Source organism: Anthonomus grandis, chromosome 22, assembly GCF_022605725.1.
Source record: "Anthonomus grandis grandis chromosome 22, icAntGran1.3, whole genome shotgun sequence".
Classification (NCBI taxonomy): domain Eukaryota; kingdom Metazoa; phylum Arthropoda; class Insecta; order Coleoptera; family Curculionidae; genus Anthonomus; species Anthonomus grandis.
The window spans coordinates 3,638,535-3,869,314 of record NC_065567.1 but is presented as its reverse complement, the minus strand read 5'-3'; the positions used below and the strand labels follow the sequence as shown (position 1 = coordinate 3,869,314).

Here is a 230,780-nt window from a genome sequence, read left to right as displayed (position 1 = left end):
ATAAGAAAATGATCTTTTATAAGTTTCGGTTGAGTGAAGCGAAGAAACCTTCCTTGATACCGGGTATTAATATTGTGAACATCTGTGCGAAATTTTATTTTATTATATAAGTAAGGTAGAGATCTTAAATTAAATATTTTAAAAAACATTGAAGATGCGTGAAAAATCCTTCTGTTGTGCATAGTCAACCACCTGGTTTCCTTAAACTTGTGTTTTATGGTGTTGCGCTTCCTTATGCCATATATTAATTTAAGGCACGCATTTTGGAGTTTCTAAATTCTACTCTCTAAGCTCTCAAGCATGGACTGCATCGCAATGATTAATCTGTGATAGGATCAGCGGATCACATAGTAGAAAAATTTTTTGTTTTTCTATTTAACACTTAACAATGTAGATAAATGAATTTACATGCTGCGTGAATCGCAGGTCACTATCCAGAATCAAACCCAAGCTCGACGTGTTTTAAAGGCTCTTTATTGATATGAATTAATTCCTATAATATTGTAAAAAAATCTTTCGGCTACCCTTGTTCCCAAACAGCATAAATGCTGATTTCATAGAATTTAATTGTAAGCAATGATTTTCAGAAAACTGGTAAATATTAGCAAGATCATAATTATTGGCAGCCAATGCTTGGGAACTTTCATCTGGTTCAAATGAGAGATATATTTGAGTATCATCAGCATAATAGTGATGCTTAGATGAAATGAATATTCTTGCCATGTCTGATACATAAGTAGAAAAAAAAGGATTGGCCCAAGGATGGAGCCCTGGGGCACGCCAGAAGAAATCTCTAAAAAACCAGAACCAACCCCATTATAAGAAACAGCTTGATACCTATCTCTAAAATAATTAGCAATCAACGCGCATGCCCTTCTCCCCTAAACCAACAAATTACAAAATATTTATTAAAAGATCATGGCTCAGAGTATCAAAAGCCTTGCTATATTAAAGCATTTAGTTTACTGGAATCAAATGCTGATAAAATATCATCAGTTACAGAGGTCAATGCCGTACAACAGCTGTGGTTCGATCTAAACCCTGATTGTGTCACTGGTAAATATAAGTTGTCTTTAACATATTTCTAAAGCTGGATTTTCATTACTTTTTCTAATATTGTTTATAGCGTTGGAAGAATGCTTATGGATCTCAGATCGCTTAATGTAAGAGGATTTAACGTCTTGGGTAAAGGGCTAACTTTCGCTCTTTTCCACATTGAAAGAAAAACAGAATTTTCGAGACAGAAGTTTGATATGGACAATATAAGGTAGTAGAAAAGGCAGGCATAGTCGAATGGTAAGTATATTAATTTCATAAATGCCCGTGGCAGTACTTTTAATGTTCTTAATAACCTTTACAATATCATACTCCGACACGGCCAAAAACCTAAAACTCGTTTGAAATAAGTTATTTTTAACACTTTTATATTTAGAGTATTTTTATTTAAATTAATTTTTGGAACAGAGTTAATAAAAAACTGATTAATTTTTTTTACACTTTTACAATTTTTAGGAATATTATTTCTATTTTGTTTATTTTTTAGGTTAATATTCATTAAGGTAAGTAATTTTATTGAAAACCAAACATCTTTTGTAGCAGTTAATTCCAAATGTGGCCATATTTCTTAGGAGTTTAAAACTAGTTCCAGTAATCAATACTTTTTTTTTGTATTTTGCTGTTGCTATTCAGTTTGCAAGTCAAACCCAATGCATTAAATAACTCATTAATTTTAATTATATCCGAATTTTCATAGTTAAGTGGATTTATATTAAAATCCCCAACACAATAAATATGATCATGTACTGGAATAAGATTTATCAGAGTATTCTCAAAATTATTTAAATACTCCATTCATGAAAAAGTTGGTGACCTATACACATAACCCCTATAATAATATTTTTTGCTTCTATCGATGTTTAAACCAAAGCTGCTCTATTGCAAGTGGATAATTTATTAACGAAAAAATAAATTCACTTCTTATATAAGCGCCGACAGCACCGCCACGAATTATAAACTCAAACCAGCAGAATGCCTTTTAAAAAAATTTTATTTAAAAAATAAGCTTAAAACTAGTACATTACGTTAGGGTTGGATGATTATAATTAATTTTACAATTATATGAAAACCTCCTAAGAAAGAATAAACTAAAATTGCCATATCATCAGATAAAATTAATCCGGTTTTACAGATTAATGTAAGTTCTTTAATATGCCTTATGGGCGATAAAAGATTTTTTGGATATTGAATTTCTAAATATTTCCAAATTTCAGTAATTTCTTTAGTATTCAAAATTTCGAGATCTAGACTTTCTAAATGGGCAAAAGTTAACGTGCGCAATAATTTTTCCTGGCATCTAGCAGTTATATGACCGGCGAAGGAACTTAGTTCATTAATCTTATGCATCGAATTAATTTGATTACTTTTGAAAACTTGTGTGTGTTGGTTTATATTCTCTAAGTCATCATTGTCTAAATTACCGGTAAAGAATTTAATGTAGCTTCCAAAAAAGTTTACTAATCCTCGTTTTTTGCGAGATAAGGAGTTAAATGAACTTAGTTTCTCATAAGAATCATTTGTGTTATTTAATTCCTTATTTGCTTAGTCGTTGTGATTTAAGTTTAGTCGGTATAAATGATGGGTTCATTTTATTTCTATAGATAGTTTGACCTTCGGATAACTCAGGAATAGGACTTGTTTCTTTATTTTGTTTTTGTGTACTTTTGGACTGGATTTTATGGGTCTGTTCAAATACTTTTTGGTGAAATGGTATAAGTAAATTTTTTCGTTTCAGTGTATTAATTGTTCATAAATAGTTAAATCGTTATTTATATTGGGTTCGTTGAGGTAAGGTCCATAAAGTAAAGAAAAAGGAGAAAAACTTATCGTTGGGTGAATACTTTGATTATACACTAATCGCTGAATAATGGCTGAAATCATCTATAAATATACAATAATGGCTGAAATCATCTGAATCAGGATTTTTCATTTTTTTGATTTTTAGTTTTACAAGGAGCGCAGAGTGTAATCGTTCAATTGGGCTTTTGGATGCGGAGTTACCAGGAGTAGTGTAGTGTATGTCTATATACAAGAGTTCGCAAAATTCTTTAAATAATCGGTTTTTAAACTCAGATCCTTGGTCTATGACAATTTTCTTTGGTGTATTATGATGAGAGAAATAATGTCTTAATTTATTAATGAGGGTCGTAGCATTTTCATCTGAAATGTAATATGCTTGAGCATATTTAGAAAAAGAATCAATAATTGTTAAAAAGTAACAATTTGAATATTAGAATAAGTCGAGGTGTAGTGTTTTAAATGGCTTTTCAGAGAGTAGTGGGCCTTCATCATCAATTTTATACGGATGTCTTTCGTATTTGTTTTGTAAGCAAATATCACATGTATTTATGAGAGCTGTTATTTGAGGCCAATAATATTTTTGTTTTAGATGATTGTATGTTATCATTGTTAGAGTGTACCGTAGCATTAGAGTCTATGTCATCTTTTCTAGGATCATCGGCATTATTTTATGGTTGGTCAAGGGTTTCAGCGAAAACTTCGTTATATCTTTCATTAAAAGCGAAATCAGCAAGATTAGCATCTGTGTTATCGGTATTAGGGGCTATTGACTCGTGTTTTTCTAGCACGTTTATGTCGACACGTGAAAGGGCATCGGCAACGAAGTTTTCTTTGCCTTTTTTACAAAAAAGGCATCTGATTTCAAAATTAAATTCCTCTAATTTTAATTCTCAACGTATTAGGCGGGAATTGGGTTCTTTGATCTTTGATAGCCACACGAGAGGGGTGTGATCTGTTTCAATGGTAAATTTCTGACTATACAAATAGGAGCGAAAATGTTTAGTGGACTGAAGTATGACTAGAAGCTCTTTTTCGATAATTTAATAATTTTTGTTCGGCAGAGTTTAAATAGATAATTTTAATTAGATAGTTCTCGAATAGAAGGTAGGGTAGTCATTCATAGGTATAGGGTGGTCATTCTGTGAAAGTACGCTACCAAGGGCTATATTGGAGGCGTCAGTGGTGAGTTTGAAGCTTTTAGTAAAATCAGGATATGCAAGAATAGGGGAGTTGGTAATCAATTTCTTACATTTGATGAATGCTTCTTGATATTTTTGATTGCCAATGAACTTTTCATAACCTTTTCTCTGACATTTTGTTATTGGATATGTTATCCTGGCAAAGTTTTTTATAAATCTTCGATAATATCCAACTAGACCAAGAATGGATTTTATCTCTTTGGGAGATTTTGGCATTAGATGTTGTTCAATAGCCTGGATTTTGAAAGGATTTGGCTTTATGCCTTCAGAGGTTATAATGTGACCTAAAAAAGCAGCTTCTTTTGACAAAAATTCTGATTTGTCTAACTGAACTTTGAGATTAACTCCTCGGAATTTTTTAAAGATTTTTCTGATATGATCGATAAGCTCCGAAAGGGATTTGGAGAAGATGACATCATCCATATAAACAAAACAAAATTTGTATAGATATTCACGTAGAACTTTATGCATCATTCTTTGGAATGTGGCGGGATCGTTTTTCAAACCAAAAGGCATTCTTAGATATTCAAAATGTCCATTGTTTGCTGCGAAAGCTGTTTTTTCTATGGAATTGGGGCTCATTTCAATTTGGTGAAAGCCTTGAGTCAGGTCAAGGGTGGTAAATTAAGTACATTAACCTGGATTATCTAAGATTTCCTCAATTCTGGGCAAGGGATACTTATTTTCGATAGTGGCTTCATTTAATTTTCGGTAATCTATTACCATTCGAAATTTTTGTTTACCGGAAGCGTCGGCCTTTTTTGGAACAATCCAGACAGGAGCAGAGTAAGGAGAAATAGACGGCCTAATTATTTTATTATCCAGAAGTTTTTGAATTTGTTTTTGTATTTCTGGTAACATGGATGGTGGATGGCAAAAAGATCTTTATGGTGGATCAATTATTTCAAAATGATCTTGAGGAAAACTCTCAATCTTTGATAAAATTTGATGTTATGGCTGGGAAGTGGATTTGTAATTTTACAGAATCCATTTAACCATTATTAGGCTATCCGAAATTACCACTTGATTGTTTGAATCTGAAAAGAGGGCAGAATATAGCATTTCCGCTTTTGAGATTTACGGGGATAGTTAGGGCATTGCTATTTAAATTTTCAGTTGGTCTAAGAAGAGGTTTATTATAAACTAATGAAAATTGTAATTTTTTATTTCCTTAAATTGTAAGACATCTATTTTGATAGTCCAAAATAGCATTTAGATTTTTTAGATCTCTGGTTCCTATAAGTGCGTCAAAATCTGTGTGCCAATTACGGACACGCATTTTTAGGGGTAAATTAATTCAAATTTCTTGTGGAAGAGGAATTTTAATATTGCAATTTTCACGATACGTTTTTCTGCATGCCATGACAAAGGGTTCACAAAAAAGCAAATCAGGGTACAAGTTTGCAACTTTAGGATTCATTATTGATTCAGATGCTCCGGAGTCAATTAAAACTATTATTTGTATTTTTGGCATAAAGAAGTAGGGTAGCTACCTTTTGGGCAATATTGTTTAGGTTGATGGATCTATAGAGGCTATTTCGAGAAAATTTTGATTTTCTGGATGCGGATTAATTTAAGAAACAGGAGGCGTAAGAACTTCCTCGTGCATTATAGGAATGTCATGTTGCTCAGTGTCATACAACTCTTTATCATAATACTTATCTAAATGTTGGAGTACCAACGGATCATGATTTGTCTGGAGATTTGTCAGCTCCTGAGAAAAGAAGTTTCTAGGACCGGAGGGTTGAAAATGATTTTGACCGGGTCTATTTTGTACTTGCTAGTGCATACGTGAGGGTCCAGCAGATTGTACAGACATGGGAGTTGGTTTTGGCAAAAGTCTTGGATTAAAATTTTCTTTGAGAGGTCAAATTTTAGATGGTGTTTGACCAAATCGCATATTTTTTCTGGCTTGATTTCTGTTTGGGTCTCAGGAATTCCATTTATGATTAAATTAGTAAACAAATCTGCCTGTTTATGATCAGAAAATTGGATTTCAATATTCTTAATATCCTATTTAAGAGCTTGAAGTTGCGAGTTGTTTTTTCAAGTCGCTTAAACCTGATTGTAGATTAACTTTTAGCTGGTCAACTCTGAATTGAATGTAATTCTTGTTTACAACCCCATTTTGGGCTTCTACTGGGTTACTTCGCAAGTTTCTTCGTGGCATTTTAATTTAGGGTAGCTTACACAATTTTATTTCGATATTTTAACAAATTTTTTTAAAGGAAAATTAACCTTTTCCTAATAAAAATTAATAATTTTCACAGTAGAGATCAAAAACGTATTTACTTAGAACAGGCCATCTATCTGTCCGATCTGTCTCTTTATTCCAAATACAAGTCTCAAACATGAATTCTGAAGTTTTTGAATTCTGAATGTGTCAGAACCGTCTAGGCAAGGGGTGTGCAAAAATTGGGTGGGGAAAGTACTAAACCATCGCAAAGCCTTCTTTTTATAATTGGATTAAGAAAATATCTTTGAGAAAATTATTTTTAACGCGGTGTAACCCATTCTTAGTTTAAGTGTAACATGTTTTTTAAACCTAAGCTTATGATCTATAATAAATCCCAAATCTTTTGTAGAATTTTTTAAAAATATCTACTCATAATTTACATAGAAATTAGATATTATTATTATATATATTATTAGATAGATTTTATAGAAATTTTGATTTAGTAGGATTTATTTTTAAAAGAAGTTTTTGGGTTTCTACGTATAATATATCTAAATACCAACCACCTACCGGCCTCAATTACATCGGATAATAATAGACGTCTTTTTATTATCATAAAAATGTATAAAAACTACTATTTAAGCGTGGCGAGGTCTAGCATAGCTATTCAACCTAACCACTGACTAAAAAAAAACAACTATAATATTATAATACAATGTTTGTAGGTTATGTTATGAAGTTTTCATTTTAATTTTTTCCTGTTTATGAAATTTGATCATTTATAATTGTTTCATTCAATATAACATAAAAAATGTTGTTGACAAAGCTGACTTAAACATAGGGTAAACAAACATACAATAAAAGAAACAAATATGAACACATAAAAAATTAATTGATTAATAAAATTAAAATATCAGAATTTATAAAACATTTAAATATCACATAACAGAGCATAATAAAAACCTTTAGAATACTAGTAACTAAATAATGTAAATACGTAATGGAAGAGTCAAGATTTTCTGGATAATAAAGTGAGCTTTGCAAGATTTATGATACTTAAGACAACCTATTACAATTACCTATAACACAAAAATGGAATTTCTAACCTAATATCAACAAACGCAAATAAGACCAAACCAACAAGAAACCAGAACGTTCCATTTCAAACCGATATTTTCAGGAACCGTAAAAATACTGCTTCTAACCGACAATTTACCAAGGTTAGGTTACGGAACTTACCCTAAGTTTGATGTCTATATCTGCCATGTTGTTGTACATTAGATATCAAGGGATTACTGCTATATCTGACTGAACTCGCTAGTCTAGCCTGAAAGTGTACATATATTGTAACTTCCTGAACAAAAGTCGGTTTAGCCTAGCCTGAAAGCGTACAGATACTGTAACTTTCTTAGCTAAAACCGGTTTAGGAGGACGATATACGTTACCAACTATTAAAGTCTTTTTATTATCTGATTTTATTTCAATCCAAACATATTCCAACAAAAATTGATGTCTCTTGAAGCAGAATTTTAATATCAAGAGAAGTTTTTAGGTATACAGCAACACCACCACCTCTACCCAAATGGTCCTCTCCTTGTACTATATTTACACTAAACATTAATAATAAAATAATTAATATTTTTAATTTGGATTCTTTAAATCACCAAATTTCCACACACACAGCGGCAACGCTGTAGATTTTGCTCAGAATTCGTGGTAAAGGCATTCTTGTGATAAAGGTATTAGGCAACTGCGCTTGTTGTTTACTTTTGGATGGTGCACGTTTCGTACAGTATTACTATAATTTCGTACAGTATTATTATAATTAGTATTCTGTATTAGAAGGATGTTTTGAGTGATTTCAGCGCGTTTTTTTAATCAGTATTCAGACTAAAAACTCCCTTTTTACTGAAAAATAATAAAGAAGTCTGAAGTGGATCACATATATTGGAAAAAAGGAAACTCAAATCGTTCCTTTCACAGGCGAGTTAGGTGTCAATGGTGTCATCCACAGAACACAAATATATGTACCGGCCACTAACTCTCCTTATGTTGCATATTGCGTCACGAACATAAATGGCGACGTACAACGTTGCCAAGCATAACTTAAATTCCCCATATATACGTATAGTTTACAAAATCATTAACAATTGTTATTGCTATTTTTTTTAAGAAACGCTTTAAATAAAAAATTTAAATATTTTAAATATTCCCATATCGATTGATTCGGTTATATCAAGGTGTTGCATTTTCTATTTTTTTAGGCAGTGTATTAATACTGCAATTAATATTGCAGAAAAAACCAAAGCAGATTGTTGAAGTTTCTTTAATAACACCACGGGTTAATTATAATTACTTTCTATTTAAAATACGTTCTGATAAACGACTAATGAGAGTCATTAATATCAATGGATTTGTGCTTGTACAACTTTTAATATGTCGGGTGGAGTACTGTAAACTGCCTTTTATATTCCCCAACAAAAACGAATCGTCACTCAATTGCATTTCTTCGTCCACTCTAAAACTCTCACCTCTTGACTCGTAAACGTAAAAAAAGAGACTAAAGTACCTTACCCTGGATATTTTGGGGATGGGAGTAGTAGGGCACGTATCGAAAAATACGCGCGTAAAACGGTGTCGACACTTATCGATCAATCCGGTCTTCGGTCAATGCCAGAATTGCTGCTACTTAGTTCACAGCTTAGCACGATCTTCTCCTTTTCTTTTACTCTTTGCGCATTGGTATTTAATTTAAGGACAGATATGTATGTTCAGGAATATATAAAAGGTGGGAAAAGGAAAAGATGTCAATGTCAAAGGCAAATTATGTAAAGTCGATTTATAAGTTATTAATAAAACGCGCATTTTTGAATGCATAATTATTAAATATAACTAAAGAATTAAATTAAAATTAAAGTATTACCAAGTATTGATCAAAAGAAAACTAAAGTTATAATAAATTATAATTACTATAAGCATGTGATGACGAAACATCCCCACTGGGTTTTCATTAGAGCAAAAAAAAATTTTTGTAAGGTAAAGGGCACAATTTGACCAATGGACTCTGAAAATTACCCCTAGCAGTTTTCACTGAAGCAACCCGCGCTACATTATCGCCTCCAGGAAACACCACGATCCGCCCCAGAAGCCACTGTAATGGATGTAGATTGTCATTTTTTATCACCAATCACCTATTTCAACCTCGCCGATTGGATCTAACTATTTGGCTCTTTGTTGCAGAGTGTGCAAGTATTCTCTGTGCCAACGATTCCAATCACGATGCATTCGTTGTAAGAGTTGCCAGCGTGAAAGTCGATTTATATTATGAGTTGTAAAATCAAGGTCAGGTAAAGCACTAAGAGATTGCATAGTTAGAAAATGAGGAGGCCTAAGTACTGCCTGGTCATATTAGATGCGACTTTACAGATTTAATATTTGCTTTCCATATTCCGCCCATGTGAGGAGCAGCTGGAGGGTTGAAATGCCACGCTATCACTTCGGCTTTCGCACAATTGGAAAATATTTGTCGCAAATATTTATCGCTACCAACAAAATTGGTACCGCAACCGGAATACAGATTTAAGACTTTTCCTCGTCGCGCAATAAAACGGCTGAGACCTGCCAAAAGGGCTTCTGAGCAGGGCCTTTTTTCCCGCTAGGCCCATTAAGCCTAGACCTAGGGCCCGTAATTTGGAAGGGCCCGAAAATCGCTGTGATAATAAGGAAATTTGCATTATTTTATTTCCTACCTGTACCCTGTACTATAAAATAATATTTTAATTAAAAAAAATTAAATTTGGTAAAAAAATGTTTGGGTATAAAAAAAATGATATTTCATCGGCATTGAATAGAATAAAGACTTTTTTTTCGGCGGTGCCTTTTTAATTTTATATTTATGACCCAAAGTGCGCTGCGGTAGTTTTTCTTATTCAAACTGGGAGTAAATAATTTGTAGTGATTTTAGTTATAACTTATTTTAAGACAGTAATACTGGAAACAGTTCCTCCAGTCTATTTAGTGGTACTTTGATGTGTATTTTAAATAAAATATTCTGCTAAGCGAACCAGCATTTGTCAGAACGTAAGTTGTTTTTCTATATTGCTAATTTAAGTTGTTCTTTTTTTTTAACCAGACTAAGTCTCGATTCCACCAACCTCATATTAAGTCAGTAGCGGCTCGTGGTCTATGATAAAGAGGGTACAAATTAGTGTAAATTTAATCCATTTTTAATTATTTTTCTTATGCAACTACCTGTACTGTTTATACATGTTCACCTGCAATACATGTTTTTTTGGTTTCGTAGCTGTTTTAAACGTCGAAGAAAAAAAAATCTGAGAAGGAAGGCATCAAGTAAAAATAGTATTTTTTTTTAGACAGAAAATAAATGTATAAATAATAGTAATACTTAGTAATTTTTAATTCTTGCAGTTTTTAGACGTCCATTGTCCTCTTTTTATTTGAAGAAAATTTATAAATTTATTAATAAGGCTAAATTAAAGTTTGGAATGTCCTGTATAAACTTATTTTGAATAGATATAACATTGCTAGGCTAGGGCTGTCTGTCTTTTGTTTGATTTGGTTTGACGTTATACGATCAAATATTATACGATAAAAGATGAGGCTTAGATTTTATTTAATCAATAATATTAAATGCTTGTTTTAATATTTTTTTCATTTATTTTGGGGGTGCACGTGCTCATGTGCTCCTATGGTAGAACCGCCACTGTATTAAGTAAACTTAAGTGTCATTTAAAATGTTAACTTACTCATTTTAAATTTGAAATTGAGTAATATTAAACCAGTATACTTAACATTAGGTCGGTGAAAAGGGGCATTAATGAGATCGATACTAAATAAATAATTATTTTAGAAAAGACCCTTTGCCTTAATCATGAGCTACAAACATTTAAGTGGTAGTGAAAAACGAAAACAACGCAAAGTAAGAGAAATTGAACAAGAAAAACAGGAGGGTGCAATTTTACAGTTTCTGCGACCCTCTATATCATGTAATATATAAGAAATTCCTTCAACCAGCACCGCCAGCAAAATAAAGTTATCATCAGCTGTTGCAGATATTAGTTTCACACCATTTCCAGAAAATGAAGAGCAAACTACTCTAAATACATCCGAAACTGTTCATGAATTATCGCAAAAAACGGTAGCTTGTTGTCATGATGGTAAATCATCTACAAATCAAGATGACTTCTTTTCTACTGTTCCTACCGATATTGCAGATTGGCCAAAACAATTGAGTTTAATTTTAAAAAATTATTTTGTAGATAATCCACCTGAACAAAACATGGATAAAATAGAAGGATGTGTTAAGCAAGTGGAAACAAAACAAAAAAATTAAAATATTCAGCTTTTTATAAAGTGAAAGTAAACGGCGAAAAAGTACTTCGTGAATGGTTAGTTTATAGTCCAAAATCTGACTTAGTTAATTGTTACGTTTGCAAATTGTTTGCTAACAAAACTGTTAGTCTTGTGAGTGATATTTTTAATATACTTTTCATAGATTTTTCGTGTTCAGATCAAATAGTCCAAAACAATTTGAAGAATATTGAGAAGCTTTATGCAAAAGATGAAAAATTGATGTGAATGAACTGCCTGACGAACTTGCACAATTTAAACAACCGTGCAATTCTAACAATGTACCAAGAAATCCAAAAAATATGTTGCAGTTTATTATAAACTCAAACATATTATCAACATTTTGCAATATCGAGATTCTCCTTCGAATATATCTTTTAATTCCAATAAGCAACGCATCAGGTGAAGGATCATTTTCAACTCTAAAAAGAGTAAAATCATACTTAAGGAACTCTTTAAGTCAAGAAAATTTGTCATCATTGGCTATTCTGAATGTAGAAAGCGACATATTCAGTACTGTAGATGTAGATAAAGTTATAAACGATTTTGCCGAACTAAAAATGCGAAAACGTAAAATGTAGATATTTTATTATGTTTATCGTTTTTTAATATAGTTTTAGCGTAGTTTTTTTAAGTTTATTTATTTGTTGTTTTTTGTTTGATCTAGGTACTTATACGAGTATAGGTATATTAAGAATATTTGATTGTTTTTAATAGACAACGTTTTCATGGAATGCTCTTATTCCTTAAGCTTTTTATAGAAATTTGTTAAAATAAAACTTCTTTTTTTAAATATGATAATTATTGCTTTAACTAATCACTTTATATAAAAAAAAATTCAGTCCCTTTCCTGTATATTTTTGAAGTAAAAAAATGTTGAATTATTTATTAATTAAGTAATTATAACGTACATAATATATGCAACACATACTACATAGCTCAGTAATTTAATAAATTTGCACAGACCAAAGTTTGATCTGTGCAAATAAACGGTATAGTTATAAACTGTATAGTTTTTTTTATTAATTTATTAAAAATTAAAAATAATATGACTATTGCTAATAGCATGTTATCAAAAAAATTATGGTTATAATGTGTTTAAAAAGGTTGAAGAAAGAAGGGCCCGATATGTTTTATGGCCTAGGGCCCACCTGCCTCAGAAATAGGCACTGCTTCTGAGGTAAGATCCGATAATACCTCCACATGCAAACATTTAGTATTTCTACAGATGAAGAGACATACGTAAGCTTTGTAAATTTTAGCACCCCTTAGCCGACCCATAGTAATATCAAAAGGTCCACTTAAGTCTAAACCTGTGTTTGCAAAAGTCTTAGGAATTTCTGAAATTCTAAAACTCGGAATATTGTATATGGTTTTTAATTTATTTTCCAGCATGTATGACATTTTCGAATAACTTGTGACGTGTTAATTTAGCATTTGAAGACAGTAGTAAAGGAAATTTACTACCATAACATAGTAAGTAAGAATTACATAACCTGCCACCCACTCGTAAAAGACCTTGCTCATCAAGAAAGCTTTAATTTTAAGACTTTTTTTGCAAATATTTTGGAAGGGGCTGGTTATTTTTTATTAGCGTAATCTCAGAAAAAAAGTATTTATTTTGTACGAAATAACAAAGCATTGTTTAATTCCTTTAGAGTGAAACAAGAAAATTGATTTAGTTGAGAGTGATAAGTGGCAGATTTATTTGTAATATTACGAAATAATTTGACACCACGCAAAAAGTAAGCAATAATTCGTTTTATTTTATGTAAGGAATTAAACTTATCAAATAAATAGTCAAAATCGGTAAGTTCATCATTTTTTTGTATTAAAGAAGGAAGTATAATTTTCCCTTTTTCTAATTTTAAATCTGTGGGAATTACTATTTTAGAAAAATTCCACGTATTACAACGATCAAATAAGAAGTCAGGGCCATTCCACCACAAAGAAAAATTAGCAAGCTCTGACAGAAATATAACACGGCTACCGCAGTCAGATGGATTTAATTCTGATGGGACAAGGCGCCAAACTTCAGGCGATAATTTTTCCTGAATGTATGAAACTCTATTGCTTACAAAGGTTTGCCATTGGTGTGGTGAACTTTTATCCAATGCATTATAACAGAACTATCAGTAAAAGCAAATGTGTTAGAAAATTGTAAATTGTATGAATAAGTCCGAAAAATAAAATGCATGCGCTTGCTCTAATCTTACTAGGCTTAAAGTTTTTAAAGGGCTAACTTTTGACTTTCCACAAACTAAGTACGTTCTATATATATTATCAAAATGTAAAGTTCGTATGTAAACCACCCCGCAGTATGCCTTCTCTGAGGCATCACAAAAGCTAATTAATTCATATGAATTTCAATCCGTTATTTTTATCAAACGACGTATTTAAAAGGGTTAAATCCGATTTATATTTTCCCATTTATTAGTGATTTTAACTGGTAGTTTTTCATCCCAATCTATACCCGACAACCATAGAGATTTAATGAGTAGCTTTATAAAGATTATAATGGGGGTTAGAAAACCGCAAACATCGAATATTCTGGCGCAAGTACTTAATAAAATTCTTATGGTGCAGTGGTTATTTGCAACTGAAAATATATAGTAAAAGCAATCCTGCCTAGGATGCCACTTTAAAGCCAAAATGTTTAAAATAGTTGTGTCATCTTTATCAAATGAAATATCGTGAGCTACATGATTTAAAGGTAATTCATTTAACAAATCGCAACAATTGCTAGCCCATTTTTGGGCGTCAAACCCTTCTCCAAGTAAAAGATCGTTAAGTTCGTTTTTTATAAAAATTAATTCGTAGGGTGCGTTTCAACCTCCGGTTACGTCGTCAAAATAGGTCGACGTTTTTAGAATATCTTAAGCTTCCGGCAAATCATTGTAATCATCAGCAAGTTTTATTAAGGTTCTAATAGTCAAAAATGGACTACAAACAACCCCAAATGTAACTGCATTTAATTGATAATCGGAAATGGGGTCATTGGGAGAAAAACGCCATAGTACCCTTCGAAAATCACGATCTTTAGGAGTAATCAAAATATTTCTAAACATTTGTTTCAAGTCGCAAGTAAAAACATAATTTATTAATCTGAAAGTTAATAAAATATTTACATGATCCCTCTGAAGCTTAGGACCAGTATGTAGTGCTTGATTTAATGAAATTTTTTGATTTGCGTGACTGCTTGCATCATAGATAATGAGTATTGGAGTTGAAGTTGAATCATTTTTAAAGACAGCATGATGACTGATGTAAAAGTAATTATGCATGTTGAGTACAGAAGGTTTTTGTACAAGTTGCATGTAATTATGATCTATGTTTTCCCGTACAATAAGAAGTAAAAAACTGAGGGTTCTGAGCAAATCCTTTTTCTAAAGATAAAAATCTGCAGAGAGCAACGGTATGTGTATCTCCAAAATCTGGAGCAGTAACTTTAAACTTATCTGAGACCACGTATCTACCCGAAGGTGTTCGATAAGTGGTATTTAAAAAATATTTTTCGCAATATTAATCGTCTTTTGATTTATCACTGACTTCCGGTACTTCCTCAATCTGCTCAAGATTCGAACGATTTTATCAGTAGATGTATAAGATGTTTTACCAGTTACAGTCCAACCAAAACAGGTATTTATTAAGACTGGTTGATTAGCCCCATTTTCTATTTTCCCATCTTGCAAAATGTACGGGAAAATGTCGTTTCCAAACAAAAGATCTATAGATAATTTTTCAAAGAAATATGGATCAGCTAAGTCTAGTTCCGATGGAATAGTAAAGTGTTCTTTTGAAAACGATATCTTCTAAATTAAAAGATTGATTACTATCGTAAAGTGAAGCGACACTGCAATTCACTCCTTTTTTGGCAGTTGAGTACATACCATCGAGTCCATGCAAAGACATAGAAATGTTAGAGGTAGGTAAAAGTAATTTATTTGCATAATTTCTAAAAATAAAGCTTGATTGAGCACCTCCGTCAAGGACAGCCCTACAAGTATGCCAATTATTAAAGACATGCTTGATTTTAATTAATACAGTAGATAATAAAACCTCATTATCATTAAGTAACATACAAGCAGTGGTAGATCTAAGTGTTAACGAATTATCTGATGTTTGAGGATTATCTAAAGGAACTTGATTTCCAGAAGTATTTGTAGTTTGACATGTTTTAAAACAAAGTAAAGTATGATGTTTAAGGGAACATTGTTTTTGTGAAGAACAAGATCTAACAGTATGTAAAGGCAATTAGTACAAGTCTTTTGGGCTTTTACTATATCAAAACGTTCTTTTAAAGTTTTTGAGAGAAATGTGTGACAGATGTTTGTGGGACATCTGTACGCCACGTGGGAACCCTTGCATTAGAAACAAGTATTTAGTAAATTAGGTTTTTGGGTATTTGAAAATAAAATAGAATTATGTTTGTGTCTATTATTCGAATTATGCAAAATCGAGGGTTAGTAAATGAAAAATGTTACTTAGATGTAGACGGCTTTGAGTTTTGAGACATGCCCAGTTCTATGGTTTCAAGGGCAACGCATTGTTTTTGTAAAAACAATCGTACAGCATATTTGGGTACATCATTTGAAGCGTGTTGCTGTTCAAATGCTTTGCACATGGAAGGGTGAATTTTGGAAAGTAAAGAATAAGTAATCGGAAAATCCCAAAAAACCTGTTTCAAATTTTAAGTTATTAAGAACAGCAAGATTTTTAGCAAAAGTGTCTAAGATAATTCTTAAGCTCACAGCGTTATCACATGTCATTCGTGGACATTCCTCGATTAACTTTCAATGAGTAAATGCTTGTAATCTTCTATTACTATATTTATCGATAATAGTATTCTAGACTATTGGGTAATTTTTATTTGTGATTAAAATATCTGCTCCCGTGAAGGACCCTTCAATGCGCCAAGCAGGTAATTAAATTTGGAAATGTTACTTAATTGTTTTTTAGAGTGAACCATAACATTGAAACTTTGTTGAAAAGTCGGAAAACTAGTAATATTGCCATCATATAGGAATACCCAATTTAGGTAAATTATCGTAATCATGATGAGTGTAGTGATCGTGCGCAGTAAATATAGGATGAAGGAATATTGAATAAGGAATATAATAATTGATAAGGAGTAGAAGCATGTAAGGCTAAAAGGGCATTATTGTGTTTTCCAAAATTCCTTTTAATTCTTGGCAAAGATCTATATCTAACTTTAAAGGAATTCAACTCTGCCTCATCATTTTATGCTGCTTGGGCAGCTTCTATAATTAAAGGAAGCTGACTTATGGCCGTTTGCCGTAAAGCTTTTGTTATTAAAACAGTAATAAATAAATAAAGACTTGAAAAAAACTATATTTAGTATGGAACTTCTCCGTGAATTCTTTGAAAAGTCTCCTGTATATTTCAAACATGCGACCAGAGTTTTGTTCGTGAGGTTCAAAACAATTTTTTTTTTAATAATTTTATTTCGACTGACAGCAAGTACGTTAACAAATGAGCAAGTTATACTAATAACTAAGCTAGTTATACTTAATAACTAAATCTTATCTGTGCAACCAATGCATCCGCCTACGTCTGGTTTATACAAAGTATTTATTATATACAGAGGGTATAACTCCAGTACCTTTTTTTAGGTATTCAATATTTCATAAAAGATAAAATATTTGAAGTAAACAAGCTAAATACCTAAATTTTAACGCACAAGTTTGCTGCAAATCGTATAAATTAATCCAAAGTCAAGTGTGCTTGGAATCTGGCTTGTATTTAAACCGTTTAAAGAAAATTATAATAAATTTAATAGTATGTAGGTACATAAGTACGTTAAATAAGCACACAGGATCAAGAATAGTAATAGGATTAAAAGACCATTGCAATTAATATATTTTAAATAATTTAGTAGATGTAATGTAAAATTTCTAAATGTATTTATTTTTCTATAGGTAAACGTATTAATTAATTAATTGATAAATTATCCCACAAAATATAAGCCCATCAGGGTAATGTAAAAAAATAGAAATAGTAAAATAAGACGTAAAATGCATTCAAAAATGTAATGTAACCGTTAATCTAAAACTCTCACCTGCTGACTCGTAAACGTAAAAAAAGAGAGACTAAAGTAACTTACCCTGGATATTTTGGGGATGGGAGTAGTAGGTCACATACCGAAAAATACGCGCGTAAAACGGTGTCGACACTTATCCATCAGTCCGGTCTTCGGTCAATGCCAGAATTGCTGCTACTCAGTTCACAGCTTAGCACGATCTTCTCCTTTTCTTTTACTCTTTGCGCATTTGTATTTAATTTAAGGACAGATAGGTATAGTTTAGGAATATACAAAAGGTGGGAAAAGGAAAAGATGTAAAGCAAATTATGTAAAGTTGATTTATAAGTTATTAGTAAAACGCGTATTTTTGAATGTATAATTATTAAATATAACTAAAGAATTAAATTTAAATTAAAGTATTGATCAAAAGAAAATTAAAGTTATGATAAATTATAATTACTGTAAGCATGTGATGACGAAACAACACATCTTCAGTTATTTCCAGGCAGGAAAAAAGCATCCACAATGGAATTTCCGAAGATACCAGCCCATACATTCAACTTTTGAAGGGGGATTTAGGCGATTTACTACAGCATTCAGAAGTATTTTTCGTTCAAAATGCAAGTCATCTTTTATGTCTGTTCAGACATAAAGGCTCTAGATAAACAAGGTACGTATTTCTAGCTTGCCAAAGAAGATTTAGAACCACTATTTTCTTAACGTAATAGAATTGGACACATGGCGTTACCTCCAATACACACCACATGTTGACTTTTGCCTTTATACATTAAATAACAAAAAAAACACTTTTTTAATAAAGAGAAATGTATTTAAATCCTATTAGTATGATATATAAACATGACTTAATATTACATACAATCACATCTTTGCTAGTTTTACACAGTTAATATTTCATTTTCTTGTAGACATTTCACTTATATTTCCTGATAGGTTTAAAATTTTCAAACCAAAAGTGTAACGTACGTACTAATTCCTAATTATTTTAGCTACAAGCAAACTTATTACTTTGCTGACAAATAATTATTTATATCAAAAAACTTTGTCAAGAGTCTTAGAAATTAAGAGATCAAGCCCATTACCAGTCGGCAGTAAGAAGACCAGTTTATGTACAAGTAATACTTAATATTAAAAATAAAGCTAATAGTAAAATAATCATTCAGCAGTAAACCACAAACAAAAAATATTGAAAGTCACTTGCTATTTTTCTAATATTTATTATAATACTAAATTAAATGTTAAGTCTCAAATATGTATACAAATGGAGCTGTTTGGTTTATTATTAACTGAATGAACCTTGGTTTCAATGCGAGCATTATCATAGGGATTACAATAACTATAACAGATACAATGGACAATGATTGTAAAATTTAAGTAAATTGTGCATTTATACAGCCCGCCCGCATTTTTGAAAAATTTCAGACAAGTTTCAAGATTATATACCGCCTTATTTTCCTCACCTAACGGTGTTTTCTCAAAGGCGCCAACTTAAATTGCGCCAAAAATGAGTAATATTTTAATTATTCGTCCGTGCATAACTATATTGAAATTCAATTTAAATTATTTAAAAAAATATTATCAACTAAAAACACCTGAATTTTAAATAACATATTGGTTTCAAACTAATGAAGCAAAAATATTACCAAGGATTACCGCATATAGTTAAAAAGAACTGAATAATACATATTGATTAATTATTTGGTAAAAAAAAAAACAAAAAGAAAAAAAATTCAGCTGAATTAGGAAGAACTGCTTCATATATGTCGGTAAGTTCGTTTTACCGAAAATGCTTCAAAACAGACAATATAATGCAACAAAAAAGATACATCGGGTCACCCAATGGTAAGTCAAAAGATACATCGGGTGGTTTAGTGCCGAACCCCTGATAATTCAATTTTATAATTATATGAAATTTGGGGTATGCTTAGTGAAATCTCATAAACCTAAATTAATTGATGTGTTTGATTGATTTCACTTATTCGACCGGGAACCACAATATTTCCATTTTAATTAGAGGCGTCTTTGGAAAAATTTTTGTAGAGCATGCCAATAGAAAATAACATTCTGTATTATGCGTTAAAGTGCAAAACTATCAATATATTTAATAACGTTATAAAAACATATTTCGTTGTATGTAAAAGTTATTTGGTTACCCTTTATTTGATATCATTCAGAATAAAAAAACTAATTTTACATTTGAAAAAATAAGAGAATAACGTTTATTTTACCGTGAAAACTAAAATCATATTTAATATACCTTTAATTTACCATAAGTCTATTGGTATTAAAGTTAAAAAGGTTAAATTCTGAGGTTAAGCGACCAAACATACCAAGTCATTGTTATCAGAAAGTAAATTTCTATAAAAACGTTGAATATTATAAGACATCCGATTTAAGGCTAAAAATTATTTATTCACAACAGTAATAACAGTACTATTTATTCACAAATTTTAAATATTTATCAAAGATCTATGAAGGGTGGCAACAATATTTACTGACACTCAGTTATAATACGGACACATGTATTATTTCTTACTGAAAAGTCCGCAAAATCACACCAAAAAAAGCCACTCATCAATCAATTATATACCACTCATATATATTTATTATTATTTTTATACAAAGCTGTGCGTAAAAATAATTTCAGTCAGAGAACTTAATTACTATTAAAGTCGAAGCACAAATTATTGAAAAATAAATAATTCTAAGGTGTTTAGTAAAACTTACCTGGGTTAAAAATACCCCCCATAATGTAACCCAAATTGTAAAAAGATTTACAATTGGTCTTTACTTATTAAATCTCAAAAGATATGTTTTAAAATAATTTTACTATTAAATTTGATTAACCACTCTAAATCTATTTCGTGAAATCGAAAAATGTCCATAATTAAAAGTTTTGGCGTTTAAAAAATCTATTTAATTTTCAGTTAACTGCAGAATTTTATAGATGTTATGACAACTAAATATTGCTGTCCGGATAAAAACAAACTCAACTCAAACAACGTTATAATACTATATCATTGAATGCAATGTGGAATCATGAATTTTATTGGACAATGGCCATATTATAACACACAAAAAAAATTTAAATGATTTACAATCATTTAGATATGGGATATTTGCGTTTAATACCATTACTAAACTATATTGAAACCTAGTGTCAAGTACGAAATTAAGCACTTTTGTAAAATTCCTTAAAAACTTTCCATAATGGTTTAATTTTTTACAACAGTATTAATAAGGCAGGTATCAGTTGATTTAAGTGAAATCTATATTATTGTAACGAATTCGCATTTAGTAACCTATTTTGTTGGGTTGGTTTTCTACTTAGAAAATACGCTTAATTATTGAAAAGAAGAGAAAAAAAATATTCCTCCTCTTTTCGATAATTGAGCGCATGAGATTCTAAATTGATATTTATATAATTATAATATATGAGTCGCTCAGGAACAGAGTGGCCCAAGTGAAAAAATTACATATTTCAGATAGGCTCGTATTGGTAGATACCTTATTATTATTTACAAATTAAATTTTAATCTTTTAAAATCTTTCTCTAATATTCACTAGATGGCGCTATTAGTACACTTGGGCCGGCACACTGCATTTACATAACATGTAGCAGAAAAGTGGCCTAAGTGTCAGTTGGTCTAGCAGTTGGGCCAGTTTGACTTCTCAAAAGTTGTCGTTTTCGTTGTCAGTGTTTTTCTATTTTGTCGAGTGTAAACGGGAAATAAATATTTTATTATAACAATTTTTGCAAATCTGTTGATGTGCTACCACAGGTAAGTTAGAAATATTAAGTTTACGTATGGCATGCATGTAATAAGCTAAGAATAATATTTAAAAAAAACAACCTGAAAATAAAAAAAATTACAGGGAGTGACTTGGCTTCGGCTTATCGTAACCATAATAATTATAACCACAAGTTATACGATAATTTTCGAGAATATACGAGAGTAATATACGAGTAATATACGAGAATGTCAGATATTTCTAGCATAGCCGAACCCAGTGCATTTGATATAGACTCTGGTTCGGATTTTCACCCGCCAACGGATGACGAGTCCGAAAGTGATTCTGGAGAGTCGATTCAGAACATTGCACCTAATGCCAACATCGTGGAGGAAAAAAAAGGTAGAAAAAGAAAGGCAAAACATAAAGGTTGGAAAAGGCAAAAAAGTAAAGTTGCAAGAAACTCCGGAAAATCTTACCTTAACTACAGGGGAAACGAAGTTGCAGAAAAAACTTTTTTTAACGGAGAATGCAATTGTTCCAGACAATGCCACTTGTTACTAAGTATCCAAAAGAGAAAACACATCTTCGAGAATTTTTACAGTTTATCAAACTTCAATTTTCAGACATCTTATATCAATGGCCAAGTAACAGTATCTAATAAGGGTCGTTTCACGCATTCTCAAGATCCAAACAAACGTAGTAAGACACGTATTTATAAACTGCCCAAAGAAACTGGAGATGCAGTTATTGTCTGTAAACTTTTTTTTTTAAATGCTTCGAGGGTTTCGGGTGGTCGCTTGACCAGAGCTCTAATTAATAAAACGAGGGGTGGCGAGCATACTACACCGCCTTTAGACAGAAGAGGTAAGCATCCCCCCAAAAACAAAACTACTCAGGTGGATATTGATAATGTTAAACATTTTGTCAACAAATTTGCCAAGTATAAATCGCACTACAGCAGGGTTAAAAATCCAAACCGGGAATATCTTTCACCAGATTTAAACATAAGCAAATTATACAACTTGTATTTACAAAGTTTTGAGTGTGAACAGAAAGTGTCAAAATTTGTGTTTTCAAAAATTTTTAACGAAGAGTTTAATCTTCATTTCCGGTATTATGCAACTGACACGTGCAAAAAATGTGATTCTATGAAGGTAAAAATAAATAGTTTAACTGGCGAAGATAAAAGAAAAGTGGAAATGGAAAAAGAACTTTATTTACGCAAGGCAGAAGCAGCTCGAAATGGAATGCGAGAAGATCCAAAACAAGATCCAAATTCCACAACGACCATTGCATTTGATCTTATGAAGACATTACCTACGCCTAATATTTCTACAGGGGTAGCCTACAAGAGGCAGTTATGGACATATTGTTTAGGTATCCATAACCTAACTACAAACCAGGCACACATGTACCTCTGGCACGTAATGCACGTGGACCTCAAGAAATAGGCTCATGTATCATGCATTATGTCAAAAATTATGTACAAACTCCCAATTTAATTATGTACAGCGACCAGTGCGGAGGCCAGAATAGAAACATAAAAATGGCTGCAATTTGTGCGTACATGACTTATTTTGATAACTTCAGTCCAAAAGTTATCGATCATAAATTTCTTGTGTCCGGCCATTCCTACTTGCCATGTGACCAAGATTTTGGCCTAATCAAAAAGCAAAAACGCTACTTCCAAGACATTTTTTGCCAGGTGATTAGATTAAAGTAATTTTAAGTGCCAAAAAGACCAATAAATTTAAAGTAGTAAAGATGACAAGTGGTGACTTTAGAAGTACAGTGAATTTGGAAAAACTTTTAACCAATCGAAAAAAAGGAGAAGAAAATGTAAATGTCGAATGGCTAAAAATTTAGTGGCTAAAGTTTAAATCCGAGGAACCTTTTAATATTTATTTCAAATATTCTAATAATGATGCCGCTACAATGTGAATGTCACTAAAAAACGCACAGAGCTTCAACAGATGAGACAGGATGCCTTCCAGTTAGATGTTTTGTATCCCAGAGGACCAATCGAAAAATTGAAGTATAAAGACCTTCAAGGACTTCTGTGCTATATACCCCCAATCGCCCATGAATTTTATAATAATTTGATAACCAGTGAGAATGCTGTTGATGAAGATATTGCGACACAACAACAAGACGTTGAGGCTCAAGTGCTATAATTTGTTTTTTTTTTTTAAATAATTTTAAAGGGCAGAGTGGCCCAACTGATTTTTTTTACAGAAAAACAATGTTTTTTGAAATTATTTTGTTCCAATATATTGTTATGTGCCATATTATTATTATTAAAGTTGTAAACTTATAATAAATAAATCTTTTACGATACAAATTTCCGTTTGACTTTTTATAAAAAAATTTAAAATGTCAATTATCTCAAAACTCCTTTTTTGCACTTGGGCCACTCTGCTCCTGAGCGGCTCATATAATGACGTAATATTCATCAAAATATATACCTAAGTTGATTGGTTACTTTTTGTAAATAAGTAAAAAATATTACGAATAACTTTGAATGAATAGAATTCTGTGGTTATTTCTGTGGTGGTTATTTTCTGTGGTGGTTATTTTTGACAATAAGATTTTTCACAGAAAAATGAGTTAAGTCGTACACTTTATACTAATCATCACACATTTCATACCTTTTGACGCCAGTAATGAAAGATCTTGTTTATAACAAGCGCGTCGAAAAAAAATTTAATTTAATTTAATTTTAACAACTGCTTTGATGAAAATTTAATAAGTTTTGATATTTTGGTATCTTTTACTGACAAAAGTATCGATATTATTGAGAACAAAATATCACCAATTTTTAAAATCTACTAGATCCTTGGAGGCAAATGGCAAACCAAAGTGAGTTTCTATGTGTATAACTGTATAACTTACTTGTGTCTACCATTATTGTTCGGTAGAAGTTCAAAATACAAGGCGCATTTTATTTGATGTTTCTAAATGAAATTGAATGCATCTAATTCAATTTTCCAGTTATTTGATATACTTAAGTTATTTGATAGACTTCACCGCCTTTCGCCGCTTAGTATGTAATTAACGTAATGAAAATTTCTTAATATATAGAGGAATTAACCAAAGGAAATAGGTTTTCATTTCTTAAACTAAAGTAAATGCAATATTGAATATGTCGATCCATGCTTTGTACCGGTCATTTGTTTGGTTGGTTTTTAATAAACTGAGCAGTCATAACATTTCGAATTAACTAAAAATAACGCAAACATGTAGGCAGACTTTGTTGTTGACTTCACTAAGATTTATTATTCTAAATGCTAGTTTTTGCAATGTTATCTTGTTTTCCGTGATAGTTTCATGTAATATACCCAAATGAAAAAAACCTAATATTTACTTAGGCTTGTTGCTTTATTGACGCATTTTCATTTATCCAACTATCACTTTAGGCCAACTATCGTTGTTTTTTAAATATTTCTACCTTCTATTTCTAATAACAAATAACGAATAACAAATAAAGCCATTTCTAAACGAAAAAAAGAAATACAGAAATCATTGTAATATTGTATATACAAGGTGTTAATTAATTTCAGGTGTATATTACCATTTTCTGATTTTTTATTTTATCTTTTATAATAACTTAATTTTTAATATAGCCACATTAAAATTATTTTTTTATATTTGTCTGCTGTTATTAAATAAATTATCATCCTAAAATATACGTAATTATTTTAGAGAAGTGCCCAAAACCAACACGGCAAAGTCACATGTATATAAATGATTTTTTTTTGCTTTCACAAGAAACAATAGATACCGTTAATTGTTAACCTCAGGAGATATTAATTGACACCTTGTAAAATTGAAAAATTCCGATTCTTGCGCAATATTTACTTAAGTTGCTTTCCTTCACAATTTCACACATTTAGAGCAATACGACTGATTATAAAATGACTAAATCTAATCGCTAAAATAAAAAAAGAATAGATATAACTTAAACTCTTGGATATCTAGAAACTTATCTTCTTTTGGGCTTAAGGGCTGGTATAGGTAGTAAAATGCGTAGCCGAACTTCTTTAAGGGTGGATTTATCTCCCATGCTAAAAGCAGAATCTGTCTTAAATATCAATTAAGTTCTGCTTTCAACATTAGAAAGTGCTCATATAATCATTTCATTCTAAGGCATTTAGTCATGTTCGCTACAAAGAGCAGTATAGGACGGCCCTTATAGGCTTTAGCGACGAAAGCCGTAACTGTAGCGTCCATATTTTCATTAATTTTTCAACAAAATATATTCAAAAAGAATAATATCTACTCATTATAGCTATCATATTAGCCTATGATCAGATACTTATTTTTAAGAGCAGTTATGTAAATATTGTATGAGTTGTCGTGCTCTACACTTTTGAACATGATCTATGGACATTGTTCATATGCAGGATATTTTTTTAATTTTAGTTGTCATAAATAGAACGAAATAAAGAGAAACTCAAATAATATTCTACTAGTTGTGCGCTTCATAAAAGACATTGATCTTCAGTACATTAATTGTTCATATCATTTAGCTACTTATTTTTCTGTCCATGACTACTTCTACTCGGCATTGGTTTCTACCAACAAAAAATAGTTCTAATTTAGCAATTCTAAAGCTTGTTTTAATTTAAAAATTAAACGTCGATAAGTATGATTCTACTTCTCGCATGAATGCATCCTGCATATCATTTTCTGAAATAATTAGGGATTATTAAACCGTAATAAAATAAAGAAGTCTTATTATCGATAATCGATTTCTATTATTAATTGGTACTAGCCTTTTTAGTTACTAAAAAACAAGCCTAAAAAATAAGCACAAACACATATATCGCTTCGGGATGTTTATTGGATGCAAAGACAATTTAACAAGGTTTTTTTTATCGGCGCCTCTTTGAAAAACCATAAAGTCCAGACATTTCGGTGTACATTTTACTTGTAATTAAGACAGTTGATTAAAGTAATTGAATAATCATTATTCTGTCTATTAGAATCTGAAAAATTAAATTAACTGATATTTTCAAAACCTAAAAATATACAGCTGCCGCTTAATTTAGATAGGTGTCAGAGTTAAAACAGAATAGGAAGTATATTTAAACTGTTTTTTCGGTTCCGTTAGTTACATTTCGTAGTCATTTTAATTATTTCGTAACTTAAAATTTCTGTAACAGTTTAAAGTTATAGTGTAAATGTTAGAGACTCGTAATAATACAGCGAACATGAGGTCTCGGACGAATTTCTAGAGAGCTCCGATTACTTTATTATAGTTTTCAACTTAACTGTTTAGGATTTAGATTTATTGCGATCGATTTTATTTGCCATGTTTTTTAAAATTTTAATTTCTTTTAAAAGTTGTGTTGTACGTTTTTGTAGCTTTGGCATCGTAATAATCGCGCAATGTAACGATTTTTAGAAAGTGTAATTAGTAATTTCAACTAATAGTAAAGTCGACTTTCCCAATAATGACGCATTTTCTTTCCGTTTTGCCTGTACAGGAAAAAACCTAATTTCTATGTCAGGTTACAAGTTTTACTTACTGCTCTTCATGCGAAAAAAAAATAAAAAGGGGAACTTAAACCGATTTTATCTATTTCATAAAGTGGCAGCTGACAGCTAGTCAAGTTAATAACTAATAATTTATTAAGGCAGTTAATATGTTGAGAAGTATATTATTAATCACATATCATCTCCAATTGCACAACAGTCTTTCAAATGAAACATAAAATAAATAATGCCATGAACATTTATGACTAACATAACCTAGAATTGTCACAATATAGTCGTAGGAAAAAATATTTAGTACTATCTTAGGATACTAGAATATTTGTAGCGTACCCTTTTAATTCTAATCCTACAACCTCCCAAATAAGGCTAGTAAGATGCACATAAATAATTAGAAATAAAGTACTAATTTGAAAAACTAACCAAAATGATTTAAGTCAAGATTAACAATGCTTTATGCCAGGTTTATCACAAAGTATATTGTAAATAATTTATCCTGCAACTAAGTATACCAAAAAATTTAAAGCTAAACTATATTAGAAATATGAACTGTTGCTATATATTTCAAATATTTCACAAACTTACAAAACGTATAGTAAATTATACTATACAATATTATCAGAATATCTTTAGTCAAACGATAGTACACAGGAAATTTAAGCTACAGTTCAGAAATGCTAAAGTACTATAACACAAAAAAATAGGAAAATGAAAACTATAAAAACAAGCTACTTAGTAAATGTACAAGACAAACATATTCACGAAGTATATTTTTTATACTTTCATTTAACTAATCGCTTTAAAATAAACGCAAATGTAATAAAAATTTACCCTGTGAATTTACGTATTCTTCCAACATAAACTGTGAAATAACAATAATTACCAGATCATCAGATTATCTAAGAGATCTATTCCTATACTGCAACTGCACCCATCGGTACGTGGCCCAGAGTGCGAGAAGGCGACATCTTTGACCACTTACCTGACGCTCAATAGAACAACGATACAAAACATGATATCCACCACGTCATGCATTGCCCTCTCCAAAATTTACTTGTTGAGGCACCTGAGCTTTAGGAGTTCTTGGCACGCCTGTAGATCCAGTTCTTGATACACTAGCACTACTTTGCTCGAGCTGTTACATTAATTGCAGGTAATCAAAAAAAATTCCAAAGAATACTATTTCTATTACCTTTTCTCCAGGTGGTCGAGGAAGTCTTCTTCTTAACCATGCATGCCTAAGGGCCTGACTTGGTGTCATTCTTACATCGGGATCCCATTCCAAACATCTCTGAATAAAATCTAAAAACAAGGGATCATCACATCCCTTCAGTGCCCTTTTCAGATCTTTACTTCCGGGTGGGCCTCTTGGTTTACCTCTACGACTTAAACCACCTGCCAATACCACTGTACCTACAATATCGAATTCAGTTATGAACCATAATACACGCAATGCATATTCTGCACTATGATAACTTACCATCACTTAGTGTGGTACAATTGCAATATCTTGGTATTCCCTTTGAACTAATAAAGTTTTTTGCCCTTTTCGCCTGCTCCAAAAGCCTCTGTGGAGGCATACCTAAGAGTTCCATGATACAAGCTAACTGATCGGCCTCATCTTCACCTGGCAACAATGGGAAACCAGTAAGGAGTTCGGCTAAGATGCAGCCGAGAGACCACATGTCAATAGGCATGCCATAACGAGCTCCGAGTATAACTTCGGGAGCTCTATAAAATCTTGACTGAATGTAAGTATATACTCTGTTTTGTTCATAGCAGGAGGACCCAAAATCAATTACCTAGAAACAAAATGTTATGTACTAAAATTTTTGTTCTCATAATTTACAAACTACCCTAACATATTTTCACACTTAAATTATGTGAGGTTGCGGTAATATCTATTAAACTTAGAATATTGTGATGTTGATGCAGAATATCCGCATATGTATGTAGGCCTGATTCATGTTAAGCAAGTTGGCTGTATATATGTCAAATGTAAAATAGGGCCTATACAATGATTAGAATTTTGCGCCTTTTAATGAAAGAACGTACATTTTTTATGTATTACCATAGGCAAAACATAAAGACCAAGTACAGAAGTATATTAAAAAATAAATAAAACTAAAATTTAAAAAAACTAAAATTGTGCTTTACTTAAAAAATAAGCGATAATTTTATTGAAGAACTCTTGATACAACATATTAAAAACTGTTACATATGCCACTTAAAGAAACAACAGAGGATTAAAAAAAACGTTATTAGACGTTTAAAGTACACAATAAATTTATATATAGTCGTCTACAAATTTTGTCTAAAACAAAATACACTGTATTAAAAAAAAAATAATATATTTTCTTTTTTTGTGTACGAGTTGTCTTGCTTTTTGTGAACTATCCCAAAAAGTTCCTTTTGCATTTCAATTATTCACAATAATCTTTTATAACTTATCCTATTTACCCTATTTAACACCTACTAAATCTTTTCACCAAAAATGTTTGGTCTCCTGATTATTATATAAATTATTTATTTTTAATATATATATATATATTATTATGAAATATAATTTGAAAAGTTAAATGCAATAACAAAAGCAGTTTTGTTATCAACTAAGAGCTCAACATATATATGTTTTCACACCCTTTTCAACTTTTAAAAATGAAGGATTTTACAAAAATAAATTGCATATTAGTAAAAAATCCTTACTATTACTAGTCAAATAGACAGATTCTTACTGTGTTCTAACGGTTAATGAAGTTATAAACTAAGTTAATATAATAATGAAAATAAGAATTCAGACATGTATGATTAACAAGTTATAAATAAAGAATCAATTCCAATAATGAGCAAAAAAAGGAAAGCGCTAATAATATACAAAAGTAATATATGACAATTTTGATCAGAGGTAAAATCCATCCCTTTTTTGAACAAAAATTATTTTTATTTATCAGAATTACAGGCAAAATTGTTGACAATTACATATACGATAATTTAAGTGCTCCAAGCTAAAATAAAATATCTGAAAACTAATAATATATATATGTACAAAAATACTGCTCACTCCTAGGAGTTAAGTAATAGTAGGAACAAGATTTCCATTTAATATCTTCCAACCAACTTACTTATTGTGGTGGAACCATCCTGCTAAGGCTAAAAACATGCTATCACCAAAATTATACAGTGCTTTCATTTCAAAACGATCCACCCTTTATAAATTTCTTAAAACACGTCAAATTAGATAGAGGGGGACGTTTAATTATGCATTTACTGAAGTTCTGTCAATCACCTCCTCACCTCCAGCTAACCTCGCTTTAATATGTCAAATGGGAACCCCCATCGTGTGATACATCATAGTAAGGAGCGTAAAATTCTCTATTCAACGGTACCAAAAAAAAATGAAATCGGTAAATGTGTAAGCAAATAGTTAGCGAAAATGTCTAGAAATAATGAATATTTTATTTACGCCAAACATTGGTATTTTAAATGAATACTTTTAGTGTGGTACCTACATCATTTTAAAATTCTTACATTTTTTATAATAGATCATCAAAAAAAAATACAAGCAATTATAGAAGTTAAAATGTGTGGTAACAAACAGTACATTTAGTTCAAACAAATTATTTATTTTTTTAAGTAAAGAATGTGTACCGTTATTTACGAGAAAAAAAAGTGTCTTCAAATTTTTTGCAAAAATCTTTGCAGTCTTATAACTTTGTATGTGTATTTATTTCACTTATATTTTTTGCGAAACCTACCTAATGGGTACAAAAAAACACTGCAATACCTTACATTTTAAGGCGTTTAAAAAGCAGGCGATGTATTATTCTTAAAACTGTCAGTTTGACGCGTGCAATTTTTCAATTTTAGTTAAAACAGTTAGTTAATAAAATGATTAACCACTCGGCCAGCCCTGTTTATGAATGTATGCGTATCGTGAGCAGAAACAGGAGGTTAGATAAGGTTATTAAAGATAAGTCCTGGCTCAAAGGTGAACACATCATTAACGCATGTCAAAATTGGACTCTTTTTCGCTTTGGTGATTTCTATTTTCTCCAAGAGATCCAACTTTCTACCCTTAGGGCACTCGTGAACAATGGAAACATTTTCAGGGACGGTCATAGTTTTTCCGTCCTCCTATCTAACCTCCTGTTTCTGCTCACGATACGCATATATGCCTTTGACTCTAACATTTATAAGCAGGACTGGCCGAGTGGTTAACGGTCTGGTGTTTCACCGAGATCAACTTTAGAGCGTGGGTTCAAATACTACACTAGTCACGTTTTTCCTTTTTATATTTTTTGTTGAATTTTTGTGCCATGTTATTGTTTTTTATTATAAAATATATGGGTATTCTCAGATTTAAATTTTATTTGTCAGTACTTAGCAGGTCTCTAGCTATAAAATAATTTTAACTAATTTTAAAATTTGATTTTATTTTAGTGTAAGGTTTTATTGTAATTACGTGTGTTTTTCTGTTTATTGTAGGTTTGATGATGCTTTATTAGCGAAACATGTAACCTGATTGACACATAAAAAGATATTTTGAGACTGAGACTTAAAGTTTTTATTTTTTCTCTGGTTACATAGGTAGGTCTCTTTGAGATAATGGACGAGTTCTTTCAATTTGATTTAAATGACCGTAAGCCTCTAGAAAATGGATCCAAGCTATTTTCATTAAAGAAAGCAAAGTCCTAGTCAGTGGAGGAAAATGAATCATAGCAGAGCTAATCGTTCTTTGACAGGTGTTAAAAGGAATTGCTTTCAAGACGGTAGGGCAATGCTATGAAACATTTAAGATCCTATAAAACGTTAAAGCATCAGAATAATGCCGTCTGACTTTAAGAATAGGGATATTAAATTGGACACTGATAGCATTACAGTTGATGTAATAATTAAAAAAAATTTTAACTTAAACTCTATAAGCAGACGATACTCTATGGACCAAATTACAGACATATAACAAGCAAGGAACATACCAAAGAATAATAAAGTAATTTGAAACAGGAAGGTGACAGATGTACACTATTTCTAGTGATAAAACCAAGACTATGCATACTCCTGTTAATAATATTTCTGGAAATATATAAAAGATAAGACACAAAATAACAGTATTCCATCTACTGTGAAATATTTAGATGCACTGGTGAAAATGGCCATGAAATAGAATCTTTATTTGCACAATATTTTTCTTCAGTCTACGCTCCTGATGATTTTAATGTTCAAGAATTTACGCAGCCTGATATTGCATATTCTTTTGAAATTAATGAAATACATGTACAAATATCTAAAGTCTTTGAAAAGTTAACCAGTGTCAATGTTAATAAGGGCCCTGGGCCTGACTGTATTCCAGCTGTCTTCATAAAACACTGTGCTTTTGCTTTGGCACATCCAGTATGGCTGATTTATAATCTGTCTCTCAAGGCAGGTAGTTTTTCAACCTCAAGGAAGTTAAATTATTTGACTCCTATATGTAAGAATACTGGTCAGAGAAATGCTGCGAAAAACTATTGTCCTGTTTCTCTGGCTAGTCACTTTGCAAAGGTTCTTGAAAGTTTTGTCACAGATTTTTTATCAGAGAATTTTAAAAACATAATCTCAATTAAGCAGCATGGATTTGTTAGGGGTAGGTCCATTACCACTAATTTGTTGCTTTACGAAAAAGCTTTGTCGGGGGCCTTGGAGAATGGTATGTTGGATGATTCCATATATATACTGACTTTTCCAAGGCCTTTGACAAGGTTAATAATTATCTCCTGGTTATGAAATTGTCACTCTATGGCATCGGTGGTTGTCTTTTGGCCTCATTGAAGTCATATCTGTCTGGAAGAACACAAATTGTAAAGATAAATAACTTTTATTCTAGTCCTTTTCCAGTGACTTCTGGGGTTCCTCATGGTGCCCATCTTGCCCCTTTTTTGTTTAACCTTTTTATTAATGATGTTCATTGTTTTGATTATTGTAATGTGTTACTTTTTGCTGATGATGTTAAGATCTTTAGAATTATAGACAGTAACTTGGCACATAATGAACTTTGTTCTGATCATCACCAATTTGAATTCTGGTGCAAGAACAATAGAATGGTCCTAAATGCTAAAAAAATGCAAATATATTCAATTTACCAGGAGATTTAGTCCACCATTCCATCAGTACCATCTAATGGGTTCACTTCACAGTATTGATTCCATCAAACTCCTGTATTTTTCATTGTGGATTGAGAAGGGAGTCGTTTCGGCTGATCCGCCGCTCAGCACTGCTACCTGTGAGATATTTTGTGCATAACTCTACTTGTCTTAGTGTGTCTCAAAAAGTCTTAGATCTGTATTTTTCATTGTTTCGCAGTCAACTTGAGTAGAATTCATGTATATGGTCACCTTATTATGCTAAATATATAATGTGTCTAGAAAATGTTCAATGTAAATTCATAAGATACATTGCTTACAAGATTAATATTTCTTGTATTGACATTAATTACAATGAACATTTAAAAGTTGTATACTCGACGTAAAAACGGAGATATTGTCACAACATACAAAATTCTTAACAATGTAATACAGTCTCCTGAGTTGTTGTGTCAGCTTAATTTAAATGTTCCTCCTACTACAGTGCTCAGACAGACTAGATTATTTTACCTTGAACAACATCGTACACTGTATGTTGAAAACTGTGCAATGGATAGAATAATGAACTCAAATAGTGTTAGTATAGATTTGTTTCATTGTTCTCTGAGTTCACTTCAATGAATTTTAAAATCTGCATAAGTGTAATATAATTTTATATCTTGACTTTGCTTAAAGTGTGTCTTCTTTTCTATTAAAAAAAAAATAAATAAAAAAATCTTTGTTGTATGCAACAAATAAATTGTCAAACCTTCAAAAACAAATAAATTACATCTATACTATATACATACAAGGTGAGGTATATAGTATAGATGTAATTTATTTGAGGTGGAGAGTACCGCTAGGTGTGTATAACCACCACAATAAATAATAAAAGGACATAGTAAAATTTTCTTAAAAATAAAAATTTAAACAAAAATGATTCCGAGAACCATACCAGAATCAAAGTTACACCTGTATTAAAATATCAGCAGTCTCCAAAAATTTTTTTTAATTTAGACTTCAAAGAGGCCTAAATCTATCATTTCTGCAGGTAGACCATTGTAAATACAGGCAGAAGCATATATGAAAGAACTTTTCAGAAATTCAGTCCCATGCTGGGGGATTGCCTGTGTGGTTTTATAGTGAATATTTACATTATGTATATCTCCCCTTTGAATAAGGAATTCTGACAGATATTCTTGTTCATGAAAATTAAGTAATTTATGTACAGTGCAGCTTATACCCAAAGATCTTCTTTGCACCATATTAAGACTATAGACCTGCTTTAAATTAATCAAATTTATCAAAAAGATGCTTTTTTTTTATTTTTTCAATCTGTTTTGTTATAATTAATTTTGGTAATGTGTGTAAATTTTATGGTAAAATGTTTTAGATGTTATGTTTGTTTGAAATTTGAAATTTAAAGTGAATTTGGAATTTTTTAGTTTTTAGCTTGTACACAAGATTTTGTTTTGTCTTACGTAATATAGCACATTTTCTTTCTTTCTTTCTTTCTTTCATGCTCACTAACATGAAACCTCCGAGGCAAATTTCTAGTAAATCTGACACAGTAATTTTGAATTTTCTGGATTTTATATTTATTTTGTTTAGTTAAAAAAGGACCATATACAATACATATTTCCAGTATATATTTAAGTATCCAGTAATACTAAGCACTAAACTCTCAAGGAATTTTTTTGTACTAGCAGGCAAAATATCCTTAAATTCATACAATGACTTTAATTTATAATATGATTGTTGACAAATCTTATTTACATGCACATTAAATGTCATTCAATTATCCATGCAAAGGCCCAGGTTTTATACTTGATCTACCCATTCCAATTCAACACCATTAATATTTAATTTACTTGGTACTCCATTATTCAAGGTACTTTCATTTCTTGAGAACAGGATTGCCTGTGTTTTACCAAAATTATGGCAGATAAATTTGCAAATCATCTGCATACTTGTGATACCTGCAGTAAATTATGTTATGAATTAAGTCAGCCAAATAATTATTATAAAGAGAAGTGGTCCCAACACCAACCCTTGTTGGACTCCCTGAGTTATATTTCTCCACCCAGAAGTTACCACACCCTCATCATTAGTCAGCTTTACTGCCTGTTGCCTGTTTTGAAGGTAGCTTTTAAACCACCCATTTGCCTGAATATTGTTGTGCCTTAGTTTTGCCATTAAAAGTTCTATATTGAGAGTACCAAAGGCATTTGTCATATATATCAAAACAGAGGGACTACATTATCCTTACTCTGTTTTAAACCATTGTTGTCTTTATATTTTATTTGATTATATTGATGTTACCTCTTATCTGTTTTTTATGCTAGATATTTAATGATCGTACTAATACTTCAAGTGCTTTATTGCAATATAAAATCTTATTTTATTGAATATTTTTTATTCTTATAGTATATATATATATATATATACAGGGTGTCAATTTGAAAACTTCCCACCCCTATTATCTCGAAACGGGTTAGGTTTTTATAAAATCGCTAGGACACGTCGATTTTATTATCGAGAGGGAACAATTTTTATGCAGAAATCACTTCGCCTCTTTCAACCCCCTACCCCCCAGAACCTCCCTCTCAAAAATCTTAAATGGCAATAGGGGTTGAGTGATACCTCATTTGAAAGAACTTTTTATTCTCTACATTTTGGCACCTTATTTTTTAAATTTGAGTGCTGCGTTGCCAAGTTAGGGTTATTTAAACATTGTTAAATTACTTATTATTAAACATTATTCCTGTAAGTGTTTTAAATACGTTAAAGCTATGATTTGCATTGAAACATGTTATTTAGGTTAATATTATTTTTACTAAACATTTGCATAGCCGTTACAATTATGGTCTTTACAAAAGCACGCCTAAAATTTATTTTATTAACACATCTACTTTAAGAGGTGTTCAAAGTGTTCTCCATTGTTCTGCAAACAAAAATAAAGTCTATTCTCAAATTCTTCCCGAACATTCTGAAATACCTCTTCTGGAATAGCCCTACTTGCCTCTGTAATTCTTCTTTTTAAATCTTCGATATCATCAGGCTGAGTTTTGTAAACAACCGATTTTATGTGCCCCCATAAAAAAAAATCTAACGGCGTTAAGTCTGGTGACATAGCAGGCCATTCTATCGGTCCCCTTCTACCAATCCATTGGTTAGGGAATCTGTTATTCAACCACTCCCGCACTGGAAGAAAATAATGCGGCGTAGCTCCATCTTGCTGAAAGTGTAGTTCGTTTTCTTGCAAAATGTTACCAACTTGATTTTCCAGTTCAGTTGTTATCAAAGGATCAATTACATCTTCAAGTAGGTGAAAGTAGAGCTCTCCAGTTAAGTTTTGTTCAATAAACAACGGTCCTATAACAGCATTTCCAAGAATTCCGGCCCAAACATTAATTTTTTGTGGCCGCTGTGTAGCACCCTCTCTGAAAATGTGGGGATTGTCCTCACTCCAGTATCGACAATTCTGTCTATTGACATGGCCGTTTAGGAAAAAGGTACATTCATCACTGAAGCAAATGTTGCTTACCACAATTGCACGAGTGTTTATTAAGTTGGACATAATTTCGCAAAACTCTATTCTCCTATCAAAATCGTCCTCATGAAGTTCCTGTAAAATTTGCATCTTGTACGGATGATATTTATGTAACTGTAATGCTCGTCGTACAGTTTCATGTGACATTCCAGTTAGACGTGCTACTGTACGGAGAGAATTGGTGGGTTCTGCAACGAATGTTCCCAAAATCTCTACTTGAGCATCTTCGTTTAAAACACGCCGACTTGCCCTTTTTTTGTTTCCAACTGAACCCGTTTCATTAAATTTAGCTACTACGTCCAAAATGTATCTGTGACTTACATTACAATTAGGATTTCTATTATTAAAAACTTCTGCCGTTCTTCTTGCGCATCTTCCTTGCTCGCCATAAATAAAAATCATTTCAATTCTTTGCCTAAGCGTGTATACCATAGTAACTAACAATAACACACAAATTATCGAAATAAATTTTAACTGATTTAAATACCTAGTGACATTGACTGGTAGGAAAGTTCACTAAATACTATTTTAAATTTCGGATCATATCATCGAACTGTATTGAGACGAATTCCATTGCAAACGAAAATAAACAAAAAAGAAAAAAAATTAAATGTTTATCTTTCATGACCAAAAGAATTTGTCGGATTGATAAACACTTTCAGTGAGAAATGCACCGGTTCGCTTTATGGTCAAACACGTTCCAATAGAAATCATAGCTTCAACGTATTTAAAATACTTACAGGAATAATGTTTAATAATAAGTAATTTAAAAATGTTTAAATAACCCTAACTTGGCAACGCAGCACTCAAATTTAAAAAATAAGGTGCTAAAATGTAGAGAATAAAAAGTTCTTTCAAATGAGGTATCACTCAACCCCTATTGCCATTTAAGATTTTTGAGAGGGAGGTTCTGGGGGGTAGGGGGTTGAAAGAGGCGAAGTGATTTCTGCATAAAAATTGTTCCCCCTCGATAATAAAATCGACGTGTCCTAGCGATTTTATAAAAACCTAACCCGTTTCGAGATAATAGGGGTGGGAAGTTTTCAAATTGACACCCTGTATATATATAAATATACTATAAGAATAACTACTAATATATATACTACTAACTACTAATATATATATATTTTTTATACTCGTAGTATATATATATATGCGACAATGTAAATAATAATAATTTTAATAATAATAATATAATACTTTTTAAACTTTGTATTTATTTTTTAAATTGGTTAATTACCGTACTATACTGAATTGAATATCCAAAATGTGGGGCAAAAAAGTTAGCTTGGTATCGAAAAGAACACCTAAATGTTTAACTGTATCAACTGATCTGAGTTCGTTATTGTTGATGGTGTACTGATAATTTATAATTTTATTAGAACGACCAAACAAAATACATACACACTTCTTTACATTCAGTTTTAGACTATTGCTATTACACCACTCAGCAACACTATTTAAATCCAATTGAAGTAGCTCAGCACCAAGATACAACTCAATGGCTTTCTACAGTTTAAAATCATCAGCAAAAGCAAGATGCTTTGAATGAACAATTACATCACTCAAATCTCTTATGAACAAGTTAAAAAAGACAAATCCAATATGCGTTGAGGCACTCTTGAATACTTTCATACCTAATACCAGTATAAGATACCATACATAAGAAATATAATTATTTATCCTGACCAACTGTGTGTGACCAGTCAACAAACTGTGACAAAATTCAACCAGTCCTACCAAGGCCCAAAGCACCAAACTTCCTAACCAGATTATCATGACCAACCCTATCAAAGGCGTTTTTCGATTATGAATTGGTGTTAAAAAGCTTACTGAAAGTAAACACACGGTTTTTAAGAAAAACAGATGGGATACTAATAGGGGCAAAAGAATTTTTGTTAGGAAGGTGTAAAATGTCATCAAAGAGAAAGATATGCGATTTAAATCCAGACTGTAATCAAACTTATCAGGAGCATTGCTGATAGGTTGGCTGTATGTAGTTTTAAAATACCACATTAATGAACTACTTAATATGGTAAAGTAACTTAAACTACATTAATAAATTACTTTACCATACTTTTAAAACCTCTATTAAACATATTGATTGTCTAATTAATTATTGTTATAAATGGCTAGTTTTTTGTAATATTGCTACTTTAATTTTCATTACTTTTTTTTTGTAAATTGGTTAATACTGTAAATAAATAAATAAATAAATATTTGCATTTTTATTTTTCACATCATCCCTTATATAGAATAGATCATACAATTCAAAACATTCCTATGAATACAGTTAGACATTATATGATTTGATACTCGAATATTTGACTTATTTATTGCAAAGACAAAATGCAGAATTTTATCCCTACAGGAAATAATTTTCTATAAATTATTTTTCATATTCTTCATAGGAATGGAGAAGTGCTAACTGACAATTGTTATTTGAATACAATTATTAATACTTTGGATTGTTTAAAGACTTTAGATCATTAAAAAAAATATTGTATTAAGCAAGCATCATTTAGCCTCATTTTAACATATGTATAGCTGCTCTTTTGACTAGCCTAAATAAAATTCATTTCATAAATAAATTGTATTAATTTTTGTATTTTTTATTATGGGTGTAATACCTAATTTGTTCTTATATATAATATGTATTCATTCATTCATGTGTTCATAAGACTTACCTTAAGTCCACTTCTACCTTGTTGCTTAAGTAGAACATTTTCTGGCTTCATATCACAATGAATTATTTTATTCCTGTTTAATGCATCAAGACAAAGCAACAATGAGTGGCAAAATTTTCTAACCAACTGTAGACTAAATCCTTTGAACTTGTTCTTCTTAATTAGCTCATACAAATTTATAGACAATAATTCAAAAGTTATACACATGTGATTTCGAAAAGTAAAAGAATCCAACATATGAATTATATTCATTGCATTGTCTTTGTCTTGTTTACGAAGATGCTCCAAAATTCTCACCTCTTCTTGAGCCTGTCTGTGAAATCTTTTTTCATTTCTCACCATTTTAAGAGCAACATGTATATGATTAGCATGGTCATAAGCTTTGACTACTTGTCCAAATGACCCTTTTCCAATAACTTTAAGAACTTCATACCGGTATGCTACATGGTCATGAGGAATGTGGATGTAAGATCCTTGGTCATTATCATAGTCACAATTGTTTGAGTTGCCTATAATGCCAGGGCGCTTCTTTGCATTAGCCCCAATAAAATATATTTGAGGATAATTAAATATTTCATGATGCTCATAAGGAGTTAATTTGTTCATATATAGCTTCATTACCTGCTCAGGCGTTGTTACCATGGTACGAGGCTTACATTCAGAGCCAGTAAGACTAGCAAGGCTAGTTTGGGAAGATTTGAGTAATGGAGTAGACATGTTTCCCCGACTTAAACACTGAAGCCCTAAACTTGAAACATTTAATTCTGGAAGGATTGCAGAGGTTGCAGAGCTAGTAGCAGATGCTGTTGGAGGACTTGGCTCTTTAGCTGTTCCTTGCTTTAAAGGAGGCAAATTGCCTCCACCACCCTCTTGGATATATTGTGTATGTGAGGGGAAAAGCTGTGTTCTTGACATGGGCATTTTGAGTGTGTTGACAACTACAGCACTACACATTCTTACAATTCCATCTTCTCATGGGACTTTTTTGTGTTTTCTCCAATTTAACCCTCAAATTCCTAACAGGATTGCACTGTATATCACCCTTGTCCGGACTACTGTCATATCACTATGTACATTTTCCCTGATGTTGCTTCATAGAAACCGTATTTATTTTACATTAGGGGTGTTCATCGGGTTGTGGTATTCCTATTTCAGAAGGACTTTTTTTCATGACATTTTCATAAACAATTTCATCTCTTTCTTAAAAAGAGTTTGGGATTGGGAAGCCAGACAAAGACATCAGTTTTGGATTATTTTGCAATGGAGAAGTGTCAAGAGTGTCAAAGACGTAGTTAGGGTGAGCTTACAATAGTGAGCAATAGTGAGCTTAAATTTGTGTGTGTGAAGCATCCGATCGGTTACCAACAACCAAATCCTGGGTCCTGACTCTAAGTGATATTTTGACGGAAAACAGAAAAAAATATGGCGTTAATATATATAAATATATCGAAATAAATATGGCGGCGTCGAAATGCGACATTGCAAGTCTTGCGGATTTCGGCTGAACTATGGATATGACGTCATTGATTCTCGACTAATCGAAATTAATTTCAACTTGGAGAGTGATAGAAATTTTAAGAAAGTCGAATGATTTTAAACGCTTTTTTAATCCCAATGTTTTAGTCCTTATTTTAGAGTCGTTCAAACGATCACTAATTATGTCGTCAAGGACTTCAACAATGGAATAAATTTTTTAATACGTAATAGCGTTTTCAATATCGACTAATCTAGATCGAAAGCGCTCTGCTCTTTTTGTGCTAGAACTAAAGAATACGTACACATCCTCTAATATGTTAAATGTATCTGCCATAATTGGACTTGCTGAGCAGCTATGCTCAACGGCAGTATTTGTGCGGTGTGCCTGGCAGGGCATATATGGAACATAAAGACCTAGATTTTCGGATATTTTTTGTTGAGCCTTTAACTTTTCCGGACATTGCAGAAGCAAAGTCATAAGATTGAAATGCGAGTATGGACAAACAAAATTTACCATATTTTTGTATCGTTTTTATATTTTCGCATGGTTCCCATGTTGTTGAATAAAGTAATAACACTGATATCGATCAATATCACTTGCTATCACTTACTATTCCATCAATTTAAATGCTTCATTTAAATATAATCCGTCACATACAGCATTCTTATACAGATTTCTCACTCACATACTTTTCTTTTCTCTTCAACTGAATTGTTCACCTTGTGCAAGTAAGAAAACGTTTCAATTACCAAAAAGTCAATTTTCCGAACGTACAGCGCTATTTTTATACGTTTTTTTTTAAATTTATGGAATACTGTTTTTTTATTAATGTTAAGAAATTCAGTTCCATATTATTTTACACGGGCGATTCCGATAACAACCCACAGTCTTTGCAGAAAATGCAACCCAAAATATTTTTGAGTTGTCCAAAAATATTGTCAAAGAAGGGGAGTAGAAATACCTTTTTAGAATTACTTCAGTCTTACGATGCACAAACTTAAAAAACGAGGCGACGTAAAACAGTTTCTGCAAATGCTTTATATCTCAAAAACGGCTAATCTTGAAATGTGTTTAGATGGATTTGTAGGAAAATTAGGCTCTTTCAACCCTATCCAAAAAAAATCGAAACTATTTTGAATATATTTTTTAATAATAAAAAAACTGACATTAGACCAGATTTGCATTAGCTTTTTTTATTTTGATTTTAAAATCTCTTTTTTTCATTCAAAAGTTTTTTTAATGAGTTTGTAGGAAAAATATTCTCCTTCAGTTCTATCGAAAAAAAATCATAACTACTATTTGATTTGATAAACTTTTCACTTAGCGAAAATCAGCAGCATCCAATGATTTATATCACAAATATTAAGTTTCCTTCTGAAACGCCACTTAAATTGAATCTAATTAAGTAAAAATTAGGATTATCTACATATGCTAATAATGACTAAAGTTTTTTAATTTAAGCTTAAGCGCCCTGTAGCACAAGAATGAAGCCGCTGCGAACATGTTCATACGAACTTTTCTTATATAAAACGACCTGACGAGCATAGTAACTCTATACAGGGTGTCACATAAACAATGGTAAATGTCTTAATAGCAGATTCCTTTTGAAAAAAAAGTGAGGTTAAGTTAAATTTTCCTAGCCCAAAAGTCAAATACAAGCAAGAGGGAGGGTGATAAACTTAATAATTTTGTTTTTAAATTTTGGCCATAGATTTAGCATGTATTGTTCGTTTTTATAAAAAAAAATTGGAATAAGGTTTTGTGTAATCAGGCAAATCTTAAAATTAATCTTTTTTAAATAATGTCATTGCCGCTGCTGCAACTTCACCAACATTCAGTCGGTTGTATAGGTGCTCTAGAAAGCTAAAGATAGCATCATTTGTGCTCACAGACTCACGAAAGCCAAACTGCTGAAGACTCAATAGGCCAAACCTATTTAAAAATGAAACCATCCTCACCTTAACGAGCCGTTCCACTATCTTGGCTAAAGTAGGCAATAACGCTATAGGTCTAAAGTTAGAAGGACAGTCGCGATCGCCACCCTTGTAACGAGGAACAATCATTGCTCTTTTTAAGCACTCTGGGAAAACTCCAGACATAAATGAAATGTTAATTGACCCGGCCAAGACTTGCAAAGCAACAAGAGGTAAAGCAGAAAATATTTTAAGAGAAAGCCCATCCCAACCTGATGAACTCTTATTCTTAATATTAACCATTAACTGTTTACGCTTTTCTACACTTATGGGGGCAAAAAAGAAAGATTCGGCTACTACCACATTGCTGAGATAGCTCCTGGGATCTATTTTTTGTGAGAGATTGGCTGCAAGGTTACTAGCAATATCACAGTAGAAGGAATTGAGGACATTGGAATCTAAGGTACTTGGAATAACCAAGACATTATTTTTGCCCCTTAGCTCATTTAAAATTTTCCAAGACTCTTTTGCTCTGTTGGGGGAATTATTTATCCTCCTTTGAAAGTAGGTCCACTTAGCCATTTTGATTGAGTTTCTGTAAATCTTGCGGTATCTGTTATAATAATTTAAAAATGTTGCATTGTTCATAGCGTATTTCCTAATGTAAAAAAGGGAGCGCATATTTTTCCCAGATACTCGTAAACTCTTAGTATACCAAGGTTTTCTATTTCGTTTCTTAATATTGACAACAGGAAAAGCAGTGTTAAAATTGTTTAATACTATTTGATGAAAGCTATGCAGTGGGTTAACAGTAGTCAATACATTATTCCAACTTGACATATTGCAAAGCAAAGAGAATTTGCGAAAATTAGCTCTAGTATAAAGTCTATCGCGTCCAAACTTATTCTCATTAGCTGCACTATTAAGCTTTACTAATCCTACTATTGCCTCATGGTCAGGCAAACCGGCATTGATTGTTGTACACTGATTTTCGTGTTGGTTAAAATTCGTACAGAAGTAATCTATCAGTGAGTTAGAAAATGCTGAAATCCGGGTTGGCTGATCCACGTGAATCTTAAAATTAAATGAGTTTAACAGATTAAAAAGCATTCGATTTGATCCATTAGATTTGTCTAAAAAATTTACATTAAGATCGCCAGTCAGAATCAACATCGCATTAACCGAAATTTCACTTCTCGGTCGGATCTCCAACTTTTCTAAAAACAAATCTAAATTACCATTGTATAACCAGTTTTGCTTAAAACAGGTATACCTCAACAATCTCACTACGATTAACTCTATTCCAGATATTCACATTTAAAGCTTTCAATTAACTCAATAAAAACGACATTCATAAACTATTTAAATTGCTTTATTACACTTCGACTAAATGATACAAATATTTGCCAGTAAATGATCGATATGATCTCATTTAAAATTTTAAAATTAAATCATAAATCATTTTAAAATTCTTTTACTAAAAGATCGTTTAGTTAATATTTTTACCATTAATTTCGTGTATCCTCATATGCAAAAATCCGATGGGTTAAAGTCTGGACTTCATACGGGCGATTTTCGACATCTACGTGATACGCAATAAGCAATAATAAATAACAATGACCGACAGAACTAACAATAAGAATGCAATAAGTACAGAATCTCTTCAATAACTATATTTGAACAAAATGAGATAGCAAACTTATCAGTTCATTTTAGGAGAAGATTAAAACAGCTTCAACTTTTCAGTTTTAGTATTTTCGTGAAAATAGGTGAAAACTTCGCGAAATATATCAGGCAGACCAATGACGGAAAAAGAAAAGAGGACCGGACCGAGCCACGTAACACAATGTTATGTTGAAGCTGATTTGATCAGATTTATGAGGGAACGAAAGTGTATTCCTTAGTGTATACTTTATATATATAGGCGATATTTTCGTCGAGGTCATTATAATATTAAAAATAAAATAAATATATAAATATAATATTAATAATAATAAAATTGTCTCGAGATAAATCCTAATCAAAATCGTTTTTTTCGAGCCTAAAAATATACATATTTTTGGGTTGAATGGTTTCAACTTTTTTAATTTACTTTATACAGAAAACAAATATTTATTTGTACGAGATACAGGTGCATCAGTAGGTGTAGTAATATATACCAATTACTTAAAGTGTTGACTATATAAAACAAACAAAAACGAACGGTATTTCTGGATTACTGGTAGCACTCGGTTCTGCGTGCAATTTTATACTATAAAATTGCACGTAAATAATGTAAACCTGAGTCGTGAGTTTTTGTTAGGGAATGAATTTCAAAGAGGTATACGTGGATTATTACGATTTGATTTTTTTGAAAAATATACAACCACTATAAATTCTTTATGGGTAAATGATAAGAAGATTGTGATACCTTTTTAATCATATACTTAGATACCATGTGAATCAAAAAAATATAATTATACATTCCAGCAAGATGCGAGTTTATTAAATATTTTTACTTAGATGTTAAAATAAAAATCATGATCGTGTAATTTTATCTAGTAAACTAGGTTAAATTATTAAATATTCGCGACGAAGAAGTATATTCAAAAATTTTTTGAAGTGATTTTAAATTTAATCTACATAAATATGCCACTTTGCCGAGAGGTTAGATGAAAAGTCAGTGGACCGACTTGATAAAGTATTGGATTTAATAAATATGTCACATCTTAATAAAAAGGAACAATTTTCTATTCAGCAAATAATAGCGAAATATGCTGACCCATTTTATTTTCAAAACGATCCTTTTAAGAACTGTAATTTTTATAAACAGAATATTAGCTTAAAAAAGGATGCAAAACCTGTTTATGTAAAAGAATATCGTTTTCCACATTCACAAAAACAAGAACGTGTAAAATATCCTAAGGTAATTTAATATATTTAATAAACGTATATTTTATAAACACCCTGTATTTGTTTAAAAGTGTCTTAACCGCCCGAGAGTTATCTTATATCCTTGAAAATCTATACCCTAAACATAAATAATAATATAAGAAGAGATTTAGAGAGATCCAAAAAAAGTAAAAGAAGCAGTGAGTGCTAGCACTTCAGCTTATAAAGAGCCATGTATATAGAGTGGTCATAGTTTACCAGGTGTGGTGGTGTTTATCCACTAGGTGGATTTTAGAATGGTTATGATTGTTTTGTGCACAGGTAAATCATGTCGATCTGTGAGTAATATTTTATATTGTTGTTGTATTGTTGTTGTATAGTCCATGGCTAGAGTGTTATAGCTCGGCAAGAAGGCCTGAACAGCCCTTTTTCGCCAACCCCAGAATCACTCACCCCTACGCCTCCATTCCTAATGCGCGGTGTTCACTGAGTCGGCCCGTCCTTTTAATAAAGGCTTGCACGTTGTCCCAGTCCAGATCTTTAAGATCTTCCCGTTGAAGTGTCGTTGCTCCGAAAATTTTCCTTCTCAGGCGACTCCACCTATCACAGATACCTAGTATGTGGTATGAGGTATCCTCTCCTGTACCGCAATTCGGACAGAGTGGACTTTCTCTTATACCAAGAACTATACCTTCTTGGCTTTCATGCCTGTTTAGACTGTTGCGCCCGGTCAGGATTCCCATCAAGTCTTTGATACTTTGTCGGGTCTTTGCTAGCAGTCGCCATGCTTTAGAGCCTTCATGGTCTGGTATCATTTCCTTGGCCTGTCTACAGCCTTCTGTCCTTCTCCAATTCTTCCTTGTTTTTTCACAGGCCCAATTATTAAGTGCCTGGGAGATTTGTTTTTTGCTAAGACCGAGACAAGGTTCGGGGCCTACGAAGGGGTTAACGGAACCCTGTCTTGCCAGTTCGTCGGCTCGCTCATTGTTCTCGACACCTTGGTGTCCTGGAACCCACCTCAGTCTCCCTTCCCTGTGTGCTGAAAGCCTTTCCAATGCGTTTCTGCATTCCTGGACTAGCGCTGAGCTGGCTCTGGGTTTCTGAATTGCCTTAAGGGCAGCTTGACTACCGAAGTAGATGCAAATATCCCGTTACCTTCTAATGCCTCTCGTTTGTTTGCTACTTCGAGTATAGCAAACACCTCCGCTTTGAAAACTGTGTTTCCCTAGCCGGAAGGATTCCCCTGTGTTCGTTTCCATCCTGTACACTCCAGCTCAGGCTGAATTGGTGCTTTTCATCCATGATCCATTTGTGTACCAGGCCTGGAATCCACTTAGCTCTCTAATTTGGTTTGCCGACCATTCTTCCCTTGGCGGAATTTCGACTTAAAACCCCTTCTTTAACCTTAGTTTGCCACTTTCTGTAGTGCATCTGGATGTCAGAATTGGTATGTTCTTACACATCCTGAGAGCAATCGTCATATGGTATTGTCCTAAGTGAACATTGCGCCACCCTTCGCTATCCTTCATCCTCTTATACGCCGCCATGGCATACCTCTAAATCCAGCCTGGAAGGTCCAGTCCTGGGTGCCGCAGGTTTAGGCGACACTATATATTTAATTTAATTTTTGATTTGGTTAGATTTTGCGAAGCCAGTAGTCGTTGCGCTCTTGACAAAATCGTGTAATGAAAGCAATTTGAGGCAATTTGCTGTGTTTTATTTAAAATAGAAGAATTAATTAACTTAAAATCTATCATCGGAAGTGGGATACTCTCCATAACCTCGATGTGTTTGAAGAAAGACCTACCAAAATCTACGATTTTTGTGATAGTGTGAGTACTGTGAGTTAAAAAAAAAATGGCTGACGAAAGTTCTCGTGATTCGGTAAATGCTAATGGCGGACAAGAAGTAAATCATAGTTTTGTGTTACTAACAACATTAACAAACAAAGAAAGGATATCGGAAATATCATATTTAGTGGATACAGGTGCTGATGTGTCTCTATTACATGCAAATGTTTCTAAAAACTTAAATTTAAAGATTCAACCGGATGTTAAATGTTTGACAGGAATAGGAAGCAGTGTTACAAAACCTATTGGTAGCTTTAATGCCTTAATGTTCACACAAACTATGACTCTAGAATTAGACTTTTTGGTTGTTCCAGATGGATCCATTCCGGGTAACGACATTGATGTACTGATAGTACTAAATTGGTATTACGTAATAATGATCTTATTCTCCTTATTCAAGATCAGATTGACGGTCTTGCATCAGATTGACGCTGTTTATTTTTGTATGATGAAATCGGGTTTTTATCAGGTTGAAATTGAAGAAGGTAGTTAACATATAACGGCATTTAATACGCCTGATGGTTTATTCGAATATAATCGGATGCCTTTTGGTTTTGTGAATTTGCCAGTGTGTTATCAAAGTGCAATAGACAAAGCGCTTGGGACGCTTAAAAATAATATTGCTTTTGTTTATATTGACGATAGTACATACTGATGAGGTGCAAGGCAATTCGTTTGGATTAAATAAAGCGGTTAACCGAATATCCGATTTTAAAAACATTTAATACTTGCTTGCCAACTGAGCTTCATACAGATGTAAGTGGATTAGGATTAGGGGCAGTATTAATGCACAAAGGCTCAGATAACATGTAACCAGTGGTTATTACAGCAGATGTGTATTGTGTATTGGAAGAGCCAAAGTGATGGGGTTCTAAGATGTTTTGTACCAATTTATACGCGTCTTTTAGATGAGTCATCACACAAAGGGCCTGACAAAATGCTGCTAAAAATGAAAGAAGATCTGACGGAAGGCCACATGGGAAAAGCAGTACGAAATAAAGTAAAAATTGTCATCCCTGTGCCCTAGGAAAGTCACATACCGGAAAAAAAGGAGCATATCTCAGGAGAAAACTAAACGAGATAGAAAAATGGACACCTGGCTATTGACCATGATGGACCTCCTGTCAAGTCAAACAAGTGTACACAAATATAGGTGATTATTGACGCTTATATGTTCAATTTTGTTCAATTAAATAGAAAACTACTAACTGTACAATAAAAAACCGTGTGACCCCTTTCAGTCAAAAACATTTAAAGATTTTCTACATGATCATTCAGTAGAATTACATTTAATTGCCACTGGTGTACTACGCGGTAATAGACAAATGGCACGTGTAATGCGTACCCTATTTAATGGTATGAGAACTACGCTAACTGATCAGGATGGAAAGAATTGGACAAAATTTTTTTCCGAATTAGAAGATGATATGAACGTTACTTTTAACTGTAAAGTTTCAACTGGTTATGCACCCTGGGTATTAATGTTTGGTAAAAAATCGCTGTTTACAAGCAACTACCCAGCTGTTGACCGATTGTCCATATCAAAATGAGGTCACCGATGACAAGGGGACGGTGCAAACAAATGTAAATAAACGTCTAGAGAAAGTAACTGAGGAAGCAAAAAGTTCCTTCAATGAAAAACGATTAAAAGCAGTACGATATGTGATTGGGGATAAAGTAGTAATTGAAAATAGTTAAGTTGCTTATGGTGGAAAATTAAAACCAAAGCTTAAAGGTCCCTATGAGGTCACTTATTGGTTGCCGAATGAGAGATATGCACTTCGGCATGAAGGTGGTAGAGGCAAAACAACAGTAGCAGCCTTAGAACATTGAAAGGCCTTTTAATGTTCTAAGGTGGCAGCACATGAGCAGCTACATATGTGGCCTGGCTTGTAAAGACAAATAAATAGTACCTTAAAGGTGTTTGTATAATTGAATATAGTTCCCTAAATTGAATTTAGGCAAGTTTATTAAAGCGCAAAAAAAAAGAAAATCAATATGATTTTAAGTTCCCTATATAGGTTAAATGTGGGTTAAGTTAAAAAAAACTCTGTAGTAAATGTGTATATTTTATGTAGAACCCCATAATTGTTATAGGCAAGTTCCCTATAAAAGTTGAATCTGGGCTGAGTTTGCAAACCTTAATAATCCAATAATTCAGTTCTCTAAATGTGATGGATTTAGGCAAGTTAGATTGCAGTTTTCTCACTATAAGTTAATAAGTTAGTGAAAAATTTAACAATGCGAGGAAGCATCAATGTCAGGAAAGCCGTGTTAGCTTTAGTATAAGGGTTCCCGCTTTCGATGATGATGTCATCCGTAAATCGCTGTCTCGGCAATCCATTGAAGCCAAGATTATGTTTGAGTTGCATTTAATTTAATTTTTGATGATTTTGATTTTGTTGTGTTTTATTTAAAATAGATGAATTAATTAACTTAAAATCTACAAAATATATATGTGCATTGTTAGCAAATATAAAATAGTTACATTGATGGTTGTTGGCATGGCTGAATCAAGGAGACCGAGGTTCCCCGCTGAGTAAACTAAATCTGTATTAAATGGGTCAGTACAGTAAATCTCTCAGTCTCTTGCTATATACATGGTGGAGCTCGCTAAATGAATTGTTAATTGAAATACTCACGTAAGTTTAATTTTAAAATACGCAATTTTTACAATAGTTGGTGGAGAAATCGGTCCACATATATCTGAGTGAATGGCATAGTGACCGCTATAGAGACTTTCAGAAATGCTATAAACTTATAAAGCCTTTGTGAAAATGCGTTTATTGGATAAAGAAAGAAAATTGTCACTAGAAAGCGGAGATACAAGCAGCAAAATATTACATGTGGAGGCACTAGATCAAAAAGTAGTAAGGTAGTTAAAAACCAAATATTTCACCCTTATAAAAGCAAGAAAAACTTTAATAATAAACCTAGTTATAAACATAATGTAAAAAATAATAACAAACGCTATCCAAAGAAACGACCCACTTTTACTTAAAGTGTTAAGTGTGCTACTGTGGTAGTGTAATGTATATACCATCCCTAAAGCAAACACTATGTATATAGTTCTTTATTTATTTTGTTATACTTATATATTATTGACACTATAACTACGATCATTAACCCTTACCATTATTATTGTTTATTTAGGAACCTTTATATCACCTTTATTTGCACTGTATCTCGCAATTATACTAATAATTAGATTTTAAATACTCTTTTACGTATTTTGATTACCATAAATGTATTTACGAATAGCCTAAATGGAGCTAAAATACAGCCTAAGATTATTGACATGTCCCTTGAGAATATAATCTTCTTTGAAATTGTTTAAAACCTTTAGGGCTTTAGTTAAGCAGTCAATTAGAATCCAGTGAGTTTAGAGTTAAGAAGCTATAATAATATAATTTGTATCAGTTAAGTTTGTAAATTAACATATATCTTAAATGTACAGGGTGTCCCATTTTGGGTACTTTTGCGGGGTATCTCCGTTATTTTTAACGTTAGCGTGATGCGGTTTTCGCGACAGTGTGCTACTTTTTCGTGAAAATAACGATGCCGTTAACAAAAATTCCAAAGCCCTCTTAGTTTTTAAGATATAGGCCATTTTTGAAAATTCGACATTTTGGGACTCCCCTTGTATTTTGGTTATTCTTTAACTTATCGAATATGTAAAAAAAACAGTTTTATAGATTTTTTTTCGTAGAATGCAGTGGCGTAGATTATTTTTTTTTTAATATTTACTGTTTTTGAGTTATAAGCCAAACTTATGTTTTTTTTAATGGAACACCCTGTATATATATGCACTAATAAATTTGTCTTCTTTTTACCTTTTCAAAAATATATAATGGTATGCACTTTTTTTTAAGAAACATACAAATAAATGACAATTTTCTAAAATTAAGGACATAAATTTATTAGTAGGCCATGACTCTTGTTGATAACAAAACAAAAGTCAACTAAATGTCAAATATTTATGTTTTACGGTTTCTTAAGTCAAATATTTGTATTGTAAGTATTTGTTTTTTTCTTTATTTAATAAATTCTTTGAAAAATGGCAGCGTATGAAAATTACGAAAAATATGATATGTTGGTTTGTTTTATACAAAGTAACGAAAATTCTGAAGAAGCTTCGGCGTTATATTTTCAAAGGTAAGTAAGCGATAATGGGTACTAAAATTTAAATTACGATTATAAGTTTGTGTTTGTTAGATATCCAGAGAGGCGACAACCCTTTATTGAGATATTTGCTCGCTTAAAAGCAAATTTAGTTGAACACGGAACCTTTGTTCGCCCGCGTCCGAAAACCTATAACAAGGAGAATAGGGAAAGAAAAGAAATAGATGTTTTGGGATATATTGAAGCAACACCTTCGTCCTCATGCAGAAGAATTGAGAAAGATATTGGTGTGTCAAAAACTAATGCTCAAAGGATCCTAAAAAAATACAAGTATCATCCGTATAAATTTAGTATTGTGCAACAGTTGCATCCTGGCGATGCTGAGCGCCGAGCACTGTTTTGCCGGTGGTATCTACAACAAATCGAAGCTAATGATTTGTTCGGCAGACTTGTTATTTGGTCAGATGAATGTTTTTTTTTCAATTGCGGGTATTTTGAATCGTCACAATACCAGGAATTGGAAAATAGAAAATCAGTATTTATTGTTCGAAAGGGCACAACAGGGACGTTTTGCAGTTGGAGTGTCTTGTTTTATTTTGGGCAGAAAAATAGTTTATCGGATTTTTGAAGGAGGTCTTACAGCACGTAGATACCTAGAGATCCTTGAGAAAGTTATTCCTGAACTGCTAGAAAATATTCCGCTAGCACAATATAATGCAATTTACTTACAACAAGATGGTGCTCCTAGTCATAATTCAAGGCTAGTAAGGGAATTTCTTGAGAATAATTTTCCGCAAAGATGGATAGGTACCAATGGACCTGTAAGATGGCCCCCACAATCTCCAGATCTTTCAATTTTGGATTTTTTTTATTGGGGTATCTACAAAATGAAGTGTATAAAACACGTTATGATGGAATTGCCGAACTTCGAAAGGCAATTAACTTAGCCTTTCAAAATCTGCGAAGGAGTCCAATGATTCTATTTAATGCTATTGAAAGAATCACAAAAATGTGCCAATTTTGCATTCGAGAGAATGGTCATCATTTTGAACATTACCTTTAATTTTTTTTTTCTTTTTGTTAAATATAGTTGAGTTTTTTGTTTTGTATGTTTTGTTGCTTTATGCTACAAAATAAGCTTATGTTGTAAAAATTGGAGCTATACTGTTGTAGTGTATTTTTTTTAATAATATGCTTTTGTCTTAATAAGTATATTTTGATTGCATCCAATGTATTTGCAATGAATCCAATTCTTTGTTAGTGATTTGTCTAAGTTTTATCTTTGTTATTGTTATTCATGGCCTACTAATAAATTTATGTCCTTAATTTTAGAAAATTGTCATTTATTTGTATGTTTCTTAAAAAAAAGTGCATACCATTATATATTTTTGAAAAGGTAAAAAGAAAACAAATTTATTAGTGCATATATATACAGGGTGTTCCATTAAAAAAAAACATAAGTTTGGCTTATAACTCAAAAACAGTAAATATTAAAAAAAAATAATCTACGCCACTGCATTCTACGGAAACAAATCTATAAAACTGTTTTTTTTACATATTCGATAAGTTAAAGAATAACCGAAATACAAGGGGAGTCCCAAAATGTCGAATTTTCAAAAATGGCCTATATCTTAAAAACTAAGAGGGCTTTGGAATTTTTGTTAACGGCATCGTTATTTTCACGAAAAAGTAGCACACTGTCGCGAAAACCGCATCACGCTAACGGTAAAAATAACGGAGATACCCCGCAAAAGTACCCAAAATGGGACACCCTGTACAATCGCTTGCAATAAACGTATTGGCTAAGTTTCAAGTGTTCTTCCAAGTCACATTACAGTAGGACAAATCACCTAAAAGCAAATTGTTTCTACTACAAACAACAAGGACAGAAAACCAGAACTTTCCATACTATTCAAGCCAATCAAGATAAGTCAAGTTTTGCATTTATGATGTCTACGCAAAATAAAGTACCCGCCAAAGTAATTCCATTCAATTTCTTTTTTTCTTTCTTTATAATCACGATCTAAAAAAGACATTTTTAAATAGAATATCCTATACATCTTAGACTCAAAGAAATAAAAATATATCATTTTATTGATTTAAAATATATTACATAAAATATCATTTGGCAACGCAACAGTGATGCCAATCTAAGAGACACATTACTAAGTTAAGTATAATATTGTTTTACTTCGATACACATAAATTATTAATTAACGATTTTAGTTTAACCCAAGCAGTTTATCATTAATAATTAAACTTAAGCTTACTTAAGCTTACCAAAGGTGGGCCACTTGTTACGAAGTCCGTTCTAACTTACCTTGTATTTAAGCCTAGGAGGTTAACCGAACAGATTTTCATGGTTTCAAGGCTTAAGAATCTAAACTCAAGTATTAAATATGTTGAGCTTGTTGCAAAACCAGGAAATCTGTCTTTTGCTATCCACAGGTTTAACACAACAGCTTCTTCTCAGAATCCATTCCTGACTTTTGTTGTAACATATAGGATAAGTAGGTTAAATATTTTATAAGGCACGTGGGGTTAATGTGTAAGTATTGTAACCTGTGAAGAGTATTAAGCAACTATATGTATTGATGTCATTAGTTTAAGTGGGTTGATCACATAAGGGAAATATATAAGTAATAACAATTAATGTAACCATTTAATATTATAATAAAATATAGTCAAATTTGGAACAGGGCAGAAAATGGTTGTTTTACTGTCCATCTTGGGACTATACCCTATAGCTACTGACGAATATATTACATTGTGGCTTACATTCGCACTTGCCATTTTCACAAAAAAAGTTTATCGCAAATACTACTCAATGTCTTGAATGTCTATATTCGATTCAAAGATTTGACTCTTTATTTCTCAGTTTTTTTACAATAATATAATTCATTGCTTTTTTAAATATTATGTTCCTTTATATCATGTGTCAGTACACCTAAATGAAAACTAACCACAGCTGATACACAACACACTGAACTAAACACCTGAATAAATTTTGTGCGAATATGAGAGCAAATCCATTTTGTTAAGATTTTTCGCATAATTTAAATAATTAAAGTTAGTTTTACGGCAGAAGAAAAAAGAAAGCATCTACAAGCTAAAGAACTATGAAAAATGGTCGCATTTTGTATGACATATCAGACAGTTGTTTGACAGTCCGTGTAGCTTCGAGATGGCAATTTATGTTTTATACCGCTATCTATATGTCGAAGAGTAGAAGCTTTTTTAGTGTTCCGTAAAACGCCCAAGCTTTCAGAGCCCTGCCCTGCCGATGAAATTGGCATTTGGCTTCATCAGATAAGATATAAGTATACACACTTAGACATGCAAAATGAATTTAGTCCATCGCCACATGTATGAAGCTTGTATGGTGAAAATCGGAATTGTATGTCGGCCATCTTGCTTGGCAAAATTGACAGGGAGCTGAGAGACAGTTGTTGACATTGACTGATTTGCCATTGTCATACCATTTGAGTGTGTTTTTCATTTCAATGAATGCAAGCGTGGGTTGAATTTGCTATTTGTTTTAAGGATGTTATTTTAAATTAATGACTTTTTTTCTAAAAAGTTCTTTTTAAATATTGGGAGTAATGTTTTAATTGATTTGCAGCAAGCAATTCCAGGTTTCTGGTAAGCAAATCAATATCAAAGTATTACTATTATGGTTTTGTATTGTCGATCTTTAGTCTTTAATAAAATCAAATTCAGTTGATTTCAATGAAGAAGTTTCACTTTTCAAGTATTTAATTTTTAACTTGATTATTATAAATACATATTACAAAATGTTTGGATTCTCATTTTCTATTCAACAATTAAAAATTGATTTAACATTTTCCTGAAAATTTTCTTGATGTCAGAGTATGTATATTTTAAATGGTTCTGAAAAACATGTAGAGCTATATGCAATGTAATTTTATTAAGACTTTGAGCTATAAAATTTCTTCTGATCAGTTATCTCCACAAATTTTAATAATGCTGATACTGCTGGCTTTACACTACAATACATATTTATTTTGTCTTTTTTTCACATAAATCATTTATTAAATTGATTTATAAGGTTTGTACTGCCTATTTTTTTATTTTATTTCATGCTCATATCATACCACTTCCTGTGCTCACTGAGACGAGACATAGGTATAGACTAAGGGACCTGAGCACCCGGAATGGATCAGAATTAATGTTTTTCTTACAACTTGTGTTTTTTTAGGAGTTTCTTTTTATGAATAGTATAGTTCCAAGATATGTTGTTAGTATTATAAGAGACCAACAAATATATACTATGTAAGTGATATATGTTTGAAAATGAACAAAAACTTTTTAGCATAAAGAGTTTATTTTGTTTTGTAGATGGATATATTGTTTCTTTCGATCAAACTCTGCTATAGAATTTTAATTAATATTTAAATTATAATTTAAATAATAATTTTAAAATCTGTTTAATTTTTCTTTAGGAAACAGATATAAGTACATATTAAATAAGGATAATTCATCCTCTATTGAATCTGTGCGTTAATAAAACGAGGATATTATTAACCTAATAAGAATATGTAATGATGTATGATGAGAAAACAGCACAAAAATTTCCTTTTCTAATCTGTTTAAAATTAGGGTAGTTCAGTGCTAACAAAATACTTTTAAACATTTTTAGATTAACTCTATAACTCTATAATTTATATAATGTCTGTTATAATAAATTATTGTATATTATGTATATCATTTTAAGAATTTTTTTTGTCAGGAAAATTAAATAATAAATGCTTTAAAGAAAAACATTGTTTTATTTCTATTTGTCCAATTGGTGATTATTGCAGTAAATTAACTCATTTAGATATGTAAAATAAAGCTGAGAAGTTTTATTTTTGTTCAGATCAATAGCTGATGCTAATACCTAATCAAAAAGGCCCTTTTCTCTATGAGTAACCTTTTTGAATAGGCGTTTGCTTTAGATATTACGATTAAATGATAAGATTGTCAGATTAAATAAAATTTGATTTCCCGCTTTAATTCGGCCACGCCTTTCACCATTTTAATTGGTCCAATTAGTGTAATGTAGAGGTAGAACACCCTGTATATTTAATATAATTATTGTTTTTCGTGCACGAGTATACCGATTAAATAAACTATATATTACATTGTTATAAGTTATATATTACAGTGATCAAATTGCATAGCTAAGCAGCATTGACCAATAACTGACACCAATTTTGTAACAAAGGTAACACAAATTAAAATTTGACTATGTAGAAGCCAGATGTCTCTTTTGATTACCCTTTACCACCAAGTTATCAAATCTTTACATGGCGACTCTGCCAGCTGTCTGCAGAGCAGAAATAATAGCCTGATGGCGTAATATATAATTAATAAGCATTTATATGGCACATAACTGAGAAAATGGGCAGTGCCAAGTCCAAAGAAGAAATTGTTATCAACCAGGCTTCCAATGGAGACGCTCGGAGCCAGAAAACTGAGTGGAAGAATGATGGACTTACTTTGACTGAATCCCTTTTGGTATTTCTGGTAGTTGCAATAGTACTGCTAATAGCTTATGTGACAATTAAACGTCTGAGGAGAGGCTTGAGGACTACCATAAGGAGAGAAATTTACAGAAATAAACTGCGGAGATCCAGAGATGAATTGAGAAGAGAAGAAGCTGTCTAACATTTTAGGTATCTACAATAAGGAATGGGGAAAAAAATTTATATGGAAGTTGCATGTAAATGTATCAAAGGGAAAATTAAAATAATATGTATGTAATATGGAAATATATAGCTAAAATGAATGTATTAAGAAGTATTCAAGTAAGTGATTTTTAGTTAGTATGTACAATAATGTATGGTTAGGTATATTGTCATATTAGGTAGTTAAAATAAGGACCCAATAAACATAAAGACTAAATTTTAATGGGAGATAGGATAAAGCAAATTTTAAATTCTCTAAATGGTATTAAAAGTAATTTAATTAAGTTAAGCTACGAGAGACGAAAAATGCCCATAGTTCAAGCTAAACTAGATGAGGCGAAAGCTATTTATTCTGAATTAAATAGCGAAATAATAATTATTAATGGAAAAATAAATAATTCAGAAATAGATGCTAAAGATATCGACATCATAAAACATATAGTTTCAGAAATTAAAAAAGTATATCAGGAAATTGTAGATTTTGGAAATAACTGTAGTATAGAAAAAATTAACGATTTCAACATGTTTTCAACGGGTTTTGATCTGAAGGTAGCAACTAGTCTGTTACCCGTTTTAAATGACTCTGAAGACACTACTCTAAAACTAATCGAATCTGCTGAATTCTACGACTCAATACTTAATGCTGAAGGCAAATCTATGTTAATTAAATTTATTCTAAAAACACGCCTTTCCAACAGTGCAAAATTAAGGCTCAAATCGTAGCCGATTGATAGTTCTAGCCTGGACACTTATCCCCGCTTCCATCGATACCTCACAACAGAAGCCGAAATCATGCGAGGTGACGACCGCATCGCGATGGCAAAAATTCCGCGCTGGGGCACATATTTTGCGTTGATTCGAAATAATATTTTACTGCAGTTATTATAGTGGTTTATAGTAAGATTACGCATTTAAAATTTTAAACTACCAAACTATTTTGATACTCGCTTTGAGTTTTAAAAAGAATAAAAATTCAATAATAAAAATGTAAAATATTAGGTCCTGCGGTATCTCTACTTAGTCGTTCCACTATACGACGTGCGTCACCAAATCTCGGCTTCAATTTTGACGCCACGAAACCAGTGTCACATCTAGTACTATCGATCGGCTACGCTCAAATCCAACTACGAGTCAGTGCAGGCTCTTTTAAATGACATTAAAACTCACCTTTTAACTAAAAAATCAGATATTGCCCTTCAGGCTAAACTTTTTTCGTTAACACAAAATGAAAAATCCATCGCAGAATTTGGAAAAGAATTAGAAGACCTATTCGTAGATTTAACTATTTCGCAAGCAAATGGAAATGATAATACATTTGAGACCTTAAGGCCAATAAACCAAAAACGAACTGTCTATTCTTAAAAATGAGAGTAATGCAGATTTTATTAAATATATAAATAAAGAAATAAAAAATATTCTAATCGGAGGGGCCCCCGAATAAATATTATTAAAGGAATTATTAGAGTGACGGATAAAGACGAAATAGGAATAATTTTAAACGATTTCCATTTGCTTCCTACTAGTGGTCACGCAGGAGTAAATAGAATGATAAACAATATTAAAAAATATTATTTTTGGTCAAGTATGTATAATGATGTGAAGACTTTTGTTAAAAGATATGACTCATGTCAGAGATAGAAGCATTCAAATCATTATACTAAAGAGCCGATGACGATAACTTCTACGGCAACCTCTTCGTTCCAGAAGATATTTTTGGATATTGTTGGACCACTTCCTGTAGACGTAAAGACGTAAGACGGATAATCGTACATATTAACACTTCAATGCAAGTTAACCAAATTTGTCGAGGCTTATCCTCTTAAAAATAAAGACGCAGTCTCTGTTGCAAACACATTTGTAGACAAGTTTAGTAGTGTTTTACGTTTTGGAATTCCCAAGAAAATCACAACCGATAGGGGCTCGAAGTTTATTAATTGTACTATGACTGAAACTTGTAAACTTTTAAATGTTAATCAATTACAATCCACAGCTTATCACCACGAAAGTATTGGTGCCTTAGAAAACACACACAAAGAGTTAGGTGCTTATTTAAGAATTCAAACAAAAAGTCATGACGTCACATGGAGTACATGGCTTCCTTACTGGTGTTTTTCTTACAATACTTCAGTCCATAATTCCATACTCTCCTTTCGAACTTGTTTTTGGTAAACAGTGTCACATCCCTACCAACATTAATTCCAATGTTGAACGTCTTTACAATTTCGATGACTACCCCCTTGAGTTAAAATATAGGTTGCAAAAGGCTCACGAAGATGCCAGGGAAAATTTAATTAATTCAAAAATACAACGAAAGCAAAATTACGACGAAAAAATGAATCCCATTATATATCATCAGGGAGATTTAATATTAGTGAAAAATAAGGAAAGAAATAAAATTTCAAGTCCTTGTTTCTTGGGCCCTTATTTAGGAGATTCCTAAATTTTAATTAGTAATAAAAAATTTAGGAATCTCCAAATGTTGCGATTCTGAAGGATAATAAAAATATTGTTGGACACAAAAATAGAACTAAAAGATATAATGTGGCTTAGTATTAAATAGGTAATTAAGTAAGTACATATTATTATGCTATTATTGGTATTTAAGTTTTATATTATATAAATATTGGTTTTGTTGTTAATTTTAGAAATAATATTGAATAGATAGTAAGTGTATCCACGGTGTTGCTAGTGTTTTACTTTTATGTTACAGTCTCCAGAAATGTCGACTCAGGGAGTCGTAATGTAGAGGTAGAACACCCTGTATATTTAATATAATTATTGTTTTTCGTGCACGAGTATACCGATTAAATAAATTATATATTACATTATTATAACCAGTGATGAAAGTTCATAGCTAAGAATTGACCAATATATACTGACACCAATTTTGTAACAAAGGTAACACAGATTAAAATCAGACTATGTAGAAACGAGATGTTTCTTTTGATAATCCTTTACCAACAAGTTATCAAATCCTTACATTAGGCACGTCAAACTGTCAAGTTAGTTACAACAGTATCCATTGCCAAGCGCTAGTTAATTTGTCAGAAGAATTTCTAGCAGTTTCTATGCAACCACCGCTTCTCTATATATTTGTATTCTGTGTCCATCGCGAATAGACAAGCGAAAAGCATTTTGTCCATAAATGGCCATACACACGGTCAAGCACGGTCAAGGTGCGCAACTGAAGAAGCGAACCGACCGCTTGGCGCGGAGCGAAGCGAACTGGCGATTCTTGATTTTTTGATGAGGCTCGCAGGCAAGCGCCAAGTCTTCATTTTCAGTCTATTGTTAATAGGGTGTTTTATTTCAAGCAAACGAACAGGTCACAAAAAAAAGAAAACAACCACTGACACAGACCCTCTTTTGCAACTTGTGTTACAGAAACTTGATTCAGCGAAAGCGTTTTTGGGAAACATGTAGCCGAAAAGTTACGACATCTATATCCATTTATGAGAATTATGGCTAAAAAACTAATTAATGATGCTTTGTTTGAAGCACAAATAGGAACCTTAGATAGAAATGCTTATATTTGTTTTCCATTCATGTAACATTAATTATTCACAGAATGTTTTTTGCAGCATTACAGACGCAAATAGCCCATCCCACCTCCAGTGAAATTAGTAACCAACAGGTTGACAAAAGTGATTCCGGACAAACGTCCAGATCTGTTGCGCAATATTTTTCTTCTTACCTACAAACACAATAAATATTTGAACAAATAATGCGTTTTAAAATTAAATAAAAAAAAAACAGTGGCATTGTTGAAACTACAGAACGTTTTGTGAGTTTTTTCATTGCTCACTAGCAATGAAAAAACTACACTTAGTTATTAAATAATCTATTATTTTGTATTTACTATTGTTTTATTTTGTAGTTTAAAATTTTTTGCTCCTCTGTTTATTTTGGGTGAAACGTTTTCTTTTTAATCAAAAAATTTGTTTTTAAAACCATAAAAAAACACTTATACAATTACATAACTTATTTAATTTACAATTCAGAAGATATATGTACATTTAAGTTGTTTGTTAAATTTACAAAAATACATTTCAAATATAAATAATTCTATAATATTAATTATTATTATTATTTTATTTACTTATGCAATCATGTTGCCAAGGTACTTTACCTTCTTCATTAAAATGTCTTAAAAATGATTCTCTGACTTTCTTCGCTTTTTGGTTTGCATGGCGGTTATGTCCCCGCTACAAATTTTCTGTACCATTAGCGGTAGTAATTCCATTTTCTTGTGTATTTAATTGTGATAAATAAAACTCACCACACTTACGTTACTTTATAGTTGTGCAATATACAACACGTTAAAACCGCCAACTCTATGGTTTTTAGATTCATGTTTATTTGTGTGTGTAGTAAGCGAAAACGAGCAGCCAGAATACCAAAAGTAATTTCTACTACGTTTCTAGCTCGAGAAAGACGATAGTTAAAAGTTTTTTTCGAGTAATTAAGTTCTTTGACATTATAGGGTTTTAAAATTTTCTTGCAATGCAAAGGGTTCATCGCCAACAAATACAAATGGTAATTTTACTTTTTTAGAACCAACTTTCTTTAAACCTGGTATTAAATTACTTATTACCAATAAGTTTGTGAAAAAAATCGCTATTTTCTAAGACGCCCCCATCGGAAACACGACCATTAGTGCCAATATAAACTCGTAATTAGCGTTAAACAATTGCCATTAAAACAATGCTAAAGAACCCTTTATCGTTGTAATAATAGGAGTCGCTATTTGGTGGTCGAAAAATGCTAATATGCTTGCCATCGGTAGCACCCAGACAATTGGGGAAATTCCATTTTTGTTCACATCCCTTAGCTATTTTTCCCATTCATTTTCTGTTGTTGGAAACTGCAATTAATAGAAAGAGTTTAAACAAGAAATACATAATAGAATGCAATTAAACTTACTTTTGCAAATTCTTTCCAAAGTACGGTGCATAGTGCTTCACAAGTTTCTGGAATAATTTTTCCTAGAGCCTGCGGGGATATTACAGCACTATACTTTAAATCTTGTAAGCTGCGGCCTGTTGCTAACCATCTCAAAGTGAATGATAACCTTTCATGCGGACTTATAGATTGTCGCACAGTATCTTCTTTCTGAATGTATGGTGATACAAAATATAATAGTTCCATGTACATTTCTTCGGGCATTCGGGCTTATATTGACTTCTTTTATGTAAACATGTCTTCACCCACTTTCTTTTATCACATCTTTTTTCTTCAGACGTTTTTTTATTAATCGCACACATAATAGCGGTACTAATTAGACATAAATCTTTATTATTGAGTGACATTTTGTATTTAGGTTCATTCAAAATGAAGTGATGTCTGTCAGACTTGATTTTAACGTGTGTACGCAAATACATAACAGTTAAGACTCGCAGACTTGCTTCTTCAGGCAAGCGCGAAAGCATGCTTGACCGTGTGTATGGCCATTAAGACGAATGAACCTCATTTAATCTAGCTATAAACACGCTGTTTTATAGCCTACTACCTAATACCGGTGTGTTTGGAATTATTTTTGGAGCACCGTTTGTTTATTTTCTGTATTTTTCACAACGCTTTAGTTAGTGCAATAAAATCTTTAGATGGTGATGTATGTAACCATAAGAATAATTCAACGTCGGAAAGTTTTATTATTATAATCTAACTAACTCATTTAAGATCGAATTTTAGCCGGTTACATTAAGCTGAATGTCCCCAAACGAAAAGGAGGTCGCAAATCTGATGGGAAACCTCATTCTTTTTCTCTAATGTAAAATCTTATAAAAGTGCATATAGTGCTTTCATTTCAAAACGATCCACCCTTAATAACTTTCTTATAAAAAAAAAAAAAAAAAAAAAAAAAAAAAAACACGTCAAATTAGATATACAGGGGGACGTTTAATTATGCATTTACTGAAGTTCTGTCAATCACCTCCTCACCACCAGCAAACCTCACTTTAATATGTCAAATGGGAACCCCCATCGTGTGATACATCATAGTAAGCAGCATAAGATTCTCTATTCAACGGTACCAAAAAAACTGAAATCGGTAAATGTGTAAGCAAATAGTTAGCGAAAATGTCTAGAAATAATGAATATTTTATTTACGTCAAACTTTGGTATGTCAAATGGCTACCCCATGGTGTGATACATTATTTTAAAGGGCATTCATTATGCTATCAATGGTTGTAAAAAAAATAAAATTGATTGACCAAGAAGCAATTAAAGTGTAAATCGGTAGGGTAGAAAAACAAATTTAATTAGTTTAACAAATTTATTTTATTAAATGTTCAAAATGCGCGCCGTTATTAGCAAGACAATAAAAAAGCCTATTTTCAGACTCCTTATGAACATTGGCAAGGTTCTGCCCGCTAATTTCTCTGCATTCTTGAAATATTCTATTTTTTAAATTCTCAATACTCTCAGGTGGGGTTTTATAAACTTTGCTTTTTAAGTAGCCCCAAAGAAAAAAGTCTAGTGAGGTTAGGTCCGGAGACCGCGCAGGCCATTCGATTGACAAGACAAGACAAGAAAGTTATTAAGGGTGAATCGTTTTGAAATGAAAGCACTGTACATGTACACTGTACAATGTATAGCATGTTTTAATAATAATTTTGCACGACATTTTTTTATTATTAAAAAGAAATAAAATCTTTGTTATTTAATTGCTTTTGTCAATTAGTATGATCTTTTATATGATTTTTGTAGGTATATGTCCGTCATCGCAAATTGCAAGTTTGTCAGAAGTTTATAATGGCTGCATACAATGTTTGTCAAAGGAGAATAATTGCAATTTGCAAGAAACTCCAGGCTGCGAACGAAGTTATGAAAGAAAAAAGAGAATTCCTAAAACTGTTGAAAAATTGGATCCTGTGAAGTTGTTTATAAGTCAACTAGAAGTCACTATGGAAGGCAGAAATCTTGAAGAATCTATATTTCGGAATATAACATCTCTATACTTTGACAATTGTATAATAAAAATGCAGTAGACTGTCTAAAAGTGAATTACAAGTATTTCAGCCAAGTATTTACTACATATTTTAACATAGGGTTTGGCAATGCAGCTACTGATGTTTGTAGCTATTGTGTAAAAACAGGATCGAAAATAGTTATGTCTCAAAGCTCTTCTAAAAAACAAAAAAATTACCACTGAGCTAAAACTATACAAATTTCATGCATTACAATTCCATAAGTTAATGAAAACAAGAAAAACAAGATACAATTTAATATTTCTTCTATTTACAGCAAGTTCAAGTATTACCTAAGGTACCTTCAGGAAGCATTTTGCGCACATTTTTTGCAGATGGCTGTGGAGGCCATAATAATAGTTCTATCGTACATGCTTTGATGTTTTGGCTCCATAAGTTGTCAGGTGAAAAAGTAAAGAAAATAGAAATTATATAATTTCGATCAGAGTTCAATCTTCCCGCCGATCGTATCTTTGGACGCATTGGGAAGATATCAAGGTCTCATAGTATCATAAAAACTCTAGATGGAGAGGTACGGACAATTGGAACTGACTGAAATGTGCTTGTTGTCAAAAATATGTTGTCGTGGTTTAAAAAAATGGACTAAAGAATAAGTTCTTGTCGAAGATTTTTTATTAAAAAAAGTTTGTACGCAACAATATTTGGGATAAAGGTAAGATAAGACAAAAGAAATCCAATCTCTACTAAAACCCCGCATTCGATTCGATCAAGTAGACTTACCGGGGCGATCTTTGGATCATAAAACTCGAAAAATTCATCCATTATCCCAAAGATGCTGGTCATACACTTTTATAAAAGGTAAAAACACAAAATCTACATCATGTCAAATCATCATCTACAAAATCGTCACGAACTTAATAATTATACCTAGACTGCCAATTCAATGAAAAGTAAATGGCCACTACTAGGGGGCCGCCATTTTGCGTGATTGTGTCCTTTCGATGTTGGTCACTCTGACAAATTTTATTGTGTTTTATTTGTTGTGCCAATTATAGGGAAACAAAACAATTAAAGTTTTTGAGAGGTTATGTTTACAAAAATAGAAGATAGAAAGTTACATATAGGTAAGAATTTGAGATAGTTGCGTTAGATCTGTGATTTTTCTTGTACTTCTTTAAGAATTTCATTAAAATTAATGAAAAAAAGTAATCCTTACCTAAAATGAGACAAAGTTTCAATCAACTTGGAATAGATGCATGCACTTTAAAATATTTGTTTTATTATTCTGATAATCTTGAACCTTATAAATCTTAACTTAAACTTGAATCGTATAAATCCTAATACCATGAAAATGAGGATCTTCATTTAAATTGCTTGTATTTAATTGTTTGTAACAAATTCAGTTAAAAACATTTTTATTTTCTTTCTATTTTTACTATGACGACTTTCCTTCCATGTACAATGTTTCCACATTAATAGGTACTACCATCTATAAAAATCAAAATATAGATGATTTTTTGAGGGTTTAATATAGATCGTGTTATCGTGAGCTACGTATTACCCAAAATAATGGCCACACCGCTTGGTTGCGGTGTTGCCATTAGTTACAAATTTTGAGACAACTTTTTGTCTTCAAGATTGTAAAAAATGCCACACAAAACATCAAAAACCACCTGTTAAAGTGGTCCAGGATATAGAACAGCGGGAAGAAATGGTTTGCAGTACCCTAGAACTTGATTCGACACGGTCCACTAGAAGTGTTGGAGAGGAACTGGGAATGAGCAATAAAACTGTTTTTCGTATCTGGAAAAAATATGGGTACAAATGTTTCAAGTATTCAAAAACTCAAAAAATTCAAAACCCGCAAATGAAAACGAATATTTTTTAAAAAATATTTTGTTTTCTGATGAATCTTCTTTTCCATTACATGGCAAAGACAATCCTTCCATTGTTCGTTATTGGTCTCAAGAAAAGGAGCACAGAAGTTTTCAGTTTCGTACCCAGTATCCTCAGAAATTGAATGTTTGGGCAGGTATTTTGGGCGACAATGTTATAGGGCCATTTTTTATTGATGGCACATTAAACGCTCAAAAGTACCTTGAGTTGCTGCAAAACCAAGTTCTTCCTGCCATTCAAATCCTACCTGATGTAGACCTGGGATCGGTTTATTTTCAGCAAGATGGCTGTCCTGCTCATAACGCGGCTAGGGTAAAAGAATTTTTAACAAATACTTTTCTAAACCGCCTTATTAGTGGGACTGGCGATATTAAATGGCCTCCTAGATCTCCAGATTTGTCTCCAAATGACTTTTTTTCTGTGGGGTTACCTTAAGCAGACCATTTACAAGCATGAGTTTAGTAGACCAACAAATTTAGAGGAGTTGCGAAATAAAATTGACGAAGGTGGCAATTCCATTTTAACTGAAACTCTGAAGTTTTTTTAAGGGCGAGTTAAGTTTTTGTTTAGCGAAAGAAGGCGGTTTATTTGAGCCTTTTATTTAAAAAATGATATGTTGTTAAGTTTGTTTATTAGAGTTTTATTTCTGATTTTTTATTATATTTTTATCAGAGTTGATATTTTATTTTTTATTAGAATAACGCTTTAATTTTCAATATGGAAAACACAGCATATTAAACATTTTAAGATTACAATTCTATGCGGGTTTTACACATTGTCATGTCTGTAAAACCCGCATTAGAATAAATTTTTAGAAAATGCCTGGATTTTCGCGTAATATTTTGGGACAATTTGTCGCCAAACGACGCAACTCCCACGAAAGTCAGATGTTTACTAATCCCCATAGAGTAATTAAAAGTATAATTAATATTAATTTTTTATTTAATATTATATTTAATATTCATTTCTCGGGCCGGCTGGGGCGGTGCTCTGTCGCAGGCACTCGTACACGCGCGACGTTGCAAAATTTCGCCTCTATGCGGTTTCCTATAAGTAACGAACGAAAACACGATCTGTATAGTAAAAATATATTATTCTATCATAAACAACACAGACAATTCACAATAATTCGGTTCTGAGAAACAGTGAACCAAATACCGTTAAATAAAGTTAAATTAAAACTACTATAAACATAGCAGCCACCAGGCAGTGTCATTTTTGGGTATCGTGGCCATATGCATTAGCAGTCCATTATATTTATTATGTTCGTGGTGCCTGTCGACACAGAAAAAAGCTAACATGGACTTTCGGCTTTGTGAACATACGAAATATGTCAAGACAAGTGTCAAACCCGTCAGCGGACAGTGGCGGTAAATGTCAGCGTCTGTCTCGTCAGTTTGATTGTGAATATTGTGATTGTTATTACTAGGATATTTGTAATCTGTAGACAAACAAATTCGCGATATTTTGCTCTAACGTTTAATTTGCTTTTCAAAACTAGTGTATGACTAATGTGACTAAGACGAGAGAAATGAATGTACTTGTTATAGTAATAACAATTCTTCTATCTTTGATATCTGTGTTGTTAGCATTATTACAACATTATTATTTTATGTTCACCATATACAAGAAGCCAACTTTAAGATTTTATTATCCAGAATTTGAAGACTTGATTCCAACGGATCAACATAAATACACGGCTTTAGATTATCCCATACCGTCAGACGCTCATATCGAAGATTCAGTATTAAATGATCTGACATCAGCTCTACAGTCAGATTCAGAAGATATAAAAATAAGTGATCGAAGTAAAAGAAAAATGGGCACCAATTCAGAAGTTTATAATACGATCCAGGCTGCCTTAGCTTTTAAGATTTCTGGTAAAAATAATAAAGCTATGAAGCTATTTGAACATGCCAGTGCATTAGCTCCTGATAATGCTGATGTTTTAAATTGGTATGGTGAGTTTTTGGAGCAACATCATGATATTTTAACTGCTGATGAATTGTATTTTAAGGTACAAATAGTTATTATACTATATACATATTTCTTCAAGGGTCTGGTATGAAAACTAAATATGAATTGGGGTGTATAGGCATTTTATTGGAGTTTATTTGAATTAAGAAATATTTTTATTTATTTATATAGAGGGCAGCAATACATCCATAATAATAAACAATTTTTATAGTACTACATTATTCAAAAAATAACATTCGAGATTTTCAAAAATAAGCAACTTTAAAACAAAAATGGTACTTTATTCATTAATAAATACTAATACCAAATAAAATCTAACAATTCATTACATTAACAACTCCTTTTTAACCAGAATCAGAATGTCACTTATTCTGGCTTGAATTACAGGTGTTATCCTAAACAGTACCTCTAGCCCTAGAAGCACAGGGTAGAAATATTGTAACAATAACCACAAGGTGGAGTCATAGGATGCCTATATTAAAGTATATTTTTCATGTTGTATCTAAAATAAACAAATAAAAACATATGTTTATATTTTTTCAAAAATTATTTACAATCTGCTTGCTTAGCACATACCCCTTTTGCCAGTGTTCACATTTATTCAGTTTTCTGTTTTGTTTTTTCGAGGGCAGAATGCACATTGGCCTAGAAGGTCCACTGAAGTTTCTGATATGGAAAGTTGTGTTTCTTTGCATGGATCTCTTGAGTAAGTTCTAGGACATATTGTGTGGGAGTTGAGCTTGTTCTAATTACTTTTCCTATATATGGTTTTGCAGAAGATGTTTTGGCCTGATACATTGTAATCAATTATAGACCATATTTATCTGGCTTATTTACTATATACATTTTAAATGGGCAACAACCCCTAAATCTTCTAAAAAAGTGTTTCGTGATGACATGTTCTGATGGCATGTGGCTTGCAGGCTAGCTTTCAAAAATTTTCCAAATATCCACAGCTCAGAGGAAAATTTATCCAATTTTTTTGCTTTTGTTTCTGGTTTCTTTATTATCAAACCTCAAACACACATTTAATAAATGCAATAGCAATATAAATATAAATTTATTAGAAGCAAATTTTGGTGTTACAGTAGATTTTAAAAATTTAGTTACAATTAATAATATTAAGACAGCAAACCAAATAAAAGAGAAAACAAATATAGACCATGTCCTCTCGGATTATGCTGTTGGTGAGTTTGGGACCAATTTTTGTTAACAATAACTTACTATCAGACCATAAATTGTCAACCTTTTATGTAAAAAAAAATTATTTAACATTCGAAGCTAAAGTACCAAAAGAAATAAACTTGTTAAGTCATAAAAAATTTCAGCATGTTTTTGAGTAGTGTATTAAAAACTGTAATAATTCATAATTTCAGGATCTTATAGATTTCGTAGTTAAGTGTAAAAATCAATGCCAGTCTAAGAAAATAATTAAAGCACATAGTAGTAATAATCGGATCAATGGGCAAATACTGGAAAAGAGAGAGAGAGGAATGCTATGTATAAAATGAAAATAAAAAATCCTAATGACAAACAAATTGAAGATAAGTTTAAAACATTAAAAGACATGGTTAACAATAAAATTAAGTTGCAAAAAAAAATTTATTTAAAAAAAATGGGAAAAAACAGGAACAAATTCAAAAAAACAGTGGCAATTTGTAAATATTTTAATTAAAGGAAAAAAGTCAGAGATCAACGTAGATAAAATAATAATAAATAACAATGAAATATGTAGCTTTCAAGATATTGTAAATTAATTTAATAATCATTTTGTAGTGGTAGGTAAGAACATTAATTCAGAAATTAATAACGAGATCCGTGCTACACAAAGCTATCATATATTTCAAGAAATTGTATGTAATGAAACAATAAACTTTAATTAACAGGAAATAAATGAAATCATATCTAAGTTGAAAAAAAATTCAGCCCAGGACACAAGACTGTAACTTAACAAATTATAACTTAAAAAAATTATATTATAAAAACTTTGACAGCCCTAATAAATAATGTTTTAAAAAAAAGGTGTTTTTCCTAAAGAACTCAAAATAAGTAAAGTAACACTAATTTATAAAAATGGGAAAAGTGATTGTGTCAACAATTACAGGGCAATCACAGTTATATCTGTGTTTTCCAAAATAGTAGAGAATGTAATCAAAAATAGAATGACAGATTTTATAGAAAAACGTTAAATTGGATCAGTATGGATTTGTTTAGAATACTGCCGTCATAAGCTAAACCCCCGTATCTGAATCTTAAACAAAATGGCAGATATCTTTATTTGAAATTTAACATTATTTGTAGGTCAAACTAAGTATCAAATTTTGTTTGCAATGATTTGATAATTCAACAAAATATTTAAAGATAAGGTTTTTTTATAAAAATATGATGTTTTTATATTTATGCATATAATAAACTCCCATACAGGTTAAATCTCTAAAGAAAGTACAGTATAAAACTACTCTAATCCCCCGTACTTGACAAATACTGGGATATAGCGTAGGAAATTAGGGAAATTCTATGCCAATTGCCCGTTTTTGGCCAATAAGAGTGGGAAAAATATTGTGTTGAAAATTTAGCAGCATAGCAGGCAAATCAGTGATATTTTGAAAATTAAAAATTTGAACCAGGAGCAGGATTTGAAAAAAATTGTACAAAATTAAATATTTATTTATTTTACAAATAAAATTATTAACATAAAACATGTTAATGTAATGAAAACAGATTTTTGCTTTTATAGTAATAGACAACTAAATGTGCCTAACAAAAAAAAAATGATATTTTTCTTTCAGTAGTAACCAAACTGCAGATAAGAAAAAATAAAAACATAAGTTGAATAAACATATATGTATAAGTAAAACCCTAATCTAAACTTTTTTCTGATAGTGATAACCAAAATTGTTTTCGATTTTCAGGAATTATGTTGCCCAATTGTTTTAACAGATTATCTACCTTGACTTACAAAACCATTAGGCTCAGCTTTGAAAGAAGGTGTTGTTGGCATTGCGTCATATGCTTTTTTAACAAAAAGTCATTTTTCATTTTTTCAATCATCATTTTTTTAATGCATACCTTCCCTTTGTTGCTTGATTGCACGGCACTTACATAATCTTCAAAATCATAATTTTTTTTATGCCTTTTAAAAGACTCTTCCACCTGATGGTGGAAGGAGCCTGCTGACATGAAATTATGTCCCGGTTCAAAGTAATTAATTTTAATCGTTTTTGCTGATATGCCTTGAAAATTAATAATATATATTAAAAAGGAGAACAATGCCAATTCTTATTTTGGCTCGAGCAGCTGTCAAGCCATAAAATAAAATTTTTAAAAACGATATCCCTATTTTGAACAAAAAATGTATTAAAGGCACTCATAGTATCCTCCTGTTTACGTCCGCTGATGCCTTCATGCCATAGTACAGCAAATGGAATACGTCCAGTTTGTATTTTTCCTACCGGAACAAAACTTTCGTTATATGTTGTCAGTCTTTGAGCAAAAATTGCTTGTTTGAATATTTCCAAACGGGGGCAGCATGAAGATCTTTTGAAGATCCACGTCTACGCACAACGTCTTCTTGTCATAATTGTTTTTTTTTGTCCAAAGCATAACGTGTACGTGCATCTTTTGCCTTTTTAATATGGTCGCTCCAAGTACAACAAGTTTCACAATTTTCATCTAAATTTTCAGGCTTATGTTCAGGGTTATGAATTTGGTAAGACTCGCATAACTCGCACTCTTCGTTGCCTAATTTAGCAAATGATATATTTTTGGATTTTAATACTGTTCTATATTTGTCGTACGAACAAATAAAATTTGGAAATTTTTTACAAAAATCTTCAAACATTAACGTTACTGAAATGTCGGTCGGTAAATATAAGTGATCAGGAGCATGGACTCGTCTACTAATGTGATACAGATGGATTAAATGACATTATGTTCTCCTCTATTTGCATATTTGATAATTTGTTTGGAGGGGGGTTTCTGCCCTGTTTGTCTGGAAAATTATTTATTTGACCTCTACTTTCTGTCTTTGACCATACAGAGTGCACAATCCAATCATTGGTTTTCTTGTAGCCTAAAGTAGTCAAATAAAAAGATTTGCAAACACGCTTTCTCACACCATCTGAGTTTTTAAAATAGTACGACAATGTTTTATTTTTTCTAGATCCTTCGGTTTGGTATTGTGTTTTCTGTTGAACACATTACATATGATCGTTTTTCCTTCCAATTTAACGACCGAAATTCGTTATTAATTATTTGTCTCTCATCTTCAGAAATGATTTGAGTGCATTTAAATTTACAACTTTGACAGCTCTTTTTTACCGAATGCATATCTCTAATTTTTTTCTGTTTTACCTCTAATCTATGACTTCGCGCTAACTTGTATTTTTTTCTTTTTCTTTCCGTTCCTTTCTTTGTGAAAGTCGCAATAGTTTTATTTTTATCTAAAAATCGATTTATATTATTAAACGTTTAAAAACAAATGTTTTATTTTACCAGGATCCTTATTATCCTCATCAATTGTTGATATGCAATATTTTCATTTTTATTTAAAAATCAATTTATAAGGTTTAACGTTTAAAAACAAACCTTTTATTTTACCAGCATCGTCATTATCCTCGTCAATTTCTTGAGTCGCAATAGTGTTATTTTTATCTAAAAATCAATCTATAATTTTTAACGTTTAAAAACAAACCTTTTTTTACCAGCATTCTCATTATTCTCATCACGTTCTTGGGATGATAATAATATGTCCGAAGTAAAAGATAAGTCATATTCTATTATCTTTTGAGCGGCATCTAAAATCAAATAATTTAAAATGTATTTTTTGTTAAAGTGTAACACAAATTTTTATTTTACCTGCGGCGGTATTCTCTGTAATGTCGTGGTCCAATGCAAAACTGTCATCAGTGTAAACTAGTTTTTGATCAATTTCTGGCACTTCAACACTATTTAAATTTAAAACAGATGTTTAAGTTGCAATTCTATTAGTGATGTAGCATTTGTATTATTTGTCAAAAATTAAAATTAATTAATATTTTTGAAAAAAATTTAAATTAATTTTTTACCTGGAGTATTACAATAACAATTATCAATAATCTCTTGGGATAAAATATTTGAAGTTAGGGATCCATCAGTGTCTTCATAATTTTGGCGAAAATCCATATGATTGAGCAAACCATCCATCATAATAACATCACTTTCCACAATTTTTTTAAATTGCCCTTTCTCAATTTTATATCTGTCATTACTCAATATTGTATTGAGTTCGCCTAACTGAATATTATCATCCGAAAATATTGGAATAGAATTTGCTAGTGCTAAATTCACCAGTTTTTTCCCGCGAAACCCACTCATTGTCTAAAGATAACACACCTAACTGTGTTTATAAATTATAACAACACTCTGTCTCACTAAATAAATTTTTACAAACACTTTATTATAAATTTATTGTACACAAACAAAATATAACATATAAACAATCGAATTAGCATTTTACAGAAACAAGCTTTTCGCGAGACTAAATAATATTTCCCCCCAAATCAACACAAAAACTTCATACATCACAAAACCCGTATGTGGATCGTCGCGTCGTCTAAACGCGCGGCTTACAGTAGCAAACTAAACAAAAAGCCCGTATTTGAAAATTACAGGCAAATTCTACGTATTTGATTAGAAGATCAATCGACTTACCTGTGAGGAAGAGTGATCCTAATTATACGACCAGCCTCGTCGAAAGATTATAAACACCCTGTAGTAGCAGCGCGACGTACCTACATCCGACGTTCAAAGAATTTAAAAAATTGATTCGGCAGCATATGATTCATATCGGTTACTGCGACGGCATCAATATTCATTGTTTAAAGAGTCCAGATTGCTAGGGGTGGGTAAAAAGGAATATTCTTGTGGGCTGGGTTGTTTATAATCTTTCGACGAGGCTGCTCGTATAATTAGGATCACTCTTCCTTACAGGTAAGTCGATTGATCTTCTAATTATACTTCGCAGCCTCGTCTCAGATTATAAACACCCTGTAGATGTTGAAAGAATTTGCAATCTGGACAGACGTAATCTCATAACAGAGAAAAAAATTTTATTTATGGGTTAATTTAAATAATATGCATTCATTATGCGTTTATTCATAGAACAAAATAATAACAAAAATTATATAACATTTAAATTACATTTTGTGTGCAATATAAATTTAGTAATATAATTATATGATAACAATTATGCATATGTAAACTAAAATAATAATAAAGCATAAATGGCATACAGACTTATACATACAACTACAACTACGAATAATTAAGTATATCGAGTAAACTATCAGAAAAATAATACTATTATAACGTACGAGTATAATAATGATAATTATTAATCGTACCGTATAGTTTAACTTACAATAATTACTAATACTAAATACTAATTATATTTTTAGTGTAAAAGGATTATTTAATACCTGACCCTTTTAAGAAGCTCTTTGTAAAATCAGAATCGTTTGGTAGTATTGGTTTATTATAGAATTTAAGGGCTATCGAGGTAGATATGTGTCTGGAGGAATAAGCAGAAAAAATTTTGGTATCTACCCCACAACTCTCCAAGAAATTTTTAATCCAGTGACTTATTGTCTGGCTGGAAGCAGCGTGAATGAGTTTTTTAATGATTAAAATTAATTTATGCTCTTCTGGTGGACGTAAATCCTTTGTCTTTTTAATATATTCAATAATCGTAGAAGCTAAACAAAGCTCTGGCTTTTCTGCAAAAAATGGTAGATTCAATACGGGCTGAAGTCTGTTTTTTCCCGATGTTTTTATTTTTTCTGCAATAAAAATTTGTAAGTTTTCGTTGGTTTTTTTTAGCAGTTTAATATTGATTTTTGATAGTTTGTAACCGTTGTCCTCATATCAGTGATAATAGTACAACCATTTTAAGTGTTAAATATTTCAAGGTAATATTTTCACAAGGATAAAATTTTGCCACTTTCATTAAAACTGGGTGTGGATCCCATATTTAGGTTGTGGAGGTTTAATATTATATAGCCCCTTTAAAAACCTTTTTGTCATATTTTTGTCTTCCTCCTTAAAGTCAAGAATCATGGTAAGAGCTGATTTATGGATATTAAATTAGAATAGGAAACACCTGTTTTAAATATTTCTGTTCAAAATGAAATAATTTCTTGGAGGTTGTATGTGAATGGGTTCAGTTTTTTCTTGCTACAGTAACTCCACCAAATTTTAAATACAGTGTCATATTGACGGTGAGTGCTTTCGTTTATTGAACACAGAATAGCGTCTACACCGACCTCAGGGAAGAGTCTCTTTAACAAAGATGTCCTGATAATTTCCCTGCCACCAGGATAAGGCTTTTGTGCATAGGATGAGGTTTCCTGAAAGGAGACATAAGTAAATTTCTAGAAGGACCAAAATATAGTGGTTCGCAAATTAGCAATTTCTGGAATAAGGGATACCACGGTTGACTTGGCCATTTTGGAACCACTAATATTCCTATTCCTTTATCATTTATAATCTTTTTTATAGTTTTATTGATTATACTAAATGGGGGAAAGGCATAGAAATAAAACCCTGTCCATGGAATAAGAAAACTATCTACTGAGACTGAATCAGGATCCGGTTTCCACGAGATGTATCTCTTTTATTTTGTATTAAGCTTAGAAGCAAATAAATTAAATACTTTATATATTTTGTTGAAATAATTTTGAAATAGTTCAAATTCAGTTTCATGTTGGAGGTTTCTTGACTCAAAATCTGCCACGATATTATCTTTTGTATTAATATATGAAGCGAAAACGTGTATTTTTCGACTTTCGCAATAATTCCATATTTCTTGAGCCCTTTATTTAATTTTTCATGTCTTCTACCCCCCATTTTATTTGCATAGGCTAGTGCAGTAGTATTATCTACCCTAATTAAGATGTTACAATTATATACGTCCTTTGTAAATCATTTTAAAGCATTAAAAACCGCTTTGAGTTCTAAAATATTAATGTGGCAAATTCTTTCTTTATTACTCCAGTTCGTATCTTCAAAAGATACGTTCTCGTATCTTTTGAAGAATCTGAGAAAATTCGAACTGGAATTTAGGTTCACTTATATCCACCCCTGGGTTATCAAGTATTTTAAGCCACCAATTTAGGTCCTCTCGAATGAAAAAGGGGATCTTCATCTTTTTATTATAATTATTGTTATTTATACTAAGAGCTAAGTATTTTGCCCTTTCTAAAAGTTTTACATGGGCCCATCCATATTGAGTGCTGGGCAAGCCGCCACGAGAGTACTAATAAATGTTGCTAATTCACGAATAGAACACGTCTTACGGTTTAAAAAGCTGTTAGAGCTGAGCATAATTTTGTTTTTCTTATCGAGCGGCAAAAACATTTTCATATTAACCGTTTTAAAAATTAATCCAAGGAATTTACATTCTTGATTAGGGACAAAAATGCTTTTTTCTTTATTTATAATAAAACCTAGGGATGTTAATAATTCTACCGCTTTGTTAGAGTCTTGAACTCCCTCTTCATAGGATGAGGTGATTATTAAGATATCATCTTATGCAAACAATACCTAAATTTCTTAAATGTGTAAGAACTGGTTTTAAAAGTTTTGTGAACATATATGGTGCAATAGAGAGCCCAAATGGTAAGCAGTTAAAACAATACGTTTAATTATGAAATATAAACGTCAGATATTTTCGGAATTTTTTATGAATATTTACCGAATAATAAGCATTTTTTAAATCAATCTTACATAAAAAACTGTTAGGATGGATTAAATCCTTTTACAATCTTCTAATTTGAAATATGGTGGGTTGATTAAAAAAGTATTTAATTTTTTAAGGTTAAGTATAAACCGTAAAGAACAATTAGGTTTTTTGTTTATAAAAAAGATTGAAATGAATTGGTGTTTTTTGTAGATGCTGGATTTCAACCTGTGGATTTTGAGCAAGAAAGTTTCTAGGAATATTACTCTGTGTAGGTTTTCGACAAAACGGTAATTTATAACCTTTAACCTATTCTAATATTAGAGGGTTTTGGGTAATTTTTTGCCAATTTCTATAAAATTTACATAAGCTTCCGGCATTAATTACCTCTAATTCCTCCGGTAGTCCGGTTTTCTCCTGCTCTTTTGTGGTTTCTGGACTTTCCTGCCTCCCTCCGTCTTCTTTCGGTTGTTGAACTTGTACCGCTTGGCAAAAAATCTGGATTGGTACCATAATTGTTGGAGGGTCCTGGCACAGGATGGCTTCTACTTGACGAACTTGGGATTCCAGAAGAACGTGGGGTATATTTCATTTTTATTTCATTGCACACTTTCTTCACTTCCTGGGCCGACTTGATATGATTGCTCATATCTTCTCCAAAGAGAAAAGCATCAATAGGTCTGTCCATGATGACTTTTCTAATAGAATTGTCGATGCTATTTGACAATCCATATCGTCTGTGTGTTGACAACGAATGTATGATATCCGTTAAAAGTTTGGAGGCATTAGCCAGGGCCTGCATTTTCATTGGTTTCCTCAGTAGGATTGGTAACGTATGTCTCCATAGGAATTGCTATTGCTGATATTGCGGCCGCTATTTGTTCTTTTAAGTGTAGTAGGAAATTATCTTGTTTAATCTGAGTGTCTCTTAAAAGCCCGCTGATTTCCCTATTAAGTTTAGGTGGTGAAAGACCTTCGACGTTGCTTGGTCTGGGGTACTTTTCAATGAGGCTCTTCCTGTCGTCTTTATCTAACGCATTTCGACTAAATATAGTTCATCTACTAGCTATTTCTGTGTGTACTTCTGGCCCGACCGTTGTTATAGCCAAAGGATCGTTAACCAATATATCAATCAGATTTTTATTTACTTGTTCTATCTGATCCTCTATATTTCGTTGTGCTTCCCCCTGATTCTCGTCCTCACTCATATGAGCTCCAGACGAGCCAGAACTAGAGTCAGACTCACTTGAGCTAGACTCTGTACCTAAAATAAAGTAAATTATTATTATTATTAATATAATAATTACTCACTCTATTAATACATAATATGTATCATGGTTAACTTTTGTGTAAGTAAAACAAAATAAATAAAACTATTTTCCTTATTCTGTATCTTTTCATAAGACAAAACACAATATCTATTGGTCGGTGTAATGAATATAATAAAGCAGGCCTTTATAAAATAAATAAACAAATCAGCCTTTTTCAAAATGTTTGTGTCGCCATAAATATTTACGGCTTCCTCTGACCCAGCCTGTGCAAGATTAACAGCATGAAATGTATCAGCTTTACTTGAGGTCATACCGAAAAACCCAATATTGGGATTCGGGAGGTATTTAAATATTTTCCAATTTATATTTTAGTATAATAGTATAAATTGATAAAAAATTAATATCAGTTTAGTCTATTAATTTTTTGTATTACCTTAAATTTAAAAAAAAAATTAATATAATAACTTACTACCTTCATATTCCTTCAGTTTTTGGTTAAGCTTTTTCATCTTCCGTTTAATTTTTTGTAAGGTTTTTATCGTCACCCCTTCTCTTCAGCACGGTAATCTCACAATTTATGAATTAACTGTTTAAACTCGCTTGAACGCACGAACCTCTCGATAGGATACGACACGATCCGAATACTGATTATACGATACGAGAATATTGATGCCGTCGCAGTAACCGATATGAATCATATGCTGCCGAATCAATTTTTTAAATTCTTTGAACGTCGTATGTAGGTACGTCGCGCTGCTACTACAGGGTGTTTATAATCTGAGACGAGGCTGTGAAGTATAATTGCAGATACGGGATCCATTACTTAGCAAAATAAAAATATGTCTAACTACCTTAGCATAGTATACTTTTTTGCAAAGTACGGGGAAATAAATAATGAATTTATGATATTTCCAGGCTAAATACGAGGATTTTAGGTAGTAAAAATGAAGATTTTGGGTATTAATATGTACTAGAACACATTATTGTATTTTCCATTTTTTTTCTTCACATACGGGGGTTTACCTTATGACGGCAGAATAGCAGTACCCTAGGGCAATTACGGATTTTATAAACCACATATCAGAAGTACTTGATAAAAAATTATTTGTTGTTGCAGTCTTTGTCGATCTAAAAAAAGGCTTTTGATGTCGTCAGCATTGATATTTTATAAAGAAAACTGCAGGGTATGGGTTTTAGGGGACCATATATAATCTAATTAAGTATTATTTAGTGGGGAGAAGACAATATGTTACAATTAAAAATAATAACAGCGAGGTACTTTTCAATGAGTTTGGAGTACGTCCAGGTTCTGTACTTGGTACCTCTTCTGTACTGTTTTTATGTTTTAAACATGAGATGTGCAAACTTTAAAGCCCGTTACTATGCTTTTGCTCACGATATCGTATTATTGTATATTATAGGTGACTGCGTGAAATCATTAGTAGCAACTATAAATCAAGACTTAAGACTATATTTAAATTGGCTCTATTATAATAAACTAAAAATTAATATTCAAAAAACAAATTTTATAATATTAAAAAAAAAAAAAACTTAAAGCACATACCAGAACTAAATATAAAAATGAATAACTTAAGCCTTAATGAAGTTCAAAAAGTCAAATATGTAGGATTAATCATTGACAATCAATTGAATTGGTCAGAACATATAAGTTAGATTTCCCAGAAAAAAATAGCAATGATTTCTACTATCTATAAATGGAGAAATAATTTTTAAGAAAAAACCAAGCAAAGTCTATATAATTCATTCTTTCTCTCTCACCTCCGATATTTACTTCCGATATGGGAAACATATGGAAAAACCAATTTTAATAAAATTGAAATATTGCAAAATAAAATCTTAAAGGTATTATTTAATCATGATAGACTTACCAATACAGAAACTTTATATAAAGAACTTAGTATACCAAGCATGGATGTAATATTTAATTTAGAACAAATAAAGCTAATTTATAAAATTTTATGTAGATTACAAAAATCTAATATAAATATTGCCATTTCAAATCTGTTCATGACTATATACAAGATCTCAGGACCATAGTAATCTGTATTTTTAGCTGTAAGAACAAATACAGGCTTAAATAATCCAGTCATACAAGCCTTTAAGAAATATAATAGAGTACCTGAAAATATTGGAAATATAGAGAATTATGGACTGTTCATACGAAAGTTAAAAGTATTGTATAATATATTATACGATCATTTCTTCGACACATAGTTATAGATTGTATTCTCGAGCCCAGAGCTTAACGCACTGTTTAGGGAATTATTTTATTGTTAAGTTGGTAAAGTTTCAAATAAATAAAGTATTGTAAAATGTACTATCGTATTTCCGAAGGGGTTGGAAATAATCAAGTTGCTTGTTACTATACGACTGACTTTTATTACGTTCAAATCCACCAGCCTCCAGCAAACAATTTGTTATAAGGCTTTGTCAAATCTGACGTACAGCCGAATACAAGAAATGTTTTTTTTCCTTTTATCAATCTCACGACCATACATTAAAAGTAAGACACGTTAACATTACTTTTTTATCTAAACTTTTATTTAATATAACGATGAAGTTAAACCAATAACAATTATTATTATTGATTATTATAAAAATATTTTATCATACTTAGAATTTAATTAAACCAATAGCAGTATCTGAAATATTTTCAATTTATTTTCCCATCAAGTCTATCTGGTCCATTTCAACCATTAAACCTATTGTTAGTAAATTCGAAGTCCAAAGACATTGCAATAAATAATTGTAAATGTTTAACTCAGAAGATCGAAAATAGATCCGAAAAAAGAGAGAATAAAACTTAATATTTTACTTAATATAAGTGTGGAAAAATAAAATAAAATACAATAACTTTTTTTTAAAATAATAGAGAATTACATAAAAACATCAATTAATCAAATGTTCAAACAACCCCCCATTAACACCTACACAATATCCTAACCGATCATAAAATTCATTTCTAACGTTACTAAATTGGTATTGGGAAATTTTATTACATTCTAACGAAATAGCGTTTTGTAACTGGTTTAGATTCTCAAATTTTACACTTTTATAAATGACACTTTTTAAATTACCCCATAAAAAGAAGTCACTCGGTGAAAGATCAGGTGCCCTGGATGGCCAAAGTATCCGGTACCGTGGACCAATAATATTGCCGTTAAAAGCATTTTCCAAACACTCTCTAACCATACGGGCATTATGGGCCGGGCAACCATCCATTTGGTACCAGATCATTTGATCTTCCTGAACAACTTCTTCCAAGGCGGGTCCAATTTGATTTTGAAATAAGTCTAAATAGGTTTCAGCTGTTAGGTTATAGTCCATAAAAAAAGGGTCCAATGATATGGTGTCCGATAATTTCCACGAATACATTTGTTTTTTGGGGATATTGTGTCCGAGTATGAACAAAGCGATGTTCATTTTCTTGGCTCCAATATCGGCAATTCTGAACATTTGGTTCATTGTTGAGGGTAAATGTACATTCATCGGTAAAACAAATATTTCTTAAAAAATTCCTATCATTATTTGCTCTTTCCATCAAACAAAAAAAAAATGCCATTTTTCGCTCTTCATCTTCTTCCTGCAGCTCTTGATGTTTTTCGAATTTATACGAATAATATAAGTGCGCAATATCGTTGTATGATGTTTATTTACCTCTTACCCAAGAACCCTCGTACTAACCATCTTGTTTTCCTCCACACTCAGTAGAATATTTAAATCTCTGTTCTCTCTTTCTTCGGCTCTATTTTTGATATCCTGAGTTGAACATTTACAATTATTTATTACGGTTATATACGGTACCTTTGGAGTCGAACTTATTGACAATACGTTTAATAGTTGAAATGGACGGAATGGGCTTGATGGGGAAATAAACTGAAAACATTGCAGATACATTATCTTAATTATGGCTATTTTTTCGTCGATTGAATGATTCATATTTGTTTTCAAATATCGACTGTCACTGATTTATTGACACTTTTCCTCACGTCAGTGACAATATTCATTTTACTGGTGCCCGTTTGGTTTTACCTGAACCGAAAATTTGCTAATTTTGCAATTACATTTAATTGAATAATTCAAGATTCGCTTATTAAAATTTTTTGAAACTTTGCAAGAGGGTTTGCCAGATTGGTCTCTTCAAAAAGTGATCTTACATTTTTTCTATACAATGTACAGGGAAGCCAATAATTGACCCCTTTAAAATTTACATGGGTTTTCCTATGTTCCGTTCGGCGACGCACCACCCGGTATATATACATGCATTACAGAAAAATGGTGATCCATCTTGCTAACCTTTGCCCTATTAAATAATTATCAAAAAATAATTATTAAATTCATCAGCAATCAAGTTCATTTAGGGTTCTGCTATTTTCGTCGACAATTTTTTTTATTTCACAGTTTTTTGTTGTCATTGGTGGCCTCTTTTACCACTTTCCAAGTCTTTTTTAGATCATTATTGCAGTTTTGGATCTTTGCTTTGTAGTACTGATATTTAGTTTTCTTTATAAGTTTTGTAAGATTATTTCTATAGATTTTGTAGCTGTTAGATAAATATGTGTTATTTGGATTGTTTCTGTGTTATGTACATTGCCTATGGGTATATTATGTATGGTATGGGCTTATTTATCAATCGATTTAAGAAATAATAATATCAAATTATTGGAAATCGCATTTCAAAAGTGGTTGTTCCCAATAATGTGCTATTTAAAAAAATAAACTCAATGCCGAAATTGTGTGTAAAAGATTTGTGTGTAAAAGATTTATGTCATAAAATGCAATGAAAACTATTTTTCCGTGATTACTTGATTAAAACTTTGAACGCATTCATGGCACCCTATTTTAAATTAAAAAAAAATTATATGAATATAAAACAAAAAGTAGAAAATACAGTATCATTGTTTTCAGAATATTGTTTTTTATCGAAATACACAATAATATACCAACTGTCCCATTTAAAATAAAAAAGTTAGTGTCACTTTCTGTTGAACCAGAAGTGATGGAAAACAATAAAATATGTCAAAAGATTGGCTTATAACTATTCTATCAATATACCAAATTTTATTTGTTTTTGTTTATCTTGAAAAGTAACAAAGTTATTGGGCGGGTGACACAGGGAAACAAGGGGTGACAAGGGAACACTACCTTTTTGCTGTGTCACCCGGTATGGTTCACTAACCAATAAATAGTCAATAACCACCTTAACTAATTAAAAACACACATAAGATAAACAACTATCAATGAAATAATATATATACAGTGCGAGTCTGTATCTTGGAATAAATTCGATAATAAATAAATGGGGGCGTGTTCGGAAAAACGCTCGGACACGTCAATTGAAAATGTAAATTGCGCATTTTTTACAATAAATTTTGTTTATACCGGGTGTGCCATGTAGGAGGGGCTAATACAAACAGCCATGCAGATAATGCCACAGGATTGTGGAATAATCAGCAAACAATGTAAAATGACCTGTGATGTCCAAGGAGGCCAAGTCACTTATGAAAATCAAAAACAGCAAGGCCTCCAGAACAGAGCTCTAAGGGACATCCCAGGAATTTATTAAGACTTCAGATTTAATGGAATTAATACAAACCTTTTGTCTCTGATTTGCTAAATAATACTTTAGCCATTTCAAAAGCTTCTGGAGCAGGATTCTATGATTTGCACAATCAAATGCCCTTGAAATATCACAGAAAGCTGCTGCAGCAGCCTCGCTATTAGTAATACCCAAATATAACCTATGCAAAAACCTAAAAATGGCATTTGTGTTGCAGTTTGGTTTGAACCCAAATTGTTGAGTACATAACACCTTGTGTCAAGAAGCAATATATTCGTTTTTTTTTACCAATTTCTCAATAATTTTAGAGAGACTGAATAATAGTGAAATTGATCTAAAAATAGATGGATCCTCTAGGTCATCACCTCTATGAAGAGCTATGGCTTTGCCAGCTTCAGACAATCAGGGAAATTAGTTGATTACCAAGAGTAATTTGTTTCAAATAGTAAGAGTTGAAGAACTGTATAAGATAATTCTTGAAAAATGTTTATTGTTAGATCATCATCCCCAGAGCTTTTTTCGTTTTTAATACATGACATGATCTCTTCTAATATAATCAACTCTGTAGGTGCAAAGAAATAAGAATAATCAAATCATATCAATCAATCAGAAATAAGCTTTATTGTCATGAACAAATATTTGTTGTTAAAAAAGCAGCTTAAAATGAAGAAAAAAACAGAATAAAAACATCAAAAAAGAAATGTATACAAAAAAGGAGGAAATCAAAAGCTTTATACACATACAAAAATATACATTGTAGACTCGACAAAATATTAAGCATAAAACTCTTCAAGGTTATAGTAGGGTGTCCCACTTAAGATGGATACAAGCCAATATCTTGGTTGTTTGTTGAGCGATCTGTTTCACTTATGTCCCTGTTGGGCTTCACAATACCCGGACCGATCATAAAACTTCGTTCTTACATTCGTTAGTGTCTCCCAAATTTGAAAATAAAAAATGTTTAAAATCGCTTGACCAGATGCCTCGTGTTGACCCAGTTACTCAAATTGTATTAAAATTAATTTTTCGTTCACAAGTATACATTTTTGACTTTTAGATTATTTCTTTAATATTTTTCCTGTAATCCGTAAAAGGCTGAAGTAAATAAGCGAAATTTTAAGTGCGGCGTGAATTAACCGATATAATAATAATAATAATAGACAGTTTATGTTTCCTCATAAGATATTACATATGCTCACTCATAGATAAATAAGTTTACAATATAAATACAAAAAAAAAAAAATTCATCAGTGTGTATTAATTCAGCATGTAACTGTAAAGAGGAAATAAAGGTCATGTTTCAGCTACCCTCAGAAGAAGGAGCTGTTAGGACCTTGAATATTACACTTATAATTTAAAAAAAAAGTCGCGAACCGCATGCAACTCGTGATTCATTTGACGCCCCCAGTCTCTACTCTCTCGTCACTCGGCCTTCTCTTCCTTCAATTTGGATGGAATTCTAATTAATAGAGGGGGGAGGAGTAGGAGAAATGCAAATACTCCCTTTTTAACTTGTGATATTATTCTTGTTATTGCATGTTAACATATTGATTTCAGCACCTAAGCCTTCTTTTGGCCGGGCTGGTATAAAGCACGTCGACATTTTATTTTCGATCATGCATAGTGACTTAATATTAAAATACTCAACAGTATATTTAAAATAAGGTATCTTTAAAAGATTGTATATAAATTAGGCAACTTTTAAATGTTTAATACCCAAACCAATTACTATTTTACATAATTATTTGACCGCTTATGTATAAAATAAATTGAATCGCTAACTTTTGTAAAACTCTTATATTATTTAAGTATTTTTAATTGTATACTTCATTTTTTTTGTTTATAGGCTTTAGCTTACTCACCTGATCATAAAGCTGCCTTGTCAAACAGAAAACGCACAGCACCCGTAGTAGATAGATTGGATTACAGGATGTTTCAAGAAATTGACAAATTAAAAGAGGTTCTAAAAAGCAGAATGAAATTGGATAATTTTGATAGTGTTAAAAAGCAGGCATATTATTTACACATATACCACACAGTAAGCAACTAAATTAAATAAATAAGCTTTCTTTTGTATTCTATGAACTAAGTTAAGTTTTTACATTTTAGGTTGGTATTGAAGGCAATACAATGACAGTAGAACAACTGAGATACGTTTTAGAAACAGGCCATGTAGTAAGTGGTAAGAGTCTTTTAGAGCACAATGAAGTATTAGGTCTTGAAAAAGCTATGCAGTATGTAAAATTATTAACAAGAACTGAGTATATTGGAGTTAGTGAGATTTTAGGCATACATAGAAGAGTTATGGGTCATGTAGATCCCCTCAAATCTGGAGTATTCAGAGATGAAAAGGTATTTATGAGGCGTTAATTATGTTAATAGACCACCTTTATTTGAATTTGATTTTAAATTAAGAAAGGGCAATAACTCTAGATGATAATATGATAAAGTTTACTGTTAAAATAATTTAAGTACTTTTATTAGTCCGGTGAAATGACGGTCGGTTTATGGAAAGTGCTGAATGGAAGTGATGAAAATGTTTGGAATGGTACTACTGAATAATGGTATTTTCTCTAATTTGCCATTAATTTGTGTTGTTTTTAAAAAACAAATGAAAACGAGAATTCGTTTTCCCTTGGGAGCCAACAAAGACAACAAAAGATAGAAGAAAATTTCAAAACCCTAATTTTTTGTAATTTTATTACGCACAAAAAAGTTCCAAGCACATTTTGTGCCAAATTACATATATTATATATTTATTTATTTTATATATATTATATATATATATATATATATATAATATATATATATATACATATATATAAACTTAAATATATGGGTGATTCCTGGACCCATTGTGTAGACATTTTTATGAAATTTGGTACATATATTCTATGCATCAAGACGCATTTTTTGATATGCAAAAAATGTTTTCTATGCCGGTGTCGTCCCTACAGGTCTTCTATGGAATATTTTTAGTGAAAAAAATACTACGCCACTGCTTTTTCTTAAAATATACATTATTTTCAAAATCCCCAATCACTTTAGCAAATTTGATCTCTTGGTTTTTTTACTTACCTTACCCTAAAAATCTGATGCGGTGTGAAAATGTTTGTTCGTCCATTGCAAGCAAATTAAGGGATCAGGTTTATTACAAGAAGTATGAAAAGTTAAAAAAATTTAATAATTTAAGAAATATTCATGTTTTTAACGCGTTTAAAAAGTAAATGGGAGTAAAAAAGTGCCGTAACACGTGTTTCGTCATCACATGCTTGTAGTAATTATAAATATTAACTTTAATTTTCTCTTAGTCAATACTTAGTATACTACTACTAAATTTTTACTTGTATTTAATAATTATGCATTCAAAAATACGCGTTTGGCTATTAACTTATTTAACTTTACATAATTTGCCTTTCATCTTTTCCTTTTCCCACCTTTTGTATATTCCTGAACTATACATATCTGTCCTTAAATTAAATACGAATGCGCAAAGAGTGGGATAAAAAGAGAAGGTGGTGCTAAGCTGTGAATTGAGTAGCAGCAATTCTGGCATTGACCGAAAACCGGATTGATCGTTAAGTGTCGACACTGTTTTACGCCCGTATTTTTCGGTAGGTGACCTACTGCACCCATCCCCAAAATATCCAGGGTAAGTTACTTTATTTACTAAGTAACTCTCTCTTTACGTTTACGAATCAGCAGGTGAGAGGTTTAGATTAACGGTTAAATTCGAATATTGAGTCAGTGAAACCTATGACTTAAGGGTTTTACTTAATTCCCTCAGGATATACATATTCCGAAGGAGTTAGCCCCCTCTTTATTTAACGCAAATAAAGACGCGGAGTCGCCTATGCATGTTTCTTATTGCTCGTTGCTATGGGCAACGAGCTGTGATTTTAAATGTAAAATTTTTCTTTATCTAGTTATGCATGAATAAATGACGTTTTCATACATAAACATCGATGATGCAACATCTGTTGTCTTAAAACGTAAGTTATTGGTGTTAAATACTATAATTTTTTTTTCTTTTTTGAGCTATTGAGTATGATTAATATCATATCATTGGCAATTAGTTCAGAAATACCTACCTAATTTTACTTTGAAAACAACGGGGTTTTAAGTGCAAAAAACGAGTTTTATTTAATTTTATTATATTAAATTAAATTATTAGATTAATTTTTTTTTATATTAATCTAATCTTAAATGAACGGCTCAAATGTATTTTATCTTAATTACACTGATTACAAAAATTGTTAAAAATGGCCACCTTCACTAAGTAGGCATGCTTCCGCTCGTCTACGCATGGAATTGCGCACACATTCAAATATTCCCAGCGTATTTCGTAGTTTCACACGAGGAAACTATTCGGTCTCTTAAATCTTCTGGAGTATTTACGGAAGTTTAATAAACTAGAGTTTTAAGGTGCCCCCTTAAAAAGAAATCTAAGCTATTGAGATCGGGGGATCTTGCTGGCCATTGTTGTGGTCCTCCGCGACCGATCCATCGATTCGGATAAACGGTATTTAAATGGTTTCGGACAATTAAACTAAAATGAACAGGGGTTTTAAACTAAAAAAACCTGCATGTACCATATTTGATTTCTTAACAGAAGTGGCACATCTTCAAGAAACCCAGGCAGTTCTTCAAAAAACTGTAAATATGACCGACCATTAAGGCGCCCTGGTAGAAAAAATAGGCCTATTAAGGTAATCACCAATAATTCCTGCCCAAACATTAACCGAAAATTGATGTTGAAAATGGGTTTTTGTTATGGCATGGGGGTTTTCTTCTGCCCACAAATGATTGTTGTGAAAATTTTGAATAGCGTTCCGAGAAAAAATTGTTTTGTCTGTGAACAAAATCTGTGACTCAAACTGCGGATTTAGTATAATATCCTGGACATACCACTGACAGAAGTTCACTCGCTGCGGAAAATCTCCGGTATGCCTGTACTCTTAAAATATGGTATGGGTATAATAAAAAATCAACCAAAATGCGGCAAACAATTTGATGATATGCAGAGTTCTAGCGATCTTCCTCGTACTCGTCTCAGGGTGTTTCGATTGCTTGCAGCACGTTCTCAATTTCAGGGGTTCTGACAGTTCGAGGTCTACCTTCCGGAGTACCTTTCTTGAATCAACCAGTTTCCCTAAGTCGACGATGAATATTTAAAATGATACGGCTATTTCGTAGGACACGATTCGGATACATTTCCTGATAAATACGTCTGGCTTCTGTTGCGTTACCATCGGCGAGGCCATACACGAAATGGTTAATAATTTCTAATAATAATTTCTGCATTGGTTGAATTTACCATTACTGATATTCAGAAAAATAGCGAAATAGCTTCAATAAATAGTTAAAAATCAAAGAAATGACCCATAGCAACCATAGCGCCCGTTGCCCATAGCGTAGCGAGCGTAGTATTTTTATTCAATTTATTCAATAGAAGACCTGTAGGGACGCCACTGGCAAAGAAATTTTTTTTTGCACATTACATGTACCAAATTTCATAAAAATGTCTACAATATTGTTTAAGTTATTATTGAAAAACTGATTTTTTTTTAAACTTTAACACCCTGTATCTCAAAAGTTAAAACGTTTAGGACATATGTTCATAGAAACTTTTTTTCTTAAAATGGGTCCAGGAATCATCCCCTTAAATATTAGCACATCTTGAATGAACACCCTGTATATATAAATATATATATACAGATCGTGTTTTCGTTCGTTACTTATAGGAAACCGCATAGAAGCGAAATTTTGCAACGTTTGCTGCGACAGAGCACCGCCCCGGCGGGCCCGAGGACGGGATTAGTAAACATCTGACTTTCGTGGGAGTTGCGTCGTTTGGCGACAGAATATCCCAAAACATTACGCGAAAATCCAGGCATTTTTAAAATATTTATTCTAATGCGGGTTTTACAGACATGACAATGTGTAAAACCCGCATAGAATTGTAATCTTAAAATGTTTAATATGCTGTGTTTTGCATAATGAAAATTAAAGCGTTATTCTAATAAAAAATAAAATATCAACTCTGATAAAAATATAATAAAAAATTAGAAATAAAACTCTAATAAACAAACTTAACAACTTCAAACATAACAACATTTTCAAATTCACCAAATAATTTTGTACATGTTTTATAAATAATATCCTTTACCTATCTTCAACTGTTTACGAAATAATTATGTTTAAATAATAATTATAATACTTTATTGCAACAGAAATTAATAAATTATATTGCATATTCTTAAAATTTATTTTATCAAATGCTGGAAGTGACTGCCATTAAGATAATTTTAAACCAATTATTTGTGTCTACACAATCATTTATGTATATAGTTCATTCACGATGAAAAGGCCAAATTCATTTAAAATTCAGGTATTTTTTCTTTCTTTTATTTTTCGGACACGTCGATTAGCATTGTCGCTTGCGCGTTTTTTACAACAAAAATTTTCTATACAGGGTACCTCAAGTAGAAACTATGGCGTCAACATTAATTTTTTTAAGTGGAATACCCTGTATATGATATTTTACAATTCTACGATATACCCTGAATACTTTTTGCATAGCACACCATAAAAGTGAGCGGTTTGTGAAATTTGACGTAATAGGCTAGTGAAACATACCTTATTAAAAAACAAAACTTTATATAATATTTATTTCAACTGATGTTCAATTTTTTGTCAATTCAATGCATTTTCGATCGACAAGTCTAATTTCTTGTTAAATTTTTGGCTTTAAATCATCAATATCCATTTTTCTAACAAATTGTGGCCACCATTTGTTAGAAAAAGTTGCATCCAGAAATTGTCGAACAGCAAGGGCAAAGTGAGGAGGTGCCCCGTCTTGTTGAAACCATATCTCGCTCGTTACTAGGTATGTCGGCCTCTTGTGGATCAAGGAATAAAACAAGTAAAGCAGGGATAAGTCCAAACTATAGAAAGTCTAAGTAGCGCTTTCCGTTGTATCGTATCGAAAAAAAAGGGTCCAAAGATTCGATATTTCACAATACTTGCCCGCGCACTGTATGTTGGGTCAAATGAGGACTTTTGGTTGCCCAATATCTGCAATTTTTCCTGTTAACGTGAGTTGGCCAGCAGAAGGTATTCTTTTAAAGCACACATAGTATAAATCCATTGAAAATAAGTAGAAGAAGTTTTGAAATAAAAAATTGATTTAAAAAACTCTTAAAAGTGTTAAATTTAATTAAAATAATAAAAATACGAACATTTGAAAGGAATCAATCATATTTAAATGTTATCACAATAAAACTCATTCAGATTATTGTAAACACTTCTAAGGAGAGAATTACAGACCTTCTTCCGAAATAGCTTAAAGAAAAGAGAAAAGCGCTGTTCAATGTGTTCCAGTAACCGATTACAGATTTTAATTTTACACATGATTGATTTGTTAATCAACGTAGAATGGGGCATTTGCAATACTAAATTAGCAGCAATTTACAAAATTTTCTCCTTAAAACTAACACACTTTTGAAAAGCCAAGAAGAGAGTGCTGACTACACAAACCCCAAAACCTTATGCCATATAATAATCTCGACTCGACGGGACTGAAAATACACCTAAGTCGATAATCTCAAATTGCATTCTGTGACGTCATCAAAATCGTGACAAAATACTTCTTCAATTGACTTAAATGAATAACGCCTATTATTATAATGTTATGAATTAATCAGAAAAGTACATATTTTCTCGAAGACGGTGGGATAATAAAAGACCAACTTCAATTTTAATGCGATAATTCGAAAACGTGTAAAAAAGTATTGTTAGAGTAGAATATTTATCGTCCTGAATCCCGGCTATTACTTAAAATGCAAACATTTCAAATGATTGTGACAATTCCTTTTTTTCTATTACTTTAAAATTAATAGGTATTTTTATAATTTACACACGTAATAATCAAAACATTTAATAACTAATATCAGCAATAATTAAACTATTTAAACTTCCAGTACGTAATTTCCAATATATAACATTTCTAAAACTAGAGTACTCATGATTCGATATCTTTTATTCTGATTGACCAATTTTTTTGTGAGAAAAATATTATTTTTAGAGTATAATTTAGAAAAAAATTAATCTAAAATCTTGCAAATAACTTATTATTAGAAGAAAATTCTAAAGAAGTCAATTTACGAGTAATAAATACAATGGAAAATAAAGCTACGTCAATAAATGAGTCGCCATATAAATTTACTTCATATAGGCCAATATAGCCATAAGGCATATAGGCCATATAGGCATAAGCCAATAATATTCCTTATTTTCACGGTAATCCTTAATTACCATAAAGAATTATACCTAATATTCTATGAAAGAAATGAACCAATAACCAAAATATCACAGATTTACGAGATTAATATATTTAACTAATTAAAAAAAAAAAGAAATTAGTAGTTTGTTTAGTTTGCTTTCATTAAGAAAAAAAAATCATCAATCCGAACACATAGACTTTTATGGGATCCGACCTCTTCCCTTAATATTGTGACACACCTATCTAATACATATAGCCGTAATGAAATATAAAATATTAGCGGAAGATTTTTAAAATATAGTCCTATTTTCTGTTTAAACTACTGAATTATCGTCAGCTACATTATCGTCACAGTATAGACCTCTTTGATTACTTCTTAGTTTTTCGTTGTTAATCTACGTTCTTCTATAATTTCCATTTGTATTAATACAGAAATAGTTTATAGGTAAACATAAAAGATTAACAAAACCTAATTTTGTTCTACAAAATGGCAATATTTGATTTGGCAACATCGTTGGATCTCGCGTTATGCGGTGACTTTAGGTCGGATCTCGAGTTTCACCATATATTTAGTGGATCTCGGGTTGATATATATACATGGTATATATAAAGGAGTTGAAAAAATCTACCCCTCTCATGATCCCATTAATTGAACCACTTTGTTAAATATATTAACAAATTATTGCTTCCATATATTAAGGGCTTCAGGTGGATCTCAGGTAGTCCACGATATGATCGGATCTCGACTTGATAGAAAGAAGTGTAAGTGTAATATATATATATATATATATATATATATATATATATATACCATGTCCTAAACTCGACCGTTGACGATTAAACACAATAAAAGGCTATTTTTGGAAGAGTTATTTATATCAAGCAACCTATCAGTTATTGTTTGGTTATTTACATTTGTGGTTGGTGTTTTTGATTGTTAACTTGATATATATATATATATATCAAGTTATAGTAGTATATATATATATATATGATATATATATATATATATCAAGTTAACAATCAAAAACACCAACCACAAATGTAAATAACCAAACAATAACTGATAGGTTGCTTGATATAAATAACTCTTCCAAAAATAGCCTTTTATTGTGTTTAATCGTCAACGGTCGAGTTTAGGACATGGTACATAAAATGTACTTAGAATTTGATGTAGAACCTAAATCTAAAATAAAAAATAGGTGTTTACATTTAAAAAAATTACGTTGATGACCGTAACTTATTTTTGGGCCACCCTGTATACATAAAATTATAGTAAGAAAACCCGCAGTTAAAAATAAAAATCGACATATCCGAGCGTTTTTTTTTTGAACATACCCCTGAATTTTAAATGAATTTATTCCAACCTTTACGTTCGCACTGTAGATATATATATATATACAGATTGTGTTATCGTTTGCACATCATTTACCCAAAATAATGGCAACACCGCTTGGTTGCGGCTTGCAGGCGGTGGAATTTTTGAACCGTGAGTCAGCAGATCTCACTTTGCTGTGTTACTGCACGTTGCATTAATAATTTTTAACCATTATTTTCGTGTTTTTTTCACTATGGCTGTTTATACCCCTTCCGAAAGAGTTCAACTAATTAAATGGTTTTATGGAGGCAATTCGGCAGTACAATGTAGAGATTTGTTTTCAGTGACATTTGAGAATAGACCGATTCCTTATGCAAAAACGGTTTTAAATGTGGTTACAAATTTTGAGACATCTTTTTGTCTTCAAGATTATAAAAAATGCCACACAAAACGTCAAGAACCAACTACCTGTTGAAATGGTCCAGCATATAGAACGGCGGGAAGAAATGGTTTGCAGTACCCTAGAACTTGATTCGACACGGTCCACTAGAAGTGTTGGAGAGGAACTGGGAATGACCAATAAAACTGTTTTTCGTGTCTGGAAAAAATATGGGTACAAATGTTTCAAGTATTCAAAAACTCAGGAAATATTTCCTGAAGGCCAGTGGCGAAGAATGGAATTTTGTGAAACCATGATGGAAAAGGCAAATGAAAACGAATATTTTTTAAAAAATATTTTGTTTTCTGATAAATCTTCTTTTCCATTACATGGCAAACACAATCCTTCCATTGTTCGTTATTGATCTCAGGAAAACGAGCACAGAAGTTTTCAGTTTCGTACCCAGTTCGTACTCAGAAATTGAATGTTGTAATGCAGGTATTTTGGGCGACAATGTTATAGGGCTATTTTTATTGATGGCACTTTAAACGCCCACAAGTACCTTGAGTTGCTGCCAAACCAAGTTCTTTCTGCCATTCAAATCCCACCTGATGTAGACCTGGGATCGGTTTATTTTCAGCAAGATGGCTGTCCTGCTCATAACGCGGCTAGGGTAAAAGAATTTTTAACAAATACTTTTCCTAACTGCCTTATTAGTGGGACTGACGATATTAAATGACCTCCTAGATCTCCAGATTTGTCTCCAAATGACTTTGAATTGAATTGACGAAACAGTGGGCTGCCAAGGCAGTTGTGCATATAGGTCTCCTGATGGACCCGTCATGCTCCACCGGGGGTTACCAGAGCCCAACGGCCTTAGAGAAACCGATAAGGCTATCTGGTCTGAAGGACTTAAAGTCGCTCGGTACACTGAAAGTGTTACCCAAGTATTTGAACCTGACGCGCGTGAGTGCTGGGCACTCCCCGACTACATGGTCAACGGTTTCATCCTCCTCACAGCACCATCGGCATTCCGGGTTGTCCGCAATACCGATAGTATGGAGATGGCTTCTTAAGTGACCGGTTAAAAGACCTGTCACTAGCCGAATTTCGCGTCTTTTTAGGTTTTAGGCGTAGTAGATTTTTGGTGAGACAGACAGAGGGTCCACCTATGTGCGCTTTGGCCTGTCTCATACCAGGGGACTCAGTCCATCTTCGGTGGGTCCACTTGTCCAGCAGACCCTTCAATGACGCGACCGCAACGCATTTGGAGATACCAACTATGGGTTCCGGCTTCATCGGCACATTCGCGGATCCCAGTCTGGCAAGAGAGTCCGCTTCCTCATTACCTGCATGGCCTGAATGGCCAGGTATCCAGACGAGCTGGACCCTGCATCCAACCTGTACCAGTTTTTTCAGGACTTTTATGCACTCTAGTACAAGCTTGGAGCTTACCTTTGCGGCCGTGATAGCCTTAATGGCAGCTGTGCTGTCCGAGCATATTGATACAACTGTATTGCGGTGTCCGCTGCTTAGGATTTTCTGTCCGCATTTTAATACAGCGAATACTTCGGCCTGGAAGACAATGGCGTGCTCCCCCAGCGAGTATGCCCATCTGGTATGTGGGATCCCACCAATAAGCCCTGATCCAGCTCTGTTATTCATTCTGGAGCCATCTGTGTACCAGATGGCCCCCCTATTTAGCAATGCAGGTCTGTTGGAATGCTGCCACTCCTCTCTACCTGCAATGTGCGTCACGAATCCCTCGCAGTCCACAGTCACTGGAGCCATGCAGTCACTGCCCATCAGAAGGAGAGGACATTCCTGTATGGCCCGTGACCAAATTTTTGCGTGACCGGTCTCGCCAGCACGTAGTTCGCCGAGGACGTATAGCCTGTACGCAGTCCTCATTCCATATGACTTTTATCTGTGGGGTTACCTTAAGCAGACCGTTTACAAGCATGAATTTAGTTGGCCAACAAATTTAGAGGAGTTGCGAAATAAAATTGTCGAAGGAGTCAATTCCATTTTACCTGAAACTCTTTTGGAGGTGCGAAATAGCTTTAACGATAGGTTAAGTTTTTGTTTAGCGAAAGAAGGCGGTTTATTTGAGACTTTTATTTAAAAAATGATATGTTGTTAAGTTTATTTATTAGAGTTTTATTTCTGATTTTTTATTATATTTTTATCAGAGTTGATATTTTATTCTTTATTAGAATAACGCTTTAAGTTTCATTATGCAAAACACAGCATATTAAACATTTTAAGATTACAATTCTATGCGGGTTTTACACATTGTCATGTCTGTAAAATCCGCATTAGAATAAATATTTTAAAAATGCCTGGATTTTCGCGTAATGTTTTGGGATATTCTGTCGCCAAACGACGCAACTCCCACGAAAGTCAGATGTTTACTAATCCCGTCCTCGGACCGGCCGGGGCGGTGCTCTGTCGCAGCCACTCGTACACGCGCGACGTTGCAAAATTTCGCCTCTATGCGGTTTTCTATAGGTAACGAACGAAAATAGGATCTGTGTATATATATATATATATGTATATATAATAAAAATTTAGATCTATCAAGTAAACAAAAAAAAGAACCTAAGGGACGCCTTTCTGCTTATTAAACAAAACAATAATATTCTACTAATTCAGGCTTAAATCAAAAGTTAAGTGTTAAAGTATCCTACCCTTATTTTTTTTAAAGTTAAAGGTAGTAGCCTTTGAAAAGAAAATAAAAATGAGAAAATAATAGTCATCATAATCTGAATCTGAAGAACTTTCATCTTCATCTTGCAACTCTAACTCAAGATTTTCAAAATTATAAAAGTATTAGATTTATTGTTGTGATCACCAAATACCAAATATTCACTTATGTTATCTGTATCTTTTTGTTTTAAGAGGGGTTGTCTTAATGTTGCTAAGTAAGGATCTGAAGTTAGTAACAATGATGTCAGTAAGTCTTTGTTGCAGTTGGCTCTTGATGATTTTCTTGTATGATTAAGTCGTGCATTCTAGCCTCCAAAGCGTCTTCTGACAATTTTCCGATAGGAATATCTACATTTTTTATGAACTCAACCCCGTGAACTAGCAATTTGTGAATTGTACAAGGCTTAACAAGGCCAACTATAAAGATACATGAGTATTTTAAACTTAGAAATTATTATGAAAGTGAGTTTTATCAACAGTACTTAGGCTCTTGGCTTTTTCTTATACAGATTTTAATAATTAGTTAAAATATTACCTGCAAAGTAATTCATTTTTTGCAGGTATTTATTGGTAGTCATATTCCGCCCCCGCCTGAGGAAATACCAGCCTTAATGAACAATTACGCAGAATGGCTCAATTCTGAAGAAGCTCATAGTATGCATCCAGTAAGATATGCAGCATTGGCTCATTATAAATTAGTTGATATTCATCCTTTTGTTGACGGAAATGGACGCACAAGTAGACTAATAATGAACCTCATTCTGCTTAAATCGGGATATCCACCAGTCATGATTTTGAAAGAACAAAGGTTAGTAGTGTAGGTTTTTTCAGCATAGATCTATAGTTCAGTTCAGAGATCTATTAGAATCTTTGATGTGCCGCGAATAGTCCGTGCGCCGGTGTTGCTTGTATTGTCACATAGCATGCATGTTTAAATCGCAAAATTTTATGTTGAAAGAATCATAAAGTAATATTCTAAGCGATATTTAATAATTTCATTAAATAAATAAATGTTGTGGCGTTAACTTTACAGTGTTACTATTTTGCCAAGAGTTTGCAGACGCTCAGAATTATTGGAGGCTTGGGATTGTTCAAAGGTTCACTTATGATTGACTTAAGAATCTAAACGTGATTATAACTATTAAATAAGAGGGCGCCACTTTTTTTTTGTAAATGAAAGAAAACTAAGAAAAAAGATTTGGTATATAGGTTTCAATTAACAATTAAATGACCCTGGATAAAGTAGATTTTAAGAGGCAAAAAAAAATTATTTTAACAATACAACCAAATTATATTTACATCAAAGATATGTATGCACCTCATTTTCTAATCTGTTAAATGTTAATAATTTATTATGAATTAAAATATGAATAATGTTGATATGATTAAATAAAATAAGTTTGTCAAAAGTAACATTTAAATTATGATTAAGCTACTAGGTAGATTTCAGCACTTGAAAAATAAATTGCAATTATTAAAGTTTTTAGTAAATATTTGTATTACGCAGGGGAAAGTTCATGAACCTTTTTACCTAAGGCATATCAGCCTTAACCGAATTATATCTACTTAACCACCAAAAAAGGTACTGAAAAATACTGAACAAAAAATAACTGAAATTATAGATAAGAAATTGACGTATTAAATTATGATATTGATTAAATATTTGTAGCAATAAATTGAAACTAAAAGTATATTAATAAAAATTTAAATAAGTGAGACAAATCTATGGTTAATAATATTTAAATAAATGGAATGAAGTGGCCTGTGTATTCCTCCAAGAAATGAACGGCTAGCCTTCAAAACCGAGGCTGTGAATGTATGCCATTTGTAGCTTAGCTATCCGGACTGGGAATATCTAATACTAGCTCTAGTTCTGGCTCCAACTCCACCGCTTTCATCAATTTCGAAAAAAATTGCTTTTGATTTCGGGGAAATCAAAAGCCTGCAGCCATCAACAATTGAAAAAGAATAAAGAGGAAAACAGAAAAGTAAAACCCTAAAACAACGGTTGCCATTGTATTCACTGTCGATAAAAATTAATGGCGTTCAAAATGTGACACTCACCTTGCTTTTCAATATCTGTCCATCAAAATCTTGAACATCCTGCACCAGAATTATGAAATAAAAAGTTCCCTAAAGGAACAAGATTAAGGAATATAAATTATAAACCATATTGGCCACTTCCTGCTTCACAAATTTCGGAAATAAGAAACTGGCCTTTTACGTGCGCTTCTACCTGCCACACGGGAACAAGTCCTCGAAAAATGGATGCAGTACCGACTAAATAAGTAACGACCCCACCTCTCGCCTGAGCTGTCAATATCAATCCAATCAGAGAAAACATTAATTAAGACCAACCAGAAGAGTGACGGACCGTCAACAGAAAGTATAAATAATTAAACCAGGAGAGTGATGCGTTACAGTAGTAATGTGTCATTGATAGTGCGAATTTAAAGAAATATGAATAAAAGAAGTTGACTGAAATTATTAATATAATTATTGAAATTAATGAAATATCAATGGAGCGTTAGTAAAAATAAGGAGTAGAAAAATAAAACGCTACAATGTTTTAAGCATTTTTTTAAGAATTTATACATTTGATTCGTAAAATTTGACTACATGCGCCCACGTACTATTTTGTTAGACGCCTGACCTCAGTCACAGCCACTCAAGCATGAAAAGTTGTACAGGTCCGGCTTTAAAATTTATTTGTATTTAAAACTTTATTATTCGGGATTTTTGGGTTTAGTTTTATTAAGTTAGAAATTCAGGATAGTTGATAGCAAGATAATATTTAATTTAACTATAAGATTTAAGTACGTAAAATGAGTTAAAAACCAAAAACTTTTATTTAAAAAGTTTAGTTTTTAGCGCCATCAGTGGAGTGTTTATAACAAGTGATGAGAGAATAGGTGGTAAGAATTACTTAGGCCCATTTATTTTTTGGATTAATTCAATAAATATTTACTTTTTCACACAAAAGGGTAAAATGTTTTGGTTTGTCTTCAAATTTTATATATTTCCTTTTTTTGGGTATTGAGATTTATTTTTACTTGGTTGTGATTATTAATAGGGATTTTGGCTGCCATATTTAATGTCCTTTATTATTGTTTTTTTTTAATTAATACATATTATGATATATTATTATAATAATATACTCATGAAAACCCCCATCTCTATATTTAGCACCAACTTCTTTTGATAAAAAGTAATTATGTAGTCAGAAGAGTAGAAATATATTTTTTAAAATAAACTTTTACATTAAAAATCATCTAGCTGTCTATATTTTAAGCGTTTAAAAGTCACAAGTTTTACTTATAAAAAAATACACTTTACATCCTGAATGTAATATTTATTAATTTGTTTGCCTCGTATTTAGTTATTGTACATATTAGGAGAGATTAGATAAAAATTAACAAAAATAAATGCTTATACTAACAACTAAAAATCTTATACAAAACACTACATTTTAAGTATACTGGATCCTAAAACTACAGTGAGGATACTAAATACTTCTATCAATTGAACCACTCTTTTGAATCTGGCCTAAAGAGTTAATACAATTTTCTAAATTCTGTTTGTTTGCCTTTGTTCTTTAGCAGTTTCTTCCATTAAGGAAGGAAACAGTTTCTCTGTTGCCGCTATGGATTCCAACTTCATATCGCACATCAACATATGGATAGTAAAGCATTACATTATATATACTTTATTGCGTCGCTGAAGGACAAACAGGGGCAGTAAGCTGAAAAAAAAAACTTTAAACTTGTTTAATTAATAAAAATATGGTTTTCTTACTATGGCAAAAAAGAGACTTTTCCCAGGGAATGGAAATCATACATCAATCATAAATGTATCATGCCATGTTTCGTCTAAATAATATATGGATCTTTCTTCCTCCCAAAATTTTTAAAATTTTCTTCAAATATTCTATACACCAATTCCATTACAGCAGCTCTTTTGTTAATCTTAAGCTTAAATCCAAGCTTTATCAGGTATCTCCGCAAGATTGAGACTGAGAAATGTTTGTCCCTTGCCGATAAGGTGTCCTTAACTATCTCTATGGTCAGAACCTCATTGTTTTTGTATTTAGAATACACACCTTTCCTTAGCAATTTGGCAATATCCGTGTCAAGTCCCTTTGATTGTCCTGAATCTTTCCTTTTTATTCTGCCCTTTAATCCTTTTTTTTACAGGCATTATGTATTATAGGGAACCTCTGTTAAAAACGCTGTTTTTTTTGCAAAGCACTACAATTATTTGTGAACTGAGGATCATTCCTTAGATTGTTATAGATATTTAGATAAATTTGTTTGACGTCTGTACTTAAACAATTATGTTTTAAAACTGCTTGATTTTCCTCTGTAGCTTCTACTTCCCTTGCTTCTTTTTGCTTCCTCAACACTAGAAAATTAACTATCAGAACTATGTAAGTCTAAATCACTCTCCAGATCACTTTTATTGTTTTCATCACAAATGTTATTGTCTTTTTTGTGCACCCACGGTCTCCATAAGCCCGCACAAACACTTTCCTCTTCATTTGTCAAATTTTCCTGCCAATTTTCCCAGGGTTGAAACATTTCAAGTCTTTAGGTATGATACCAAAACAAATCCACAAACACAAATTAAAAAAAAAACACACTTCCTCACAGTAAAAACCGCAAAAAAATTTGACGAATACAGGCCAAATTTTAAATTCTCCACTTTCATAAACGTGTAAAAAGCAAAACCCATCAAATAATAAAAACCTCACATGGCCCCCCTCCCAACTATTAAAGGTGATAGACCCATCCAACAACTATTTTAAAGGCGATAGACTCATCCTTAAAGGTCTCTTTAAAAACACGTCGAAAGTAATACAAAAAGAGCCCAAAAATTTATTTCGGTACGGCCCCGTAATTCTCATAATCAGTGGGATAGAGAGAGATACACAATCACTTGCACAGCCTAAAGTAGGAATCGCCAGAACGCAGGTGTTTTATCTTTGTTTAATAGACTGGCTAAAAAGAGGTGACAAGTCTGTGAGTGCTGGAAGTGTTTAAAATATTTTGTAAGATGCTTGGATTTTAGTCCGCGGTCAATTTTTTAATATTATTTTCTTGTGATATTATTTTCTTTCTAAAAATTGACATTTTCAAATCAAAAATAAAAAATAGTATAAAACATGGGGTTTTACGTATATTTAAAATTTCATAGATAAATAATATAAAACTTTGCCATTTAAACATGTATATCATGCGACAATAAATATGACATAGGCGCACGGATTAGTGCGGCATCTGTGACACATCAAAGATTCTAATAGATCTCTGAGCTGGACTTTACCACATTATATATTCGTAGTCCCGGGATTTTCTTACACTCGATTACTCGAGTGTAAAAAAAGGTGAGAAGTTAGCAAAGTTTTTCTGGTCACACTTTTAGAAACGCGGCAAGCTTGCAGATTTTATTTTAGTATGTGATTTTATGAGTCGTATTAAATACTTTTTGTTACACAACAAGAAACCTTTTAACGGTCTATTTGTAAAAAATCTGCAGGAAAATTCTTGTGGTGCGAGATCGGCAAAAACATGCCCTTCAAAATCTCAAAAATCAAAATTTTAATTATTAAATGTACTACACCATTCTATTATTTTTTTTTAATTGGTATCGGCAGTTAAAATAACCTAGAAACGGATCTTGTTCCTCCTCTCTAATTGCCAGTATACCAGATCAGTAAAAGTCAGTACTTTACTTATATTTTTATTTATCATAATTATTTTTGGTTCCTATAAAATGGATTAATTTTCTGAAAATTTTCTACAAAATATGTTGTTGGATTGTTACTTCCCCAGTATTTTATATGATTGAAATAATTACGTCATATATCTTAGCACAGATATAACGGACAAACAGAGACATACCAATGCATTAAAAAATAGCATATGAAAAGGAAGTCAACTCTGTAAAGTTGGCGTCCACTGGACTTTGGACCGAATTAATGGCTGTGTTGCCAATATGATAGTTGAATGATTTGTTTTAATCTACTTTTAGAATTTTCGCAATAAACAGTATGTCGCAATGTATTTATTGCGGCAGTTAGTCAGTTTTTAGGTGCTAGATAAATTGTAAATAAATGAATAATTTTTATTTTAATATATTGCATTCTGTCTCTACTCGCTTGAGTAAAGACTATTATCTCAAATATGTCGAGGTTCAAACAATAAGTGCGAATATTTTCTTATTTCTATTTTTTTCGTCCTATAAGAAATAAAAGAAAAACAAAATCGTGTTTTTTAATAAAATATTCTTTTAAAATCATAACAGCTTATAAGATGCTAGTTTATTATAAGAAAAGAAACTGAATTAAATAAATATCAAATAAATATAATAGATTTATTTTTACAAGAGAAACCATCTAAAACTCCCAAATAAATAACTTCATTGGTTTTTTAGTAAAATAAATCAAATTTGATATGTAGGTATGTGACCTAAATGCTATATGTTACACAAAAATTATTTTAAAGATATTTTTTATGATCTGGCGTAGTATGTTAAAGAACTTTACTTTTGCAACACTAAAATACAGAGAAATCACTCAAACTGTGTTGTGGATTTGTTATATTATTAAAAACATTGATTTAATTTTAATTCGCCTAAGTTAAAATCTATTTCGCAAGAGATTTAAACCAGATTACCAGAATAAATTCAAATCAAATTAAGTTTGTTCATAATAATTTTTCGTAGTCGATGGTACGGTTCTATAAAAGGGACCGCTCTTAGATGTCATTCGGTGCTAATCTTTACCATTGCAGTTATTTTATTTCATAGTGACTTTTTTAAATTTATTGGTAGGTCTTTCTAAAGTGCCTTCAATAATTAGAAAAGTTTAATTTAACGGAAAACCACCAAATAACATCCAATAAACTAATAATTCTCTACGATCCAGCAACAATAAATGTTTGTATAACATTTTCAGCACGACGTAAATGCAGTAATAGAGCATGTACACACATGCGCGACACCCAGGGACATTAAATTATTTTAATTACAAAGTGGTTTAAATTTTCAAATGAAATATTTTTTATAACTATAAGTGGAGATACCCCAAAAACAATTTAGTTATGACGTGATATCAAAATAGTAATTTTCGTGAGAAAAATTGAAATTTATATACAACAAATTTCATTCCAAGGATTTCGGCTTACTATATTTACCTTCTCTCAACCCTCTTTAGATGATGTGTGTTGAAACAGTCACATTATGAGCTCCGCGCAGATGACTTGTTAAATGTGGTGCTATTACTGTATCACTTCTTCGAGCTTCTAACTGAACATATTGATCCATATGAGCAGTAGTCACCCTTGGTCGACCCAAATGCCTTTCGCGTATCGTTCCAATCTCCCGATAACGGCTCCAGAGGCGAGAAATGACGCTCTGAGTGGTACTTATTGCTTTGGCTAAATCAATTTGCCTCAATCATCCCCACATCACTTAAGATCTCATATCTGCCAAATGACTGGCATATTTAAACAATTTAAAAAACACTTTTGCAGTACTAGACTTGATAAAGAACTACTAATCTTATACAGGGTGTCCCATTTTGGGTACTTTTGCGGGATATCTCCGTTATTTTTAGAGATAGAGAGTTGTGGTTTTCGCGACACTGTGCTACTTTTCCGTAAAACTAAAGATGCCGTCAACAAAATGTTCATAGCCCTTTTAGTTTTTAAGATACAGAGCATTTTTGAAAATTTTGCATTTTGGGACCCCCATCGTATCTCCGTTATCTTTAAAGTTTTTCTAGTAACAACTCATTCTTATAATTTTTTTCTGTAGAATCCAGTGGTGTAGATATATATATTTTTTTGATTAATAGTTTTTGAGTTATAACCTAAACTTATATTTTTTAAGGGGAACAATCTGTATATTTATAGTTCATAATATTGGCATTTTTTTACCTTTTTAAAAATATTTAACAGTATGGACTTATTTTCAAAAATACTCAAATAAAGAACAATTTTCTAAATTTAAATAATTAAATTCATACTTTAATCGGGGGCCATGGCTATCTATAACAAGAAACAAAAAAATTACAAATAAATAAATAAATGTCAACTAGGTTTTGATTGACATTTCTTTGTTTTTAATTGAGTTTATGCTCCAAAACCCATTTATTTTCATTATTTGTGAATTTGGCTAAAAAATGGCAGCATTTGAAAATTACGAAATGCTTGTATGTTTTATACAAAGCAATGAAAATGCTGAAGAAGCTTCGGAACTATATTTCCATAGGTAAGTAGAAAGCCGTTATATGACTACCTACCTATTTTTAATGTTGTAATTTTATGCTTAGTTGGTATCCAGAGTCGAGTCCTAAAGCATATAGTAAAGAAAATAGTAAAGAAAAAGAAATAGATGTTTTAGGTTATATAGAAGCGACACCCTCGGGCTCATGCTCTAAAAATCGAAAAAGAAATTGGATGCCAAAAACTGAAGCACAAAAAATCCTTAAAAAAAATATAAAAAATATTAAAAATAAAAATTTTTGAAGAAAATGAAATCCGAATTTTTGAAGGGGTTCTTATAGCTCGTAGGTACCTAGACATTCTTGGGGAAGTTATTCCAGAACTTCTTGAAGATAACTTTGCTCAAAGATGGATTTGTTAGATGACCTCCACGGTCCCGCGATCTGTCGATTATAGATTTTTTTTATGGGGGTATATACAAGATCAAGTGTATAAAAGGCAATGCAATAATCTAATAGAACTTCGAGACGCAATTCATTTAGCATTTAAAAATCTGAGAAGGAGACAAATTATTATTTTAAATGCTATTCAAAGGGTTACAAATATGTGCCAATTTTGTATCAGAGATGGTGGTCATTTTGAACATCTGTTGTAAAAATGTTTTGTTACATTGTTGTTTTGTTATATGGTTGTTTTCTTATAGTGTTTATTAAATTTATATATTTGTTTTTTATTTTCTTTTATTACAAAAAAAAAAGAATGATGCAATTCCCTATTCGTCGTTATTAATTTGTAACTTTTTATTTGTTTATTATTGTTATTCATGGCCTACTATTAAACAATGGATTTAATTTAGAAAATTGTTAGTTATTTGCGTATTTTTAAAAATAAGTCCATACTGTTATATATTTTTAAAAAGGTAAAAAAATGCTAATTTTATGAACTATAAATATATAGGGTGTTCCGTTTAAAAAAACATAAGTTTGGGTTATAACTCAAAAACTATTAATAAAAAAAACTATATACACCATTAGATTCTACGGAAAAAAATCTATAAGAATGAGTTTTTACTTTTACAAAAACTTTAAAAATAACGGAGATACGAACATTTCAAAAATGCCCTGTATCTTAAAAAATAAAAGGGCTATGAACATTTTGTTTTACCCAAAATGGGACACCTTGTACAATATCGATATTGTATATTTTAGGCATCTTGAAAAAAAAACAATTTTTTTTGTGAGTAAAATATTTACAGGCGAATTTAAGTCGTATATTTACATCAATAAATATTGCTAGAATCATGTTACACTGCTCAGCATAGTTTAAGATAAAAGAGAAATAGAAAAAATTTAAAAATTCAAATTTTTAGATATCTCTAGCCTTTGAGCATGAGTGTATAATATTGTAACGGTCTTAACAATCGCGAATAACTGCTCTTCTCCGGCATTCGTAATTTGCTTATCTTCAATTTTCATTGCTGCCGATTCTTTATTATTAATATTGGCAAAGAGGAGTTTGTTTGGGTAGGATCCAGTAGGTTAAGTTGTCTAAAAGAATATTATGATATTATGTAAAAAACTATCAAACGCATTTTCCAGATTTAAAAATATTGCTGAGGCTCTTTCATTTTTATTAATAATACTGTCAATAAACTTTGTTACTTTATAAAGTGCGTCATCCATGGATCCTCCTTGTTCAAAAAACTCTTGGGTGAAAGAATATAAAAATATAAAAAAAATTTTCCGTGACTTGTAATTTTGTCTTTTACGCAAATTTCCAATAATTTAGCAATGTTGTTATCATCAATGGGACGATAATTTTCAGGCAAATATGTTACTTTTTCGTTGTATGTAGGCATTATTAAAGTTTTAATTTTAATTTTTAACTGGAATAAATTCAGTATTAGGAAGCCTATGTATTTGTTAGAAAAATAAAGCAACAGCGGCCCCTTTATTTTCAGTTTGGCACATTTTTTTAGTCTCTTTATAAAATTTACCCTCTTTTGAGAGTAGAAACCGCCCCCAATTTTTTTTTCAAACGTGAAGGTATGTGTTGTGATAGTTCGCTGGAAAGGGATTAAAAAAAGGAATATGATTTACTCTTTCCTTTTGCATTTTAGTAAGCTAGAAAGCCAGAAAAATAATAAAATGTTGCCATTTTAGCAAATGGATTTTGCCTGCGCGGAATAAAAAGGAAAAAAATTAATTAATAAGGTTTTTCGTTTATTTGTCTGTATGTAAATAGTTACCATCGGTAGAACCGCCAACCACGTAACAGTCGCTGACCAAGATGGAAGCCAGGTTGAACAGCTGACGCGGAAAGCCAATGATAACAAACCACAAAATGTAAATTGTAATCGATCGCCAAATAAAATAGGTGTGACCGGATTCGATTAATAAATACTTCACTTTATTCTGATATGAGATTTCCGTCTTGTATTTTTCTAAGGCACGACTACGCCGCCTTAAATCTGTGATCTTGAAGGAAAATTTGTAAACTTACCGCTCTTCTAAAATTGTAATCAAGCGTTGCTCAGAAGTGTTGATTTTCGTTGAGTATGAATTGGCATGAGAATCCTTGTCGTCAAGAATATCCACACTAATTTTTTGTGTCTATCTCAAATGCCAGTAGGATATTTTCCAGAAGACTCATCATTATTTAAAAATCTATATTCTAATTACTTGTACACTACTGATTTTGGACATTCAGTTGCTTAATAAGGTATACCTTGGGTATATCAATATTGTGGCCAACTTATTATTTGTAACTTATTGTTTGTTATGTTTCAGAGAGAAGTATTACGATTCACTTAAAACCGCCAATATTGGGGATGTAAAGCCATTTGTTAGATTTGTGGCGCAATGTACTCTACAAATATTAAATATGTATTTATATGGAACAAGAGGTTTATCAATAGATCAAGCTCTTGATGGACCAGGACACCCAGGAAATGAAGTAGTTGGATATTAAGTAATGATGTTGGCAACAATTAGCTAAACAACGGACCAAAGAAGCATTTAGGGAATCCAGTTAATTATATTTAAATTAATGTAAATATATTAATGTTGTGTTATTAAGATTATTTATTTTTGTTAAAAAATAAAAAGACTGAAAAATATAACAGAAGTTAAAATAATTTATTCAACTAAAATATTTTTTACATCTATTAAACATTATTTTTTTAAATAAACATATCACAACTTGTTTAGTCAATTCAAGTACAATTCGAAATATGCGAATTAATACCTGCTGAGGTCAATTTGTTGAAAGGCACTTGGTGTTAACAATAACATATTAGGAACATAATATTAATTTAACTAACAACTGAAATTATATTTCATGAATATTTGGCGATAATGGGGCTGTCTTTTTCTCAGCTTTTTCGAACGCTTCTACTATTGCATCCCTAAAAATTAAAAAAAAAATACATTAATTACATCTTAAAAAAAGAACAACACTGCCAGGTTCACGGTGACTAGGGTATTAAATTATCAAAAATTAAATTTAATGCTCATGCATTAATATACAACAGACATTTATAGGCAAAGACATAAGTTCAACAGAGAACGACAATACATTGCCTCCGAGAAACAAATGCAATAACGCCGTGCGTCTAGTCCTTGGGTCCGACTATAGTAGCAGAAACGATATCGTTTCCTTTTTAACTTATGCCTTAATGTGGCCATTTATGCTTAGTTAGTCGGTCGTTCAGAAACTGTCCGTGATAGGCCGACTATCAACCGTGGTCAATACACCATATACCTACTATTCCTATACGCCCGGTTTCTTATTTCGAACATAAGAGGCATTTGAAGCAATCATTAGAGAGAAATATCCTCAATTCTGTATAGGGCTATCTCAACACCGACCATAGTCCCACTGCGTGTGCGCCAAACGTTGTGTTATTGGTCAATTTCTCGGATATCGATCGATAACCTAACCGTTCGCCATTATTTTTGTTGTATGCCTGTTTAGTTTTGTGTTTACTGTGTTTGGTTCATTTGTCATGTTTTTTGGTGGTTGAATTAAAGATTAAAACAACAGAATAGCAGTTAAAGTGAACATTTGCCTAAAAAGTGCTGTTTTTGTATATTCTCGTTTTGCGATTAAAAACATTCAAATATGCAACGCCGTCCACGCCGAGAACATTGTTTTCTTTGTTCATATTCAGACAAAAAGCAGTCCAATGTTACTTTACACAGGTATGTAACTATAATAGAGGAAAACTAAAGTAAATAAAGATAAAAAAAAATAAAGATATACATATTATTTTTAGGTTTCCAAAAGATCCTGTTACTAGGTCAGCTTGGATTCATTTTTGCGGCTTACATGAAAGCGCTGATGAGGTTAAAAATTTGTATTTATGCTCCTCTCATTTTAAGATTAGTGACTAACCGGAAGCAAGAGCCAATGATTTGGGAAATCAGCTTAAATTAAAACATAATAGTATTCCTTCAATTCTTAAAGCAAATGTGCATCATTTAAAACAATTTTCACACTCTATAATCAATATAATAATCGAGTCAATATCAACTGGCATTTACTGTCTGTTTTTATATAATTTAAATCATTAGTATGGTTTTTATAATAATAGATATATGTAATTTAAAGGTTCGGAAGCAAAGGCAGGAACTAGTCATTCAGATGTTATAATACCTGTTCAAGAATTAGAGCCTCAATTATTATCTCTATTGTTGGTTAGCTTAAAATAATATATATTTATTATAGATTTTGGCGAAGGATCTGGCCAGTCTGTCAAAGAATTGATACAATCAGCATAATCTGCTACATAGACCTGCCACAAACACCCAAGAAGAGACGGCTCTCCCTATATACCGCGTACCTAGATATATAGGTGATATTAAAACTCCTGATATTGCAACCCCACGAAGAGCAAAGCGAAGTTTGGAGAAAGAGTGAAGAAACTTGCAAGAAAAAAAATTAATGAGGAATCTTCAAAGATTAAGATTTTGAAACAACAAAATAGACGTTTGTTAAAGAAAGTATACACAATGCATGAATTGCTGAATGAACTCCAAAAGAAAAACTGAAAACTGTTGAGATAATTTGGTGGTAAGCGCCCCTAAGTACGCTTTTGTTTTTTTGTTAAATGTATCCTAATATGGCTAGAAATATTATAACACTACTATTGTTTTTAGGAAGAAATTCCAGAAATATTAAGCCAATTGATACATAAGAAGCCAACCAGAGTACATAAATATTTCCAAGAAATTAGAAAATTTGTCATCACTATGCAATATTATTCTACTGGAGCTTACAATTATGTGTGGAAAGTTTATAAAAATGTATTACCACATCCAAATACAATTGATGAATGGTGCAAAGTGGTAGATGGCGACCCAGGGTTTACTAAAGAGTCCCTGAATGCCATTACTTTAAGGAATAAAGAATCACCATTAATTTTAAATTTAGTAGTGGATGAAATGGCAATCAGAACCCAAATGGTTTTTAAAAATAATAGGTTTTATGGAGGTATTGATCTTGGATCAGGGCTTAACAATGTGGAGGATGATTCAGCAAAACTAGCTACCAGTGCTTGGGTGTTTATGGCAGTAGGCATAAATACTTTTTGGAAAATGCCAATAGGGTATTTTTTAATAGATGGCCTTAATGGGTCTGAAAGAGGTAATCTATTAAAAAATGCCCTTTATTTAATTGAAGAAACTGGGGATATTGTGCATTCAATTACTTTTGATGGGGACGCTGTAAATCTTACTATGTGTAAACATCTTGGGGCAAATTTTGACTATTTTTCTAAAGACTTCAAACCTTGGTTTTTGAACCCCTACACACAAAAAAAGATCTATGTCTTACTTGATTCTTGTCACATGATTAAATTAGTTAGGAATACCTTGGGTGACAACAAAGTTATTGTGGACTCTGAGGGGAATCAAATTAAATGGTCCTATTTTGAACGTTTATTAAATATCCAAGAGGATTAAGGCTTACATGCTGGGACCAAACTAACAAAAAAAACATTTATTTTACAGATAATAGGATGAATGTAAAGTTGGCTGCTCAAACATTAAGCCAAAGGGTTTATAATGCATTTCAGTTCCTTGAAGCGTTGGATTATCCACAATTTCATAGCAGCATGCCAACTGCAACTTTTGCACTAAATTTTAATAATATATTTGATTTATTAAATTGTAGAAATAAGTTTAGTCTGGTCTCAACATTGCACTAAATGTTGATTCTTTCGCTTTTTTGCAGGAACATGCAATAAAATTTGAAAATTACATTGTAGGATTTAAAACTTCTTCTAATCAAGCAATATTAATTCAAGGAGGAAACTTGGATTTTTAGGCTTAATTATATGTTTAAGAAATGCATTTGAATTGTTTGAAATTAAAAGTGTATGGGCTGGAATATTTACTAACTTTTAAATTAAACCAAGATTTTCTTAAAACATATTTCAGTGCCATCAGGAGAAAAGGGGGATTCAATGACAATCCAAATGCATTTCAATTCCAAACAGCATATAAAAGGCTGCTGGGCTCTTACTCCTTATGTGGAAAATGTAGTAAAGTACATCGCCGGATTTGTCGTTCGGAAAATTTTCAGCAAAACAAGCATGTGTAAGCTTTGTTTGAATTTATTAATAAATAAAGAAAAGAAAAATATTCCACTTCTTATCAAATTAAAAAATAGAGGTACTTATTTGATTCCGTCAGACGAAGCAATAAGAATTTGTTTAGTTCGAGAAAGGATTTTTAGACAAAACCAATCAAAAGTATTTTAAACAAAAAATATTGAACAACATTTATTACAAACATTTTTAGGGCAGTTCAAAACTTATTTGATTGTGAACAAATGAATGTTCATGTTTTGTCCTAAGATGTTTTAGACAATCATAAACACCAGTTAACAAAGCTGATAATATTTTTTTTAAATTAGGCTTTTTTATGAAGGAAAAATAATTTCCCAAAATACGGAAAATATTCGTCAAAAATACACAAGATTAATAATTTTTAAAAATCAATAAAAAGGTACCTATGTATGTATTTATTATTTGTAATAAATATTATTTTTTTGTTACGTTTAAGTTTTAATATGTAATACTTTTTGATATTTATTTTAACACATACAATAAATTACTCCTTGATTGTGGGTTAGTTTCTTTTTCTTTCATTTGTGGTAAGTATACCTATGATATGTAAAAAGGTTGATGTACCAACATACACTGCTTTCTTTACCAAAAAAGGGTAGGGAGTGGCAAAAAGTCGCATTATTTTACATCATTATTACCAAACGCCTGTTCTCCATAATTAACAAAAAAAATATATAATTATACCATAATATCCTCAATTTAGGTAGTAAATTTATTAGATTAAAGTCAACCCCTTGGCTTTTTTCTTACGACCATTTCAGCCGAACGCCTAGCAAGAATAATGGGTAAATAATAAACAGTGCTAAAAAGAAGACGAAAAATAATCGCTCTGTATATTGCATGATGTGCCGTGAAAATTATCACGTATTTTATAATTAAATTATGGTTTATTAATGAATAATATTTTGTTTACATCATATATGTAATGCTTTTCTTTCGTACATCATACAGGGCAATAAAATCTACATGCATTCTCAGATGTAAATTATATCAAATTGGCGCCCAAACTCGACTAAACCCCGCTCGAAGAACCGACCAATTGCAAATTAAATATATTTAAGCATGCGCGTAAAATGAATGGTCGGCCTATGACTTATGGGAAAATCATATCTCTGTCGCAGATTTGTTTGCTGCGTTAACTGGCGGCAACCGGGTGTATAGGAATAATAGGTATATGCAATACAAACGTTGTTAATTTTTTGATTAATGGACGAATACGATATATGCCAAACAATTCTCTTGAATTTGCTACAAGAGAGGTAATGCCACCGCACTTTTGGCGGTTGCAATTAAGGTAACTCAAAAAATTATTTTAATATGGCCCATATGAATGTTTCAAGTTTTTCTTTAATTTAGTTAAACCCCATATTACCAAGAGATTACAGTAATGTAAAAAGCTATTATTTTATGAATACAAATTTGGCGATAAAGCAAATTAATATAAATAATTAATTTGCTTTATCGCCAAATATTTTGTAGACAAAGCTATAAAAAAATAATATAAAAACATAAAATAAAAATACGTACTATAAATCTTTATACAACAAAATAAAAATTGTACATAGACATAATATAATTATAGTACATAGAGGTAGTACAAATAGAAAAGAGTCAAAAATCTAAATAAAAGTATATTTGTTATCACTTTAAAATTCGATTTCGCTTTTTGAAAAAGGTTTTATTTAATAAGGTAATTATTATTTAATTAAAATAATTATTAAAACTTTAAAATTCAAATGGACATAGATTAAATATACAACTTAAAACTAATCTTACAGAAATAACTTATAATTATTATGTGTGCTGTACTTATACAAAATAGTACAGCTGCGTCAGCGGTTCCTATGATAAAGGAATCAGGCCACCGGTTTGCTAATCGGTAATGGTAATGTGGCCAATTCCTAGAACTGCTGACTCGTTCGTTGCGAAATAACACACGCGTGTGGTTTTTTATTTCAACATATAACATATTGATAACGTTCAATGTTATTAAATAAAAAAGTGCTGCATTTAAGGTCGTCTCAGTAAGAGTAATGTCCAAAGCCTTGCAAAATGTGAGAAAGGGAATATACAATTTTTTATCCTCTTTAACACGGAGAATAATTTTTCAACTTCAAATGTTGACATAGGTGTGGTTACCAAGACTTCCAGCAGTTTAATAGTTTCTTGAAAAGGAGTTTTTATTTCTTCCGGTGAAACAAACAATAAAAGAATGGCTTCGGAAATTATTTGAAGTTCTTCTCTTTCATAAAGTACTTGCAGTTCCGTGTTTAGAAGGGTTTATTCTATGAATAGATAAACTTTGTCTGTCTCAGAATGCAATTTGTCTGGAAAGCTTTTTTAATAACTAATCAAATGCTCTTTCATAAATAATGCAATAGCTACTAGATGTCCTGTAAAAGCAAATCGAACCCTAATGTGTTGCAAAATCGAATCATAAACTTCCAAGACTTCTAGTTTTTTATTCATTGAAACAGATATATCGGAACGAGGAAAAGTTTGCCTTTTGGAAAAATAGGTTCATGGGTTTCTACAAGCTCCGAGTCAAGTGTGTCAATAACTGTATCGATTTCATCACGAATTTGTTGTAGATCTTGTTTAGTTTTAACGGGGTTAGTATTAAACATCTGCAGTTGCTTAAATATTATTTCAACATGTGGCATGATTTTACTAAACACTGTTAACCAAAAGATGAATATTTGTCCTTCAATCTAAGTTTATATGCACCGGCAATGCTTGCATTTAATTTAATATTTTTATCGTTCTCTAAAATATTCATAACTTTTATTAGCTCGCTATAGATTTTATAATGCCTCTTTAAATAAGATTCATTTGATGTGAATAGCAATGTTTGTAGTTTGCAAATAAATATTTTTCGTTAATCATTTTTTGTTACTGATTACTGACGCATCATCATACCTTTGTACTTTTAATTTATTTGGCGTATCACTAATCAAAGGAAGCTATTAAAATGGCACTGAAAGAAAGTTAAAAAGTTTAAGATATTAAGTCAACGAAGGTTTAAAAATTTTCAGAATCTTTCTAATGGCTTACGGGAGACAATATATCTACAAAATAATTACTAAGGGACAGTTGTCTGGAACATCCGTAGTTTTATCGGCAATTGCTAGATAATTTGTTTTTTTTTTACCTCTTTAGGCACTTTTAAGTGGTAATTACCAAGCATACAATCTAATAGTTTATTTTGAATAGTCCGAGAAGTCCCTTTAAACACTGTTGCTTTGTCAAAATGATCTTATTAATCTTTATCTAATTGAGAACTAAAATTTATTAATTCCCGAGAAACTCCTTCGAAATCCTCCTCGGTCATGATGAATTGGAAGAATTCATCATGACCTCGCAAGGCTAATTCTAAGACAACACAAATTCCGATTTGAAATTTCTCCTCTGACGCGGGTATGCCGAAAAAGAATTTGCCAGTAAATTGTTTAATTTATTAATTTTCCCTCAGTCTCAAAAAATACTTAAAAGTACAGTTTAAATTTAGGTACTAACCACCCAACACTTTAATGCGAATTCACGAACCTAAAATGCAAAATGCATTATAAAAGGGCTCAAAACAATATACCCGAGCCACACGCGTTTGTGCTCGGTTCCAACGTATCCCGTCGTATTAAAAACACAACGGCGGCGTGACCTGGACTGACCCTTTCAAATACATCGGCATATTAGCAGCGAAGCCGTTTCGCAATATGCTCGGATGGCTTGAATTATTTCCTTTTTTTGTTACGATTAAAATTATTTAAATTATATATGCCGACAATGCATTGTTTTTTCAGTTGTTTGGTTGAATATTGTAGTTATTATTGAGATTAAAACAAATTTTAAAAATACATAATAAGAATTTTAAAATATATGTAATACCTTTTACGACCAGTGCCCTGGCTCAATGGCCCCTTAAGACGAGCGGCCACTGAGTGTGATTGACACTGATGTCAGTTACATTATTTTAAAGGACATATGTGCCTTCCGGCACGGACACAATGTTTGGGAAGGCGGACAATTTGGGACCGGGCACTCGGGCGCTTCCACGAAGCGAGTCGGGTTGCCCTCCTTTCAAATTAGATCTAACAACAGCCTGATACACCTGCTAAGTCTATCAGATGAAGTGTTAGAAAAACGAATCAAAGGTCTTATGGAGAGACTTAGCTATCAAATCACTGCTGAAAACGTGTTTCGATGAGCAATTTGAGAGAGTGGCTGAATGTTTTTTTTTTCGTTTTTTGGTCTTGTGATTGGCACATTTAGCCACGTGTTCTAATATAGCAACTCATTCATAATAAACCAGGTTGCTAATACAGTAGTCCTATGGTTGGAACCTTTGGTGTGATCCTCAAATTACGAGACAGGTTTACTACTAACCAAAACTCTCTAACGATGTAACTAATAGAGCGGAAACAGCAATGAAGCATGGCCGAACAAATTTTAAACATAAACTAAACTATATAAATGACTATAAGGGATTGGACCTTTATCCCTGTTAAGAATGTTTTTTTTTCACTTTTGAATATTGCTAAACTTTCGTATGCATCTAATTTTCTATTGTTATTAACTGGTTTAAGTAATTTTAAGTTGTCTATTCCTACAAAGTGACCAATATTTAAAACATGTTCAGCCACACTTGACTTTTCAACTCTTCCATATTTCACATGAGCTACATGTTCTTCTTTAAATCTAACATTAATTGATCTTCTGGTTTGTCCTATGTACTTTTTATCATAATCGTTGCAATTAATCTCATAGATCCCAGACTTTTCATTGGTCTTTATTTTATCTTTTAGGTTTCCTAAAAGATTTCGTAACTTGGCCGAACTTTGATAGACCATTCTTAGACCTAAGTCTTTGAAAACTCTATCAAAGCCTCTCGTCAAGGAATAAAATATATCTCGTCAAATAGGATCGTATGATATTGCAACAAAAGTTTGCTTATTTTAATTTTTTTGAAATGTGGCAGAGTTTTTAAGATTAACTTTAAACCTACGTCTTGTAATCAGCTTATAAATAATCTTATCGTCATAACCATTGACCCCAGCAATTGTTTTAATTGTTGCTTTTTCTTTATTAAATCTGCTATTACTTAGAGGAAAAGAGATCACACGATGTACTAAGAATGCATGCTAGCCATTTTATGTTGAAAACAACCAAGAACTGGCTGCTAACAATTTAACAAAATTATACATACCCAAATAACTATTTTCTGAGTATGTTTGTTGTATGTCTGAAACACGATGTGCTAAGCAATCGCTAACACTCTTACCCCTACAAAAGCCAAATTGATAGGTTGGAAAGATGCCATTAGACTCACACCACCACTCCAGACGACTTTTTAAAATTCGCTCAAGAGTTTTATTAATACATGAGGACAAAGTTATTGGTCTGAATATACCTGGTTTACCCGGCTTATTAATTAAAACTATTGCGGAATTAATATGTTCTCCATCAATAATAACACTATTAAAGGCTTTAATTAAAAATTGTTTGGCAGAATTAGGAAGATTTAGCTACATGCTGTATGTGATATTGTCGGGACCAGGACTTGTATCTTTATGTCTTTTAAGATGAAAGTTTGTTTTCTCGGAATATCTTGGTAAACCGAAATAGGTGCTCCTTATCATTATATTGTCAACCAGAGATTTCCGGATGCAGTTTACCCTAGTACAAATTTTTGTTGGAGAGCTTTGAGTATTAAGACTACTACAAAAGTTAATCCACCTTCCTTTAGATTTCTTTTTAAAGTATAGTTTGCTTATATTTTGTGTTTTTCTTTTGGGGAAAAGTTTATTAGCAACTTCTGTTATTATATTAGAAATAAGTTCAATAATTTCATTATTTGTATTCAGGTTTATTTGTTATACAAGACATTTTGTGATCAATTTCGTGTCTATAGTTATTCCAGTTAGCTTGTGTAAGTTTCCAACCCAAATGCTGTATAGAAATATTAGTATTGTTAACGTTAAAGTTATTTAAATTCAAGACAATTGGGAGATGGTCTGAACCATATGAATCTTGAAGTACCTTCCAATCTGAATATTGAATCAGATTGGATGAAATAATAGTAACATCAATAGCAGAATTAGATTGATTAGGACCACCAACTCTGGTTGGTTGCCCTTGATTCCTAATAACTAAATTCTGAAAATTATCTAAGGAGTTAATTAGTGTAGTACCAAAATTATTAGAGCTATCAGAACCCCATGCTGTATGATGGGCATTGAAATCCCCACCTATAATACAATGCTCCTTTAAATGTGAGAATATTCGTTCGTAGTCGGAAATAGATACCTGAACATTGGGAGGTCTATAAATAGACACTAAAGTACAAAAGTACACACACAAGTACTAAAGTATCGTTTAAAACATCACTAACACATTTAAGAATTTCTGAAATATTAGTAATGGTGTTAGAATTGAGAGATTGACTTAATCCATTTTTAATGTTTTCATGTATTTTTTGTTTCAGTTGTTTTGAATTTTCACATACACCCATTGTTCCATAAAAATCAAAAATTATAAAATAAGAAATACCTACTGACAATTTAGCTATTATGTTTTGTTAAAAAATGCAGCTTTAGTTTTTCCTTGAAACCCGCTACTGACATTTCTTTTATAGGATTCGGAACAAGGTCATTGTAAATTGCCACAGCATTATACAGAAAACTACGACGAAAGAAGGCTGTTCGATATCTAGGAATTGACAACTTATTTATAAATTTTAGATTTGCTTAATGAAAATTTTCCAGAAAAGTAAGTTTTTCGCGAAGGTAGGGAAGAGTAGACGACGCTAGCAGTCTATGCATAAAAATCACCAATTACAAAGAGAATAGATTTTCCACGCGTAGCCAACCAAGTTCGCATAGCCTTGCAGAGACTCTATCATACTTTCTTAGTCCATAAATAAATCTGCAGCCTTGATTTTGCATCTTTTGCAAACGGTACGCAGTGATTTTTTCTAAACATGGAAAATAAACTTTAAAAGTATTGCAATAATTCATAATAGGTAATACTAAAGACTCACACAGTTTTTTCCTTACTTTAAAATTAATTATATTTCTGTTTGCATACAATGGCTTTAAAGAATAGTATGACTTTTTAATGACATTAAAAACGTGTAACTTAAAGCGCAATTCATCATCCAAAAGCAATCCAAGATTTTTTGTACACTTAATCATACTTAGCTGATTACCTCCCACAAGAAGGTTTAAACCGTCCAATGCAAATCTTTTTTTGTTCTTAGAAGTAAGGCATATAACACAACACTTTGAGGGATTGAGTTTTAAATTATTTTAAGAGGAAAATAAGGAAATTGTAGAAAGATCGTCGTTTATTTTATTTGATGCCTCTAATAGAGATTCAGCTTTAAAAGAATGATAAATTTGCATATCATCCGCGAACCCCTGGATCTGGCAGTATTTTACAACTTTAAACAAATCCGAAACATACATCAGAAATAAGAGAGGTCCCAAAACAGATCCCTGAGGTACTCCAGATGTTATATATTTGATATTTGAAAAAGTCTGATCTTCCAAGACCACCATTTGCCTTCTGTTGCATAAGTAGGATTTAAAAAACATTTGGGAAACATTATCAAAGCCATAATAAGCCAATTTTGCCAAAAGCAAATGATGATCCAAGGTGTCAAATGCTTTGGAAAAATCAAGCATTATAAGTGCTGTGGAGTCACCTTTATCCATTGCAGAAATTATCTCTTGGGTAACGTTTAGTAAGACAGATGTCGTGCTATGTTGTTTTCTAAGCCCAGATTGCTTATGCGGAATAATATTGGAGGTGAAAAGTAATAAATTTGCGGCTGTATAAACTTTTCCAAAACTTTAGCGTCAACTTGGGCTAATGGGAATGAAAAATTTAGATCATGCTTAAATTGCTTATTCTGAAAATTAGCAACGTCTTCCGGGCAACTACCTAACGGGCTATAAATTGAAGCAAAATAGTCATTAATTTTGTTTGGATCTCGGAGATTTAAAGGAATAGAACGATTAGAGACATTTTTTAGGCTTAGATTATTAATAGCTCTCCATAACTGTTTACTATCTCTGATGTTCTGATGAAATTCCAGATAATTTCTTTTCTTGCCAAATGTTTAGACTTTTTAAAACTTGACAATGTCTTATTTTTTTCTTTTATAAAAAGCATGTGCACATTTGCAGTTATCTACGAGGTATAAGGCTTAGAAATTTTTGACGTCGTAAAGGGTGCATGTCCATCAAATAATGAGCAAATATTATTAGTAAGATACTGAATTTTTTCTTCTAGATTATTGATATTGTGTATTACAGTTGTGTGGGATAATTCCCACACAACTTTATTCAGATCCTTATAAAAATCATCTTTATTAAAATGTTTAAAATTACGATAGAGTTTCGTTTTTATCTCCATACTCTGTGCCGTAATCTCGATACTACAGAATATAGCTTGATGGTCACTAATTAAATCCGCGTTAATTACTGCTGTACTTGTAACATTTGAAGGTTTATTAAAATAGATAACATCAATGTGTTTGAGCAATACCAGCAATAAGAGTAGACTCATTTATTAACTGAGTAAAATCATAAGCTGTAAGACAATCAAGTAAAATATTATTTTTTAAATGATTAACATTAACATCATCCAGGATAATAACATTCTCATACTGTAGACACGCATATGATAATATATCATCAAGAGATTCAACACAACGCCCTAAATCTGACCTTGGTGGTCTATAGACTGTTCCAACAAGAAAAATTGTCTTGCCTATATTTACTTTAATAAATAAACACTCTAAATCGTCAGAAAAGTCAATGTCAGCAAAAACTAAAGAGCTTTCAAAAATCTGTCGTACATAGACAGCCACGCCCCTATTCCTACCACGTCGATTTTTTACAAAAAACTTGTAGTTCGGTATCAGAAAATTATCAAACTCAGAATCGCTCAACCAGCTTTCAGAAATACACATAATGTCAGTATTGGTTAACGTAATTAAATTTACAAGATGATCAAAGCCTGTAAACAGTGATCGGACATTTAGATGCCCAAAGTTAACATTTTTAACCGTATTAGCTTTCATATCAGTTTACCAAAAATACCCAGCAGACCAACAAATTATAACAAAACAAAAGAAAAATAGCTGTCTCATTTATGTCCAGTGAGCTTGATGTTTCTTTTCACTCAGTCCCTGATCTCACTAAGGAGTGTGCTTCTTGGCACTCCCAGTGCAGGTTCTAATCCGATGTAACGTGCCGTAGAGCCTTTTCATGCAAGTTCATCACTTTTCTCATTTCCTGAAAATGAATATTAGTAAGTGAATTAACATATGTTATGAAAAGTATGAGCCCTGTAACTGTTCCCTGTAAAATACAAATCAAAATCCTGACATTGATTGTTTTTTGTCATTTGATTGGTCACTAAATTCATGATTTATTTTTAAAATTGGTTTTCTATCCACCAAATAATTCTTAGACCTGGAATACCGAACCCCTAACTCAGGGAGTCATGACACACAGTGTCAAAAGCCTTTGCTTAGTCTAGAAACATTTTTTAAATTTTTATCTAAATTTTCACTTGTCTGGTCAATTCATATCGTCAACAGCATCAGATGTTCTATATAGGTTTTCAGAAGGCAAGATCGACTCTTTGTATTTGTACTTTATTTTTTTGTAGACTGGATGAATCGTTACCACCAGTATTGTAAATTCAGGTCTCTCGGATCATGAGGCTGTTATTATTAATTTTAATATTATCTCAAATCGTCATCAACAATCGAAGGACTAAAAAAGAGTATTTTTAAAAGCTAACTTTCGAACCTCTGCCAGCATATGAAATGTTACTACATGGAATTCTGCTCTTTTACACCGCGACCTTCGATAAAGCATTCCGTTTCAGATTTGCAAGAGAAGAGTAAGTAAAGTTTGGTTTACTCGAGGTTTGAAAGTGTCTTCTCTTAATATGAGGTGTTTGTAAATATTTAGAAATTACTTTAATTTGCGTGAGAGTTGTGTGTTGTAAGGCATTTAATAGGTAGCAATAGATCTTGTCCATATACAAATTTAAACATTTTTTACATCACTATTGTTGCTAATATGAAAAACCCTCTGTTATTAATTTAGGCATTGTTGATCTGTTCAATGTTATGGACAACCCATCTAGTAATCTTTTTTTAATTTCCTACTGACAAAAGAAATGAACTAAAAAGTATATATTAAAATTCTGCAAGCACTTCATGATGCCTTGCTTATGTTTATCAGATACCAAATTTTCTGAATTAAAGTTTTATTTCGGATATGTTTTCTAGTAGTGTTAAATTGGCCAAGGTTGTGCCTCTTTTTAAGAATGGTGATATTGAATCTCCCTCCAACTAGCAACCAATTTTTCTCTTATCAACAATTTTAAAAATTATCGAAAAACTTGTCAAGTATCGGATGGGTTTTTTGAAGAGAAATTAAGTTTTATCAACAACAATTTGGCTTCCAAAACGATCTTAATACCAACGATGCATTTTTTTCATGGCAGCCTATATCTAAGGCTTAACAAGGATATTTGACAAAGGCTTTCTATTGTGTTGATTACGAAATTCTGTTGCGCAAGCTGGAGATTTATGGATATCGTGATATTGCCTTGAGATGGCTTATATCCTATCGCTCTGATAGATACAAGCCATCAGATCAGGTAATGGGATTACGAACCTATCACCGTAGGGTGCCTCAAGGTTCTGTCTTGGGACCATTGTTTTTATGTGTTGTTAATGGTCTTCCAAATTTGAAGATTTCTGGAAAATTTAATATATTTTCTGATGATACTAATGTCTTGTGGAACAACACATCAAAGGCTCGGATCTGAATAATCTTGGAGATTAGTGTAAGGCTAACTTGCTAGAACTCGTAGTAATTTTTCTAAGACCAATATCCTAACCTTTAAGTATCAGTTCCCTGTGTCCACTTTTAAATCTGAGGTTCAAGAGATTCACAACTTGTTAGGTATCTTGAATGATTTAATATTAAAGTTTTCTACGCACATCGCCGAGACAGAAAAGAGGCTCGTGGTTGCTATGCTGTTTTGGTGATAGCTTGTGAATTGGGTGGCAGGATTACTAGGGACGTTTATTATACTTTAGCATTTGCTTCTGCAGGTTTTGTAGCGAGACTCTATTTCAAAAGCCTCAAAAACGAATAGTTATATTTATGTATGGGTTAAATCATTTTCAATCTTGCAAACATTTTTCAGTCTCAAAAAATATTAACACTGCCATCTTTACTTATTCTAGAAACCTGTTGTTTGATCTATTCTCGATTTAATACAGTTGTAGCTTCTAATAATATTAATTTTACGAAGTTGTCATATTGTACGTTTGCCTGTACCTCTCTCAACATTAATTAATAATTCTTTAATTTATTATAGTAAAAATACATTTATTAGGAAATGAAAGCGTTTGATACTGGGGAAGGCATATTATAGACTGTTAGAGTATTTAGAGGATAATACCTAGTTTTTGCTTTGTTTATAACAATGTAATTCATTGAAACAATAAAGCTTTCTTTATCATTATTATTGTTATTATTATTATCTGTTAATATTTTGTTTACTGAATTTTTAATCATAAAAATTCTTGTACAACAAAACAAGAACAAAAACAAAACATCTGCCTTACATGCTATAACTAAAGGGCGGAGGAAATACGAACAGTGGTAAGGAAAATGGGTATATTGAGCCACACTATAATAATGAACGGAACTCACGGATTACAAGTCAATAACTAAAACATAAAAGAAAAACAGTCCAAAAACTTTAAAAACTATTAAGGCTTTACATTGTTATAACAATATATTATTAATAGAAGCTCGCTCAATCTTCATCAACTTGTTAGATTTTAGGTCAAATAAATTAATATTTCTTACCTAAAAATATGTCTATACCAGATATAGGCACCAACATGTCCGCAATCTAGATATTTGACAGTAGCTCCATGCCAAATTTCGTCCAGCTTTGAAACTCCTCTTCTAGGAACATATCCATCTGTTCTAGCTGTTATTGAAATAATAAGAGATGTATCAACTGGCACAGAAAAGTTTCTAAGATGGGTACATTCATCCATCATTCCTCTCATAAACCATAGAGCTTCCTTTGCTTAAAAAGCATACATAAACAGCTTGAACATGTCGTGATATTAATAATGAGAATTTTTTACCTCTTTTCTTCATTTCAATTATTTTTTTGCTGGGAACAAAGGGAGGAATTTTTTTTATAGTATCAAGTTTTGGAAGTATGTTTTTCCTGGGACGAGTAGACTGATAAGCCATGGTTTGGCAACTACTTTCGCTTCCGTTTAGTTTTATCATATTTACCAGTTCATATGGTGACACATAACTTGGTTTCAGTTCATCCACCAAGTCCATTTCATATTGTACCTCATAATCTAAAAATATATTATTTTTTTTTGTGGCAAAAATATTTGGAATACAACCTGTAAAACTCTTGCTAAGGTTGCAGGCGAAGGGATCATCAACTATTTTACAAGCCTTTGAGAGTTCTTCACAGTAAACTTTATCACTCATATATTGAGCCTGGAGCATGTCCCAATTTATAGATTCACTCATAACCCCCTAAGAAAATATTTATTTTGTTTTATAATTTAAAGTTTATAAAGTTAAAAAATATTTTAGTGAATTGTGCTTCTTTTGTTACTTTATTGCAAATATTTTCTTGAATATTATGGCATATTTTTCCAATAAAATTATTTATTTCTTCTGTCACTTTTAAGAAGTGGTTTAGTAAGAACGAGAAGTTTACTTTTACTTGTATGCTTTAGGCGTCACTCGAAATTCAGACTTTAAAATGATGTATAAGGCTTCCCTTGCTTAAAAACTACCAATTAATAAAATGAAATAATTTAGTTTATTATCCAAGAAGGAAAACAATTATCTCTCTAAGCAAATGTAAAATATATTTTTTATAATTAAGAGTAGACTTAACAGTAGTGACATAACTGTTACCTCAGTGAAAACAGATGATGCTGTGGACCAACTTAAACAAGGAACTAGCACTAAAGGTTTCGGCCAATTACTTGCTGCAAGAGAAGCCATCTACAAAAAGTAAAATTTAATAAAAAGCAATATGAATGTATGCTTGAAATATATTTCAAAAATACTTACATGGCCGCCCATTGATATTCCAGTTATACCAAGTGGTCCGAAACCAAGCTGCTCGCACCAATTAAGTAATACAAGACTTTCCAAAATTAAGCATCCACCCATAACAAAAATATCTGATACATGGTGAACACTTGAACGAATTTGATCTTTTGGCTTTCTCAGGCCATAAAATGGATTTTCTAATATAATTGCTCCTATACCTGATTTTAGTAAGGGCTTTGCCATTATGTTTCTTCTTCTCCAGAAATACTACGGTAAAATTAAATAAAGGTTATTAAAAATATTGGTTATGTCTTGACGAAAACGCAAATTTAAAAAAAAAAATAAGAAAAGATGCAAACTGTAAAAGCAATTGTAAAAAGAAAGTTGTAGATTCAAGGGATTGTGATATGCCACTCAAGCTTTCACAGAAGTTGTGCTTTGCAAGCTAGAAATGCAAATAAAAGTAAAATTGACTTATTATCTTAATAGCAAAATATGCCTTAAAAAAAGGATAACCCAATACAAATCCCGACAAATACAGATCTCCGCAATAATGGTATTTAAAAAAAATATATTTAAAATTCATCGATTTCAATCACATTGTGGATGAATACAAAGTTTATAGCATAAAAATATAATACTCTAAACCAAGTTAAATCCTTGAAAATCATGGATTAGATTAAATACATTTTAATTTGAGGATTATGAAAAAAAATGTTGACGAACTACTTGTAATCCTTCAGTCAATAGAAAAAAAACTATTTCTTTATATTGTCTGAAACGCATATGGTTTACAACGTCGTTGATTTTAAATGGGGTATTGTGTAATTTCAAATGAGCACTCTAAACAAATTTGATGACTGCATGGCTTATATCAAAGAGGAGTATTATAGGTCCTCGAAAGAAAAAGCATAAAATTCATTAAAGCTAGTCTGTAAAAAAATGATTAATTAATAAATCTTTGCAACTTACACAAGCCATGCTCTGACGAAGACCGTATTTAAAGAAAGTATTGATGTTTTGAATTTTCAAATACATGATGGTAACCGAGTCTATATACATGTGACATTAATATAGGGTATAGACTTACTTAATATACCGGGTGGTGCGTCGCCAAGCGGAACATAGGAAAACCCATGTAAATTTTAAGGTGGTCAATTATTGGCTTCCCTGTACATTTTATTGAAAAAATGTAAGACAACTTTTTGAAGAGACCAATCTGGCAAACCCTCGTGCAAAGTTTCAAAAAATTTTAATAAGGAAATCTTGAATTATTCAATTAAATGTAATTGCAAAATTAGCAAATTTTCGGTTCAGGTAAAACCAAACCGACACAAAATAGAGATCTTAATATTCTACTAGTGTGAAGGAAAACAAGATGGTTAGTACGAGGGTTCTTGGGCAAGAGGTAAATAAACATCATACAACGGTATTGCGCACTTTAAAAAAAACACAAATATTATTCGTATAAATTCGAAAAACATCAAGAGCTGCAGGAAGGAGATGAAGAGCGAATAATGGCATTTTGTTTTGAAATGATGGAAAGAGCAAATAATGATAGGAATTTTTTAAGAAATATTTGTTTTAGCGATGAATGTACATTTACCCTCAAGAATGAACCAAATGTTCAGAATTGCCAGAATGTTCAGAATTCTGTCGTATGATGCCTTGGTCTAACATTTTTCCTACCTGTGTTTTCACTTCTTCTTTGTGGATTTGTGGGTACCTATAAGATTTGGTAAAGATAGGTCTGCTGTTATTGGTTTCGATTACATGTTTAACTTCGTTGGTAAATGTTAAGGTGTCTCCTTCGAGATAGAAAATATCTTCAAATTCCAAGCAGATTTCTATTATAACTTCTTCTTCCGGGTTATGATGTTCAGTTTTTAATTGACCTTTTATAATATTATGCCTTCTGTCTATTGGTTCGGGTATGACATTGTCTTGTGCATTGAGGCTGATGATTGGATTCGATGAATCTAAAGTTTCTACGGTTAACTCGGAGAAATCTATTTTCTAAGGAATTGCATTAATAATTGTTGTTAAAAATTCACCTTTTTCATCGACGTGTATTAGGGCATGAGGAAGCCTAACTTTTTGTTTTTCTTGTCCTAACAAGATAGCATCGGTATTCGAAAGATGACATTTTAATTTAACAATTTTTTCGGTGCGTGAGTCAATTGAAATGGTATTTGGGTTGTATATATTGATATATTGGGAGGGTTGAGTTTCGGATGGAAAGGTATTGGAAGTTGCTTTTATTGTTAAGGGTGTTGTTTTAAAATTTGTAAAAAGTTGTTTTGTATTTAAATCAATTGTGCATTGATAATGTTCTAGAAAATTGATAATGTCCAGGTTAAAAATGAAAACTTTATGCGGGTCTTTTGCATCAAAAGGAACTAGAGTAGATTCGGTAATTTGCGATTTTTGGTTGGTTATGCCTTGTATGGTAATATTTTCTTTAAATCTTTGGGGGTCGTCTAGATTCAATGTTTGAATAGTATTCTGAATGTATAATATTCTGGTTGTTGTTTTCCGGAGGGTGCTTTTGATCTGAAAGTGCCCGAATATTTTGGTAGTCGCTTTCAGGTATTACGGTGTCTTGACTAATTTCCTCGTTTTGGTTATTATAAGAATAATAATTCTGATCTTCTTCTAAGTGGGATTTTTGATTATTATCATATTCGTTGGAGTCTGGTATATCAGAATTATTAGAATTTATATGATGGGTACGATGTTGATTGTTGTTTACATAAAGTCTGGCAAGTGGATCTGAAACAGCGGCAGGAATGTGGTCCAAAATATTCGACGTTGCCACGTTTAACCTCAAAACATAATTGTGCGGGACTTACTTTTTAATAATATGCAATATAAGATTTTTTTGCAATCACAAGGTATAGAGGGTAAAATGTTAAGAATTATTATAATCTAAATAGTTATTCCATTTTGGCTTTAATACGCAATTGTTTTACCATTAAATATGGTACAATTAAATGTTTGTCCAATCATGTTTAGTAAATTTGGCAATATTACGTTCCACCTCTACATTCCTACTTCTACTCCCCTACTTCTTGTATAATAGGGGTCAGCCATTATGAATCTGAACGCTTGTGATTGGTTTCCTTCGCCGCCCATGTTTTTGTTATGAATTATTTCGACAGTTCATTGGCCAGCGTCTTTGTCACCTGTTTACAATGCTTGCTGCCGTTTCAAAACATTGATTACTATTGAAGGGTGGACAGTGGCGTAGGTTTTATCGTTGATTCTTGGATTCGGTTTATTTTATATGTTATTTATTATTTTGTTTTATTTGTGACTATTAATTAAAAAAACTGATATTAGTGTTGTGTATATCTTTAAGTAGGTAGTGTAATTTTCGTAGGTTTGGAGTTTTTTAGGTTGTATTTTGTAGGTTGGAGGAAAAATTTTTAATTTTAAATTTTTTTAGTTTGTTTTATTATTGTCTACATATATACGAATAATAACATTTATTATAATGAATAAATTCACCGAGGGTAAGGTCCTTCATAGTCAAACGAGGGAAGTGATGGCAAACGTTTACAGGTAAGTTATAATAATTTATTTTAAAAAAAGTGAAATACATTCTGCCTCTTAAAAAACAGTAGTTTATATTATATTTTATTGCTTTTTGTATACCAACTATGCATTCAAAATGTTGTTATTAGCATTTGCGATGAAGAAGCTGCAAATAATTCAATGAAATTGCCTCTTAAGCGTAAGCTTGATCGCGTTTCCCTTTATACCGGAGTCTCCGTATCATCTGTGAGAAAAATTCACAAGGAAGATGAAGAAAGGCGACAAAATAACCCTGATGAAATGTTAGCCAGTCCAGGGAAAAAACGGCCACGGAAAACTGTAATCGAAAAAGATGACAGTTTTCATTTTCAAATAGTTAGGCATTGTATCACCAGATTTTACCTGGAATATAAAGTGGTTCCGACAACTAGAAAGTTGTTAAGAAAATTAAAAGAAGAGGCAAATTTTTCTTATTCCAGGGAAACGCTTCGGCTTTTTATTAAAGTCAAATGGCTTTTTTTGGCGTAAGTGTCAAAATAAGAGGAAAAGCTTAATGGAGGCCCAATATTCTTTCCTGGAGATACAAATATCTTCGCGAAATACGAAAATATCGTGAAGAAGGCCGAAACATTATTTACTTGGACGAAACTTGGGTGGATAACAATTTGACGTTCAAGAAATGTTGGCAGAGCGATACGGTTACCGGTGTTTTAAAAAATATTAGTTCAACGGGTAAGCATACAATACAAAACAGTGTGTATAAGTTACAGTCATATATTTTTTCACGGGCAAGGACCCGTTAAATTTAAGAAATATATATATTTTAAATGATATTTTAGGTCGGCTAATAATTGTTCATGCAGGTTCCGACAAGGGTTTTGTGGACAATGCCTGTTTAATATTTAAAGCCGGATTGGCCACAGGTGATTACCATGGCCAAATGAATAGGGAAAATTTTACTAGACGGCTCACGGAAAAACTTCTCCCAAATATACCTGCCAATTCGGTAATAGTGTTAGACAATGCTCCTTATCATTCGGTGCAGGAGGATAAAACCCCAACAAAATCCTATTTAAAAAGAGATATAATCGCCTGGTTAACTTAATTAAGCCTTTTGAACTGATAAATTTTAAATATATAAATGTACCTACATAATATGTACATACACGGTGAGCTAATGAAAACTTTCCACCCCAGTTTCTTCAGATATTTTCTTAAAAAAAAAATTTTTGATGATCGTTTTTTGACTTCAGGCGAACAAATTTATTTGATATTTTCAATCCCTTAACTCTAACCCCCATGCGGGGGTGACCATCAACCCTAAAATCTTAAATAGGAAGGGGTGTCGAGTGATACCCTTACCATTTAAGATTTGGGGTTGATAGTCACCCCTGCGTGGGGTTAAAGTGAAGGGGTTAAAAATACCAAATAAATTTGTCCCTTGCAGTCTAATATCGATTGGCAAAAATTTTTTTTTTAAGAAAATGGCTGAAAAAAATGGGGTGGAATAAGGTTTATCCTGTATATTATTATGTATTACATATACTATATGTTATAGATATAAGTCACGATGCAAGTGCCAGAAAATTTGATCTTTTCGATTTGGTTTTACGCTACAAACCACCTGGTGACCAAAAAAATTATATAGTAGATCGGATTATAAGGTCCCATGGGCATACTCCATTAAGAACACCGCCGCGCCGCGCCGTATTTATGCGAGTTAAACCCAATTGAATTAGCCTGGGCAAGACTCAAATTTTTAATAAAAAGTCGGAATACTACTGGCAATTTTAACATTACAACCTTAAAGGAGGTTACTGAGGATGCTATATCCTCGATTTCCGAAAATGATTGGCAGAAATTTTGCCACCACGTCAGAACTGTGGAGGATAAATTCTGGGAAACTGACCAAATCATGGAAGAAATCGAGCCCCTTGTCATCACAATAGGAAATGAGGACAGTGACACTAATGGCAGTAGTAGTGAAGACGATAGTGAATACGAGGCTGAAGGTAAAGAAAACGAGCTCGCTTATTTCACCAGTGAAAATGAGACTAAAAAAAAATATTAACATAAATAACAGTAAACGAAAAATTAGGTAAGTTCTTTACCTTATATTTTTCTCAAATTACCTTACTTTTTCGGAAATACTAAAAAGAGTGAAAATTTCGCATACAAAAACATAAAAATTCCCGTTCCTAGTTTAACCGAACTTTTATCATTGCCAAAACGCTTATGCTGTTCGTTTTTTATAATCTATACCAGGTGGCTCATTTTAGTCGACGTTTGACTTTTGTTTTGTTTTTTTTAATGACCTTCAAAATACACGTACTATTGCAGTGACGTGGCCCCCTGTGACCTTAGCAACTTTTGTTTAAACTTTGTTTTAAATTCGGCTTAGCAACAGAGATATTTGCGTGCGACCCTGTATACAGGGTGTTCCACAATCAACGTCACAGGCTATAACTTTTTTATTTTTAAGGATATTTTTTTTAAACATATTTTTAATAGCTATAGGATCACTACCCAAAATTACTTAAAAAAACTACCCCCGACAAATTCATTTTTGGGGGATGTATTTGTTGGGGGTAGTTTTTTAAAGTAATTTTGGGTAGTGGTCCTCTAGCTGTTAAATTTTTCTTTTTTAATTTTTATAGTTAAAAATAAAAAAGTTATAGCCTGTGACGTTGATTGTGGCACACCCTGTATACCAAAAAAAAAGAACTTATTTCTAAAACCATAAAACATACAAATGAATAATTAATTAGGAAGATTTATTTTGATAAATTTTAAAATTATTTTCCTTAAATCGAATTTAAATAGTTTTACATAATACCACACCCCACTGTCCATTTTATGAATGAAGTCGGCCATGTTGTCTCCACTACTGCATTCCCCTTACCTCAGGCCGAAGTATTTTAGATCCGTCTGCCACATTGTAGTTTGGATTTTTCTATCTGGATACCGGAAGAACGGAGTATTGAGTTGAGCTAGGTTGGGGTTGATTGTAATGAGCCTGCGTTGGTGGAAAGCGTTCAGCTTGTGGCTGATGTATATTTGGTCTTTGTTGCATACTCTGGTTATGAATATTATTATTGTTATAAGAATAATTAGATCGCTGTGTTTGAGAAACGCGATACTCATTGGTATAGTGTCCTATACGGTGTCCACGATTTGAACATTTAGATAGTTGAAGTAAAGGTCTTCTAATAGTTTGTTGTTGAGGTTTTGGAAGTATAACCGTCCTAGGGGACGGTTTCTGGGTTTCAAAATAAGCGAGTTGCAGTTCTCTACGAATTCTCGATTGACCATCTAAAAGATCTCTTGGATTTCCAGCACGAATGATTTGGCCTAATCTAGGTTCCAAACCAGTAAGAAAGGTATTTAGAGCCATAGTATCTATTAGATTGCTTTGAGCAAGTTTTTGATCAACATTTAGTAAAGATTTTTGTATGGAAGCATGCATTTTTGAGTTTAGAATTTCTAAGCGATTGAAAAATGTAAGAGGGGATTCATTTGGGAGTTGCCTAAGTCGTCGTAGATCTTGAATAAGAGACGATAAATCTCTAGAAATGAAGATTAAGAAGTTGCTACATTTCTGCATACGATTGGGGATTTCTTGAATTTATTAGTTGGGCAGCTCTGCCTTTAAGTTTATTTTTTATAAACAGAGTAAGTACAGTTTTTTGATCATTTATAGCCATATTATTTGCACAATCGCACGAACTAATAAAGGTGTTTAAGGAGATTTGATCACCTTCATATTCAACGATAATTCAAAAAATCTCATCTCTCTTTCAAGTTTATAGGGTTCAATTTCTGTTTCTTCGTTATATATTTTAGTGGTTGTTGCATTACGAGTTTCTTTCGGTGGCATTTTGGTAAATAGATTTTATTTTATTTAAGTACTAAAATATTTAAACGTAAAGATATATAAAATACTGAAATAAAAATAATGGATAACATATCTGTAGGGTAACCTATATCAGATTATCGAACAAATGGTATCAACAAATCGTTTATATAAAAGAGGACGGGATGATTCGATTACTTGCATTAAAGCCAGATGCATGGAGTTGTCTTGTTCTCTATTGGTCAGAACAAACAGAGGTTTTCCAACAATGTTCCACTGCCTGTGCCAATGAGTGAGGACGCCTTGAGTCCTGAAGATGGTCCGTTGTCCGTTTAAGCGATTGGAATCCGCCATTAACAGTTAGAATTCTCTTGTTCTGTTGACGTTTTACGGATCCTACCGACTGCGCCAATTGTTATCACTTTAAAACTCGATTTCGCTTTTTAAAAAGGGTTTATTTAATAAGATAATTATTATTTAACTAAAATAATTATTAAAACTTTAAAATTCAAATGGACATAGATTAAATATACAACTTAAAATTAATCTTACAGAACTAACTTAAAAATTATTATGTGTGCTGTATTTATACAAAATAGTACAGCGGTTCCCATAGTAAAGGAATCAGGCCACCGGTTTGTTAATCGACGGAAATGGTAATGTTGCAACTCCTAGAACTGCTGACTCTGGTTCGTTGCGAAATAACACACGTGTGTGGCTTTGTATTTCAACATATAACATATATATATAACATTGAGTATTAGAACCAGACCATTCATCGACTTATATTTATTCAAAAGTTCTTCAAAATAAACTAGTGCCGCATTTTCAGAAAAAGATTTATTATTTTTGTTGTGCGTCCAAACCATAAACTTACAGAAAAAATGTGCAGTGTCGTAAGGTTCTCGAGATTTGTCAGGCTTAACGATATATTTGCGGCTTACTGCGTCGATTCGAAAAGATCGGTGAATTCAATTGTGTGCTCCATTATTCGAAGATTAAGCGAAATCTGATATTTAAGTTGAATTACTTTTCATACTATATGATACTGATAACTACGTTACGCCGAAGACAATGTTGGCAATGTTGTTGTCTCTGGTTTATGCGGCGACTTTACCTACCAATTATTACCAGGAATTTCATATTTAAGGTAAGCGTGCGCAAAGATTGCACATTAGAAAATTTTCGCCCGGCCCGGTCAATTTTTGGAAATTAGCAAGAAAAAAAGATTGGTGAGAATTATTTAGCATAAAATGATAATACATGATTGCAACAGCTTTTGTACGGTAACTTCTATATTTAAAATAATTAAGCTAAAGTTCTATATATATATATATATATATATATATATATATATATATATATATAAATATTATTTGTATATTAAATATACAAATAATATATATAAATATACAAATAATATTTATATATATATATATATATATATATATATATATATATATTAAGAAATATAAGTCGATGAATGGTCTGGTTCTAATACTCAATGTTAAAAAGTATGCTGAAGATAAAACACAACATCGATTTGGGTTTTGTTACTTTCCTAAAGAGAAAATCCGAAAATTATGATCCAAAGAAGTCCAACATTCTCACTAAAAAGGATTTTCATCGGTTCCTATCTACTGCTCCAGACCAAAAATATTTGCTTATTAAGGTACTTTACTCAGATAATAATATTAATAAATTAGAAACTAATATAATATAATATATGTCAATATAGGCTACCATGTTTAATTGAATTAACAGGAGCTTGTAGGTGGGGCAATGCTCTGCAGATTAAAAACTAAGGATATAGACTTTGATTCAGCCATACTGCTGAAAATAAAACATAGAAAAACAAAAGTACCAAAATCCTTTACCATTATCGGCACTTTTTATAAAATTTGCAAGAAATATCTTAGTCTTCGTCCCCAAAATATAACAGGAAAAAGGTTTTTTTCTTAATTATAGCAATGGTAAATGCACAAAATAGGTTATTGGTATCAACAAAATACAAAATATGGCAAGAAAAGTCGCCGAATTTTTGAATTTTCCGAAAAATACATCGGGCACTCCTTTCGGTGATCGTCAGCCACAATATTAGTCAATGCAGGAGATGCCTTGCTCCCTTTAAAGCGCCATGGGGGCTGGCACTCCAGTGCCGTTGCCGAAAAATATATTGGCGAGTCCATTAAGAACGAAATACAAGTATCCAATAAAATAATAAAGTCAATGGAGCCATCGTCGTCCAATATTTCCTCAAAAACACCTTTGCAGCCTTCACCAAGGTATGACCCAGCGAGCCAACCATATTCGTTCGAGTATTTTCTAATATTACGGAAAATTATGAAAATAACAGGAATATTCCTATAGATAATTTTAAAAACTGTTCCACTATTACTATTAATGATAACCCTAAAAAGTATTAAATGTTATTGTTATTTCAAAAATAAAGAAAATAGAAAACTTGTAATTTTGGAAATTTACAAAGAATGTTATTTTGTGATATGCAGTCGTAGAAAAAGTATAGTTTGCACACGTTTCAAATCGGCTCTTTGCACACTCGCGTGGCTTATGGCACTTGCCTACGGCTCGTAGCAATAAACCGTCACACCCGTATGCAAATAGCCTTTTCAAAACTTACTACACAATATACTATATTGATTTAGAAAATATAAATGGGAATAATAAATATCAAACAAAAAAATATCTTGTAAATGGCCGCCACGGCTTTGCTGGCATATGCGTACTCTTTTGATGAAATTTTCAATAACGGTATTATATACATGTGGAGGTATTTCATTGCACAGCTTCGTCGGTTGCAGGTTTATTGGCATAAGCCTGTGAATTCAGATAACCCCAGAGTCAGAAGTTTTAAGGTGTTAAATCGAAAGAGCGGGCCGTCGGATCGAAAGGTCACCAAATTGGGAAATTACACGACCAGAACCAAATTCGTGCGGGATCGTCAATGTTTCACAAGCAGTATGACATGTGCAACGTCCTGCTGAAACCACATGTCGTCAAGATCATAGATTCCAAATGAATGCTAACAATGCTATGATAACACAAGAAACTGCGTTGTCATAGCATGCTAACATTCGTCATTTACCGTTACTGCATCATTACCTTCTTCGCTTTCGAAGAAAAACGGTCCTGTTATTTCTCCAGACCCTAATGCATATCATACAGTGAGGCGTTGTGCATGCATTGCTTTCTGATGAATCATTCGTGGATTTTCTAAGCCCTAAATGCGATAGTTCTGCCTATTAACAAAGCCATCGAGGTGAAAACGGGTCGCATCACTGTAAATAACCTTGTTTGTAAAATCAGCAGGTTGCTCAAGGATCCAATTGAGGAATTCTCATCGCTGTTCATGCGTCTGCTGGCAGAAGTTGTTGACTCAGTTAGGTTTTGTAGGCATGCAGCGGTAAATCTTAGTCAGAATTCACTGTCTGTTGAAATGTCCAATTTATGTGCTGATGACAAATTGACATCTCTGACCTTTCTGTCAGACTCTCGTGAACTGCCGTGATATTTTGTTCTGAACCTCTAGTCGAATCGTGTGTTTAACATTACTATCCGACCCAGTGTTTTTAAATATTTTGAATATACTTTTCACAGTTGACGGATAGAAGAATATATACTAAAAGTTACTAGTGTGGGGAAAAAAGGTGTAAATAATAAACCTAAGCCCCTTAATTTTTTTTATTGCAGTAACAGTAACAGCTTTTTACTTATATTTTAACTTATACTAATACACTATAAGAATTGTGAAATTATTATTACCTGCTGAAACTCACGATGATACCATAAGGTATTGTGTGTGAACCACTTATGCTATTAAAAATTGCGGTAATAATTGAGGTTATTTATCAACATAAAAAGCTATATTAGTAAACCCACTGTAATATCCAAACTATACTGACAAAACAAATGAGTTATTCACCCCAAAAAGGCAATTCAATAATTAGTTGAAATAATGCATCTGGCAATATCTTTTTCAATTTTTTTATAAGGCTTTGCTCTTAGACACTGTGGTAGGTCGTTATACACTTTTGGTCCAGTGCAAAGAATATGTCTTTGAACATTTTGAAGAGCTGCATTTCTAGTATTTTTGTTATAGCTTATATTTATATTATTGCATATTTATAATATTGAGTGTTAAGCATAAATCTAATGGCTGATTTAATATAAAGTTTTTTAATTGTTAATATTTTACTATTTTTAAAAACCAATTCTGTTGGGTATCTTTTTTTCTGAAATAACATAATTTTGAAGATCCAATTCTGAGTGTCATATAATTTTGTGAGATATGTTTTGCAAGTGGTACCCCGCTATTAACCCATAATTAATTACCGACTCTACCAGAGCACAATATACCATTTTTAAGGCATTATAAGGTAGGCAATTACGGAGTTCATAAAACTTGTATACAAGCTTTCGTACTTTCTATATCACATAACTTGCGTGATCTTTTCCACTTAAATTTTCATCAATCAGAACCCCCAGATACTTCACATAGTTTGCTTTTTCGATTTTTTTGTCACATAAACATTTTGATATAGAGTCGTCTGCGGAACAGAATATAGAAGCATTTATATGAAGGTTGAACAGTACTGGCCCAAGGACTGTGCCCTGCGGCACCCCATATCCCACACTGAGGTTGCACATAAGATTTAAAGAGATCGTTCTCTTGAAAGAAGATCTCTTCGTTCGAGAAGTTCTCCCTGAAAGCAAAAGCTTTTCAAAAACAAAGATAACTTATATTTAATAAATTTTTCAATAATTTTGCTGATAGAACTGATTAGTGCAATAGACCTATAGTTTGTACTCAACTTCTTCAAGAGTTGTCGCTTTATAAAGAGGAACAATAACAGCACGTTTTGAAATTTTCGGGAAGACACCAGTAAAGAAAACTCTATTTATTATATGACCTAATGGCTTAAGGAGTGATATATGGTTTGGTTTTATAATTTCTGGCATCACAGCCATCCTGTCCAGCACAAACGCCATTCTTTAGACTATTAATATGTATTATTAGTTCTTTATTTGCTATAGGCGAGAAATAAAACGATTCAGAATTAATATTTCTCTTTACCTTTAGGAATTTCTGGGAACCAAGCATTTAAATTTTTTCAGCTGGCCTTTGGCCGTTGGTGCTAAAATGCCTATTAAACTCTTGTGCAATGCTTCCTGAGTCAGTTATCTCAGTATTTTCAGAGTTTATTATACTTTTTATTTTAGACCTACTCGCAAGGTCATTGGTGGCCTCTCTAACGGTTTTCCAAATTTTGAAAAAGTGAGTCTTTTATGTTTTGCGTAATGTGGGAAGTATAGTAAAAATTTAAAAAAAAAGCTTTTCTTTTATTAATTTTGACAGTGCATTCATATATTCTTTGCATTTATTAAGAATAACTATATTATTTTTATTTAAGGTACACTGTTTTTTTAATTTATTTCTATTGCGAATTGACTCAAGGAGACCACCACTCATCCAGGATTTTATTCTAAAAGATTTTCTTTTAATTTTCACAGTTGTAGTTGATCGTTCAATAAAGGATTTTGTTTGTTCTACAAATTTTGTTGCTATATTTGCATCATTATTCTCCAAAACACCATTTCATTGTTCATCAGTGATTACCTTTCTTTTTTTAAAGCTTTCTTTTTTTAATGCTGGCAATTAGAGCTTATACATGTGTTTAGCATTATAGCCGTGTTTAGGATAGTGATCTGTGAAGTCACTTAACAGTATTACTGGATTAATTTCAGAGAGTAACCAATTCTTAGTTTTAATAAAGATATGAGATATACATGTTTTTGGTGTATCTGTCTATCGTGTCACTTCATTAATACTTCACAATCTTTATTTCAAAAATCCCGACGCGTTTCAGTTGTTAAACCATTGTCAAGGGAAAACTATGTAAGTGAAATATAAAAGGGTGTTATTAAACTAATAAATTAATTAAAAACATAGTAAAACTTACATGATATTATCACAAAATGTCCATAAAAAGGTTAAAAACAACGGCAAACACATAACATTACAATACATTAATCAAAAAACATCTCATCACATTGCATATTTACAAACAATAACGGATTTTGGTCTTAAAAAAATTCCATTTGGGTACTATATTATACACAGATATTTAATACTAGTACGTATAGAGACATCTAGGATTAAACACGACTAACAGAATATTTTAAAAAACAATAAATTTACAGTAAATTTACATAAATAAATTTACAATCTTGGCCGCTTCTCGGTAGCGGGCGTTAATAGGTTTGTTCAGACAATTAACTTGTGTATTTATTTCTAGTTTTGCTATTTCTATATTTTCCAATATATTTATTTTTTTGCTTTTATTTAGGTTATGCAAAGCTTTGAAATTGTTGTCTGTATTAAATGAATGACCTGTTTCTCTTAGGTGCATTCCAAAGGCGGATCTTTTATCATTAGGCGACTTCTGAGAGTTCAAATGTTCTTTAATTCTTAATTTGAAATTTCTGCCGGTTTGACCAGCATATTTGGATGGACAAGAGTCGCATGATAAAAGATAAACGCCACTGCCTTCTAATGGGTTTACAAAGTCTATCTTGAACAAAGACTTCTTACATTTTTAAAGGACTTATACACAATTTTTATATTGTTTTCTATGGACTTAAATAAATTACCTATTCTTAAAGAAATCGGACCAATAAAACTTTTATATATTTCGGAGGTTGGTAAGGATATTACGTTTTCCCTTGACAATGGTTTAACAACCGAAACGCGTCGGGATTTTTGAAATAAAGATTGTGAAGTAAATAGGACCCTTCGCCTATTATATTGCTTTGCATAATAGTACTTCACCCTGAAGAAATCTATGGAAAACTATTTAGTTCCATGAATTTTATTTATTTTACTTACAGACTTATTTAGAGGCACTTTATTACAATAAATCCATTTCAGAGTTTATCCTAATTAGGGAGCCCATGTCGTTCTTCTTAAGAAAAGTTTTTGAGTTTAGACAAAATACTGCCCTATAACTCTTTTGTTCTGTTAGAGAAGTCTCTAGCATGCTTCAATAATTCCCTTTTAGAGTTGGTCAAGTCTTCATTCAGATATATCTGGTTGTTTTCACCCTGTAGACTCCACTTTGCAACGGTTGCACCTTTTTTTGCCTTATTTTCATAAAATACTGCTTTTTTAACTTAAAAATATTTAATTTCACGAGAATAGGTCTCTTCCCTTTTTTGTTTAGCCTGTAGCACTCACCGATATCATTGCGACTCGTAGGTGCTTCCAGAGCTGTACCTACGAGTACAACTGCATTTGCATAACTTTCACAGGGTCGGGGTCCTCTTGGGCAGGTACCCCATAAATAATAAAATTGTTGATTCGATTCTTTGTTTCGAGGTCGTCCAACCTGCCTTCCAAAGCCTGCATCCGTTGCTTTAACGCGACATTTTTAACCCTGAGCTTTTTTATTTCTTTTAAAATATCCTCCGAGATTGCTCTTTGACCATCGGAGTCTGACATGTGTTGAACTGAAGCCTCAAGACTATTAATTTTTTTCAATAGCCTGCTAAATGAACTTAGCATCTCTTGAATTGTGTCTCTGAAAATGCTTTTTACTTTCTTTTCCTCCATATTCTCAAATAATAACTTCTCTGATGTGCTTGTTTTTCTTTTGTTATCCTCACTTTTACAGCAGTTTACTTTTTCACTTTGATCGGCGACTTTTGCCTGAAAAGCACAGCTCTGTGGAAGCTGCGCGACAGATATCACAGTCTAGCGATGTAGTTACTGTTTTCTTGCAATGCTTACAGGTTTTTTTTACACTTGAATTTCCGCGTATTCTGACGACATAACCTCACAATGCAACTTTTATGCAATAATTCTGAAATTCTTCACACAGTCATTCGTTTCATGCGAAGATTAGACCCTAATTCCTACAAGATTGGTTATGACTCAACCAAGATGCAACAGGCTACCTATAAAGGTGCTCGAGTAGATTTTATACGACGAAAGAATGAAGATGAAGATGATTTTCCTACCATAACAAAGAAAAAATTGATTAAGAGATAGTATTAGTAGAGATTAACCTAGGTACTGTTTTTTTAGATAATGAATTGGATTGAGCTGATTACAATTTGTTTCGTACTTACAGGTCTTGCTTAGGTAATCGGAAATCAAGAGGGGGGGAGGAGGTATTCTTATCTATATGTGGAAATTATAGTATCGGTAAAAATTCACATAGCACAGGATAATGTTAAACAACTATTTATCTCATGTAACTAATAAGGGTTTAAGATTCTTAATTGTTAGTTATAGTAAGTTATCCATCACAAAATATCTATATCTTTGGTGACTATAATTTGCCACAAGCTCATTGGAGTAATGATAAATATGGCTTACAGGTTGAGTGTCCAGGAACGTCTAATGCAGTGTTATTAGCGCAATATTTTGGATTTTTACAGCTATTTCAGTTAAATCGTTTGCCTAATGAGAGAAATGTTTTTCTTGATCTTGTTTTTCAAATGACAGCGGAGCAAATGTCATTTTATCATTATGCTTACAAATGCTCAGTATTTGCTTTTATTTATTTTAATTTGAATTGTGAGTTAATAATGATATTGGGAATGGGAATTTCTCTCCTGGTCCGTCTCAAGAAGCTTCGCATTAGCACATATTGGTTTTCTTCTGAATTGAGATACTAATCTTTCAAATAGAGAAAGTTGCATAAAAAATACATTAGATCTGGGTCACATTTAGATTATCTTGAGTTTTGTAAGTTGAGATCCGAGTGTAAAAGCAAGAGAGAAGTTTGCTAGTCCCAATTTATGTTCACCTTTGATTTAAAGTTTAAAAAATAATCCTAAATATTTTTGGAAATATCTTCGAGACTTAAAATCTACTCACCCCTTGTTTATAACGGAGAATCTGTAGGCATCTGCATTGTTAACTTGTTTAAAAGTTACTTTCAAACCGTCTATGTAAGGAGCAACAAAATTTAAATTTTGCAGCAATTTCGGTTCAGGACAATTTCAGTGGGATTTTTTGCTTGCCTAATAGATATATTTTGGGTCCTGATGGCATACCAAATAAGCTACTCAAAAAGTGTAGTTGCACAATTGGTAGATCTCTTCACATTTTGTTCAATATGTCATTGGACAATTTCTATATTTCCTGATGGACTGTCTTTATGGAAGTATAGCTTTGTAATGCCTGTTTTTAAGAATTGGGAAAGAGTGAGGTCCGAAACTAGAGAGATGTCTGCCTTCAGTCCTTTATTCCTAAACTCTTTCATAGCTTGGTAAGTGATCAATTGAGGTTGATGTGCCAAAATTTAGTCACATATAAACATGCATCAGTATGGCTTTTTTTAATGAATGCGTTGGAGGATTTTAAATAGGTTGACTCAATTTATACAGATTTTTCAAAGGCCTTTCATCGAGTTGATCATGGGATTTTTGAGGAAAGGTTGTTTGATTTGGGTTTTTGTGTGTCTGCTCTCGATTGTGTCGCTGGTTTTATTGTGGGTCATTAGCATTATTGTTACCTCTGAATTTATCTGATTTGCTTCAAATTGTAAATTCTATCGAGATTGTAGGTGCGCAATTGTCCTTTGACAATTTTACGTGGTTTGTATTTATTGTCTATATACCTCCTGCTAGTAGCAAATGGATTTATGATATGGTGTACGATTACTTTGAAACAATGCAATATTTGTGTGACAAGAAAATAATTATAATGGGTGATTTTAATATCCCCAATTTTCTTAGTCACCAGGATGACTCTGATGAGAGATCAACTTTGGCATTTATGAATATAATAGAATTCGTATAATGTAATAACGTCCTTAACGTCAATGGAAGAATTCTGGATTGAGTGATAACTAATCTGTCTGAGTGTCAAGTTCATTTGAGTAGTTTTTCTTTTATTGAATGTGATTATCATCCTTCATTAATTATAAATTTTAAATTCATAATTATAGGTAAATTACTTCAGACTATTAATTTCACTCACAATTTACTGGTACAGAATTGTTTCAATTTTAGACGTGCTAATTATCCCATATTATATAGCTTAATTGAAGCTGCTGACTGGCAGGAAGTGTTTGCCTCTTTAAATCCTGATGTATCTTGTGACAGCTTTTACAGTACACTTAATGAAATACATAGAGCAGTTCCGTTTAAAATCGTTAAAAAATATAAATTTCCAGTCTGGTTTAATTCTGATATCATAAGAAATATGAAACTAAATAATTTAATTCGGAAAAAACTCAAGAAATATAGAACTTATTATTATGAAAATTAGTTTAAAATAGTTCGAAATATTATTAAAGAACTAATTAGGATTGCTTTTTTAGATTTTTTTCGAACAGCCAAAAATCGAATTAATGTAGACTTCTCCGATTTTTGGAACTACGTACAGAATAAAAAAAAACACGTATTCCCGGAGTAGTGCTGTTTCAGGATCGTACAATAAAAGATCCACAGCAAATTGTTACTGCATTTGGAACTTTCTTTCAAAGCGTGTATATTCAGTCGGACCCATCTAGTATTAATGTTGGTATTCAATCGAGCCAGACTATTAACAACTCTCTAAATTGCTCTTATAATTTTTCGGAAGATGAAATTGTCACCGCCTCTAATAAACTAAAAAGTAAGTTGACCTCCGGTACCAATGGAGTACCAAGTCTTGTCGTTAAAGATTGTATTCGCGTTTTGTCAGGGCTCACATATTTAATCTTATCTTGTCTTCAACAGTATTTCCCGATAAATGGAAGACTGCAAGAATATCCCCGATACTGAAAAAGGGACCGAAGAACGACATTCAAAATTATAGAGCTATATCGATCTTATGTAATTTCTCCAAACTTTTTGAAATAGTACTTTATAATAGAATATATGCCCATGTCAAATTAGACATAGCACCTAATCAATTTGGTTTTGTCAAAAATCGCTCCTGTACAGTATACCTGGCTTGCGTATGAGTATTTGTGTCAGCATTTGGATAATAGAGGTCGGAATGATGTAATATACCTTAATTTCTGCAAAGCTTTTGACAAATTGACCACTTTGTACTTCTTCATAAGCTAACATTTTTTAGTTTTTCTAAGGATTTAGTTGCTTTAATAAAATCTTACTTACGAGGTCGTAAACAATTTGTTTAATATGAAGCTTTAAGTCTCCTATATATGAAGTGTGCTCGGAAGTTCCGTAAGGAGCTAATTTGAGCCCGCTTCTCTTTTTATTGTTTATAAACGATCTTGCCAAATGACTGTCTTGTCATGGTTTACTGTTTGCAGATCATATAAAATTGTTCACAAAAATAGATACTGACGACGATTGCGAATTCCTTCAGGTAAATCTTAATAAAGTAGAGAATTGGTGCAATGTCAACAGACTATATTTAAATTTTAATAAATGCTCTACTCTCTCATTTTCTAGAAAACTGTTGCCAATCAATTTTGACTATATAGCAAATAACGTTGTGTTAACCAAAGTGAATGAGGCAATCGATCTGGGAATTACTTATGATGCGAAATTAAGTTTCATCAAGCATGTAGTAAAAATAGTTTCTGATTCTGCCAAATTGTTGGGTTTTATTTATCGAAACTGTCGGCATTTTGAAAATATTAAAACTTTTAAACTACTTTTCATCTCTTACGCTTAAAAATAGAATACGGATCTCTAATTTGGTACCCAATTTATGATAGATGATATTGAGCACATTCAGCGCAAGTTTATGAAGTATCTCTGGTTTAGAGAGGAAGGTGTCTTTCCAGCCAGAGGTTTGGATAGTCAATTATACTTAAATAAATTTAATATTATACCCTTAGCAAAAAGAAGGCAAATTCTTTCCATAAAATTACCATACTTATACCGGGTGGTGCGTCAATTATTGGCTTCCCTGTACATTTTACAGAAAAAATGTAAGATAACTTTTTGAAGAGACCAATCTGGCAAACCCTCATGCAAAGTTTCAAAAAATTTTAACAAGCGAATTATTTAATTAAATGTAATTGCAAAATTACCAAATTTTCGGTTCAGGTAAAACCAGACACCAGCCACCAGCAAATAATTTATTATAAGACTTTGTCAAATCTGACGTACAGCTGAATACAAGAAATGTTTTTTTTTTTCGTTTTATCAATCTCACAACCATACAATCAAAGTAAGACATGTTAACATTACTTTTTATCTAAACTTTTATTTAATATAACGATAAAGTTAAACCAATAACAATTATTATTATTGATTATTAAAAAAATTATTTTATTATACTTAGAATTTAATTAAACCAATAACCCAAAAACAAGCAGTATCTAAAATATTTTCAATTTATTTTCCCATCAAGCTTATCTGGTCCATTTGAACCATTAAACCTATTGTTAGTAAATTCGAGTCCAAAGATATTGCAAAAAATAATTGTAAATGTTTAACTCAGAAGATCGAAAATAGATCCGAAAAAATGGAGAAAAAGAGAGAACAGAACTCTTAATATTTTACTAAGTGTGGAAAAGTAAAATAAAATAAAATACAATAACTTTTTTAAAAATAATAGAGAATTACATAAAAACATCAATTAATAAAATGTTCAAGCAACCCCCCATTAACAGCTAAACAATATTGGAAAATTTTATTACATTCTAACGAAATAGCGTTTTGTAACTGGTTAAGATTCTCAAATTTTACACTTTTAAAAATGACACTTTTTAAATGACCCCACAAAAAGAAGTCACGCGGTGAAAAATCAGGTGACCTGGCTGGCCAAAGTATCAGGTACTGTGGACCAATAATATTGCCGTTAAAAGCATTTTCCAAGGACTCTCTAACCATACGGGCATTATATGCCTGGCAACCATTTATTTGGTACCAACCAAGGCGGGTCCAATTTGATTTTGAAATAAGTCCAAATAGGTTTCAGCTGTTGGGTTATAGTCCATAACAAAGGGTCCAACGATATGCTGTCCGATAATTCCCACTAATACATTTGTTTTTTTGGGAATATTTTGTCCGAGTATGAACAAAGCGATGTTCATTTTCTTGGCTCCAATACCGGCAATTCTGAACATTTGGTTCATTAATGAGGGTAAATGTACATTCATCGGTAAAACAAATATTTCTTAAAAAATTCCTACCATGATTTCCTCTTTCCATCATTTCAAAACAAAATGCCATTCTTCGCTCTTCATCTCCTTCCTGCAGCTCTTGATGTTTTTCAAATTTATACGAATGATATTTGTGTTTTTTTAAAGTGCACAATACCGTTGTATGATGTTTATTTACCTCTTGCCCAAAAACCCTCGTACTAATCATCTTGTTTTCCTCCACACTCGCCACCCACAGTAGAATATTAAGATCTCTGTTCTCTCTTTCTTCGGCTCTATTTTCGATATCCTGAGTTGAACATTTACAATTATTTATTACCGTACCTTTGGACTCGAACTTATTGACAATACGTTTAATAGTTGAAATGGATGGAATGGGCTTGGTGGGGAAATAAACTAAAAACATTTCAGATACTGCTCTAAAACAGTTTCCCGCATAATGCCACTTAATTATGGAATTTTTTTCGTCGATTGAATAATTCATACTTGTTTTCAAATATCGACTCTGTCACTGATTTATTGACACTTTTCCTCACGTCAGTGATAATATTCATTTTACTGGTGTCCGTTTGGTTTTACCTAAACCGAAAATTTGCTAATTTTGCAATTACATTTAATTGAATAATTAAAGATTCGCTTATTAAAATTTTTTTAAACTTTCCACGAGGGTTTGCCAGATTGGTCTCTTCAAAAAGTTATCTTACATTTTTTCTGTAAAATGTACAGGGAAGCCAATAATTGACCCTCTTAAAATTTACATGGGTTTTCCTATGTTCCGCTTGGCGATTCACCACCTTAAAATATGTAACCAAAGTAAGAGATTTGGGGATCATTTTTCAAAAGAATCTATCTTTCAATGAACATTTGAACGAAATTACAGTTAAATCATCAAAAATGCTTGGATTTGTTGAGGCATTGTAAGAATTGTTCATTAGATACTATAAAAGGAGTATATAGCTCTCTGGTTTGTTCTAAGCTAGAATATGCCTCCATAGTTTGGTCACCTTATCAGGCAGTACAGAACTTGACTTTGGGAAGAGTTCAGCATACACATTTCAGATTTTGCACATTCATGATGGGTTCGTTTATTGCTGATCACAATTATGAAGTGATTTAGAGTCAGTTAAATCTGATTACGTTGGAATATGATGTCGGGTATGACGTTCGTACATAAGCTAATTAATGTTTACATAGATTGTAGCAGCTTATTGGAGTGCATAAACTTAGATTTACCAGCTAGGATTAGAAGGGGTGCCTTTTAATCTTTCTGTAGTCCATTTCACTGTACTAACTATGGTCAAAATTTACTCAAATAATTGCAACACTGAAGTATAAACTATATATATATATATATATATATATACAGTGCTTTCATTTCAAAACGATCCACCCTTAATAACTTTCTTAAAAAAAAAAAAACCTCAAATTAGATATACAGGGGGACGATTCATTATGCATTTACTGAAGTTCTGTCAATCACCTCCTCACCTCCAGCTAACCTCACTTTAATATGTCAAATGGGAATCCCCATCGTGTGATACATCATAGTAAGCAGAGTAAAATTCTCTATTCAACGGTACCAAAAAAATGAAATCGGTAAATGTGTAAGCAAATAGTTAGCGAAAATGTCTAGAAATAATGAATATTTTATTTACGCCAAACTTTGGTATTTTAAATGAATACTTTTAGTGTGGTACCTACATCATTTTAAAATTCTTACATTTTTTGTAATAGATCATCAAAAAAAAAAATACAAGCAAAAAAAATCTGTATATATATATATATATATATATACATACATACAGATTTTTATAGAATAGACAAGGTTAAGTGTGGCATTCCAACCATAATTGGTAACTTGAACAACAATTTGGTGTTCATACTGCATAGAATTGGTTTTCCTGAGGTTGTAAAGAAAATAAGTAACACTGCTTTTCTTTGGATAAAGTAAAATGCAAGAGCATTGTTTTTTTCTTTGTTTAATGTAGTTTAGATAGAGTGAAATATACTTGTGAAAAAGTAATTTACCAAACTTAAGGCAATTGAAGTGTAGCAATTTTTTGCATTAAAAATTAATCAATCAATCCAGACATTTATTGTGCAAGATATAAATCAGGATATATAAATGATGTTTTCACATGAAATGTTCCACCCATACCACCTTAATTACATATAGATTTTACAAAACATTAAAATCTTACATGATCTCCAGTTCCAGCTAAATGAATACACACTGGTTTATAATCAGTGGTCCAATGCAGTGGCAATACCATTTGAAAATATGCATCCTGTACCTCTGGACTGACTAACCCGGGGAGGTGTAAGGCAAAAGGACTTCTAAATTTCCCCTCAATTAAGTGGCAATCACTTTGTCTTTGTGTCTAACATAAGAAATCCACTTTAGTAATACAAAAATATAATTATATTAATTAACTAGCGGGTCCGTTAAAGTTAAAGGGACGTCTAAAAAACGATTTTTTTTTGAAAATTTTTACATAGAATGTTGAGTTTGAACATTTTATTGATAAAAAAGTGAGGATGAAGTAAAAAAATGCAAAATTTTAAAAATTATAAAGGATTTTCTACTTACGTATGATTCACAATTACACCCGGCTTAACTACACTCTATTTGCGACTAGGCATCACGTTGATCATTATATATGCTATTAATTTAAATTTAAAGCCTTAAGTAACAAAATTCAGCAACTTAGAAGGATTTACATCACTTCTTTAGGTGATAAACACAAATTTCCATTCACAAGCAAATCAGGAATATCAAATATGTAAATACGAATTTATTCATAAATAAAAAAAACTGTCAAAATGTCACATATTTATTGGGAGTGGCTACTGTACTAGTACGATTATCGTAATTTTCTGTCCTGTCTCATTATAGGTAAGTATTTGTTAATTTATATAATCATAAAATATGTATGTATCACTTTGTATGCGCACACGGGGCTACCGCCCCGTGTGCGCACATGGGACTGTGTGGTTGGCGCACATGTGGAGTTGGGATTGCAAAAAGGGATTGGAACCTTGGGTTGGCGCTAAATAGTGGGTTGGGTAGTCGTTTGAGCCCTACTTAGTGAATGGGATAATAATTAGAAAATGCGCGGGAAACACGCGGGGCTCCCGCCCCGCGTGTTTGTGCCTATAATTCCTATTCCTAATGCCTATAATGAATTTAAAGATATTTATTGTTTTGACTATAAGTTAAAGTACATTAAACCTCATCGTTATTATTTACCTATAAATAATTAAATATCTTAAAATTATGTTTTTTTTTTCAAAATGTATATTTATTATATATAAAATTACATAAAATATCAAATAATTTAAATAAATAATACCTATTTTTTAACACCTGATAAATGTGTTTTGTTTATGTAATGTAAAATCTAACTATATTGTGCCTTTATTATCTAAAATTGAGTCCACAGCCAACCCATCCAACTAAAAAGTGTACCCGGCAAAACCAAAAAATACTACTGAGGACGTAGTGAAGCCACTGCCATTTTTGTCAAGAAGGTTGTTGTTCTATTTTTCTTGTGTGTAAATTACAAAATATGTAATTAAAAGGGGTCCAAAGCAATAAAAAATTATACAAATTTACAATAATAACCCCCAAAAAGTTCCAAAATTGCCCCAATATATATATTTTTTAACTATAGCAAAATCAAGAGCTAAAAAACCTTGTGCAAGTTGGCAATAATTACGTATTTAACGTATGTACAAAAACCTTCATAATTTCCAAAATTTTGTATTTTTTCCAATCATCCTCACTTTTTTATCAATATTTTGACCACACTCAACATTCTATGTAAAAATTTTCAAAAAAGTCGGTTTTTAAACGTCCCTTTAACTTTACCGGACCCTAACTAGCATTAATATTACTTACATTAATAATAGTTATGGGATACTCCTTTGGCACTAGTTCATAACATGTATCCCTATTTGAAATAGTCTTTCTAAAGCTAAAAAGCCTAAGCAAATATGTTAATATCCTATTCTATAACATTAAAGATCTATAAAGATTGTGTCCTTGATTTTGACTTACCGTTCAAGGTGTTCTGGGACACCCCAACCTTTCGTAAAAAATTTCGTTAATAATAATTTCCGATAAATCACATCTAGCCGGCTCACGGGCATTCTGAAAACTACAATCCTCACCTCAAACAAGAAAATCTTGTAAATATTTATCTTTTATTGTTAACCTTCTTATGACATTTTAAAACATAACCTCATAGCTCTTTATACCATAATCTCTTATTCCCTTGTCTTGAGCAAAGCTGTTCTGGTCTAAGCTACTAGCTATTCAACCAGAATCTGGACTAATTACCAATAAATTGTGGTTATCAACCCAAAATCGGTTTATGTGTATGAAGCTAGGAGCCGATCAATATGCAGCGACTAAATCGAGAACGCAGCATGTCGGTTGCCAGCATCCTATTTATAGTCCGCGCTCGCTGTTATTTAATCGATATAATGCCCGTATCTCCTAAAATTCTAGAGGGATTTTAATAATGTCCAGATATTAGCAATGAATACTTAAATCGAATTATGGTGATCACAAGCCTCTATAAATTAAGTGTGAAACACTTTTTTTGTGAAAATTAATTAAACAGTCAATTGTTAAAGAAATGAAAAAGGCTCTATCTCCCAAAATTCCTAAATAATTTGGACATTTTTTTTTCTATAATAGATAATAAATATCTAAACCGATTTTAGAGGGTTGCAGACCTATAAAAAAAAAATTTATGAAAAATTATTGAATTTTAAGACTGTTGAAAGTTATAGTTGTTTAACATATTTTAACATCTTACAATTCAATAATTTTTTATCAATAGACTTTTGCTTATAGAGATTTGCATTTATCTAAAATCGGTTGATATTTATTATCTATTATAGGAAAAAGTTTTATTCAAATCCTTTGAGAGTTTTGGGAGTAATACCCATTAAATTTTTTTTTACATCCAAAAATTCAACAACTTTTTACCAAAAAACTTTTGTTTGTAGAGGTTTGTAACCACTATAAAGTTACGTTATAGTGGTTATTAACGATTTAGTTATTTAATATTAATATCTAGACAAAAAATTATTATTTCCCTTTGGAATTTGAGGAGATACGGGCATTATATCGATTAAAAAACAGCGAGCGCGGAATTTGAAGAGGTTGCTGACAATCGACATATGCTGCGCTCTCGATTCGGTTCCTGGATATCGATCGGACCCTAGCTTCACACACATTGTATAAAGACAATATGGTTTTTACGAAGCAAATACTACCAATTACATATTAAAAAAAATTGTTAAAATTGAAGTGTATGGTAAACGTGGTATAAATATATGGTGGTTAACATTTTTTTGTTTGTATCGATAAAGGAGCTATAGCTCTTCGTCAGAGCTGAATAAGCGAGGGTTCCACTTACAGAACACAAATATAGAAAAATGCGTATTGCCTCATGATCAGACAGAAATTCAGTTGCCAGCTCTATTGAGTTGCTGACAAGCACGGGGGCGATCCACTTGGGTGGCGTGTGGCGGAAAATTTAAAACTGATCTGTTACGCGATATTTAAATTAGAATCCCTTTGCAGAATTATAGAAGTTGTTGCGGTAACTGAAGAGTGATGACAAATATATATTTAAATAAAATTTTATTTTAATAAAAAATTAACAATAATTTTATCAGTTTATAAATACCCATATTTTATTAAAATTTTTAATTTTGAATTTGAAAGAAAAAGAAATGTTATTATTGCATATCTCAGACATTTCATGTAAATACCTAGACTAATACGAGTATATACCTTGACTATACAAATAAGCTACAAGCGTGTATAATTACTCGGATCTTCATTGGCGTTTTTGTTTTCACTTAGAATCTAATAGTATCGTTAAGTTATACCATTTGACTTGTTGTAGTGTTTTAGTCTGAGTTGTTCAAGGAAAAAATTGATTCAGGCGAGGGCGTATACAATAACTTAAGTTATTTAGATCTATAATTTTTTTTTAATATATAAAAAAACAAGATACAAACGGCATGGTCAATCATAAAATCTGAGTCAGGTAAAAATAAAACTAATAACAATATTGTTTTAAGGGAAGATGGTCAGTCCATTGAAAACCCACCTTTAGTCACCGAATTATTTGCTCAACATTTTATTCTTGACCATCAACAAGGCTCTAACTCCAATATGCATGACTTGTATAATGATCATTCAACCGTATTCTCAATTCTGTTAATTCTCAGGATATCTTTAAGATATTGATGAACCTTTCAAATAAATTTTCCTCTGGCTTGGATGAAATTCCGGTATTCGTTTTAAACCCATTTCCACCCATTTCCAATGTGATCAATGAGAGTCTTGATACCCAAATTATCCCTTCTGGTCTTAAGGCCGATATCCGTATTACCATCCATATCGAAGGTGTTTGAAAAAGTTATCTATCAAATAGTTATGAATTATTTAACTCACCATCAAATAATAAATAAACACCAATACGGATTCGTTCCCAAAACGGAAATGGCCATTCATAGTGCAATACAATATATCATGGAGAATTTTGAGAGAAGAGCCAGTGTAGCTGTCCTGTACTCCGATTTTTCTAAGGCGTTTGACATAGTTGATTGACCATTCTTTACTGCTGGACATCCTGGAACGGTATGGCATCAGGGGTGCAGCATCTAAATTACTCAGTTCATATCTAGAGCAAAGAGAACAAATACTTTGTGTGACACATTCCGGCTCACCAACGTTTACCACCCCTCCCCCCAAATTATAGAAAGAGGTGTGCCTCAGGGTTCAATCTTTTGGGACCTGTGCTCTTCCTATTATATGTCATTGGTTTGCCTGAGCTGTTCCCTTCTGATATGATTTGTCAATTCGCCGACGACACATCAGTTATAGTTGCCAGAAGGACAGTGGCAGATCTTTGACGGGGCTGCACAACCGCAGCGGAGCACATGAGGACCTGGTGTCCTGGACAGTTGATGGAATATTGCCTCTATGAATTCTAGATAAGCAAAATTAATGTATCCTATGGGAGCTAGATCCTCCTTTATATGACGTTGCTTTAACGTCCTGCATACGATTTTTTGGGCAAATAAAGGATATTATTATTATATAATTATTTATATTATGTTTTATTCATTATTTACATACGCCATGCCTACCGGCGCATGTTCCGGGTGTTCCGCTGTTATCAGTCGAATAAATCGGGGCATCCATTGTCGAGGCCAGTGTCGAGTCTGTTTTACCTCAAGTGCGTTAAACTTCCGGCGACCATTAGTGATTTATCACCGGACTTGGGAATTAAATGGTTTTGCAAGGATTGCTCTGCTATCAATACCAAGGTCGTTGGCGTTTCTAAGGGGGCTAACGAAAAACCTCTACAAAAGCTCCTTAAAAAGGTCAACTTTATTATGTCTGATGTAGCGGCTTTAAAATCAGCTCAGTCAGGATTCACAGATTCGTTAAACTTTTTTGTGGCAAAATAGATGATTTTCAGTCCAAATGGAGAAAAGTAAATATCCCATCTAGGACTATAGGAGACATGCAGCATGAATTAATCAAAGTACATAAGGAGTGTCTGTCTTTGAAGTCCGAAATTAAATTAATATAGCAATATAGCCGTAGATATAATGTAGAAATATGTGTCATTCCTGAGAAGAAACAGGAAAATGTCCAAACTTTTTTAAAAGAGCTAGGTTCTCTTATTGGGACTAACATTCAGGATGATAATATTGCATCATGTCATAGAATTGCCAGATATGCCAAGGGAAAATAAGATATGCCAAGAGAAATACTTCAAGCCAGTCTAAATGTCTAAAACATAGTGGTTAATTTCTCATCTAGTGCTAAAAGAAACAAATTAATTAGTGCCGCTAAATTGAATAGGAATCATGGATTAAAGGCTACAGAATTAGGATTTGAGCAAAACTCAATAATATTTGCTAATGAGCATCTTTTACCCTACTGAAAGCAACTTCACAAGAAAGCCAGAGAACTTTGTAGACGATCGAACTATATATTGTGCTGGGTGAAAGAAATGAAAATATTTACAAGCAAAGACGAGAACAGTAACGTCATTTAATGAATAACACAACGAGCATACTCTGACATCTGTGCTAGCATAACATATCATGTTTTTCATACTTTCGTAATTTTATATGGAAACCTTAAATTAATTTAATGGCCTCATCTCAGTAATTTTCTGTTTACTGGCCTCTGGTGTTTTGGTACACCAGAGACCTTAGAACTAAGACAGTACACTTCTATCTGGTATCCCATTCACTAGTATCCCCATGTTCTGGACTCGAGCTGTTTCCTGGCAACTATAACGTTTTTAGACTTGATAGGAATGCAAACATTAGTGACGATGGCGATGTCTTATTGGAGATTAGAATGTATCGAAGTGGTGTAATGTATAGATGTAATAATAATAATAATAATAATAATAATAATAATTTCCCCGTGGGGGGCCGGGGTAGAATAGCCTCCTGGTACGTTCTGCCTGTCGTAAAAGGCGACTAAAAGAACAACCTGGACCACCAGGGTTAAATGGTTGTACACCCATGGAAATGGAGACACGAAGCGGAAGATGCCTCGGAGAAAGGTCGCTGCCTGGGGATCGCCAGGGCATGTCTGGAGCCGGCGCTGGACATGACAGTATGCGGACCGTCGGTGGCAGGGAGTTAAGGAGGCGGCAACCTGTCATTCAAGAAACTACACCTCCTCCTCTTCAACAACAAAACGACCAGGAGGGCCCAACACCATCACGAGCCCCCCTCGCTGAAGGTGCTGCGCAGGAAATTCAGCCAGCGCTCACCCAGGCGGGACTACAAAGACAGCGCATGAAATGGACATCTGCGATGAATGAAACCGTCGTGCGCAGCTTTTATAAAGTGACCAACCTGGGACGAGAAATGATCGGCTACAGACAACCTTTACATGCCGAATTTAGGAAAATCTATCCACATCTCCAAGTTACCGAACAGAGAGTAGCAGACCAGTATCGGGTAATAATGCGTAATCACCTAATTCCAGAGACAAGACTCAATACCATTAAAGAAGAAATACAAGCGCAAACTAATAACGAACAAGACCCCGCTAACAATGAACCAGCTGAGGAGCAACCTGTAATAGAAAACGTATTAAATAACACACAGGAACTTAACACTACCGAAAACACCCAAGAGGACAATTCTGAGCTATATCACGAACTATCTGCAGAAATGGCACGTGCGATACTAGAATTTGAGGGAACCAACCCACTGATAAGACCCAAACTTCCAAAAGTAAACTCTTCAAAAAAACTAGGTCAAATTATGGAACTTTTAAACACCAAAATTCTTCCACCTTATCTTTTAAATATTAATAACATGCAATCTCTTCACCTTTTAGTTTATAGCGCAGCAACTGCCGTTGCTAAAACCATGAAGATTAAGATAAGGATCCACAATGACTCTGCAAGAACCGAGCTCCCGATACCGCCATGGGAGGCCAGACTTCAACGAAAAATTCAGAGGTTTCGAAAAGATATCGGCCAACTAACAGAATATCTGAGGGGTACACGAACAAATAGACTAAAACAGAAAGTTGATGAAATTTTGCAGAGAAACAACATCCACACTCAGCATGAACCAGAAAATAATACAGCTCAACAATACCTGGATACTCTAAAACAGAAACTTTCCTTATTTTCAGGGCGCCTACGAAGATACAAGACCAGTAATAACCGAAAACGTGACAATCTTCGTTTTGAAAAGGCCGAAAAACAATTTTATAGAGAGCTAAATTCAAAATCAGATCACCCAGATAAGCAATACCCCACGAAAGAACAAATTCAAGATTTTTGGGCCAAACAACTTGCAACTCAAACAACATGCAATATCAACGCAAGCTGGGTTACTGAAGAGAAACAAAATAGTAATAAATATAACCAGATCGAACATCGACCATTCACTATCGAGGAAGTCAACCAGATTATCCAAAAACTGCATAATTGGAAATCACCTGGCCCAGATGGAGTTCATAACTTTTGGCTAAAGAAACTACGGAGTGTGCATCCTAAACTCTCAGAATTAATTAACCACGTTATTCTTAACCCACAGGAAATGCCAGCGTTCCTAACGCAAGGAGTAACCTATCTACTGCCTAAAGACCAGAACAACACACAAGATCCGTCTAAGTACCGACCGGTAACGTGCCTACCTACTTTGTATAAAATTATCACTTCATATTTAACACAGCGCATTTATCAACACTGTGAGAAAAACAACATCATATCCGCACAACAAAAAGGATGCGCTAAAGGGTCTATGGGCTGTAAAGAACAACTTATTATCGACTCTGTCATCAACAACCAGGCATATCACAACAAGAGAAATATTTTTACTGCCTACGTCGACTATAAGAAAGCCTTCGACTCAGTACCACACGAATGGCTTATAAACATATTAAAAGTGTATAAAGTTGATGGTAATACTTTGTCTTTTCTAGAGAGCGCTATGACAAGTTGGAGAACAACGATCCAGCTCGAAGTACAGGGTAAAAGCACATTAAGTACAAACAACATTCCAACTCGAACAGGAATCTTCCAAGGGGACTCACTGAGCCCATTATGGTTCTGCCTTGCTATGAATCCTCTTTCGAACCGTCTTAACTCTACCAACTATGGGTTTAGCATCCGAGATAATAACACCGAGATTGCAAAGTTAAATCACTTACTGTATATGGATGATTTAAAATTAATGGCTGCAACTAGGAACCAACTAAACCAAATGCTGCATATAGTAGAGTTTGTGAAAAGGGTAAGACAAGTTTTGAGAACCAATCTCAACAGCAAAAATATGTTTAAGGCACTTAACTCCTACGCATGTTTAGCTCTTAGTTATTCTTTTGGGGTAATTAATTGGAGTAGGACAGACATAGAAAGGCTACAAAGAAAAGTGAGGACCCTACTTACTAAAACGCACAACCACCACGCTCGAAGTGCCACTGAAAGAACAATGCTTCCCCGCCACCTTGGAGGAAGAGGATTAATAGATCTGGGTAAACAACTTGAAAAACAAATCACTAACTTAAGATCCTATTTTTACAGGCAAGGAGAAAATTCCACGCTGCATCGCGCAATAAATCAAATAGACGATTCCACTCCTCTACAACTTAAGAGCGAGGAAGCGTGCAGCTACCATCATATGGACCAGGAAAAACTCCGCATCTGGATGGAGAAGCCCCTTCATGGGCGGCATCCTAATGAGATCAGCCAAAATCATGTCGACACTGCTTCGTCGAACTATTGGTTGGTATCAGGCAAGATGTTTCCAGAAACCGAGGGCTTTCTACTCGCCATCCAAGATCAGGTTATACCAACAAGAAATTATCTCAAGCACATCGTCAGAGATCCGTCCGTACAAAACGACAAATGCCGGTATGGATGCCAAACATCAGAGACAATCCAGCACATAATAGGAGGATGTCAGGCCTTTGCAGCGACAGAATACAAAGAACGGCACGACTCAGTTGGGAAAATTTTACATCAAGAGTTGGCAATGAAGTTGGAACTTATTACAACAGAGAAGGTTTCGTATTATAAATATACTCCAGAACCCGTAGTGGAAAATGACCGATATAAGTTATATTGGGACCGCAGTGTACTTACCGATCAACATGTAAGGCATAATAGACCAGATCTTATTTTAATAGATAAAATTTCCAGGAAAACAACTCTAATTGACGTAGCCATACCGAACAACAATAATCTGGAAGAGAAACACACTGAGAAAATCGCCAAATACAGAGATCTAGAAATTCAAATCGGAAGGCAATGGAGAATGGATAATGTTCAGACCATCCCAATTGTTATATCGACAACGGGTGTAATACCGAAAAGTCTACTGGAATACCTTAAACAACTAGGAACAGGCGAACATCTATATAAGCACATGCAAAAGGCAGTACTACTGGCAACTGCTCGCAGCACCCGGAAATTTCTAGGGGATAACTCTACATTTCAGGTCACTTAAGGACACCGAAAAGGCCCCCACAGACCACAGAGCTTAATCCTTTTGATATCGCAGGTATCTGGGATAAGTAAATGATCCCCCCCCCCCCCTTAGAGGGAGTGCGAGCCTTAACTGGCTGTAAATAATAATAATAATAATAATAATAATAATAATAATAATAATAATAATAATAATAATAATAATAATAATAATAATAATAATAATAATAATAATAATAATAATAATAATAAAATAATAATAATAATAATAATAATAATAATAATACACACAAGATCCGGCTAAATATCATTATTGAAGAAAGTCCCTTGTCACTTTCTTCAATAATTAACACATTAACTAAAATTTTATTTAATTTTAATTTAGTTTCTCAGAAATTGCCTATTTAGAACAAGTAAGTTAGGACTTTGAAGATATTTAGACATATATCCTTACCAATAAGTAGAAATTAGCGCCTTAGATATGGGACCAAATTTTAAATAAAAAAACAAAAATAATTTACCTTTTAAATATTTTATTTTAAGATGTATTGAAGTAAATTTAACAAGGGGCTTTAAAATGCATCAAAATAGTTCAAAAACATTTTAAATTAAATACAATAAACTGTAAACATGGCAATAATGAGACCTTTTATGTAAGAATATGGAATTGTTGCAGGTATAAAGCATATTTTTTCAGAAAAAAATACCTGCCTTTTTTCTCATTTACATAAGTGTTAAAAACATTATAAGAAATATGTAACTAACACACCTAAATAAAAAATATGATTTTAAAAACTATTAACCCAGATAGCACCCGTTAAGCCATTGGATCTCCCAATTTGAATATACTGTCCATCCTAGGACATCGGAATCCATTTTTTTTCATTGGTCCCATAATGGACACATTTTTGTAATGGGTCCAAAACTGGGAAATTTTTCTTAAATGGGTTTTCGTATTGAAGACAAAATAATTTTTTTTTATCTGTTGCTAAGCGCGTCGAAGATATTTTCTGTTGACTGCCTCCGTTAAGCTTTCTGTCGGCCCCACTTGAAAAAAACTTGAAATTTTGATTACGATTGATTTGATTAATAATGATTAATATTAAAATATCGATAGTTTTGATATAGTTTCGTCCGTCTGAATCCAACAAGATAGCTTTCACATCGTTGCTCTAATATTAGCCGAAATCTCGCATTTTTAGAGCCCTTTGTGGGCTGAAAAACAAGGCCAAAAAATTACTTTCTTCCAAAGGTTCAGAGTAGAAATTCATCAAGACAAGCAGCTTAAATTTTTTCTTAAAGACTTGACAACTCAAGCTTTTGAAAATTTGATATTTGACTTAACTTTCGCACTGAACTACTTGACTTCAATATTTTTTGAATTTTGTATCAATTGATATCAAGTAAAATCAAACTACTCGATATTACTTGATAGCGATCTGTGAAATGCGTATCAAAGAGTTAAAATAAGGGATTAACAGAGCAAGCAGGCACTCGATGACGACGTGCTCGTCCATTAGTAGAGCAGCGTTATTCAAGGATAAAGGGCCACCGCATAAGAATTATTATGTCTGATTTAAGAAGTGATTTGTCAGAAATCGAATCTGAACCTTTTCAAAGCAGCGGCTCAGAATATATCGTAGATGAGAAAGTGTCAAAATCTGAACACCGAACCAGAAGAAGAAAGGGTTGGCGCCAGCAAAGTCAAAACGAGTTAAAGCTAATAAAAGTGTATCTAATAAAATAAATAAAATTAAGGATTATTTCATAATCGAGCAAGATCCTAAAAGTAAGAAAAATACTGACTAAAAGCTATTTTTTTCAAAATCAGTTTATTTTAAGCCACACTTATAGTTTTATAATGTTTATTATTATAGGTTCCTCGAATTTTAATAAATTATTAATTAATACCGACAACATAATATAGGCGTGATATCAAATAATTAAAAAAAAGCGGCTCTTGAACGGAAAAAATTACAACTTTCTAATAACAATTCTAAAAGTTTTTTTAAATTTAAGAACTCCTTGACTTCTACGTTAGAACCGCTTTTTTATTATAGAACATAATTTTTGTTTGGTGATATAATTGTGTAAGGAAAATAATCAATCAATAAAACTTATCAGAGTATACTTATTTATAAAAATTAAAAAATAAAAATTCAAAATTGTGGGACATGCTATACATTTGTATACAGGGCATTTCAAAAACATTACTTACTTTTTCATTTAAAAGTGGGATATTATAACGTAAACATTCTTTCACATTGCGCTGCATTTTACTTACTCCAGTTTTGTTTATTTTGCAGACCACTTGTTGTTCAGAAAACGTTCAACAAGACAAATTTCAAAAACTACTTATGGAATATAATATAGCATAGAAGTATCTCCCTTTCAACTGTTTTGAAGATGCTATAAGTGGAAAAATGTACAAATTCCTAAATCCAAAGGCAACTTTACCTGGTCGGAATCAAATGAAATCTTTGACATTAAAAACATTTGCAGCAGCGCAGCAAACATTTAAGTCATTTTCGAAAACATGCAATTCAAAAATCTCGTTCACAATCTGGATGGATGGTCTTCTTTTAATATGAAAATGTAGTATGGTATTACCGCCCATTTTATCAATAAAAATTGGAAAGTTCATTGTATCCTTCTAGATTTTGTGCCAGCATATGGGCAACATACTGGTAATGCAATTGCAAAGCTATTTTTCGAAGTATTACAATTCTACAATGTTACAAAATACGTACAAGGTATTATTACCGACAATACAAATAGTAATTTTACGATAATCAGAGAACTTAAAACGCATATTTTTGAAATCGATACAAAAAATATCCACTTTGTATGTTTTGCACACATCTTAAATTTAGCAGCTAGAGATTTCATGAAAATTCTTGATTCTGATGTTGAAGAAACATTTTGACAGATATATCAGATGATGATGATAATGACTGCCAAGTTCCGCGTTCTTCTGTAAAAAAAAAATCCATTCCCTTTCTAAAAAAATAAAAAACTCTGAACATTTACGTGAAGATCTTGATAAATTTTGCACCACTTTAAACCTGAAATTTACTATGTAAAAACTTGATGTCATAACAAGGTGGAACTCCACATTCAACATGTTAAGATGGAGTCTGAATATGAGAAACGCACTTAACATCCTTTGTGATAATGTAGAAAATTTAAAAACCTTAAAGCCAATTGACACAGAATGGTCTTTAATTGAACAAATTTGCCAGTATCTTAATATTTTTAAGAGTATTTCTATAATTTTAGAAGGTGAATCATATGCTACTTTACCAATGGTAATAATCGGCATTAATATGTGGCTGGATAGATTAGAATCGTGGGCTATGGATCTTGACAACAAACCTGATCGAGATGAAATCAATGAAAAGATTAAAAATAGTATTCAAGTGGCAAGGGACAAAATCATTAAACATTACGAACGAAATAACTGGGTCTACTATGTTGTCCTGATTTTAGACCCCCGACATAAAGTGGAAATATTCTTCAATACAAGTTGGGGGAAAGGTGCAGATAGAAGCAACTAAACATTTTGAAGATATTTTTAAAGCACAATATTTTAGAACTGACTCTCTGTAAATTTCTGAACTATCACTTAAAGTAGCAGCATCTTCAAACCCTAGTAAAAATAGTAGTGCCGAAAAGGTTGAAATAGATCCACTAACCTTGTTTAATAGAAAACCTGCCTATAATGCAGACAGAATGGTGGAAGAGACACGAATGCATTTTTCCAACCCTTGCCGCAATGACCAAAGACTTTTTGGCAATGCCAGCGCTAGAGCTGCCTTAACTCTTACCAAAATAAGAAATCGTTAAGAAGGCGATAATTCCGTTAGAAGGCTTATGTGTCTCAAATCATGGATGGCAAATGAGGATATTAAAGATTTATTTTAGATATTCATTTTTATGTTTTTTATTTTTCTATTGTTTTATTGTCAGAATTCAGAATATTTCGTATTTTTATTTTATATTATTTTATTTATTATTAAACTGAGTTTGTCAGAGTTTTTGTTTTTAGATGTTTTTTAAATAAAAGATTAATTCTATATATTCATAGATTTTTATTGTTATTCCGTTTTGGCAGTTAACCAGATTAATATCAAAAAAGTACAATTTTTCCAATAAAAATAAAGTAGATTGAAAAACTTGGTTTTTAAGTTACTTGAAAATACTAGACTTGACTTTCAAAAACAATTACTTGAATTGATCTTAACATCAAGTCAAGTTAAGTAGCTTGAAAATCAAGTAAAGTCGTAAATCTCTATTTCAAAGTGCCCTCATTCACTTAGTTCTGGTCAAATCCCGTTAACCCGGGGTTTTTGTAATGTAGGCGATGGGACCAAGCCGCTGGTATAGTTAGTTCTAATTCGAAAAATATCAGTTATTGGTTAAAAAATTCGATACGGGGCCGCATAACCGAAAAATAAAAAATCCCAAACTTTGGAGGTCGATATATCTTGTATACTTCTATGGGTACTAGCTGGAACCTTCCACATAACTGAAAATTGACAAAAAATAGGGGCGAAAGAAAACTTTACTTCTGATTCTTGTTTCTTATTTTTTTTACAAAGAACACTATTAAAACTAAGGCTTAAAAAAGCCGTATATTATCTTGTTTAAAAGATTTATAATTTACTGCTATGAAAGTCTGCACAACCATGTGTGATCAGGGTACCACATTTATTTAAAAAAAAACATATTAATATGGTTTTAATATCATTGTGTACATTGTTATCTTATGTCAGGAAGTAATTTAGGTTTCTTATTAGAATTTATACTTTGTGTTTATTTACTTGCATTAGAACAAATACAAAAACGAAACAAACATGCATATTCCCAGATAGCACAATATGTCCAATGCACATCCAAAATTAGCCCAATCATTAACAACAACAACAACAAACAATAAAATCGTTTATTTGTCAAAAGGAAAAAAAGATTACATTTTATGAAAAAAGGGAGGAAGCATGACAAAAATGCTCCTTATATTATACTCCTATATATTTGTGTTCTGTGCCTTATATTAGGGAAATCATATGTGAACTATCCCATACATAAGAAATAATGTCAATTATGTCCAACTCCAAAAATGGATATCCAATGGATAGCAATTTTGGACTTCCATTAGATTACTTATTTACGACAGAATGAATGCACGAATCTAAACTTAAACATGAGAATTTCAGAGCAAAGGTCACATCGAAACTATAACTCGTTGTTTTTGCCTTCTTCATTGCAAATCAAACATATTTTGTCGTCTTCTTCATTCTATATTACTTTATATCATTGTCATGATAAGGTATTTCTAATGAACGCTCTGAAGAAGAAGAATCCCATAATTGTCGTTTTGCGTTTTGCTTTATTTTTTTTTTTTATTTTAAGTGTAATTTTTATTGTATAAATTGTGAGGGTGTGGGCGAAGAATAAATTAGATTTTTCTACCTCAACTGTGATTCATGTACAGTATCATATATTAATGTGTATATCATGAGTTAGGCCGCAGAAAGCAAACGTGATCCTTTAGTAAGTATTCTGTGGATGATCTACGTCCGGCGGCAAACTAACTAGCTGGGGAGTACGTGCCAAAACAAATGTTTTGACAGGGTCGCTATTGCATAAAGCGTTACCACAGCTTTATTTTAGCTAGTTCGACATCATCTACTTCATCAACTTACATTCTTTTCACCTACATTATATCAAATAAACATTCAGTCGTCATAGCTCTAGACAATCGCTAGTTAAAGCTATATTTGCGTTCTGTGAGTTAAAGTGCGTCCTTTCCGGATTTAGAATTTGTCCATCGTCCATTTTCATCGTCAGTGAAAACAAATTGCAGGCGAATTTGGGTATGTAGTAAATACTGTTCAGTAACTACATTTAATTATTTCTTTAAAAGTAATTTTAATAAAGATCCTCCCACCTCTGTTACAGTAAATCGATAATTTGCATCGAACACTGCTTGAAGAATGGCTGAACAGAATTTCTTATAATTAAGGAACATACTTCCTCAATGGCTGGGAGTCTTTCATAATTGAAGTACAAAATAGTTATTTAAGTATGTAAGTATTTGCAAACTGATTTTGTTCTCTGTGCCAAACATAAAGATCTTGGTCAAAAGCAAGCTGTTTTGCATCGTTTTCATAAAATAGAGCATAGAAAAATAAATTTCAGTTAGTAACTGAATTAAATCTTTTTTCCAGTGCAAAAGGCCTAAACCAAAGAAAAATATTTCGAAAGCAAGTGAAAAAAATTCCGATAAGACGGTCGGGAGATATTGAAAGTAAATCCCGTTGGCCCCATTTTAAAAGTTTGCTTGAAAGTTGAAAGAAAATTGAAAGTTACGGGTCGATTCTCAGGATGAATTTTGATGATGAAAACAATGCAGGATACCGTAACGTTGAGCCTGAATCCCGAACAGTAGAAAAATTGGAGTTCATGACAACAAAGAGAGCAAATACAGAGGAAACCAAAAATGTTTATCTGGCATTTTTAAATGATTAACTCTAAAAAATTAAATTTTTCAATTTAGGAATAGGGATCGAGATGTAATTTAGATGCTTACGGCTAATAAAAACGTAAAAGAACATCAATTCCTACTGAATTTTCGATTCCTTACAATGTGCGTTATTTTGTCAACATTTCTTACTTTATTTTTGTTAAAATAGATAACCTGCATTTTTAGTTTGTTTTCTTAAATGAGCTTTTTGTGTTTAATAATATATATTATGTGTTTTTCTCTACATTTTTACCTACCTTAAATTAATAACCAATCTAATAGGTTGTTTATTGTAATTTCTCCAGTTCTTTCGTAGACAGAGCGACACTTTTTCTAAAATTAGTTAAAAGTGGCAATATCAATTCTTAAATATTCTAAAATTCAGCCTGGGTGCTTCTTGAGTTAAAAAAGTACTGCCTGAACCGTTTGCGCACCTTATTAATGGGATATACAGAACAAGTTCTGTCTAAATTACCTGTAAGCCCGCGAAGTGCGGCAATATCAAATAAAATGTTATCTTTACTGTCGGAGAATATACCAAAAATGGGATTAAGGGAGATATTCAAAATCGTTTGCTTACGTAATTCAGTACGGCTTTCTGACTTAATTACTTATAAAAATTAAGGCTTTTCGCAGATCCAACAATTTTATAATTTTTTTGCTGGATCGTAGACAAAGAGACTGACCGTAGTTATCCCGCAAGAGGGTCGGACATAGTAAAGAACTAATACAAAGATTTCACTTTCAAAGTCTAGCAACGCGCAGACAATTACACTCAATCTCGTTTTTGCATTAATAGGCGGTGTTACTGTGTGTCCCTCTTTGTTGAGCAGATTTAATTTTAATGTCCCAAGAAGTTCTGCTAAGCAAAACAATTTTACCACCTACCACAGTCTCGAACTAAATTGATTAAAGCGTCACCAGTGTATAAAGTCTGCTCAGTATTCAATACGGTTGCAAGTCAAAGTAATATCAGATATCATTGATAAATACGTTAAACAGCAAGGGTGCTAAGTGAGATCCCTGAGGTACTACAGAATTAGAACTAGTAATAAAATTAGTGGAAGTGGTATTTTATTATTTGATATTACCAGAATGCAATCACAGTATATTTCTATTCAACAAAACTGTGTTGAAGAACTCCTAATTCTGCGCTAGTGTCGAAGTTTAGTATTGGTGGTTTTATATTCTACCACAGTCACCCCATGAAACTTATATCAAGCATTGTCAATGCATTGAAAGTAATGCTACTTAATATGCAGGGCTCACTATGTACGTATTTGGAGATTATAACTTAACAAAGGCTGAATGGGGTAAAGGCAAACATGGTGTTCACAAAATTGACTTAATTTAAGAATGGTCATCGGGATGTCATAGAAAATGATCGTAGTATAGACTACGATTACATTCATATGAATTCAGTCATCAATACGTTAACTTATTGACAATGTATCTGGAGCATAATATAATAAAGATCATAGAGTTCTCTTAGAATTCTGAGTCTTAGTTTTTAAATATACTAGCAATTAAAACTTTATATATATTCTTTGTGTCGTTTACGGGTAGTATTTATAGCATTAATTTATAATGGGATGAGAATAATGTTTGCAGAGGAAACCATACCTCTTTAAGATTCAGGATTGGTGTTGCAAATCGTCTCTGCTTTAACATTTCTAAAACACGTCTTAATTTTAGTCGTTTCATAGATAATGTTAGTTTAATTAATAATCCTATGTCATTCCTAAATTTCGAAAGCACACTAATATACTGCTTAGCAGGTTTTAATATCATATATTACGAGAATTTATATATTATACAACAGAAACTATACAAACATAAATATATTATTTATAATAGCAACTTTGACTATATGGCATAAATTTATGAAAATGACAACCAAAAATATACTTAAGAGACTTTTGAAGTGAAAGACTGAATGATCACACTTGATGTGCGTAGAAGTAAACATAAATAACTTTAAATGATTTACTTGGAAGTTAAACATAAAATAACATTTAAAATATAAAATTAAAAAAAAAACAGTTATTTTGTAATACACTCACTAAGCAAGTATTATAAAAACAACAATAGGTAATTTTTTCCAGAAAACGTCCCACTTTATTAAGATTTTAGGCTTCATGAATACGAAAAAGTTATAAATAAAAACTCTAGAAAATGAAATAAATATTGCAATTATTATTCATACTTGACTTATTTGTCATTATGTGCTACATTTATCTTAATGTGCTACAAGTTTTTCATTATCAATTGAACTATAGCTATAAAAACTACTTTAGAAAATAAAATCTATATCCCAAAATTAATTATTTATTCACATTTTGCATGTTTGACACAGAAGGTGTTTCAGTGTCTACGACCGGTTCTTCATTATCATCACTTGAGCTTTCGTCCTCGTTTTCAACACCATTTTCCTCCTCCTGTCCATCAGCAACTAAAAAATATTGCATTGGGTTTAACCAGAGGTCATCCTAAAATTTAAAAAGAAAGAGTAACTGAAGCGAATACCTAATTAATGAAAACGCAAAATATATTTATCTCACTCTGAAAAAGTGAAAGAATTTATTAATAATATTATAGTTAGCTAAGATTATGAAAGGTTTGATAAGATGTTGAAGATAAGAGGGTAGCCTAGAGGCGAGGCGCAGGTGGGTTGCGACGTGAACCATAATTCTGTATGCACGGTGGCAATTATCTACTCGAGTGTTTGCCTGCAAAGGGACAGGGTGGTGTATTAACAGGTCACTGCACTGATCCAGAAATCACAAGGGACTCTTCGGGCAAGTCACCTGCTGGAACATAACCTTTGAAAAGTTGAAGAAAACACGTCAAAAAAAATTTAGTGAGAAACGTAGAACACTCTTGACAGAATACGATACCCAAACCACGAAAACGAGAGGGATTCATCGAGGAAAAAAATACTGTGAGGAACTAGAATGTACCCCAGGGTGCGCTAGATTTCAGAATATTCTCGCTAAAGAACACTATAAAGTGAATTTGTAATAAGTTACTCACATAGATTATCGGGAACACTGGGAAGTTGCTAATAAAGTAGTGACATTTGGGAAAATAAAATGGGCAATAGGCACATGTGAGCCTTATAAATCTAATGGCAGTTAGTTAGGGTGGCGTTTACATATTCTGAAGCAAAATCCTTCAGACCAATTAGAATCTATAACAAGAGCCACAATGGGACTTGGAGTTGATGTAACGACATGCACGTGTCATGACTGTATGCTCAAAAACATATTAGTAAAGTTTTAGTTAGTAAATTAATTTTATAAATTTTTGGTCTTTGGCTACTTAAACTTAGTTTCTTATCTAAATGGGCATAAGAGATTAAAATCTTTTATCATCTAAAATATATTCAAAAACAAGTTTATCGCTGTCTTACACAGCATCTTCAGATATAAATAAAAATACAGTTTTACCCTAAATACTTAAGAAAGTATAAAAACAAGAATCACCTATTTAACATCTAAAACGGTTTTAGATTAATTTAAGATTAAATCCCTGAATTCTAACAAGTGAGCATTAAATTTCCAACTAGCCGCGGAATACCGCGAGCTACTAGGCTATTTACAGTATTAGTATTTATTGTTTTTGTGCTGTATTTGGAGGAAGACACGGAAATTAACGTAGTTATAACGCATGCAAATATCTAAAAAATTAACACGCGATGTATGGAAATAAAGTAAAAGTTAATACAAAACCTAAAAAAATTGTGGAATAATGGATTGGTCTAACCATTTTAAATTGTTAGAGAACATGATTAAGCATGAAAAACAAAATTCCACAAATTCTCATTAGGAAATTAAACCAGAAAAAACACTGTTGTATCTTCTCTATGTTATATCTCTCTTCTTAATGTTGAGTATATTTTCATGACTCTTAATACCCTATTTCATTTTTAAATATATTCCTAAGCGTGTTTAAAGGGTTCACTCGCCAAAAATTCTCCACACCGAGAATATTCTCTGATTTAGCAAGCTCGAAAATTTTCCAACACTAGTCCTCTTAAGTCCACAATATACCGACAGCCGGAAATTATCGTAGAGAAATAAAACATTTACTTGGGGGTAATTTTAATTTTAATATTCATAACAAAGTTAGGTAGTATATTGAAAAGAAACGAACTCGGAGATTAATAGATTAAACCTCAGTACCTCAGGTACATAAAAAAGGTATTATACCTCAAGTAAATTATTGTATTTAAAACTTTAAATAAAATTAAGTATATCGAACGGTATCATTACAGATTTCAGTTCATATTTATTTTAAATACGTGAATAAGTCTGTTTTCTTCTTCTTTTCAATTTTTTGAGCGTGTGAGAGTAATTTCTAAATTGATTTTTGCTATAAGTGACGTAATACCCAATAAAATAAATAACTCATCCTTATTATTGTTAGCCGAATGCATGGACAGATATGGTGCTACCAACCATTACGTATGCAATTCTGGCGTGGTGACCAAACATACTGCAAATTACAGCAAAACTGGATTTCGGTGCCTGAGCAAGACAGCAAGGCCTCAGCAATCCAACAGAAGGGGAAGCAACACCGACAACATTCTAAGGGTCGCGCAGGACCCTTCCTCAAAGACCCAAAAAGAACCCTAGGGGCTCAAACCGGGAACCAGGGCTCCCAAACACAAATGTGGTGGGAGAGATCAAAATGTCTATAATAGCCAGAAGCTTCCCCGAAGCACAACACATCTCGAAGGAGGAGTCCAACACCCTAAAGGACTAGCTTCTAAGAATACATGCCCTGCAAAGCGGGTCGCAGGCAGCGCTAAACTTGCAGGTGAAAGCTATGGTCGGAGGATCCTTCACATCCCCTACATCGATGAGCCGACCAAAAATTGGCACCTCGACCTAGTGGAGAAAGAAGCCTCCTGGGAAGAAGCTCCTAATGTAACCTCTATAAAATTTAGAAAAAAAATTTTGTGCTGGTGAATGCTACTTCAAAAAGATCTTTAATTAAAGGCATCACAAAAGGGGTGGTGTCATTAAAAATTTTGGGGATGGATGCCTTAGGCCCAAGGGAGACTTGCCCTATAACCAAAATATGATGGTTGTAGTACCCTCTACGTATAGCATTTGTACCAAATTGTGCTTTTGTAACCTTTTTAGTTGTAGAGATATTCTTGCATTGAAAGTTTTTAAATTAACACATATTGTCATATTTATCGGTTCTGTTTCACCTTTATATGACGTTTTATAACTAAAAACAATCTTCATTATAGGATTTGTAATGCGTAATATTATGAATGCCTATTTAATTTTTCGCAAAAAGTTTGCATTTCTATGTAACTTATTATTAAATATCTGTAGTAAAATACCCATAAGTACTGAAATACCCATGCATTAACATGTAACAGGAAATCGACAACGCTTCACGAATTATTCACTTGCGAAGGCCGAAAACAAAAAAAACTTTTCCGTTAAAACACAACTTTTTCGTTAAACCAGAAAAATTCGAGACTTGATATTTCTGGAAAGAAAGCTAGCATTTAATTGGTAAGAGTTAAACATCTCATGATATATTTCCACAAATAAGGAAACTATATTTGTAGTAAGTTGGTACAACCATTGAGAGAGTTTTACTGAAGTTTGTCAGTCTTTCAGCCGTGTCAACCAGATCAGATCTTCGCGAATCCAGGGGTCGCCGATGTTCCACTCTTCTCTGCTGGGATACGCAATTTCGAAGGGTGAGCGAAAGTTATATTAAAAAAGTAAAAGTAAAGTGTATATATATATATAGCTCACCCTTCGAAATTGCGTCGAAATATATCTTCGTGAAAAATATCTGCGTTCGAAATATAATATATATATATATATATATATATATATATATATATATATATATACATATACATATATATATATATATATATATATATACATATACATATATATAAAATTGTTGAAATGGAATATAAAATTGAAAAATTGTTAAAATTCAAGGGTGTGTTCGAAAAAAAAACACCCGGACCCGTCGATTTTTATTACAAGTTGCACATTTTTGTACGTGAAGTTTGTATATACAGGGTTGCTCAAAAATAAATTACGATTTAATTTCTTCAATTCCTATATATATATACAACTGACACTGACAATATATATTATATATTGTATATGTATTGTAAATGCGAAATGGCATACCCACTAACACGACTAAGAATATCAATAAGTTATGAATGTACAGAGCCCCGTTGTTTGTATCTTCTGCATAAGTTGAAAAATATTGATACCTTAAAATCTTCTGCAATGTCATCGGTGTAAGGGTCAACATTATCCGAAAACCATGTGAAAAAACTGGTTTTCATCGATTCCAAACGTCTTTTTCGGTTAGTTTTATTTCCGGTATCTTGAGAAGATTGTCCAAGCATGATACCATCTTTCCAATTAATTAGGGTACTTTTGGAAGTTGGAGCATCTAAAAGAGAACTGTTAATTAATTAAATAATTATATAGTGGTCATGAACAGTGGAAACTTCATGAATCAATTAGAAAAAACCATATTTGTTCGAAAAAAAATGTTGGTTCTATATATGATTTAAAAAGTATACTAAGATTTCAAAAGTAAATAATCACATTACTAGAAAATGGTATGAGATAAAAAACCCATGTTATATGGACGTTTTATTATTAGACCTTCTTTTTGGGGTATGACTTATGAAAAGCCATATGAGTGAAGTTCATGGGGAAATATTTTTTTATTTCTACATTTACTAATTTAAATATGTTTCTGAGATGTTTATATGTGTACTATGAAATAAATTGAATATATTTGTTTTGCACTAAAATCCGGAAAGTACGTTTTGCGACTAAAAAGCAACTTCCACAAACATGTTATTGGTTCTTCATTAGGAGTATTATGACTGCCAAAGTTAGATTGATATTTCACAAATCAGCACTACTTATAAAAACTTATGTAAACAACTGAGCCTTTACCTCCAATGTTTCTTTTTTATTTATATAATAAAGGTTTTTCATTTAACTTTAGATGGTTTTTTCTAAACTAATAAAGGAAGCTTCTAGAGAAAGAAAGGTACAGTTATATTAATAAATCCAATGGTACCATTGCTCAAATGATACTCTTTTGTTAGAACCGGATTATCAAAATATGGATTTTCATCAAAATAAAATTTTATTGAATATCCTGATACTATGTCTTCAAATTCTTCAATTTCTACTTTTGTGAGGTGGTGCAAGCAATCTTCTTCTTCTTGACCAGTAAATAGATTACTTATATCAGGATGGTTCATCATCTACTTTTTGTTAAAGAACATTTCAGCCACTATATTTAATTGTAATGCTAATGTAAAAGAGTTATAAGGTAATAAATTACATAATTATTTCCATTATTATTCTTTTAATTATTTTTGTTCAACTATACTCTTTAATACTGTTCTCTAATTGATTTACTTTTAAAAATGACAATATTATACATTGTGCATTAATATATGAAGAGTTCAATAGTGTCTTTGGTCTTTAAAGGATGGTAATACAGTATTGTATTATTGTTATAGAATATACAGTGCATCCGTAGAGGAGCGGATAAATTCAATAAAAATTAAATGAACCGTTTCGGTCGCCCAGTATCGACTATTCTGTCTGTTCACATGGCCGTTTAAATTAAGCGTTGCTTCGTCAAAAAATATCCTTTTTACAAAATTATTGTAATCATTACATAATTGCTGCATTTGCTCACAAAATTAATTTCATCTTCCGATAGCTCTTGAACTAAGAATATTTTATAAGGCCGGTGAAACTTTGCTTTTTTCAATACTTTATAAATATTAATTTATAGCGCACTAGATCGCGATAAATTAACATTAGAAGCCGTACCCGTTATTGTGGCTTTGGATTATCTTGGACCGTTAACAGAACGTTAAGCTCATCTTCTTCAGTTATTGAGCCCAACCAGATTTTTGAGTATCCCGAACATGCTTGAATTCACGAAACTTATGAGTTGTATTAAACAATTAAACCACCTCCTTTTGAGTACGCGACAAATCTAGGAAACTAAGCATGCACAAGATTTCGATTCTTTTAGGTTTGATTAATTTTCTCATATTTCATACAATAACAGTAGGTAATAAAGTGTAGTTACTCTTAAAACGCAGGATGACACTGCTTTCGCCTCTCAAAAAGAATAAACACCACTTGCAAATGTAAAAATACTTCAAATAGTTGCACCAAAATACATTCACTTTTGGACACTGCCAACAACAACTAAAAAAAAACCTAAATACCAAATTTAATTTAGATAGGTATTCCTTTAATTTTACATTTTATTATAATTTTTCGTTCAAGATTGCTTGTAACCACTGATGTAACCACTATTCATTTGTACCATATCCTTTGTAAAAAAAAGTTCTTTCTGATTCTTCATTAAAAAATGGTGGTTTGCATTTAAATAGGTTATTGATGATGTCATATCTTTTGTTTGAGTCACCCTGTATATTTAATTTCCACGTAGAAAAGTCCTAAACCCAATATTAAAATCGACGAGTTCGGACATTTTTTTCAGAAACGGTCCATTTCATTTTTATTGAATTTATCCGCTACTTTACGGATGCACTGTATAATGGAATTTATGCTGTTTAGGAAAATGAATATAAATAATTTCAATAATAAATTTAAAATAAATCAATCTTAAAAATAATTGCTGTGGTAAAATAATTCCCTTTTCCCATATTTATTCACATAGCAAACAGAATTACAGGGATGTGCCATAGCTACTGGACGAAGATAGTGGGGAGAAGTAAAATAAAAAAATATGAAAATAAATAAATTTTCCAAAGACAATGATTCGTTTGGGGTCTATTTCAATAATTATAGGAGGATTTACAGAAACACACTTGCTGTTTCTAAAGCCTTAATAAGAGAATTGATGTGTTACCAAATAAATGAAAGGACCATGGCATATTTTTAATTAGTTTATTAGGAAAAGCCGCACAGTTCCAAATTGGAATCCAGTTTACATGCAGACACACTGAACTTTTACTACTGTAACATTGCTTCTGAACTTACCAAGGATGTTTTTAGTAGATATACAGCTCAGAATTATTAAGACATAAATGTAGAGAATTATTAAGACATATAAATGTGGAGACATTTTTCTTTAATCCTACTAATATTTGGGAGGTTAGACATGTTATGAGAAAAATTAAAAATAAAACATTAGCAGGTTAGGATCATGTCTCTTTAAGGATACTCTCGGCCTTACCACCCAATGCCCTTTATTTGTAGATTCATTAAATGAATCTTTCACTTCAAATACATTTCCTGATTACCTTAAACAAGCAATTATTGTTCCGGTTCATAAGGTGAGAGACTGCAGCAGTCCTTTTCAATTTTCGACCAATAGCTCCTCCCTACCATATTTGAGATTGTTGAAGGTGAGAATGATATCTTTTTTGGAGAGATTTAACATTTTAAGCGAGGCACAGTTTGGGTTCAAGAGGCCAAGAACACGGGTGATGCTATTTTTGATCTTCTTCAATTTCTTTATAGCACACTTAATTCCGGTGAAGTTCCTGCAGCAGTGTTCTGTGACATATCCAGTGTGCTTTTGACTATGTGGATCACAGAATACTGTTGTGGAAGATATGGTTTTAGAGGGCCTTCTTTGGGATGGTTCAGCTCCTATCTGTCGGGTCGTGTCCAAAGGGTTAATTTTGGTGATGATTGCTCTGAAGAACTACAGACTACTACAGGGCTTCCTCAAGGTTTTGTACTGGGGCCGTTATTGTTTCTTTTTTATGTTAACGACCTTCCTTTCCTCCCCATAAAGGGATGGGTTACTATGTTTGCAGATGACACCAACAATCATTTGGCATGGAAAACACATTGACCAACTGAAAATATTTCTAGATGGCTGACTTGCTTATGGTCAATGAAAGGTGCGATGCAAATCGACTTTGTTTTAATACCACAAAAACAAATCTGTTAAGTTTCAAATGTTCAATGAGTTCTGTCACTGTCAATGAGGAGCCGATTTCAAGTCCACAGTGTTCCCGGTTTTTGGGATTGACAATGGAGTGCAGACTCAAATTCCAAGAACACATAATTAAAGTGTGCAGGGTGTCATCAGGTTGCTATGGCCTTAGAATAATTTCTAAGAACTTAGATGTTTACATTGCAAAAAATGCTTATCATGCCCTTGTGGGGTCACATCTGAGGTATGGGATTTATTTCTTATCATGTGCCCACTATCTCTTTAATAGAGTATTCATTCTACAAAAAAGTGCAATTACAGCCCTTTGTGGAGTGAGGTTTCGTGTATCTTGCCATTATTATTACCAGCAGGAAATTGTAGAAAGCAGTTCGTTTGGAACTCATCTTACATACACTCTTCAGTTGCCCATTCCACATTTAGAGCCAGTGAGAAGTTGTTTTACTTACATGGGTAAACAAATTTTCAATAATCTTCCTCTTGATATAAGAAAACTTAACTCTTATATTAGATTTAAAAAGCATTTAAAAGGCTTGTTAGTTACTAAGGCATACATTAGACCAGTTTTTTAATGATGTTTTGTCCTGATTATCAAAAATTTGTGTGTGACTTGAAAAAAAATTATTGTAACTCTTTATTGTTTGCTTTCTGATATCTACTAGTTCTAAGTTTTACTGACTTAGGTTTTGTCAATAACTCTGTTTGGAAAAATAAAGCTACTTTTTGAATTTTGAGTTCGAGAGCAAGCCCGAACAGATGTTAACCCGAACAACATCTAGAGTTTCTAACACTTAACATCAGTGACTAAAAACTGTATTATCCCTGTCCTCCAATTTCATGATTTTACATTTTTTACTTTTTGTAACCTGTGACTTTTTACATATAATCATGTTTTTATTATAACTGTGATTAAGTGAAAAATGTTTTTAGTGAATTTTAACTTCTTTTTATCATTAATTTACAATATTATTTCTTCATCAGCAATGAGTAAATAGGATCAACATAACCTAATAGTGAATGAAAAAAACTATTTCACACATAACTAAAATCCTACTAGTTTCATTAAGTAATTTATTTTTACTAGCATTAACATTCAGGTAGGTTGATTCTTATACTGATTTTTTGATGGCCTTTAAAAAAAGTCAATTTTTGGAAACAGCTGGTTAGGTTAGGAGATTTTACATTTACTCTCTTCTTAATTTATGTGTTATGCATAGATTATTTGTTTCCTATTAATTGTTTGCTGACATAGACTTGCAAGCTCGACGGTATTCATCTGTCAATCAATTTTAAATAGCACCTTCAGAATATTATTTTGCAATATCTGCATTTTATTTATGTTGATAGAATTATTCAATTTTTTCAAATGTTCTCCAAGCAAAATTGATTTTTTAGAAGATAAAAATGATGATATGTATGTATTTTACATGATGTACATTTTGAATTTCAGTATTGTATTGCTCTATTGTAGTTGATTCTTATTGCTGTTAACTTGTAAAACCTTTAATATTGTATGCTCATCTTTTTATTATTACAAATATTTTATATTGTAATTGATCATCAGTTACTTGGACTGACAGATAAATAATTACATACTTATTTACTTATATAAACAGTTTCTTAATAAAATCTCTATAACAAATTTTTTTAATATATTCTATTTTTTAGCTGCCATTAAACAAGTAGAATTTATTTTTCTAGTTATGTTTAAAATACCAATAATTACATACACTATCAGCCTAAAGTGGAGAAACATGGTAAACAGCATTTATTTTCTGCTGTTAAAACAATCTAAATTTATTTGCAGTTTGGTTTTGATGTGTGTGCATTACACTATACAAAATGCCTAATCTTATGTTTTAAGATGGTGTTAAACAAAGTGATATTGCAAGACTACATTCTATAATTAACAGGCATAGATCAGTAGTTTGCAGAACCAGTATGTGTATTTACCCATCCCAGGATTGGTAGGCCAAGAAAAATGAATAATGCAGCAGAGAGAAAAATTAAGGTTGAAGAAATCCAAAAATACCAGAAGTTCAAGTATTTTTGTGAACCATTTGCCATCAGTTAACTGAAAGGGGCCTTTGCGAACATCAACTAGCAAACAAACCTTTAATATTCAAGAAGGATAGGGCGGCTAGGATTCACTTTTGCCCAAAACCATTTGGAATGGACACCTCAAAAATGGAAAACTTTGTGCTTTTTTCTGATGACTGCAAGTCCTTGTTGTTTGGATTGTATGGCATGCAATGAGTTTGTAACACTAGACAACACTTTGGAGCTGTTTCTTTGGTTGGGGACTGGGGCCATTGGTAAAAGTAAATGGTAAAATGGACCAGTTCCAGAAAAGAATAAAGGATCTACCACACATTACTAGTGTCAAGGACTGTGTAATACATTACATTTCAAAATTAAGAAAAAAATATTTTGTTTCTCCACTTTTGTCATTGTAAAATTTGAATATAAATATTTATTTTCCACAGTACTCCCACTTATTTGAATTAATTTACTCTACAAAAAAGTACAAGTAAGCCTTAATACAAAATCATCAAAATCAATTTTAATATAAAATTGTTTATATAAGATTATTGGCTGAAACAAATTATTTCTCCACATGTGGCCTTTTGTGTATATTGAAAAGTCCTTCTCTGTACATAAATATAATTGAGTTGGCATTACAAAAATTATAAAAAAATAAGAAGATTTCTTACTTTAATTTAAGCTAACCATCCATTTATTTTAATTAATTTTCTGGAAAATTATTTATGCATACTATTTATTATATTTTTTCCTGGCTGTAAATTACACATTTTTTAATGCAGGTATAACCTGTATAAGATATATTAAACACATTGTTACTATATTTTTATCTTTTGGATATATAGATAAATGTGGTAAAGTAGATCCTAGATGCCTACCCTGTATATTGTAAATTACTATAACATAAAATTCAGCACTCTATATAGTAATAAAGATGATCAAAAAAAGGATACAGCAGTCACCCAAAAGTTAGGAATATTGCTAATTAGCTGATTCCTTTTTTCAAACTGTGGCTTCCTTAGTCGATTGTATTTTCTTTCAATCTGTAAAATTTCTTCCGCTGCTTTCTCATTAATGCTATCGAGTTGATTTTGAATCAAGTCAATCTCTTCCAGAGTTTTTTGGGTTGTATGGTCATAATCAGATGTCCTGTCTGACTCCGAAGTTCTTTTAAATTTTTTATTTTCTGCAGACATTTTAAGCCACTTTTTTTAAGCCAATAGTAAAACGTAGTCACAGGATTTCATGTGCTCACAAAATCAAATAAAACCACATTCCATCTTAAATTGGAAACCATAATAAATAATTCTAAAAACATAAATAAATAATCTTCTTCTTCCCTACTTTATGTGTGTGAAGCTAGCGTCTGATCGATATCCAGCGACCAAATCGAGAACGCAGCATATGTCGGTTAGCAGCGACCAATTAATAGTTCGCGCTCCCTGTTATTTAATCAATAAAATGCCCATATCTCCTGGAATTCCCAAGGGATTTTAATAATTGTTTGTACAGATATTAACAATGAATACCTAAATCGACTTACGATGGTCTTAAACCTCTATAAAGGTGCTTTTGGTTTGGTAGTTCGCAATGGCGGCTCCTTCTTAGGGTCAATTGGTCAATGACCCCCCTAAAATAATTTCATAAAAATACCAATTTTATTAAAAATGTCTTTTATCTAAAACTTCACTGTGAATTATAAAAATCTCTAAGCAGTCTGCATTGGCAAAACAAATAAATATATTACCAACGTGGCGCCTCGCGCTTATCACACAAGTCCGTGGCTGGGCCGTATTTTAAATTGTCCCTATACAGTTCTTATGGCTTATGGAGAAATGCATGTAAAATAGAACAAAGAGGGCAGATTCGCATTTCGTGAGCGGGAGTGAGAGTCACCTTTCAGTCCTATATCGCTAACGTAGTCGACGGCCCGACTGGATGAATGTTTTGTTTTAGTTAGTTAATGTATTTTAAACAAACTAATCGTCTGTGTAAAATTTTGCGGAGTTTTCGAAATTGCATTGCGCGGTCATGACGAAAGTAACAGCTCCAATAATCCTGGAATTTTTCTGGGACTTATCGATTTTGTTTCTGAACTGGATTTAATGTTTAAAGAACATATTGAAAAAAGTACAGTATTTAAAGGAACATCAAAAACAATTCAGAACGATATTTTAGAATCAATGTTAGCCATTGTACATACTCATATAATTAAGGAGATTGGCCAGACAAATTTTATGGCAATTCAAGTAGATGAGACCACAGACAGCTCCAATAAAACGCAGATGATTGTCATATTACGATATGTATTAACAGATATTGTACATGAAAGATTTTGGAAATTTTTTAACCCTCCAGGTACCACGCACAACATTTAACTAATGTAATATTGGAAGAACTTCAATTATTAAAAATTAATGAAGCACCTGAAAAATTGATTGCCCAAAGTTACGATGGTGCATTAGTCATGAGCGGTAAACTGGAAGGAGTACAAACAAAAATTAAAGAAATATACCCAAATGCACACTTTATTCACTGCTATGCCCATCAACTTAATCTTATCCTGCAAAAAGCGGCGAGTCAATATAAACCGATAAAAATATTTTTTGCAAATTTACACGCATTTTCGTCATTTTCGGCCGATCTCCAAAACGTATGATGGTTCTGGATAGAGTGGCTAAAGTAAGGCTACCTAAAGCTGCACTCACTCGATGGGCTTTCTATACAAAATGTGTTGAAATTGTATACACTTATAAAGATGATTTAAAATCTTGCTTAGAGGAAATTATTGATGAGGAGCAAGATGGTAACAATATAAATCAAGCAACTGGTTTAAAAAGACATTTGGAAGATGAGCTTTTTTTTTTGGTTAAATTTTTTCCATAAAATAATGCTCCATGTTGATATATTGTTTAAACAATTGCAAATGCAAGATATTGATGCCATATCTGTCCAAAATTATATACTGTCTTTTAATAACAGTATCCAAATAATGGAATCAGAAGAACCAAGCACATCAACAGCAAAAAAAAAAGAAAAAGTACTACAACTACAGAGGATCCATAGCGATGAACTGCACTGGAAATTTGTGATATTATTATATCTAGAATAAATCACTGGTTTGGTTTCAATGATCATCTCATGATTTCACAGTTATTCTACACAGAGAAATTTGAAGCATACACTACCAACTTTCCGCAAAATATTTTAAATATGGTGAAGGCTCATTATCGCACAGTAAATATTTCCAAACTAAAATCGGAACTTGAAGTCATATATTGTCGTGAGGATTTTCGCAATAGTGCCGGTGCAGTAGCCATACTTTAGCTTTTTATTAACATGAATTTGTCTGAAACATTTTCTGAAGCAGTGAAATTATTAAATATTTTGTGCACACTCTCTATGACAACCGTGGATCTTTCAAATACTTTAAAAAATCAATAGTTTGATTTGTTTTTTTTATTAGAGTAAACTGTAAGTTTTCAAACCAAAATGACCCCCCTGAAGATTGACCCACGAGCCGCCACTGGTAGTTCGTAATTCTCGGTACGGAACATGAGCATCAAAAATTATATATATTAAGAATTTTGAATTTTCCTATCCCTCATAAATTATGGTGCCGTGCCGTGGAAGGGCATACAAATCTTGCAAGAAATCATCAATATTAAAAATTTGAAGGTTTTTAATGAAAACCATCCTATATCTTATAGCCCTTGGGATACAGGAAACTTTAGAAAGATTTAGCTCAGAAAAAATCTATGGTCAGAAATCTAATTTGCAGGCAAAACTCCAAATTTTATAACAAATGAATCATTAGATAGAAAAATAGCATCAATAAAGAACTTCTAGATTCAGATATCCTTGTTGGTTCATCTATGATTTGTATCATATTCTTATATTCAAATAAGTCAATTAAGGTATTAGGCAAAATTTGGAGGTCTATGTTAAAGTATTCTGTGCATATTACTTTATCAACCATCGAAATTAAAATAGAGAATTTATTGTCTAAATCACCCTCAATATTCATAATTTAATGTCGGAGGCTTATAAAAGACGCAAAAAGAATATTGTTTATTATGAATTTTAGAATTAAAAATAAGAAATTCTAAATATGGGTTAAAATTAAACAACTTTTAGCTCTTTTTTTATTGAAAATCGGGAATGCAAAACAAATCTGAGCTGTCATGCACTTATGTAAAAAAAAAAAAACAAAAAATTTAATGAAAATAAAGAACTACCTGTAAAATAAAAATAAAGTGAAGATGTAAATAGTAAAATAACACTCATTAAATAAAAGTAAATATGTCACACAATAATCCCATGTTGTATGCAATTACCTTCAGTCAAATAATTCTAGGTTTTCACAACATTCTTTGCAGGCAACATTTTATTTTGTAAATAGGATTAGTAAAGAAAACTAAAATATAAAGGGCAGTAATATCATATGTTGTGAATCGTACCAGTTGCAGGATCAATAAAGATCTTAGAGCAGAGGCATTAATCATAAAAAGTTTTTGTATATTGGGATATTGGCATTACTAGCATGGGTGATCCTGCAACTGATACAGTGCATATTGTTTCATATTAATAGCCCTTTATGATTTAGTTTCTGTTACTTATTCTATTTATAAAAAATATTTGAAATGGAATCATAATGAATAATTAAATTGACCGCTCTAATCGGGACTTACTTCCGATTAACACTTACTACCATTTTTTTATCTAATGAATGTAAACATGTAATATGCGATGATGTACATTCTGTTTAGTATGAAGTTAAAAAGAAATCATTTATATAACGAGGGTCTTCGGTTCCCCTGTATGTTTTTTTGAGTAGAATCGTTCTTTAGCGAGTAGCAAATTTGTATTTTTATTTACTTTTGTAATGTTTATACATGTAGAACCTTATTTATTCTGTAAATAAATAATCTAGAATTCCAAATTTCATAATTTTAAACTGTTGACTTATTTGTAGAGTCGTAGCCCTGATGATGGAAAATGCTAGACAGATATCAATATATTTCTTACTCGGAATATTATTCCATTTGACATTCCCACTAACATTATTTACACTGTATTTATTTCCTACTATTTATGTCGATTTAAAAGACCTGCCAATATTTGCCTTAAACCGGCATCCTAGCGGCAAGGGCTCATATTGAATTAAATTAAATTCAATTCAATTCAATTCAATTCAATTCAATTCAATTCAATTCAATTCAATTCAATTCAATTCAATTCAATTCAATTCAATTCAATTCAATTCAATTCAATTCAATTCAATTCAATTCAATTCAATTCAATTCAATTCAATTCAATTCAATTCAATTCAATTCAATTCAATTCAATTCAATTCAATTCAATTCAATTCAATTCAATTCAATTCAATTCAATTCAATTCAATTCAATATAATTTATTTGCCAAAATCGAAATTACAATTTTACTTAAATTAATGTACAAAATTTAAATTGTAAAAGTCCAGTACAGAGATCTATTAGAATCTTTGATGTGTCGCAGATGCCGCACTAACTAGTCCGTGCGCCTATGTCGTATTTATTGTTATGATATACATGTTTAAATGGCAAAATTTTATATTTTTTATCTATGAAATAATTTTAAATATACGTAAAATCCCATGTTTTATACTATTTTTTATTTTTCTTTCGAAAATGTCAATTTTTAGAAATAAAATATTATCACAAGAAAATAATATCAAAAAATTGACCGCGGACTAAAATCCAAGCATCTTACAAAATATTTTAAACACTGCCAGCACTCACAGACTTGTCACCTCTGTTTAGCCAGTCTATTAAAGAAAGATAAAACACCTGCGTTTTGGCGATTCCTACTTTAGGCTGTGCAAGTGATTGTGGATCTCTCTCTATCCCACTGATGTTGAGAATTACGGGGCCGTACTTAAATAAATTTTTGGGCTGTTTTTGTATTACTTTCGTCGTGTTTTTAAAGAGATCTTTAAGGATGGGTCTATCGCCTTTAAAATAGTTGTTGGATGGATCTATCACCTTTAATAGTTGGGAGGGGGTCATGTGAGGTTATTATTATTTGATGGGTTTTGCCGGTTTTGCTTTTTACACGTTTATGAAAGTGGTGAATTTAGAATTTGGCCTGTATTCGTCTAAATTTTTTGCAGTTTTTACTGTGAGGAAGTGTGTTTTTTTTTATTTGTGTTTGTGGATTTGTTTTGGTATTGTACCTACAGATCTTAAAATGCTTCGACCCTGGGAAAATATGGCAAATGGAGAGGAAAGTGTTTGTGCGGGCTTATGGAGACCGTGGGTGCACAAGAAAGACAATAACATTTGTGATAAAAATATTAAGAGTGATCTGGACAGTGATATAGACTTACATAGTTCTGATAGTTCATTTTCTAGTGTTGAGGAAGCAAAAAGAAGCAAGGAAAGTAGACGCTACAGGGGAAAGTCAAGCAGTTTTAAAACGTAATTGTTTAAGTACGGACGCCAAACAAATTTATCTAAATGTCTATGACAATCTATGGAATGATCCTCAATTCACAAATGATTTTAGTTGCAAAAAACACCGTTTTTAACAGGGGTTCCCTATAGTACAATATGCATGTAAAAAAAGAAATTAAAGACAGAATAAAAAGGAAAGATGCAAGACAATCAAAAGGACTTGACATGTATATTGCCAAATTGCTAAGGAAAGGTGTGTATTCTAATATAGCATTTCTTTTATATTTATTTTCTATTATAGTGTAATACAATAACAATAAGGTTCTGACCATTGGGATGGTTAGGGACACCTTATCGGCAAAGGACAAACATTTCTCAGTCTCAACCTTTCGATGAGATACCTGATAAAACTTGGATTTAAGCTTAATGGCTAACAAAGGAGCTGCTATAATGGAATTGTCAGCTGGTGTATAGAATATTTGAAGAAAATTAAAAAATTTTGGGAGGAATGATTGATGGATGATTTCCATCCTCTGGGAAAAAGTCGTTTTTGCCATAGTAAGAAAACCATATTTTTATTAATTAAACAAGTTTAAATTTTTTTTTTCAGCTTACTGCCCCTGTTTGTCCTTCAGCGACACAATAAAGTATATATAATGTAACGCTTTACTATCCATATGTTGATGTGCGATATGAAGTTGGAATCCATAGCGGTAACAGAGAAACTGTTTCCTTCCTTAATGGAAGAAACTGCTAAAGAACAAAGGCAAAAAAACAGAATTTAGAAAATTGTATTAACTCTTTGGACCAGATTCAAATGAGTGGTTAAATTTATAAAAGTATTTAGTATCCTCACTGTAGTTTTAGGATCCAGTATACTTGTAAATGTAGTGTTTTGTATAAGATTTTTAGTTTTTAGTATAAGCATTTTTTTCTGTTAATTTTCATCTAATCTCTCCTAATATGCGCAATAACTAAATATGAGGCAAACAAATTAATAAATATTACATTCAGGATGTAAAGTGTGTGTTTTTTTATAAGTAAAACTTGTGTCTTTTACACGCATATGATATAGACAGCTAGATGATTTTTAATGTAAAAGTTTATTTTAAAAAATATACTTCCACTTTACTGACTACATAATTACTTTTTATCAAAAGAAATTGGTATGAGTATATTATTATAATAATATATGTTAGATTGTAGATTTCAAAAATAACTTTTTAACAAAACTTTTATTTCAAATTACAAAAATAAAAACCGACATAGGTTTACCTTATACTAAATACTTAATAATAATGATTCTTAGAGCTAACAAGCAATGGCTTTTTATATAAACAGAAAATTCTGACTATCATGAGAACAGTAAGATAAGGTTCTTTCCACAGTCTTTTTAAACAAACAACAGCTAAGCATAAAAGGTGCTACGTTTGCTTATTTCCGGAAACGCCTACGGATCTGGTTGAGACGGTAAACATGTGGGTTGGCCTTGGTATCGAGTTTCATGGTATATTCTCATCTAACAGCTCCATTTTTAAAAGAAAAGTTGGTGTTAATCTAAACAGCAACTTTTAAGCAGAACTCTTATTGGCGTTGAGTTCCATTGCTTCTTCTTGGTCTCCTAGGTGGATACTAGGACGTCTTCTTGGGACCATCCTCGAAAGCTGCTCTCTAAATGTTCGTATTCTGGGCTTAGGTTGGAATGGTGGGAAGTCATCATTGTTTGAACTATTCGTCACTATACCAATGGTTGGAGTTCGACGTCTTCGGCATTTGTAAGTAATGTAAAGGACTATGAGCAGAACTATGGATACAATTGTTGTAATGGTGAACCAATTCATGTGTTTTTCGATGAAGGGTTGATTGATTAGTTTGTCAAGCTGTTCGGAATACTGATTGAGATTATGTTCGGCAATGTTCAGGTCATCAACATTTAGTTCACTGATGCGTAATGGTTTCAGTTTCGGCATTTTCGTTTTCTCTGGCAATTGATCACAGCAAGAGTATGGAATCAATATTGGAGATGAGTTTGGCTTCGACGAAGTCTCATTTGTTTCTCGTTCAAGTGAAGCTTGGATCCTCGTACTTCCAACAAGTTTTGAAATGTAGTGAAAAACAATGAATCATAATCACGCGCAATATAATTATTTGTAGTTGATATTGTGTGATAAAGACCTGTTCGATTATCTAAAATCGGGATTGGATAAAGGCGATACAAGGTGTATACTGAGGGTTCAACAAGAGGTATTCTTAAAACAAATACTATTTTTGTATCAGATTGATAAGCATCTAATTCGATTAAATCTAAGTATTGAGCAATAGTTGAAGTTGAAATTGGCAAAGATAAGTTGTATTTTTGTAGAGAGTGAGAGATTTCCCCAAGTGAATCCTCTAAATCTGATGGTTTTATTATAGAGCCATGTAATATCTTTAAGCGTGCAAAGGTGACTGCATTTAATGCGTCGTTTATAGTGTCTTTAATGAATGTATAGCTTTCCATTAGCGATTCACATAAGTCTAGGATTTTAAATTGTGCACGATAAAAAGCTAGATCATCTGAAAGTGAAGCAATTAAAGTTTCTATTTCGCAAATATTCTGATTAAAGGTTTCTTCATCGATTTTAAGTTTTTGTATGGTAGAATTGAAACTCTTTATAACAGAAGTTGTAACTGAAATTTGTTGTTGCATAAGCCGTTCGATATTTGCCTCATTACTATTGATTTTGTCAATACAGTCATTAAAGTATTGTCCATCTGATGCATCTAAGTTTCCAGTTATTGCTTTCCAAACAGTTCCGATACCGTCGAATATTCCTCGTTTTTCTCTTAAATTAATATCTTTAGTACCGATGATTAACTCTTGATATTTGACGTTTACGTATTTCGAAATTTGCTTAAGAAGACTAGTGTGAGTTTGTATTTCAACAAAAGCTGCCATCATTCGATTAGATTTTTCGATTGACAGGCTGTCTAATAAACCGTTTAGGATGTTATCATTATGCTCAATTGCTTGTTTAAAGGGAAGTAAATCTTGATATACTAAAAGTGTCCATTTGTCGTTTGAAATTTTAATGTTAATTTCTTCATTGAAAAAGAGTCCAACTGTATTATTAATGGGCGTTATTCGGTATTGGCTGCTGGCGATCGAAGTCAATCCCAGTAACCTGTAAGGAAATGATAGGGAGATAAAACCTATTCGAAATATGGTTTCATTCTATCGAAATTAACTTTGGTTGTTTTATTCGTTTCGGGGTTTAATAATTTGGCTGAATTTAAAAGGATTTCAGTTATGACATACGGACCGTTAAATTTGTTTTCTGATTTGGATTTTATTTGTGATTCTCGGACGTAAACCTTATCACCAACGGAGAATTCGGGTTGTTTTTCCGATATACGTTGATCAAATCTTTCTTTTGACTTTTGTTTAGCATGTTCTGTTCTTTGCCTAGCAACTTTATAAAAATAGCTCATTCTATTATTTAGATCGCGGATGTATTTTGAAATAAGGGCTTCTTGATTGTAAAGTGTTTCTGGGGGTCTATTTGATGTATGGCCAAATACAAGCTCATACGGAGTAAAACCGTGTGTTCTGTTTTTAGTGTTATTGTAACAAATAACAGCATTACCTTATGCGAATCGAGAAGGGTCGGTCTTCGGGATGTTCGGCCAGATTTACTCTTATCATTTCGCCTAGGGTCGCGTGGAAACGTTCTAAAGAGCCATTCGATTCGGGATGACCTACACTTGAAAATGTTATTTTCGTATCAAAAAGTTGACATAGGTCTTTTAGAAGTGTGTTATCAAATTCTTTGGCACAATCGCAATGAATTCTTAGGGGCGTACCAAAGTGTTGGAAGTAAACTAAGAGTGTATTTACAATGGTAGAAGCTTTTTTGTCTTGTAAAGGATAAGCTTGAACAAATTTTGTGAGCTCATCGTTAATGGTTAAAGCGTAGTTTTTCCTAACAATTTTGACTTTTTGACAAATTTCGCACTTTTTTATAAAGTCTCCGATGTTCTTATTCATACCGCGCCAATTGTATTTTTGTCTAATTCTTCGACAAGTTTCGTTAATTCCGCGGTGTAAATTGTTTTTGCCAAGGTGGTATTGTTCTATGATAATAGGTATTTGGTCTTCATCAGGTGTGGTTACAATATTTTGACAAATTTTTAATTTGATTTCTTTGTCGGCAAAAATAAATGACATCATTTCTAAAGAAGGTAGATCTAAATTATTTTCAATGCAATAAACTTCATTTAATTCAAATAAGTCTTGATATTTAAATAAACAATAAAACAAGTGTTGGCTACAAGAATTATTGTCAAAGGGTAAAGGGATTATTAAATACTTCCGGTTTTTAACTGATTTACTATTTACTATACAACATTAATCTTTAATTCTTGGAAATCTAAATATTCTTCAAGAATGTCGTCAATAATTTTAAAATGTAAATCTTCCATTTTGTTTTGCCTAAAGAATGTAACGATATTTTTATTTGATTTGTCTAGTAGTTGGTCATTTGTAACCTCTATTTTAAAATAATCGATTAAAGATCTAGTTTTATAATTATCAACAAATCGATTGTATTCCTCGGTTATGTTTCGATCGTCTTCTTCGGTAAATGAGGGTTGAGGGCTCGGTTCAGGGGTAACAGTGTCTTCTTCTAACGCAAAAATGTTTACTTTTTTATGGAAATCTACGCATTCCTTAAGGTGATTTATTTTAATTCGAGAAAGTGCGTCAGCATTTTTATTATATTTACCGGGTTTAAATTCGATTTTAAATGAATATTCCTCGAGTTTGAGGCGTTAACCTGCTTCCGGGGTCTTGAATGGACCATAACCATGTAATTGGACGATGGTCAGTAACAAGCGTGAATTGTCTGCCGAATAAATACGGTCGAAAATGTTTTACGGCCCAAACTATAGCTAATAACTCACGTTCTATAGTGGAGTATTTAGTTTCCGCGGCACAAAGGTTCTTGATGCGTAAGCGATGGGCATATCTTTCTCGATCGGTCCTTGGGATAAAACGGCTCCGATGGCAAAAGCACTTGCGTCAGTAGTTAAGATGAACGGTTCTTCGAAATTCGGATAAATTAAAAGTGGGTCAGTGGTTAATGCAGTTTTTAATGTATTAAAAGATTCTTGACATTCTTTACTGAAAATAAAAGGGGTATCTTTTTGAAGAAGGGTTGTTAGGGGCTTCGAGATTTTAGCAAAATTTGAAATAAACCGTCTGTAATAACCTGCTAATCCGAGGAAAGATTTTATGTCTTTTTGATTTTTTGGTTCTGGAAAATTTAAAATACATTCGACTTTTGCCGGATTAGGTTTTACACCGTTTTCTGTTATTAAATGTCCGAGATAGGCTACTTCTTTGCGTAAGAATTCGCACTTATCTGGTTGTATTTTCTTAAGCGTTTAAAGACTTCTTGTAGGCGGTTAATGTGCTCGTGGATAGTAGGAGAATAGATTATGATGTCGTCCATGTAGACGAGGCATCTTTCGTTTAAGATTCCCATAAGAATATTATCCATCACTCTCTGAAAAGTTGATGGAGCGTTTTTCAGGCCAAATGGCATTCGAACGAATTCGTAGTGCCCATTTTCTACGGAAAACGCGGTTCTAGAAATATCTTTTGGGTCTATCTCTATTTGATGGAACCCTGACGCTAGGTCTAAAGTAGTGAAATATTGGCATTTACCAAGTTGGTCGAGGAGGTCTGAGATATTAGGTAATGGGTATTTATCGTTAACCATAACTTCGTTTAGTTTACGATAGTCGATAACTACTCGCCACTTTTGCTTGCCTGAAGCGTCAAGTTTTTTAGGAACTACCCAAACCGGGGCTGACCAGGGAGATACGGATGGTCTTATAATATTTTTGTCGAGCATTTTAGAGATTTATCTTTTAACTTCCTCTTTATGAATATGAGGATATCTATATGATTTTGTGTAAATGGGTTTGGCGTTATTAGTATCAATCGAGTGTTTAATTTCGTTAGTAAACGTAAGTTGATCACCTTCGATATAGAAAATATCGGAAAATTCTAAACAAAGTTAGTAATTTCCTCACGTTCTTCTTCGTTAAGGTGGTCAATTCTCAATTGTTCCTTTATTAGTTGCCGTCTATCAACAGGTTCGGCTGACTCATAATAATTAAAATTATTTATCGATTGTAGATCAGGTAGAGGTTCAAAAGATAAATTCGAGAAATCGATTATTTTATCAATTGCGTTAGGGTTAATAATGGTTGTTAAAATTCGCCCTGTTCGTTTACGTGAATAATAGCATTTGGAACCTTTAACTTTTTCTTTTTCTTGGCCTAATAAAATTACATCGGTGTTTTTTAAATTGCATTTTAGTTTAAAGACTTTTTCAGTACGGGGTTCTATTGATATTACATTTTTATTTTTTATTGCTTTATTTTGAAAATGCTGATTAGTTTCAGTATCAACTGTTGGGGTTAGAATTTGAGGTAGGCAAAAAGAGTCTTTAGCTAAGTTTGATTTTACTACAGGTTTTTCATCCTCTGGTGTAAATTTATACATCGGAATATCTTTAAAATTCGTCTTAAGTATTTTTGATTTTAAGTCGATAACACATTCATAGTGTTGTAGAAAATCGAGTCCTAAAATACCATCGAATTCGATATCTAAGTTACAAATATAAACTTTACAAGAATTATCTACATTAAAAGGAATCAAAGTGGATTCTTGGATCAATATTTTTTGATCAGTAATACCTTGTACGACAATATTTTCCGCAAAACGTTGCTTAAAACCGGCTGCAACATGATCTTTAAAAACTGAAATTCCCGCCTGTATCTATGAGTAATTTATATGTTTTGGAAGCATCGTAAATGTAGTAAAGGTTTTTTGAGCTTACGGTGTGTAAATTATTTAAAGAAAGCTTTGTTCGGGATTTTGTTTCGGTTCGTTGATCCGCAACGTTTGGATTTGTGTTGCAATTTGCGACATTGTCTGGTCTGTTTGTTTCAGATCTGGTGGGTGGTTTTGGTTCGATATTAATGGAAAATTTCGATTTGACGTTACTAAAGGATTTTGTTGTGTTGCCAAGTTATTATTAGGTTCGTGTTGATTTCCTATTGGCTGTTCAAATAGATTATAATCAATCTTCGAAATTTTGATCGTAATAATAGGTTTGACTATTATCGGAATAATAGTTGTACTGCTCGAGGTAGTTATCAGAATAACTATTCTCATCAAAATAATTATTTTCGTCAAAATAGTTATGTTGTGAAGCGTCATCAAAGTTCATATGATAGGTTCTTTGATAGTTTGGGTTTCTTTGGATGACACTGGGACGATACTGGTTTTGGCTACTTTGTCCAAAATTTGGTCGTGGTTGGGGGTTAGAAGGGTTTTGAAATGAAGGTTGATTTTGTGAATATGGCCTTTGAAAATTATTTGGGTTACTATTTAAATTTGGTGCTGGGTTTCCAAAATTATTAGGTCTGGGGCTTGACTGTACTCTACATTCAATTGAAGTATGGCCAATTCTTCCGCATTTAAAACATTTTATACTAGGATTTTGCGGGCGTCTTAAGGTAGTGTTTGGTCTGGATGATGGATGTGGTTGTATGAGTGTATTTTGTTTTTGGTTTTCAAAATAGGACAATTGCAATTCTCGCCTAATTCTAGCTTGAGCTTCAAGTAAATTGTTGGGATTACTTGCGCGTACTATGTGACCAATACGTGGGTCTTAACCAGTTAATAGTGTATTTAGAGCCATCGAGTCTATTAAATTCGTTTGCGCTATTTTTTGAGGTGCGGTTAAATTTTGTTTTTGCACGGCAGAGTGCATTTAAGAGTTAAGGGTTTGAAGCCTATTAAAGAATATTAACGGGGATTCATTTGGTAATTGTTTTAATCTCTGCAAATCTTGGATTAAAGAAGAGAGGTCCCGACTATCACCAAAATGTAAACTTAATAATTGCTTAACTTCTAAATATGATAATAAATTTCTAGAATTAATAAGTTGTGCGGCTTTTCCTTTTAATTTATTTTTTATGTGAATAACTAAAAGATCGCGTTGTTCACCGACTGCCATGTTGTAAGCACAATCGCACGCATGTAAAAATGAGCCTAAAAATATTGCATCACCATCAAATTCAGGAATTAGAGAAAAAATTTCAGATAGTTTATAAGTTTCAAGGTGAATCTCGTGAGCTGACGTATTCGCTTGTCGATTATGTTGTTCAGTTTGTTCAGTTTCATTTGTGGTAGACATTATAATTTTTAAAATACTTTTTTCGAAATACGAAATTAGAAAATCGAACAGTATAAAAATAGTAAAATAAAATGTGTATAAAATATTAAAATACACAAAAACAAAAATATAAACGAATGATTCAATGCTTTTACTTACAAAAGAATCTTCTTAACCATTGTCTTGTTCTCTGCTTGTTGGATACCAGGGGCTTCACCAGGTGTTCCTTCCGTACCCTTGTTGCTGAGTGAGGACGCTGGATTACCTTAGGGTGCTAGTGGTTCTTACTGTAGCTAATATCACTCGCGAATTTGGATCAACCTGTTTTCGCGGCGTATAACTATCCGTTCCGACTGCGCCAATGTTAGATTGTAGATTTCAAAATTAACTTTTTAAAAAAACTTTTATTGCAAATTACAAAAATAAAAACCGACATAGGTTTACCTTATACTAAATACTTAATAATAATGATTCTTAGAGCTAACAAGCAATGGCTTTTTATATAAACAGAAAATGCTGACTATCATGAGAACAGTAAGATAAGGTTCTTTCCACAGTCTTTTTAAACAAACAACAGCTAAGCATAAAAGGTGCTACGTTTGCTTATTCCCGGAAACGCCTACGGATCTGGTTGAGACGGTAAACATGTGGGTTGGCTTTGGTATCGGGTTTCATGGTATATTCTCATCTAACATATATCATAAGTATTAATTTAAAAAAAAAAACAATAATAAAGGACATTGAATATGGCAGCCAAAATCCCCATTAATAATCACCACCAAGTAAAAATAAATCTCAATACCCAAAAAATGGAAATATATAAAATTTGAAGACAAACCAAAACATTTTACCTTTTAAAACTTTTGTGTCAAAAAGTAAATATTTAATGCCTTAATCCACACAATAAATGGGCCTAAGTAATTCGTACCACCTATTCTCTCATCACTTGTTATAAACACCCCGCTGATAACAGGCGCTAAAAACTAAACTTATTACATATTATATACATATTATATACTTATTATATACTTAAAATTTTTGGTTAAACTCATTTTACGTACTTAAATCTTGTATTTAAATTAAATATTATCTTGCTATCAACTATCCTGAATTTCTAACTTAATAAAACTAAACCCAAAAATCCCGAATAATATAGTTTTAAATACAAATAAATTTTAAAGCGGGACCTGTGCAACATTTCACGCTTGAGTGGCTGTGACTAAGGTCAGACGTCTAATAAAATAGTACGTGGACGCATGTAGTCAAATTTTACGAATCAAATGTATACATTCTTAAAAAAATTCCTAAAACATTTATTTATTTAATGGAATGATTAAATATCTCTTAGAATATTACTTTATAACTCTTTCCACATAAAATTTAGCGATTTAAACATGCATGTCATGTGACAATACAAGCAACACCGGCACACGGACTATTCGCGGCACATCAAAGATTCTAATAGATCTCTGAACTGAACTATATATTATTTATTTCATTATGATTTAAAAAGGATAGAATCACGATTCCTAAACCGATAGCAGACGACTATACATGAATTAGCCGACTATGATACGACCCTATAAAGCTATATAATAACTAAAACTAATTAAAACAGTAATAAAACTTGTACTAATAGAAACTAAATACTATAATTTATATAATCTAAGCAGAAAACTAAACTAAATAGAAAAAAAAAAAGATTTTTTTTATTAGGAGCTTCCACGTAGCATAATTTTATACAATTTCTTGAACATAAACTAGTTCCAGTCTTACGTGCCTTATATCCGAGTCAGTTCGATCCAGATTTGTATGATGAAAGAATCTGGATGCAACAAGATGGTGCTCCCCCACATTATGCCCTTAATGTACGCCAGTATTTAGATGACAAGTTTCCAAACAGATGGATTGGTAGAAGGGGTGCAATCGAGTGGCCGGCACGTTCTCCCGATCTCACCCACTTGATTTTTTTTTGTGGGGACATTTGAAAAGTCAAATTTATATGAGCAAACCAGGAAACCTAGACGAACTCAAAGAACGTATTAGGCAAGAAATCCGACAAATATCTCCAGAAGTGTTAGAAAATGTCAGAAACGAATTTTATTATCGTCTTGGGCTTTGCCAACAAGTAAATGGTGCTCATTTTGAGCATCTTATACATTAAACGCAACTTTTAATAATTAATTGGTTTTTATTTTTCTTTCGTATTTCTCCCTTAGATAATCACAAAAGTAAATAGGGCAAAGAAAAAGGGCTCTTTTCAATGAGAGTTTAAAAAAAGTAGCTTTCCATTTGAAAAAAAAAGTTGGGGTTAATTTGTTGGCACCCGAAAGTACGTCATCAACATAAAAGTCTTCGAGGATAATCTTCGATGCTTTTTTAAAGTTTCTTTGTTCATCGTGAGCTAGTTGGTGAAGAGTTTTTATGGCTAAGAATGGTTCCGGGCCTGTTCCGTATGTTACTGTAGTTAATCGGAATTCTTGTAGTGGTTCATCTGGATGCTCTCTCCAGACAATCCTTTGATATTCCTGATCCGCACTATCCACTTTTATTTGTCTATACATTTTTTCTATGTCTGCTATAAATCCAACTCTGTGTTTTCTCCAGCGTAGTAGAATGTCTGCCAGGTCATTTTGTAATCTGGGTCCGGTATGCATGTTTTCATTTAAACTTTGTTTGTTGGTTGTTTTACATGATGCGTCGAAGACTACTCTAAGTTTCGTAGTTGTACTGTCTTCTGTTGTGACAGCTTGATGAGGTATGTAATATTTTCCTTGATTATAGGCGTATTTGGGCACTCTTTCCATGTGCCCAAGCCTTATGTATTCTTCCATAAATAAGCTTGGAAACGACAATTCGATTATTTTTTAGCAAAAAAGAGCAGGCTCCAACTTAAATTTAGCAATTTATTTCAGTTCTCTAGCATTTATAGTTACTTCACAATTAATTTTCAAAGTTCGAATAAATACGCCATGTTTAATTTTTTCCTTGTACCGCGCGGCCGGGATGATACGTCACAGGCGCCCAAGTGGCGCCCAACGACCGACGCTAGCATGTCGACCGCGCACGCTTCTTTGTCAAAATAACGCCTGGGTACTAGGCTGTGGCTGGCTGGCTAGCGAGCGCTCTATAATACACCGTCGCGTCGCGTCGGCGTCTATGACGTAGTGCGTAATTGGGACGGAATCTCGGGAGGTAAAAAAAACCCCAGACTAGCAGCCTTATAACTTTGCAAATACTTACCCTAACAACTTGAAATAAACGTCCTTGTTCTTATAAACTTATGTTGTATTTATTTTTGGGAAAATATATATATATTTTTTTTAATTTTCCAAGCCCATTGTCGATACTGGTCGTAGAGGCTCTTATTTTTTACAAACTTTTTTTCTAATTGTTGAAATCTTGCTATGGCTCGGGATTTTGATTCTCCTAATTGCGGTGGATACTCTTTGAAGGGCAGCTTCACTGTATAACTTTCATCCTTGTTTCTTTTTATTGTTTTTTGAAAGAGTTCCTCACACACTTGGTCTTCTGGCTTGATCTGCTGTTGACATGAGACTTCTTCTATTTCCCAAAATTTGGTCAGTTGATTATCTTCTTCTGTTCTTGATATCATGCTCTTTATTTGTAGGTGTTTACTCTTTTCACTGATGATCATTGTTCCAGAAATAATCCAACCAAATTCTGTTTTTTGTCCTATTAGTCCATCCCGTTTTTTGAGCCCTTCTAGTATTATTTTCCCGTGTTCTTCTGCTTCTAGTAGTACGTCGATTGGTCCCGTTGTATTGAATGTGGAGTCTGCCAGAATAGTATTTTCCCATTCTCCTGCGTCTATCTCGTTTAACGGTTCACTCGGGAGCGCCTTCGTAATCCTTGGTAATACTAGCAATTCTGTTGTGAGTATGTAGTCGCTGGGAAGTCTTGGCCTTAATTGGACTTTTATTTCTGACTTGGAAACACTTGATTCATTGTCGCCGACTCCTGATATTTCGGCGCGTATTTTTTATCTTGGTAAAGCTAATGCTGGTGCAGCCTCTTCAGAAATAAATGACGACTGGGAGCCTTGATCAATTAACACTTTTAAAAAATGGGACGTGCCGTCGTATGCTGTGCCTTGGATTAGCGCTGTAGCCAGTAGAACTTCTTTTTTATCGGTATTGTTTCTTTCTTCAGCTGCGTGGTGAGTACTTTGGGGGTGATTTCTTGAATTGTTATTTCTTGTGTTCGATTCATTGTATCTAGTGTTGACAATATTGGGCCTGAAGTTCGGTTCGTTGTTTCTCCTGAAGTTGTTTTGGTAGTTCATTTCTTGCATTTGAAGTGGCTTGTCGGTCTTGATGTAGTAAAGTATTGTGGGGTCCACTGCAGATTTTGCAGTTGCTTGTTGCGGTGCAACTATCTCTCGAATTATGGCTTAAACATCTGGTACATAGTTGATGATCTTTTATCATCTTCATTCGGTTCATTGGTGATTGGCGCAAAAATAGTTATAAAAAAAAAAGTTATTCTTCCTACTATCGGGTACCATGATGACGTGTCGTCGCCTAGATTCTTAATGCCTTCCAGGCATTCGGTTGTGACATCATACAGTTGTTTAAGTTTTGGCACTGATTCGTAGGTAATTGTCGGGAACTCATAAATCTTGTCTACTAATTTTGATACAATGAGACGTTTGTTTTGATATCGCTGCTTCAATAAATTCCATGCTGCAGGGTAGTTTCCATCTGTTGCAAGTAGGTGCTTGATAGTGCTTTGTGCTTCTCCTCGAAGAAGGGATTTGAGGTGCTGGAGCTTCTGTGCACTTGATAATTTGTCATTTCGATGAATTATCCTGGTAAAAAGATCGTCGAACGTGGGCCATTCTTCGTACAGTCCGTTGAATTTTGGAATGTTCATTGTTGGGATTGGTGTGTTGTTTGATAGATTTTGGCCCTCCTTTATTTTTTCGTCTAGTTTCTCTATAATATCTTCGTATGACCTTTTAATTAGACGATGGGCAGATAAATATTCCTTGCTTGTAATGTCTTTGCAAAGGATCTCGTTGTGAAGTTGCTGAATGGGCCCCCATTGATTCTTGGTGTCTTCTATCAGAAATTCATAGCGAGTTGTAGGTTTATCTCTGCAGAGTTCTTCTTCAATTTCTTCAATCAAAAATTGAAACTCTTGGACTACTACTTCTTTTTGTCTTAGTATTGCTTCGTTTTCTTCAGGCTTCTTTTCTTCTTCTGGTTTTTTGCACGTCTTCAAATGGCTTTTTAAATTATCGTACAATATCTTATTTTGGTCCAAGTATTTCTTCGTGAAGTAAATATGACTGAATTCTCCGATTTTTCTAAGCTTCTCGTCATTTTCTACAATTGCGTCCCATATTCTGTCTCCCTGTTGGTTTCTCTGAGTAATATATGATGATGTTTTTCTTAAGTTTGAATCTTTCTTTACATTGGTTAGAAGTTATTCTAATTCTCCCGCTAGCTCCTGCTGGCGGAGGGCAATTTTATTCGTTTCTTCCATGGCTTTTTCCTGAGGCGGCAGTTTCTTGTTTTAGATTGCAGAAGTAAAAGTGGTCTTTTGGCAGCTTACTCCTGGCTTGACTTTAAGATGGAGGCGGCGTCGTGGGCGGCAACTCCCTTTGTTTAACTTGAAGATGGAGGCGGCGTAGTAGGCGGCAACTCCTTTGGTTTAACTCGAAGATGGAGGCGGCGTCGTGGGCGGCAACTCCTTTGGTTTAACTTGAAGATGGAGGCGGCGTCGTAGGCGGCAACTCCTTTTGTTTAACTCGAAGATGAAGGCAGCGTTGTGGGCGGCAACTTCTTTGGTTTAACTTGAAGATGGAGGCGGCGTCGCGGGCGGCAACTCCTTTGGTTTAAAATCCGGCTCGAAGGACCATGAAGAGATTTAGGGAGGGTTCCCTTAAACCTTTTTTATTCCCTATTACCCTATAGCAGCCTCACTATAGGTTTACAGGCAAGGGTGGCTTGGCCGTAATAGGTTGAGTAACCACTTGAATAGAACCACTTGATTGTACAATTCAATACTGATCTATTCACCCAAAACTACAACTATTTATATCAGTCTTAAACTAACAATTCATGGTAATTTTCAAAACTAAGATGTTTTCTCTTTACAATACTTCCTACATTCCCAATGATGAAACCTTGCAAATTGTTTTAAAAAACTAAATAGTTCGTGATTCGGGTGACAGACCTATGACTTTAACATGTAGGTCTCTATCTTGAGGCGTTAACTTTACAGTGTTACTATTTTGCCAAGAGTTTGCAGACAGTAGCTCAGAATTATTGGAGACTTGGGATTGTTCGAAGGTTCACCTATGACTGACTATTAGAGAATCTAAACTTAATTATAACTATTTAATAAGAGGGCGCCACTTAGTTTTTTTTTTTGAATGAAAGAAAACTAAGAAAAAGACTTGGTATATAGGTTTCAATTAACAATTAAATGACCCTGGATAAAGTAGATTTAAAGAGGCAAAAAAAAATCTTAACAATACAACCAAATTATATTTACATCAAAGATATGTACACACCTCATGTTCTAATCTGTTAAATGTTAACAATTTATTATGAATTAAAATATGAATAATGTTGATATGATTTGATGAAATTTGATGATTTGAATGTTGATGAAATTTGACAAAAGTAACATTTAAATTATGATTTCGCTACTAGGTAGATTTCAGCACTTGAAAAATAAATTGCAATTATTAAAGTTTCTTAGTATATATTTGTATTACGCAGAGGAAAGTTCATGAACCTTTTTACCTAAGGCATATCAGCCTTAACCGAGTTATATCTACTTAACTACCAAAAAAGGTACTAAAAAATACTGAACAACAAATAACTAAAATTATATATAAGAAATTGACGTATTAAATTATAATATTGATTAAATATTTGTAGCAATAAATTGAAATTAAAGGTATATTAATAAAAATTTAAATAAGTAAGGCGAATCTATGGTTAGTAATATTTAAATAAATGGAATGAACTGGCCTGTGTATTCCTCCAAGAAATGAACGGCTAGCCTTCAAAACCGAGGCTGTGAATGTATGCCATTTGTAGCTCAGCTATCTGGACTGGGAATCTCTAATATTAGCTCTAACTCTGGCTCCAGCTCCACCGCTTTCAGCAATTTCCCGGGGAAATCAAAAGCCTGCAGCCATCAACAATTGAAGAAGAATAATAAACAGGAAAACGGAAAAGTAAAACCCTAAAACAACGGTTGCCATTGTATTCACTTTGTAAGACCTTTTCATCGACCTACATTTTATTAAATTCAGGTGTCAAAAATTTTTGACAGTTATTTTGGCAAATAAAATAATTAAATATTAAAAAAAGTCGATTTTCAACTATTTTTGTTTTAAAAACAGAACAAAATATGACTTATGATACGTCAAACTTCTTTAATTTTTGCGTAAAATTTAAAAATCAAATAATATATAGGATGTTTCATTTAAAAAATCATAACTTGGATATGTTTCTGCACTTTGCACATACACCTTGATATACACCCTGTATATCAAGAAACCAATTTTAAAAGATATTTCTGGAACGCCTCTTATATTCCCAATTTCTTTTATTTTTTTTACCCTGTAGTTTAACCTTAATATTACGTGTCGTATGTCATAAATAACCCTGTATATGTATATTTCTTAATTCACCCTGTATTAAATTTACTTACATGTAATAATATTATTTTACCAAATCTTTAAGGCTACTTTTAAATGTGTATACTTACGACATATGTGCCTGCCTTTAAAGTAATTAAATGAATATTGGAGTTTTGGTAATTCGAAAAAATAGGGGGGAGGGTGGTTAGAGGGTGGCTGTTTTTAAGGTGTAAACTCTTCAAAACATAGAAACTTTTATTGTTTTCATTGGGTTGGGTGACAAGCACGCCAAGACTTTTTTGCTAGCTACCATAACAACACCATTTATTTAAAGAATTCTATTTGTAATTAGAAAACTTTTTGAAAAAATACAAAAAAAATGCAAATTTCCGCAAAATGTGATATATACCTTTCGATTGTAAACATTTTGAAGAGTTTATAAAAAAAATTACAAAACAGTTTTTTTGTAACCCTTAAATAAAAAGAATTTTAAAAAATCGCCATTTTTATTAATTTTTTCCATACTGCCGCTAATTAAATTTCTATTTATATTTTAAAATCATGTTTGTGGTTCCACTAATAACTACAAAAAAAATCACCTTAAAAGAATAATTAATTATTAATAAAAAAATAATTCAAAACTAAAAGCCTTAATATAAACAAAAATATGTTTCTTTTGTTTGTATTTTTTTCTTGTGAAATATATAAATAAAAAATACTATGCTAAAAAATACGTCCTTTATAGGTATTTCCCTAAACGTAACGCTATAAAACTTCTGTACGGTAAATTTTGAATTTTGTCCATTGTACAAAACACTGTGCAACGGTCTGAACTAAATGAGGAATTGTTCCTGACCAGCAGGAGACCCTACAAATCTGCTACGAGAGACACAATAAATCGACACAATGTATTGACATTACTCAGTTTTCAGGGTATTCCTATTCCACACGACAGGCCTCAACGTCTGCTGCCAAAAGGCTAAAAGTTGATGTGGAAACTATTAGGAAGGTGGTCCTCAAAATTACAGGTTTTTACCAAGTTTTTCAACTGTCCTCTGGTGGACTTTGTTTTTGCAAAAACAATTTTGAATAATCTCTAGCTATATTAAGTGAGGACGTATAATTTGCTTTTAAAGGTAAGAGATATTTTCAAGTATTTCTCTAAGTCCTCCTTTCAATATGTTCCACTTTTTATCAAAGGCTATAATAAATATTACATACTGTTTTTATTTTTATCTTATTTTTACAGATCAATGAAATTATTACGTTTTAGATGGCGTGAGGTGTTAACTGATGACACAAAAAATACCAATAAATTGACAAGCCCAAACCCTGTTGAACGGGTTTTCTCAGCCGCCTAATCTTTAAATTTAGATGACTGACAAATGACAGTCGGTAATACAGGCACCTGGAACCTTGCTTTTCTTTAAAATGTATGTCCCAACGCCCAAGAAGCACTACTACAAATATAAGGGCCGTATTATAAAAATGAACGTCAACCCCCGGTTGGCCAACCAACGGTTGAAATCTAACCGGCGGTTTAGAACTGTTTCCTATTATAAACCGATTTTAGGTTTACGTTACATTACTAACCTTCGGTTGTACTTTTTTATAAAGTGTTTATGCAATAATTTAAGCCAGTACTTTATTTTTGACATTGAAAAATATGACAATTGTATTATTTTGCGGGTATTTTGGATTTTATTGATATAAAATATTTAGGTGGTTTATAAGTAAATAATCACGAACTTAAAAATATACCTGGACTGCTAATGCATATGGCCGCGATACCCAAAAATGACCACTGCATGGTGGCCGCCATTTTTATAGTGGTTGTGTCCTTTTGATGTTGGTCACTCTGAAAATGTTTTGTGTTGCCAACAAAAAATATATTAAGTAACGGTAATGAAGTTGACATTTGACGTGTGAGTATAGCGGATTGCCAGTTTTTGACGATTTGTAAACGACGCTAGGGTATATCGTCTGGAACAGGCGATGTATCTTTCTCCTTATTTAATACGCGAATAATGTATCACCATCTTTATTTAAAGGTATTTGGTTCAGTTTCTCAAAACCGAATTATTGTGAATTGTCCGTCTGTGTTGTTTATAATAGAATAATATATTGAGTTGTTGACAGAATAATAGATTTTTTCTATATAAACCCTTTATAATTACAAACCCTCATAAAATCATCTATATTTTGATTCTTATATATGGTTGTACCTATTAATGTGGATGTGGAAATACTGTACATGGAAGGAAAGTAAAACTTAAAAAAAGTAATAGTAAAAATAGAAAGAAAATAGGTGTTTTTTACTGAATTTGTTAAGTAAATACAAGCAAAAATTTAAATGAATATCATGATTTTCATGGTATTAGGATTTATAAGATTCAAGATTATCAGAATGATAAAACAAATATTTTAAAGTGCACGCATCTATACCAAGTGGATTGAAACTTTGTCTCATTTTAGGTGAGGATTACTTTCTTTCTTAAATTTTAACGAAATTCTTAAAGAAGTACCTACCAGAAAAATCACAGATCTAACGCAACTATCTTAAATTCTTACCTATATGTAACTTTCTATTTTGTATTTTTGTAAACATAACCTCTTAAAAAATTTAATTGCTTTGTTTCCCTACAGTTGGCACAATTAAAATTTGTCAGAGTGACCAACATCTAAAGGACACAATCACGCAAAATGGCGGCCCGCTAGTAGTGGTCATTTACTTTTCATTGAATTGGCAGTCCAGGTATATTTTTAAGTTCGTGTAAATAATTAATATAAATGGTAAAGAAAAAAGAACCGTTTATACCGATTCAGACTGCCATACTTTAGTAGATTTTAAAATTAAGTTTAAAGATATAGTAAACTTTATTAAATAGCGGTATAGCTTTAGATATTTTTAACGAATTTGGAAAAATTCCCTTTTCAAAAGATAAATTTATAAGATCAGTTAATGGTTTAAGGCAAGCCCCAGCAGTATTCTTAAAAAATATATAAAGGAATGTTATCAGGTCCACTTGACTTTTTGTTTTTAATTTTAGTTTTAATAATAGGTAAAATTTCATTTTCATTAAATGGAATAATGCTCATGCTTTGCCGTAAAATAACTGACCTATTTATGTCTTTAGCCATATTTTTATTTTCAGCAATATTGCTTAAAATGCTTCTTGGTTCTTTTATAAATAAAATCATTAAAGTAAGTAGCCAATCACAGATATAAAGTATAATACCGGTGATTTCTGCGGACGAGGCGCCTCATATAATTTTACGAACTGAATAAATGACTGTCAATTCAATGAAAAGTAAATGAACACTACTAGGTGGCCGCCATTTTGGGTGGTTGTGTCCTTTCGATGTTGGTCACTCTGACAAATTTCAGTTGTGGCAATTGTAGGGAAACAAACCAATTAAATTTTTTGAGAAGTTATGTTTACTAATACAGTTTACATCCAGTTTACATTGTTATATTTTTTTTTATAAAGTGCAATAAAATGGAATGATGGTGGTGAAGCGATGAATGCCAAGTTAATCAAAAGAAAAGAAGTACTAAAAATAGTGAAAGGTTTATGGCCTTAAGAGGGTCTCCAAAAGTTGTTTGATGCCCGGAGGAACTTAACCCCTCTTACCTGAAACGCCCAGAGAAGGAATCCTTCACAATGCTGCTAGCTCAAGCCGATGTGGGTTCTAGCTTCTTTCTCAACCAAATGAACCAAAATTTCTTAGGTAGTAACTACCCAAGAGTTACCCAACTAAATGTCAAAATCAGTATGGCGCCACCAAGTTTTGGATTTTATATAATCCCAAAGGACGCCCAATATTTATCAAAATTTATGTAGGCAAGTTCAAAACGAAACTTGGAAAACAAAATCAAAGTCAAATCAGTATACACTATTGTTTCCAAATTACCTATGATATTCCAACCTACTCAACTCAAGTGAAAAACAAATTAACAACAGAAAATAACAATTTATTTAAGTCTTGATTATCACAGAGAATTATGTTATGTTATTTATTGTTAAGAGGAATAATTATTTAAGTTGGTAATAAGGAACCACAACATCACACAAAAAATACACAATCAAAGTGTGGTTGTCAAAATAAAATAAATTATGTTACACCCAAACCTTTTGGGGAATGAAGCTTCAATTCAATTAAACTAATAATTTACATGGCCCGGTATATCCCGCCACGGACATTGACCTAAGCAAAAAAAAAAATAACAACCCTAACTGTTGAAGCTTCCCTACTTAAAATTACCCTTTTATTAGTTTACTCTAATATTTACTAGCTAATCTGAGAAAATTTGACATCTTAGGAGTAGTCTGAAAATAAATAATATAACCCAAGTATATACTCGTAGTACTACGAAGCCGGCTGCGTCTTACCTCACAGGAGTCACTTGTCACATATTTATGTACTCTTATCAGTAATATTCAATAATAAAATAGCATCGATTAAATAATGTCAATAAAATTTTAAATAAGCTTATGTATGTATCTCAACTCAAAAGATAAAAGTTGTGATAATAAAAATAAAATAAGTGAATAAAAAAATGTTATGTTGTGTCACCTAGCTCCACACACAGCAGACTACTTCAGATTCGAGACTCTCCCAGACACCCAATTCCCAGTCAAAAAAAAAAAACTGCAGGCTTCCAAGCTTCACCTCTTCCACTTCACAATACGCCAAGCTCTGATAGTGGTCCAGGTTAGACGTTAGCTCACAGTTGCTTAAAATCTCCTCTAGATTAGAGCCATTAGAGTACATAACCCCAAAACGAAAGCACCATGTGGCATGAAGAAATCAGGTCCGTACAAAAAAAATCCGTCCAAAATCCATGTTATGTAGCTTTGCTAATTAAATTGTCCCCTGCCAATGCCAATCAGAACCGCTATTTTACCGATGTTCGAGGGCACGTGAAAAATTATTAGGTTTTAAATCGCCATAAAGGCCAGTAAATTCAACAAAACAACAAATTACAGCATTACGCCCAAAAAGTTGATTTACTATCACCACATTTAGTCAATTATATCCCCATATGGGTAAAATTCACACGAATTTCAAAAAGAACTAAAGCACTCTTCACTTCATGACGGCGGTCTGGGAAAAGGACGACCGCAGAGGTCAAACCCGTATTTAAGCAATCACGCACAAAGTGTATTGCCAATCGAAATATATAACAAAATAACTTAACTTTTTTTTATAAGTACCATAAAACCTTTTATAAAAAATAAATAACAAAATTTGTGGCCCAAGGAAGTTGGCAATGAAAATATGTGTCACTATGACAATAAATTTCGATTTTGCCTAGACCAGCAACTTCTTGCTATCTTCCAAGAAAACTAATATTTACATTAGATAAAAAGAGACAAAAATTAGATAGGTCAGTCCGAGTAAAATCAACCAGCATATCTGGTATGGTCAAGCCAAAATCAGCTATTGTACTATGAACAGTACAACATACACAATAATTGTACATGCCCAATTAATCATTATTCGTTATAAAATAATTAAATAAAGTATGGAATAAGCAATATGGGATATAATTTAAATTCTAAAATATTTCTTTAGTCCAGAACCGGGTTTTATAGGAGTATAAATAAAATTTCATTAACAACCAGTACAATATGAAGCTGAAATGTACAAAACTAAATGTGTCCTTAAAAAAAAGAATACTGTAATTTGAAATGGCTAGAGAACAGAACTATGGGTTACTTGGGAGGCTATTACAGAGAGGGCATTACTAGTATCAATCATTAATATTTGTAAAATATCTATTTTGAAAATATAACTGTAATCAGTGCTTTTAATAAAGAGTATAAAATGCCAATTTTAACCTGTAACAGCTACCCTCTTTTTCCCCCAAAAAAAATTTTTTCTAAAATTTTTTTTTTTTAAATACTAATTTATAGGTGTATAGCCAATTAAGAAAATAATTACACTACCATCCAAATTAAATTTAATTATCTATTGAGTTAAGTAATAGGCAATGAAAATAAAAAAAAATAAATTAAATAGGTAGCTAGTTTCCAACTTCATCATAATAAGGTTTAAGATCTTGCACATGCCAATTTCCTTTTGATTTCCCATGCATATCCTCAAGTTCATAAATGCAGTAACCCACTTTATTTTTTACCCTAAAAGGACCTTCAAAATTACCTGCCAACTTAGCAGTAAAATAGTTCCCTGCATCTGACAATGCATACAATCTTTTCCAAACTAAATCACCAATATTGAATTCTACATTTCGACGTCTTAAGTTATATTGATCCCTAGATTTCTGGCCTGCTTGTAATAATTTCTTCGATACAAATTCCCTTAGCTTCCCTAAAGATTCAACCCTTTTAATGGAATTCCCCTGAGATTGATCAGAAACTATATTTTGGTTAACGTCCACATATTGAAAATATTCTGATGCATGCAAAATCATTTCAGTACCATAGTTAATAAAGTAAGGCGTTTTACTTGTAACTTCATGAGTTGCTGTATTAATTGCACAAGCTAAAGCTGCTAGGTTTTCATCCCATATTCTATGATTTTCCGAAGCAAAAGCAGTTAACATGAATTTTAGTACTCTATTGACTCTCTCTGTAACATTAGGAGAAGGATGATAATTGGGATTATACATGATTTTAGATCCATATTTTTTTGCTAAATTTTGAAATTCTTTGCTCTTAAACTGTACCCCATTGTCACACCTAATAACCTCTGAAACTCCATGAAAAAGAAAAATATGTTCCTCAAGAATATTGCATATTTTAGCAGAATTAGCCTTCCTAATGGCAAAGAAACGATTAAATTTACTAAATACATCAGTGACCACAAATATATACATATTGCCACGTTTACTTTTAGGCAAAGGACCAAATAAATCCATACTCACAACCTGCCAACAATGTTTAGGGACCAAATTAGAAACCATTAAGCCTGCTGGCTTCTTTTGTTCAGGTTTGATTTTCTGACAAGTAACACAATGTCTCACAAACCTTACCACGGTCGACCTCATCCCTGGCCAATAATACAATCTGCCTATCTTGGCATAAGTCTTATAGACACCTAAATGACCTCCTAAAGGCGAGCAGTGGCAGCTTGCAAAAACCTCGTGTCTCCTATCCTTAGGAATAACTAATTTCCAATAGTCAGCAGCGTCACGTAAATCTGGGTAATCTAACCTCACATATTTATAAATCTTGTCCTCACTAACTCTCCAAAGAGGAAAATCTAATGGATTTTTGACAATTCTATCTCTCAATTTAATATACCAAGAATCACTAGTTTTATGAAAATCATGGTTGGAGAACTGAACAGAATCACAATTTACCGGGACATTCCTCGATAAAGCATCCGCTACTACATTATCGCGCCCTTTCCTATGAATTATTTTATAGTCGAATTGCTGCAGCCTTAAAGCCCATCTCCCCAATCTACCTTGAGGATTTTTAAGATTATCCAGCCACTGTAAACTATGATGATCACAAATAACCGAAAACTTAGCACCTTCCAAATAACATCTTAATTTTTCTATACCAAATAGGACTGCTAGAAGTTCTCGCTCAGTAGCTGAATACAACTTTTCCTGTCGAGTCAAGGTACGAGATATATAACAAATTACATTTTCACGCCCATCATAAATTTGATATAAAACAGCGCCAACCCCATATCCTGAGGCATCTGTTTGCAAAACGAAGTCATATTCGAACCTAGGGCAAGTTAAAATAGGTGCTGAAATCAAGGAATTTTTAACTTTTTGAAAAGCTTCATCACATTTTACATCCCAATAAAATTTAGTTCCCTTTCTTAAAAGTTTGGTAAATGGTGCAATTATATCAGAAAAGGTAGGAATAAATCGACGATACCAAGAGAGCATACCAATAATTCTACGAACTTCTGTCACTGATTTTGGAGTTGGCATGTTAGTAATGGCTTCGACTTTGGAAGGATCCACAGAAATTCCATGACGATTTACTACATAACCCAAATATCTTAACTCGGCTCTACAAAATTTACTTTTTTCCTTATTAAGTGTAAGACCGGCCTCCTCCAAACACTGAAAAACATCTTTTAGAAGCTGTAAATGGCTCTTAAAATCTGGGCTTATTAGAATAATATCATCGATATATCTAAACACTGAATTCTGAAACTTGGGACCGAGGATGGTGTCGATCAACCTTTGGAAGGTTGCGGGGGCATTATGTAATCCAAATGGAAGTCTACGGAACTGAAATAAACCACGTCCAGGAACGGTAAACGCAGTATACTGCTTACTATTTTCCTCCAATTCAACCTGCCAATAAGCACTCTTCAAATCCAAAGAACTAAGATATTTGGCTCCACCCAACTTATCCAAAATGGCTGAAATGTAGGGAAGTGGATATGCACAACGCTCGGATACAGCATTTAATTTCCTAAAATCAACGCAGAATCTCATTTTGCCATCACTTTTAGGCACCAGAAGAACCGGAGAGGACCAAGCTGAAGTAGATGGTTCGATGACTCCCAACTCCGACATCTTGTCAACCTCCTCATCAATGAGTTTCTGTTTGAAAGGTGATACAGGATAATACCTTTGCTTAATAGGCTCACTATTAGTGGTTATCTTATGTTTAACAACTGAAGTGCATCCCAGCCTATCCCCAATCTTTTGAAAGTAAGATGAAACTAATTTATCCAAAGCCAAATGTTCTTCTGCAGATAAATCTGCTTCACACTGAATCAAGGAAATTTCAGAATTTAAAGGTTCTTCAGAAAAATGCCATTCACCTCGACGCATGTCAGGAACAATACCCAAGTTTTTCTAGAAATCAATACCCAAAACCAACTCATGACGAATTTCTGGGACTATAAAAATGTCAATAACCCTAATAACTCCTTTTACACTTACAGGCACGCTAACAACGCCTATACATTCACACGACATATTATTAGCTATTGTACAAGATGTTCTCCTATTAATGTCCAAAGTAACTCCCAATATTTTCAATTTTTCCCAACCAGAACTACCCATAAAAGTCCTATTTGCACCTGAGTCCAAAAGACCATAAAATTTAGACCCAAAAATTTCTACTGATAAATAAGGACATTCCCCTGGACCTACATGTGCTAATACATAGTCAAGTACAATTTTATTTTTACAATCCATGGTCGAATCAAAACCAGAAGCAAACCCTCGACCTAAGATTGGCTTCTCGAGCCGTTTCCCTGATTATTATGTCTATTACAATCTGGACAGTTTATTTTAGTAAAGTTATCTTTTCCACAGCCAAAACATTTTTTAATTTTTGATGTACAATTTTTAGCAAAATGATTTGGTTGGTCACATTTAAAACAAAGTTTTACTCCAGAATTAGCATTACCAAAATTATTGTTATTTTTGTTGCCAGAATTCTGATGATTTATACCACTAGGACCTGTTTTAAAATAACTGTTCTTAAAATTATTAGAATTAAAATTTCTGTTTTGTCCATAACGATCTGAACCTTGGAATTTATTGTGGTTACTAGATCTTTGATTAAAATTTTGATTTTGTCCTGGCCTATTTTGATTATTAATATTATTATTATTTGCAAATCTATTTGTATTAAGAAAAGAACTCTGATTTGAATGAGGTATATTCTGGTTATAATTACTTGAAAATCTGTTATTATTATTGTTGGAATTTTGAAAATTTGAGTTTATTGATTCACAATTATTTAGATTGTCAAATTCTGTACTATTAAGTTTACTACCTATTTTAAAACTTCCTAAACTTGTCCTATTATATTGATAATCTAAATCAGGTTCGAGTGACAAATTGCCCTTCTTAGGTGGTTTAAAATCCTCTACCCTTAACCGAGTCTCCTCTAACTTTCTACACAATTCAATAAGTTCAACAGGTGTATTTATTTCATGCAAAGTTAATCTTTCCTGATAAAAAGGTAAAATGTTTGATCTTAAGACTCTTAATCTTAACTGATCACCAACTGGAGTAGGCATTCTATCAAAAAGTTGAGACATAGCTGCAACATAAATACCAATCGGTTCATCACTACCCTGAGTTCTTTCTAAAATTTGTTTCCATAATTTATCAGCAAAGTGTGGAGGTACAAATTCATCTTTCATTAATTTAATTAAAGAGTCCCAATTTGTTGCATATCTAGATATTAAGTGATAATAATTTAAAGCTTGACAGTCAAAAAGATCAGAAGCTGAGTTGAAAAGTTCTGCCTTTGAAACACCCCTTGAAATAGATAGTTCTTCTACCCTCTGTAAAAATGCATTGAAGCTTAAACCTGACTTATTACCTGAAAATTTTAAATTCCATTTAAAAACTGGAACACTTTTGAAATGAGATGTAGATGGTTGCATATTGGTATTTATCGCAGTCATATTAACTTCATTTCGAGTAGGCGTAGAATTATCACGAATAGAAGTTCGAGTTGAATCTAATAAAGTATTTACTTCAAAATTATTATCTAAGGGTGGATCAATGTTAGAGTCTGAAAGAAGTTTTATTTTATTTTCATACTCAGAAACTAATGTTGTAAGCTCAAGAAGTAAAGAGGACCTTTTTGAAGCCACCTCTTTATCGGTGTCTGTAATCCTATTTATTCTGCCAGTTAAATGAGCAAATTTTGTTTCTATTTTCAAATGTTGTGTAGTTGTGCCAGGAAAAGATGAAATTGAATCTTTTAACTCAGTAAGTTTATTTGCACAAATCGGAATTTCGATATCAGGGTCAAGAGTTGCTGAGCTTTGAACTGAATTGCCTGATTTTTCTAATTGTAAAAGGGAACGCAAACATTTACGCAAGGAATCTGCTGTACCAGAACGGTCAATACCTCTAACTTTAACTTCATATTCCAGCTCATCCTTTTGCAATCTTTCTATTGTAATCTTATACATGTTGTACTAAAAAAATTGCCAAAATTCAAAAACAAATATATATGTACTATATGAATAGATAGGTCAAAATTAATAGGTTACCAAAATCAACTCCTATATTTTCCTGTAAAAATTCACCAAAAATTAAATAGAAGATTTTTATCCTATTCCAAATCCAAATATCATTTGAACACCTGTCCTAAAATTTCACGTTAACCTTTAAAAAAAAATTGAAATCTAAAATATGAATATTAAAGTCCAATCCAGTGAAAGAAGAAAAAAAATTTTTGGGTAACTATAGAGAAAGAAGAGTAAGTTGGGGCGCCAGTGTTATATTTTTTTTTATAAAGTGCAATAAAATGGAATGATGGTGGTGAAGCGATGAATGCCAAGTTAATCAAAAGAAAAGAAGTACTAAAAATAGTGAAAGGTTTATGGCCTTAAGAGGGTCTCCAAAAGTTGTTTGATGCCCGGAGGAACTTAACCCCTCTTACCTGAAACGCCCAGAGAAGGAATCCTTCACAATGCTGCTAGCTCAAGCCGATGTGGGTTCTAGCTTCTTTCTCAACCAAATGAACCAAAATTTCTTAGGTAGTAACTACCCAAGAGTTACCCAACTAAATGTCAAAATCAGTATGGCGCCACCAAGTTTTGGATTTTATATAATCCCAAAGGACGCCCAATATTTATCAAAATTTATTTAGGCAAGTTCAAAACGAAACTTGGAAAACAAAATCAAAGTCAAATCAGTATACACTATTGTTTCCAAATTACCTATGATATTCCAACCTACTCAACTCAAGTGAAAAACAAATTAACAACAGAAAATAACAATTTATTTAAGTCTTGATTATCACAGAGAATTATGTTATGTTATTTATTGTTAAGAGGAATAATTATTTAAGTTGGTAATAAGGAACCACAACATCACACAAAAAATACACAATCAAAGTGTGGTTGTCAAAATAAAATAAATTATGTTACACCCAAACCTTTTGGGGAATGAAGCTTCAATTCAATTAAACTAATAATTTACATGGCCCGGTATATCCCGCCACGGACATTGACCTAAGCAAAAAAAAAAATAACAACCCTAACTGTTGAAGCTTCCCCACTTAAAATTACCCTTTTATTAGTTTACTCTAATATTTACTAGCTAATCTGAGAAAATTTGACATCTTAGGAGTAGTCTGAAAATAAATAATATAACCCAAGTATATACTCGTAGTACTACGAAGCCGGCTGCGTCTTACCTCACAGGAGTCACTTGTCACATATTTATGTACTCTTATCAGTAATATTCAATAATAAAATAGCATCGATTAAATAATGTCAATAAAATTTTAAATAAGCTTATGTATGTATCTCAACTCAAAAGATAAAAGTTGTGATAATAAAAATAAAATAAGTGAATAAAAAAATGTTATGTTGTGTCACCTAGCTCCACACACAGCAGACTACTTCAGATTCGAGACTCTCCCAGACACCCAATTCCCAGTCAAAAAAAAAAAACTGCAGGCTTCCAAGCTTCACCTCTTCCACTTCACAATACGCCAAGCTCTGATAGTGGTCTAGGTTAGACGTTAGCTCACAGTTGCTTAAAATCTCCTCTAGATTAGAGCCATTAGAGTACATAACCCCAAAACGAAAGCACCATGTGGCATGAAGAAATCAGGTCCGTACAAAAAAAATCCGTCCAAAATCCATGTTATGTAGCTTTGCTAATTAAATTGTCCCCTGCCAATGCCAATCAGAACCGCTATTTTACCGATGTTCGAGGGCACGTGAAAAATTATTAGGTTTTAAATCGCCATAAAGGCCAGTAAATTCAACAAAACAACAAATTACAGCATTACGCCCAAAAAGTTGATTTACTATCACCACATTTAGTCAATTATATCCCCATATGGGTAAAATTCACAGGAATTTCAAAAAGAACTAAAGCACTCTTCACTTCATGACGGCGGTCTGGGAAAAGGGACGACCGCAGAGGTCAAACCCGTATTTAAGCAATCACGCACAAAGTGTATTGCCAATCGAAATATATAACAAAATAACTTAACTTTTTTTTATAAGTACCATAAAACCTTTTATAAAAAATAAATAACAAAATTTGTGGCCCAAGGAAGTTGGCAATGAAAATATGTGTCACTATGACAATCAATTTCGATTTTGCCTAGACCAGCAACTTCTTGCTATCTTCCAAGAAAACTAATATTTACATTAGATAAAAAGAGACAAAAATTAGATAGGTCAGTCCGAGTAAAATCAACCAGCATATCTGGTATGGTCAAGCCAAAATCAGATATTGTACTATGAACAGTACAACATACACAATAATTGTACATGCCCAATTAATCATTATTCGTTATAAAATAATTAAATAAAGTATGGAATAAGCAATATGGGATATAATTTAAATTCTAAAATATTTCTTTAGTCCAGAACCGGGTTTTATAAGAGTATAAATAAAATTTCATTAACAACCAGTACAATATGAAGCTGAAATGTACAAAACTAAATGTGTCCTTAAAAAAAAGAATACTGTAATTTGAAATGGCTAGAGAACAGAACTATGGGTTACTTGGGAGGCTATTACAGAGAGGGCATTACTAGTATCAATCATTAATATTTGTAAAATATCTATTTTGAAAATATAACTGTAATCAGTGCTTTTAATAAAGAGTATAAAATGCCAATTTTAACCTGTAACAACATCTAGTTAAGAATTTAAGATAGTTTTTTTTTAGAATTCCATTAAAATTTGCGAAAGAAAGTAATCCTCACCTAATATGAGATAAAGTTTCAATTACCTTGGGGTAGATGCATGCACTTTAAAATATTTGTTTTATTACTCTGATAATCTTGAATCATAAATCTAAACTCCAACTTGAATCTCATAAATCCTATTACCATGAAAATGATAATCTTCATTTAAATTTTTGCTTGTATTTGTTAATTCAACAAATTCAGTTAAAAAAACCTTATTTTCTTTCTATTTTTACTATTACGACTTTTACTTTTTTTCTATGTAAAGTGCTTCCACATTAATAGGTACAACCATCTATAAAAATCAAAATATAGATGATTTTATGAGAAGGTTTATATTTAGCAAGGGTTTTTATAGTAAAAATAAACAACTATATTTCTATTATAAACAACACAGACAGACAATTCACAATAATTCGGTTTTGAGAAACAGTGAACCAGATACGTTTAAATAAGGATGGTGATACATTATTCACGTATTAAATAAGGGGGAAGCTACATCGGATCTTGCGGACGATATACCCAAGCGTCGTTTACAAATAGCCAAAAACTAGGCAATCCGCTATACTCACAATCAAGAATGTAATTTAAAATCAGTCATATCGAGTGATCGTGTCGAGTCGTGATTTTAGAATTCCAATGATAATTTAAAAACATTGTCAATGAAGAAAATAAATGTAAGCCATATTTTAGCGAGTAAGCGCCTTACTCGGTTGCCTTTCGATATCTTAAGCGTTGCGTCATGATGTGGTTGCGCTTGAATGACGTCATGTCGAACAGCTGTCAGAGTCTAAATATTAGCTCTACCTTTCATCAGTATTGAATTCACATGGATGAAACTTGTATGGTGAAAATCGGAATTGTATATCGGCCATCTTGCTTGGCAAAACTGACAGGGAGCTGACAGACAGTTATTGACATTGACTGATAGAACATCATTTGTCATTGTCATAACATTTGAGCAGTGTTGCCAGTTTGTTACATTTGTAATAAATCTGTTACATTTCAGCTTAATTAGTTACATTGTTACATTACCCTCTAAATCTATTACATTTAACTATTTTTAAAGCTAAGCACATAAAATTCTTTCATTTTTCGCCTAAACATTTAAAAAGTTTGATAAAAAAATCGAATACCCATTTTTGAAAGTGTAAAGTCTGTAAAGTATAAAAACTTATATGGAATCCCTCAGCCTACAGGCAAGCGACGCCGCAAGCCGAAACGCAACGGAACCGTAAATCTTCGCGCTAAGACTACGCGCTACCCTTTGCTTTCTATCCTTGTTCCTTCTCTTTACGGTCGTTGCCTTAGACCATGCGAGAAAGACAAGGATAAGATTATTTTATACTATAGAGGTTATGTTTATGATAATTCGGATATAATTTCCGTTAAATTTTGTTGGTCGTTTTTCTTAGTAAGCTTTAGTCGTTTCTATTAGAGGAGTTGTGCGTGTGATAAGATTTTAACAAGGATAATAATAAATTCCTAAGATACCCCATTATAGTTATTTTGCAATGAACAGGTGGGTAGAAGAGTTTTTTTTTTTTAAACTTTAAATGTTACCTACACCAAGTTTTATTATTTTAACTTTAAAATTAAAAAAATATAATGGCGAACCAATTTCTTTAGACTCCCGGTATATTTTTAAGCAATTGTATATGAAACTTAAAAATATAAATATTTTAGGTTCCTAATAAAAAAACCCAAACAGTCTGTTAAACCACAAGAGACAGCAGAACAAGAACAACAAGAAAGCTCAAGACGCTCAAGTTCTAAAAGTGTCACAGAAGTGATAGAACCTGTTGCTGATTGCAGTCGTGCCGAGGAAGCCAGAGCAAGTACCAGTGAGGTGCTGCAAAGCAGAAGAAAGAAAAAATATACAAAAAAAAATTTTAGAAAGCAATGGACTATAACATTTAAATGGCTTGATGTACATGAAAATAGGGACTTTTATTGTAAAGTGTGTAATAGCACCCTAAAAGGTGGTGTACCTCATTTTAAAAGACACCAAGAAAATTCTTTACACAAAATGAATTTGGAAAAAGCAAAAAATACCCCAAAAATAATAAATTTTGTAAAAAAAAATGATCAAGTGGAGAAATCTGTTAGGCGGGCTGAGCTTAAACTTGTAGCATTTATTAGTGAGCATAATCTACCATTCCTCATAATGAATCACTTAATACTATTATTAATTTCAATTTTTCCTGTTTCAGATGTGGCTAAAAACTTAAATGTAACAGAACAAAAGCCACAAAATTGACTAAAGATTGTTTAGCTTAGGAACAAATAAACTTGATAACAAGTATATTGCAGAAGCAGCACTTTTCACTTATAATTGATGAGACCACAGACATAAGTACCCAAAAATCATTAGTTCTTATAGCTCGGTATTTTGACAAAATACACCAAAGATCTAGAGACACATTTCTGGGACTTTTAAAGGTGCAAGACTGTACTGCACAAGGCATTTATAATTCCATTTGTGAATATTTGGGAAATATACAGGTGCCAATTCAAAACCTACTAGGTTTTGCATCTGAAAATGCTGCTGTAATGATGGGTAACATGGGAGGTGTGCAAAAGCTGTTAAAAAATATTTTACCTAACATTTTTGTGCTTGGCTGTGTTTGTCATAGCTTCCACCTTTGCTCTTCAGCACCATCAAAAAAGCTTCCAAGGAGTGTAGAGGACTTTATCCGGTCGATATATAATTACTTTTCACATAGTAGCAAACGCCAGGAATGCTTTCAAGAATTTCAAGTTTTTTGTCAGCAAAAGCCACACAAAATGCTTCATCCCTCTTAAACCAGATGGCTCTCTTTACAGGTAAATTACCTAAAATATATTTCCGTAGGTTTTTACATACTAATAATATTTCTTATTTTAACTTTAGGCTGCTGTAGACCGAACTTTAGAGAACCGGGATGCTCTAATACTATTTTTTAGAGGTATATGCTTTCAAGAAGACTTGAATTAAACAAAAAACATTTTGAATTGCCTGGAACACCCTACATATAAGATGTATTTTATGTTTTTATCCTATATTCTAGATTTGATAAACAAATTGAATATGGAATTTCAAGCTGAGAAACCAAAGGTTTTTAACCTAGTCACTAGAGTAAGTGATGTGTATCGCATAATACTCAGATATTATTTAAAAAAAGACTATATTGATCATATAGATTTTAATTTGGTTGACTGTTAAAATCCATCTAATTTCCTTTCCTTAGATCAAATTTATTTTGGTGCAAAAACTGAAGCCTTAATGACAAACCCCAACATTGAAAAAAAATTAAGTTCATAACTTTAAATTAAGAGCATTAGATTTTTATATTGAGCTTTGTACGCAAATAAAAAAAAGATTTGACTTTTGTGATCCCGTTTTAAATTTTCTTAAAATCTTAAACCCGCAAGTGGCAATGCCTGGTGAAATACCCAGCATTTCATTACTTGTACAAACTCATTTTCCCCAACTAGTGGATGATATTGAAAGCGTAAATATTGAGTGGAGAATGTTAGCTGATTTATCAGAATTAAAAAAAAATAGAGGCTACAGATTTCGAAACATTCTGGTCAAACATTTTCTTAATGAAAAATACTTTAAATGAATTAATGTTTCTAAATTTAACAAAGTTAATGCAGTCTTTTGTCTCTACCCCATTCATCTGCTGCGGCTGAACGAAGATTTTCGCAAGTAACTTTGCTGAAAACGAAATTGAAAAATCGTCTGGAAATTCAAACACTAGATACCATTTTACATACCAAAGAAATGTTAAATGACCAGATCTGTTATAATTGGGAACCGTCACCTTCTTTATTGAAGAAAAAAATTAATTAAGAATTTATGTTCCTTTTTTTCTACCCTAGAACTAATCTTTGGTTGCCATTTTTGTTTTGTTTTTGGAATTAGTTATTTATTTTTGTTAAGTTTATGTATTAGTATCTGCCTGAAGTATTATATCTACATATTAATTTTTAGGAAATGTTCTTGGTTGAAATATTTTTTTTGGAGTTTTTAATTTTTGTTTGTAAGTTAAGTTTATGGTTTATGAACCTATTAGCGGCTTAAAAGTTCATTTAAAATACCTATTATACATATAATAATTAGTCTAATTTTCTTAAGTCTGATGTACCAAAAGTTTTTTTGTATTATTACCTAGATTATTTGTATTCATATTAGTTCTTATCGTTCCTATACTTACAGATATGTGATTTTTTTTCATTAGGTTTGTAAGATATCTAAGAATTATCTTTGGTGCGTTCTGTTTTTGTTGGTATTTTTTAGATCTATAATAATCCTATATAAATAAAGAAATAAAAGACGTTAAATGAGTTTTTTATTAATTTTATTTTCTAATAGTAATAATATTAGGTAATATATCCATAAGTTTTCGATAAAATAATGACTAGATTTTATTCATAAAATGGTAAAACATAAAAATAGCATCCTTCGCTCGGCTACACCCATTGCTTCCTATATTTGGGTGTATTGAGGGTTGCAGGAAATGTAGGAGCATACCATATATGCGTTTTTTATTTCACTTTTTTCCTATCAATCATTTTGTGCGTTAAAAATTGCTTTTATGTCTTTACTAACTGGCGACATGAAATTTTGTGAATAATTTGTGTTTTTAGTAATAAGTGAAAATCTGTTAGATTTGTATGGCATTTTATTACATTTTGGTTGGCTTGTCTGTTACATATACAAAAATCATTCTGGCAACACACTGCACTATTTGAGATTGTTTTTCATTTCATTGAACGCAATGCAAGAGTGGGTTGAATTTGCTATTTGTTTTAAGGATGTTATTTTAAATTCTTTTTTTCTAACACGTTCTCTTTCAATATTGGGAGTAATGTTTTAATTTATTTGCAGCAAGAAATTCTAGGTTTCTGGTAAGAAAATCTGATTTTATTTATTACTATTGTGTTTTTGTATTGTCGATCTTTAGTCTTTAATAAAATCATGTTCAGTTGATTTCAATGAAGAAGTTTCACTTTTCAAGTATTAAATTTTTAACTTGATTATTATAAATACATATTACAAAATGTCTGGCCTCTCATTTTCTATTCAACAATTAAAAATTGATTTAAAATTTTCCTGACAATTTCCTTGATGTAAGAGTATGTATATTTTAAATAGTTCTGAGAAACATAGTAATAAAAGATTTTTTTAATTTCCTTCAGTTCCCATTACAAGAAAAACATGTAGAGCAATATGCAATGTAAATTTTATTAAGACTTTGAGCTATAGAATTTCTTCTGATCAGTTCTCCACAAATTTTAATAATGCTGATACTGCTGGAATTACACTAAAATACATATTTATTTAAACATTTATTTTGTCTTTTTTTCACATGAATCACTTAGTAAATTGATTTCTAAGGTTTGCACTGCCTATTTTCTTTATTTTATTTCATGCTCATATCATACCACTTCCTGTGTTCACTGAGACGAGATATAGGTATATAGACTCAGAGACCTGAGCACCCGGAATGGATCAGAATTAATGTTTTTCTTATAACAAGAGTTTCTTTTTATTTTATGTAAACATCTGTCCTTGAATTAAGTTGTTGTTAATATTATAGTTCCAAGATATATTGTTAGTATTATAAGAAACCAACAAATATATACTATGTAAATGATATATGTTTATACTAAAAAGTTGTTTTCATTTTCAAAGAGTTCATTTTGTTTTGTAGATTGGTATATTGTTTCTTTCGATAATACTCTGCTATAGAATTTTTAATTAATTATAAAAATTATTATTTAAATTATAATTTAAATAATTTTAAATTCTGTTTAATTTTTCTTTAGCAAACAGATATAAGTACATATTAAATACGGATAATTCATCCTCTATCTTTTAGATTAATTCTAATTTTTATAATGTCTGTTATAATAAATTAGTGTATATAATGTATATTAATTTAAGTAATTTTTTTTCAGGAAAATTAAATATTAAATGTATTAAAGAAAAACATTGTTTTATTTTCATTTGTCCAATTAGTGATATGTCGTACACTATTGTTAGTACACTGTCGTACATTATTGCAGTAAATTAAGTCATTTAGATATGTAAAATAAAGCTGAAAACTTTTATTTTTGCTCAGATCAATATCTGAAGCTACCACCTAATCAAAAAGGCCCTTTTCTCCATGAGTAACCTTTTTGATTAGGCGTTTGCTTTCGATATTAGGATTAAATGATAAGATTGTCGGATTAAATGAAATTTGATTTCCCGCCTTAATTTGGCCACGCCTTTCTACCATTTTGATTGGTCCAATTAGGCACGTCAAACTGTCAAGTTAGTTACTACAGTTTCCGTTGCGAGCGAGAGGACGCTAGCTCATTTTTTAGAAGAATTTCTATCAGTTTGTATGCAACCACCACTTCTCTATATATTTGTGTTCTGTGATTGAATTTGTTTTGAAGACTGACCTAAACCATGAAAACACCCATTTGTCTAAATTTTCAAAACGTTTCGAGTGTAAATCCGATCTCATACATTTTAAGGATCAGATCTAACAGAATACAAATTAATTTCGCCCTGAAAACGATTATAAAGACCAGACATTTGCCCAAGAGGAAATATAATAAACAAAAGAAAAAGTTACTAGCGTAAACATAACCTCAGTCAACACGTGGTCGTTCTTTCCTTTCCTATCCTTTGGAACTCTTTCCTAGACTCTTTCCTGGCCATTGCCAGTAGTAGCTGAACCTACGCCTTCACGCCGGTAGTCAGGCCGGATGATGCCGGATGCCTCGTGGGGGAAGCGTTACCGTGCATTTCGTTATTAAAAAGTGTGAAAATATCGATTCGGGGAACAGGATACATACCCGACGGTTTTCCCGAATCTCCAAATCGTGCTGGCAGATTCCCTCGTAGCAGAAGACATTATTTATTCTTTTCTTCATTTTTATTTGGTTTGGTTGTTTTTACTGTCTCATGTACATGTTATATTACTTATTTTAAAATTACCTTTTTAAAAAAATATTTTTATTATATAAAATTATAAATTTCAAAAATTACAGTATCGTGACTTAACTTAAAGAGTCTAATCTAATTAATTCATTGCAATGGTTTTTTGTCCTCCTATCTATATGTAAAATATGCCGATTCAGTGGGAACAGGGATCTTGGTTGATCGTGTGTGTGGGTGTCTGCTGATCCGGCGTCTGGGAAGTGACTTATCTGGTTTAGATAAGTGTTATCTGATCCGGTGAGAACCAAGGACTGGGTGACTTTGTGAAGGTGACATTTATTGTGGGAAATTGGATATAAAAGCTCCCCCATTAAGAAAAAAGTTAATGTGTGACAGCAACATTTTAACACATCTGTTTATTCGGGTTGAGCTCTAGTTCTTCTCCCTCTTCTACGAGATCGCCAACATGGATGCTTGGTCTTCTTCTGGGAAGGATCTTCCTCCATTGTCTGGAAAAAGTATTGCCTGGATGTTTAGGTGGTGAAGGAGGATAGTCATCGCTGGAAGTGGCGATTCCTATTTTGAGATTTCTTCGTTTTTTGCATTTACAGGTGATGTAGAGGGTGAGCAATACTACAATCAAGATTATTGTTACAATAGTAAACCAGCTTATGTGTTTGTTAACAAAGGGTTGCTTTATGAGTCGGTCCAGTTCCTCAGAATATTGGTTTAGCTTATGTTGTGCTATGTTGAGGTCCTCTACGTTCAATTTATTCAGTTTAAGTGGTTTCAAATCGGGCAGATGTATTTTTCCTGGTAGGTGGTCACAGCAGATGTAGGGTATAATAACTGGATGACTGCTATAGGTGATGTTGTCATGTGCGTCAATCTGTTTCTGGGCGCGGATTCTCGTGCCGTCAACAAATGCATTACATTCAGGTTGGAGTTCCAAGAGCGTATTGTTGTTAGTGATTTTCGTGACGATGTCTCTGGTACCACATTTGATTGTTATGGGAAGAGGGTCAGCAACGGCTATTAGCCATAAGTTTTGACTAATTTCTTGGATGTTGGACTTTTGCAAGTACTATGGAAGTCTGGCATATCCTGGGTAGATGACTTAGTTGTCTGAGGAGTTGAGCTTCACAGATGGCGTCTGTGTCTATTGGATATGGAAGAATACTGGAACATAGTTTTGTTCTTCCTCCAAGAGATTTACATGCTCCTAGGTTCCGGATTGTTACATACAACAGTGAATCATCATTTCGCGCAATGTGTTTATATGATGTAGTTAAAATATGGTGAAGACCTGTTCGACTATCCAATATTGGAATTGGATACAAATTAAACAAAGTATATTTTTCAGGATCTTGCAGTGGTATGGTGAGAACAAAAATTATTCTAGAATCTATTTGGTATGCTTGTAGTTCTATTATATCGAGATATTGAGCCACACTAGAAGTGTAGATTGGTAATGGAAGCTTATTGGTTTGTAATGATTGTGATATATGCTTTAAGGACTCAATTAAGTCTTGCGGGGTGATGATTGAACTATGTAGTATTTTTAATCTTGCGAAAGTGATTGCATTTATGACATCATTAAGATAGTTTTCAATAAATGAAAAGCTCTCCATTAATGATTTACAAATGTTTAAAATTGCGATTTGGGATGAGTAGTATTTAAGCTGATCAGAAATATCCATTATTGAATTCCTAATTTCCTCTATATCTTTATTAAATGTTTCCTCGTCAACTTGAAGTTTTTGGATGGTGGCGTTAAAGTTCTTTATTACTGAGGTTGTTACGGAAATTTGATTTTTTAAGAGGTTCTCTAGTTCATGTTCGTCACGTGCTAGTTTGTTAACATTCGAGGTACGTCTTCATCGAGGGTGTTTAACAGGTTGTTTAGTATGTTGTCATTATTTTCTATTGTATTTTTTATTGGTTCTAAATCTTTATAAACAAGAAGGGTCTATTTGTTATTAAAAATTTTTAATTTTGATTTTTCGTGAAAGAAGATTCCAATGGTATTGTTGATCGGTGTTATGGAATATTGGCAAAGGATGACTGGAAACAGTCCGAAGAGTTTGAAAGAGAATTTACTCATGATAGGGTTTCTTACTGTCAAAATTTATATTTGATTTTTGATTTGTTCGGGGGTTTAATACAATTGCTGAGTTTTTAAGAATTTCGAGAATTTCAAAGGGTCCGTTAAACTTATTCGCTGCTTTATTTGCAATTTGAGATTCTTTAATATATACTTTATTACCTACTTGATAGTTTGGAGGGTTTTGGGAAAGATGTTGATCAGAACGTTCCTTAGCTTTTTCATTTTTCCTATCAGTTTTAGATCGTGCAACTTTATAGAAGTATTGCATTCGATTGCTTAAGTCTCGTACATATTTAGATATTAAAGTTTTTTCATTATAGATGGTTTCAGGAGGTCTGGAGGACGTATGCCCCATAATAAGCTCGTATGGTGTGAATCCGTGTGTTTTATTTTTTGTGTTGTTTTAACAAATAACAGCATATGGTAATGTGTTGAAAGGGTGATCGTTTGGATTTTCGGATTGATTAGCCCGAATCATTTCTCCTAAAGTAGCATGGAATCTTGGATTGAGGGTGGCTTACACTAGAAAATGTTAATTTTATCTCATAGAGTTCGCAAAGATCTTTCATAAGGATGTTGTCAAATTCACGGCCATAATCTGCATGGATCCTTAGGGGAGTGCCATAATGTTGAAAGAATAATAGAAGGGTATTGATGACTGTTTTTATCTCAAAAAATCCTAACTCTTTTTTCTCTTTTTATCTTAGAAACAGCTACTCTTATTCATAAATGTCCTAAACCTCCCTCTAACACTGATCATATGACTCGCCAGGTTAACGATTTTCCCTTACCAATCCCTACATCCTCCCTCACGAAGAACTCACTTATATACCTCAGCAAAAAAATTTACAACCATGCTCCTCTATGTATCAGACAAATTTTAGAAGTTAAGAGATTCAAAAAGGAATTAAAATCACTTTTATTATCCAGGGCATATTATAGCCTTGACGATTTTTTTAATGATACCTTTTAACCTGTGCTCTGACATCATTTTAGTGTTTTAGTTTTGTTTCCTGTTAAATAATGTAATTTACTTCTTCTAAATTCTGTTTTATTGACAGCTTTACTTATTTTTTAATGAAATTTATCAAAAAGATGCTTTTTTTTCAATCTGTTTTGTTATGATTCATTTTGGTAATGTGTGTAAATTTTATGGTAAAGTGTTTTACAAGTTATGTTTGTTTGAAATTTAAAGTGAATTTGGAATTTTTTAGTTTTTAGGATGCTTGTACACAAGATTTTGTTGTCTTACGTAATATAGCACATTTTCTTTCTTTCTTTCTTTCTTTCTTTCATCTCTTATGGTCAGTGCGTAATTTCTAGTTGGGTATTCATAAATGTCGAGATTAATACGTTCAAATGGTGTTTTAGGAGTTTCGGTTATTACAAGAGGGTTGTTTAGGTGTTTCCTACAGGCTTTAACTTTTTGACAGCTTTCGCATGATTTTATAAGATTTTCAACGTCTTTTGAAAGATCTGGCCAATTGTATTTCTCTTTTATTCGACGTGTCGTTTCATTTATGCCATGGTGTAAGTTAGTTTTACCGCGTTGGTAATGATCTAGAATTTGGGGAATTTCGTCAGCGTCAGGAGTTTTAATGAGATTTTGGCAAATTTTGATTAGTCAATTAAAGATGTTGTTTCGTATAAATGGGCAAAATTATTATATTCTCCAGTTATTTTATTATCGTCTACTATTACTTCATCTGATTTTTCATCAGCACTCAGGCACTTAGTTGAGTCAGAATCGTCTTCGTTTGAAGCGAAAACTGAAATCTTCTTTTGAAAATTTGAGCAATCTTGAAAATGATTAGTTTTAATTCTAGAAAGGGCGTCCGCGTTTTTGTTTAATTTTTTATGAATAATTTTTTAGTTATATTGAACCAGGTTTATGAATAATTTTGTAGTTATATTGGGTCTGAAATTAAGAAAGAAATGAGCTCCGCTGTTTATCAGTAAAAAAGTGGTGTTTTTGACCTATAATTACTTCAAATTTATACTGTGTGTGAAGCTTACGTATCATAACCCCCTAGTGATTGCTGGAAACGTTTGAAACAAGTGTAAATTGTCTACTAAATTACAATCTTAATTAACGACGCGCCTGACGATAACAAAGGTTTAGAGAGCTCTTGCAATGGGTGGAGGCACGTTAACCCGTAGTGCCGCAGGTAGTAGTAGCCGGACGGGCGACGAGTACCTTGAGAAACTGATAACTAAAGTTTGCTCTACTCTTATTGGCCAGCTTGAAAATAAAATTATCAGTAAAATGGAGCAAATTGATAAGAAGATGGGTTTTTTTTGTAAAACACTTGATGGGGTAAAAGAATCAGTAAATATGTTGAAAAATGACATGGAAAACACAAACATCCGAATGGATATTCTGGAGCAGCAAGCTAAATCAAACTCCATTCGAATATGTGGATTGAAAGAAACAGATAGGGAAGTGCTACTTGATGAAATCCCACAGTTTCTCAACAAAACGCTTAAGGTAAATTGTACAAAGGGAGACCTTAATTATGTTTTTAGACAGTCCCGCTATCCTGAGAGCAGTAAAGTAGGACCTGTTATTGTCAACTTCGTTAGCAATGTTAAAAGAAACGAAGTCTATTGGGCCAAAAAGCTATTGAAAAATTCGCCGGTTACCATATTTGAGGACTTGACACCTATTAGATATCAACTTTTAAGTAATGCAAAGAAAAAATATGGTTTTGCTAACGTATGGTCATCTGCTGGAAAAATCTACCGCTGGAATCAAGAGATGGACAAAAAGGTGCTAATTAGGTCAAAATCTGATTTATTGTAATATAGGTATTCACTTATGTTATTTTTTTTTTCTTTTTTTTTTACGGTAACGTTAAATTTTTGAATATCTCCATTGTATATCACATAAAATGCACCTTGCAGAAATTCCGTAAATACAATAGTTTATGAATATGGGTTCTCTTTTTTTATGGGTTGGTATATGAAGCTGAATAATTGTACAAATGCATAGAATAGTTGTACATTTTTCGTTCTGTGGGTGTGTATAATCGTACAATTATTGTGTAAATTAAATTGTAATTTCAGGGAAGTTGAAGTTGTATTTCTTTATTTTTTGACACCATAAACTTCTTTTTTTTTATTATTTATTACATGTGGATCTCGTATAATAGTGTGTTTAGAAGGATGAATACAAGTGAAGGTTTTTCTTTTGTTCATTTTAATATACGATCGTTATGCGCAAGTTTTCATGATTTTCAGGAATTTGTGACAGAGGAGAGATTTCAGGTGGTGGGTCTGTCTGAGACCTGGCTCAATGATAATATACCCACTGAAAGTTTACATATTCCAAATTACAATCTTATTAGAAGGGATAGAGATGGACGGGGTAGTGGGGTAGCATTATATATACATAATACTCTGAAATTTAAAGTTTTAAAACCTCCAGAACAAAGCAGTCTTCTTGAACAGATTTGGGTAAGTGTTAAAATACAAGGTAAAACAATATATTTTGGTTCTCTATATAGACCCCCTAGTTTAAATGTTAATGAGTGCCTTGAAGATTTGGAAAATACCCTGGTGAGTTTCATGCCATGTTGCAATCATATCTTTTTTGGTTCTGATTTTAATATAGATATTTCACAAACCGATAGTGCTGCTTGTAAACATTTATTTCGCTTGTTAAACAAATATAATTTGTCCCAACTTATACAATCTCCTAGTCGCGTTAGTGAAAATAGTACCTCGACTCTAGATTTATTAGTTACGAATTCGCCGGAAATGTCATCTAAAGTGGAGGTTATTAAAATGGATGATATATCAGATCATCATTTGGTTTATTCAGTTTTGCGATTAGAAAAAACTCGTATATCAATTTCATTTCGAACCTATAGGGATTATTCTAATTTTAATTTAGACATTTTCCTGGCAGATCTTTATGCTATAAATTGGGATCTTATTTTCTCTTTCAATGATGTTAATCATACGGTTTCTTTTTTGAATGAAAACTTAATCAAAATTTTTGATGCTCATGCTCCAATGAAAAGCTCTAGATTTACTAAGGCACCAGCACCTTGGATAACTCCTAATATAAAGTTTATGATGAGGTTAAGACGTAAAGCCCTATCAAAATATAAAAAGTTAAAAACCGAAGCAGCATTTAATGAATATAAGCAAATCCGTAATTATGTAACGTCAGCTGTTCGAAATGAAAAAAAAGCGTTTCTACAACATAAATTCAAAACTGACCATAAGTCATTTTGGAAAACGTTAAAATCTTTAAACATCAGTGACCTTCAGATTTTAATAACTTTTTTGTTAATAGTGTACCAAAAGTAACTTTAAACTCTGACAATGATATATTTCAACAATATTCATCAAATGATCCCGCTTTGAATTTGGAAAATCAATTTAAATTTAATCAGGTAAACGAAGAGAGCGTAAATAAAGCCATATCCCAAATTAAAAGTACTGCTATGGGTTCTGACTGCATTACCATAAAAATGATTAATCTCGTAACACCTCATATTTCCCCGCATCTAATATTTATAATAAACTATTGTATTTCCATGGGTGTTTTCCCGGATGCTTGGAAAAAAGCTGATATAATCCCTGTCCCTAAGATTGGAAATCCAACGGAATTATCGCACTATCGTCCTATAATCATACTCCCTGCCATGTCCAAAATTTTTGAAAGAATTGTTAATGATCAGCTTAATGAATTCTGCTTAACTAAAAATTTGCTTCCAGTAACACAGTCGGGTTTTCGTGCAAAACATAGTACCAGTACAGCTCTTGTTCATATTTGTGATGATATATTTAAAGCTCTTGATCAGAAAAAAACAACAGTTTTAGTATTGCTGGACTTTAGTCGTGCATTTGACACACTGGATCATTTAATTTTATTGGCAAAGCTCCAATATTTTGGGCTACATACTTCTGCTCTTAAACTGCTAAAAAATTATCTTTTAAATAGACGTCAAAGGGTAAGAATTAATTCTATTCTATCTGAATATTTGCAGTTGGATCAGGGTGTCCCACAGGGAAGTATTCTTGGCCCCTTACTCTTTTTGTTATATCTATGTGACTTTCATAAATTCCTTCGAGTTTGTGAATCGCACCAGTACGCCGATGACACACAGATCTATCGTTCATTTAACTTTATGGAGGCCATAGAAGCTGTGAATGCTATTAATTTGGATCTTTTAGCCATATCTGACTTGTGTAAGAGTCACAGACTCGTATTGAATGCTGCAAAGTCCAAACTCCTTGTCTTTGGCAAGCCCCTTCCAGATACCGTGAAGATCAGCATAGATGGATCTCCTTTACCTCCTTCTAATAACCAGAAGAATTTGGGGATTGTCCTTGACACGGATCTCAGGTTTGAGGGGCATGTGTCGAATTTGTTGAGGGCATGTTTTTATAAATTAAAAATACTCTATATGAACAAACAGTTTTTGACAGCTGATATTAAACTACATCTTTGTGATACATTAATTTTGTCAATTGTTAGTTATGCTCAAGTTCTGTTTTGGCCTGCCTTGTATCAACGTGAAAAGAATAGCCTTCAGAAAATTCAAAACGCGTGCCTCAAGTTTAGTTTTGGTATGAGTAAATGCGACCATGTCACTCCCCTGTTGGTCAGATCAGGGTGGCTTTCTTTGGATGAACGCTTTGTACTGCAAATGGCTACACTAGTCCATAAAGTTGTGCTTTTCGAACAACCAGCTTATTTATCTAATAAATTAATTTCAAACTCCAAAATTCACGGCAGAACCACACGAAACGCGCATAATTTTGTTATTCCAGGGCATAAAACTGCAAAATTCCAGGGCTCATTTAGTTACAATGCTCCAAAAATCTATAATGCTCTACCACCTGAAGTTAAGTCTCTTCTCTCTGTAACAACCTTTAAACAAAAAACTAAAAATAATATTTTTCAAAACCGACATAGGTAATCATCTCTGGTCCTTCATTGAAGTACCTACTATGATTTATTGCGCATAGCAGATTGTATTATATTTATTATTTTACATTTTTATTCTGCTATTATGTTCGATAAAATTTTGCATTTGTGCTTATTAATATGGTTAGATAAAGTAGCTTTAAGCTAGATCTCGCCATTACTTATTTAGTAGTTAAGAAAACATGTATTATTATGCTGAATAAAGAAGACATTTATTATTAATATTATTATTATTATTATTAATCTGCAAGTCAAAAGGTACATCCTTTTGGAGTAATCTTGTTAATGGTTTAGAAATTTTGGCGAAATTTGGGATACACCGTCGATAATAGCCAGTAAGACCAAGGAAGGATTTAAAATATATCTTTCGGAGATTTTAATTTTGGAAAATTTTTTATGCATTTCATTTTTTCGGGATTTGGTTTTACTCCTTCTTGTGTTATCAAATGGCCAAGGTAAGCTACTTCTTTTCGAAGGAACTCACACTTATCTGGTTGAATTTTAAGGTTGAATTTCCTTAGGCGTTTGAAAACATCGGTTAGTCGGTTAATGTGATCGTGAATTGCGGACGAGTAAACAATTATATCGTCCATATAGACAAGACAGCGTTTATTTAAAATGCCAAGGAGGATATTGTCCATGACGCGTTGGAAGGTGGACGGGGCATTTTTAAGACCAAACGGCATTCTGATGAACTCATAATGACCGTTTTCAACGGAAAATGCTGTTCTCGGAATGTCTTTGGGGTCGATTTCTATCTGGTGAAAACCAGATGCGAGGTCAAGTGTAGTGAAATAATGACACTTTCCAAGTTGATCAAGTAAATCGGAGATGTTGGGTAGTGGGTATTTATCATCCACGGTAGTGTCATTAAGTTTTCTGTAGTCGACGACTACTCTCCACTTCTGTTTTCCAGAAGAATCCATTTTTTTGGGCACAACCCAAACTGGGGAGGACCATGGGGAAATAGAGGGCCTGATAATGCCTTGACCTAGCATTTTGTTTACTTGGGATTTTACTTCCTCTTTATGGACGTGAGGGTATCTATAAGACTTAGTGAAAATGGGCCTGGCATTATTTGTTTCGATTTGATGTTTGATTCCATTAGTGAAAGAAAGTATATCACCTTCGAGATAAAATATGTCTTCATATTCAAGACAAAGATTAGTAATAAGTTCAGTTTCTTCTTCGTTTAGATGTTCTGTGCGAAGTTGGTTTTTAATATTCTTAAGTTGATTGCTGGGAAAATAGGATTGAATTTCAGAAGTATTGTAATTTAATAGGGTGTGTGAAACAAAAGGTTCAATTTGAATATCGGAAAATTCTATACTTTTGGGGATAGCATTAGCATTGACTATTGACGTAAAAAATTTACCATTTGTATTTATGTGAACTAAAGAATTAGGGATGTGGACTTTTTCGATTTCTTGTCTAGATAAAATAGCGTCTGTATTTGAGAGATTGCATTTAAGTTTGAATATTTGTTCAGTTCAGGCTGGAATAATAATTTTATTTGGATAATTTCTTTTAGAGGGTCCTTCTTTAAGTTCTGTAGTTTTCTCAATTTTGTACTCAAGTGGCACGGTTTTAAAATAAGTTATTAATTGTTTGTTGTTTAGATCAATAGCGCATTTATAATGTTCCAAAAAATCAAGACCTAAGATTCCGCCAAAATCAATATCTAAATTGTATATATAGACTTTATGTGGATCTCCGACTTTAAAGGGTACAAGGGTCGATTCTGTAATAAGAAGTTTTTCAGCGGTAATGCCTTGGATAGAAACCTTTTCGGGAAAACGTTGTTTAAAATTTTTCACGGCATTTTCTTTAAATATTGAAATACCTGCACCTGTATCAATTAATAGTTTTAAGGTATTTGTCACGTCTGTAATGTAGTATAAGTTTTTAGGATTAACTGTTAAAAATGGGTTTACATAAAATTCTGTTCCGGGAAATTCAGTAACGGGTCGAAATCGTCTAGATTCAATGTCTGAATTTGGTCTTGGATTTCTGTCAATTCTGACTGGTTTTCTGATTCGTGGGTCATATTGGACGTAAGGTCTGGTGGGTGGTTTTGATTGGATAGGGATAGAAAATCCTGATAATTTTGGATATCGATCTGATCTGCTGATTGATCGTATTGGTTGAATTCTGAGGGAAAATCATGTCTATCGTGTGATTGATAATGATGATAGTGATGATAGTGATGTGTGTGTGTTGATAGTGGTGTAATTTTTATAGTTAGGATCGCGATTGACAAAATGGGCTCTAAACTTGTCGGGATTTAAATTTGGATTTCTTTGTATTACTGAAGGACGTGATTGAGAATTACTTGGTTGTGGGTTAGAAGATGAAAAGTGGGGTCTTTGTTCATTGGGTCTATTTTGTTGAATAGGATTAGGCTGATTGTTATTAAAGAGGGGCCTTTGGAAATTGTTGTTGTTGCCATTTTGAAAATAATTTGGTCGTTGTTGTGAGCGACATTCATTAGCATAATGACCAATGCGGCCACATGAATGACATTTGGGTGTTTGAAGATTGGGTCTTTTGTTTATTGGTTGATTAGAAATTGGTTTAGGAGGGTTCGGTTTTACAGTTTTTTGATTTTCAAAGTAAGACAGTTGAAGTTCAAGTCTTATGCGAACCTGGGCTTCTAAAAGATCTCTTGGGTTACTTGCTCGAATGATATGACTAATTCTGGGTTCTAATCCTGTTAGTAAGGTACTGAGTGCATTGATTCGATTAGGGTTATTTGTGCTTGTTTTTCGTCAGTTGACATATTGGATTTCTGAATGTTTGCATGCATTTTTGCATTTAAGGTCTGAACACGATTTAGGAATGTTAAAGGAGATTCGTTTGTTATTTGTTTAATGCGTTGCAAGTCCTGAATAAGTAAGGATGGGTTCTAGTATCACCAAAATGAGAGTTAAGTAGATGCTTTATTTCTGGGTATGATAAAGGGTTTCTAGAGCTTATTAGCTGTGCTGCTCTTCCGCGTAATTTATTTTTGATGTGAATTACTAATAGATGTTTCTGATTTCTGATGGACATGTTATAAGCACAATCGCAAGCATTAAGAAATGTTTGAAGAAAAATTTGATCTCCTTCAAACTCAGGAATTATTGAGAAAATTTCTGATAATTTATATGGTTCTACTTCTGCAGCATTATTATCGTTGTCTGTCATGGTGATCAATAAATCGATAGTAAATAAAATAAAATTACAAGCAATTTGTAAATGTTTTAACTTAAAAAAATAATTGTAAAAGTAATTATTTGTTATTACAGATAAATGTATTGTTATTTGTGTAAAATTAATATTTTTTCTGAAAAATAAATACTTCTTTTATTGAAGTTTAGTTTCTCTTTTTTTGATTAACAGAATAATCAAATCATAAATATTAAATAGTCGTGCAGTTTGACTAACTTTGATTAAATATTCCAATCAATAAAATTATAGAAACAATAAAATACAAACACGTGATGACTCAATATTGTAGTACTTACAGTAAGGAAATCATCTAGTTGATCGTCTTGTTCTCTACGCCGATTTAACTACCAGGGGCTTCACCAGGTGTTCCTTCCGTAGTTCGCCGTGAGTGAGGACGTCAGGACGTGAAGAATTATGACTTCGGGATTCTTTTATGGTTCTTTTTCTGTTAAAGGATAGGGATCCACCGTTACTAGTTAGAAATGCTCGTGTGCTAGCAACGTTGTTAGATCCTACCGTCGACTGCGCCAATTGTTATATCACTGATTTTAAAATAACCTTTTTAAAAAAATATTTTTATTATATAAAATTATAAGTTTCAAAAATTACAGTATCGTGACTTAACTTTAAGAGTCTAATCTAATTAATTAATTGCTATGGTTTTTTGTCCTCCTATTTATATGTAAAATATGCCGATTCAGTGAGAACAGGCATCTTGGTTGACCGTGTATGTGAGTGTCTGTTGATCCGGCGTCTGGGAAGTGACTTATCTGGTTTAGATAAGTGTTATCTGATCCGGTGAGAACCAAGGACTATGTGACTTTGTGAAGGTGACATTGATTGTGGGAAATTGGATATAACATACATTAATATTAAATAAATTAAAACTATTACTGACAAATATAATGCTTCTCAACTCTGAAAAATATCAAAAAAATGATATCAATATTTATTGTTTATTATTGTTTGTATAGCTTTCCTTTGACTTTGACATATCGAGTTTATTAGCGGTGTCGGGAGACCGCTAAAGCCGCGTATCCACCTGACAAACGGAACGTTTAGAAACATTTGCAATCGTTTACAAACACGATGTTTATCCGGTGGATACGTCGGTCACTCACATTTGCAAACGTTTGCAGGCGTTTGTCACTGTTCCGCGAAAAGTCGGTAACTTCAAAGGCTTTGACTTGTTTGTGGTTTTCTGCCTGATTTCAGTGGAGACGCGATATTATTCTACGTTTGTAGATAAATAGATATTTACATAGCTCGCTAATGCTTTCATGATGGCGGCACATACTTCAGGAATTATTCTAGAAATGAGCTGCTTCGAAACTCTGAAGAGGTACATAAGACTGGCATAGGAATATCCTATCGCTAGAAAGCGAAGTGTG

General features: G+C 32.3%; 4 protein-coding genes and 3 long non-coding RNA genes across 12 annotated transcripts; 2 read left to right on the top strand and 5 right to left on the bottom strand.

Annotated features, from left to right (window-relative positions):
• Positions 1–27,040: 27,040 nt before the first annotated feature.
• Positions 27,041–40,604, bottom strand: LOC126748428 (dual specificity tyrosine-phosphorylation-regulated kinase 2). Its single transcript, XM_050457672.1, has 4 exons — positions 39,232–40,604; positions 28,374–28,695; positions 28,086–28,306; positions 27,041–28,028 (listed from the first exon to the last, which is right to left on the bottom strand). The coding sequence occupies exons 1-4, from the start codon at positions 40,183–40,185 to the stop codon at positions 27,921–27,923; spliced, it is 1,605 nt and encodes a 534-aa protein (XP_050313629.1). The 5' UTR covers positions 40,186–40,604; the 3' UTR covers positions 27,041–27,920.
• A 26,745-nt stretch (positions 40,605–67,349) lies between these two features.
• On the top strand, positions 67,350–107,516 carry LOC126748185 (protein adenylyltransferase Fic). Its single transcript, XM_050457236.1, has 5 exons — positions 67,350–67,996; positions 85,371–85,562; positions 85,634–85,876; positions 96,775–97,022; positions 107,229–107,516. The coding sequence occupies exons 1-5, from the start codon at positions 67,484–67,486 to the stop codon at positions 107,407–107,409; spliced, it is 1,377 nt and encodes a 458-aa protein (XP_050313193.1). The 5' UTR covers positions 67,350–67,483; the 3' UTR covers positions 107,410–107,516.
• Positions 73,900–78,892, bottom strand: LOC126748187 (uncharacterized). Its single transcript, XR_007664653.1, has 3 exons — positions 78,416–78,892; positions 77,060–77,936; positions 73,900–75,341 (listed from the first exon to the last, which is right to left on the bottom strand). It is a non-coding gene; the product is annotated as an uncharacterized LOC126748187 (long non-coding RNA).
• A 39-nt stretch (positions 107,517–107,555) lies between the features above and the next one.
• On the bottom strand, positions 107,556–149,104 carry LOC126748186 (protein ABHD18). 3 transcript variants are annotated; one of them, XM_050457237.1, is made up of 10 exons: positions 148,923–149,102; positions 148,766–148,865; positions 148,607–148,691; positions 146,907–147,086; positions 124,234–124,482; positions 124,075–124,164; positions 123,546–123,684; positions 123,270–123,497; positions 122,980–123,208; positions 107,556–107,845 (listed from the first exon to the last, which is right to left on the bottom strand). In XM_050457237.1, exons 2-10 carry the CDS (start codon positions 148,855–148,857, stop codon positions 107,770–107,772), a joined length of 1,368 nt encoding a protein of 455 aa, XP_050313194.1. In that variant the 5' UTR covers positions 148,858–148,865; positions 148,923–149,102; the 3' UTR covers positions 107,556–107,769. The 3 variants fall into 3 exon arrangements, with proteins under 3 accessions (XP_050313194.1, XP_050313196.1, XP_050313195.1); XM_050457239.1 differs by lacking the exons at positions 148,607–148,691; positions 148,766–148,865; positions 148,923–149,102 and adding an exon at positions 147,296–147,509; XM_050457238.1 differs by lacking the exon at positions 107,556–107,845 and having other exon boundaries at positions 123,021–123,203; positions 148,766–149,104.
• Positions 149,105–162,351: 13,247 nt separating this feature from the next.
• On the top strand, positions 162,352–163,336 carry LOC126748978 (uncharacterized). Its single transcript, XR_007664846.1, has 3 exons — positions 162,352–162,592; positions 162,678–162,805; positions 162,947–163,336. It is a non-coding gene; the product is annotated as an uncharacterized LOC126748978 (long non-coding RNA).
• Positions 163,337–165,418: 2,082 nt separating this feature from the next.
• LOC126748746 (protein SET) lies at positions 165,419–177,249 on the bottom strand. 4 transcript variants are annotated; one of them, XM_050458174.1, is made up of 7 exons: positions 177,017–177,249; positions 176,799–176,899; positions 176,614–176,743; positions 176,223–176,549; positions 170,344–170,533; positions 169,514–169,698; positions 165,419–165,694 (listed from the first exon to the last, which is right to left on the bottom strand). In XM_050458174.1, exons 4-7 carry the CDS (start codon positions 176,463–176,465, stop codon positions 165,614–165,616), a joined length of 699 nt encoding a protein of 232 aa, XP_050314131.1. In that variant the 5' UTR covers positions 176,466–176,549; positions 176,614–176,743; positions 176,799–176,899; positions 177,017–177,249; the 3' UTR covers positions 165,419–165,613. The 4 variants fall into 4 exon arrangements, with proteins under 4 accessions (XP_050314131.1, XP_050314128.1, XP_050314129.1 ...); XM_050458171.1 differs by having other exon boundaries at positions 165,419–165,731; positions 177,017–177,240; XM_050458172.1 differs by lacking the exon at positions 177,017–177,249 and having other exon boundaries at positions 165,419–165,731; positions 176,799–176,982.
• Positions 177,250–201,520: 24,271 nt separating this feature from the next.
• LOC126748665 (uncharacterized) lies at positions 201,521–211,152 on the bottom strand. Its single transcript, XR_007664794.1, has 2 exons — positions 209,948–211,152; positions 201,521–202,218 (listed from the first exon to the last, which is right to left on the bottom strand). It is a non-coding gene; the product is annotated as an uncharacterized LOC126748665 (long non-coding RNA).
• Positions 211,153–230,780: the final 19,628 nt, after the last annotated feature.

What these genes read in the sequence shown, in the direction of transcription:
- LOC126748428 (XM_050457672.1), bottom strand. Translation starts at nt 40,185, where the DNA reads ATGTGTAGTGCTGTAGTTGTCAACACACTCAAAATGCCCATGTCAAGA. An exon ending in TTGTACCACACTAAGTGATG is followed by an intron (nt 28,307 to 28,373) that starts GTAAGTTATCAT and finishes TCGATATTGTAG; the next exon opens with GTACAGTGGTATTGGCAGGT. An exon ending in CTCGACCACCTGGAGAAAAG is followed by an intron (nt 28,029 to 28,085) that starts GTAATAGAAATA and finishes TTAATGTAACAG; the next exon opens with CTCGAGCAAAGTAGTGCTAG.
- LOC126748185 (XM_050457236.1), top strand. Translation starts at nt 67,484, where the DNA reads ATGACTAATGTGACTAAGACGAGAGAAATGAATGTACTTGTTATAGTA. An exon ending in GAGTATTCAGAGATGAAAAG is followed by an intron (nt 85,877 to 96,774) that starts GTATTTATGAGG and finishes CATTTTTTGCAG; the next exon opens with GTATTTATTGGTAGTCATAT. An exon ending in ATGATTTTGAAAGAACAAAG is followed by an intron (nt 97,023 to 107,228) that starts GTTAGTAGTGTA and finishes GTTATGTTTCAG; the next exon opens with AGAGAAGTATTACGATTCAC.
- LOC126748186 (XM_050457237.1), bottom strand. Translation starts at nt 148,857, where the DNA reads ATGCCCGTGAGCCGGCTAGATGTGATTTATCGGAAATTATTATTAACG. An exon ending in GTCCCAGAACACCTTGAACG is followed by an intron (nt 148,692 to 148,765) that starts GTAAGTCAAAAT and finishes ATATTTGCTTAG; the next exon opens with GCTTTTTAGCTTTAGAAAGA. An exon ending in CATCATCTGTTTTCACTGAG is followed by an intron (nt 123,685 to 124,074) that starts GTAACAGTTATG and finishes ATATTTTCTTAG; the next exon opens with GGGGTTATGAGTGAATCTAT.
- LOC126748746 (XM_050458171.1), bottom strand. Translation starts at nt 176,465, where the DNA reads ATGTCTGCAGAAAATAAAAAATTTAAAAGAACTTCGGAGTCAGACAGG. An exon ending in CTAACTTTTGGGTGACTGCT is followed by an intron (nt 170,534 to 176,222) that starts GTATCCTTTTTT and finishes AACAAAAAGTAG; the next exon opens with ATGATGAACCATCCTGATAT. An exon ending in ACATTGCAGAAGATTTTAAG is followed by an intron (nt 165,732 to 169,513) that starts GTATCAATATTT and finishes TTTAAATTTTAG; the next exon opens with GATGACCTCTGGTTAAACCC.